Source organism: Musca vetustissima, unplaced genomic scaffold (assembly GCF_032173495.1).
Source record: "Musca vetustissima isolate MV318-11 ecotype Yass unplaced genomic scaffold, APGP_CSIRO_Mvet_v1 utg38201, whole genome shotgun sequence".
Classification (NCBI taxonomy): domain Eukaryota; kingdom Metazoa; phylum Arthropoda; class Insecta; order Diptera; family Muscidae; genus Musca; species Musca vetustissima.
In genome coordinates, this window is record NW_026880223.1 from 27,303 (window position 1) to 293,277 (window position 265,975).

The window sequence follows — 265,975 nt, forward strand, 5'->3', positions numbered from 1 at the left end:
AAAAAAAAAATTGGGAAGAGGCGAAAGACAGCCAAATGCCAATCATACGGCAGATTTGTGATCAGAACGGCAAATCTGCAGCAAATAATTATTTTTTTGAAAATGGGATAATTGACAAATAGCGGCAAAGTACTTCTGATACGCCAAAATTAAGATCATTTGTTTATGTCTTTAATTGCATTAACCAATTTTGAAAAAAACAGACAGTTTATATTATTGAAAGCATACGGTTTAAAATTATATTAAGATCTTAATCGAATATGAAGTACACTGTGTAACAGGTAGGAAGTCGTGATGAAGCTTGTCTGCAGAGGTTACCATCAGTTTTGGTATACAAAAAAAACTTCAGCTCGTCTATAGGCAAACTTCAACTTTAAACCTCAAAAATTTTTTTGGAAAAAAATATTTTTAACAAATTCACATCTTAAAAATTTCAAATTTTCAAGAAATATTTTTTAAAAAATCCACGCCTTCAAGAAATATTTTTTAAAAAATCCACGCCTTCAAGAAATATTTTTTAAAAAATCCACGCCTTCAAGAAATATTTTTTAAAAAATCCACGCCTTCAAGAAATATTTTTTAAAAAATCCACGCCTTCAAGAAATATTTTTTAAAAAATCCACGCCTTCAAGAAATATTTTTTCCGAAAAATTATTTAAAAAATCCACGCCTTCAAGAAATATTTTTTAAAAAATCCACGCCTTCAAGAAATATTTTTTAAAAAATCCACGCCTTCAAGAAATATTTTTTAAAAAATCCACGCCTTCAAGAAATATTTTTTAAAAAATCCACGCCTTCAAGAAATATTTTTTAAAAAATCCACGCCTTCAAGAAATATTTTTTAAAAAATCCACGCCTTCAAGAAATATTTTTTAAAAAATCCTCGCCTTAAAAATAGTTTTAAAAAATCCACGCCTTAAAAATATTTTTAAAAAATCCACGCCTTCACCTAAATATTTTTAAAAAATCCACGCCTTCACCTAAATATTTTTAAAAAATCCACGCCTTCACCTAAATATTTTTAAAAAATCCACGCCTTCACCTAAATATTTTTAAAAAATCCACGACTTCAAAAAATATTTTTTAAAAAATCCACGCCTTCAAAAATATTCTTTAAAAAATCCACGCCTTCAAAAAATATTCTTTAAAAAATCCACGCCTTTTTTAAGTCCTTGAAAAAAAAATATTGTTTAAAAAATCCACGCCTTCAAGAAATATTTTTTAAAAAATAAAAAATCCACGCCTTCAAGAAATATTTTTTAAAAAATAAAAAATCCACGCCTTCAAGAAATATTTTTTAAAAAATAAAAAATCCACGCCTTCAAGAAATATTTTTTAAAAAATCCACGCCTTCAAGAAATATTTTTTAAAAAATAAAAAATCCACGCCTTCAAGAAATATTTTTTAAAAAATAAAAAATCCACGCCTTCAAGAAATATTTTTTAAAAAATCCACGCCTTCAAGAAATATTTTTTAAAAAATCCACGCCTTCAAGAAATATTTTTTAAAAAATCCACGCCTTCAAGAAATATTTTTTAAAAAATCCAAAAAATATTTTTTAAAAAATCCACGCCTTCGAAAATGATTTTTTAAAAAATCACGCCCAAAATTATTTTTTAAAAAATCTCATAGAAAATTTCAAAAAATCAGCGCTTATATTTCAGCCCTCTAGTGTGGAAATATTTTTTAAAAAATCTCAGAAATATTTTTTTTAAAAAACACCCGTAAATATTTAAGTGTAACTTCCACATCCGAGTACATACAACAATATAGTTGGTATCAGTTTAAAGACCAACCACTCATCTTGAATACACCATAAGCTTCTCAGGTCTTTGTCCTTCAGGTCTATACAAATTTTGTAATTTTTCACACAAAAAGCAGGGTTACAAATATTTAAAAAAAAAATACACGCCTTAAAAAATATTTAAAAAAAATTCACGCCTTCACCATGGGTTGTGTCATGCTTATTCTTTGGCCCGATCCCCTTTTCCATGCAAAATTTGACAATATTCGGGCAATAATTGCGGCCCCGGGGGCGACCAGAAAAACCGACAAAAATTTAGTATTTGGTCCATGTCATCCAAAATATTAACCGATCTTTACCAGAAACAACAGAAGACTTCATTGGGCAGAACCCATCCTACGTGGAAAATTTCGTGAAGATTGGACCATAACTGTGGCCAGTATCGTGTTTACAAATTATAATGGACAGACGGACGGACACACATGTCTAGATCGACTCAGCTAGTCGAGATATGACGATCAGTATGCTTAAAGGTGGGTCTAGGATCAATATTTCGCGGCGTTACAAACTCTTGGGGCTGCACAAAGCTATAATACCCTAACAACATAGTTGTGTAGGGTATAAAAATATATTAATAAAAAGTTTTGAAAAAAATCCACAAATATTTTTTAAATCCACACCGCAAAATCTCGTCTATAAATACTGCTTTTCTGTAGCCTAGTGTAGTTGTTCATATTAATGCCGCTGAAATATGTTGAAGGTGCTCTCGGCTATTTGCCTAAAACAAAGTGATGACAAACTCTTTTCAATAAAATTTAGCAAGACACACTTCATTATATAACGAACGACATGGCATGCATGATATGTTTTGCTTTTGTTGTTATTGATGTTGCTATTGTATAGAAAATAAAACCAACAACAAAAACTAACGTTTATATCTAAAATTAATATGGATTCCCCCATTTATGCAGCTGTTCCACTTGTGGACAACATGGAAAAGGCGGGCAAAGAAAATACAATAATAACAAAAACAAATTAAACAAAACCACAACTTACGGCAAAGGGATTAACATTTTCCTGCTGCTCAGACATTTTCAAAGGATCACAAAATGTTTTTACTTCAAATGGAATATTTTTTAATAATTTTAGACAGAAATTTAATTCAAAATTGAAAAAATTAAAAAAAATTAAATCAATCACTTTATTTTTCTTTTTTTTCTTTTTATTTTAAAATTAACTTATTTTTTTTTAATTTTGAAATTTCTTGTTAATTTTTTTATTTTAAATTTATTTAGTTTTTAATTTCGCTTTTTTATTTATTAGTGCACTTCTTCTTCTTTTAGTAAACAAAAAATATTAATTTTTTCCAAACACCTTTTTCGAACACAAAAATTCTTAACTAAAAAACATTGCCAAAGCAACCGCCCGACGCTATTAAGTGCACGAGACAACTAAAATAAATTAACAAAAAAAAACAAATGTGAATTTGAAACAGATACAAAAAACAAAAGACAGGCAAATAAAAACACAACAAAATATTGAATACAAGATCTACTCAGGCTGAGTAAAATCACAAAAAAAAAAAGAAATACAACAAATCATCTTCATCATCACCATCCTCGTCGTACTCCTCCTCATCAGTTTAATCAATTATATCGCCACAATAATCATCATCATTATCATCGGCATCTTTATTATCATTGAAATCATTGTTGTTGCAGCAACAAAATCGTCTAACGTTGACACAGTCAGTTTCAAAAGTGGACACGCGAACACATAGCCCACCAAACAAAAAAACCACAAGTGTTCACAAGCACAAACTTTTCGGTTTCCCCTTCCTTTTAGAATTGGGGGGAAAATAGAAACCATTAGAATGACTGTCACACACATTTATAAATAACCAATGGGAAATTATGCGTATACAGCAAGTGTGAAAAGTAAGTATGTGATTGGATTTAATTTTTTTTTTTATTTTTGTTAAGGCCCTAAAAAATATTTAAAAAAATTCAAGTCGTAACGAAGGGCTTCAAAAAATATGTGAAGGTCTTCAAAAACTATTGGCAAAAAATCCACGCCTCTATGATGGTCTCAACATGTATATAAAAGCTACTTGTCCATTAAGTCGCCTATACAAAAACTTTGTATTTGGAGCTAAAATATCACAAAATACAAAAAACAAAAAAAATAAATTAAAAAAATAAATAATTGTATACTTATTTTGTCTACTCACTGTATATGTTGCAAGAAAGGAAATATTGCAACAATGTTCTGTTTTTTGTGCTTTATAAAATTGAAATATTTCTTGGCCACTCATTCACCCATTTCACTGTAACTCAGTCGAAACATAAAAACCCATGCGGTTTGTTAACGATTTGTCACGACGAACGCACAAAAAATAAATAAAGAGGGGAACACCAACACCCTACATATTAACATATTTGTATATCAGATGGGTTATATTAGAATCATATACTTTTTATACCCTTCACCACACTGTGTTACAGGGTATTATGTCTTTGTGCATATGTTTGAAACAGACAAAAGGGAACTAGATAGACCCATAGTTCCTTTTGAGAATATGCATAGAATCACAGAGCACTGAATTAGGTCTAGGCTAATGTCTGCGAAGTTTTGATCAAATCGGTTCAGATTTAGATATAGCTCCCATATATAGTTTCGTAAGATTTTTTCTAAATGATACGCCAAACTCCCAATATTTGTCCGATTGGAACAAAATGCTGCAAAGGGCCTATGTTTGTTCGATTTACACACTTCCTATTCATACAAGTGGTACACCAAAGAATCCAAGTCTGTCCGTTTGACATGCAATTTTTCATTGGTTTTAGAATGGTATTTGTATGGGGATTTTTCAATCGGTTCAAATATCTATCTAAATAGCAATGGTCCTCCAAGTATTCGATGTCTTTTCTATCTACAGGATATTGTAGATATTAACATCTCTTGTATGTACCCAAAGTGGTGAAGGGTATCATATTGTCGGCTCCGTCCGACTTTTAATCTTTCCTTACTGGTTTAAAAGAGTTTTTTTCAATACACAACCGCATGGGTGGATTCTTCAAGGTCTTACTACTGGTGTGAATTTTTTTCAAACGTTCAATTTCCATACCTGCAAAGAAATAGAGAGAAAAAAATTAAATTAGTGTTTTTTCAATCAAAAATTTGTCATTTCAAATAATTTATTGTCTAAAAATTCGGCTCTTTATTTCCCTTCGCCTCAAAATATGAATATACAACGAATATCTCCACCTTCCGAAATAATTGATTTAACAAGTTCAGATGAAGCTACACCATCTTCGGTGGAACACAATCACCACGGCAAAACTAATGAAAATTATGACAATGATGTAATTTTGGTATCATCAACATTGCCAGCCAATCGTAAATTTTCAAAAAGAAAATCATATTGGAAATGCGAGCGATCCGTTTATACAACTCTTATGTGTCCGATCTGTTTGGAATCGTGTATACGTCAGAAACCTACTTCAACACGATGTGGTCATATATTTTGTGAGCGGTGTATTAAGGAGCAATTACGCCTCGATTGCAAATGTCCCGTGTGTCGAAAGGAAATTAAAATCTCAACAGATTTATTTCGTATTCATGTTTAATAGATAATTGGTGATTTCATTTATTTTGTAAAATATTTTTTTAATTACATTTTTATTCGACGAACATTATAAATTTTATCTGGTTTGGTGGATGAAAACAAAGAGTTAGGGAGTAATATATTTACATAGGTGGATTTTGTTCATAGATTTTTTAATTACTATGGTGCTGAGTCATTCAAAAATGTTTTAAAATACTCTTGGATATTTTTGTTTTAACCCACTTGTGTGTGTTATCTTTATAGTTGCTAAAACTCACCGTGAGATAACTTGTTGACCTCTGAATCTCAATGAATCCTGATGGTCTGACGAGTCAAATATTGATTCCCTGTATAGTGTAGGAGATCATAATAATGATGGAAATCATAACACAGATCTCTCTTTTATAGAAAGAAAGATAGAAAGAAAACAAACATTAAATGCTATGCCGAAGTTTGCTGAACTTTTGTTAGTCGCTGGTGACGATGATAATGATCATTGGACTTTAGCTAAATGATGACACTCAAATGTGGGTGTAAAACAAATGATCAGTTTGTTGTAATATATCGAAATCATTCAGATATGATACACACACACACGCAGTAGCATTGAAAAAGATCAAAGATTAATAGATGAAATGGAAACTATTCTGGTTCCCATACATCGGGTTAGGATCATCACCCCTAACAAAATAATTAACCTAAGCTGGAGAGTGCCAATTTTATCTAGGACCCATATAAGACATTTTTGCGAGGATGTTCTGTACCCCCTACAAAGACCAGACAGTAGATAATTTTTTTAAACTCATTTTCATGATTGAATTTTATAAGCACCAAAGAACCAAATAATATTTTTTAAAGCTCGAAACTCCGAGCGTAGATTTGTTAGAAACTATTCTTTCAAGTGCAAACTCATGTTTGGATTTTTATTAAATTTTCTTAAGCCCAACCATAAGCATGGAGTGGTTGGGCCCAATGCTGTATTTGATGTCCAACCTCAAGGTTGATTAAAATTTTTTTTTGGCATTTGATTTTCTTAAAAATACGTTTCGCAATTCCAAAAACATATTTTTTAATGTCCTCACACAGGCTTGGATTTTTTATTGAAATATTTATTTCAAGATCCACACAGAACCCAGATTTTTGCACACTACACTTTATACGATACAGGCAATAGTATGGGCCAATCATATCGGACCAAAAAATACCCCTATTGATTTTGGTAACAATCGCTTAAAAATTAGGAGATGAAAAACATTATAATGACCCGAACACTACAACATTTTACATGGAAAAGGGAATATATCCATCGCAAAAGCATGGCCATTTCTATGATAACTGGTCAATATATTTACCGGATCAAATAGAACCAGACGTTTGTGTTAAAAAAATTACAACATTTGTATTCTATGGTGTATATAGGTATATTTACACCTGAAGAACATAGACCAGAGAAATTGGCAGTATAACCAAGAGGAGTGGTTGACCTCTAAATTGATACCAATTATGCTGGTGTATGCATTCGGATGTGGGAGTTATATGTAAATATGTACAGGGGTCTAACTGGTCAGGCTGATGACTTGGCAATTTTGTCTGAGGTTCCGGTTATTGTAAAGGACGACACCTTTAATTTCCGATAATGATCAGTTGATATTCCGTGAAAAAAAATTGACCGAATATTTTATTTCTGTCTGTTTTTCTGGATACCTCAATTTTAAACCGAACAATAATACTTTACATTTGTTTAACAACCTTCAAGGCCAACAGTGTTATTGTCTGTCACCGCCAATATAGCCAATATATTAAATTGTTTTACTTGTTTTACACACTTTCCACTTTGCGATGGTGTTAAAATCTGCCTACAGCAGCTACATGCATTTCTAGGTATTCCCACCAACCGTTGACAAGTTCAATGTCGACAATTGTGCAATATTTAAATGCAATTGTTTCGAAATACTAGAAATATATAATATTAGGTATTTCTAATATAGACGCTATCAGCTTACCTTTTTTGGCGCAATTAGAAACCACTCCATACTCTGAAAAACTTTGAAATCAACTTCCACAAAAAAACTGTTACAACACCTTAAACCGAACACAATTTAAATGCAATACTTTGCACACAGTAATTCTAATCCACCTTTAAAATATGTTAAATATTCCTTTTTTATTTTTATTTTTATTTTAATTAATTTAATTTTATTTAAGCGAAAACTACAATAATTGTTTAAAACAAAAGTTTCACTTTGCTTGTTCGGGTTTTAATTTGTTCAACGACAAAAAACTTTGTAAGCCGATTATTTTTGTAATCGATTTTGCCATAATCGGTTACCCGTATGACAACTTGAGATGTGATGTTTCAGTAGTCATTTTGCTCAACCGTTAAAAACGATTAAAAATAATTATTTTTAAGATGGAACTGTTCGAAATATATTCTTTATTTAAGTGGTGTATGCATTATCACATTTGAATGAATGAATTCTGTTCGTTTTGTAGTGTGCAAGGTTTATTCATAAGGTTAAGAAGGAGGCGAATTCAAAGTCTTCATTGACTGTCAAATTTATTGTTTTGAGAATAAATAACCAAAACAATTTTTATTCGAAACCAAGGCCTATATAAGGCCATGTTCTGACGGGCATTCGAACAACGTAGTTCGCTCTCAGAATTACGTACATGAATTAACCCGTTCATACAACACTATTCTTAATTCATGTCATCAGAGTTTTTTTATTTCAAACATTTTGTTTCTTGTTTTACACCAAAATTGTAACATATTTTAGTGAATTACATAGGGATCTAAATAGAAAAAATAATTCTCTTTCTCCTGACTATAGTATGAACCCATATCTATTTACTTTTCATTCATGTTTTCCATTTTTTCTGAAAATGTTGTTGTTTTTAATACATTTTTATATTTGCTCAATTCAAATGTCACATATCACAAATAACACAAATAAAAATTTGGAGAATTTTTTGTTTGAGTTGCCCAACATTTGTTTCTTGTTTTGTACGCTAATTAGAACCAAGGGAAAATAAATGCATATTGCATTATGTAGAAAACAAAATTTACATCCTGCTGCATATATAAAAACTATACAATTTTTTACTTTTCATTCATGATTTTCAATTTTACTGAAAAAGTTTGAAAATTTCATATATATTTTCAAACTGTCAAAATTAATTTATTTTCGATAAATACTCTCAATTGTTAGGGATGGGACAAATTTATTGGTTATTCGAATTGAACAACGTACAAAAGTCGGTGTTCGCTCAGACAATTTTGTATGGGGAACTAAGTAATTACTTCGTAATTAAGGGTCGAACAACGAATGAGAGAGCGAACAACGCTCGTCTGTACATGGCATAAGGCCATGTTCTGACGGGCATTCGAACAACGTAGTTCGCTCTCAGAATTACGTACATGAATTAACCCGTTCATACAACACTATTCTTAATTCATGTCATCAGAGTTTTTTTTATTTCAAACAGTTTGTTTCTTGTTTTACACCAAAATTGTAACATATTTGCGTGAATCACATATGGATCTAAATAGAAAAAATAATTCTTTTTCTCCTGACTATAATATCAACCCCTATCTCTTTACTTTTAATTCATGTTTTCCATTTTTCCTGAAAATATTGTTGTTTTCAATACATTTTTATATTTTCTCAACTGAAATGTCACATTTAAAAAATTGGAGAATTTTTGTTTGGGTTTCCCCACTTTTGTTTCTCGTTTTGTACGCTAATTAGAACCAAGGGGAATGAAATGCATATTGCATTATGTAGACAACAAAATGTACATCCTTCTGCATATATAAAAACTAGAATTTTGGTTACTTTTCATTCATCATTTTCAATTTTAATGAAAAAGTTTGAAAAATTTTAAAATTTTTTCATGCTGTCAAAGTTAATTTATTTTCGATAAATTCTCTCAATTGTTAGAGATGGGACAAAATTCTTGGTGATTCAGAGAGTGATTCGAATAGAACAACGTACAAAAGTCGGTGTTGGCTCAGACAATTTTGTATGGGGAATTAAGTAATTACTTCATAATTAAGGGTCGGACAAAGAATGAGAGAGCGAACAACGCTCGTCTGTACATGGCATAAGGTCGGACAGTAAGCACAGCTGAGTATAAAGTTTGCTGTCAAATCATATTTTGTATGTATAGGTTTCAGAATATGATTTGACACAAACAAATAATTATGTTAGACGTCAAAACGAAAATATTAACATTAAAATATTAATATTTTGTCAACATTCAATTTTAATTTATATTTGGTCTATTCCCTTACTGCAAGATTCTAATAGATGTTACTATTTTCTTCGATATCATAAAGCAAAATTCGTTATCGTAGTAAAAAGTAGTAGATTCTTGCAGTACGGGAACAGACCAATTAATAGAAGGTAACAGCAAGTGTTACTGTACAACAACCACATGGAAATTTGTTGATGTAAGTTATACTAGTGTCAACGTCATTTGACAGAAAAATATACACAAAAAAACAAATTATATTTATTTTAAAAATGAAATGAAAATTTCAAAAACATGAATGAAAATCTATCAAATTTATATTTCTATCGCTTCCACATCTTTCCTATAATTGAGCCATTGCCACATATATGTGCAACACATATGAAAATGCTGGGAATTACGAGTTATTCCATGAAGAAAGACTTGCTTCCTCAAACTTTCCCAGCATGCAGATTGAGTAAATTGAATACGGGAGGACATTTAATAAAGAACAATTGGAACAACTCTAGTTTAGTAAAAACGATCAGATTTTTCTGAAATTTTTTCCAGAGGTAGGTATTTTTACCCTAATTAGGGGATATCTTTTTTCTTGGGGGACGTACCCGGTTAACCGGTTATTTGACCCGGAAGTTCGGGTACGGGTACCCGGTTATATCCGGTTCTACGGATCCGGTTAATATAATATGGGTATCATTTTAAAGGCCTTTCCATTGAGTGGTTATAGTTATCTCAAACCATTTTGGAGATATAGTTAAAAAACTGGGTTTTGGTCCCCGATTTTTTGAACAACTCCCTAAAAGTCGAACTTTGTTCCATTATAGTCACACTTTATCCCAGACTCAAATGATAGACCACGATTTGCCCTTTCCAAAATGGTGCGATGTGTGGCTGTATCTGTTGTGGATCAAAAGATATGGGCCTTAGAACCCTATAAAAACAATTAAAATCTTTCTACATGACAGAATCTCCTTTTAAATAGCATGGTGTTTTTTGGGTGACCGGCCTTCGGCCGGGGATTTAAGATTTTCTCCTATGGATAGATGCCAACACCGGCTACGCGACAGAATCTCTTGTTAAATAGAATAATTTTTTTGGGTGACCGGCCTTCGGCCGGGGATTTATGACTTTCTCCTATGGACAGATGCCAACACCGGCTACGCGACAGAATCTCTTGTTAAATAGAATATTTTTTTTGGGTGACCGGCCTTCGGCCGGGGATTTAAGACTTTCTCCTATGGACAGATACCAACACCGGCTACGGGACAGAATCTCTTATTAAATAGAACATTTTTTCGGGTGACGGCCTTCGGCCGGGGATTTAAGACTTTCTCCTATGGACAGATACCAACACCGGCTGCGCGACAGAATCTCTTGTTAAATAGAATATTTTTTGGGTGACCGGCCTTCGGCCGGGGGTTTAAGACTTTCTCCTATGGACAGATGCCAACACCGGATACGCGACAGAAACTCCTTCTAAATAGAATATTTTTTGTGTAGCCGGCCTTCGGCCGGGGATTTAAGACTTTCTCCTATGGACAGATACCAACACCAGCTACGCGACAGAATTTTCTTGCTTTTGTATCTTTTGATCCACAACAGATACAGCCATATATCGCACCATTTTAGAAAGGGGAAATTGTGGTCTATCATTTGAGTTTGGGGTGGAGAGGGACTATAATGGACCCATGTTTGACTTTTAGGGAATTTTTCAAAAACATCGGGGACCAAAACCCAGTTTTTTGACTATATTTCCAAAATGGTTTGAGATAACCCCATCATATTACCACTCAATGGAAAGGTATTATAACCTTTAAAATGATACCCATATTATATTAACCGGATCCGTAGAATCGGATATAACCGGGTACCCGTACCCGAACTTCCGGGTCAAATATCCGGGTAACCGGGTACGTCCCCCAAAGAAAAAAAGATATCCCCATAATTAGGGTAAAAATAACTTCCTCTGGAAAAAATTTCAGAAAAATCTGATCGTTTTTACTAAACTAGAGTTAAGCCGAACAATTTCGAGTTATATGCGTTTCCAATTTTCCTGTTGGGTGATTTTTAAAAACATAATTTGTCAGATTCATGTAGTAGTAGATTCTTGCAGTACGGGAACAGTCCATTAATTACTGCAGACCGATATTTGTTATCGTTTCACTGCTGGTTACTTTACAGATAATTCGAGGTGTATTATTTGTTTTAATGATAATCATAAAATTGTAATATTTTATGCTTTATGCTCACATTTATTCATTTCCATATATTTAATTAATAAAAGAATATATAATTTTCATCAAATTAATTATATTTATACCTACTAGTTTATATTTATACTATGACTACCCATTTATCGATAACTAACACTTGGTTACTCATTCATTCTCGCGCTCTCTCTCTATTTCCACCGATTGCTCATCTCTAGCAATTTTTGACATCTGTTTGCCAAAAAAAGTTGTTGGTTGCTTCGCTATTTGACGACCGAACGAGGCAGAGAGGCGAAATTTACGACAGTAGAAAGAAGAAAAGAAAATTTGCATAACTTTTGCATATTTTTTTTGGTAAAACAATATCTGAAATTACATTAATTTTGCAAAACAAATAATGGCTGCCAGCTCAAGAGTTTTGCTTAAAGTACGCGGTAAGTGATAAGCAGGCAGGCAGTGTACAAAGAAATCGTGAATAAATTTGCAAAGAAAAAACCAATTATATAACGTCATAGATGAAATATTAGTGATAACATAACCGGTGGCTAAAATATGAAGTACATAATTATTTATGCCTTATGGAAGATAACAAAAGATGCCAATAAGAGTGTTAATTGTGTGAAAAGTGTACAAAGTTTTGGACATAAAGTCAGTATTCTGGCTCTAATAGCCTAGACAGACGACAGCCTTAATTTGCATTAACAGCCTTAATTCAAATTAACTTGTACATTATCCTCATTTTTATGTGTTGTTAATGCACAAAATCAAACTGAATTTATACTGAATTAAGCAATTTCAATATGGCAATGCTGTAGAAAATAGATTGTTGTCAAATTTGTTTATGTTTACGAAAATAAAAATTAGAAATAAAGGCAAAATTCAACATTTCTTCAAATTTGGAGCTGTTTTATCTTCATTATAGCTGTTAGTTTTCCTTCCTGCCATGTATCAATTTTAAAAAGATGTAATCCTAAAAAGTATTGTAAAGAAATGTCAATATTTTCTTCCTACACACAGACAAACAATAGTTTTGAAACAAAAAACTGGTTCATAAATGCAGAAACTCTCGTCTGTCAGGGGTAAATTTTAATTCAAATTAAGAACTTTTTAATGCAAATTAAGGCTGTCGTCTGTCTATGGTATAAGACATTGAAAGAAGAAAAAAAAAAAAAACAAGTGGAATGTCAAATATTCAATGACCGTGATTTTTTTCTTAATTTTTTTTTCATTGCTCTTGTTTTTGTTGTTGTAATTGAGAGTCTGTGGGAATGCAAGCAAATTAATTGAAAGTGAATGTGTGTGTATTTTGTTGTTGTTTTACCCTAGACTAAAGCAGTGATTTATCCGAGGAAGAGAACAATTTATTTCTTTTTTTTTGCAATTTTATTTTTAGTATTTAGAATTTTAATTAATGTGTTTTCTGTTTTGTTTTTCCAATATTACAGATGGACTTGTTGCCGCCGTCCGCCACAACTCCCAATACAATCAGACACGTGCCAACTTGATGTTGACCGGTGAATCGCGTGTCATTTGCCAAGGTTTTACTGGCAAGCAAGGTACCTTCCACAGTCAACAAGCCCTGGAATATGGCACCAAATTGGTTGGTGGAATTTCACCCAAAAAAGGCGGTACCACTCATTTGGGTTTGCCCGTCTTTGCCAGTGTAAGTTGCATTTTCATATTATAGCTTATAAATTACATTTATAATTTTTGTAGAATACAGAAGTAGTAGGTCAGCCACATGCACAGTGGCAGAAACATAAATATAAAATAGGGTAGGACATTTGGCCCGATTGTTGCTCATCATTATTGCCACTAGCAGTCTTTTGACTACATCCTGACTTGTAGCTATTCAGATTTCTTAAGGTCCCTTTTTTATACCATCCACCAAATTTGTTTGGTATAGGCTCCATATTACGATAGCCCCAATATTTTGAAGTAATAAGCCACATTTCAAGCAAATCGCCGATTATATAATATTTGGATTCCAATTGGGTGGCAAATCTTCAACCCAAATATTATCAATATTGGTTCTCATATAACGATACTTCCATTATTCGGTATTTAGCGAATTGGCTATAATTTAAAACTTAGGGTTATTATCTTCCTATCACAAATTTTCATTAGCTTTCCCGTATAAAGATATCCCCAATTTTCGATATTTTCAGACACACTTTTCAACCGAATTCGTTCTAATTTAATATGTTGGTTTTCTCATGGGAAATATTGGAATAAATATTTGAATTTTCATCACTTTTGATCCTGATTAAAAAAATATTTTTGTGGAATCTTCCCATTTGTAGAAATATTTTGACCCTAAAGACTAGTTTTGAACAAAAAAAAAAAACAAAAATTTATTCGACATCAATTCCAAAATTTTATTTATTTTTCTCTCTCTAAATTTTTTTTTTTACAGGTAGCTGAAGCCAAAAAGGCTACCGATCCTCATGCCACCGTTATTTATGTACCACCACCCGGTGCTGCTGCTGCCATTATGGAAGCCTTGGAAGCTGAAATTCCATTGATTGTATGCATTACTGAAGGTGTACCACAACACGATATGGTTCGTGTTAAACATGCCTTGTTGACCCAAAACAAATCACGTTTGGTTGGTCCCAATTGTCCTGGTATTATCGCTCCCGAAAGAGTAAGTATCTATAGAGACAAAGTACACATTATTTTCATTGCAAATCTCACATACAAACATATTTTTATTTATTGTTTTTGCAATCGCTTTTCAAAACTGATAACAACGTTGCTATTTAAAATTGTTATTGACTTCAGTTTTTATATTAAAAAAGTAGACGATGAAGAAAGAGAAAACATACATAACAACAACAAGCATCAGTAAATACAAAAAAAACAAACAAATGAACACCGCATAGTATACACACATATAGACGAGAGACCTTTGCAAAAGTGGACAAAGTTCATTACTTGTTTTTTTCATTATCATTTTATGAGGATGATTTTTTTTTTTTTTTTTTGTCTCTGATGTGCGATGTCTGGTCAGCATTTTGCCAGTATTTTCATTACCATATTATTTGGGAGTTCTTCTTTGTTTTTTTATTTTATTGATTATACTTTCCCTTCTATTTTATTTTCTTTATCGCAAAAATAAACCCGGTATGCGTAAACAAATTTTGGTTATGACGACATAGTTTTCAGCAAATACTGTATCACCATCCACATCATGATTATCAGCTGACTATTTGGCCTGTTTGTTCATATGACTCATCATTTATACTTTATTTCCATTTTGTTTATTTCCAAAAAAAGCCTCTTTAGTCAAAAACAAATTCACTTGGATACTAAAATTTAGTTCAAACTAAAAATTTACACATATGCAAAACCTTATGGATATCAATTGTTGATTATCAATTATTAATATTTGTTGTATTATCTCTTTCTCCCTGACGCGGTATTTTCAGATTGTTTATATATGATAACACATAGTGGACTTTGATCTCATACTCTCAATATAGTTGCTATTGCGGCGGCATGGCATCTGCTACAATCAAAAAACAACTGGTCTAGTGAATAGTTTTATTTATTGGAATTGAATATTGAAAATAACTAGAAAACTAGTAAAGTAGGTGGCTGGTTTATTATTGAAAGTCGTAGACAATTTCGAATTTGTTTATATTGAATGAATATTTTCAAAATTGCACCATCTACATAAAATCGGATGAGACTATATAGAAGTTATATCTAAATCTGAGCCAATTTTCACGAAACGTAGCACACATCACTTCTGGCGCAATTTAGTACACTATGCAAAATTTCGTGCAAATCAAAATATATATAGGGACTTTGGTGCACCATTTAAATAAAATCGGACGAAACTATATATGGAAGCTATATCTAAATCTGAACCGATTTTCACGAAACTTAACACAGATCATTCTGTACTTAATTCAGTACGCTATGCCAAATTTTGGGCAAATCGAAAGATATATTGGGACTTTGGTGCACCATTTACATAAATTCGAACAAAACTATATATGGGAGCTATATCTAAATCTGGCCCGATTTTCTCGAAACTTAACACACGTCATTCTAGATTCAATTGAGTACACCGTGCCAAATTTCGTTCAAATCGAATGATATATAGGGATTTGGAGCCCCATTTACCTTAAATCGGACGAAAATATATATGTGAGCTATATCTAAATCTGAACCGATTTTCACGAAACTTAACACACATCATTCTAGACACAATTCAGTATTCTATGTAAAATTTCGTGAAAATCGAAAGATATATAAGGGCTTTTGTGCACCATTTACATAAAATTGGACAAAACTATATATGGGAGCTATATCTAAATCTTAACCGAAAATTAGCACACCTCATTCTGGTCCTAATCCAGAACTTTATGCCAAATTTTATGCAAATCGAAAGATATATAGTGGCTTTGGTGCCTCATTCACCTCAAATCGGACGAAAATATATATGGGAGCTATATCTAAATCTGAACAGATTTTCACGAAACTTGAACCAAATCATTCTAGACACAATTCAAGTATTCTATGCAAAATTCGTGCAAATCGGTGCACCATTTACATAAAATCGGAAAAAACTATATATTGGAGCTATATCTAAATCTGAACTTAGCACACATCATTCTGGACCTAATTCAGAACTTTATGCCAAATTTCAAACAAAACTATTTACGGGAGCTATATCCAAATCTGGTCCGATTTTTCCCAATTTCATTAGGGTTCGTCCTTGGGCCAAATAATGGGGCTGTGCCAAATTTTATTCAAATCGGATCGTAAATGCTACCTGTACTTTTTTTACAATTTAACATTTACAGACGACAGACGGATATGCATAAATCGACTCAGAAAGTGATTCTATGCATATTCTCAAAAGGAACCTCGTTTCTCTTTGCCTCGTTTCTCTTTGACATAATACCCTGTATCACACAGTGGTGAAGGGTATACAAAATCCAGGCATATGTGTGTGTGTTTTTTTTTTAAATACAGTTGGTCCTTAAAAAATTTTCATTAATTTTCCATTTGAAAAATATATCAAAAAATCGATCCTTTGAAATAAATATTAAAAATGTCCAAGTTATTGGAATACAAGATCCTGAATAGTCCTTGTAATTTTTTTTTTTTTTTAACAGAACTATTATTTTTTATCTATTTTATAAAACAGCAAATTTATTGCAAAGAACAAACACGTGGAAACCTTTAACAATTAATTTATTGTCCAAGGTCATAGCGAACACATTTTCATTCATACATTCTCATTATGATTGCCAACAACAACAAAACATTTCATTAACATTACAAAAACATTAAAAAAAAAAAACAAAAATAATTAGAATTGAATTTAATTTAATTTTATTTTGTCCCTCTCTCTCTCCCTTTGCAGTGCAAAATTGGCATTATGCCCGGTCACATTCACAAGCGTGGCAAGGTCGGTGTTGTCTCCCGTTCTGGTACCTTGACTTATGAAGCTGTCAATCAAACCACTGAAGTTGGTTTGGGACAAACTTTGTGCGTCGGCATTGGTGGTGATCCCTTCAACGGTACCGATTTCATTGATTGCTTGGAAATCTTCCTCAAGGATCCCGATACCAAGGGTATTATTTTGATTGGTGAAATTGGTGGTGTTGCTGAGGAAAATGCTGCTGCCTATTTGTCACAATATAATACTGTGAGTTATTATTTTGTTTTGATATATTTTTTTGGGAATATTTTATAAATGATTTTCCATTTTCATTGTTCTAGGGTATCAAAGCCAAGCCTGTTGTCTCTTTCATTGCCGGTCTCTCTGCTCCTCCCGGCCGCAGAATGGGTCACGCTGGTGCCATTATCTCCGGCGGCAAAGGTGGTGCCGGTGACAAAATCAAGGCCTTGGAAAAGGCTGGTGTCATCGTTACCAGGAGTCCAGCTCAAATGGGCAAGGAATTGTTTAAGGAAATGAAACGTTTAGAATTAGCCTAGGATTTAATGCAACGCCAAGCGAAAAGTTGTATCTTGTAGTTATCACAAAAAAATAAAAACTACTTCTCTAGAAATCAAACACTCTCTACACTATCACTACTACGCGAAAAGTTTAACTTAAAAGTTAATGTGTATTAAATAATAAAAAATATAAACATCAAGAAAAACCAAAACATTGTTATCATGGAATACAATTCGAACCTAAAACAGAAAATAAAATAAAACTGCAATACCATAAACTCAACTACATAAAAAGAGATTTCCATTTTCCAAAAACAAAAACTCATCAACTGCCAATATTGCAAATAAACAAACTCACCTAGAACTAGCAACTACTGCTCATCAAAGTGCAATGTAAGGCCTCGTAAAGAATGATATTAATTAAAAATAACAAAATTCTCTTTTTAGATAAATATTTTTTTTTAATATTACAAAACAAAAAGTAAAAAACAATTATATATGTGTTTTGTGAAATGAGTTTTCTTAACTCCTGCCGCCGTTATTTTTTTGGTGTTTTTGCACTTGTTGTTGTTTTATTATGTCGTTAAATTGCACACACCGTTTTGTGAATTTCGGAGATCAATCAATCATTCATTGATTTCCATAGACTAAAGCACATTAGAGATGTATTTACCAACTGTACCGATGGAGAAGAAGAAATAAATCTAAAGTGGCAACTGAAATTTATTAAGTAATAAAAATGCAAAACACAATAGTAAAAAATGCATATTTGTGTGTATTTATTAAGACATAAACATTACAATACTATAGAAAAAAATATTACAAAGAAGAAGAATATAAATAATAATAAATATAAAGAAACTATGCAAAACTATCAATAGAATTATCAAGAGGTTTTATTTAATATTTTTTTCAAAAAGTGAGGAAAACAATTTAGAATATTCAGGAGGGGTTTTTGTTTAAGTCAACTCTAGGGGCTCCACTCAGTTCGCTTTGAAATTTACCGTAAGTAGTCCTCGTTGAGCTGATTACAGTGATATATATTTTATGTGGGGGGAATCTTGGTTGAAACGCCCGTTTTAATAATGCCACCAAAGCAATATGGGTATCATTTTAAAGGGTTTGGATAGTGCTTTAAAACTAAATAAAGAATATATCTTTATAATCTATATAACATTAAGTAAAATTGAAAAAAAATATATTTGGTTTCAAAGCCATGTATGCGCCTGGCCATAGGTGAAAGTCTAAAGTCACGGACGAAGGCCGACTACTTAAAAACCATAAATTTGATTCTGAAATTGCTCCTAAAAAGGATTTGGATTGGATGTGCCTGTAAATAGGTGAAAGTTATAAGCCCTGGCCGAAGGCCTTCTACATAAAAAACCCTTGAACTTGATTTTAAAATTGCCTGTTTGCGCCTGTCCATAGGTGAAAGTCTTAAGCCACAACCGAAGGCCGGCTACTTAACACTAGAACGCCGAAGGCGGTCATTTTGACCGCTTTCCAATTCAAGTACAAAAACAACTGTGCATTTAATGACACTTTTTTTAAATTTGGTGAATTTTTTATAATAAACGTAATTCTATGAGGTACAAAAAGTCACCAAATTTAAAAAAAAGTGTCATTAAGTGAACAGTTGCTTTTGTACTTGAAATTGGAAAGCGGTCAAAATGACCGCCTTCGGCGTTCTAGTGTCAAAGTGGAAACAAGAAAATTCATGCCCGACATGTTATGTTTGTTTTATGTTTATGTTTGTACTCGTTATAAGCTTTAAAATGGTACCCATATTGCCTTTGTGGCATTAGTAAAACGGTCGTTTTAACCAAGATATGCTCCGAAATTTCAAGGCCCATATCTCGGAAAGTATGCATTTCCCCACATAAAATATATATCACTTATAATCAGCTCAACGAGGACTACTTACGGTAAAAATTTCAAAGCGACCCGAATGGAGCCCCCAAACTAGACTTGTTCCTTTTTTTTAAATATCTTTTAAAAATTAGCAGTTCTATTCAGTTTCAAATCAAAAATTTCAAAAATCAGGAGTCATCGCACCTCTTAGAGGACCTTCAGGACTATTCTGGGGTTTTGAAAAAAAAACTGTTTAATAAATCCAACGTCTGGGACCTTTAAATATCCATGCCGATACTATGTCCTGGAGAAAAAAATCAACCCTATGCTTTCTCTGATACCTTGAAAAAAGATTCATAAAAATTTACGCCTCTTCAGGGATCTTGGAAAAATTCACATAGGACCTTGAAAAATTCAGGACTATTCTGGGGCTTTGGGAAAATTTTAGGGACTTAATTTGTATAAATCTGCAACTCTCCAGAGGCCTTGAAACATTTTTTAATCCATGTGTCTACTGGGACCTTTGAAAAATATTTTTAAACCAGTGAGCGGAGCAGTATAGTCGGACGGGGCCGACCATATTAAAACCCATATTTTAATCGAAGCCTGGGCTTCGTTATATTTGCCCGATTAGAGGTCAAAAGAATCTCTTCCTTACACTGACAAATTTTCCGAATATTACTAATATTCAGTACAGTTCTTGTAATTACTTGTCCAGGTTCTCTTTACCGTGGGTTATGTTGTGATGTTGGGCTTTCAATTGGGGCCTATAGATCGGCTCAAAAAACACACACACAAAAATAAGTTTTCGGTCCATTTCATCCCAAAATTATTATCTGATCATCACCGAAAATTATAGGCATTGTTCTTGACCATAACTGGAACCTCATGGAAAATTTCAAATCGATCAGCGCTATATTTCCGCCCTCTATTGTGGTAATGGGTTACTAAATAATGTCGCGGTACGTAAACTCCTGCAAATATATAAGAGTAACTCCCACATCTGAGTACATGCGACAATATAATTGGTATCAATTTAAAGGTCAACCACTCCTCATGGATATACTATCAGCTTATTGGGTCTATGTCCTTCAGGGGCATATATATACGCCATAGAATACAAATTTTGTAATTTTTCACACAAAAGTCAGGGCCCATTTGACCCGGTAAATATTGACCAATCTTTATCAAAACAGGCATACTTATTCTTTAGCCCGATCACGTTGTCCATGCGATGTTCGGAGCGGCCCTAAATATACACCGATCATTACCAAAAACAATAGGGGTCTTCATTGGCCAGAACCCATCCTGCATGCAAAATTTCGTGAAGATTGGTCCATAACTGTGGCTTGTATCGTGTTTACAAATTATAATGGGCAGACGGAAGGACGCACTTGTCTAGATCGACTCAGCTAGTCGAGATATGACGATTGGTATACTTGAAGGTGGGTCTAGGACCAATATTTCGCGGCGTTGCAAACTTTTGGGGCTGCACAAAGCTAATACCCTGACAGCATAGTTGTGTAGGGTATAAAAATGTTCGAATCCTCTGGGACTTTAAAAAGTATTTTTTTAAAAAATCCACACCCCTTATGAGTTTTTCGGCGTTTTAAATCCCAATATTAACAATTTTTTGTTAATGAAATCCCTATTTAAATTCATTTATCTGTTCTCTTTTAAATCTTTTATTTTACTCTCTCTATCTCTCTGTTTGCTGCTTCCTATTAGCCATGGTTTATAGCCAGCCAAACAAGTCTTAGATCAGTCATATGCTGAACGCGATTTAGACGAGACGTGTTGTCTTTCATTGCCCGGTCAACCGCGCGTTATACCAAAAAAATAACACATAAAAGACGCGTTTTACCAGAATTTTGTGTTCTTATTTCAATTTTTGGTGTACCACAAAAAAAAAAAAAAAAAAAAATAGCCAACAACGAGAAGAAAAGAATAAAAAATTAAAAAGAAAAAAATGTGAGTTTTGGAAGTGTGTGGAGGCAATAAAATGCCAGAAATAGAAGTTCGAAAGATTTACTTGAAAATGTGAATTAAAAAAAATAGCAACAAAGATAACTCCCCCGCATTTTGTGCGGATTTTGTGTGGGGATATCTAGTTTTTGTTTTTTTTTTTGTAGAATTTATGCTTGGATGGTTGGATGACATTAATGCGTGAAATTAATTTTTTTGAAATGAAAAAAAAAGAAACAACAACATAAGCTTTACTTATTTGTAATTTATCCATGTCCATGATGTTTGATTTCCGACAACTATTATGGCATAGCATGAGTGCAGCCAGGCAATGCATACATGCCTACATATGTATGTTTATATATATTTAGACAACGACATCATAATTATCATCATCGTAGTGAAAATGATCATCATGATTGCAATTGGTGTTGGTGTCTTTATATTTTTTGTTGTTATTAATGATCATCATATTTTTTCGATTTGTCTTGCTGTGTTCGGGAACCACCAGTATTCGGGAAGTTAAAGTACTTAAAATGCAGTCAAGCATTTGCCAAACCAAAACATTCAGCATTGCATACACGTTTCCCCAGTCAAATAGTTAGGCAGTCAGTCATTTACATCGACATTCAGGCCTTAGGCACACACACACAAAATAACTATCAACAGAAAAGACCCCCTCCCGGTGGACACTGGAGGCAACACATAATAGTCATCATCATCGCCACAGTACTTATAGTCACACACACATATACATAGCCGAGCAATAAACCAGTTGAATGTGAATTACGTGAGCCGAAAATATTTACTCATAGAAAAAATTACAAAAAAATCGACAGAGAACCACAGAGACACAGAGGAGAATAATGATAATAACAAAAATAACAGCAACAACAACAGCCTCAACTAAACGGCCAACACACAGTTGTGTTAAATATTCCATAGAGAGTAGGGAGTAATACAATGACGCGAAAATAGCAACAACAACAACTTTTTTTTGCCAAGGTGCTGCTGGGTAATACTACATTATTACATCTAGCTGCCGCAAAGCTCAACTTCATAATAAACAAAACAGCGGGAAAATATTTTGTGGTGGTGGTGGAACCCTGGCCTGCTGGTCTGCTTTAGAAAAACAGCTGCGAAAAAAGTGAAAATTATAAATTTACATATAATTGTTTATTAAGTAATGTTTATTTTTTAATTTCTTTTCTAATTGGACACATTGGTGACCCCATTAAGTTTTGTAACAATTTTTGATTGCATTTCACAAAATGAAGGTGAAAAAAAGAAGTTTTCATTTATTGTCCCTTGTCAAAGTAAAGAAATAACGACTTAAGAAACAAACCTGATTTGATTGGTGCAGTCTCTTTGCCTCTCTCTCACAGAAGTCTCACAAAAGAACAAAAGACTTAAGACAGAAACCTAAGATGAGACATTTATTGAACACAACAATAAGGGGGGAGTGTCATTGGAGCTATTTTAAAGCTAAATACATATAGATTTTAACCATCAGCTTTAAACTCTTACTTACTTAGCTGGCTTGTGACAGAACTTTCGTTCCATAAGCCGAGCTTAAAAAAAGATTTAAAGGCGCGTCGGACTTTAACGCAGTTTTTTCAATTTGAAAGACCATATTTGGCAATGTTATCTTCCACTTGATCTTTCCATCTTATTCGTGGCCTTCCCCTTCTGCGTGGACCATCAGCTGGTTCGCTTTTATATGCCTTTTGGGCTGGGGCATCTTCATCTATTCTCACAACATGACCTAGGCAACGTAGTCGCTGCAGATCAATACGTCTTACAATGTCGATGTTCGAGAATACCTGGTACAACTCATGATTCATTCGACTGCGATATTCACCATCAACTCAGATCGGCCCATAGATCTTTCGGGATGATCTGCTTTCGCAAGTACCCATGCTTCAGATCCATATAACAGCACGGGCAGTATCAGCGTCTTGAAGAGTGTGACTTTAGTCTTGCGGGAGGCCTTGGCCTTGCTTTTGAGTTGTTTGCTCAGACCATAGTAGCATTTGTAGGCCATCACTATCCTTCTTTGAATTTCAAAACTGATCTCATTCGTTTTGTTTATGGCGATACCAAGGTATATAAAATCTTTTACTACCTCGAAGCTGTAGTTCACAAGTTCCACAGTTGGTCCGAGTCTACTGGACGTTTTGCGCGTTGATACCATCACAGTTGGTCCAAGTCTACTGGACGTTTTGCACGTTGATAGCATCAGCTTGGTCTTCTTGCCCTTTACTGCCAAACCCACTTTGGCAGACTCCTTCTCAATTTGTTCAAAGGTGGCTGTTACCCCTCTCAGTGTTCGACCCATTATGTCGATGTCATCGGCGTAGGCGAGTAACATGTGTTATTTGTCAGAGTGTTATTTCTGTTCACTTTTGCGTCTCGTATGACCTTTTTCAGCAGGATGTTAAAAAGATCACACGACAAATTGTCACCATGCCTAAATCCTCGTTCGGTATTAAAGGGCTCCGAGAGGTCCTTTCCAACTTTAACTGCTGATCTTGTGTCAATTAAAGTTATCCGTTTCTCCTCTTTCCTTTTCTACCGATAGTTCTCCATCGCATTACGTGTTGCTACTGTCCGCAGGGTTGCCCTATACACTGCGTTTTTCATATCAGTAGCATTACGACACTCCTGATCGTACCACGGATTTCTTGATGGTGGTCTTTGGTACCCAAGTGTTGCTTTTGCTGCAGTTTTTAGGGAGTGGACAATTCTCTGCAATTGTGTTATCGGGACAAGGGGTGATTTCTTCAAGCAGTTGGGTAAGTTGAACGGAGTAGACTTCTGCTATCTGTTGTGTTTGCAGCTTTTCGACGGACGGTTGCGTACCTTGGCTGCCACAAGGTAATGGTACGAATCGATATTCGCTCCTCGGATCGATCGGACGTCTAAAACACTGGATGAATGCCTTCCGTCTATCACAACATGATCGATTTGATTTCTCGTTGTTCGATCGGGAGAAATCCAAGTAGCCTTGTGTATATCGCCTTGTCTGATGTTTCTTCATGGAGGCAGAATTTTCCGACAGTGGGGCCAAAGATATTTTCCCTTCCGATTTTTCCATTAAAATCCCCTAGCAGAATTTTAATGTCATGGACAGGGCAACGATCATATGCTGTATCTAGGCGCTCGTAAAATATGTCTTTGGTCTGTTCATCTTTATCTTCGGTCGGAGCTTGAGTACGTCCGCCAAGGCGAAAACTGCGCCTGTTCTGGACACATTTCAAGTGAAGATTCGCAGATCGTGGTCCTTTATAGGTTTGCGGGGGTTTTCCGAATATTACTAATATTCAGTACAGTTCTTGTAATTACTTGTCCAGGTTCTCTTTACCGTGGGTTATGTTGTGATGTTGGGCTTTCAATTGGGGCCTATAGATCGGCTCAAAAAACACACACACAAAAATAAGTTTTCGGTCCATTTCATCCCAAAATTATTATCTGATCATCACCGAAAATTATAGGCGTTGTCCTTGACCATAACTGGAACCTCATGGAAAATTTCAAATCGATCAGCGCTATATTTCCGCCCTCTATTGTGGTAATGGGTTACTAAATAATGTCGCGGTACGTAAACTCCTGCAAATATATAAGAGTAACTCCCACATCTGAGTACATGCGACAATATAATTGGTATCAATTTAAAGGTCAACCACTCCTCATGGATATACTATCAGCTTATTGGGTCTATGTCCTTCAGGGGCATATATATACGCCATAGAATACAAATTTTGTAATTTTTCACACAAAAGTCAGGGCCCATTTGACCCGGTAAATATTGACCAATCTTTATCAAAACAGGCATACTTATTCTTTAGCCCGATCACGTTGTCCATGCGATGTTCGGAGCGGCCCTAAATATACACCGATCATTACCAAAAACAATAGGGGTCTTCATTGGCCAGAACCCATCCTGCATGCAAAATTTCGTGAAGATTGGTCCATAACTGTGGCTTGTATCGTGTTTACAAATTATAATGGGCAGACGGAAGGACGCACTTGTCTAGATCGACTCAGCTAGTCGAGATATGACGATTGGTATACTTGAAGGTGGGTCTAGGACCAATATTTCGCGGCGTTGCAAACTTTTGGGGCTGCACAAAGCTATAATACCCTGACAGCATAGTTGTGTAGGGTATAAAAATGTTCGAATCCTCTGGGACTTTAAAAAGTATTTTTTTAAAAAATCCACACCCCTTATGAGTTTTTCGGCGTTTTAAATCCCAATATTAACAATTTTTTGTTAATGAAATCCCTATTTAAATTCATTTATCTGTTCTCTTTTAAATCTTTTATTTTACTCTCTCTATCTCTCTGTTTGCTGCTTCCTATTAGCCATGGTTTATAGCCAGCCAAACAAGTCTTAGATCAGTCATATGCTGAACGCGATTTAGACGAGACGTGTTGTCTTTCATTGCCCGGTCAACCGCGCGTTATACCAAAAAAATAACACATAAAAGACGCGTTTTACCAGAATTTTGTGTTCTTATTTCAATTTTTGGTGTACCACAAAAAAAAAAAAAAAAAAAAATAGCCAACAACGAGAAGAAAAGAATAAAAAATTAAAAAGAAAAAAATGTGAGTTTTGGAAGTGTGTGGAGGCAATAAAATGCCAGAAATAGAAGTTCGAAAGATTTACTTGAAAATGTGAATTAAAAAAAATAGCAACAAAGATAACTCCCCCGCATTTTGTGCGGATTTTGTGTGGGGATATCTAGTTTTTGTTTTTTTTTTTGTAGAATTTATGCTTGGATGGTTGGATGACATTAATGCGTGAAATTAATTTTTTTGAAATGAAAAAAAAAGAAACAACAACATAAGCTTTACTTATTTGTAATTTATCCATGTCCATGATGTTTGATTTCCGACAACTATTATGGCATAGCATGAGTGCAGCCAGGCAATGCATACATGCCTACATATGTATGTTTATATATATTTAGACAACGACATCATAATTATCATCATCGTAGTGAAAATGATCATCATGATTGCAATTGGTGTTGGTGTCTTTATATTTTTTGTTGTTATTAATGATCATCATATTTTTTCGATTTGTCTTGCTGTGTTCGGGAACCACCAGTATTCGGGAAGTTAAAGTACTTAAAATGCAGTCAAGCATTTGCCAAACCAAAACATTCAGCATTGCATACACGTTTCCCCAGTCAAATAGTTAGGCAGTCAGTCATTTACATCGACATTCAGGCCTTAGGCACACACACACAAAATAACTATCAACAGAAAAGACCCCCTCCCGGTGGACACTGGAGGCAACACATAATAGTCATCATCATCGCCACAGTACTTATAGTCACACACACATATACATAGCCGAGCAATAAACCAGTTGAATGTGAATTACGTGAGCCGAAAATATTTACTCATAGAAAAAATTACAAAAAAAAAATCGACAGAGAACCACAGAGACACAGAGGAGAATAATGATAATAACAAAAATAACAGCAACAACAACAGCCTCAACTAAACGGCCAACACACAGTTGTGTTAAATATTCCATAGAGAGTAGGGAGTAATACAATGACGCGAAAATAACAACAACAACTACAACTTTTTTTGCCAAGGTGCTGCTGGGTAATACTACATTATAACATCTAGCTGCCGCAAAACTCAACTTCCTAATAAACAAAACAGCGGGAAAATGTTTTGTGGTGGTGGTGGAACACTGGCCTGATGGTCTGCTTTAGAAAAACAGCTGCGAAAAAAAGTGAAAATTATAAATTTACATATAATTGTTTATTAAGTAATGTTTTTTTTTATTTTTTTCTAATTGGACACATTGGTGGCCCCATTTACTTTTGTAACAATTTTCTTTAATTGCATTTCACAAAATGAAGGTGAAAAAAAGTTTTCATTTATTGTCCCTTGTCAAAGTAAACAAAAGAAGCGACTTAAGAAACAAACCTGATTTGATTGGTGCAGTCTCTCCGCCGCTCTCTCTCTCAAAAGTCTCACAAAAGAACAAAAGACTTAAGACACATACCTAAGATGAGACATTTATTGAACTTAACAATAAGGGGGAGTGTCATTGGGGCTATTTAGAAGCTAAATATATATAGATTTTAACCATCAGCTTTAAACTCTTACTTACGTAGCTGGCTTGTGACAGAACTTTCGTTCCATAAGCCGAGCTTAAAAAAGATTTAAAGGCGCGTCGGACTTTTGCCCATTTTTTTTCAATTTGAAAGACCATATTTGACCATCTTCCACTTGATCTTTCCATCTTATTCGTGGCCTTCCTCTTCTGCGTGAACCATCAGCTGTTTCGCTTTTATATGCCTTCTGGGCTGGGGCATCTTCATCCATTCTCACAACATGACCTAGCCAAAGTAGTCGCTGCAGATTAATACGTCTAACAATGTCGATGTCCGAGAATAGCTAGTACAGCTCATGGTTCATTCGACGGCGATATTCACCATCAACGCAGATCGGCCCATAGATCTTTCGGAGAATTTTTTTCTCAAACACTCCAAGAGCTGCGTCGTCTGCTTGCGCAAGTACCCATGCTTCAGATCCATATGACAGTACGGGTAGTATCAGAGAAGAGTGTGAGTTTGGTCTGGCGTGAGGTGGCCTCGCTTTTGGGTTGTTTGCTCAGACCATAGTAGGATTTGTAGGCCATCACGATCCTTCTTTGAATTTCAAAACTGATGTCATTCGTTTTGTTTATGGCGGTACAAAGGTATATAAAATCTTTTACTACCTCGAAGCTGTAGTTCACAAGTTCCACAGTTGGTCCGAGTCTACTGGACGTTTTGTGCGTTGATACCATCACAGTTGGTCCAAGTCTACTGGACGTTTTGCACGTTGATACCATCAGCTTGGTCTTCTTGCCCTTTACTGCCAAACCCACTTTGGCAGACTCCTTCTCAATTTGTTCAAAGGTGGCTGTTACCCCTCTCAGTGTTCGACCCATTATGTCGATGTCATCGGCGTAGGCGAGTAACATGTGTTGTTATTCATTTCTGTTCACTTTTGCCTCTCGTATGACCTTTTTCAGCAGGATGTAAAAAATATCACACGACAAATTGTCACCATGCCTAAATCCTCGTTCGGTATTAAAGGGCTCCGAGAGGTCCTTTCCGACTTTAACTGCTGATCTTGTGTCAGTTTAAGTTTTCAGTTTCTCCTCTCTCCTTTTCTCCCGATAGTTCCCCATCGCATTACGTGTTGATACTGTCCGCTTTTGTTTTTAGGGAGTGGACAATTCTCTGCCATTGTGCTTCTATATTATTATCGGGACAAGGGGTGCTTTCGTCAAGCAGTTGGGTAAGTTGAGCGGAGAAGGCTTCTGCTATCTGTTGTGTTTGCAGCTTTTCGACGTCAAATTTCCGTGTTACATTAGATCGTACCTTTGCTGCTACATTAGGACGGGTGGGTACCTTGGCTGCCACAAGGTAATGGTGGGTACCTTGGCTGCACAAGGTAATCGATATTCGCTCCTCGGATCGATCGGACGTCTAAACACTGGATTTGATTTCTCGTTGTTCGATCGGGGGACGTCTAGAACACTGGATGAATGCCTTCCGTCTACAACAATATTATCGATTTGATTTCTCGATGTTCGATCGGGAGAAATCCAAGTGGCCTTGTGTATATCGAGATGCTTGAATCTGGTGCTGCTAACTACCATGTCAATCAACCTCATGCGGTGTCTCATGTTTCTTCATGGAGGCTGAATTTTCCGACGGTGGGGCCAAAGATATTTTAACTTCCGATTTTTGCATTAAAATCTCCTAGCAGAACTTTAATGTCATGGCCAGGGCAACGATCTAGGCCCTCGTAAAATATGTCTTTGGTCTGTTCATCTTTAGCATGGGCGCAAATGAGACTGATGTAGAAGAACTTCGCTTTTATACGAATTATAGCAATTCGCTCATCTTCTGGAGTGAATTTGGAGACGAGGTCTTTTATTATCCTGTTAACCATAAATCCGGAGCCAAATTCATGTCTCGTTTTATGGCAGCTATAATACAGTGCGTAATCGTCTGATTTACTTACTCCTGTCCCTTTCCATCGCATTTACTGTAAGGCAATAATATCGGCTTTGTACTTCTTGAGTACATCCGCCAAAGTGAAAACTGCGCCTGTTCTGTACTACGTGCGCACATTCCAAGTGAAGATTCGCAGATCGTGGTCCTTTATACGTTTGCGGGGGTCGTCAACATTAGGGGTGTTCGGTTTTCTTTTTCGTTGGGTTTTCCGAGAGTGGGCCACTAACCCGACGTCTCAACCCATTTTTTATAGTTCTTATGGGTGAACTCGCGGCATATATTAGCTCACTATTTCATCGGGTGATGAAAATAGCTCCCCAGGTGGCACCGCGGGGAGGTCAGTATCCAGGATTGAGATGAAAGAGGGACCAAGATAATCCTGGATTTCGCCACGTTAAAGCCAATCGGAGACGTTGCTTGGTATCTATCATCCCCTACGCCATCGGCAACATTTTAAGTTATGTAGTTAAAATCGGGAGAAAATGTGTATGGGAGCTCTATCAAAATCTTAACCGATTTACGTTGTGCAAATTTTGGTCCAATTGGACACACCTTGGTGCAGCATTTATATCCAACTTCTAGGTTATACTAAGTTCAGTACGTTGTGCAAAAATTTGTGTCAATTTTGTGCAAAATCGGACGAAAATATACATATGTAGAAGCTATATCAAAATCTGAACCGATTACAACGAGACTTGCCAGAGCATAACTTATATTAACTACAGTTCATTGTACCAATTTGTGTGGGAATCGGACAATATTTGGGTTTTTAGTGCACAATTTACATAAAATCGGGAGAAAATATATACCTAAATCTGAACCGGTTTTCAGGAAACTTAACACACATCATTCTAGGCCTAATTCAATACGTTATGCCAAATTTCGTGCAAATCGAAAGATATATAGGGACTTTGGTACACCATTTACATTAAATCGGACGAAAATATATATGAGAGCTATATATAAATCTGGACCGATTTTCAGGAAACTTAACACACATAATTCTAGTACGCTACGCCAAATTTGGTGCATATCGAAACTTTGGTACACTATTTACATTAAATCGGACGAATATATATAGGAGCCATATCTGAACCGTTTTTTCTCAATTTTTAAAGGGTTCGTCCTTGGCTGAAATAGGTAAACTATGCCAAATTTCATCCAATTCGGATCATAAATACGACCTGTACTTTGTTTACAATTTAACATGATTCTATGCATAGACATAATAGATATAATAGACATAATACCCTGTACCACAGTGTGGTGAAGGGTATAATAATAAATTTTCCAAGAATGTTTGTGTCTTAAGTCTTTTGTTTTGGTATCTACGCGAAAAAATGAATTTTAAGTGGTTATTTATACTCTTTCGAGTCGAGCTTGGTGATCTAAGTTTTGCAATGAAAAGGAAAGCCAGGAGAAGAACCTACGTACCCACCATTATGCGACGCGTTTCGCCGTTGGTTAAGCGGCTCATCAGGCATATTGGGCTATGTGGCTTTACAAATGTCGTACGTTGATAACTTGTATTTATTCCGCCCTGATGCGAAACTTGCATATGCGAATTAAATTCAAATTTGTCAAAGTTCGACATTAGTCTTCATTAAAACATTTACAACGTATTTTTGATATGTTCATTTTTTGCATAGATTGTGCATACCAAAACAAAAGACTTAAGACACAAACATTCTTGGAATAGTTATTTTTTTCATTTATTAATTAATTATTATAATGAAATAGATTGAAATTCCTGTGCAGTGACGAATCTGAAATGTGTCTGCGGATATTGTTTATGAAGCAAATTAACGCAAAATACAACAACTTTAGCACACCTTAAAAAATTAAAATCCACTTCAAAAATGAATCAGAATTGAATTTAAAAATTTCTCTAGCAATCAATAAAAAAATATTTTTAGAGATAGTTTCAATATTCAGGCTTAGTTCGGCAGAAACATATTCTTGCTCATTTTGTTACAATAAAAGTCGATTCGACATACATCAGATAACTTTAGATTGATCTGTTACCGTTGTTTCAGCAGTTGTTCTCATTCCGTTTTATTTGTTTTTATAATTAAGACTGCACTACCTTCCCTCAAGCTTCTTTCATTCTTCACACATCGACTGGCAATGGCCGTTTGATTTCATTCAAACATTTCATGTGAACATACCTTTAGATTTAATGGAACTTCCACAAAAACAACAAAAAACCAGACATAAAACAAAAACAAAAAGGCATTGGCAAAAAAAAAAACGTTTATTACCTTCAAGCTAAGAGTCGTTTATAAAGCTAAACAAAACAAAAATAAAACTATTCATTAAGTTAAACAAACAAATAAAAAAACCTCCCATATATAAAAATAATACACAAGCATACATATGTAATATATGTATTAGTGAATGTGCATTTTGTCTACACATGATTACAAATAAATTAAAAATATATATATATATACAAAATGTTTCAAATTAAAGGGAGGCGGTTTAATGTTAAAAAAATAAATATTAAAAAAATTAAAATTGTTTTTTTTTTAATCAAAATATTTAAAAAAATCAAATTTTTTGTCGACAATTTGAAGAGGATTAAATTAAAAAATATATATATATATATATGTTTTGAATTTTATTTAAATTTTTTTTTCCAATTCATATAGGCATGGATTTTTTTTTAAATATTTTTTAACAATTGCCAGATTTTTTAAGTATATAACTATTTTTTTTAATTCGTTATTTTTCAATATGTACAAAAATTAAGCCGGTTTAATGTACATTTAGAGAATCAAAAAAAAAAATAAATAAAATAAAAACAGTCAATTCCCGGTATATTTCTATGTCGTTGTCTTTTGTCATTTTCTACCTTCTACCAGCATCTACATATACACACACATTTTAAACATATATATGTACATATATTTGGCAAAGTATAACTAAAGTTGAATGGTGATGATGTGAGATTTTGACCTTGATTTGTTGCCCACAACAATGCCGGTCATAACGATGATAACAACAACATGCACAATATTGGTAGAAGCAACAAACAAAGTTGTATAATAATTTCGAACTGAATAGTGTTACGTACATGGGCCAATGTGGGTATGTAGTTATGTGTTCACATACCCAAATGTGGAACTCCAACAAAATTTCCTTTTTTTTTTTTTGAACACTCCCCCAGAAAAAAATACAGAATAAAATATTAATATTTTAATAATAGCTAATATAATTAAATTGAAAAAAATAGAAACAAGTTTCACGTGTGGAAATTGAGGTTGAGTGTGTTTGTTTCAAACCAGTATTGTATGGCGTGAAAATGTATTAATTTGTGGTCAAAGAATTGGGTTACATTCGGTTCAATTTATTATCAATTATGTGAAGAGGAAAGGAAATACAAAAGTAACGTTAATGACACAGTGTATCAAAAAAAAAAAAAAATTAAATTAAAATTTTTTGTTTTTATAAAAAAACGTCTATTTATTAGTGGGGAATGTGTGGCATTGTCCGCCGAGGAGTAAGGCAGACTATAGATTCGGATTTTGCCACTGATCCTCATCAGATCTCTTTGTTTTTTGTTGGAATATTCTCCCAAGAAGCTATTTATTGCTTCTTTATAAAAAAATCTTTTTGATCGATACGCAACACTATTAAATTTTTTTTTCAATCAGACACCCATTCGAAATACGTATGGAAGCTATGGCTGCATCTGCACCAATTTCAACAAAACACAATAACGCCATTCAAGTCACAATTTGATACGTTGTGTTAATCGCACAAACATTAGGAGTTTTGTGTTTCATTTATGTAAAATCGGACGAATATATATGTATATGTGGGAGCTATATCGAAATCTGAAGCATTTTTTCCGAAACTTACCACACATCATTCAAGACTCAAGGATATATAGGGAAAACGCAAATCGAATGATATAAAGGGACTTTGGTGCACTATTTACCTAAAATCGGACGAAAATATATGGGAGCTATATCTAAATTTGAACCGAAATTTAACACGCATCATTCTAGCCTCAATTCATTGTGTTATGCCAAATTTCGTGCAAATCGATGGATATATAGGGACATTGGTGCACCATTTACATAAAATCGGACGAAAATATATATGGGAGCTATATCGAAATCTGAACCGATTTTCCCGAAACATACTACTCATCACTCTAGATTCAATTCATTACGCTATGCCAAATTTCGCGCAAATCGAAGGATATAAAGGGACTTTGGAGCACTATTTACCAAAAATCGGACGAAAATATATATGGAGATATATCTAAATTTGAACGAAATTTAATACACATCATTCAGGACCTAATTCAGAACGTTATGCCAAATTTCATGCAAATCGAAACATATATATGGGCTTTGGTGCCCCATTCACCTTAAATCGAATAAAATTATATACGGGAGCTATATCCAAATCTGAACCTTGGCCAATTAAGGGGGCTGTGCCAAATTTTATTCAAATCGGATCATAACTGCGGCCTGTACTTTGTTTATAATTTAACATTTACAGACGGGCGGAAATGCATAAATCGACTCAGAAAGTGATTCTATGCATATTCTCGAAAGATATATTGGGACTTTGATGCCCCATTTATCACAAATCGGACGAAAATATTTATGGGAACTATAACAAAATCTGAACCAATTTTCCCCAATTTCAATAGGGTTCGTCCTTGGGCCAAACAAATGAGCTGTACCAAATTTCATCCAAATCGGATCATAAATGTGACCTGTACTTTGTTTACAATTTAACATCTACAGATGGACAGACGGATGGACGGACATGCATAAATCGACTCAGAAAGTGATTCCATGCATATTCTCAAAAGGAAACATGTGTCTATCTCGTTTCCTTTTGCCTGTTACAAACATATGCACAAAGACATAATACCCTGTACCACAGTGTGGTAATGGGTGTAAAAACTCTACGCCTTCTGAAAATGTTGAAAATAATTGTTTAAAAATCCACACCTTCTGAAAATGCTTAAAATATTTTTTAAATAAAAATATGGGAATTGTTGAAAATAATACATTTTTAAAATCCAAAAAATTCACGCCTTATGAAAATGTTGAATATTTAAAAAAAATCGATGCCTAAAATGTTTGACAAACAATTTCAAATTCTCGACTTAAAAAACTAAAGAATAATGTTGAAAAAAATGCGTTCTTTATAAAAATATTGAAAAAAAAATTAAGAAATCCATACACATGTTAAAATGTTTTCCAACGCCTTATGAAAATGTTGACAAAATATTTTTAAGAAAAAAATATCGACGTCTAAAAGAGGAATATTTGGCTCTTTTTAAAAAATTTAAGAAAATCTACAATTTTTTCATATTGAAAAATTATTTTATTTATTTATTTTTATTTTTCCAGTTAACATAACACCTCCCGCCACTATGCAGCTATATTGAAAGTGTGTGCACAAATATTCCTCACAAAACAACAACAACACAAAAGTCACGAAACAAAAATGCCACGAAAACTTTTAAAATTTCTCATAATCTTCGATAATACCTCATTGCTATATTTTCCCGGGCAATTTCTCTCCGGTCGAGTCCTTCTCGAACTGCAAGATGACACCCCCGCTCTGGGTTTACATTTCCATGTTGTCGGCGAAGGTGTGGTGCGTGCCGGTTCGGCACGACAAGAACGTGGTACATATGACAAAGAAAATTATATAGATTTTCGTATGCGTCTGCTGGGTGATGTGGATCAAGGACCCACAGTCCTCTCACCGGGCATACATAGTTTCCCTTTCAAATTGGGTCTACCCATGGGTTTGCCATCGACATTTTTGGGTCGCTACGGTTGGATACAGTATTATTGTAAGGCGGCGCTGCGGGAAACTAATGGTCTGATACATAAAAATCATCAGGTATTCATTGTTATGAATCCAATCGATTTGAATATGGAGAAGCCAATATTGTCGGTATGTAAGCATTGAATTTTTAATGGAAGGGTATGTTTTTAAATTTGACATTTTTTTTTTTTTTTGTAGCAACCCTTCACCTGTGAGGTGGAACACAAAATGGGTGTGGCCTGTGTGGGCGGAGGCCTGGTAAAGTGCCGTGTTGCCTTAGATCGTGGTGGCTATGTGCCGGGCGAGAGTGTCCTTGTAACGGCATTTATTTCTAATCATAGTAATGTTACCATTAAAAGGACCAAAGCATCTTTAACAGAGGTAGGTTGAAACTCTCTTTTCCTTTTTTCAAAATCCCAACAATTGTTCTTTGTTTCTTTTTCCAGACTGTTGAATATTTGGCTCGCGGTAAAGTGGTGCAAACTGAAAAGCGTGCTTTAGCTGTCTTAGTCCGAGGTAAAATCCGTCCCGGTGGCAAAGATGAATGGCAAAATGATAGCCTCTATGTGCCACCCTTGCCACCCACAAATCTCCATGGTTGCCATTTAATACGTATCGCCTACGATGTGTTCTTTGTCATTGAACCCAAGTCGCTGGAAAAGGAAATCAAATTGCAGCTGCCCATATTATTGGGCACCTATCCATTCCGTTCGCCAGCCAATGATATTTCAAATACATGGCCGGATTCGGTGCTTAAACCAGATACCCATTATCCCTCATCATTGCCAATATTCCGGCCTTGGTTAAATGATAAACCGGAAAACTAAAAAAATACGAAATAACAGATACACCAACAACAATCATCATTAGCAAGATGAAGAGAAAAGTGATTTTATTAATTTTTTTGTGTATTAAAAATGTTTGTTAACAATTCAAAGCGGATTTAAGAAATTCCAAATATGGAAAATGTTAAACAAAAACAAGACTTAAATGTACTGAGAAAGAAAATCTAGTAGTGGATGAAGTAATTCGATAAAAACTGTATTGCATTTTTTTTTGGCACGCAATCATTCAATTTATACACCTACATCATTCAATGTTGAGGTTATATATGCGAAGATGGTAATCAAGTTGAATTATTTTAAATTAGCCGCTGATTTGAAATTTCTGAAAAAATGCTTCCGGCCATACAATGTTCTTCGTTTTTGTGAAATTGAAATTTTTGATGTTTTGTCTTAAGTATAAGTTACTTATATAATTAATTATATTATTAATAAAATATATATACTGAAAAATGTTTTTCTTCTTCTTTTGTCTGTAATAATCTATTATTATTAAATATTCTATTTTTTATTATAATATTAATTAATAAGCTGTGTGTATAATAAATGCTTACATGTTATTATTTTTTACTATTTCAATACTGACTTGAATAAAATGAAATCACGAATACAAAAAAAAAACGTTTATATTTGAGACATAATTGTTGTTGTTTTCTGGAAAAAAAATAAATAAATTATGATCGAGTATAATTTTTGGAAATATCCGAATTTTCCCATTGATAGTAAATTCATTCCAACCTCAATTAGTATGCTAAATGCCTTTAGACACCAGTAAGGGAAAGAGCAAAGTCGAACGAGGGTTGACAATAGGTTCGTTCGTTTACTTTCCCAGTAATATTTACTCAGTAAGAATATGCAGAGAGTAAATACGAATTTTTCCTTTTCAAGAGAGAAAACTGCAAAAAGTAAACGAACAACATCCAGTAAAAAGATTGCTTCGACACAGCTGATTAAAACAACAAACAAATTGGCGCAAACATTCCAGACATGTTAGGGATGCACACTTTTTCGTTTGGATTTGGGACCTAAAAATCGTTCGCCAATTACTCTTGTATTACCTTATTTTTAAATACTTGCGTTTTCTTCATCCATTTTTGTATTTAATGATACAAAATCAAAATAAAATGTTTACATAACATAACAAAACAGCTGATTAAATATCAGCTGATGGTACAAGAAAATTCTTACTGAGTAAATTTTCCTTGTAAGAATTTGCAAATACTCAGTAACACAACTGTCAAATCTGCTCTCTCAATTCACTCTCTTTTACTAGGATTTTGGGTAAACGAACAACATTTTGTAATAATTTGTACAAATTATTGAGTAAACGAACGAACCTAATATACTAACCTACAGCGTTGTATGCACTAGGTGCTCTTAGGATACAATATCTTAAACAATTTTAATAATTTCTACATTGCAGTTCATCAGCTGATGGGTGCTATAGCTCCACATTATATGGCGGTTATCTTGAAAATTAAAGCAATTAATAGTATTTGTTAGAACGATTTGCTACCAACTGAGAATTCTAAATACTAAATTATAGCCAGGTCGGTTGAAAAATAGTACAAAAAACCTAAAAATTGTGCTTACCATTATATAGGGCTATCTTAAATATTAATATTTGCTTCCAAATGTTAATTTGAAATACTAAATTATAGCCAATTCGTTCGGTTAATTTTCCCAAAACTTCCCAAAATACCGAAAAATGTGGAGTATCATTATATGGGGGCTATCATGAAAAGTAGACAGATATCGATATTTGGTATTCTGATCTAGGACATATATTCTCTATGGGGTCTCCGGTGAATATTTCGAGACATAAATATTGAATTTGTAATATGGTTCTATGACTGATTTGCTGGTCACTATTTTACTTCATATTCACCACATTATGTTCTCAATGATGGCCACTGTCTATCCGAATGATTGTCCATTTTATGGCTGTTTGTTTACACATCTCTATCAGATGTAGATCTTTAGACTTGGCAATTTTAAATCAAAACGAAAGTTTAATGAAATTTCATATACCCCCTTTCATAAGATTGGAATCATGTTATTCATTATGTAGAAATTTTTAAAATCGGGAAATATTTTGTATTGTCTCAATAAAATTTATGTTTTTGCATTCGTGATTTAAAAAAACTAAATCTTGATTTTCTTATACGGTTCTATGACGGATTTGATTTTCACACTATTTTTACTTCATATTCACCACTTTAGCTTTCAATAATTGATGGTCATTGTCTTTGCCGAATGATTGTCCATTATGTATGGTTCTTGTTGTTGATCCCATGTCACAAAGAAACTATTTTTCTTCAAATCTAATACACTTTCCTTTGCTACAACTGATTCTTTCTAACCTAGACGCCGCTGATGCTGCTGCCGCTACATTAAAATCATAATTAATGAAATAATCACAATTAATACTGTCTCCTACGTAAAGTGCTTAAGTAAATTCGTAAATTTCCAATGCAGTTCATGCATGAATTCATCAAAACGCACAGCCAAAGCTCTGTGCTATGTGGCACGGCGATTTGTGTTGCCCGATCTTTGGATGACACAGCCTTTAAACGAATTCAGGCGTACATCTATTTCACCTTCCTCGAGCTGTAAATAACAAAAAAACGAAAATCAATAATTGATTAAATTTTCTTCATGTCCTTAAAAACCTACATCATCAAATGCATAAATATCCTGATAACAAGAATACGAAATGCAACGTCGCACACAGGCCTTGCGTTTAACACCCTCCAATGTCTCGCAAGCAACATGTTGTTCACAGTTTACCTCAAAGTCATGATAGGTTATTTCCTGCATGAAATGATTTGGAATTAATTAATAAACGTTTAGACCACCAGCAAACACAACCACCCACCCACCAATAACTGGGCTGACCTACTTACATTCTTACTTGTCTCCTTGTAGGCATATTCGGGAAAATGAAAAGTCGCCGCCTTGGCCAATGGTCGGCCATCTGAACCCAACTCCTGGTCATTGGATGATGCTGCCACTATTGATTGTATTAGCAATGATAGCATTATACCACAAAAGGGCAATTTATATCGTCCGAGATTGAACATTATTCTAAAATTTTTTAATTTTTATTTTGTTTCGTTTTTTGTTACTTCGTGCAAAGATTGTCAGTGGTTGAAAATTATGTCCTATGTCCTTTCACATGTTCTAGTCTAACGGTAATGCTGGTGTTGGGGTAGTAAAAGGAATAAAATATCCAGCTTTTTACACATTGAGAGAGCTGAGAGAGAGAGAGTATAAAAAATGTAAACAATGACAAGGTTGTGTTTTTATGGTAATAAGGACGAAAAGTCTGAACGAATATAAAACACCCTAAATTTATCGTGAGTTTTCGAAAAAATATATGTTTGGATTGTCCTTTATAGATTTGAAGTTCCATATAAAGGCCCCCAAATAGGCGAATTTGTACTAATACCTCCTTACAAAAAAGAGTCTCAATTTTGAAAAATCGCAAAACGTAATGAAACATGTTTAATAGGTGTCCCCCATAAGCATATAACACATGCCTACTATGCGAAAGTCATTTTGTTTTTTTGTCGTATGTTCTTACCTAAGTTTTTTTTTTAATTTCGGAGTTTCGGTTTCATTTTTATTATGCGGACATATACTACATATAAGTATAACGACAAATTTGGAGGGTTTTAGGCTCATTTTTCTAGCGAACCGATGTTTCCTTTTTTTAAATAATATTTATCTAATAATTTGTACAAATTATTACATAATTTCAAAAGTGGTGAAGAGAGTGAATTGAGAGAGCAGATTTACATGTGTTACATACAAATTCTTACAAGGAAAATTGACCAACGAAGTGGCTGATATTTAATCAGCTGTTTTGTTATGTTTTGTAAACGCAAAAAATTTTCAAGAAAATTGATTGTTTTGTGAATTTTATTTTGGTTTTGATTTCAAAATTAAAGTATTTAAAAATAGTAATTACTTTCTGACAAAAAATGTGCATTATAACCCCGGTTATGTCCACCCCCATATCAATTGCAGATACAGGAATAACAGGTCACAACCCATATATGGGGAACAAACAACATCAATTTTTTGTTATCCATTTTTCATAAAAATGCTGTTTTATATCCGCCAATTTGTTTGTTGTTTTAATCAGCTGTGAGAACAATCTTTTTACTGGATGTTGTTCGTTTACCAGTTTTCTCTTTAGGAAAAAGTTATTACACCTAAATAGTTGTGTTTTCTAATATTTATTCTTTTGAAGAGCCGAGCTGCATTTTCTAAGGAGATTTTAAGGAGAACAATCGACCTCAATTGCCAAATTAAATGCAGATTTCTTAGAGGATAGAATACCTTGTGGTTGTGAATGTTCTTTATATGTTTATGTTTGGAGATACAGGCCTATTTTGAAGGTCAGTGTAAAGTAATTTGGTATTTCGTTTCCTGAGAGGATAAATTTCCTTGCAGATAATTTTCGTTATACATGTTAAGATTGAAATAAATAAATAATCATATTTATTTTAACATTGCCCCCTTGATTTTAGTTATTTCAAAGGTCCAACCGAAGTTTCTGTAATAAAAAATCAAAAAGTATACTTGCAGACAATTTACTATAAATGTATTTATTTTGACATAGTTCCAATATAAGGTATTTATTTTGACTTAGTCGCAATATAAGGCAATATTTGAATGTATTAGCCCAATTTTCCAATGGAATAGACTCTTTTTTTCACACATCCCCACATAAGTTTTCGGATAATTCAGTGTTTTTATATGCAACTTCTCATCTTTTAGCTCTTCTTTTTTAGGGAAAAAATTTCAAATTTTCTTCTTTGATTCCTATAATAATATAATTCCTATAATACACCCTGTATATCGAAATAACTATACATATTGCGCATGAGTTCAATGAACTTGACCCACCATAATGTGTCGTCATTATCCTTCTTTACAATACAAAAAACACATGACGTCAGATTAATATAGCAGAACACATGGTTTTAACTTTATGGGTATATTTGTTTATCTTTTTTATTTTATTTTTTCCTGATTATTTTTTTAATATCAAATTGAATTATATATAAAAAAATATATATATAAAAAAAACACATTTAATTAAGCTACAAAAATTAACAAAAATATATACTAAAAAAATCATTCACAGCTACAAAATTTATACACTTATCACCAAATTTATTGCAAAAACAAAATAATAATCAGGAAATGCTGAGGTTTTTTTTGTTGGTTACATGGCATAAATAAAATATTATGCTCTAAATATCCTCCTTCCATTGTAAATGTAAAGTTATTTATTTTCTAAATATTTCCTAGCATCTTCAACCTGAAAAAGAAAATAAAAATGTATAAGATTATAAAATTCTCTATAAAAAATATTATTTTAGTTAATGTGATGGAAAACAACTTGATTCGAAACCATTTATATATTAAATGGGATCAAAGTTTGATATAATTGAATTTTGAAAAACAAATAATACGTTCTCTTTGCTTTCCACCACATTACCTCAATATTTACCAATTTAAACCACGGCGAATGGGTCTTGAAAACAAAACTATTCATCCAGCTCATGGTGGAACGTGGCGCAATGCCATGTAAATGTAAGTGATGGACACTGATAAAGGGCGGCATATGAAAACCAAATAAGGCATCTTCCGTATCAATACCCTTAGATATGAAAAATTCCTTCATGGCTTTTTCCAAGTCATTTACTACAACAACAAAAAAAGACATTTAATGTTTGCAAAAATTCTAAACAACAATATAATTTTTTTTCACTTACCTAATGGTATATCATCTTTTGTCATGGTCTTTAGACTCTCTACATGCCGTTTGGGCACCGCCAAATAATGATGGGTTGACGCAGGTTTTATATCTTTAAATATCACATATTCATCGGTCTCCACTTCGATGACAGCTTCCTTGGTATGGTTGATTATCTGACAGAATATACACGGAGCCATTGGATCATAGGGTGGCGGAGCCAATACGATTTTGTACAATATATAGGTCAGTAGCAGTGATGATGTGAAGACGGCAATGCAAAAATATTTTTTGATTTGTTTAGAGTTTATAGTTTTCACGTTCTTCTTCTTCATCGTCGTCTGCTTTATTTCGTTGTAGTTTGTCGTCGTCTTTATTTTGTTATCTTTTTTCGTCATATTGTTCTTCGTTTGTGTATTTTGATAACCAAAACAACTATAGTTAGTTTCTTTTTGTTGTTGTTGTTGTTAGTGTTGTACAATCTGAAAGATACATTCAGCGATTAAGCGGTTACTTTGTGGACATTTCATTGTAATAAAATAAAAAATACTAAAAATAAAGAAATATTATATAAATTCAATATATATGACAAGAACAATGGAACAAAGATTGATCTCCCATATATATATATATATATATATATAATGCCATTAACGTTAATGTATGAGGTCATTGGATCTATCACTTGCAAATAGTCCGGGTGCAATTGACATGGTAGCAATACATATTTAAATTCTCTTCGCAATAGTTAAGGTAGAACTTTGCAATTTTGCACATATATTGCCACTACTTCTAGGATGTTTGGTATTGGAAATGGGATGAATCGTTCTACGTTTTGGTATAGCCCCCCATATAACGATACCTCCAAAAATTCGATATTTTCACAAAATTTTTATCCTCATTTGTTTGCAATTTGGTATTTTGAGTTCTCAATGGATAGCAATTCTCCCTACCAGAAATTATTGATATTTACTTTTTATACGGTACCTCCAAATATACAATATTTTTCCACGTTTTTTTAACCCAATTGGCTGCAATTTGGTACTTTGAGTTCTCGATGGATAGCAAATCTCCATACCAAAAATTATTGATATCGGTCCACCTTTAATACTGGCTACCATATAACGGTACCTCCAAATATTCTGTATTTTGGAATCTCGGGCTAGAAAATCGGTAATTCAGGAGATATAGGCCTTCAAAGTTCCGTAGGGATCCTTGTATTTGCTAATGATATTTAAAATTTACTGGGCAATATGGGTACCAGTTTAAAGCGGCTACCAACAAAAACGCATATTGTTTTTCAGAATTGAAGAAGGGTCCCGCGGGGTTTTGGAGACTTATATCTCAGAAAGTATAGATTTATTTGATACGAATTTTATATTTTTTAAATACTTTAAATTGATACCGATATTGCCTTAGTAAATATTAAAAATCATGAGCAAATTCAAGGGTCCCAAAGGAACTTTTGAGACCCATATCTCCGGAAATAGTGATTTCCCAAAAAAAGTATACCATTGTAATCAGGACTACATATGGTAAAAATTTCAAAACGATCCGTGAGGGGGCCCTAATCTAGACTTGTTCCAAAAATCAACTGAATTAAAAAGTAATCATCTCGGACTATGTTTTATTACAACATGGAGCCACTGTAAATATATTATCTATAATTTCACTTTTTATGATTTTCAATCCACGCTTAAATATTTAAAAAAAATTGTTCAATTTTATTTTTCTTGTTGTTGTAGAAGAGAAAGCGATACATACCAATATAATGCAGACGTCAAGCTCTGGACCCGAACTGATTTTTTATTACTTCGTTGACCACTTATTTCGATTCGAGTAAATATTCAATATTATTCCACGACAATATTTGTTTTGTTTTCTCTTTTATGATAATGTACCGTTTATATTAGAGGGGAATCGGGAATTGAAAAACGTTCCACTTTCTAAAGAATGGGGGAGAAGACAAAATGACCGATAAAGAACAACTCATAGTAGGTTAATGAAATATTTATGAATGAGCATTTACCTGCGTTAGTGGAACAAGTAACGTAAGGATAACACAAGGCAATATAAATTTGTTGATTAGCCCCCAAAATTAAATGTGCGATTATTAAAAAAATAAAGCCTACGCTTATTAAAAATTCTTCCCATGTAAATTTTAAGAATATGTTTTTATAAAGACCCTTAATGCGAATATTATTTCAAAATCTACACCGAGGGGACTTTAGAAATATTATTAAAAATCTACACTTATATAGGTCATTGGCATATTTTTTAGATTCAAAGCTTAAAGAGGTCCTACTAAAAATATTATTAAAACTACAAGATTTAAAAAAAATAATGCAAGTTTATATAAGAGATTAATCCTGGAAATTAAAAAAATAGTATTATAAAGATCTTAAAAACAAATATTAAATGGACTAAAAGAGCTAGATGACCTGAAAAACCCGAATTAGTTCTGATCATTCCTTTCACGGAATAGTTCCTATGAACAATTAGTTCAATCGCTAGTTTTGTACAGATGAGAATTTTCGACAGCGGATCGACTTAATTTTTTTAATAGAAATAAATTAAACAATAACCGGATTATATCTGAAATATTTACTGTATTTAAACAATAAATATGTAATATAATAAATAAAGAAATTATTTAAACATTCGAAGTGCTGAGAACTGAAAACAACAAACAATAAAATAAGGAAAGGTGTTTGTTCGGTGGTGGGCGGATTAAGCCGCATTAATTTCTACTATCCTACTGATAACATTGAGAGCGAAGCAATTTAAATAAAAATAATTTGTTGTACAAAATGAATGAATTAAAGGCACCATCACTGAATTCTCTATTGGGTTCGGATCGAGGTTCTACAGACAGTCTACTGGCCGAATCATTGATTGATGTTGAAGAGGTTCGTATGGTTGGGGGTGGGGTTTTTTTTAAACATATGATTTGTTTACATTTGATGTCATTTGTTGTTGTTGCTGCTTTCTTTGCAGTTGGACGATGTGGAATACTCTATACCACCATCGGGTGCTTTGCCCTCATTGGAAAAGGTCCTAAGTGAATTCGAAGAAGATTCGGATATTGCTTCCGAATTGGGTATACCAACACCTTCAATTGCAGAGGAGGGTAGTGTACGTATGGGAGGTATAGCGGGCGGTGGAGGCGGAGGTGGTGGCAGTATTATGCGCTACGCCATGCTTCAAGGTGTCTCTACCCAGCTATCATCGGCTAGTGATCGCATAGGTGCCGGTATGGCATCATCCTGTGCTGTATGCAATCATTATTATGCAGTCGGCACATCACATGGCCACATACTCAATTTCGATGCAACACAAACATTACGTTGGGCCCATCAGGATAAAAACGGCCAAGGCGCCGTTTCATCGTTATCCTTCAATCCGGAGTGTAATCGTTTACTGGCTGGCTTTGCCCGTGGCTTGGTTTTAATGTTGGACACACAAAGTGGCGATATTATGCGTCAATTATTCGATGTTGTCACACCCAATACTGGGATTCTACATGTCAAATGGACGTCACGGCCGGCAATGGCTTTGGCCGCCGATTCTGGTGGATCTGTGTGGTCTTTAAGTTTTACACGAAAATTGGGTGTACGTGGTTGTTCAACACGCTGCCTATTTAGTGGAGCCCGCGGCGAAGTATGTGCGGTGGAGCCGTTACTCAGTCAATCCGGTGAACATCATGATCTTGATCAATATTGCATTGTGGCTTTGGCCACCCTCTCGAAATATTTCATTGTCACCATAAGGCCAAGATTGAAAGTTATCAAATATCATTTATTGCAAGGACCACCAGATTGTCTGCCCGTCTTGGCATGGCAAATGGTTCTAATACAAGCTGCAGATACTACCAGATCCATTGATCCGGTTTTGGTAGTGGGTCGTGGCAATCAATTGTTCTTCCATCAACTGTTTATATCGCACGGACGTATAACCCTACTGCTCTTGCGGCACATTACAATGCAAACAAATATTTTATCGGCCCATTGGCTGGGTCCCAAATGTGTTGGGTGTATAGATACCTCGGAAATACTACATCTCCTAGATGTACGATCGAGTAAAGAATTGGAGTGCATTGATTTGGGTAATGCCAGTATGGTTTATGGTTCGGCTCAATTTAAGGGTTTGGCAACGGGTGGCAATGTGTCGCCGGCCTTGGCTTTGGCGGGCACACACGCCTGCTACAATTCCTTGGCTGCACGTGGTGTGCAACTATATGTTTTGGGTTCGAGATCGATGCATTTAATTGGTGTACGAACATGGATGGAGAGGATTACATATTTGGTAAGCTAAATATAAATGGGATTTGTAGAAGAATTTTTTTTCAAAAATAAAGGCTTTTTTATATTTTAGGTAAAAAATCACCGCTGGCAAGAAGCATGCGACTTAGCTTTGGATGGCTATCGAGCTGCTGGTGATCGCCCAAAACGAAAACTTCAAGCCAAGGAACGTATTATAATGCTGTTCAAAGAATATATAGCAGCATCTGCCCGAGCACCCGATTATTGCCTGGGAGCCATTATAAAGTGTCTCATTGTAGTCGATGAGCTAGACTTGTTATGGACCCAGTTATGGGAACGTTTGCAAAATAAAGAACTATTTCTTCACCATATTACCCAGCACATTGAAAATGATGATATACGTCAAGTAAATCCAATTATTTCACAAGCCCTCGTAGACTATTGGTTAAAAATATCACCTGCCAAACTGGAAGATGTCATACTCAAAATGGATTGGACATGTCTGGATTTAAATCAAGTTCTAAAAGCAGCACGAAAATATAAATTATATAAAGCACAAATCTACTTAAATGCAAATGCATTGCATGACTATACAATGTCTCTGACCGAATTGATACCATTGATTGGTAGCGAACCACCAGATTTGGGTAATTGTCTGCTAGTGTATATATCAAGTTGTTTGGCCGGGCGTGGTTATCCTCAAGGTGATATTCCAGAAGAGTTGATACAAAATGTTAAACATGATGTTCTACGTTGCCTGACTTCTTTACATTCCACAACAAGTGAACCCAATGAAATGCCATATCCTTATTTAAGGGCATTGCTGAAGTTCGATACCCGTGAAACATTGAATGTTATATCGTTGGCCTTTCAGGAGAAAGAATTCAGTAATGAATTGGGTTATTCACATCGTAAACGTATTATAAATATTTTATTGGAAATTATGACGCCAGAAAATAATACGGTAAGTTGGGAAATATATTTTTTCACCTGTTATTATTTTAAAAATGTTTGTTTTTAATTTTTTCAACAATTTTATTGGGCGTGGTTTTTTAATAAAATTTTTTTCAATAATTTTATTTTTTTAATATTATTTTAATTTTTTTCAATAATTTTATTAAACTTGGATTTTTAATTTTTCTCAATAGTTTTGTTATATACTTTTATTTGTTCATCTCCTTTTAGTGGTCCGAAATTGGTTGCCTATTGAATTTTATTGCCCAACAAATATCGGAATCCTGCCTACCCTGCGATACCCAGCTATTGGAAAAAGTATTAAATTACCTTTCAATGGAAACGATCGAAAATGAAAGTTCCCGCTTACATTCGGAACGTGAAAATGCCTGGTATGAATTGCTTGTAAATAATTGCCTTGATGCCATTAGCAATGATGAGGAGCAATTGGCATTAGCCAAGAAAGCCCATTGTTATTATGTCCAAGAATATCTTTTGGAAAAATTGCAGCGTTATGATGAAATTTTAAGCTGTTATATTAGCAATCCGCTGCGACATGAAACTATGTTTGTGTACATGGAACGTTATGCCCGCGAAACAAATCGTAAAATCTATCAACAGCTGAAACAGCATTTGAAGCAATTGCTAGAAATCGATGGCAAGGAAACGACGCGGATTGTGGATTTATATTATCGTGATATGGTTGATGAATTGCTGCAACTGCTGGAGGACGATGAGCGTTTTTTGTTTATATTCCTCAAACAGTTGCAACAAAGAAACGATGATCTGACGTCTGAGCAGAGTGAAAAGTTAATCAAATTCCTGTGTAAATATGAACCAATGGAGGTGGAGGAATTTTTAAAAGCCTGCAATTGTTACCGAATCGATGCCGCCTTGGATTTGGTTTTGAATTATAAATTGTTACCAGCCGCCGTATTTTTGGCGGAGAAACAAAACGACTATAAATTGGCATTTCATTTGGCAATGGAAATTTTAAAATCAGCCGGGGTGGAAGAAATGGAGGAGTGTGCAAAATCTGTATCGGCATTATGCAGTCGTTCCTCTTCGTCGACCAAATCACAATTAAACGAAAAAGAACGTGAGTCATTGTGGTTTGAGTTGCTAAAATACATTTTGCCTCTGGAGAATTTGAAGAATATTACCAAACCCATGTTGCATGAGGCCTCCCAGCATGTTGACCTAACAAATCTGGTGCAATTGGTAATGAACACCCACAATGTATCGGGTAATTTTGGTGATATCAAAGAACTTCTGTTGAGCATGTTGAATCAATCAAAAGCCGAAACCAATGCCATGGAAATTGCAATGCGTATTTTAGAAAAAGAAGTGGCTGAGAAATTCCACAATCGAAAAAAGCTGGCCTCACGAGGTTTACTTATAACCATGATGCAATGTGTGGCGTGTAAGCAACGTTTATATAATCAAGCTGCCATAGTTATTTTAGGTTCCTGTGGTCATGCCATGCATGCCCAATGTTCGAATGAATTCCAGAAGCAACATTATATGAAATGTGAAAATGCTGCTGGTGGTGACTATGATGATGACAGTCCCTCCACATCGTCAAGCAGTCGAAATATTAGCCAACAGCTGTCACACAATCTTATGGAAGATGCTGTGATAATGCAATGTCCACATTGTTTGGGCGGTATTGAAGAAGCAAAAATTGCAATGCCACTACAATTAGCCAAACCTAGTCACAATGTTATTCACTTTCATACGAAATTGTCGAATGGAAAATATCAGAATGGAATGGCGTCGTTGTCGTCAGCGGTGACACCTTGTAAAGAGTTGGGGGTATTGCATTTAAAATCACCACCTAGGAAATTTTAAATTGCATTCATTTTTTTTTTTTCGTTTCAATAAATCAAAAAACACACACACTTTTTTATGTGATAAATATATAAGGAGAGCCAGATGTGTATGAAATCTAAACCTATAGGATATATTATTGTAAGTTGTTATATTAAAAAAAAAAAAACAGTTTTGTATGTGGCACCCCCATTCATACATGTTTTCAATTCTCACAAAAAATCTAGATATCAAGTGATAGACATTATAGTAAATATCTCAAAAATTAACTTTCTTTGCCAACCCATTCCCATTTTTTTCTCTATTTAAAATATATTTATTATATAAGCCATTACCAATTGTATTTATAGGAAAAAGTATTCTATTTATTTATTATCGATATTACTCAACGAACCTTTGTGAAACTTTATTGCGTGTTACTCTCAAGTGTATCCTTTAATTTGATAGTTCCGAAGATCAAGACTAAACCATTAATTATTTTTTCATTCTTGATTTTGTTTCTTTTTTCTTTGCTTATTTGACAACAAACTAATGATCTTTTTGTAGTAGTTATTATATGTAAGTTTACCTTTTTTGTTGAAAAACATACTTACTATATACATATTATATATAAATTTATAATACGAAATAAAAAAATATATAACATACATATATTTTTATGCATGTGAACAATAAATTTTAAACAAAATGTGTAGATTATTAAAAGTGTAAAATTTCAAGGACCTAGATAAGAGTGGATATGATTTCTAAGGACCTATATAAGCGTAGGTTTTTAAATCGTATTTTTTTGGAAAAATTTTTGTAGATTTTTATTATAAAAAATTCCCTCAAAATGCCAGTATATTTATACCCTACACAACTATGTTGTCAGGGTATTATGGCTTTGTGCAGCCCCAAATGTTTGTAACGCCGCGAAATATGGGTCCTAGACCCACCTTTAAGTATACCGATCGTCATATCTCGACTAGCTGAGTCGATCTAGACATGTGTGTCCGTCCGTCCGTCTGTCCATTATAATTTGTAAACACGATACAGGCCACAGTTATGGACCAATCTTCACGAAATTTTGCATGTAGGATGGGTTCTGGCCAATGAAGACCCCTATTGTTTTTGGAAAAGATCGGTTAATATTTAGGGGATGAAATGGACCAAAAACATTCACCCCTATTCCGTAGTCACTTCGCATCGACATCGACATCACTTCGACACTGATTTGGTATCTTCACGAAATTTTGATAATATCAATAAAAACAAAAAAATTGTTGCATAGGCAAAAATGAGTTTGTATCCGTCACCTCACTGTGGCACAGGGTAAATGTGTCTGCAATGACCAAAAAGAAACGAGATAGACCCATAGTTTCTTTTTATTATATATGTACATAGAATTATTTTTCAGTCGATTTATTGTCCCTCCATCCATGTATTATTTTAAAAAGTTACATGCCACCATTATGATCCGAATGGGATGAAATTTTATTTGGCGCATAGACGATTCCTGTTGATATTGGTCAAAATCGGTACAGACCAAATTTTTCTTTATTGTTCAATTATTTTTGTCTAGAATGATGGTTTTTCAGTCATGTTTTTTTTTTTTAATTTCTAAAAAAAATTGTTCAAACGCTTCGCGTCAACAAAAGCCAGAGCCCGTCACACATTATGGCCCAAACACCGCGAATTTTTGCATGGAGAAGGGTGATTATTTTTGTCGGTTTTTCGGGCCAGAGAATAAGCATTTTTGCATGTTTTGATAAAGATCGATCAATATTTAGCGGGTCAAATGGACCCTGACTTTTGTGTGAAAAATTGCCACATATGTATTCTATGGCATATATATTTACTCCTAGAAGATGTAGACCCCAGGAGTTGATAGCATATCCAAGAGGAGTGGTTGGCCTTTAAATTGATACCAAATATAGTGATGTATCTACTCAGATGTGGGAGATACAGTCAAATATTTACAGGTGCCTAAGTATTCAGATATTATTTAGTAACCCATTACTACATTAGAGGGGGAAATATAGCGCTGATGGCTTTGAAATTTTTCATGAAGTTCCAGTTATGGTCAAGAACAACGCCTACAATTTGCCGTGATGATCAGATTAAAATTTTGGGATGAAATGGACCGAAAACATAATTTTTTATGTGTTTTCGAGTCGAGTATAATCCGAAAATCACAACACAACCCACCGTGAAGGTAATCTGGACAAGTAATTAGAAGGACTATACTGAATATTCGAAAAAGTAAGGAAGAGGTGTTGTTGACCTCTAATCGGACAAGATTGGGCAAATATCACGAAATATTACTCAGACTCGGAATAAACATCCTCCGAAAGTTAGTGTTCGTGGTAGTTGTGTAGGGTATCATATGGTCGGCCCGTCCGACTATACTGCTCCGCTCACTGGTTTTAAAATTATTTGGTATTTTATTTATTCGCTAAAATTCTATGATGAAGAGCACCTTTTGCAGAATACAGAGTTTATAAAAATATATTATTCAATACATATACATTATATATATACACGATTCAAATGGGTTCATGGTGTGGGGCTAACACAATTGTATAGAGTATTATAAAGCTGAACAAATTCATAACATTGTTCACCTGAAATTAAGACAGAAAACCAAAAATGTTATTTCAATTAAAATTACCCAAAAAATAAATTCCACTTACTTTTCAAAAAATCTGTACTACCATGTTGCCGAACATTACGCATTTGAAAATATTTATAGACATTATAAAAGGTAATATCATTTTTAGTTTTCAAAGCAGCTTCCAGAAATTTTCTAGCCGATATACGTTCTGCTTCAGTGCTATTAATGGCCAAACGTAATGCATCAATTACCCGACCCTGACCCAGCAATACTTCGATGGCTATTTCATATGCTTTAATTTTATTCAACATATCTAAGGCAACTTGAGATACTGCACAATCTTCATTCGAATGTGATAGTAGATAACAGGCAATAGCTTTTGATTCCATCAGTAGGGAATATTCGACCAAACGACGCAACGTATCGAAACTTTTGTTACGTATCAATTCATTGATTATCATTTTACTTAAATCTTCTTGGGCTGAAATGTTATGTTGACACAGCGATTGCAAATAGAGCAGGAGAATGGTTTCACATTGCGGCTTCTCGGCAATCGATTGGAAGACCTGACTATGCATATCACATTGTTCGATTAATACTTTGGGTGGTGCCGGTAGTTTGGGTGTTGTTTTGACATTTGAAGGTTGGGCGGTTTGATTTTGTAATTCCAATTGTAACCAGGAGCTAAGAGAGAGTGAGAAATATACAAATTTTATATATAAAAATGAGAATAAATGCAGGTCTTCTTTGCAGGAAACTTAAATTTTTACAAAAAAAGGCCTTCTGGGCTTCTATGAGATGACCTTCATCTTTCGAAAAATCTTTTGATCGCATAACTTACGCATAAACCTTATTGATTTTATTGAAAATTGTCTCCAGTACGGGTAGAAACGAGCCATTATACTGTTCATTGACCAAGGTGCGAATGACGCGCAACAATGCCACCTTGCCATTATTTCGCTGCAACAGAAATTCGGTGAGGCGAATACGATCCGATATCAAAGTACACAGTGATTCAATATCCAAATGTAAATACCACATACAACCCAATTTGGCATCAATAACAATGTTCGGTTGAAACAGAACCCAATTGGTCGAGTCTGAAAGGGAAGCCTATAAACTTAAATTCATTTTTTTTAAATTTCCCAAATCTTACATAATTCACATTGTAAAATTTGTCCATCCGGCAAAAGGCTGGGTAATTTCAAAGCAAATGGCCGTATGGAGCGGCCAGCTGTTATGGGTTTGTGATAGGTAACATCATTGGAAACTTCACCGCTTAAAGATATATCGAATAGCAGTGATGTGGCCGATGCTTGATGATGTACTACTATGAGATTGTCGACAGTGTTTATTGCAAAACGTCCCACAAGACCAAGACGTAAGACATGACATTTACGCGGAGCCAGGCCAGGGCCATTTAAGAGGTAGACTTCCACTTCAATCATGCCAGAACTACTGGGTTGCAATATCAAAACAGCCATGACACCATAGATTTGTCCCAATGTCACCTTGCTCTCTTGTATTTCACGGCTGCCACTGCCCACTAAAAAAAGGAAAATCGGACGAATTAAAAATAACGCCCCCATCGAAACACGTCATACCCACACTCTAATTTTGGTAATTTCGTAATGGATTTTTGTTTGATCAACACCGGTATCAATGAATTTTGACTGTCCGTGGTACACAGTACCGCAATATTTGCTTCCGAACACCAGGCAAACCATTTAATACTTAAACTCATTGATTTTATCGACTTCACTTGGGACTTCTCTGGTATCACCGTAAATATTTCAACGCCGGAATTCGATATCAAGGCACATTCACGATTGTGAACCCACACAAAGCCATATACCAAGGCTTTCACCTGATGTACTATGATATTCTGCAGTTGTGGTTGATCACCATGAAAGTAAATAAATTCCACGGAATTTTCACGTCTTTGTACGGCCAATATTTGATTGTCGGGTGAGAATTTTATAGAACGTATCGCTCCGCGATCGGTCATACAAAACGATATGACTTTATCCTCTGTGGGACCCTTGACCACAACACCCGTTGCACCTCCCGAGCGTACTGCAAAGATCTAAAGGTGATTCATATAAAATTATAATTAGGAACCATGGTCCATATTTGTTAGTATTTACCTGCTTATTGGAATCATCGAAGAAAACATTGGTCAACTGGCTAACAGCATCGAAACGTATTGGATTTTTCGATAGCTCAATATAATGGACTGATTGTTCCATTGTTCTGTTTTTCCTCCAGTTAATTTGTGAGCAATGCCAGACTTTAAGTGGAAATCAAACTAAAGTAAACTGATGAATAAAGACACAGCACAAAGCAAATTTCGCAAATGTTTAGAATTGTACAATAAAGCATAAATTGGAAAATATTCCAAGTTCAAATAAAGGATTCACTGAGATGAACCACTGAATTGGAAGGTTTGTTATGAATAGGGTAAGAGGGAAAATCGTTTAATGTTATGAATGAAGAATTAAAGAAAATGCCGTGAAAACCTTTGTATTTACGAATGGGAAGTGACAAATCATGAAAACACTTGTTGAAATCGATTACTAAACATAACTCAGTGGAAGTGATTACCGATTATTTTGTATTTGGTGTCCACATAATCTGGTATAAAATATTCGAAAGTGGCTCCAAAAATATATCGTTTCATATTTGAAGATCCCTCTCTCTCTCTGGGCTAAGGAGAAGTTTCCTGAAGACCATAAAAGGAATGCTGCCTGTTCGATCGAAATGGACCCGTCAAAGTAGAGGCAGTACACAGCTGCTGTGGCGCAGATATTCAATGTTCGTTGAAGGACTATACTAAACAGGGATAGGGGACCTTATGAGAATGCTGTAAAAATGTCGACTCTAATATCAGAGGTGAGTTCAATTCAATTTTATTCCAAATTATGGGTGAACCATGGGGGTGAGCATTCAAAATACCTAAAACCAGTCAGGATTGCTCGATATTGTAAATTGTCCGTCAGGATGTTTATTAACACCTGGGAATCAAGTTTCCAATGAACAGACACTTAATCTGTATAATGACCATCCGAATGTATAAATTTCAAGCGTCCATTAAATGAGGGGCTTTCAAATATGGTATTTCAAGAACCCCGTTTGTCAAATTGCATTCACGTTGGTTGGATTTTTTTTTTTTTAAATCTTCAAATTCGGAGTAGTTTTTATTATGGTATTTACGATTGTATGAATTTATGTTTTAATTTTTTGAATTTTTATGGTTATTTTTTTTGCATTTTGTAATTTATCTTTAATGGGCCTGAAGGCTTTGAATTACAAGTTAAATAAAATTGAATTGAATTGAAAAAAAAAAAAAATTCAAATTTTTTTAAGGAGACTATGTCAAAGCTATGCTTGGAAATAGCGGCGAGACATTGGAATACGTGGTAGTAGTAATCGTAAAATAAAGGACAGATCTATGGTATATTAATACCACAACCCAGTAGGTCTGGTATGACAGGTCTGGTTCCACGTAAATGGCATGTCTTACGTCTGGGTCTCGTGGGACATTATTGCATAAACATCGTCGATAATCTCATTGTGGTATATCACAAGCCCATAAAAGCTGGCCGTTCCATTAAGCCATTTGTTGGGAAATTATCCAGACATATGTACGTAGGATGAAAAAATTATAAAACCAACTATTTTGAAAATATATTCGATTCGGTTTGTGCGTAAGATCATAGAAAGGAACTCCTTTTGATAAATCCATTAAAAAATAGACGGACTCTTTTGGAAGGCCAGAATATCTTATTTTAAAATGCACATGAAAGCTTCTTGTAGACGATCCATAAGGTCTTTTAATGGATGAACTTAATACCTTATTTTTGTAGGCTCAGAAAGTCTACATATAGAAATAAACACAGAAGGTCTTTTTATGAATGACCCTAATATTGATATAAAGTACCAAATGGTCTCCTTATAAAGGACCAAAAGGTCTTCTTATAGAGGTCCAAATTGTCTTCATATAAAGGACCAAATTCTTATAGAATACCAAAGGGTCCAGAAGATTTTTTTATAGAAAACAGAAATTCAGAATGTTTTCTTATGAATGACCCAAAAGTTATTTTTTAGAATGACGAATATTTTCTTATATGGAACCAAATAGTGGTCTTATAGAGGACCGAAGGGTCATCACAAAGTATGATCAGAAAGTATTTTCATAGAATGTCTCTCTAAAAGAAAGCTCAGAATACCAGAAGACCAGAAAAGGTTTTATTTAAGGAGCCACACTTATTTATATACATAGGCCCTTGAATGATATTATTTAAAAACCCAGGCTTATATGTGTTCTCGAAAAAATATGATTTAAAAATCCACGCTTAAATAGGTCCTTGATTTTTTTTTCAAAATTCTATACAGCTGTTCTTCTTGCAAACAAAGGCCTCTCAAAACCAAACGTATATTCAACTGTTCGTTCGAACCAACATATCCATTGTCCATGGATCTATTACCAATGACAATAGATGTTATACTATTTTTCGGGTTTTTAACAATTTATTTTCATGTGGAATATCCACTTTTGTGTAATTTATTTAAATTATATTCAAATACACAACAAAATTGTATTATATTCAAATAAACATTTTTACTCAATTTCTTCAATTAAATATTCCATATAATCGGCATCTTCTTCAATAAGATTGTCAACATCATCCACATCAATCATTTCGACCATTAATAAGTCATCATCTGCCTCGCTACAGACAACATTATCATTCGTCTCTGCAACATTTGACTTCTCAACTGATTTATCATTGTTTACGGTATCCTTAGTAACGGTTTTCTCTTCTTCCCCTTGCAATGGATCTTTATCCTCATCAGCATCATCTCCTTTGTGATATAATTGTTTGTGTTTTGTCAGCGAACCTTTCCACACAAAACGTTTGCCACATATATCACATGCAAATGGCATACCACCCTTGTGTACCAGATTTTTGTGTTTCTTCAATGCCGTTTTCCATTTGAATTTCTTGTCACATTGGTCACATGGATACGGAATCACTCCCTTGTGTGATAGCTCATGATGTTTTCGATTAAATGCTGTGGTGAAGGTGGCATCACACACACTACAGCTAAATAGCTGTGGTTGTTTGTGGACTTTACGAATATGATTGCCACGATATGCTGAACTTTTACATACCAACGGACAATATGGGCAGGGATATTTCCGAGCGAAAGTATGGATATTTATGTGACGATTCATTTCACCGGAGGTGTACGTTCGATGGCCACAATATGGGCATATGTGATTCTTCACGCCACTATGACGTCTCTCGTGAATTCGGTAGAGGGACAATCTTTGGAATTTGGCCGAGCAGCCTTTTTCATCGCACACATATGGCCACAGGGAGTCGTCTTTGTGTACAAAACGATGCGTTCTCAAATGTATGGCATGTTCAAATTGTTTATCGCATATTTCGCACGAATATGTGGGTTTTTCTTTTTCACATTTGTGCGTGATCATTTTGTGTTTGTTCAGAAGGTAATGGCTGCTGTAGAGCTTTTCACAATTACCAATATTACATTTGAAACTATGCCGGCTTTTGTGATCGTCCAAATGTCGTTCTAACATTTCAGCGGTCGAAAAGTTGCGAAGACATTTTTCATATGTACAAGTGTGGCATTGGGTTTTAGAAAATCGATGTTGACGTTGATGGGCTTGCAAGCGGAAATACAATGAAAAGGTTTTTGAACAAAGATCACATTTATAGGGTGGTTTTCGATTTGAAAACATACTGGTCGTGGAAGGGTTTGCCGCGGCCTAAAATTGAAATGAAATCAATAAATAAATAGCAGTGGGATTTTTTTCTACTGCGATCATAACAATAAGTGATCTTACCAATTCTTTAGTGGAGGTATCCAAGATTTTTTCGGCCGATTTGTTTTTCTCAATGGCCAAGGGATCTGTATGATCATCTAATTCAAGTTTAATTCCAGTTGGCTTTTCTTCCATATCCTCCTCATTATTGTCGTAATTTTTAAACGTCTCATCACCTTTATTAGTTTCAAAATTACTGCCATAATCGATACTATCATCCAAACTATCTTCAATCTCAAATATTTCACTTTTCAGCTGATTTTCTTCGATTTTAATTTCATCTTGTATTAATGTGTCATCCGTAATTTGTTCCTCTGTGTTGAAATCAATACTATCATTCGTTTGTCGTTCTTGTTCGTCGCCATTATTTAATATATCGTTAAATTTTTCCAAAGAATTTTTACACATTAACTTGAATTGACAAAAATCAAGAATTTTGTTATAGCATTTTTCGCAAATCGAATTTGGATATTCATCAGCTGATTGAATATTTTGATGGACACACATTCTTAACATTTCCACTAAATCGGGTGTTTCGAAGATATTCTGCGGTTTGGTATTTTCAACTGTTGTTCCATTGTCATTTCGAATTTGTTGTAGACATGTTCGACAATACATATCACACTTGGTTGCTTTTGGTGGTGGCGGTGATGGTGGTGGTTCTGGCATGGATTGTTGCCTAAAAAATACGAAATTAATGATACATTCAATAATTTGAACTTGAAAAATATTTTGTATTGTCTATTAAAAATCTTGGATTTTTTTAAATTTGTATTTTAGTTTATTAAGGGCCTAAAAATAGGATTCGTTTTTTAAAATATTTTTTCAAGGCGTGTTTTTTAAATATTTTTCGAGGTCTATCTAGGCGTAATTTTAAAAAATATATATTTTTTCAAGGCCTATCAATAGGCGTCGTTTAAACAAATATTCACCCCTATTCCGTATGTCGTCGTCGTTGTCGACGACGTTTCTCTTTCGACATCACTTCGCATCGACATCGACATCACTTCGACACGGATTTGGTATTCTGTAACACTCACACGACGATGTCGACTATTTATCGATAATATCAATAAAAACAAAAATTTTGTTGCATATTTTTGGGCAAAAATGTGTTTGTATCCTTCACCGCACTGTGGCACGGAGCATTATGTCTTGGTAAATGTGTCTGCAACGACCAAAAAGAAACGAGATAGACCCATAGTTACTTTTTAGTATATATGTACACAGAATTATTTTTTAGTCGATTTATGCATGTCTCTCCATTTATGTATTATTTTAAACAAGTTACATGCCACCATTATGATCCGAACGGGATGAAATTTGGAAAAAAATCCATCCAATTGGGATGAAATTTTATTTCCACATAGACGAGTCCTATTGACATTGGTCAAAATCGGTTCAGATTTATATATAGATTCCATATATTTTTCTTTATTTACACTTTATTTTGCATTAAGTATTGAATAGATTCTAGAATGATGTATCCTGTTCTTGACCGGTCATGTTTTTTTTTTAATTTCTAAAAAAAAAATGTTCAAACGCTTCAGTCGTCAACAAAAACTATGACGAAGAAATCTTCGACATCGTCGTCGTCACACATTGTTACGGAATACCAAAAATGTTTCAATAGTTATCGATAAATGTCGACAACGAGATAGGGAATACCAATTTGCTAAAGACGACTCTCTTCGACGTCGTTTCGTGTCGACGACGACATACAGAATAGGGGTGATTATTTCAAGGTCCATCAATAGGCGTGGCTTTTTAACAAATATAAATTTCAAGGTCTGCTAATAGGAGTGGGTTTTTTCAAAAATATTTTTTCAATGTCTTCCAATAGGAATGGTTTAAAAATAGGTTTTCAAGGTCTACGACCATCAAAACCATAAATATTTGTATATACATATGTATATATTTGAATCATATTAAATACATTAAAAACGATACTTACTTCAGAGAATTGCCATATAATTTTATGAATGACATTCGATGAATATGTTTCCAATTTGAGATGTAATTTTTGTCCTGCAACATTTTCCAATGTTCCTTAAGTGCCACATCTCTTAATGATTTCCAACGTTGTTTACATTGAATCGCTGAAATGATAAAGACGCATAAAAGAAATATATGAATTATTTTTGGTAGTAAGATAAAGACGAGAAGATAGTGAAAAATAAAACGACATACCACTGGCTCCTACCACTGAAGATATATCCTCCCATGTTTGTTGCCTTAGCTCCTTATTGCGTGCATCAATATGATCTCGATTGTATAAAAATTCATGTTTTCGAACTTCCGCTATTAGGCGTTGTTCAAATGTGTCAGCTTTGTGTTTTGTTTCATCGCTATACAGGTGGAATATTTAAAACGAAAATATTTAAATTAACGATAGCAAATTAGAATTGTTTTCAATTAGATTATTTTTTTTGTAAATTTAGTTTAGCTTAGTGTTATATATTCTAAGTTTTTTTTGTGAATTTGGTATCCTTTGTTTTAAATTTCCCTTTGTAAAATAAATATTACATACGTTTTTATGTTATCAAGATGATTTAACATGAACGACATATCCTCGTAAAATCTCCATTGAGATATAGAACCAATGGATACGACTGTTAAATATTCTTTTACGAAACGTTCACGCAAGGATTTCCAACGACAGCGACATCTTTCTTCTGCAAATAAAAAATAATTTAGCAAAACTGCGATAAAATAAAATGAGAATCCATGTTAACCTGTACTTTCTAAAGTTTCGCCAATTTTTGTCCAAATCTCATCTTTTAATAGCCTATTTCGAAAATTCACATTACTTCTGTCGTATATAAAGGGATATTTTAAGATTTCATTCAATAGACTTCTTTCAAACGATCCATTTTTACTGTCACTAGGTTTTTCCGTTTTTTCAGCCTTCGTACTTTTTCTCCCGCCGCTGTAAGAAAAGCATTATATAAATAGATATTCTTTTTTTTACAACTCCCCACAATATTCATTACATACATCGTAACATGTTTTGCCAAAAATGACATGAGTTTCGTATATTTCCATACACATTGTTCGGGATTATCTTCTTTAATGATTTTAATAAAACGATCACGTAAAGATTTCCATCGTAAACGACATTTTTCGGCTAGAACGAGAAAATAATATAAAGTTAGAAGAAGTAAGTCGTTTGGACGGACCCAAATTTTTATAACCTCCATCATAAAGTGGATATTTCAAATACTTAAAATTAAATGGGACTTTGATTATATATTGTAAATTGTCTGCTTCAAAATACAGAAATTGAACGGGGCTATGGTTGGGGGTCATAAGCTACATGGTCTTATAAACGTGGTCCTTATAGAAAAATTAAAAAAATACGTTTTGCACGCTTTAAGATCTCTGATTGAATGCCAAAGAAAATGCGGTTTAAGCCTCAAAAATACCGAAAATATAGAGCCATTTTTGTGGCTGTGGCTAGGACTGGAGGGTCTTTATCCAAAATGTTCTGCATATATATGTGTTCGTCCTTTATTTCGAGGCGTTGCATACTAAGCGACAGATGTTAATATAAACTTCATCTTAACGTGAAAAGGCATTAAAGAAAGTACAAAATATTTCTCATAACTAACCTGGTTCACCTACATCTCTGGAAATTTTCCTCCAAGTTAGATTTTTTAACATCAAATTATTATATTCCGCACTGCTGGAATCATACAAAAAATTGTACTTTTCCACGTTCTTTACTAATTGTTCATTAAAATCCACATCTGATGATGCAGCAGGATCCGTTGTCGATGCCTTTGCAAGGCTGTCTTTTGAGTCCAATTTCGTAGCACTTAAAATAAAAGAATACATATTTTCAAAATTGCGCCACAAATTAAATTAAAAAAACTTACGATTTTAAATCTAAATAGTCCACCATAAATATCATTCCCATATAATATGGTTTCCATTCAGTTCTATTTTCATTCAAATAGGCTGTGGTGAAATTATCACATAACGATTTCCAGTGCATGCGACTTTCATCGGCTGCAATATAAATAGCTATCAATTGAATTATACCTTGAATTGCTGTAAAATATAACATACCTGTTGTGCCAGTGGCCCTAGCAATTCTCAGCCATGCTTCATTTTTTAATTGCTCATTATCATAGTCACGACTCTCGGTATCATAAAGGAATTTATATCGCTGAACTTCTTCGATTAGGCCTTCCAAAAAAGTTTCATGTTTGGCTTCATTTTCCATATCTGGATCGATGTTACTACAAATTATTTGTATTATTTATTTAACAACAATTAAAAAAAAAGAGATAATAAAACTCACCTATTTCTAGGTATGTAATCCTTCAAAAAAGACATCTCTTTGAAATATTCCCAATTGGATTTAGTTAATGTTCTATAATCTCTGGCAAAGCGTTCACGTAACGATTTCCAACGTGTGCAACATTGTTCGACTAAAATAAAAATATATAAATTAAAAAAAAATATTTTCTTTTTAAAATGAGATTCTGTCGTGTAGCTGGTCTTGGCATGGCCACAAATCCCCAAATACGTTAAAACCTACATGGAATATAGGGGGCAATGAAATGATCTAAGTAAGTATAAGTTCGGACGGGGCGATTTTTTAATATCCTCCTCTATGAGACGGACGAATAAAATACCAATAATTGTTCGGGACCTTCATAAATGAGTAGATTTTATTCTAAATTAATTATATTTTCATTTTTATTTAATAATAATTATTTTTTTTATATATTTTATTTAATTTTTAATATATTTTTCTGTATACCAATTTTCAAGTAACTTTTTTTATAAACATTTTTGTACTTATTTTATGTCATGATCTTATGTTAAATTATATATACTTTTATTCTGCTTACTTTCGAGTAGAATTTTAGTCTGGAGACAGATATTTCTTTTGGACTTTTTTGTAGCTAACTGCTACTTTTGCTAGTTTTCGTTCTAATAATTAGTGAAATGTAGATAGGTTACTATTTATTGTCCGCTTTTATTGTCGTGTTTAATTAATAAGTCAATTTTAAAATGTAGATTATTAATTTCTTCAATGTGGTCCTCGGACTTTGAAATTAAGATGAATAAATAAATAAATAAAAATAAATGGATTTAAATGCCATGGTAAATTTTTGGTATGAATTGACAACCAATTAAATAAAAAGAGTCCAAACTCCCCACTTAAAATTGCACCAATATCGGTCATTTTTGGTAGGGAGATTTGCCACCCAACCAGGAACTGAAAGTACCAAATTACAGTTAATTCGATTTGGAATAGCTGACCAAGGTGCCTAAATCCATAAAATACCGAATAATGGGGAGTACCGTTATATGGGACCTTAATGTACTAAATTACAGCCAACTCTGTTAAAAAATTACCGAATAAATTACCGATATCAACAATTTTTCGTAAGGAAATTTTCTACAAAATGGGTACTCAAAATTTGCCCTAACTCTCCAAAATATCGAAAAATGGGGTGTGCCGTTATATGGGGAAGTCTTAAAAAGTGGACCGATACGATAATTTTTGGTAGAGAGATATAGAAGCTATCCTAAAAAGTGGACCAATATTGATAATTTTTGGAAGATAGATTTGGTACCCATTGAAAATTCAAAATATTAAATTACAGTCAATTAAAATGAATGCGGACCGATATTGATTTTTAGTAGGAAGATTTACTACACAATGGGAACTCAAGGCACCAAATTACAACCAAATCGGCTAAAAATGTGCCGAAAATAACCAAAATACCAAATATTTGGGGGTACCAAAATGTGCACCATGTCCCATTTTCAGTACCAAACATTCTAGGAGCAGTAACAATGAATGAATTCGATTGCAACAGACGGACATGCACAAATGGTGGGTACCGTTCTATCCATTTTATGTAAAAAACATCCTAGAATTACTAATTACGTGAAAAATTCCAAAGGCTAAATCATTTATTTATTTGGCTTATGGAGTCTCCGGAGGTCATTTCCAATTTCCAGTGTTCCAAACGGAATGACTAACATTTCCCCCACTTATGGTAGGAAGAGTTATTAACATTTTCAAAAAAGGCGCATATTTAAATAGAAGCCTCAAAATAAGGCGTAGATTTCGATTTTCAAGGCCATTCAAAATGCTAACTTCGTTTCGACTTACCAGATTTCCCGACAATTTTTGATATATCACGCCAAGCTTTAGCCTTAAGTTTCTTGTGGCGATAATTAGCATGTTCTTTATTATATATTAGTGGTCGTTTCTCGACTTCAGCAATCAATTGTAATTCAAACATTTTCGGATAAATAGCACACTAAAATTAAAGAAAACATTTGCTTCGAATTAATATTTCTTTACGTAGTTTGCGGCGACACGATATTTACATGCTTCGGCCTCAAACAGATTGGTCTATTCACGAGCCACGCACGCTTCGATTAAACCAGTGGTTTCATAAACACTCAAATACGAAAAGAAACATAAACGCGAAATCCGCTTCTAGTACTATTTGTATTCAATGATTAATTTTTGTAAATAAATTTATTATTTTTAGTTTACTTTAGCAGAAAACGCGCTTTGTTTTACTTCTGCTGAATGCCTAAAAACACCAAACATCGGAGCCATGCCGATGCGTTCCATGCGTCTTTTTGTCGGCGTTAAGCTGCATGTTTTAATGTGTGCGAAGCGCCAAAGCAACGCAGTTTTCATAAGGTAGCCGTATCAGAACAGCAGTTGGTACAATCAGCTGTCGAAAAAGTTATTGTAATTTGGAATATAAATATTTAAAATATAATTATTATAAATAAAAAAAAGTTTTTTTTAAAGACCAATTGGTCTTAATGGAGTCCACAGGTCTTTATAAAGACCAATTGGTCATAAAAGAGACCACAGGTCTTTATAATAGAGACCATAGGTTCTTTTAATGAATAACTGTTTCTGTAACAACTGTGCATTTTCGTTTATTTTGCAATTTTAGCTGAATTTTGGTCCAGTTGTTTAAAAAAAATTACATGATGTGATCCAGCCTTCCAAACTTTCATTTAGTGAATCAGCTGTTTTTATTCATTTGCCACTTTCCATTCGTAAACATTATGTGTTTAGCCTTCTTTACTTCGCTTTTTCATTCGTAACATAATTGCGTTTTCGTTGATTTTCCCTTTTACCATATTCGTAATAATCGTCAGACCCTAGTGCCTTTGTAAATAGGGAGACGCACAATTTGATTTTCTTTTGGAAAAATGTCTGAAAACGACTTGTTGTACGAGTCGTTGATAGAGGAAGTTAAAAAATATGAATTCCTATACAACAAAGCCCATCCACAACATGGCAAGAAACAGGTGACCCAACAAGCCTGGAATAAAATTGCAGCTGCTGTAGGTGCAAGTGGTAAGTAGGTTGGGAACTGACCATACGAATCAATATAATTTTTTTATATATTTCCCATTCAGTCCAGCAATGTAAATCGTCATGGCTTCTGTTGAAGAAGCGTTACGCATGTGAACAAGTTAGAAAGCAGGAAATAGGAGCACTCAAAGAATACAAATCCAATTGGAGATATTTCGAGGCTATGTCATTTCTAAATGGTCACATTAATTCCAATGGGTAAGATGACAATTATATTCCTCAGGCAATTATATTCCTCATTGGAAAAATAACTTGTTATTCCAGCAATTTCATTGAAAACCTAGCCAAGATGTCCAAACGTGATATATACTGTCGAGTTTGTTTGTGTAATCTTAAACCAACAGCCGATGATGTTATTTCTACCCTTAGTTATGATATTTTCAATTCCAATATTGAACTGGACAAGAAATTAATGCAATGTGTAAATGTGGAGTGTGTACCTTGGGATGATTATCCTCATGTTGTGTGCCAGCAATGTTATGATAAAATATTAGATTTTCATAATTTTCAATGCATGTATCGCGAATCCATGGAAAAATTCAAATTTATGTTGCTTGAAAATCAACTGAATTTTGTGGCCGAAAATGGAGAAGATGAAAAGTGCTCCATATTGTCTGGGGAGTTCGATAATTCTTATGATATAAATGAGGAAAACATATACCACGAAAATAGTGGAGATGAGGAACAACAACATAATAATGCTGAAGATCCCCTGGAAGAGCAAATTGTTGTGGAAAATGTAAAGGAAGAACATCCAAAGAGTATTCAAGAGCAAAATATATTTGAAGAAATTATTATAAAACCTGAAGAGGTACACGACATTGGCCATAGCCCACGCAGAAGAAGAAGCACTCGAAAGAGAAAAGATCCAGCCAGTAATAAGGAAATACTTTTGGAAAAGGATTCAATAGCTGCTAAGGAAAAATATGCGTCTGATGATGTTGATTACCAACAAAATAGATCAGATTTTGAAGAGGTGAATATCCCATTTGCTTATTGTATACAATTTTTTTTATAGCACTGTGCAAAATATATGCACCGAAGTGGCTTTAATTTGGCATTTTGTATTTTTCCAGTCCATCTCGAACTATTCCTCTGCATCCGAAGATACGAAAGAAGATGCTACTAAAAAATCCACACTTAAATGTGAGCTGTGCAAGAAACATTTCCGTTTTCGTCATCGTTACGAAGCTCACCGCCGTAAACATCAGGGATTGCCGGGCTATCCATGTACCTATGACAAATGCACACGTGCCTTTAATCGTTTGGATCACTTGAGAAGTCATCTTAATGAACATAATGGCATTCCCGATGTTTTTCAATGTAACATTGATGGCTGCATTATGGAGTACAAATGTTTATCGGGTCTCAACAAACATAAACGAAGTGTCCATAAATGTGGCAAAGAATTGAAAACCTACACCTGTGATATTTGCGGCAAAGTCCTGACCAGTCCACGTTCACTCAATGGTCACAAATACATACATGTGGATAAATCCGAATGGCCATTTGTGTGTGAGGTCAAGAGCTGTGGGCGACGATTTCGTCTAATGTCCCAGCTGATAATACACAAGAAACGACATGCCGGCATTAAGAATTACATTTGTCCCTATTGCGGAGTACGCAAGACCACATGCACCGAGCTAAAGATCCACATTAATTGCCACACATTCGAACAAAAATATCCTTGTGAATTTTGCGCGAAAGTATTCAAAAGTGTGGGTGTCATGCGAACACATGTGCATCGTGTTCACGAGGGGAAGAAACCGGCGAATTATAAATTATTCAAATGTGATTTCTGTGATGGAAAATTCACCTCATTGCAAACGAAAAAATTCCACGAGATGACACATCGTGGTGAAAAACCCTATAGCTGTGAGGAATGTGGTAAAACATTCACTTACCCATCCGGCTTGGCTTCGCATAAAAATGTCCATGCCAAGGGTGAATATCAATATGTGTGTATGGTGTGTGGTCGTAAATTTAAATGGCAATCGGGTTTGAAGACGCATTTGAAACTACACACCGAAGCAGCGAAGCCATATTCATGTACGGAATGTGATAAAAGTTTTCGTTGGCCGGGATCGTATTATAAACATAAGAAAGTACATGCGCGTCAACCGGAAGAGGAGGTGGATCATGGAAATGTTAGTGAAACGAAAGGTGAAAGTATGGAACAATCACCGGAAGGTGTTACCTCCGTCGAATCTCCCAAATATGAAATTATATTTAGGGCTATAGATATGGTGGATCCAAATAAAATTGTTTAGTTTTATATACATAATTGTTATATAAGAAAATATATATACGTATATATTTAAAAAAAATATGTTTTATTATATTCAACAATATGTCTTCACCATGACGAGGTGTATCGTTTCACGAGTTTGAGTTGAGTAGCGTTCCATGCCTTGTATAGATGTTGAAAAATATATTTAAAAAATACAAGCCTTGTATTGAAGTTAGATAAAAATATTTTTTTAAAAATCCACATCTTGGATAGATGTTGACAAAATATTTAAAAAATCCACACCTGGTATAGATGTTGAAAAATATATTTATTAAAAATTACACCTTGATACATATTAAATAAATAAAATATACTTTATATTAATACAAATTCTTATAACTACATACAAACTACTTGGTAATGAAATACTTAAATGGACATCATCATTTATCAATTCCCTTTTTGAATTATTGCCTAATTAAAATACACAAATCAATTGTCAATGCAAATGGGCACTCCAATAATTGATCAATGCTTGATCCTGTGGCTGGACACCTAATACTCGTTTGAGTTTATTTTGACCATTTGCGGATTTGGCATGATTTAAACATATCACCTTGCTAAAAGAAACCGTGTTAAATGAAGTTTGAAATTTAATTTAAACAAATCGTGTTTACATACTTTTTCCATTCTTCCACTAATACCTTAGTATGACGATTTAACACCAGCTCTGTGAAACGTGTTTCATTGACGGCCTTTAAAAGTTTCACCAATAAATCGGGTACTAAAATAAAATAAAGAAAATTTTAGAAAATACTTAAAAAGGGGACGGAATCTAGATATGGTGGCTATGTCAACCCTTGGACCTATTTAAAAATATTCTTTTAACAATCTATACCGTCATCTCATATTGGTTCTAGAATTTCATCTCTAAGGTCTTCTAAGCCACCAGTAAACAATTGTCATAATTTGTCGCACTTCCCACGCCCCTGTGTACTTACACTTATTTGGTACTGTCCCCGGCCATTTAATGGAGATGTCACATCCATCATCGGTCTCTGGTAGAAAATCTACACGGAAAATTGAAGAACTGGCCATGGGTACTGCAATTTCATTCGATATTGATATAATTTTATAATCTGCACTAATGGAATGCTGATGCTGGGCATCAACGCGTATCAGAGAATGCATTTGATCGGGTAGAAGTTTCTTGAGGCACATCATAAAATAAAATGTGCGTCTGGCATCACCGCGAACAATGATCTGAAATGTCGCAATTTGATAAATTACATTTGTTAAAAGTCGACCTTAAAACCCTACCTTAACACCCGTTAAAGCACAGTAACACAGCGAAATAAATTCCGTCTTCTTTAGCAACTGTTTGAGGTGTATTAGCGAATAAAATTCTTCCGGATCATCAAGGGTTTCATATTTCTGTATCATTGGCAGGGTGGTAATGTTATATGTAAGCCTTTGCTGTGGCGGATGACTGGTACTTTGTGGCGGTAGCCATGGTAAATTACCGAATGTAACATGTTCGGTAAGAAATCTGGAACCAGCTAATAGAAGCCAAGAGAAATGTGTATGTAAGATGGCAAAAATGTTTTCTTCTCCCGTTAGTTCTATTAAAGATCTGGGTGTTTGGACCAATGGTTGTGAACCCGACAACCTACGTTGTCTTGGTGAACCCTTCAACTCTTCATTTTCTTTAACACGTTTGGCACTATTTTGCGTTTCCAGAGATATTCGCCTTAAATGTTCAGCCAAAAATGGTTTGGTATTCAGTAGGAAATATTTGTCCTTCATTAATATTATAATCGAGAATAATTGATAAAATCCACGGGCCTAAATACATCACAATTCAATTAGTTATTATTTTTAATTGAAAACAAAGCAAAACTTGTTTTTCACCTCACCTGCAAATCACTGACGTGAAAGGTATGGCTTAGCACGTGACCTCTTGAGGTGTCTCCGAAAAACACAAAACCACCATCTTTGCTGTGTGTAATCTCACAGCTAAGGCTACGCACAGCTGCCTGCTTCACCAATGTTGCAACATCGGGCAGAGGTGATACTTGGGTACTCAAAAATGTCGCTCCACTTTCATTATCCTTGCTATACAAACCATTTGTCATACCCACTGAATTACAGGCGGGACATTGTTTGTGCCCAGGTTCCGTCGGACTTTGGGGACCATTGAAATACAAATCTTCTAATTTGGTATCGCGCAAAGTTTGTGTACAAAAGATGGCCGATGGTCCATGAGCTTCACAAAAATGGCATAAAGCTATTACGGCATTCATTTGCTCAATGGGAGGGGAGGCGAATCTACGAGGGAAGAATTTTAAATGTAAACACCAGATTATTTGATAAGAATTAGGAATTAAAGAAGAATTCGAACAAGACCTAGTGTTTGTATAGAAAAAGGAGGAAGAGAACAACATGAAAATACAGCTGTTGCTTTGTTTGAGGGGATCTGTAGATCGAATGGCGAACAATGTATTTTTGCACGCTTGGCAACCCAGTGTTGACGCTGATGTGGAGCCCATTGAAAATTTTGTTGTTACTGTATTTAAAACTGTCGAAAATTGTGATCCTGTTGCGGAAGGGCTTCTCAGATTTAAATTGATTGTTTTTGGAAATGTGTGCTCAGTCATGACCAGGTAAGTTGCCATCTTAGTCAAAACATAAAAAGCCTACCATTCAAACGGAACAATGTTAAGATTTGATATTCTTTGTCGATGGCAGGTGCGTTGTATATTATAGGTTCATAAGCTAATGGGTCCAACGGCAAATAAGCCCAATTTCTGCAAAGTTATCTGTCAGAATCGTTCGGATTTGTGTAAAAATAAAAATTAATATATCCTATAACAAAAAAAATGGTGCGGCGAATATGAAGTTGTTCCCGAACGTCCTTGATGCTACCAATGAGCAATAATAATTTAATTGAAAGAACAACTGAAATAAAGCAGTACTCTGTAATAACAGAATAATTTTGCAATTCACTGACTTTGGCACTGAGAAATGGAATCGCTTCTCTACTATTGACGACAAAGTAGTTATCAATAATAACAGAATAATAGTTCCTCAGCGACCTTATTTCAAATACCTGAACTCTGAGAAGTGGTACAAATAGTTTCCTGCTTCGAAGGAGGACCTGGACAAATTAACTGACACTAAAAGGGGTGAGTATAAATAAATTTATATACCATATATCAATATACCAAGCTCTTTTATGGCGAAAAAAATAGTTAAAGGACATTTGTAATATAGGCCCGTGTTTTTAACTAGACCAACATAAATGCCCCGGCGTATGTTAGGTATTTATATCTCTATTAGCATATACCCGCTACTTCGTTAGCGAATGTGGGAAGTATTTAAAATCCAATACCGACCATTATTAAAGTTTTAGAACCATTTAGTACCTATGTTCTCTTGTAGTACGTTTTTCAAAACTACCTCCATATCTCAACACTACACACCAAGTACGAATTTCCAAAACTTTATTCAAAGCCTAATCCTACATCCCAACAATGATCCTAACATCAACTTTTAAGATTCCAGCTCTATCGGTTCACCCAAAACCAAATTTGGTACAATTTAGTACACATTAGTACGAATTTCCAAAACTTTCTACTAAGTCCAATCCGACATCCAAACAATGATCCTAACTCCTAATTTCAGGATCCCAGCTCTATCAGTTCACCCAAAATTCAAATTGTACCAAAGTTAGTACCATTTAGTACTCATAAATATGAATTTCCAAAACTACATCCATACATCAATCCTACACTCCAACAGTACCATAATTTCCAAATTTCAGTGTTCCAGCTCTATTAGTTCACACAAATCCACATTTGGTACCATTTTGTACAAATTAGTACAAATTTCCAAAATTGTCTATATATCCCAATCCTAGACCGCAACAGTAACCCTAACTTCAAATTTCAGGATTCCAGCTGTATTAGTTCACCCAAATTTTCAATTGTACCAAATAAGGTACACATTAGTACGAATTTTCAAAACTTTCTACTTAGCCCAATTCTTCACCCTAACAGTGATCCTAACATCAAATTTTAAGAGCTCAATCGGTTCACCCAAATCACATTTGGTACAATTTAGTACAAATTTCCAAAACGTCATACTTCGGTTCACACAAAATTTAAATTGAACAAAATTTAGTTCACATTAGTAGGAATTTCCAAAACTTCTTAAATAGCCCAATTCTACCGCCATCAGTGATTCTAACTCCAAATGTCAAGATTCCAGCTATATCGATTCACCCAAATCCAAATTTGGTACTATATAGTACACATTAGTACGAATTTTCAAAATTCCCTACATACCCCAATCTTACACGCCAACAATGATAATAACTCCAAATTTCAGGATACCAGCTCTATTGGTTCAACCAAATCCATGTTGTACCAATTATAGTACAATATAGTACTATTCGTACACGTATGTAAAAAAAATCCAAAACTACGTAAATATTCCAATCCTACACTCCGGCGGTAATGTTAATTTCAAATTTCAGCATTCCAGCTCCATTTGGACCTCCTATTACAAATTGTACCAAATACAGTACCATATAGCATTTTTCGTAAACATGAGTACACAATTTCAAAACCACCTCCTTATATCGACCCTACTTCTCAACCTTAATTCGCATTCCAAATTTCATGATTCGAGCTCTAAAGGTTCTCCGAGCTCTAAAGGTTCACCAACAATTTAAATTGTTCCAAATTTAGTACACGGTGGTACCAATTTCAGAATCATCCTACTTAATCCAAACCTACACCGCCACAGTGGTCGTAAATCCAAGTTTCAGGATTCCAACACTATCGGTTCACTCATAATTAAAATTGTACAAAATTTAGTAGTACGAATTTTCAAAACCTCCTACTTACCCCAAACCTACACCGCCACAGTGATCCTAAATTCAAGTTTCAGGATTCTAACTCTATCGATTCACCCACAATTCAAATTGTACCGAACTTAGTACACAGGTGAACCAATTTGCAAAAAATCCTACTGAATCAAAACCTACACCGACACAGTGATCCTAAATCCAAGTTTCAGGATTCCAACTCTATCGGTTCAACCACACTTCAAATTGTACCAATTTTAGTACACAGTAGTACGAATTTTCAAAACATCCTACTTAATCCGAACCTACACTGCCACAGTGGTCGTAAATCCAAGTTTATGGATTCCAACACTCTCGGTTCACCCACAATTCAAATTGTACCCAATTTAGAACATAGTTGTACCAATTTTCAAAACTTCATACATACCCCAATCCTACACCCAACAGTGATCCTAAATCCAAGTTTCAGGATTCCAACTCTATTGGTTCACCCACAATTCAAATTGTACCAAATTTAGTACACATTAGTGCAAATTTCTAAAACTTCCTACATATCTCAATCTTACACTCCAACAGTGATTCCTTCTCCAAATGTCATGATTCTGGCTCTATTGGTTCATATAAAATCCAAATTGTACCAAATTTAGTACCATTTAGTACCCATAAGTATCAATTTCTTAAACTGAATCCTGACCCCAATCCTATCTATGCCCTTGCAGTTATCCTGACTCAAAATTTAATTGTTCCCGCTCTATCGGTTCCCCCGAATCCAAATTGTACCAATTATAGTACGTACATATTCTAATCCTACTCTCCGGCGGCAATGTTAATTTTAAATTTCACGATTATTTAATGCTTATATACATTTTTTTAATTTGTCTTTTATTTTCCATTCCAGGTTTTTATGAATTATATATGCTCGAATTTCCGTATGATGACAATCGAAAACGATATACAAATTATTTGAAAATATGGCAGGCCCGCCGATAACGATCACTATATATTTTGGAATTATCCTCATCTCTCAATCATTCATTCCACAAGGAAGGACTACAATAGAATATAGTCCAAATAAGTGGGCTAAGTTGTTAAGAAAATTATTTCTTAAAATTTATATTTAATATAATTTTTAAATGTATGTATATATTTTTTACAAAGAATATTGAATAAAAAATAAAGAATACTGAATTTACTAAAAATGCTATTTGTTTTTATTTACGGATACAAAAAATATGGTAAGTATACAGGCACCTACGCATGCGACATAATTTGTGTGATGACGTCACAAATTTTCATTCTCCTGGTTGTATGCCTTTTTTGTGCAAATTTCACAAAAATACCAGGCGCCCAGAAGAAAATAGTAAGTAGCCCGCCAAAAATGTAAAAAATTGCATCTGGCAATGCCGTACAAAGAAATTACAAAATTTGTGGCATACTTTTAGGCGCTCGATTTTTTTTTTCGCGTGTAGGGTGTTGCCAGACCAAAATTTTTCGAAATTTGTATTTTTTGGCGGACAACTTGCTACTTTATTCTGGGCGCCTGGTATTTTTGTGAAATTTGCGCAAAATTGCACCAAATTTTGGGATTTTTCTTTCAAATTCATTGGGAGCCATTATTGTGACATTGGGCGTTATTGTTACTAAGAAACTAATGTTGTGAACCCCCCACTAAGAGACGACGTCCATAAAAAGACACACATTTTTAGTAATTTTTTTTAAATCTGTTTATTTGTTTTATTTCAATAAACACTATTTACTTAATAGTACTTCTTAATACAATGGTAGTGTGTAGAGGAACAAATTGATGAACGATGTCAGGCTCAGCTGGATATTTTCTTTCAGAAATTGCTCAAGCCTACCAGGTATCCAGAACAGGTAGATAGATAATAACTAGTTGGCAAACTGCGGGATTTTAGCTCCGTAATATGTACCAGGTTTGATATTCGGAACAACATTTTTGGGCTCATATCAGGAAATAGATTTCAAAAAATTAAACATAACTGATTTGGTAGTCCTTAAAGAAAGATGTCTCCTATAACATTTTACATTAAAAAACGGTGATGGACCCCATTTTCATCGATAATCTTACCTCGTTTAAATGTTTATTGAAATAGCCGCATGAAACAAAAATATTAAAAAATTCACAATTGTATATTTAAAACCAGTAAGGAAAGTAGTAAAGTCGGACGGGGCCGATTATATGATACCCTTCCCCACTTGGGGTATATTCAACAGATGAATCCTAATATATGGAAGCTATATCTAAATCGTAACCGATTCCTACAAAACTGGGCAAAAGTTAGACAATATTAATTTCAGTACGTTGTGCAAATTTTTGTAGAAAAAGGCCTAACTTTTGTGCACCTTTTACTTAAAATCGGACGAAATTATATATAGGAGCTATAGCTAAATCTGAAGCGACTTCAACAAAACTTGCCACACGTTATGTGGCAAGTACGTTGTGCGTAATTTTGTACCAATTGGACCCACCTGAGGAGTTTGGTGCAGAATTTACATCTAATTTCTAGGTTATGCTAACTTCAGTACGTTGTGCAAAATTTTGTGTAAAATCGGATGAAAATATATTTGTATAAGCTGTATATAAATCTGAACTGATTTTAACGAGATTTGCCAGAGATTAATTGATATTGACTACAGTTCATTGTACAAAATTGCGTGGCAATCGGATAAACTTTGGGTCTTTACTGTACAATTTACATAAAATCGGAAGAAAATATATATAGGAGCTATGTCAAAATCTGAACCCAAAACTTAACACACATTCTAGTCTTAATTCATTACGCTATGACAAATTTCGTGCAAATCGAATGACATATAGGGACTATGGTACACCATTTACATTAAATCGGACGAAAATATATATGGGAGCTATATCTAAATCTGAACCGACTTTTACGAAACTTAACACACATCATCCTAGACCTAATACATTACGTTGTGCAAATCGAAAGATATATAGGGACTTTGATACACCATTTACATAAAATCGGACGAAAATATATATGGGGGCTATATCTAAATCTAAACCAATTTTCACGAAGTTTAACACACATTGTTCTAGACTGAATTCAGTATACTATGCCAAATTTTGTGAAAAATTGAAGGATATTTTGGGAGTTTGGTGAACCATTTACCTAAAATCGGACGAAACTATATACGGGAGCTATATCTAAATCTAAAACGATTTTCACGAAATTTAGCAGACATTAGTATACACTCAATTCAGCACGTTATGCCAAATTTCGTGCAAATCGAATGATATATAGGGACTTTGGTGCACCGTTAACATAAAATCGGACGAAAATATATATGGGAGCTATTTCTAAATCTGAACCGATTTTTACCAATTTCAATAGGGTTCGTCCTTGGGCCAAATAAATGAGCTGTGCCAAATGTACTTTGTACTTTGTTTACAATTTAACACCAACAGACGGACGGACATGCATAAATCGACTCAGAAAGTGATTCTATGCATAGTCTCAAAAGGAACTATGTGTCTATCTCGTTTACTTTTGCCTGTTACAAAACTTATGTACAAAGACATAATACCCTGTACCACAGTGGGCGAAGGGTATAAAGAGTAAGGAATAGCCGCTCAAGTGGGTCGATTACTTAAGCGGGTCGATTAAGAAACGGGTTGTGAACCACCATTTTAACAGAGCACGCATTTTTATAAAAAAATCAATGATTTGAAAGGGTTGTTTGTTTGTATGACTATTCATCGTTAAATTATAGCCCGAAATAAAGACCACCCTTTATAATTGTAAAAATATGGAATGGTAGTGTGTAATAAAAGTTCAAAATTTCCTCTAACCATATCTGTAAACTTTATAAAAATCGGTTTATAAAGTTGCCGAGATATTTGTATTTCAATTCAATGATGGTCCGAAATACACATCCTGCTCGATTCTGGTCGCCTATTACCTGAAAATGAAAAACCACACAAAAATCGGTCTTTTGAAAAAGGCAAAAATGCTTTTTCATAATGTCTGCTGTTGTATGAAAATTATAGCATACTTGTAGGGGCAAAGGGCAGTTCGAAGTGCAATTTCTTGTTGCTTGATATGCAGGTGTGATTGTATGTGATTTATGCACATATGCAATGTAATATATATTTACTTACACATACACACACTGTAGCTGTATGAAGAAAAAATTTCCATTTTTGCAAGATCGATTTTTGTGGTGTTTTTCATTTTTTGGTAATAGGCGCCCAGCATCGAACAGAAAGTATATTTCGGAGCATGGTAGAATTGAAATTGGAATAACTCCGGAAATACTTAACCGATTTTTAAGAATTTTGCAGCAATGGTTAGAGGGAATTCTGAATTTTTATTACACAATGACATTATATATTTATTACACTTATAAATGCGATTTTCAGCTATTATCCTAAAAAGGCCAATAGGCCTGTTTTTTTTTAAATATATTTTTTCATAGATCATTAGTCCAATAGGCGTGGATTTTTTAAAGAATATTTTTTCATAGATCATTAGACCAATAGGCGTGGATTTTTAAAAGAATATTTTTTCATAGATCATCAGACCAATAGGCGTGGATTTTTTAAAGAATATTTTTTCATGGATCATCAGACCAATAGGCGTGGATTTTTTAAAGAATATTTTTTCATGGATCATCAGACCAATAGGCGTGGATTTTTTAAAGAATATTTTTTCATGGATCATCAGACCAATAGGCGTGGATTTTTTAAAGAATATTTTTTCATGGATTATCAGACTAATAGGCGTGGATTTTTTAAAGAATATTTTTTCATGGATCATCAGACCAATAGGCGTGGATTTTTTAAAGAATATTTTTTCATGGATCATCAGTCCAATAGGCGTGGATTTTTAAAAGAATATTTTTTCATAGATCATTACACCAATAGGCGTGGATTTTTAAAAGAATATTTTTTCATAGATCATTACACCAATAGGCGTGGATTTTTAAAAGAATATTTTTTCATAGATCATTACACCAATAGGCGTGGATTTTTAAAAGAATATTTTTTCATAGATCATTACACCAATAGGCGTGGATTTTTAAAAGAATAAATAATAAATAATCATTTGTTCTTTGGCCTAAAGAGTTTTTCCCTTAAATAAAAACAAAATACTTAAGACATAAACATATTTTAGTTAATACCTCTGACAATATATCATATGTCTCGATCCTTCTGTACTCAATGATTATACCCTACACAAATATGTTGTCAGGGTATTATAGCTTTGTGCAGCCCCAAGAGTTTGTAACGCCGCGAAATATTGGTCCTAGACCCACCTTTAAGTATACCGATCGTCATATCTCGACTAGCTGAGTCGATCTAGACATGTGTGTGTCCGTCCGTCCGTCCATTATAATTTGTAAACACGATACAGGCCGCAGTTATGGACCAATCTTCACGAAATTTTGCATGTAGGATGGGTTCTGGCCAATGAAGACCCCTATTGTTTTTGGTAAAGATCGGTTAATATTGAGGGGATGAAATGAACCAAAAACTAAATTTTGGTCTGATATTCTGGTCGCTCTAGAGGCCGCAATTATGGCCCAAACACCGCGAATTTCTACATGGAGAAGGGGATTGGGCCAAAGAATAAGCATGCCTGTTTTGATAAAGATCGATCAATATTTAGCGGGTCAAATGGACCCTAACTTTTGTGTGAAAAATGACAAAATTTGTATTCTATTGCTTATATATTTAATCCTGAATGACATAGAGCCGATAAGTTGATAGTATATCCAAGAGGAGTGGTTGACCTTTAAATTGATACCAATTATATTGTCGTATGTACTCGGATGCGGGAGTTACATTTAAATATTAACAGGTGCTTACGTACTCAGATATTATTTAGTAACACATTACCATACTGGAGGCGGAAATACAGCGCGGATCGCTTTGAAAATTTCCATGAGGATCCAGGAATGGTCAAGGATAACGCCTATAATTTTCGGTGATGATCACATAATAATATTGGGATGAAGTGGACCGAAAACTTAATTTTTTGTGTTCATTCTAGTCCATATATAGTCCACAATTGAAAGTCGAACATCATAACACAACCCACCGTGAAGGGAAACTGGACAAGCAATTAGAAAGGATTTACTGAATATTAGTAATATTTGTTGACCTCTAGTCGGTCAAGAGGGTGTAAATATAGCGAAATATTTTCCATGCTCAATATATATAACCACAGAAAGTTAGATTTTCGTGGAAGTTGTGTAGGGTATCATATGGTCGGCCCCGTCCGAATATACTGCTCCGCTCACTGGTTTTTTGTTTAAGTTAAAACTCAATTTATTTTTATTTCTTGTAAATATTTATTTTTTTTTTCATCTATTTATTTTATATTTTCTTAAAACTTATTTTTTTTTGTTTCTTTTCGACATTGTTGTTTCCTTTTCTTTTGTTTGTGATTGTTGTATAAATAATTTGCTTTGAAAAATTCTTGGTTTATTTTAATTTTTTCGTTTTCTAAATACAAAGTATTGTGATAAATAATAATAATAATATGAATATGTATATAACAATATTTATTTATTTTTTATTATATATGATTGTTTTTTACGTTTTGTTTTGCTTTTTTTTTCTTTCAAAAAAGATGTGTGAATTCGTTTGCCATTGTAAATATGAAAGTACTTGTTTTCTTTTGTATTTTATTTGAAATTCTTAATGTGTGGGGTATTTGTTTTTATTTGCCATGATTTTTGTTTAATATTTTAATTATTACATCTAAAATATATATCATTTTTGTATTTTATAAATATTTGAATTCGATTTTTTTTTAAATTCTTTTCAACTACTTACATGCTAAGGCTTCAATTACAGAAAATAATAACTAATTAAAACTTAAAAAAAAGTAATTGTAGGTTAATGCATTATATAAGAAATAAAAGAAATAAATTGAATATACAACACCTTAATTTCTAAAAAATAAAAAAAAATTGTAAATTCTTAATATATAATTTGAAACCAAAAATTAACGAACAACATATTCGTATATCTTAACTATATAACTAATTAAAAAATTTATTTTTATTTGTTGTATATATATTTCGGTGTTTTGTTTTATAATTAATGGTAATTTTTAAACATTTTTATGTTTTACAATTTTAATATATATTTTTTATTTGTATATATTTATTTTTAGAATTTAAAGTCTATATATCACCAACGATTTTTAGAAAATCGTTTTATTTTTTTCTTAAAATTTTTAAAATATTTTTTTATTTAAATTTTTTTTATAAAATTAAAATTCTTTATTTTTTTGTGGGTACATTTTATTGGGATATATTTTTGTTTTGTTTTTAATATGTTTTACATATATTTTAGATAAAGTTATTTTTTTCCTGTATCCGCTCCCAAAGAAAAAAAACATATCAAGTTTTTGTATTTTAGATTTATAAAAATAAGCTCATTGTTTTATGTTACTCAGACAAGGTTTTTTGTTTTTGTTGTAAGTTTCCTTTAAAGAAATTTTAATTGGCTATTTGTCAAAATATATCTCAATTTTGTATATTCACAATCTTTTTAGAAAAAAAACAGTTCTGATAAATTTAAATAATTTTTTTTATAAAAAATAATTTCAAAATTTCGTGTCAATCCGAAAAAGTCGGACGAAAATATATATATGTGGAACCTATATCTAAATCTGAACCGATATTCTCGAAACTAAACACACCTCATTCTAGACTCATTTCAGTAAGCTGTGCCAAATTTGGTGGAAATCGAAACATATATAGGGATTTTGGAGCAACATTTGCATTAAATCGGACAAAAATATATATTTGAGCAATATGAAAATCTGAACCTATTTTCAGGTTCGTCATAATTCTAGACTTAATTTTGTACGCCATGCCAAATATCGTTAAAATCGAAAGATATATAGGGACTTTGTTGGCCCATTTTGCTTAAATCGGACGAAAATATATATGGGAACTATACCAAAATCTGACCAGAGATTTCTCGAGACTTAGCACACACCATTCCAGGCTTAAATTTGTACGACATCCCAAAATTTGTGCAAATCGAAATATATATAGGGACTTTGGTGCACCATTTACATAAAATCGGACGAAAATATATATATCAGAATCGATTTTCACGAAACTTAGCACACATCATTCTGGATCTACTTCAGTACCATATGCAAAATTTCGTACAAATCAAAAGATATATAGGGACTTTGGTGCACGAAACTTAGCACACATCATTCTTGACCTAATTCAGTACCCTATGCCAAATTGCGCGCAAATCGAAGAATATATAGGGACTTTGATGCACTATTTACATTAAATCGGACGAAAATACATATGGGAGCTATATCTAAATCTTAACCGATTTTCAGGAAATTTAAAACACATCCTTCTACACTTAATTTAGAACGAAATGCCAAATTTCGTGCAAATCGAAAGATATATAGGGACTTTCGTGCACCATTTACATTAAATCGGACGAAAATATATATGGGAGCTATACCTAAATCTGACCAGATTTTCTCGAAACTTAGCACACATCATTGCAGGCTTAATTCAGTACGACATGCCAAATTTCGTGAAATTCGAAATATATATAGGGACTTTGGTGCACCATTTACATAAAATCGGACAAAATTATATATGGAAGCTATATCTAAATCTGAACCGATTTTCACGAAACTTAGCACACATCGTTCTGGATCTAATTCAGTACGACATGCCAAATTTTGTGCAAATCAAAAGATATATAGGGACTTTGGTGCACCATTTACATAAAATCGGACAAAATTATATATGGGAGCTATATCTAAATCTGAACCGATTTTCACATTATTCTGGACCTAATTCAGTACGCTATACCAAATTTCGTGCAAATCGAAAGATATATAGGGACTTTAGTGCCTATATCGGACGAAAATATATGTGGGACCTATATCTAAATCTGCACCGATTTTCACCTATTTCAATAGGGTTCGTCCTTGAGTCAAATAAGTGACATGTGCCAAATTTCATCCAAATCGGATCATAAATGCGACCTGTACTTTGTTTACAATTTAACATCTACAGACGGACGGACATGCATAAATCGACTTAAAAAATGATTCTATGCATAATCTCAAATAGGAACCATGTGTCTATCTCGTTTCCTTTTGCCTGTTACAAACATATGCACAAAGACATAAAAAATTCCTGAAGCTGGGAAATAATTTTTCATAAAACATTCTAGGGAATTTCAAAGAAAAATTTTAATTCTAGAGATTGTGAATAAACGTGAAATATACACAAAAGAAATTTACAAAAATTATTAGCCAACAATAGCACGTCTTTTTCAAAATTTTTCATATTCTGAATTCAAAACTTTCTCTTTTCAAAAATATTTTTGTTTGATTTAAAAATAGTTTTCGGTTTTTTTATTACAAATCATAATTTAGATCTTCTTTGAAATTGACTTCTTCATTTTTTTAAAAATACATATATAAATGTGTATGTGTGTGTGTGTTGGTGTTGGACATTTTATACCACATCTTCACACACATACTCTTCGTTTCATACATAATCAGAGGGCACCGTTGCTGTGCTGGTCTCATTGATGGCTGCCAAACGGGGAATTCTTCGTTGTGAGGCCATACCCTCACCATTGCTACCCAGGGTGCCGGCTAAAAAGGTGCCTGTTCCCGCGGCCGTCGAAGAAGAACTTACAGCTGTGGACCCGCCACCACTGCCATCCCAGTTTGGCAAGGGTTGATTCATAACTGTGAGGCCAACAATTTCATAGGCACGTTCATTGCCGGCACCACCCGGTACCCCGGTTACCGAGAGATCAGAATAGTAAGCACTGCTGGGGGCCGAGGATACCACAATGGGCAAATCATGATCCTGTTGATGGAAGGTGTATTTCTGTAACCAAAAAAAAAGAGAAATAATTAACAAAAAAAAAAAAAAAAAAAATGTTAAAGAAAAATTTTACTTACATCTCCACACTGGCTATAGCCGGTATTCTGATATGAGGGATTATTGGAGCGCACTGATTCCCTATCCAATTCAGCATACAAAGCCTCACTAACACCCACCGGACTATAGGCATCATCCATGTGGGTATAATGATTCTCAGCCGGTGATGAGGAGGGTGGCCCAATTTGATCGGGTCCCTCCGATGAACGTCGGCTGCCACCCAACCAGGTCCAGACACCCGAATTGCTGGTGGGTCTTCGTATGCTATCGGCTGAGTGCTTGGCCGAAAGGGACCCACGGCCGTTTGTACCGCCACCACTGCCGCTGCCACGATTGTTGCGACACCACCAGGGCTGGGGTCGACCTGCAAGAACAGAAAAACACCAACAACTTTATAAATAAATATCAACCTATTTTCAGTTTCTTTTCTTTTTTGTGGAGAATTTCAGTTATTCAGGTTTTATGTTTTTCAATATTTCATGCTCGTGGCTGTGTCATAAATCTTTGGTTATTTGATCACCTGGTCCAGGCAGGCATTATTGTTTTTTTTTTGTTTTTGTCGTTTTGTCCACTGCTTGTCGTTTCGCTTGTTCGTTCACTACTCGTTGGCCTTTGCTCGGTTCCGATAAAGCGTAAATTAAGTATCTGTCAATTCGTTAAATGCAACAGTTTTGTTATTTTTGTCTTTGTTTCACATACACGAGCAGTAAAGGCGCTCACAAGGCGGCGTATGGATTTTTTTGATATATTTTTTTAGTTGCCTGCCCTCTTATCGTTTTTACACCAAGCATGTGGGTTTGCCCAAAAGTGCTCTAACATTGCAAAAAACCTACAGTAACAGTAAAGAGAGGTGTAAAACCTCCATAAAAGTTGTCACCTTTGCCAAAAAAATAAAAAAAACAAAAGTAAGGAAAGTTCAAAGGTGGGGCCGACTATGTGATACCCTTCACCATATAAAAGATAATCCAAAGATTTTTATTGTAAGGTACAGTTATATATATAAGATCGATATAAACCAAATATAACATACGTCCTTCTCTAATAATTTTTGTGGTATATATTTAGGGCACCTTTTACATTAAATCGAAAGAATATATATGGGATTTACATATAAAAAATTTCGTACAAATCGAAAGAAATATAGGGGCCTTGGTGCACCATTCACATAAAATCGGAAAGAAAATATATAAATGGGAGCTATAACCTGAACCGATTTTCACGAAACTTAGCACACATCATTCCAGGCTCAATTCAGTACTCTTTGCCAAATTTCGTTTAAATCGAAAGAAATATAGGGGCTTTTGTGCACCATTTAAATAAAATCGGAAGAAAATATATAAATGGGAGCTATATCAAAATCTGAACCGATTTTCACAAAACTTAGCACACATCATTCCGGACTCAATTCAGTACGCTATACCAAATTTCGTGCAAATAAAAAGAAATATAGGTGCTTTGAAGCACCGTTTACATAAAATCGGACGATAATATATATGGGAGCTATATCTAAATGTGAACCGATTTTCACTACACTTAGCACACATCATTCTAGACTCAATTCAGTACGGTATACCGTATTGCCTTGATGCACATAAAATCGGAAGAAAATATGTATGGGTGATATATCTAAATCTGAACCGATTTTCACAAAACATGGCATCCATCTATCTAGACTCAATTCAGAACGCTATGCCGAATTTCGTGTAAATAGAAAGAAATATAGGTTGCACTAAAGCACCCATATAAATCTGAACCGATTTAAAATATCAACCTCCCATTATTTACGTTTTTTGGAAGATTTTATTTGCCTTGCAATATAGGTCCTTTTTTATTTTATAGAGATCCCGCTTAATATTCGGAATATTGAAGTTTTCAATCTATTTTTCCGACATGAATCTGTATTTATACCCTACACAACTATGTTGTCAGGGTATTATAGCTTTGTACAGCCCCAAGAGTTTGTAACGCCGCGAAAAATTGGTGCTAGACCCACCTTTAAGTATACCGATCGCTATATCTCGACTAACTAGTCGATCTAGACATGTGTGTCCGTCCGTCCGCGTGTCAATTATACTTTGTAAACACGACACAGGCCACAGTTATGGGCCAAATTTTGCATCTCAGATGGGTTCGGGCCTATTGTTTTAGATAAAGTTTGGTTAATATTTTTAGGGGATGAAATGACAAAATACTTAATTTTTGTCGGGGTTTCTGGTCGCTCCAGAGGTCGCAATTATGGCCCAAATATCGCGAAATTTCACATGGAGAAGGGGATAGGGCCAAAGAATAAGCATGCCTGGTTTGATGAAGATCGGTCAATATTTAGCGGGTCAAATTGACCCTGACAAAATTTGTATTCTATGGCGTATATATTTACTCCTGAAGGACATAGTCCCGATAAGTTCATAGTATATCCAAGAGGAGTGGTTCGCATTTAAATTGATATGTACTCAGATTTAAATATTTACAGGTGTCTACGTATTCCGATATTGTTTATTAACCCATGGGGTAATGGGGCTGAAATATAACGCTGATCGCTTTGAAAATGTTCATGAGGTTACAGTTATTTTCAAGGACAACACCTATAATTTTCGGTGATGATCAGATAAAAATTTTGATGTGAAGTGCATCGAAAACTTATTTTTTTTTGAGTCGATCTATAGGCCACAGTTATAAGCCGAACATCACAACACAACCCACGTTGAATAGAATCTGGACAAGTAATTAGAAGAGATGTACTGAATATAAGTAATAGTCGGAAAATATGTCAGTGCAAGGAAGATGTGTTGTTGACCTCTAATCGGGCAAGAGGGTGAAACTTTCACGAAATATTGCCCATGCTCGGAATAAAAATCCGCAGAAAGTTAGAGTTCCGTGGTGGTTGCGTAGGGTATCGTATGGTTGGCCATGTCCGTCTATACTGCTCCGCTCATTGCTTTTAATTTAATTTTCTCAAAGAACAAACATTGTACGGTACGCAATTTGCAACCATATAAGCCAACAAATTTAAGGTTAATGGTCTGCGCCTGTAATTTATTTGTATCTCTTCATAAAAAAATTTAATTATGAGTCCGTGTTTCGACATGTGGTCCCCTCAACCAGTTTCGGTAGGTTGAAGGTCAAAAACCACATTTTCCAAACTGAGTCTATAATTTGGTACTTCGCTTTCTCGGAGAATAAAAAAAAAACGTTCTGTTGACAAAAAATTGGGAGGGTTTGAAATCATGTTGGAGGGGACATAAATTTCAACCCGCTAAAACTTAAAGACGTTTATATGTTTTTGAAATTCATCTATTCTGTCATATTTGTTTTTTTTATTTCCAATTACAATACAAAAATTGCAAAATAATTAAGCGCAAGTAGAGATATTTATTTAATTAAATGCATATCGCCAGCGACATACAATAACCTGACATTATTCATTAGGAAACGTATGTCGATTGTTGGCTGCCGACTACTACTATACCCCAGGTCGTGGCGCTGGCACTGGTGGTGGTATTGTAACAACCACTCAGCGTTACCCCCACTGGTAATTGATATTGTTATGTGCCGAGTAGACATTTACATGATCTCTCGTTAGAGTCTCATTACTCGTGGTTGTTGTTGTTTTTTTTCTTTTGGTTCATTGATATTTATTAACAAATTCCCGCAGGTGTTGAACTAAAAACATTCAGTCAGTCAGGTAGGTTGACAGTCACAATAACATTGATGAGAATCGACTGATGACAATCGGGGAATGACATTTTGTATTAGAGTTGATGGTATATGTATGTGACTTTGATTTGCATAATATTTGGCACGATATACATGTAAATGTATGTGTGTTAAATAATCTCTGCCTATTGGTAAATGGGTATCAAGGGAGATTTTTTGGCTAATGGCATAAATGGAAGAAACAATTGGTTACGACATTTTATTTTTCAACGGAGTTTGAAGGAATCTAAAATTTATATACAAATAAGGGGTCGTAACATTACATTGATTTACATTGGCGTTATTCTCTATGCAAACCCAAGATTTTTGCCACAGGCTTTGATTTTGAGTTTTTTTTAGATTTCGGGAATAGAAGAAATCTCTGTCTAAAATTTAAAAAATATTTAATTACTCATTTTAATATCTAAAAAAAATTTATATTTTAATATCAAATAAAATATACTTGTACTAAACTGAAAATGTTTTAAGCCTTCTGAATCATTTTCTAAATGGCGCCCAAAATCATAGTTGAATTAAAGGGTCCAATTTAAAATATGGCTCAGATATAGATCTTAATCTCAAGTAAAAACATATGTTTATTTTTCAAATTACAAAATTCCGGTTTGAAATTTTTGATGTGAAGTTCAGGAATTCGAATATGCGGGAGGACTATTAAATATTCAAAAACCTATACAAAGATGTTGATCACCCTCCAAAATGCCGGGATAACAAAATACAGCTCCATCGGTGGGAAAATGCGAATTAAACCAATAAAATACCAAACCAGTGAGCGGAGCAGAATAGTCGGACGGGATCGACCACGGTACTCTAACTTTCTGCGGATTTTTATTCCTAGCCTGTGCAATATTTCGTGATATTGCTATTATGATATTACTAATATTCAGTACAGCTCTTCTAATTACTTGTCCAGCTTCCCTTCACCGTGGGTTGTGTTGTGATGTTCGGCTTTCAATTGTGGCTTCAAATCGACTCGAAAAAACACAAAAAATAAGTTTTCGGTCCACTTCATCCCAATATTATTATTATATGATCATCACCGAAAATTATAGGCGTTGTCCTTGACCATAACTGGAACCTCATAGAAATTTTCAAAGTGATCAGCCCTTCAGTGTGGTAAGGGGTTACTAAATAATATCTGAATTCGCAAGCATCTGTAAATATTTAAGTGTTACTCCCACATCCGAGTACATACGACAATATAATTGTAATTGGTATCAATTTAAAGGTCACTTCCTCTTGGAAGTGTCAACATCTCGGATCGATGTCCTTCAGGGGTAAATATATACGCTATATAATACAAATGTTGTAATTTTTTTTACATAAAAAAGATCGATGATAAAGATCAGATCAGAGTACATTTGACCCGACCGATCTTTATCAAAACAGACATGCTTATTCTTTGGCTCGATCCCTTTCTCCATGTAAAAATTCGCGATGTTTGGGCCATATTTGCGGCCCCTGGAGCTACCAGAAAATCAGACAAAATTAAAGTTTTTGGTCCAGTTCATCCCATAAATCTTAACCGATCTTTACCAAAAACAATAGGGGCCATTGGCCAGAACCCATTCTCCATGCAAAATTTCGTGAAGATTGGTCCATAACTGTGATCTGTATGGTGTTTACAAATTATAATGGACAGACGGACGGATGGACACACATATCTAGATCGACTTAGTTAGTCGAGATATGACGATCGGTATACTTAGAGGGTATAGGATCAATATTTCGCGGCGTTACAAACTCTTGGGGTTGTACAAAGCTATAATACCCTGACAACATAGTTGTGTAGGGTATAAAAATTGTCGGAACTATCATACTCGTATATGAGAAAAACATGGTCCTATGCAAAAAACTGTTTACGCCTTCCTTCCAAGAACCCGGAATGAAAAATTACAGCCACCTCTGTAGGAAAATGCGACTAAAATATTTAAAATACCGAACATAGGACACGACCTCTATATGGGAAATCAACCAATAACGACAATTTTCTGCAAGGAACCCGGAATGCCTATTTACAGCCACTTTGATTGAGAAATGCTGCAAAGAAACTCAAAATACAAAAAATAGACCTTTATAGAAAAAATTCTGCAAGGATATTTTAGTAATGTTTGGTAGGATAATTTGACTCTCAATGACCACCTAAAATATGAAATATCAATTACTTATGAAAAAATCGTGACTAAAGTTCTTATGGGTCATATGGGTGTTAACCCGTAACATGGATAAATAAATATAATTTATGGTAGGGAAATTTCCTACCCAACAAGAATCCAAAAATACCACCCTCGTATAGGGGCTACCATAAAAAACGAAACAAAGTAGATAACATTTACTAGAAGGATTTTTTACCCAATGAGATCCCTAAATGCACAAATTGTAGCCAATTCGGTTGAACATTTACTTCAAAATGCTAAATATTGGGGGATATATATAAAAAATTCGACCAATATATCCCATTTCCAATACTAAACAATCTAGGAGTAGTAGCAATGAATGTGCAAAATTTCAAAGCTCTCTCATAAATATTGTGAACTCTGTACTGATTTCAATATACAGACCAACAGATATGGATACATATCTAATTTTCCACTCTGCAAGAACCCGGAATAGTCACATCGATTGGAAAATTTGACTAATACCTTCAAAATACCCAAAATGAACCGGGCCTTCTCATCAATATATTTTTTTGACGCTTCGGTTAATATTTCGAGGTGTTGCAAACGGAATGAGAACTTTAGTATGCTCAACACCTTATGAGGTAAAAAAACTCCAGGCCTTGAAAACGAACCTATTTTCAAAAATCCACACTTCCATTTTTTTCTTAAATTTATTTACATCTTTATGTCTAATATGATCATTTACAAAAAAATATATATATTAAATTTTTACGCTAAAATATTTTTTTCAATCCCTAAATGCACAAATTGTAGCCAATTCGGTTGAACATTTACTTCAAAATGCTAAATATTGGGGGATATATATAAAAAATTCGACCAATATATCCCATTTCCAATACTAAACAATCTAGGAGTAGTAGCAATGAATGTGCAAAATTTCAAAGATCTCTCATAAATATTGTGAACTCTGTACTGATTTCAATATACAGACCAACAGATATGGATACATATCTAATTTTCCACTCTGCAAGAACCCGGAATAGTCACATCGATTGGAAAATTTGACTAATACCTTCAAAATACCCAAAATGAACCGGGCCTTCTCATCAATATATTTTTTTGACGCTTCGGTTAATATTTCGAGGTGTTGCAAACGGAATGAGAACTTTAGTATGCTCAACACCTTATGAGGTAAAAAAACTCCAGGCCTTGAAAACGAACCTATTTTCAAAAATCCACACTTCCATTTTTTTCTTAAATTTATTTACATCTTTATGTCTAATATGATCATTTACAAAAAAATATATATATTAAATTTTTACGCTAAAATATTTTTTTCAATCCCAATTTAAATTAATACACCAAATTGTCCATCCAATTCCCGCATTTATTGTCATGGTTTTCCACCAACAACAAAATGCTCCTAACCAGGACTTTTTCACCGTAATCAGATTATGAAATTGATACAATACCATACATATTCAACACACACACACATATATACATAAATACATACATGTGTAAATACATTCAAACAATATTGAACACTTAATAGCCGGGAATGGGGATAACTGTTCAACTGGCAATTACATTAGCGTAACAAATCCTCCAAATGGAATTGTGAACAATTTTCACATAGTTTTGTTCTCCGAGCCCCCTCTCTCTCCCCCTTCTCTTCGTTTTGGGGTTTTTAATCTCTAGCCAGGCACAGTCAGACAGTTGTTTCCCATTTCTGTTATCCAGAAATGGTAAACGAAGAACGAAGGATTTTTTTGGTGGGGTTTTTGCATAAATTTCTGGCCATGGAATTACCCCCACCCCCCGCAATAGATAGTCGATGCAACAAATATGATGGCAGGAGAAATCCATGTGAAGTTGCACAGCATACCATATCTAGGCACCAGCTGGTGAAATTAAGCGCCCCCTTTCCCTTTTTCCTCCAGTGAGCCAATGGAAATTCATTGAAAATCATTTGATATTCATTGTTCAGATGCGCCGCGGACAATTGCAGTCGGAGCATCCGCAGCATGGTAAGCAATAAAAATTGCAAATTGAATGAACATTAAAATGAACGACAACAATAACAACAGCAAAAAAGAAGCTCTGGGAATGAAAAAAAAACTTTTTTTGAGAAATTACACAACAACAATGGAGGAACAAAAAGGAAAAGAATACTAACTAAATCCATGCCTAAAGAAGATCCTTGAAAAAATATTTTAAAAAAATCCATGCCCAAAGAAGATCCTTGAAAAAATATTTTAAAACCAGTGAGCGGAGCAGTATAGTCGGACGGGGCCGACCATATGATACCCTACACAACTTCCACGAAAATTTAACTTTGTGTGGTTCTATATTCTGATCTTGGGCAATATTTTCACTCTATTGACCTTCAACGTGCGTTATGTTCTTATGTTCAGCTTTCAATTGTGGCCTATAGATCGACTCGAAAAACACAAAAAATTAAGTTTTCGGTCAACTTCATCCCAGTATTATTATTTGATCATCACCGAAAATTATAGGCGTTGTCCTTGACCATAACTGGAACCTCATGGAACATTTCAAAGCGATCAGCGCTATAATCCGCCCTCTAATGTGATAATGGGTTACTAAATAATATATGAATACGTAAACACCTGAAAATATTTAAGTGTAACTCCCACATCCGAGTACATAGGACAATATAATTGGTATCAATTTAAAGGTCAACCACTCCACTCACATATGTAATCAACATCTCGGGTCTCGGGTCGGTGTTCTTCAGGGGTAAATATATAAGCTATAGAATACAAATTTTGTCATTTTTCACACAAAAGTCATGGTCCATTTGACCCACTTAATATTGACCGATCTTTATCAAAACAGGCATGCATATTCTTTGGCCCAATCCCCTTCTCCATGCAAAAATTCGCGAAGTTTGGGCCATAAATGCCGCCTCTGGAGCGACCAGAAAAACCGATAAAAATAAAGTTTTTGGTCCATTTCATCCCCTAAATATTAACCGATCTTTCCCAAAAACAATAGGGGTCTTAATTGGCCAGAACCCATCCTACATGCAAAATTTCGTGAAAATTGGTCCATAACTGTGGCCCGTATCGTGTTTACAAATTATAATGGACAGACGGACGGACACACATGTCTAGATCGACTCAGCTAGTCGAGATATGACGATCGGTATACTTAAAGGTGGGTCTAGGACCAATATTTCGCGGCGTTACAAACATTTGGGGCTGCACAAAGCTATAATACCCTGACAACATAGTTGTGTAGGGTATAAAAATCCATGCCTAAAGAAGATCCTTGAAAAAATATTTTAAAAAAATCCACGCCTATGGAAGCTCCTTAAAAAAATATTTTAATAAAAATCCACGCCTGTGGAAGCTCCTTGAAAAAAAATATTTAAAAAAATCCATGCCTAAAGAAGATCTTTGAAAAAATATTTTAAAAAAATCCATGCCTAAAGAAGATCCCTGAAAAAATATTTTAAAAAAATCCATGCCTAAAGAAGATCCTTGAAAAAATATTTAAAAAAATCCATGCCTAAAGAAGATCCATGAAAAAATATTTAAAAAAATCCACGCCTATGGAAGCTGCTTGAAAAAAATATTTAAAAAAATCCACGCCTATGGAAGCTCCTTGAAAAAAAAAATATTTTAAAAAAATCCATGCCTAAAGAAGATCCTTGAAAAAATATTTAAAAAAAATCCACGCCTATGGAAGCTCCTTGAAAAAAATTTAACCAATGAGCGGAGCAGTATAGTTTGATGGGGCCGGCCATACGATGTCCTACACAACTACCACGGAATTCTAACTTTCTGCGGATGTTTATTCCGAGCCTGGGCAATAGTTCATGATATTTGCAACCTCTTGTCCGATTAGAGGTCAACATCACCTCTTCCTTACACTGACATATATTCCGAATATTACTAATATTCAGTACAGCAGTTCTTTTTACTTGTCCAGATTCCCTTCACCGTGAGTTTTGTTGTGATGTTCGGCTTATAATTGTGTTTTCGGTCCACTTCGTCCCAAAATTGTTATCTGATCATCGCCGAAAATTATAGGCGTTGTCCTTGACCATACCTGGAACCTCATGGAAAATTTTAAAGCGATCAGCGCTATATTTTCGCCCTATAGTGTGATAATGGGTTACTAAATAATATATGAATACTTAAACACCTGTAAGTGTAACTCACACATCCGAGTACATACGACAATATAATTGGTAGCAATTTGGAGGTCAACCACTACTCTTGGATATACTGTCAACTTCTCGGGTCGATGTCCTTCAGGGGTAAATATATACGCTGTAGTATACAAATTTTGTAGTTTTTCACACAAAAGTCAGGATCCATTTGACCCACTAAATATTGACCGATCTATATCAAAACAGGAATGCTTATTCTTTGGCCCGATTCCCTTCTCCATGTAAAAATTGGCGATGTTTGGGCCATAATTGCGGCTTCTGGAGCGATCAGAAAATCAGACAAAAATAAAGTTTTTGGTAAATATTAATCGATCTTTACCAAAAACAATAGGGGTCTTCATTGGCCAGAATCTATCCTACATGCAAAATATCGTGAAGATTGGTCCATGACTGTGGCCTGTATCGTGTTTACAAATTATAATGGACAGACGGACGGACGGACGGACGGACGGACTTACCGATACACATGTCTAGATCGACTCAGCTAGTCGAGATATGACGATCGGTATACTTAAAGGTGGGTCTAGGACGAATATTTCGCGGTGTTACAAACTCTTGAGGCTGCACAAAGCTATAATACCCTGACAACATAGTTGTGTAGGGTATAAAAATCCAAGCCTATGGAAGCTCCTTGAAAATTTATTTTAAAAAGTCCACGCTTTGTTGTTCTCTTGAAAAATTATTTTTAAAAAGTCCACAACTTGTTTGTCTCTTGAAAAAATATTTACAATAATCCACGCTTGTGGATGAGAGTTTTGAATCCACATGATAACTTCGATATCATTTGCAAGAGCTCCCGTGACAATGACGGTAGCCTGCAAATGCAATTCTCTTTACAGCATCATCGAAAAAAACTAAAAACCTATTAGTAAATGGCAACAATTTAATTAAATTACCCATGGAGGCCCATGCGGATGTGGTTGCAAACATTTAGCATGATGCACTTTGCACAAACTGCGAACTGTATTCAATGCGACATTCATACACAAAGTCAAACATTTATAAACACAATAGGTTTAAGGTATTAAAAAAAATCAAACTTAGTCTCTGAATTGTTTGAGGCCAATTTGTTGTTGTTGTTGTCCCGTACTCCGCGAGATCGTTCGCTATTTGTGGATATTTGGAACTGTGAATGGCATAGGCCTCGTAGTCGTCTTCATCATCAGCCGTAGAATTTCTTCAGTTGCGAAACATAGAAACATTTCCATGTTTGAGTTGCAATGTTTGTTTGTTGTCGATTTACGATGACGACGAACATTTTGCATGGGCACTGTGGTTTTGACAATATGGTTGGATGGAAATCCACAACTTGAAGGAATATTTTTAAAAATTCTTTTAAAAAATCCACTCCTTGAAAAATATTTTTAAAAAATCCAAGGTTGAAATATATTTTTAACCAGTGAGCGGAGCAGTATAGTCGGACGGTGCCGACCATATGAAAACCTACACAAATTCCACGAAAATCTTACTTTGAGTGGTTCTATATTCTGAGCTTTCTCGATATTTTCGCCCTTTTGACCGACAAGAGGTCAACAAATATTACTAATATTCAGTACAGCCCTTCTAAGTACTTGTCCATATTCCATTCACCATGGGTTGTGTTGTGATGTTCGGCTTTCAATTGTGACCTATAGTTCGACTCGAAAAATCACATAAAATAAGGTTTTGGCCCACTTCATTCCAAAATTATTATCTGATCATCACCGAAAAATATAGGTGTTGTCCTTGACCAAAACTGGAACCTCATGGACAATTTTAAAGCGACCAGCGCTATACTTTTGCCCTCTGGTGTAGTAATGGGTTACTAAATAATGTATGAATACGTAATCACTCGTAAATATTTAAGTGTAACTTCCACATCCGAGTACATACAACTATATAATTGATATCAATTTAAAGGTCAACCACTCCTCTTCTCGGGTCTATGCCCTTTTTCATTTTTCACACCAAAGTCAGGGTCCATTTGACCCGCTAATGCATTTTTTGATAAAGATCGGTCAATATGATCTTTATAAAAAATGCATGCTTATTCCTTGGCCCGATCCCCTTCTCCATGTAAAAATTCGCGATGAGACCACAAAAACAGACGAAAATAAAGTTTTTAGTCCATTTCATCCCCGATCTTTACCAAAAACAATAAGGGTCTTTATTGGCCAGAACCCATCCTACATGCAAAATTTCGTGATGATTGGTCCTTAACTGTGGCATGTATCGTGTTTACAAATTATAATGGACAGACGGACGGACTCACATGTCTAGATCGACTCAGCTAATCGAGATATGACGATCGGTATACTTGAAGGTGGGTCTGGGACCAATATTTCGCGGCGTTACAAACTTTTGGGACTGTACAAAGCTATAATACCCTGACAACATAGATGTGTAGGGTATCAAAATTCTTTAAAAAAATTCAAGCCTTGAAAAAAAGTTAAGTCAAGTTAAGGAAATTCTTCTTAACACTATTTAGCCAAATATTTAAGAATATATATATTTTTTGAAGTCAAAACCACTGTAAAAATAACATGCCGCCTTTAAATTTTCCCTGTGTATTTCCCAATTTCTTTTGTAGGCATTTATTTTATTTTTAATTTTTTCCTTTTTGCAGCTCCAAAGACACAATGCCGTCGTTTGGCATATCATTTAATTTTCCAACTCTCTTAATTTCCTTTGTACCTAACATCTAGGAGATGGGATTATTGGAGGCCAACAAATGCTATTTTCAGTGCAGCGAAGTTAGAGCCACATGGCTGGATGGATGGTGGAGGTATGATATTCTCCACATTTATTTCTGCAAGAAACTTTTTTTGTGTGCCGGGAAAATATTGCCAAAATAAACAACAAACATACATACGTAGCTTGAAAATGAGAAAATAAAATGGAAAAACAAACAAAAAACCGCAACTGCAATGCCAGCAACAACAACAACGGCAAGAACAATAATTGTGAAACTAAAAACTCAACTGAAAATGCATTATAATTTTTGCCTTAATGAAAATATTCATTTAATTCGCATTTTGCTGTAGTTGTGCCAGCTCCTTCGTGTCGATTGGCTTGGTGGTGCTGCTGCTGTTATTGTTGTTGTCGTTTTTTTTTCATAAAACAAGGTCTATGCGATTTCCAGACCTTCCCCACAAAACTCCAGTCGCACTCATTCAGTTTTTCCTCATCTGAAGTGCGGATAGGGTTGCTATGGCACTTGCCATGAATACCACGTTGTTGTATTTTCGTTGGGTCTGGTCCATATGTTGTTTTTGTTGTTGGGTTGTACACATGTATATGTTCGTACAGTTGTTGTTTTTCTCAAGTACATTTAAATTTAACGGTAATCAAATTTAACGGTTCATTCAAACGATAATTAAATCTTTGTGAATTCCATGGTTTTGCGAATTTAGATGGGGTGGTGGGCGAGAGGTTTTTCATTTTACACCGAGTGGTGCAGGGAGTGTTTTTACAACTATGAAAACATACTTTGTGTATGGCAAATAGTAGATCTCTGAGGATAATTTTATATGTGCCATTAATGAGATCGGGATGTTTTTAAAGTGCTTTGTCATTAATTAATTACAGGGAGTGTTACAAATGTGGATTTTTATAAATACTAATATTTTCTAATATTTTTATACCCTACACAACTATGTTGTCTGGGTATTATAGCTTTGTGCAGCCCCAAGAGTTTGTAACGCCGCGAAATATTGGTCCTAGACCCACCTTTAAGTATACCGATCGTCATATCTCGATTAGCTGAGTCGATCTAGACATGTGTGTCCGTCTGTCTGTCCAATATAATTTGTAAACACGTGCAGGCCACAGTTATGGACCAATCTTCACGGAATTTTGCATGTATGATGAGTTCTGGCTGATGAAGACCCCTACTATTTTTGTTAAAGATCGGTCAATATTCGACGGATCCATGTTTTTTTTTAAATCAAAGAAAAAAATAAAAATTTGGCGGTTGCCAATGTTAACCATTTGATTTGTTCCAAATAGATTTTTTACATCAATTTTAGAATATGATATCTCTCTAATGGCCGCCTCTGGCGTTGATGACGTATTGTGCCCTTTTTGCTGCATTTTCCATCGTTTTTGCCAACATTTCGGCCGGAATAGCGGCTATTTCTTCAAGAATGTTGTTCTTCAGCTCTTCTACGGTCCTTGGCATGTTAACGTAAACCTTTGACTTCAAATATCCCCACGAGAAGAAGTCAGGCGGCGTCAAATCGGGCAAACGCGGTGGCCAGTCCAAATCACCACTTTTCGACATCAAACGGCCCGGAAACAAATTATTCAGAAAATCGATTGTTATGCGACTTGTGTGCGGTGGAGCGCCGTCTTCTTGAAACCAGAACTGCCTCATACGCTTTCCACGAATAATTGGCGTCACAAAATTGGTCATCATGTAGCGATAACGCTCCTGATTGATGGTAACAGCATGTTCATTTTCATTTTGGAAGAAAAACGACCCAATGACCGTTTTCGCACTAACGCCGCACCGAACTGTGCCTTTTTCGTCATGAAGAGCCACTTCTAGAATCTCCTGAGGATTTTCAGTGGCGTAAAAACGGCAATTTTGCTTATTTACGGTCCCATTCAATGTGAAATGGGCTTCATCGGACATGATAATTTTGTTCGAAAATTGCTCGTTATCTTCGGCCATTTCGATGACTCTTTGGGCCCATTCCAATCGACGAGGCTTGTCCGCAGGCAACATTCTTTGCGTCAATTGAATTTTGTACGGGAACAAATGCAAATCAATGCGAATAATCCGTTGTAAAGTGGACCGAGCCATGCCCAACTGCTGAGAACGGCGTTTTTGGGATGTTCTTGGGGACCTCTCAACACTGGCTCGTACGGCAGCGATATTCTCGGCCGATCGCCTTGGTCGACTTTTATATGGCCTCTTCGGATTAGAAAGAGCCTTACCAGTCGACAATTTTTCGTATAAACGCTTATTGGTGTTCTTAGAAGGCGCACTTCTCACATTTTTTAATGCACGTTGAGTTTTCACAATTGACTTCTTCTGTTGAATGTATGTTTTAACTATTTCGCGTGTATTGGTTCATGGTAAAAATCTGCTTGGACTGACGCTTCAAACGCGGTATGTCATTAAGCGATGTGACATCTCTGTCAAAAGTTATGGCGTTGCCAGATGGGTCCGTCGAATATGGGCAACCCTGTAATTAATTTTTGTTGGTTTTTCTGGTCGCTCCAGAGGCCGCAATTATGGTCCGAACATCGCGAAATTTTACATGGAGAAGGGGATCGGGCCAAAGAATAAGCATGTCTGCTTTGATAAAGATCGGTCATTATTTATAAGAAAAAGCATGTCTGCTTTGATAAAGATCGATCATTATTTAGCGAGTCAAATGGACCCTGACTTTTGTGTGAAAATTACAAAATTTGAATTCTATGGCTTACTCCTGAAGGATGTAGACATGATAAGTTTATAGTATATCCCAGAGGAGTGGTTAACCTTTAAATTGATATCAAATATATTGATGTATCTATTCGGATGTGGGAGTTACACTTAAATATTTACAGGTGCTTACGTATTCATATATTATTTAGTAACCCATTACCAAATTAGAGGGCGGAAATATAGCGCTGATCGCTTTGAAATTTTCCATGAAGTTCCAATTATGGTCAAGGACAACGCCTATAATTTTCGGTGATGATCAGAATAACATTTCGGGATGAAGTGGACGGAAAACTTAATTTCTTTGTGTGTTTTCCAGTCGAATATAAGCCGAACAACACAACTCAACCCACCGTGAAGGGAATCTGGACAAGTAAGTAGAAGGGCTGTACTGAATATCTCTAATATTCGGAACATGTAAGGAAGATGTGCTGTTGACCTCTAATCGGGAAAGTCGAGGCAATTATCACGAAATATTGCCCAGGCTCGAAAGAAACATCCGCAGAAAGTAAGTGTTCCGTAGTAGTTGTGTAGGGTATCGTATGGTCGGCCCCGTTCGACTATACTGCTCCGCTCACTGGTTCATTGTACAGATTTTTTGTTATTTTTCAAATTGTTATCTCCTAAAATATTTTCACCATTTGTCCCATTTCCAGCTAAGCTAGGATGATGACCTTTTCCAAACGCACCTTCTTAATGTTTGACCTCAAATCGAAATGTTGTAATTAGACATTTATGTGGTTCTTGTTGTTGACATTGCAAATCTTAATGCTTTCCAAATGGGAAACTTAAGAACACGCAAAATAAGTTAAAAAAAAAACAACAACGTTTGGCTTTTGGCATCTACATGCAGTTGTTGTAATTTTTTTTACAGTACTTCTCCAGTTGAATTGACTCGACAACGTTAATTGTTTTTTTTTCAGTTTCTTCTTCTCAATTTCTGTTAATGGCCGATTTATTTTTCATTGCATCGAACAAAGAAACCCCAAATATTTTCTTAAGGCGCCACTTTTTCGCCTACATTGAAGTCGATGCTTTTCTGGTGGCAAGTACTGTTTTTTTGGGGACCTCGAAAAAAACTCCCTATCCGAAAACACTCCCATTGATGTCGTTCCTGTTTTTTTTTGCTTTAGCAATTTTCGTGTGTTGAGATTTTTTTCAATGCTTTGCGTTTTTATGGTGGAATGAAGGAAATGTTCGCGGGTTTCGCTTCCATACCCGATGATGGAAAAAAAGTGCGAATCTCTCAGAGTCCGTGTGTCTGTGGTTTGTTGACAATTTAACGATTTGTAGCGGTAATAGTTGTTGTAACATTGTTGCACAACAAAATTTAAAGACAGGCGACAACAGGATGATATCAGCAGAGTTGCCACATTATCACAATTTTTCACATGAAAAAAGAATGCGTTGGTCTCCCAATAGACAACTAAGTTGGCTTCTTATAGAAGTCCACATTCTCTACTCAACGGAATACCAAATTATTTATTTAAAATTTTAAACAAAATCCGCCCCATTTTTTCCTTCCATAATGGCAACTTCCATTCATAGGTTGAAAAGAAGAGATCTCTTATTTCATGGTGTGTGTAATTTTATTGGCCATTTCCCCTACCTCCACCCTGCCTCCCTTGTTGAAATGATCGCTGCAATAAGCCCAAAAAAAAAAAAAACAAAAAAAAAAATCCTTCCCGTTTGCAATTCAACAACAATGAGATTTGTTGCCTCATTGCCTAATTTTTTGGTTGTGTGTCGGCGTATTTTTTGTTGAGGTTTCGCCTTTTTCCTCCAAATGCCTGCAAATTGTTGTTTTTTTTGTGGACATCATTAAGTGCTAATTGATCTTTTGGACAAACATTGGGGGAAAAAACAACTTCAACAAACAAATAAAAACGAAAAGGTTAACAAAACATTTGCTCCCTCCCATGATGGCGATGACAATCAGGAAAGTTTTAACAATTTTTGCGTGAGATGACAAGACATGTTGTTGTAGTTTTTTGTTTTGCGGAGAAATTAGGGTTTACTACGCCCAAGAAATACACAAAAGGAGAATGGAGGTGGATTTTTTTAAAAAAGTATGAATATTTTAAAAAATATTCCAGGACCATATACAGGCTTGGATTTGTTAAAAATATTTTTTAAGGATCAGGCGTGGATTTTTGAAAAATATGTTTTAAGTACCAAAATCCGCTCCTAAGATTTTTTCTGATTAGGATTTTTAAAAATATTTTTTGGGGACGTGGATTTTTATAGAAATAGTTTTTAAATACCGTGGTTTTTTATACCCTTCACCACACTGTGGTACAGGGTATTATGTCTTTGTGCATATGTTCCTTTTGAGAATATGCACAGAATCACTTTCTAAGTCGATTTAAGCATGTCCGTCCGTCCCTCTTTCTGTCTCTCCATGTTAAATTGTAAGCAAAATACATGTCGCATTTATGATCCGAATTGGATGAAATTTGGCACAGCTCATCTATTTGGCCCAAGGACGACCCCTATTGAAATTGGGAAAAATCGTTTCAGATTTAAATATAGCTCCCATATATATTTTCGCCCGATTTTATGTAAATGGTGCACCAAGGTCCCTATATATCCATCGATTTGGACGAAATTTGGCACAGCGTACTAAATTGGGTCTAGAATGATGTGTGTAAATTTTTTTGAAAATCGGTTCAGATTTAGATATAGCTCCCATATATATTTTCGTCCGATTTTATGTAAATGGTGCACCAAAGTCCCTATATATCCATCGATTTGGACGAAATTTGGCACAGCGTACTAAATTGGGTCTAGAATGATGTGTGTAATTTTTTTTGAAAATCGGTTCAGATTTAGATATAGCTCCCATATATATTTTCGACCGATTTAATGTAAATGGTTTACCAAAGTCCCTATATATCTTTCGATTTGCATGAAATTTGGCATAACGTACTAAATTGAGTCTAGAATGATTGACAAAAGTCCATATATATCTAGAATGATGTGTGTTAAATTTCTTAAAAATCGGTTCAGATTTAGATATAGCTCCCATATATATATTCGTCCGATTTTATGTAAATAGTGTACGAGAGCCCCTACATTTTCTTCGATTTGCCCGAAATTTGGCATAGCGTACTAAAGTAGGTCTAGAATAATGTGTGTTAAGTTTTGTGAAAATCGGTTCAGATTTAGATATAGCTCCCATATATGTTTTTAACCGATTTAATGTAAATGATTGACAAAAGTCCCTATATATCTTCCGAATTGCACGAAATTTGGCATGGAGTACTGGATTGAGTCTAGCATGATGTGTGTTAAATTTCTTGAAAATCGGTTCAGATTTATATATAGCTTCCATATCTATTTTCATCCGATGTTATATAAATGATGCACCAAACTTCTCATGTTTGTAATTTTGACATGAAATTTTGAACATCGCATAAAATTGAGCATAGAATGGCGTAAATGCGTTTTGTAGAAGGTCAGATATAGTCTATATATATTTCCGACCGATTTCGTGTTAATTGGGCTCCAAATATTCAATGGGTGCCCGATTGATATATGCTTTAAATGGATTTACATAATTTGTCCCTTTGTAGCAAACGAATGGCATGTTTCTAGATTGATCTAAGTGGGTTCACATTTAGCTAAAGGTCTGTTAAGATGCATCTGTTTAATATACCCATAGTGGTGAAGGGTAATATATAGTCGGCCCCGACCGACTTTACTACTTTCCTTACTAGTTAAAAAATATTTTTAAGGATCATAATGAGGCGTGGAATTTTATACCCTACACAACTATCTTGTCAGGGTATTAAAGCTTTGTGCAGCCCCAAGAGTTTGCAACGCCGCGAAATATTGGTCGTAGGCCCACCATTGAGTACACCGATTTCATATCTGGATACTGGGTACAGTTATGGGCCATTCTTCACGGAATTTTGCATGTAGGATGGGTTCTGCCCAATGAAGGTCCTATTGGTAAAGATCGGTTAATATTTAGGGGATGAAATGGACCAAATACTAATTTTTTGTCGTGTTTTCTGTTCACTCCAGAGGCCACAATTATGGCCCAAAAAATCGTGAGTTTTTACATGGAGACGGGGATCGGGCCAAAGAAAAAGCATGCCTGTTCGGTCAATATTTAGCGGGTAAAATGGAACCTGACGTTTGTGTGAAAAATTACAAAATTTTGTATTATATGGAGAATATATTTACTCCTGAAGAGACCATAAATAGGAGTGAATTTTTTACAAATATGGGACCATATTTAGGCGTGGTGCATTTTGCAGAACAACATTTTTTAGGACAAATATACTCGTGGATTCTTAAGAGGAAAAAATGTTCAAGGACCAAACACTAACCGCTTTATGAAAAATTATATTTATATATTTGTTTGCTTATCATTGAAAAAATTAAAAAATTCAAGCTTAAAGCTACAATGATCTTTTCAATTTCATTAAATCGAGATAATTAAGTTTTCTATTGAAATTTACCCCCCCATTCCAGAACTTTCACTTAATTAGACTGAAGGTCTCTTTTGGTTCACAATTAAAATTCTATTTTGCCTCATTTTTTCTCGTTTTGACTTTGGCAGCCATTCAGTCAGCCAGCCAGCCATAGTCGTGCATCTCGTTGCATTTGCAACAAAGCATATAGTTTTCATGGAATGAGAGTGTCTGGAGCTATGTCCGGATGCAGCAGCATTGCCGGGATGCCCTCTGTCTCCAAAAAAAGAAAAAAAAACAGCCTCGTAATGTGTAGTTAAAGTTCGAGCTTCATTTAACTTATGAATTGCAACATTTTCATTTTATTTCATGATTTGCAGCTTTTTGTCTGCCGTTTCTATATTTTTTGTGTATAGGAGTTCGTCAGGATGTTTAGTTGGGGCCCACTTAAAGTGTCCATGGCTAACATAACAAAATAGCATTTCCCCATGCAATATTTTGTCTCGCCTGTGAAACTCAAACAGAGCATGGACTATGATGGCTGCTGCCGCTGCTGAGGCTGGTCTGGTCTGGCCGGGCTTGGTTTGGTGCGGCTGGGATAGATGGATGCTTCCATGGTTGAGTGCTGAATAGCTGCATGACAGCATACTGTATGTGCCAACAAGTGTAAAATTAGTCAAAAATGTTTTGTCAGTCTCCACGCTTTTGAAAAATAAGTGGCTAAAGGCCAGCCTCATGAAATAGAAAAAGAAATCATCAGAGGAAAAAACGAAACGAAAATCAAATTTAAAATAATTTTCCTAAACCGAACGAAGGTAAAGGAAGGGTGGCGAAGTATTAAAGGGAGTCTCACTCTTTTGCAAAACTAGACACAGCTACAATCTTGCCACATATCTTGTGGCAAGTGTACGGAGGTGTATAACATATTTCAGACAGTCATTCCATTTCATTCATTGGCTGTATGAGACAACCCACATGTGTTGTCAAGTTGCATGCATCATGTGGACATGCATGCTGCATATACGCCGCGGCAACCCCGTATGCCAGCCAGCCAGCCATGCAGATTAGCAGCAAACAACCAACTTGTTAAATTGAAAATTGCTGATATTTTTGTTTGGCGGATTTGAAGTTTTTGTTTTTTGGTTTTATTTCGGATTTTGTCTCCATTGACGTTGCAAAAGATTTCCTTCATTTAGGTTTTAGTTTCGACTGGTTATTTTTAAATGCAATTGAGAAGGCAGAAAAAATAAACAGAAAAACGACAAAACAAACGACAGAGACACAAAAAGTACGCCTGAAATCGCTTTATCGCCTTTAGAGCATCAATTAATTTTAAATGTTCGAACATAAGGCAACCAGGGGTAATGAAATCAGTGGGACATTTTAAATAATGATGATAATAAACGAGTCATGGAAAATTATTTTTGAAAAAATAAAAAAAAAAATCTAAGATTGTGTGTGATCCTTAAAATTGGAAAAATATTTTTTTTTTATAAAATCTAAGCCAAAGTCATGCCAAATAATTTATAGAATCCAAGCTCATGTGTGAACGATTGACTGTCTGTGGCCATTGAAAAAAAGTTAAAAAAATCCACACTTGTCTGAATTTCTTGTAAAAAATATAAAAATATAAAGTCGGGCTGGGCCGACTATATGATACCCTTCACCATCCATTTACACCCATTACACAAAAAACCGCAATCATTCTAGTCTCAATTGGATATGTTGTGCAAAATTTCATGTCAATCGAAGGAGCTTGGTGCACCATTTATCTAACATCGGACGCAAATGTGTATGGTAGCTATATCTAAATCTGAACCGCTTTCCACGAAACTTAGCACACACCATTCCAGACTTAATTCAATACGCGTGTGCATATCGAAAGATATTTTGGGTCTTTGGCTCATCATTTACCTTAAATTGGACGAAACTATATATGTGAGCTATATCTAAATCTGAACCGATTTTCACGAAACTTACCACTCATTATTCTACACTTAATTCAGTACGCTATACCAAATTTCGTGCAAATCGAAAGAAATGTAGAGGCTTTGGTACACCATTTACATAAAATCGGACGGATATATATATGGGAGCTATATCTTAATCTGAACCGATTTCCACGAAGCTTGGCAGACATGCCTCCGGATCCAATTCAGTACGCTGTGCCAAATTTTGTGCAAATCGAACAAAATATAGGGACTTTGGTGCACTATTTTCAATAATCGGAGCTATATCTAAATCTGAACCGATTTTCACGAAATTTAACACATATCTTTCCAGACTTAATTCAATACGCTGTGCCAAATTTCGTGCAAATCGAAAGATATATAGGGACTTTGGTGCACTATTTACAATAATCGGACGAAAATATATATGGGAGCTATATGTAAATCTGAACCGATTTCCACAAAACTAAGTACACACCATTCTACACTAAATTCAGTGCGCTATGTCAAATTTTGTGCAAATCAAAAGATATTTAGGAACTTTGGCGTACCATTTAGCTTAAATCGGACGAAAATTTATATATGAGCTATGTCTAAATCTAAACCGATTTCCACGAAACTTGGCAGACATGACTCCACATCCAATTCGGTACGCTGTGCCAAATTCCGTGCAGATCTAAAGAAATGTAGAGGCTTTGGTACATCATTTACATAAAATCGGACGAAAATATATATGGGAGCAATATCTAAATCTGAACCGATTTCCACGAAACTTGGCAGACATGACTCCAGATCCAATTCAGTAAGCTATACCAAATTTCGTGCAAATCAAAAGATATTTAGGAACTTTGGCTACCATTTACCTTAAATCGGATGAAAATGTAGATATGAGCTATATCTAAATCTGAACCGATTTTCACGAAACTTCACGTACGTCTTTCTAGACCTAATTCAGTACGCTACGCTGTGGTCCTTGTAAAATATATTTTAAAACCAGTGAGCGGAGCAGTATAGTCGGACGGGGCCGACCATACGATACCCTACACAACTACGACGGAGTTCTAACTTTCTAAGGAAGTTTATTCCGAGCCTGGATAATATTTCGTGACATTTGCACCCACTTGCCCGATTAGAGGTCAACAGCACATCTTCCATACACTGATATATTTTCAGAATATTACTAATATTCAGTACAGCCCTTCTTATTACTTGTCCAGATTGACTTTAGCGTTGGTTGTATGGTGATGACTTATAATTGTGGCCTATAGATCCATTCGAAAAATTGCAAAAAATTAAGTTTGCGGTCCACTTCATCACCGTGAATTAAATGCGCTGTCCCTGACCATAACTGTAACCCCACGGAAAATTTCAAATCGATCAGCGTAATATTTCCGCCCTCTAGTGTGGTAATGGGTTACTAAATAATATCTGAATACATAAGCACCTGTAAATATTTAAGTGTAACTCCCACATCCGAGAACATGGGACAATATAATTGGTATCAATTTGAAGGTCAGTCACCCGTCTTGGATATACTATCAATTTCTCGGGTCTATGTTCTCTAGGAGTAAATATATACGCCATAGAATCCAAAATTTGTAATTTTTCACACAAAAGTCAGGGTCCATTTGACCCGCTAAATATTGGCCGATCTTTATCAAAACAGGCATGCTTATTCTTTCACCCGATCCCCTTCTCCATGTAAAAATTCGAGATGTTTGGGCCATAATGCGGCCTCTGGAGCGACCAGAAAACCCGAAAAAAATTTAGTATTTGATCCATTTCATCCCCTAATTATTAACTGATCTTTACCAGAAAAATAGGGGTCTTCATTAGCCGGAACATGCTACATGCAAAATTTCGCGAAGATTGGTCCATAACTGTGGCCTGTATCGTGCTTACAAATTATAATGTACGGACGGACGGACACACATATCTAGATCGACTCAGACGATCGGTATACTTAAAGGTGGGTCTAGGACCAATATTTCGCGGCGTTACAAACTCTTGGGGCTGCACAAAGCTATAATAACCTGACAACATAGCTGTGTAGGGTATAAAAATCCATGCTTGTCTGTAGTCCTTGTAAAAAATATGTTTTAAAAATCCAAATATGTTTAAAAAACCCTGAAAAAATATTTTTTAAAATCCACAACTATTTGTAGTCCCTGAAAAAAAATATTAAATCAACACCTGTGTGTGGCCCCCGAATTTTTTTTTTAAATTCACAACTTTTTTAATCCACATAACTATGAGCAATCCAAAATTTTATAATAAATCCATGCCAGTGTATTGTTTCTGAAACACACATTTTTGTAAAATCCGTTCGTTGAGAAAATATTTCTCGCATTTTCCCACAATCTAATATTTTCGAAAAAATAACCCCCATTATTTATCATCCATTAACACTGCCATCGGCAAAATATCAAATAGAAGCGTAGGTGACACACGACCAAAAAAAAAAAAAAAAAAATTAGAACCAAATTTCAGAACACACATCTGTGTGTCAAGCCACAGCCTTTCATTTCCAATTCAAGCTCTAATGAAAATGACATGTATTGTCCTGATTATGACAACACGCACCATTCATATGACTATAGCACTGAAGTACTTTCAAAATAATAAACCTGCAAAAAATATAATAATTTACAAAAAGTAAAAAAAACAAAAAAATTTCGATATTTTTTGTTTTGCCCATTCTCATTATCCGCCATAGAGTGAAAAATGAACAGCACAAATGTGGAAACAACTAGTTTTGCAATTCCAGCGATATCCGACTTCATATCTTTGCATATGTCACCACAAAGTGCAAAAACATACCGTGGAGCATGGTTGTAACTTTTGTCAGAGGTGCAACCATGGCAATGCTACTGGTTGACTGTTAGGCTGCTGCTGCTGACTGTCTCCATATGATTCTCCAGGCCGGCCGTATAGCTCGCTCTTGGATATCTTAACAGTTGTTGCCAAAAAATGTTTTGTATGTTAAAAAGTAGATATTTGTCTAACCATTATTTTGACGCTTTACAATCTCCATATACTTGAATTTCAGCAACCAAAAAACAACAAAAATTCCGTCATACAAAAAATTGCTGATAAATGCAGGTTTTTTTTCGTAACATTTATATACCTGGCACAAAATTCAAATGACACTTTGAGCGGGGCCGTGGAACACCAACAAAACAAATGATCTGAACTTACGCATTATGGCATTAATGATCCGCTAGTTGCTGTTAGGTAAACTATTTTGATCACATTCGCAAAAAAAAAAAACTGGCTAAGACTAATGTGAGAATTTGAAAATGTTTTTGGCTTACGATTGTTGTTTTTGGCAATGCTCTCGCTAGCCTAAGTGTCTCTAGGCTTGACCATGTCCCACTGCTAAGGTGACAACAAATTATGATAGTGTAACATTTTATTAGCTGGGTTAAATTCAACCCAACATAAAAGGAAAAAAAAACATGGGCGTATACTAAGGGAAGGGTTCGGAGAATTTTTTTTTTTCAAAAATCAATCAAAAACGTTGACTTTTTATACCCTACACAACTATGTTGTCCGGGTATTATAGCTTTGTGCAGCCCCAAAAGTTTGTAACGCCGCGAAATATTGGTCATAGACCCACCACCTAGCTGAGTCGATCAAGACATGTGTGTCCGTTCGTCCGTCCGTCCGTTTGTCCATTATAATTTGTAAACACGACACAGGCCACAGTTATGGATTAATCTTCATGAAATTTTGCATGTAGGATGGGTTCTGGCCAATGAAGACCCCTATTGTTTTTTGTAAAGGTCGGTTAATATTTAGGGGATGAAATGGACCAAATACTTAATTTGGGTCGGTTTTCTAGTCGCTCCAAAGGCCGCAATTATGGTCCCAACATCGCGAATGGAGAAGGGAATCGGGCCAAAGAATAAGCATGTCTGCTTTGATAAAGATCGGTCAATATTTAGCGGGTCAAATAGACCCTGACTTTTGTGTGAAAAATGACAAAATTTTTATTCGTATATATTTACCTATGTATGTATTTACCCCTGAAGGACATAGACCCGAGAAGTTGATACTATATCCAAGAGGAGTGGTACTCAGATGTGGGACTTACACGTAAATATTTAAAGGTGCTTACGTATTCAGATATTATTTAGTAACCCATTACCACATTAGAGGGCGGAAATATAGCGCTGATCGCGTTGAAATTTTCCACGAGGTTCTAGTTATCGCCAAGGACAACGCAAATAACTTTTGATGATGGTCAGATTATACTTATGAAGTTGACCGAATACTTAATTTTTTGTGTTTTTTTGAGTCGATGCCAATAATAAGCCAAAAATCACAACACAACCCACGGTGAAGGGAATCTGGAAAATTAACTAGGAGCGCTGTACTGAATATGAGTGATATTCGGAAAATATGTCAGTGTAAGGAAGAGATGCTGTTGACCTCTAATCGGGCTAGAGGGAGCAAATATCACGAAATATTGCCCAAGGTCGGAATACATATCAGCAGAAAGTTAGTGTTCCGTGGTAGTTGTGTAGGGTATCGTATGGTCGGCCCCGTCCGACTATATTGCTCCACTCACTGGTTTAATAATATTTTTTAAAGGCGAGATTTGTTCGTAAAATGTTATTAGAGGGCTCACATAGGGGTGAATTAAAAAAATTAGTAATATTTGTTAAGGACTATATTTATCAAAGAAAGTTTTCGAAGGACGTCAGAAAGACGTGGATTAAAAAAAATATTTTTTTCAAGGACTACAGACAGGGTGGATTTTTATACCCTTCACCACACTGTGGTACAGGGCATTATGTCATTGTGCATATGTTTGTAACAGGCAACACATGGTTCCTTTTGAGAATATCCATAGAATCACTTTCTAAGTCGATTTATGCATGTTCGCCCGTCCGTCCGTCTGTCCATGTTATATTGTAAACAAAGTACAGGTCGCATTTATGATTCGAATTGGATGAAATTTGGCACAACTCATTTATTTGGTCCAAGGACGAACCCTACTAAAATTGGGAAAAATCGGTTCAGATTTAGATACAGCTCCCATATATATTTTCGTCCGATTTAAGGTAAATGGTGCACCAAAGTCCCTAGATATTTTTCGATTTACACGAAATTTAGCACAGCGTACTGAATTAAGCCTGGAATGATGTGTGCTAAGGTTCATGAAAATCAGGTCAGATTTAGATATAGCTCCCATATATATTTTCGTCCGATTTAAGGTAAATGGTGCACTAAAGTCCCTAAATATCATTCGATTTGCACGAAATTTGGCACAGCGTACTGAACTAAGCCTAGAATGATGTGTGCCAAGTTTCGTGAAAATCGGTTCATATTTAGATATAGTTCGCATATATATTTTCGTCCGATTTAAGGTGTATGGTGCACCAAAGTCGTTATATATCTTTCGATTTGCACGAAATTTGGCATAACGTACTGAATTAAGTCTAGAACGATGTGTGTTAAATTTCGTGAACATCGGTTCAGATTTAGCTATAGCTCTCATATATATTTTCGTCCGATTTAATGTAAATGGTGTACCAAAGACTCAACATATCTTTCGATTTGCACGAAATTTGGCACAGCGTACTGAATTAAGCCTAGAATGATGTGTGCTAAGTTTCGTGGAAATCGGTTCAGATTTAGATATAGCTCCCATATATATTTTTGGCCTAAATATCTTTCGATTTGCACGAAATTTGGCACAGGATACTGAATTAAGCCTAGAATGATGTGTGCTAAGTTTAGTGGAAATCGGTTCAGATTTAGATATAGCTCCCATATATAGTTTCGTCCGATTTTCAGTAAATGGTGCACAAAAGCTCCAAAATATGGCCGATTGACATAAAATTTTGCACAACGTGCTGAAGTTAGTATAACCTACTGTGTGAAAAGTTTCGTTGAAATTGGTTCAGATTTTTTATGTTTAAGTTTAGTGGAAATCGGTTCAGATTTAGATATAGCTCCCATATATAGTTTCGTCCGATTTTCAGTAAATGGTGCACAAAAGCTCCAAAATATGGCCGATTGACATAAAATTTTGCACAACGTGCTGAAGTTAGTATAACCTACTGTGTGAAAAGTTTCGTTGAAATTGGTTCAGATTTTTTATTTTAATATTTTTTCAAGGTCCATATTATTCATTATTATTTTTATACCCTACACAACTATGTTGTCAGGGTATTATAGCTTTGTACAGCCCCAAGAGTTTTTTATCGCCGCGAAATATTGGTCCTAGACCCACCTTCAAGTATACTGATCGTCATATCTCGACTAGCTGAGTCGATCTAGACATGTGTGTCCGTCCGTCCGTCTGTCCGTCTGTCCATGTTAAATTGTAAACAAAGTACAGGTCGCATTTATGATTCGAATTGGATGAAATTTGGCGTAGCTCATTTATTTGGCTCAAGGACGAATCTTATTGAAATTAGGAAAAATCGGTTCAGATTTAGATATAGCTCCCATATATATATATATATATATATATATTCGTCCGATTTAATGTAAATGGTGCACCAAAGCCCCTATATATCTTTCGATTTGCACGAAATTTAGCACAGCGTACTGAATTAAGCCTAGAATGATGTGTGCTAAGTTTCGTGGAAATCGGTTCAGATTTAGATATAGCTCCCATATATATTTTTGGCCTAAATATCTTTCGATTTGCACGAAATTTGGCACAGGATACTGAATTAAGCCTAGAATGATGTGTGCTAAGTTTAGTGGAAATCAGGTCAGATTTAGATATAGCTCCCATATATATTTTCGTCCGATTTAAGGTAAATGGTGCACTAAAGTCCCTAAATATCATTCGATTTGCACGAAATTTGGCACAGCGTACTGAACTAAGCCTAGAATGATGTGTGCCAAGTTTCGTGAAAATCGGTTCGGATTTAAATATAGCTCCCATATATATTTTCGTCCGATTTATGGTAAGTGGTGCACCAAAGTCCTAAATATCAATTGATTTGCACGAAATTTGGCACAGCTTACTGAATTGAGTCCAGAAAGATGTGTGTTAAGTTTGTGAAAATCGATTCAGATTTAGATATAGCTTCCATATATAGTTTCGTCCGATTTTCAGTAAATGGTGCACAAAAGCTCCAAAATATGGCCGATTGACACAAAATTTTGCACAACGTGCTGAAGTTAGTATAACCTACTGTGTGAAAAGTTTCGTTGAAATCGGTTCAGATTTTTTATTTTAATATTTTTTCAAGGTCCATATTATTCATTATTATTTTTATACCCTACACAACTATGTTGTCAGGGTATTATAGCTTTGTGCAGCCCCAAAAGTTTGTAACGCCGCGAAATATTGGTCCTAGACCCACCTTCAAGTATACCGATCGTCATATCTCGACTAGCTGAGTTGATCTAGACATGTGTGTCCGTCCGTCCGTCCGTCTGTCCATTATAATTTGTAAACACGATACAGGCCACAGTTATGGGCCAATCTTCACGAAATTTTGCATGTAGAATGGGTTCTGGCCAATGAAGACCCCTATTGTTTTTGGAAACGATCGGTTAATATTTAGGGGATGAAATGGACCAAAAACTTTATTTTTGTCGGTTTTTCTGGTCGCTCCAGAGGCCGCAATTACGGCCCAAACACTGCGAATTTTTGTGTGGAGAAGGGGATCGGGCCAAAGAAAAAGCATGCCTGTTTTGATACAGATCGGTCTATATTTAGCGGGTCAAATGGACCCTGACTTTTGTGTGAAAAATGGCAAAATTTGTATTCTATGGCGTATATATTTGCCCCTGGAGGACCTAGACGCGAGAAGTTGATAGTATGTTCAAAAGGAGTAGTTGACCTTTAAATTGGTACTAATTATATGGTCGTATGTCCTCAGATGTGGGAGTTACACTTAAATATTTACAGGTGCTTACGTACTGAGATATTATTTAGTAACCCATTATCACACTAGAAGGCGGAAATATAGCTCTGATCGCTTTGAAATTTTCCATGAGGATCCAAGTATGGTCAACGACAACGCTTATAATATTCGGTGATGATGATATAGTAATATTGGGATGAAGTGGACCGAAAACATAATTTTTTGTGTTTTTTTTTTTCGAGTCGATCTATAGGCCACAATTGAAAGCCGAACAGCACAAAACAACCCACGGTGAAGGGAATCTGGACGAGTAATTAGACCACTAGTCAGTCAAGAGGCTGCAAATATCGCGAAATATTGCCCAAGCTCAGAATATAGACCTACAGAAAGTTATGTTTTCGTGGAAGTTGTGTAGGGTATCATATGGTCGGCCCCGTCCGACTATACTGCTCCGCTCACTGGTTTTTAATTGTTAATATTTTTGAAAATTTTTTGTTAAAATATGTTTTCAAGGACCACTTGCTGGGGGGTTTTATAAATATTTTAAAAAGATCTACGCATGGGGTTATTGCTCAAAGAAAGTCCTTGAAAAAATATTTTTTTTTAACTCCTTGAAAAATCATTTTATAAAAAAACCCATGTCTGTTATTAATCCTTAAAAAATTAATTTAAAATTACGATGTTTTCTTAAAATATTTTCTCTAGGACTTACAAATCCTTGAGAAAGTAATCTTAAAAAAATCCATGCTCTATCCATAGTTAAGAAAAAAATATATATTTTGAGAAAATTCCCGATTAATAAAAGTCCTTGAAATAATTTATTTCCACGTCTCTGTTTTTTGTAATTTCAATTAATGCTCACATTGCACCGACTCAATAAAAATGCACACAAAATAATAATAGTAATGACTTGAAATGCTTTTAAGATAATGTCCATTTGTTACAAAACAAACACACGAACAACAACAACAAAAATTAAGAAAAAAAAAATTGAAACTGGATAGAAAATGTATCCAAGTGAGACGAAGCAAATAAACATACATTGCAAACACATGTCTTTTGTTACAATCTTAGATTGAAGTTAACTTTAAATTAACTACGAAATGGACAGACAAAAAACCAACAACAACAATCAAACAAACAAAATAAATAAATACATACCATTAGCATTTGCTGATTTTATTCTGCAATTGGAAAAAAAGAGAGACAAACAAAATTAATAAATTATTTCCTATACAATTTAATTGGGTTTAAGCTTAAGAAAAACAAAATAACAACAACAACATGAATGACTCCACACTTATATTTAATGGCAAATAACATTAAATCGTAAATTTCCATTTCCGTTCCCATAAATTCTTTGGACTTCGATTGGGGTTATTTCAAATGCAGCCATCTTCATTGTTAGTTTTCTATGGTTAGATTTTCTAATTTGGGTTGTTAACGGTCAGTCGACCGATTTGGTTGGGTAAGAACAGGAAAACTTTAATTTGCAACGATGTTTTTACTGTAATGATCGGCATGAATTACTTAACTTCTTCTTAGTTAAATTTTTTTTCGGGACAAGGTGTATGCTTTCTAATTTTTTTTTTGCATAGCAGATAATTTTTTTATCTAAAAATCGGATTTTATATAGTTTCCTAATCTCTAATAGTAAATTAGCTTACGTGGACTTTTTTCCCAATATTTAATTCTTGTATACACACATCCCATCAATTAGCTTTAATTAAATTAAATCACCATTTTGGCACAAAAAAAAATTGTTTGTCTACGACAGTCTCAAATTACACAGCGACGACCTTGTTAGCATCCCAGCATTTTGGCTGTAATTAAACAATAGTGTTAAATGATGACATTTAACATTAATGAGATTAGTGACAAAATAAAACTAATTAAACTAATTATATACAACAAAAACAAATGAAAAAATTGACAAAATTCTAGGCAAATTTTGTTGGGTGTTTATACATGTAGTTTAACAAAATATTAAGTGGAAATTTAAAACATTAAAAGTATAAAATGACAGGGTGGAAATGGCGTATTTATTTGTTATGATTATAGCCTAATTTTTCAATCGCTGTAATATGGGTTCTCAGGGGATAAAATACATCCGAACAGATACATTTAGATTTAGGTCCATATTTGTATACAACAAACATATAAATCTCCTGTCTGATTTGAACGTAGTAGGATAATTTATAATAATAATTTATAATTTAAACCGAAGTAGGTTGATATTTGGGGTTCTCAAAGGATGGAAGGTTCTCAGGCAATTTTCAAAATAGGTTTCTGTTTTGACATAACGACCATGTTAGGTCCTACACGTATCACATTCATATGTGGCTGAAAATTTGTATTTCGGATACCTTCCGTTATATATTTACCAATATTTGGGCATTGCACCGATATAAAGACTCTATAAGTATTTTTAGGTCATAGTTACATTTTTTCAGAAATGGTTACCGTTTGACATTGACAAATTTACACTATGACCAGTTTAGGAGAAAACCAGTGAGCGGAGCAGTATAGTCGGACGGGGCCGATCATGTGATACCCTACACAACTTTCACGAAAATCTAACTTTGTGTGGTTCTATATTCTGATCTTGGGCAATATTTGTACTCTCTTGACCTTCACCGTGGGTTGTGTTGTTATGTTCGGCTTCCAATTGTGACCTATATATGAACTCAAAAAAAATTAGAGGTCAACAGCACTTCTTACACACATTTTTCCCAATATTACTAATATTCAGTATACCACCGGAAATTACTTGTCGCTATTCCTTGACCTTGCGTTGTGATTTTCGCCTTGTAATTGTGGTCTTTAGATCGACTCGAAAAAAACACAAAAAAAAAAAATAGTTTTCGGTCCACTTCATCCCAAAATTATTATCTGATTATCACCGACAATTATAGCACCTGTAAATATTTCAAAGCGCTATACTCCCACATCCGAGTGACATTGTAATTGGTGTCAATATCTGAATACGTAGACACTGTAAATTTTTACGTATATTTACATACATCCGAAATATACGTATATATCCTTCAGGAGTAAATATATACGCTATAGATTACACATTTTGTAATTTTTCACACAAAAGTCAGGGTGCATTTAACCCGCTAAATATTGTCTGATCTTTAACATGTGAAAATTCGCGATCCCCTTCTCCATATAAAAAATCGCGATGTTTGGGCCATAATTGCGGCCTCTGGAGCGACCAGAATAGCCGACAAAAATTAAATATTTGGTCCATTTCATCCCCTAAATATTAACCGATCTTTTCCAAAAACAATAGGGGTCTTTATTGGCCAGAACCTATCCTACATGCAAAATTTCTTGAAGATTGGTCCATAACTGTGGTCTATATTGTGTTTACAAATTATAATGGACAGACGGACGGACACACTGTTTATATCGACTCAGCTCGAGATATGACGATCAGTATACTTAAAAGTGGGTCTAGGACCAATATTTCGCGGCGTTACAAAATCTTGTGGCTGCACAAAACTATAATACCCTGACAACGTAGTCGTGTAGGGTATAACCGTATGCTCCACATTGATGTAATTTATCAGTTCGGACGAAAATAAATGCCTTCACCGAAAATGTTGTGACAGAACATTTATTCTATAAGCCGAGCTTAAAAAAGATTTCCAGACGCGTCGGTCTTGGGCGTAGCTCTTCCAATGTGAAAGACCATATTCCGAATTGTTGTCATACTCATGATCTTTCCATCGAATTCGTAGCGTTCCCCTTCTGTGTGAGCCATCAATTGGTTCGCTTTCTTCGTCCATTCTTACAACATGTCCTAGCCAATGTAGTCACTGCAGGGAAGACAAATCATTCGAGATAGGTCGATATTTGTACTTAGGCTTAATATACAATTTTCCGAATTTTGTAGTTTCCCTGTTTTTTTAATCGGTGTGCCTAATTTCCTCAAAACATTAAAAAACATCATCTAGCGAACAATTTCACATATAAAGGTTCCAACCGATTTGAGGCATGGACACCACAAGTAAAAATGCCATAAAGTTTCTGTGGTGGTGAAATTTTTTTTATTCGTAATTACTTCCACTAAGGTTGAAAAAATATTTAAAATTCTTCAAAAATACCGAAAATGGTTCCGAATATTTACAAAAAAAAGTTATGTCAAAACATGTCTCCATGTCGAATTTTTATTATACCCGTCACCACACTGTGGTACAGGGTATTATGTCTTCGTGCATATGTTTGTAGCAGGCCAAAGGAAACGAGATAGACCCATGGTTCCTTTTGGGAATATGCATAGAATCACTTTCTGAGTCAATTTATGCATGTCCGTCCGTCCGTCCGTCCGTCCGTCTGTTGATGTTAAATTGTAAACAAAGTAGAGGTCACATTTTTATCCGATTTGGATGAAATTTGGTACAACTTATTTATTTGGCACAAGGACGAACCCTATCGAAATCCTAAGAAAATCGGTTCAAATTTACATATAGATCCCATATATATTTTCTTCCGATTTTATGTAAATGGTGTACCAAAGTCCTTATATATCCTTCGATTTGCACGAAATTTGGCACAGCGTAAGAAATTAAGTCTAGAATGGTGTTTGAAAAGTTTCGTAGAAATCGGTTCAGATTTAGATATAGCTCCCATATATATTTTCGTCCGTTTTAATGTAAATTGTGCACTAAAGAACCAAAGTTTGTCCGATTGGCACACAATTTTGAACAATGTACTGAAATTAATTTAAATTAATCAAGTTTGCAAGTTTCCTTGAGTTCGGTTCAGATTTAGATATAGCACCACATATATGCATATATTTTCGTCCGAATTTAGGTTAATTGTGTACCAAATTCCTAATCTTTGTCCGATTTACTGGGATACATATGTAGAATATACCCGATGGGGCTCAGCCCGACTTTACTATTTTCCTTACTGTTTTCTTTTCTGTTTTTATACCCTACACAACTATGTTTTTAGGGTATTATAGCTTTGTATAACCCCAAGAGTTTGTAAAGCCTTGAAATATTGGTCGTAGGCCCACCTTATAATATACCAGAATCATCATATCTGGACTAGCTGAGCTAGATATGTCCCTCCGTCCGTCATTACAATTTATAAACACGATGAAGTCCACAGTTATGGACCAGTCGCCATGGATTTCTGCATGTATAATGGGTTCTGACCAAAGAATTTTTTTGAAATGGGTTTTTTTATTTTTGAGGCTGTTTTTCCCGAACATCACGATCGGACAGGCAATTATACCCTGAACCCATACCAACGAAAATTTAACTTTCTGTGGATGTATATTTTGAGCCTGGGCAATATTTCGCAATATTTGCACACTCTACAGCAATTACAAATCGACAGCTCCTCTTTCTCGTTGATATGTATTTATGGGAACGGAACGAAAATCTTTACACACACACATTTTCATCATCGTCAAATTAAAACAATTCCATCCAACTTACCTTCTACATCTTAGAACTACGACCATAACAATAGCACCTATTAGAGCTGATAGAATTGAGACTACAATCAGTGTAAAGGCCCAGCCAATTTCTCCAGATGCATCTGTAAAAATATATAAAAAACAACAACAACAATTAACATAAAAATTAGCATTTAATATAAATAGTGACGTATATACAAACATATTATTTGAAACAATGAATTTATTTAATAGAATTGTTATGGTAATGCGATTTAATTTTTTTTATTTTTAAGATAAGAACAAAAAAAAAAACTCAGTTTATGCATTTTAATGGTTGGCCTATTGTTTTCGAGTCTCCGAAATGGAGATATGAAAAAATAAAATAATAAAATCACTGTATCGCTGCCAGCAAACCAACTAACCTAACAGCCAAATGGAAATCTTATACCAATCGAATGGCATAAAAATTTAAAGTTATGCTTGGGGTTTTTAAAGGCGTACATTTGAAATCCCTGCTAGAACAAAAGAAACCGTAAATAGTTACATTTATGAGCAGTTTTGTGATTTGAAATTTGAGTTTATTTTTTTACAATGTTTAAGATAGAGTGTAGATAAATTTTGAGTATGGAAATGATTTTCAATATGTTTACTATTTTTTAAGAACTGGTTTATAAGAAAGTTATGAACCTTATTAAACTATTATATATCATATATGGCTCAATAAAAATTTAATTAAAAGATTTTACCTTGACATATTTGCATTCAAAGTTATTGACATATTCAAGTTATTATAACTAACAAAAATTTAACAGGAATCCAATATTAACCAGTAGTAACGTCGGACTGTACCGTCTATATTGATACCCTTCACCACTTTGGGTATATTGTACATATGTATCCAAACATTTTCATGTCAATGTTCCATCGAAGGAACATTGAATACGCCATATCTAAATCTGAACCAATTTCAACGAGACTTGCCCGAGAATAATTTTTATTAACATCAGTACATTGTACAAAATTATGTGCCAATCGCACAAACTTTAGGTCTTTAGTGCGCAATTTACATAAAATAAATCTGAACCGATTTTCACGAAACTTATCAGACATAATTCTAGTCTTAAAATTTCGTGCAAATACATAATAACAGAGGAAATATTTGTATAAAATCAGAGGAAAATATATATCGAAGCTATAACTAAATCTGAACCGATTTTTTCGAAACTTGGCACACATCATTCTAGACTTCATTCAACATGCTATGCCAAATATCGTGCAAATCGAAGGATATATAGGAACTTTGATACACCATTTACATTAAATCGTACGAAACTATATATGGGAGTTATATCTAAATCTGAACCGATTTTCTCGAAACTTGGCACACATCATTCTGGGCCTTATTATGTGCTCTGTGCCAAATTTCATGCAAATCGAAAGATATATATGTACTTTGGTGCCCCATTTACCTTAAATCGGACAAAATATATATGGGAGCCACATCTAAATCTCAACCGATTTTCTTGAATTTCATATGGTTCGTCCAAATAAGTGACTTGCGCAAAATTTCATCCAAATCAGATTATAAATGCAACCTGTACTTTGTTTACAATTTAACAGAGAGACAGACGTAGGGTAGGACATGCATAATTCGCCTTCGAAAGTGATTCTATGCATATTCTCAAAAGGAACCATGTGTCCATCTCGTATCCTTTTGCCTGTTAAAAACATATGCACAAAGACATAATACCTAGTACCACAGTGTGGTGAAGGGTATATAAATCACAGAAAGATTGGTGGACGAAATGCCGCTAAAACGTGAAATGTGTGCAGAGCTTCATATGTAAAATAAGTCAAAACATGGACGCATAATATTGGTCCTTAAGTATACCGATCGCAATATCTCCACTAGCTGCGTTGATCTAGCCATGTGTGCCCGTCCGTCTGTCCATTATAATTTGTATACACGATACAGACGCAGTTCTTTTGCTCCATTTCATCCCGGATTAAATTGTCTGTTTTTCTGGCCGCTCTAGAGGCCACAATTATGTTCCGAACCCCACGAAATTTTACTCCTGGGAGAGAATCTGACAAAAACACGATGGTTTTGATGAAGATCGGTCAATATTTAGCGGGTCAAATGGACCCAGACATTTGTGTGAAAATTTCTATTCTATGGTGAATATATTTACTCCTGAAGGACATATACCCGAGAAGTTGGTAGTATATCCTAGAGGAGTTGTTGACCTTTAAATTATTACCAATAGTATTGTTGTATGTACTCGGATGTTGGAGTTATACGTAAACATTTAAAGGTGTCTATGTGTTATGATATTGTTTAGTATTACTATTAGCCCACTAGAGGGCGGAAATGTCGCTCTGATCGCTTTGAAATAATTATAATTTTCGTTTATGTTGAGATGATATATAGGGGGGTGCAATTAACCGAAAACATTATTTTAGTCGGATTTTCTTCTCGCTCCATAGGCAATTATTATATGCAGAACATCACATATTTTACACGGTGAAGGGGATCTGACCAAATACTTAGATAACAGTTTAGATGATGATCGGTCAATATCGAATATTCATGTCAACTAAAACCTTCTGCGTAATGTGACCAAATTTATATTTTATGGTGTATATATTCAATTCAGGAAAACAAGATTTGGAAAATATGTCAGGGTTAGAAAGTGGAGCCTTTGACCTATAATCGGTCAAGAGGGTGCAAATATCGCGAAATATTGCCAGATTCAGAATATAGAATGTTAGATTTTCGTGGTCGGCAACTCCTTCATATAGAAACAGGTGTTCAAAAAAGACACATCCGCAATTTTTTACAATGAAAGCACACATATTTAATTTTTCCACTGTAAAAAAATTGCGGATGTGTCTTTTTTTGAACACCAGTCTATATATGAAGGATTTGCCAGATCGAAACAAAGTTTAACATGTGTTCACAACAGAGATCGAAGTTTTCTAAACACTTAATTTTTTTTCTGTTTATACCGCGCTTTTTGTCCCAGGCTAAGAACTTTCTGAACCGTCCTCGTATATCTATATTATCCAAGGACGACAATTATTACTACTCCGGTAAAGATTTGCAAGTTACATGTTTAGAATTCAATTTGGTAATGGTAGGGTCGTGAGAGTTCCCTTTGAATAATTTCATTCTGGATTTTTTTTCAACCACTTTTTCAATCGAATATGTGAGTTCTGAATACTGTTAAAAACGTTATTAATTAAGTTAATAAACACGATATTTTGCACGTTGTAGGGTATTATAGCTTTGTGCAGCCCCATCCGTCTGTCCATTATAAATTGTAAACACGATATTTTGCATGTAGGATGGGTTTGGCCCAATGAAGACCCCTATTGTTTTTGGTAGAGATCGGTTAATATTTAGGTGATGAAATGGACCAAATACTTAATTTTTGTCGATTTTTGTGGTCGCTCCAGAGGCCGCAATTAGGCCCAAACATCTCGACATGGATACATGGAGAATGGGATTGGGCCAAAGAATAAGCATGCCTATTTTGATAAAGATTGGTCAATATTTAGTGGGTCAAATGGACCCTGACTTTTGTGTGAAAAATTACAAAATTTGTATTCTATAGCGTATATATTTACTCCTGAAGGACATAGAGCCGAGGAGTTGATAGTATATCCAAAGGAGTTGTTGACCTTTAAACTGATGCCAATTATATTGTCGTATGTACTCGGATGCGGGAGTTACATTTAAATATTTACAGGTGTTTATGTATTCAGATATTATTTAGTAAACTATAACCCCACTAGAGGGCGGAAATGTAGCGCTGATCGCTTTGAAATGTTTCATGAGGTTCTAGTTATGGTCAAGGACAATGCCTATAATTTTCGGTGATGATCGGATAATAATATTGGAATGAAGTGGACCGAAAACGTAATTTTTTTGTGTTTTTTCAGGTTGATCTACAGGCCACAAAAGAGAATCTGGACAAGTGCAGCCCTCGTCTACTGAATATTAGAAATATTGGTTGACATCTAGTCGGTCTAGAGGGTGCAAATATCGCGAAATATTGTCCAAGCTCTGAATATAGAACCATAGAAGTTAGATTTTCGTCGAAGTTGTGTAGGGTATCATATGGTCGGCCCCGTCCGACTATACTGCTCCGCTCACTTGTTTTTAACGGCATTTCATATAGAAACACAAAGTACATCTCCATATTTTCAAAATTACTCATTGCAACAGGTGCTTCACACCAATTTGTTCTATTTAAATTACAGACCTTTCGCGCGCACACACACATTTTTGTATTGTCATGTTCACACAAATATTTGTAGGTTATAATTTAACAGCAAATGGAAATGTGTAGCACTCAGTGGCGGTTGGCGTAGTAAGCCATTATTATCCCAGCGATTTTTGTTTGATTATTTCGGCATGAATGGGATCAACACAAATTATCCGACGTCATTTACGACGATTTTAGCATATAATTATACACATTTTAGTTTTATTCAAATTACCAAACAAAATGAAATAATTTAAGCCCCCGTTTTAGTTCCACAGCTCGAGTGCGGTGTTCATCGTCTGTCTCTCTGTCTGTCTGCCTCTCATTGTTCAAAACTAATGGCTTGAATTAAATTTTAAGTTCATTTGTAACAATGAGGCCAACACGAAAAAAAGAGGTGCTCATTATACGAATATTATTAGTGTATAATTAACAACAAATAACACACATAAATATTCTGTTTTGTTCGCTGTTTGTTTTTGCCAAATCATCGTTGAAACTACGAAATGACTTGTGTATTTCTGGGGAGATACCAAAAGAAATAGAGGGAAGAATGTTGAGTGCGTAATAATACAAAGTTTCCTGCTTACCCCCAAAATAAGTAAAGTTTTTGTTTTTAGGAAAGGAAAAGAGGAAACAACTCTTAAGGTGTGGGAAAAACTTGTACACCTTTTGTTGAACAAGTTGTGGAAACAAACTATTTGGCAAATCATCGCGTAAATGAGGAAGTTTTCAAGAGGATCGGAAGTTGTTGTGTTTGTTAGTTTGTATTTATATTTGTCTATATGTATGTATATAACCTTTACAATATATATTTAACTAAATTATAAATATTTTATTTTGAGTGTGAAGACGTGACCCATGTTTTACAATTTGACATATTTGCATTTAAAGTTATATTATATTATTTTGGAAACTTGGAAATAGAATATTCTATTGTTTTTTTTTTTGCATATTTTCATCTAATATTGAAGCTAGAGCTTTGACATTTTAGGATATAACGTTGCCCCAATATTTTGCATTTTCGGGCGGGTCTTTTAAACTTAATTAACTGTAATTTAGAATTATGGTTTCTTATTGTCTCCCAACAAAATTGCATCTAATTATATATTTAGGTCAATGTTTTGGCTTTCAAATCGCCCTACCAAAATTATAGGTATATATCCATGTTTTGACATTGCACCCGTATATAGTTCCCACCCCTCATGGAAAATTTCAAAGCGATCAGCGCTATATTTCTGCCCTCTAGTAGTAATCGGTTACTAAATAATACCATAGACAGACGACAGCCTTAATTTGCATTAAAAATTTCTTAATTTGAATTAATATTTACCCCTGACAGACGAGAGTTTCTGTATTTACGAAACTGTTTTTTGCTTCAAAACAATTGTTTGTCTGTGTGTATGATGAAATTTTTTTACATTTATTTCGATATTTTTCGGGATTACATCTTTGGGAAATAGATACATGACATAAAGGAGGAATTGCAATTATGATCTTAGCAAAACAGCTCCCAATTTAAAAAATGGTTGAAATTTGCCTTCATTTCTTATTTTTATTTTCATAAATATAAATAAATTTGACAAGAAACAATTAATTTTCGACAGCATTGCCATATTGAAATTGCCTAATTCAGTATAAATTCAGTTTGATTTTGTGCATTAACAACACATAAAAATGAGGATAATGTACAAGTTAATTTGAATTAAGGCTGTTAATGCAAATTAAGGCTGTCGTCTGTCTAGGCTATAATATATGAAAACAAATATACCTGTAAATATTTATGTGTAACTCCCACATCCGAGCACATACGACAATATAATTGGTACCAATTTAAAGGTTAACCACTCCTGTTGAATATAATATCAACTTCTCGGCTCTATGTCCTTCAGAAGTAAATATATACGCCATAGAATACAAATTTTGTAATTTTTCACACAAAAGTCAGGGTCCACTTGACCCGCTAAATATTGACCAATCTTTATCAAAACAGGCATGTAAAAATTCGAGATGTTTGAGCCATAATTGCGGACTCTGGAGCGACCAGAAAAACCAACAAAATTAAGTATTTGGTCCATTTCATCCCCTAAATATTAACCTATCTTTACCAAAAACAATAGGGGTCTTTATTGGCCATAAACCATAACTGTGGCCTGTATCGTGTTTACAAATTATAATGGACAGACGGACGGACGGACCCACATATCTAGATCGACTCAGCGAGATATGACGATCGGTATACTTAAAGTTGGGTCTAGGATCAATATTTCGCGGCGTTACAAATTCCTGGGGCTGCACTGGGGCTGTGTAGGGTATACAAATTCAGGCTATTTGGTAGCCCTCTATTAATACCGTTCACGACACTCTGGTACAGGGTATTATGTCTTTGTGCATATGTTTGTAGCAGGCAAAAGGAATCGAAATTTTTGGTAGATGGTGCACCAAAGCCCCTGAAAATTGTTCGATTTGCACGAATTTCGGTATAGCGTACTTAATTAAGTCTAGAATGATGTGTGCTAAGTTTCGCGAAAATCGGTTCAGATTTAGATATAGCTCCCATATATAGTTTCGCCAGATTTTAGGTAAATGGTGCACCAAAGTCCCTGATAATCCTTCGATTTGCAAGAATTTTGGCATTGTTCACTAAATTAAGTCTGGAAAGACGTGTGCTAGTCCCTGAAAATCTTTAGATTTGCACGAATTTTAGCATAGTGTACTGAATTAAGTCTAGAATGATGTGTGCTAAGTTTCGTGAAAATCGGTTCAGATTTAGATATAGCTCCGATATATAGTTTTATGCAAATCGGGTCAGATTCAGATATAGCTCCCATATATAGTTATGCCCCATTTTAGGTAAATAGTGCAACAAAGTCCCTAAAAATCTTTCGATGTGCACGAATTTTTGTATAGCGTACTGAATTAAGTTTAGAATGATGTGTACTAAGTTTCGAAAAACTCGGTTCAGATTTAAAGGTAGCTCCTCTATATAGTTTCGCCCGATTTTAGATAAATGGTACACAAAAATCCCTTAAAAAATCTGTTACGATACATATGTAGAATATACCCAACATGGCGAGAGGTGTCATATAGTCGGCCAAGTCCGTCTTTACTACTTTCCTTACTGTTTTTTCTAAATTCACGACGTTATTGACAACTTCTTTTTTAAATTTCGTATTTCGAGAGTCTTTGAATTTGTTTTTAAATTCACGCTTTACGATTGTCATTGACAAATATTTGAGCAGAGCAGTATAGTAGGACGGGGCCTAACATATGACACCCTAAACAACTACCACGGAACACTAACATTCTGCTGATGTATATTCCGTGCCTGGGTAATATTTCCCTTATATTCACCCTCTTTATTACCATGGCATATTTTGGGAATATTTTTTCCCGGGATGAAAATTTACGCCATAAGATTCAATTTTGTTCATTTTACACAGAAAGGTCTTGGTTGATTTTAGCCGCTGAATATTGTCCGATCAAAATAGCCATTCTAATTAGTTGGTCAGATTCCCTTCCCCATGCGATGTTTTGTAATGTTCGGCTTATAATTGTGGCATGTATGACGTCTTTTTGGTCTATTTCATCCCCTAAATATAATCTGATCAATTCTAAAAATTCGTGATGTTTGGACCATAATTGCGACATCTGGAGCGACCAAAAAACCGACAAAAATTAAGTATTTGGTCCATTTCATCCCCTAAATACTAACCGATCTTTGCCGAAAACAATAGGGGTCTTTATTGGCCAGAACCCATCTTACATGCACAATTTCGTGACTATAACTGTGACCTGTATCGTGTTTACAAATTATAAGGGACAGACGCACGAACGAACACACATCTCTAGATCGAATCAGCTAGTCGAGATATGACGGTATACTTAAAGGTGGGTCTATTGTTTCGCGGCGTTACAAACTCTTGGGGCCGTACAAAGCTATTATATCGGTTCAGATTTAGATATAGCTCCCATATATAGTTTCGCCAGATTTTAGGTAAATGGTGCACCAAAGTCCCTGATAATCCTTCGATTTGCAAGAATTTTGGCATTGTTCACTAAATTAAGTCTGGAAAGACGTGTGCTAGTCCCTGAAAATCTTTAGATTTGCACGAATTTTAGCATAGTGTACTGAATTAAGTCTAGAATGATGTGTGCTAAGTTTCGTGAAAATCGGTTCAGATTTAGATATAGCTCCGATATATAGTTTTATGCAAATCGGTTCAGATTCAGATATAGCTCCCATATATAGTTATGCCCCATTTTAGGTAAATAGTGCAACAAAGTCCCTAAAAATCTTTCGATGTGCACGAATTTTTGTATAGCGTACTGAATTAAGTTTAGAATGATGTGTACTAAGTTTCGAAAAACTCGGTTCAGATTTAAAGGTAGCTCCTCTATATAGTTTCGCCCGATTTTAGATAAATGGTACACAAAAATTACATAAAAAAAAACTGTTACGATACATATGTAGAATATACCCAACATGGCGAGAGGTGTCATATAGTCGGCCAAGTCCGTCTTTACTACTTTCCTTACTGTTTTTTTCTTAATTCACGACGTTATTGACAACTTCTTTTTTAAATTTCGTATTTCGTAGTCCTTGAATTTGTTTTTAAATTCACGCTTTACGTTTGTCATTGACAAATATTTGAGCGGAGCAGTATAGTAGGACGGGGCCTACCATATGACACCCTACACAACTACCACGGAACACTAACATTCTGCGGATGAATATTACGTGCCTGGATAATATTTCCGATATATTCACCCTCTTTATTACCATGGCATATTTTGGGAATATTTTTCCCGGGATGAAAATTTACGCCATAAGATTCAATTTTGTTCATTTTACACAGAAAGGTCTTGGTTGATTTTAGCCGCTGAATATTGTCCGATCAAAATAGCCATTCTAATTAGTTGGTCAGATTCCCTTCCCCATGCGATGTTTTGTAATGTTCGGCTTATAATTGTGGCATGTATGACGTCTTTTTGGTCTATTTCATCCCCTAAATATAATCTGATCAATTCTAAAAATTCGTGATGTTTGGACCATAATTGCGACATCTGGAGCGACCAAAAAACCGACAAAAATTAAGTATTTGGTCCATTTCATCCCCTAAATACTAACCGATCTTTGCCGAAAACAATAGGGGTCTTTATTGGCCAGAACCCATCTTACATGCACAATTTCGTGACTATAACTGTGACCTGTATCGTGTTTACAAATTATAAGGGACAGACGCACGAACGAACACACATCTCTAGATCGAATCAGCTAGTCGAGATATGACGGTATACTTAAAGGTGGGTCTATTGTTTCGCGGCGTTACAAACTCTTGGGGCCGTACAAAGCTATTATATCCTGACAACAACGTTGTGTAGGCTATACAAATCCACACCTTTGTCTAGTCTTTAAAAATCTATTTTTAAAAAGTTCAAGCCTTAATCTAGTCCTTGGAAAAATATATTTAAAAAATCCACTCCTAAGTCCAGGACTTTAACATATATTTTTTAAAAATCCTCCCTTATGTGTACAATAATATATGTACAATAATATTTTCAAATCGCCCGTGTTTTTTAACTTTCCATAGAAATTGCTACTGAAAAAAATCCACGCTCAAAAAAGAATCTCGACAGTCCTTAGAAAATATATTTTTGTTTTAATCGTCAATCATTGATGTTGAGACTGCCTACTAAGTAGGTCTATGGAATTCCCTGAAATCATAGCTCATTCATGCAAAATGACATTTTCCTGATCAAAAATTAATTATTTTTTTCTCCAAACAATTCCTACCATTTATCATTTCATAAATTTTTATGAATCGTTGTGTAAAATTATTACGACATTGAAAATAATAATAAAAAAATACTCATGAATAATTGCCAAAATCTGTGAAGATAAGTAGCTCTTCCGATAACATATGTTATTGCTCATAACATAAATCTAATTCGATATTCTCATCGAAATCCCTTTTTAAATGTGTGCTATATTTCATCTTAGAACTATTTCCACATTAGCTTTGTCTTTGTAGAACTGATAGAATAAATTTCTGCTATTGACTTTTGGTGTTCGAAATCTTTCATCATATAAAAACAAACACACACACATACACACTCATCTTCCTATATCCATATACATATATGTATGTGAATGCAATCGTCTGTAAAATTATCTATTCGATAGTAAAACATTTTGTCTCTCAACGCGCCATTCGTTTTGTCTGTCGTTGAGTTTTTATTTCTCGAAGTACGGTTCAATTGGCAGTTCAAATGTTAGTATTGCATTGGTATTGGTAACATTTTGCAGTCTTCCAAGGATATTTCTTATAGATACTGCCTGCTGTTTAGTTCTTGTTGTTGCTGTTCTATTCTATTTATGTAGAAGAAGAGGAAGGTATCGGATTCAGTGATTTTTAGTCTTCCATTCAATATTGACTTACAAATGCAACCGTTTGGCAATGTCACCACATGTTGGTTTTGATGTAAAAAAATATACGATACGAGGGTAGGATTTTTTAAAAGAATATTTAAAAAAAAAAATTGGTTGTTAAAAAAATATTTTTTTTAAATCCATGCATTGGTTTGATTGTTAAAAAAATATTCATATAAAACCCACGCCTTGGTTTGGTAGTTAAAAAGCCAGTAAGGAAAGTAGTAAAGTCGGACTGGGCCGACTATATTATACCCTTCACCACTTTGTATATATTCTACTTATATATTCTAAAAGACGTCACCTTTTTGAAGGAATACTTATTTCAGGATGTTGTGTCACTCAGCGTAGCTATGGGTCGGTAGTGCACAATTTACATTAAATCGAACGAAATTATATATGGGAGCTAATCGTGCATATCGAAAGATATATAGGGACTATGGTGCACCATTTACCGTAAATCGGACAAAAATATATATGGGAGCTATATTTAAATCTGAACCAATTTTCACGAAATTTAGCACAAATCATTCTTGGCTTAATTCAGTACGCAGTGCCAAATTTGTGTGCAAATCGAAAGATATTTAGGAACTTTGGTGCACCATTTATCTTAAATCGGACGGATTTATATATGGCAGCTATATCTAAATCTGAACCGATTTTCACGAAATTTAGCACACATCATTCTAGGCTTAATTTAGTACGCTGTGCCAAATTTCGAGCAAATCGAAAGATATATAGAGACTCTGGTGCTCAATTTACATAACATGGGACAAAACTATATATGGGAGCTATATCTAAATCTGAACCGATTTTCACGAAACTTAGCACACATCATTCTGGACCTACTTCAGTACCCTGTGCCAAATTTCGTGCAAATGGAAAGATATATAGGGGCTTTGGTGCTCAATTTACATAAAATCGGACAAATCTATATATGGGACCTATATCTAAATCTGACCCGATCTTCTCGAAACTTGGCACACGTCATTCTGGACCTAATTCAATATCCTATACCTAATTTCGTGAAAATCGAAAGATATATTGGGACTTTGGTGCACCATTTACCTAAAATCGGACAAAACTATATATGGGAGCTATATCTAAATCTGACCCGATTTTCTCGAAACTTGACACACGTTATTCTAGACTCAATTCAGTACACTATACAACGTTTAGTGCAAATCGAAAGATATATAGGGGCATTGGTGCACCATTTACCATAAATCGGACGAAACTATATACGGGAGCTATATATGAATCTGAACCGATTTTCTCGAAACTTGACACACGTCATTCTGGACCTAATTCAATATCCTATGCCTAATTTCGTGGAAATCGAAAGTTATATAGGGACTTTGGTACACCATTTACATAAAATCGGACAATACTATATATGGGAGCTACATCTAAATCTGGCCCGATTTTCTCGAAACGTGACCCACGTTATTCTGGACTCAATTCAGTACACTATGCAAAATTTAGTGCAAATCGAAAGATATATAGGCGCTTTGGTGCTCAATTTACCTAAAATCGGACGAAACTATTTACGGGAGCTATATATAAATCTGAACCGATATTCTCCAATGTGAACAGGGTTCGTCCTTGGGCCAAATAAGTGACTTGTGCAAAATTACATCCAAATGGGATCATAAATGTGACCTGTAATTTGTTCACAAAAACACATAGCCGGACGGACAGACGGATAAGAGTAAATCGACTCAGAAAGTGATTCTATGCATATTCTCAAAAGGAACCATGGGTCTATATTGATTCCCTTTGCCTGTTACAAACATATGCACAAAGACATAATACCCTGTACCACAGTGTGGTAAAGGGTATAAAAATCCAAGCTTGGGATGGATTCCACAAAATTAGTTTTCAAAAGTCTATGCTAATTAAAAATGTCCCCGGGTAGGTTCCACCCCACCTCGTAAGATACTTGTGAGATTATCCAAGGTATAGTTTTCCGCATCACTGTAAGCGCTGCAATAAATCCATGATATCGCATGGCCTCATTAAAATTTCGATTTACACAAGACAGCTTCGACTACTCCTGTTGGTGGTAACATTTAGCCATGATAGGTAACAAAAAAATGAATTATGGCCATAGTGTTACAATTGCCACTGTCAATAGCAATGATGGCTGTTGGAACTGTAGAAAACCCATAGACACCATATACAAAAATATTATCACACTCAGTAGCCCTTAGACCTCAAAGGCAAAAATATTCTAGCACGTAATAAAATAGTGTAGAGTATTCTACAATCACGTTTATTTGGCCACAATTCACTTTTTTCATTTGATATTACACACACACATACATAACTACATATTCGGCCTAAGTCTTTTCGTATTACAAATAGTTATTTAAGCATCTCACAGCTACTAACTGTGTTCTTTGGCAGATAAAGATGGTAATGCATATTTGAAATGCTATTCTGCCCATCCCTCCACCACAAAAATATTCTACCACAAAGTGAAATTTGAAATTCCAAGGATTATAAAATTCGGAAAAAAAGAAACCCAACTACAAAAGACTTGAATGGCCTGGCTTGCACTTGTAAAGATTTATACTCTACTTTAGTTGCACATGAAACAAAATTCAAAGGAGAGTAGTTCGGGATGGTGGATGGACATTTATCATAAGGTTGCTGGTGACCTTTTTCGGTTTTGGTTTCTGGTCTTTTTCACAAACGAGCCAAGGATAGATGATGGGTTTTCCTTTTTCGGTCTGTTCTGTTTTCTTTTTCTTTTTTTTTTTTTGGGTAAAACTGAAATATTCAATGTATGCATAAGGATAAAATAAATCAGATTTTGCAATTCAATAGCATTGCTTTGCAAACACACACTCTCACTCACCAACACACTTTAAATTAACTTGAACAAGGAATGCAAGTGCTAAAAGTTCGGCAGAAACTATGGAATTGTTTTTTTTTTTCTTTGTGATGAGAGAAGATTTATTTAAGGCTACCACATAAATATATTTTCTACTTAAAATGTAAATATTTTAAGAAGAATATAAAGTTAGTTTTTGATATATAAACAAAATAGTTTTCATATATAAAATAATTGTTTTGTTCTTTGTCATTACAGGTATGTCGTTGGGTTTTCATCAAGGTGTAGCAGAAATATACAATTTTGACGTATTTGTGTTTAAAATAACAAATAACAAAATTAGTTTCAGCTGAGCACGGCTAGAGCTCGAACCTAGGTCCTCGGAGCAACACAAATGTTGCCAGACCACTTAACGTTCTGAGCCATCAACACACTTCCAAAACGGTTGCGCAAAAACATCTGAATACCATGGAAGCAATTGTAGGTGTAAGGATTAATTATCCATAGCTACAACAAAAATCTGCTTTGAAAAGGACTGTTCCTAGAATGAAGACAAATGTCGAACTTTGACAAATTTGAATTTAATTCGCATTTGCAAGTTTCGCATCAGGGCGGAATAAATACAAGTTATCAACATACGACCTTTGTAAAGCCACATAGCCCAATATGCCTGATGGGCCGCTTAACCAACGGCGAAACGCGTCGCATAATGGTGGGTACGTAGGTTCTTCTCCTGGCTTTCCTTTTCATTGCAAAACTTAGGTCATCAAGCTCGACTCGAAAGAGTATAAATAATCACTTAAAATAACATTATTTATGAATGTAGATTTTTATACCCTATACAACTATTTTGTCAGGGTATTATAGCTTTGTGCAGCTATAATACCGAACCCAAGAGTTTGTAACGCCGCGAAATATTGGTCCTACATCCACCTTTAAGAATACCGATCGTCATATCTCGACTAGCTGAGTCGATCTAGACATGTGTGTCCGTCCGTCCGCCTGTCCATTATTTAATTTGTAAACACGATACAGGCCACAGTTATGGACCCATCTTCACGAAATTTTTCATGTAGGATGGGTTCTGGCCAATTAAGACCCCTATTGTTTTTGGTAAAGATCGGATAATATTTAAGGGATGAAATGGACCAAATAACTAATTTTTGTCGGTTTTTCTGGCCACAATTATGACCGAACATCGTGAATTTTTACATGGAGAAGGGGATCGGGTTTTGATAAATATTTGGCGGGTCAAATGGACTCTGACTTTTGTGTGAAAAATAACAAAATTTGTATTTGTATGTGGGAGTAAATATTTACATGTGCTTACGTACTCAGATATTATTTAGTAATCTATTAACACACTGAAGGGCGGAAATATAGAGCTGATCGCTTTGAAATGTTCCATGGGTTCCAGTTATGGTCAAGGACGACGCCTATAATTTTCGGTGATGATCAGATAATAATTTTGAGATTAAGTGGACCAAAAACTTATTTTTTTGTGTTTTTTTGAATCGATCTATCGGCCACAATTATAAGCCGAACATCGCAACACAACCCACGGTGAAGGTAATATGAACAAGTAGTTAGAAAGACTGTACTGAATATTAGTAATATTCGGAAAATATGTCGGTGTAAGGAAGAGGTTCTGTTGGCCTCTTATCAGGAAAGAGGGTGGAACTGTCACGAAATTTTGCCCAGGCTCGGAATAAAACTTCGCAGAAAGTTAGAGTTCTGTGGTAGTTGTGTAGGGTATCGTATGGTCGGCCCCGTTCGACTATACTGCTCCGCTCACTGGTTTAAAATTATTTTTTCAACAAACACAAACAGTGTTTATACCCTTCACCACACTGCGGTCTTTGTGCATATGTTTGCAACAGGCAAAAGGAAACGAGATATACACATGATTCATTTTGAGAATATGCATAGAATCACTTTCTAAGTCGATTTATGCATGTTCGTCTGTCGGTTTGTCTGTATGTCTGTCTATCCATGCTAAGTTGTAAACAAAGTACAGGTCTCATTTATGGTTTAAATTGGATGAAATTTGGCACAGCTCATTTAGTTGGCTTAAGGACGAACCCTATTGAAATTGGGAAAAATAGGTTCAGATTTAGATATAGCTCCCATATATATTTTAGTCCGATTTAAGGTAAATGGTACACCAAAGTTCCTAAATATCTTTCGATTTGAACAAAATTTGGTACAGCGTACTGAATTAAGCCCAGAATGATGAGATTTAGATATAGCTCCCATATATATTTTCTCCGATTTAAGGTAAATGGTGCACCAAAGTCCCATACTATCTTTCGATTTGCTCGAAATTTGGTACAGTGTACTGAAGTAAGCCTAGAATGATGTGTGCTAAGTTTAGAGAAAATCGGTACAGATTTAGATATAGCTCCCATATATACATTTGCGTCCGATTTAAGGTAAATGGTGCACCAAAGTCCCTAAATATCTTTCGGTTTGCACGAAATTTTGTACAGCGTACTGAATTAAGCCTAGAATGATGTGTGCTAAGTTTTGGGAAAATCGGTTCAAATTTAGATATAGCTCCCACATATATTTTCGTCCGATTTTAGGTAAATGGTGCACCAAAGTCCCCAAAATATCTTCCGATTTGCATGAAATTTGGCATAGCGTACTGAATTAGGTCCATAATGATGTGTGCCAAGTTTCGTAAAAATCGGTTCAGATTTAGATATAGCTCCCATATATATTTTCGTCCGATTTAAGGTAAATGGTGCACCAAAGTCCCTAAATATCTTTCGATTTACACGAAATTTGGTACAGCGTACTGAATTAAGCCTAGAATAATGTGTGCTAAGTTTTGGGAAAATCGGTTCAGATTTAGATGTAGCTCCCATATATATTTGCATCCGATTTAAGGTAAATGGTACACCAAAGACCTTAAATATCTTTCGATTTGCACAAAATTTGGTACAGCGTACTGAATTAAGCCTAGAATGATGTGTGCTAAGTTTTGGGAAAATCGGTTCAGATTTAGATATAGCTCCCATATATATTTTCGTCCGATTTAAGGTAAATGGTGCACCAAAGTCCCTAAATATGTTTCGATAGAATGATGTGTGTTAAGTTGCGTGAAAATCAGTTCAGATTTAGATATAGCACCCATATATATTTTTTCTTCCGATTTTATGTAAATTGTGCACTAAAGACCCAAGGTTTGTCCGATTGCCACACAATTTTGTACAATCAACTGTAGTTAATATAAGTTAATATCTGGCAAGTCTCATTGAAATCGGTTCAGATTTTGATATAGCTTCGACATGTACATTTTCTTCCGATTTTACACAACATTGACACAATTTTTTGCACAACGTTCTGAATTTAGTTGGATATAAATGCTTCACACTATATATCTTAAGCCGATTGCACAAATTGTTGCACGACGTACTGAAATTAATATAACCTAGCGTGTGGAATGTTTTGAAATAGGTACAGATTTGGATAGAGCTTCTATATATATATATTTTCTCCCGATTTTAAGTACATTATGGACCAAGAACTCAAAATGTGGCCGATATGCACAAAACATACTGAGATTAGTATAACTTAACCTGTGACAAGTTTCGATGAAATCGGTTTAGATTTCGATATAGCTTATATATATATATATATATTTATATTTGCTATAAATTGATTTACATAATGTTTGTCCCATTGTAGGAAGCAACCCTATATCTGGCCAAATGAAAAATTTATATAGGTTGAAGATGTTTATGGATCCATTTTCTTGTTTATGGTCCTTAAAAAATTCGACGTCTGTTAGGATTCATCTGTTGAATGTACCCAAATTATTTTTTCAACAAACACAAACAGTGTTTATACCCTTCACCACACTGCGGTCTTTGTGCATATGTTTGCAACAGGCAAAAGGAAACGAGATATACACATGATTCATTTTGAGAATATGCATAGAATCACTTTCTAAGTCGATTTATGCATGTTCGTCTGTCGGTTTGTCTGTATGTCTGTCTATCCATGCTAAGTTGTAAACAAAGTACAGGTCTCATTTATGGTTAAAATTGGATGAAATTTGGCACAGCTCATTTAGTTGGCTTAAGGACGAACCCTATTGAAATTGGGAAAAATAGGTTCAGATTTAGATATAGCTCCCATATATATTTTAGTCCGATTTAAGGTAAATGGTACACCAAAGTTCCTAAATATCTTTCGATTTGAACAAAATTTGGTACAGCGTACTGAATTAAGCCCAGAATGATGAGATTTAGATATAGCTCCCATATATATTTTCTCCGATTTAAGGTAAATGGTGCACCAAAGTCCCATACTATCTTTCGATTTGCTCGAAATTTGGTACAGTGTACTGAAGTAAGCCTAGAATGATGTGTGTTAAGTTTAGAGAAAATCGGTACAGATTTAGATATAGCTCCCATATATACATTTGCGTCCGATTTAAGGTAAATGGTGCACCAAAGTCCCTAAATATCTTTCGGTTTGCACGAAATTTTGTACAGCGTACTGAATTAAGCCTAGAATGATGTGTGCTAAGTTTCATGAAAATAGGGTCAGATTTAGATATAGCTCCCATATATATTTTCGTCCGATTTAAGGTAAATGGTGCACCAAAGTCCCCAAATATCTTTCGATTTGCACGAAATTTGGCATAGCGTACTGAATTAAGTCTAGAACGATGTATGGTAAGTTTCGTAAAAATCGGTTCAGATTTAGATATAGCTCCCATATATATATTCGTCCGATTTTAGATAAATAGCGCACCAAAGTCCCTAAATATCTTTCGATTTACACGAAATTTGGTACAGCGTACTGAATTAAGCCTAGAATAATGTGTGCTAAGTTTTGGGAAAATCGGTTCAGATTTAGATGTAGCTCCCATATATATTTGCATCCGATTTAAGGTAAATGGTACACCAAAGACCTTAAATATCTTTCGATTTGCACAAAATTTGGTACAGCGTACTGAATTAAGCCTAGAATGATGTGTGCTAAGTTTTGGGAAAATCGGTTCAGATTTAGATATAGCTATATATATTTTCGTCCGTTTTAAGGTAAATGGTGCACCAAAGTCCCTAAATATGTTTCGATAGAATGATGTGTGTTAAGTTGCGTGAAAATCAGTTCAGATTTAGATATAGCACCCATATATATTTTTTCTTCCGATTTTATGTAAATTGTGCACTAAAGACCCAAGGTTTGTCCGATTGCCACACAATTTTGTACAATCAACTGTAGTTAATATAAGTTAATATCTGGCAAGTCTCATTGAAATCGGTTCAGATTTTGATATAGCTTCGACATGTACATTTTCTTCCGATTTTACACAACATTGACACAATTTTTTGCACAACGTTCTGAATTTAGTTGGATATAAATGCTTCACACTATATATCTTAAGCCGATTGCACAAATTGTTGCACGACGTACTGAAATTAATATAACCTAGCGTGTGGAATGTTTTGAAATAGGTACAGATTTGGATAGAGCTTCTATATATATTTTCCCCCGACCAAGAACTCAAAATCTGGCCGATATGCACAAAACATACTGAGATTAGTATAACTTAACTTGTGACAAGTTTCGATGAAATCGGTTTAGATTTCGATATAGCTTATATATATATATATATATATATATTTATATTTGCTATAAATTGATTTACATAATGTTTGTCCCATTGTAGGAAGCAACCCTATATCTGGCCAAATGAAAAATTTATATAGGTTGAAGATGTTTATGGATCCATTTTCTTGTTTATGGTCCTTAAAAAATTCGACGTCTGTTAGGATTCATCTGTTGAATGTACCCAAAGTGGTGAAGGGTATGGTATAGTCGGCCCCGTCCGATTTTACTACTTTCCTTACTGCTTTTTTTTATTTTTGCGAAATTCTCAAGGTCTATTACCAGCGTGGACTTTCACAAATACAATCGATTTGTTTTTTTCATTTTGTTCAAAGAAATGCAACAACTATCCAGTATTGCAAAAAGGGCCAATGATCTATGCCATAATTGCAACATGGCATAATTTCTCTACTCCTCTCAAATTACATTTCACCCTGTTCCACACCTTTGGAAAAAAGTAAACAGCGGCCTCAATGATCTAGGCAGTGACGTCTAGATGCACAGGGATAAGTTTACTTTCGCAAAGAATCTCAAAGACCAAAAAGCCAGCAGACAAGAAGTTAATGTTTGCCCTGATGTTTTGTGTGTGTATGGTAGTGGTGTCGTGTTGGTTCTGATGGTGGTCCATCTATGGTTGGTGCTGATTTTAAGACTGTTATTTGTTTTTCTTTTGCTTGGAAATATTTTTTTCTTAGCTTTTTCTTCAATAATTTTTCCTGATGAAAAGTGGTGATGTGGTAATACCATGAGTTGAGCTGCAACCAGTCCATGGATGTCTATTCTAAGCCGGGTTTAAAACGCATTCTGGGCTACAGTGCTGTGTTGATGAGGAGGACGATGATGATGATGATGGCGGTTGATGGTGTTGCACCAGTAAAAGTTAAGTCAAGTTAAGTAATTCTAGTAAAGCGGCAGACAGCATTAGACAGACCGACAGACTGGCAGGCAGGCGAACAACATGATAAATGGCTAAAATACCAACATTTGGCGAATAACTTTTGAACGGTACCAATTGTGTGTAATCAGAGAACATAAATCTTGAAAATACTGCAACGCTCAAGAGAGATGACTGGCGGAGTCGGTAGCGGCGGTTCGACAGCCGCTCGCTTGGCTATTGGTGGTGGGGAGTTCTTAGCCATCCAAGCCATGCAAGTGGATCATACAAAATTCAATTGAATTTATTGCTTTTATTATTTGGCTAAGCCATCATCTATATACCTACCATTTCTATTCCTGCGGTCTGGAAAATTCCTACCACAATTTATGTATCTTCTTTCAGAACAAAGAAAAAAATCACTATTTTTAAACAAATATAATTAGAATGATTTAAGATGAATATAATCACATTTCAACGGCACGTTTAATCTATTAAATTTTGCGATTTTGTTTGATTTGCTGTAAAAAAAACATTTTTCCAAGGCAATTGAGTTTTTAAAATTCCACCAGTGATTCCAGGCTGGCATATCGATATGATGCGAACATAGCGAAATAGTGAGAAATTTTAATGAGAACTCATGTAGCAAGGAAATTAAGATATTAGAAAATAAGTAAAAGGGCTTACGAGGGGTTTATCAGAAAATTATAATGTAATTGATTGCATAATTTAACTTTTAGATTGGCAAATAACAGGGAATGAATATCAGGATTTTAATGGGAATATTAATATAACCCATTGCTGGAGGAGAATAAACAATACAGATGGAATTTTTTATGTAGACATACACTAGATATTAGATAAAACAAAAATTGTGCTAAAAAAAGCCCGGAGTTTTTATATAGGCGAGTTCTATAAAAAACTTTTGTAGGGTAATATTTATATTCACTCTGAAAACTTTCTGCTTTAGAAAATAGAACACTTCGGTGAGATCTTCTACTTATTAAAAGCCTATAATATCACTCTTTGGACAATGAAATCTCTAGGATGTCTTCAATCTACAAAAGAACTTTGTGAGTTCATCTGTATGTGGAAGAGCCCTGCGTGGTCTTCTATCTATAGAGGTTTTCTATTTATAGAAGTCCTCTGTGAATTCTTCCATCTGTGGAGAGCTTCTGTGATGTCTTCTGTCCAAAGGAAGGCTTCAGGTGGCAATAATGTAAGGAATTAGCCGATATTGATTATATAACGCCTCTCAGAGGTTATTTAAATATAAAATGTTTCTGTGAAACCTCTCTGTGAGGTTTAGAAGGTCTGTTTTAGGTCCAGGTATTTGTATAATGTGTGAGGTATATATGTATACGAAGCCCTCTATCTATAAAATGCCTATACGATTTTCTCGTTTAATAGTAAGTCTTTTAGTAACGTTTTCTATCCATCGAAAACCCCATGTGATGTTATCTGTCTATTGAAGTCGTCACTGAGATCTTCTATCTAGGGAAGTTCTCTTGCAGGTCTTCTAACTCCAAGTGAAGTTTGTGAGTATTTCCATCTACCGAGAACGTTTTCTACCTATGAAATGTTATTGAAAGCATGGACGTATCGAATTACCGGTTTATATTTATAGAACAACTCCGTGAGGTGTTCATTTTTAAAATTATATATAAGGCTTCCAATCAATGGGTCATTTTATTGATATCTGCGAAGTCTTTTGGTCTGGTATTTGTAGAATGCTTCTGTGAGGTGCCTCTATGAGATCCTCTACCTATAGAACGTCTCTGTGAATTTGTTGATCCATTGAAAGCTTTTATGACAACCATCGAAAAATCCCTCCAGTGGTTTTCTGGCTATAGAAGCCCTCTGTGAGGTCTTCTGCCTATTGATGCCATCGCAGAGGTCTTCTGTTTATGGGAGGCCTCTTCGAAGGGCTTTGGAAAAGAATGATGATTTCTTCTATTTATAGAAGGCCTCTGTATATAGTATGTCGGTTGTATACCCATAGAATATCTCTCTTTATAAACAATATTTGGTCTAGGGCCAAGGATCATTAAATCTTATAATAACCCTTACAACATTATTATGTATGGAATTTCAAAATACCTAAAATACATACATACATGGGCATACATTGAGAACGACGTCAAAAGAACTACATAGAGCCTTTATAATGATCGGGTCTCTTATATGATAACTATAAACCCTAAAAAAATATTCATATGAAGGAATATTTTTTAGGCTTTACATCTAGGGCTTTACATGTAGGGATTAACATGTTACCTCCAATCCCCCTATGCAAACCACTGTCTCACAGAAAAAAAGACAACAACCATGCCCGTCTATAAAAAATATTGGACACACAAACAAAAAAAGTCATGACATATTTGAATAATGAATGCATTTGTGCGTTAGTGAACAGTGTAGTATAGTCGCACAGGACCGACCATATGATACATTACACAACTACCACTAAGTTTCTGCGGATCTATATTCCGAGCCTGGGCTATATTTCCCAATATTTGCACTCTATTGACCGAGTAGATCCTCTACCTCTGACCTCTGCGACATATTTTGCGAATAATGTTTTCCCGGAGTAAAAATTTACTCTATAAAATTCATATTTTATTATTTTACACAAAAAAGTTTTGGTTAATTTGACCTGCTAAATATTGAGCGTTCATTACCTTTACAGTCATTCGAATTAGTTGCTCAGATCGTCATTCCCATTGAAAATTTGTGATGTAAAGTTTTCGGTACATTTCATCACCGATATCGCAACTGATCATCATCGAAAACTGTAAGCGCCGTCTTTGATCACAACCGGAACCACATGCAAAATATTCAGCCCACTGGTGTGATAAGAGTAATAGTAAGCAATAGTAGAATAAGTAGACCCCAGACCACTCATCGTGGATGTACTGCCAACTTCACCGGTCTATGTCCTACAGGAGTAAATATATAAGCCATATAATGCAAATGTTGACATGTTCACGCAAAGGTCTGGGTCCATGTGTACGGCAAAATATTGACCGATTATCATGGAAACAGTCATACTTACTCTAAGGTTCGACCATCTTCACCTGGTAAAATAGTGACTTCTGGACTTCTTCACCTGGCAAAATAGTGACTTCTGGAGTGACCAGAAAAAGAGACAAAAGTTGGTACATTTCATCCCCTAAATATTAACGCATCAGGGATCTTCTATGGCCTCAACCGAGCCTAAATGTAAAATTTCGTGAGGATTGTAGCCTGTACGGTATTTATAAATTATAACAAACTGACGGACGGATACACATGTTTAGATCGATTAGGCTAGCCGAGATATGACGATCGGTATACTGAAAGGACTACACCCCACCCTAGGAATACTAACTTCAAAGTATCCAAAAAAGGGAACGGTGTGAAATCTATATCTAGAATTTTTTTGGAGAGATATGTAACACACTCCGAAAACTCGGAATGTCACCTCGGTGGGGAAAATGGGACCGGAGCTCAATATGGGTCTATGTTAAAATATAGACCCTTTTCCCCTTCCGAAATGTCAAATTAAGACCTTCAAAATGTCGAAATTGGGTTGGGGCCTTTATACCGAGACTATATCAAAATATCGAAGGAAAAATCGGCAAAACCCTTCTTAATTACGAAAATGGAACGGTACTTCTATAGGGGAGCTATATCAATGCATTGAAATATATCGAAATTATTCAGTATACATATTTGTCGCCCTCCAGAATCTTGTGATGCCAAATTACAGCCAAAATTACAACCAAAATGTAGAACGATTAGGAAGATTTGAGAAATTGGGAAGATTGATCAAATTAGAGCCCTATCCAACTCACAAAATATCCAAATTTGGGAGGTATCGTTAATAGGGGTACGCTAAGAAGTGGACCAATATTGATAATTTGTTGTAGGAAGTTGTGCAATCCTAATATAATAAAAATATATATTTAAATAAATTGTAGTCCTTGGAAAAATATTTAAAAACCAGTGAGCAGAGCAATATAGTCGGACGGCGCCGACCATACGATACCCTACACAACTACCACGGAACTCTAACTTTCTGCGGATGTTTATTTCGAGCCTGGGCAATATTTCGTGATAGTTGCATCCTCATGCCCGATTAGAGGTCAACAGCACCTCTTCCTTACACTGACATATTTAATATTACTTATATTCAGTACAGGCCTTCTAATTACTTGTCCATATTCCCTTCATCGTGGGTTGTGTTGTGATGTTTGGCTTATAATTGTGGCCTATAGATCGACTCGAAAAAAACACACACACACAAAAAAAATTAAGTTTTCGGTCCACTTCATCCCGAAATTATTATCTGATCAACACCAAAAAAAAAAAAAAAAAAAAAAAATTAGCGCTATATTTCCGCCCTCCATTGTGGTAATGTGTTACTGAATAATATCTGAATACATAAGTACCGGTAAATATTTAAATCTAACTCCCACATTCGAGCACATACCACAATATAATTAGTATCAATTTAAAGGTCAACCACTCCTCTTGGATATACTATCAACTTCTCGGGTATATGTCCTTCAGGAGTAAATATATTCCCTATAGAATACAAATTTTGGGCCATAATTGCGGCCTCTGGAGCGACCAGAAAACCCGACAAAAATTAAGTATTTGGTCCATTTCATCCCCTAAATATTAACCGATCTTTACCAAAAGGGGTCTTCATTGCGCCGAACCCATCCTACATGCAAAATTTCGTGAAGATTGGTCCATAGCTGTGGCCTGTATCGTGTTTACAAATTATAATGGAGAGACGGACGGACGGACACACATGTCTAGATCGATTCAGCTAGTCGAGATATAGGTCTAGGGCCAATATTTCGCGGTGTTACAAACTCTTGGGGCTGCACAAAGCTATAATACCCTGACAACATAGTGGTGTGGGATATAAAAAAACTTTTTCCTTGAAAAAATCTTGATTTTTGATTTCCCCATTGAACCTTTCTCCGTCTAGCTTAGTCAATGTATTCCACTTCTTCTTTATAACAATTTCCCTTTAATCCTTGGTTTTCATCTGTCCCCAGAGTGATGACCCATTCAAATAAACAAAGTTTCCAAAGTCATTACTCTCTGCAACGGACCACTACTTTTAAATACACTGGAAAAACGTGGCCTAAAACAATAATAGCTCAGCAAAAGCAATGAAAGAAAAAAACGGAGAACTCCACTAAACTAATCGCCGTTCAATGATGATTGATTAGTAACAATTTTCCAATTTCGCCCAAACGCTTTTCCACTGCAGAACGTGTTCCGTCTGTCCTTTTGTCAGCAGCCAGTCCGCCAGTCAACCGTTCAGCAAGAAGTTGAAGTTTCTCTGATCGAATTCATTGGGGACCGCTGTTGCCGTTGATTGAGTGATGTCTGCCTGCCTGACTGACTGGGCACAGGAAAATTTCTAACTTTAGGGCGGTAAATGATGTCAGCCATGGTCGTCGCCACGACCAAAGCCATGGGCGGCTTTGCTAAGAAATAACAACAACAACTAGTTTATTTTGATTTAGTTTTTGTGTTTGTTTAAGATCAAGTCGTTAAGTTGTTTTTTGTTGCTGTTTTTCTTCTTCTTGGCCCATTATTCTTTGGAAAGTTATTAAATCGTTGTTGTTGAGAGGCTTGAAAAAAATGTTGATGCCTGAGAATTGTTAGGAAAATTAAAGGGACCGTTGAGTGACAGGATCTGTTATCTTTTCGTTTCGTTTTTGTTTTCCTGAACGTCGTCGTGTGAGGTTGTCAATAGAATTTGAAATAGTTTCCTGTTATAATTTGCAATTTTTGTTGTAGCGATTTTCTAGAACTTTGGAAACATAATAAGCTTCGCGTAAATACCGTTTAGGTTCTCAGACAGTGGTGATCTGTTATTTAGGGACAGTATGATTTTTTTAATAGTTCTCAAGGACCTAACATAGGCTTTGATTAAAAAAAATTAAGGGCTGTTTTCATGTACTAAACATAGGGGTGGATTTTTAAAAATAATTTTTAAAGCCATACACAGGGTTTACTTTTCAAAAAAATATCAAGAACATCAAGAACAAACATATTTTTTTAAATATTTTGTCAAGGACCATACACAAGCGTAGATTTTTCAAAATATTTTTCAAAGACCATACTCAAGCATAGATTTTTAAACATGATTATGGGCAAAATACTGGCATGGAATTGAAAAAAATATTTTTTAAAGGAACAAACATAGGCCTGGATTTGTTAAAATATTTTTCAAGCACATAGCACACAAAAATAGGTGTGGATTTTTTAAAAATATTTTTCAAGCACATAGCACACAAACATAGGCCTGGATTTTTTAAAAATATTTTTTTATGTACCACTGGCAGTTGTGGAAGGGTATTGTAGCTTTGTGCGGCGCCAAAAATTTGTAACGCCGCGAAATATTGGTCCTAGACCCACCTTTAAGTATACCGATCATCATATATCGACTAGCTGAGTCGATCTAGACATGTGTGTCCGTCCGTCTGTTTATTATAATTTGTAAACACGATACAGGCCACAGTTATGGACCAATCTTTGCATGTAGGATGAATTCTGCCCAATGAAGACCCCTATTGTTTTTGGTAAAGATCGGTTAATATTTAGGGGATGAAATGGACCAAATACTTAATTTTTGTCGGCTTTTCTGGTCGCTCCAGAGGCCGAAATTATGGCCCAAACATAGCGAATTTTTACATGGAGAAGGTGATTGGCCCAAAGAATAAGCATGCCTGTTTTGATAAAGATCGGTCATTATTTAGCGGGTAAAATTGACACTGACTTTTGTGTGAAAAATGACATAATTTTTATTCTATGGCGTATATATTTACTCCCGAAGGACATAGACCCGAGATGTTGACAGTATATCCAAGAGGTTTAAAGGTCAACCAAAGGTCATACCAATTATATTGTCGTATGTACTCGGATGTGGGAGTTACACCTAAATATTTACAGGTATCTCCGTATTCGTATATTATTTAGTAACTCATTATCACTCTAGAGAGCGGAACTATAGCACAGATCACTTTGAAATGTTCCATGAGGTTCCAGTAATGGTCAAGGACAACGCCTATAATTCTCGGATAATAATTTTGGAATGGAGTGGACCGAAAACTTAATTTTTTGTGTTATTTTCGTCCGTCGATCTATAAATTGTAAACAAAGTACACAATGATTCGAATTTGATGAACATCACAACACAACCCACGGTGAAGGGAATCTGGCTCCCATATATATAGCTTTACTAAATACAAAGTCGTAATATTCGGAAAATGTGTCAGTGTGAGAAAGATGTGTTGTTTACCTCTGCCAAGAGGCTGCAAATATCATAGCTCCCATATATATATTGTCCGATTTAAGGTAAATGCACTGAATTAAGCCTGGTCCGCAGAAAATTTGAGTTCCGTGGTACTAAATTGTAGAATGATATGTGGGTATCGTGAAAATCGGTTCAGATTTATATATAGCTCCCATATATATAGTCGCCTCCATCGAAAGACATGGACAATTTTCTTTAATTTTTATCTAGGTATTGTTTTTTAAAAATACCCCTAAAAATCAATTAGTTGTCTCTGAAATTCGTTATGTTTTTGTTGTTGTTTTTACTTTCATGCTGAATATATTCAGCGGATTGCCTTCTACAGCATGTCATCATACAGGGCTTGCCTAACCATGGTTGGACAATTGGTAAAACAAAAATTTATGTTTTCACTGAATTTGGTCAAAAGTCATTTACGTGTTCCAAAGAGTCTTTTGTTTCATTTTCATTGCAATAAAATGCTGTGGCATTTTTCTTCCCCGTTGAGTTTTTTCTTGTGTTGCTTTTCGAAATTTGTCCAAAATTGACTTTTAACAAGAGAGGAGGTTATTTGAGAATTTTTTTCCTGGATTGTTTTCTGTTGCACTTTTTTTTCTTTGGGTGGAATTGTTAATTTCACTTCGATGACCTCATGACGAGACGAGGTCTTCGGTCGTTTGGTTGGCGGACAGACAACCATTGGCCAATATGCCACCGCTTGAAAATACTTACAATGCGATGACACTGGGACATTGTGGCAAAATGACAAATTGAATAATGTTCGGTTTGTAAATTTGCAACAAGCGACATGATGCAGCAGCAGCAGCCGCACCACCGCCAAGACTTTCTTAGCGACATTGTCATGTTGTTCGGTTTTTTTCTTTTCTCGCTCTCGCTGAGTTATTGGCAGAGAAATGTCCAATGAATGATATCCATAAAAATAATTTATACAGACAGACCTCCTAAAATTTCTTTTTATTAACTTACTGCTAAGAAGAGAAAAAAAAATTAACAACAACTACAAGGTAGAAGCAGCCATAGTCCATAAAAAGATCAAATAAAAATTATGGTGTCTCTGTGGCTGCCACATGGCCATATCTTCTTCAGCGGACTGTCGTTTGTCTGTTCCAATGACTGTCTATTGGAACTGCCGGCTGCTGATGCTGCTGTAAACAAATAATGAGTTCCATGTCAAACAAATACTGAGAACATCAGCGCCGAAAAAAACAACAAGGATTAAAAAACGCATCCGTAGCCATGGAGGAAACCACACTCTCCCATAACAATACCACACAAAAAAGAAGTTGTCCATTTTTTGTTCATTTCATTTAAACAATTGTGGCACACACACACACATCGAGAATGAAATTTATGTGAAGATGCCAATGTTTGGGATGTCATTGTGCCACACCACTACTGGCTGATTGCCTGCCTGCTTGAAATCTTCCTCAAGAGTCTTGGGAGCATTGCCAGCTTGTTGCACACATCGGATCGGATCTTCCAGATGAAGTTGCAAAACAGACGACAGCAACTACTCTCCGTTTTTTGTTGTTGTTTCGTTTCGCTTTCCTACGCACATTGAAGCCACCGCGCGCACATATTCACTAAATTGGAATTCTTTTGAAACAACATGGAACCCAGGGAATTTCTGGTGTATTTCCTTTGTTTGGTAGATGGACTTTTTTGCACTGCGATCTCAACGAGGACAAATGCAGCAACACAGAATTGTACAACAGCAACGGTATCATTTTTTTTCTAGAGTTTTTTTTTTTTGGAACGAAACTTTTTCTTCCAGGTTGTTGTGTTCTGTTATTAGACCCCCAAGGGCGCCATGTCGTTGTTTTTTTTTCAGAATTTGAAAAATTTAAGTGACAATTTTTGCGTGAATCAAATCGGCATGGATAGAAGGATTGAAAAAACAGCGGAGATTATCCTAAATGAATTATGAAGTTGAAATCGATTTTAATTTAAATTTAAATTGAAAATTGGAAATGGTGGGCAGTTATGTGGGCCATAATGAAATGTGCGGTTTCGAAAAAAGGGAGGAGGAAAATATAAATCAATGGAAAAATATTTATGTTTCAAATTCTCATTTTTTAAGTAGTGGAACTTTTTATAACCTACACAACTATGTTGTCAGGGTATTATAGCCTTGTGCAGCCCCAAGAGTTTGTAACGCCGCGAAATATTGGTCCTAGACCCCACTTTTAGTATACCGATCGTCATATCTCGATTAGCTGAGTCGATCTATACATGTGTGTCCGTGCGTCCGCCTGTCTGTCTATAATAATTTGCAAACACGGCCACAGTTTTGGACCAATCTTCACGAAATTTTGCATGTAGGATGGGTTCGGCGCAATGAAGAGCCCTATTGTTTTTGGTAAATATCGGTTAATATTTAGGATATGAAATGGAACAAAAACATTATTTTTGTCTGATTTTCCGGTCGCTCCAGAGGCCGCAATTATGGTCCAAACATTTCGAATTTTTACATGGAAAAGGGGATTGGGCCAAAGAATAAGCCAGTCTGTTTTGATAAAGATCGATCAATATTTATGAAGACCCCTATTGTTTTTGGTAAATATCGGTTAATATTTAGGGTATGAAATGGAACAAAAACATTATTTTTGTCTGATTTTCTGGTCACTCCAGAGGCCGCAATTATGGCCCAAACATCTCGAATTTTTACATGGAGAAAGGGGATTTGGCCAAAGAATAAGCATGCCTGTTTTGATAAAGATCGGTCAATATTTATGAAGACCCCTATTGTTTTTAGTAAAGATCGGTTAATATTTAGGGGATGAAATAGACAAAATACTTAATTTTTGTCGGTTTTTCTGGTCGCTCCAGAGGCCGCAATTATGGCCCAAACATCTCGAAGTTTTACGTGGAGAAGGGGATTGGGCCAAAGAATAAGCATGCCTGTTTTCATAGTGATCGGTCAATATTTAGCGGATCAAATGGAACCTGATATTAGACAAAATACCCTGAATGGACAAAATACTTAATTTTTGCCGGTTTTTCTGGTCGCTCCAGAGGCCGCAATTATGGCCGAAACATCTCGAATTTTTACATGGAGAAGGGGATTGGGCCAAAGAATAAGCATGACTGTTTTCATATTGATCGGTCAATATTTAGCAGATCAAAATTTGTATTCTATGGCGTATATATTTACCCCTGAAGGACATAGACCCGAGAAGTAGATAATATATCCAAGATGAGAGGTTGGCCTTTAAATTGATACCAACTATATTGTCGTATGTACACGGATGTGGGAGTTACACGTAAATATTTACATGTACTTATGAGACCCATTACCACACTAGAGGGCGAAAATTTAATTTTGATCGATTTTGAAATGTTCTATGAGACAATTATTATATGTCAAAGACAACGCCTATCATTTTCGGTGATGATCAGATAATAATTTTGGCATGAAGTGGACCGAAAACTAAATTTTTTGTGTTTTTTTTCGAGTCGATCTATAGGCCACAATTGAAAGTGAAAATTTTTTTATTCTACGGCGTAAAAATTCACACAAAAAAATGGAAAATATGCCAGGGTTAGAAAGTGAAGTTGTTGATCTATAATCGGTAAAAAGGGTCAATGCCGAAATATTACCCACGGAAAGGGTGCTAATATCGTAGGAAATTGTGTAGGGTATTGTGTAGGGTATCGGCACCGTCCGACCATACTGCTCCGATCACCGGTTTAAAAATATTTCTTCAAACTCCCAACAAGTGCAAGAATTTGTAAACTATTTTTTTTTCAACAATCAGAAACAGTCGTAATTTGTTAAAGGTCCTTCCACATCTTTTCCATTTTTATGATTATTGCCGCGTTTTCCACCAAAGAGGCATAGCCGAACTTAACACCTGATTAAAAGCATTTTTTTAATTTTTATATTTTTCCAAGAATTACGGATTTACGAAGAAAATTATTCAAATTACCTATTTATCATGTAATTCGATGTGGCGAATCGAAATTACCACAAGACAAAATTTATGCCATTGTCGGCTAACTGTATTATTATTATCACTTATTAAATAATTATTGCCAATTTTCATAGAAAACAAATCTGAAATCCTATTAAGATATTGGCGTTTCGAGTCAAACGTAAATCTGTTACGATTATTACAAACAACGTGCCTGCCACACATAAACGCCAAACAACTAACCGAATAATGAACCAAGAAAATGGTAATACGACCAAAATGAAAACCCACACTTGATGGTAGATGATTGCTGCTGCTGCCACGAGGTAGATATTTATTATAGCTCATATGTATGTTGCATGCATCAAATTGCATGAAACAAAGGCATGGCTGAGACCTGGCGACATTTAACAACGGCCACTGAGGCCAATAACGCCTCACCAGCCAGCGCCCCAGCCACTAATGAGGTAGAGACCAATTTGTTTGGATCATTAGCCGGCATACATCGAACGAAGGCACAGAAAAACAACATTGGCATTTTTGTTGTCGTTTAAAAATTCAATGAATATTACCAACAACAACAGCGATAGCAACAACATTTACAGCAAAGGTATTAAATAATGCTTTATTGTTGTTCGGCGTTCTTTTTTTCCTACCACAAAAAAATTGCAATTGTTTGGGTTTTTGTTGAAGCCGCTGCCACTGGGGCATGAAAACATTTTGAAACATTTGTCTCGGTAAGTCATTAATTTGTCAATGATATGACCAATTTCAGAGGAATTTCCGCAAAACTTCGTAACGTACATACGCGAAACATTTCCGATGTCATGCCATGCTAGCAATGGCATCACAAGAGCACGGCCAACACAATATTCAGATAACGGCACATACGAAAGGATGTTTGCGCAAAAACGATGCTGAAGAATTTTCCATTTGCGGGGAAGGGGATCAATTATTTTGGCGTATGTCGCGTTGTCATTGTAATTTTCGGCGCTTTAATACCGCCCGGCATGCCACTCAATTTGCGAACAATAATGCAATGCTTGTTTTTGTGTGGTGGGCAACAGCGGCGACATATCGTTTTCATAACTAACAGTAAACACTAATTATCGGAACGGATATTAAAACAGGGAGGGAGGAAGGATATGTGTAATGTTGTAAAAACAATCAAAGACTTGACAGAACCAGTAAGGAAAGTTCAAAAGTAGTATTTGATACCCTTTACCACTTTGGCTACATACGAGAGATGTTTATATCTACAATATCCTATATCCTATATCGAATCTTTGGAGAACCATTGAGATGGAATCGAGCGAAATTAAATGTGCTATCTAGATATATATTTTTGAACCAATTGAAAAAAATTGTATACACCAGATGTTGTTTGTTATTATTCTATATTCTGCCAAATTTCGTGTAAATCGAACAAACATAGGCCTTTCGGTGCACTATTTACATAAAATCGAACTAAAATACATATATCACATCTATATCAAAATCTGAACCGATTTCAACAAACCTTATCACACATTATTTTTTACTCAATTGCATTCGCTATGCAAAGTGTTGCTCAATCGGACAAATATTGGGAGTTTGGTGTATCATTCACCAACAAATCGAGAGCTATATCAAAAATTAACCAAACTTCACAGACATCAATCTAGACCTAATTCAGTTCTCTGTGCAAAATTTTGTCCCAATCGGACCAATATTTGGGAGTTTAGAGCATCATACAGAAAAAATCGGACGAAACTATATAGGGGAGCTATATCTAAAACTGAACCGATTTTAACAACACTTCGCAGACATCGGTCTAGACCTAATTCAGAACTCTGTGTAAAATTTTGTCCCAATCGGACAAATATTGGGAGTTGGTGCATCATTCACAAGAAATCGGACGAAACTATATATGAGAGCTATATCTAAATCTGAACCGATTTTCAGGAAATGTAACACACACCATTCTAGACCTAATTCAGTGCACTATGCCAAATTTCGAGCAAATCGAAAGATATATAGGGACTTTGGAGCACCATTTACATAAAATCGGAAGAAAATATATATGGGAGCTATATCTAAATCTGAACCAATTTTAACAAAACTTCGCAGACATCAGTCTAGACCTAATTCAGTACTCCGTGCAAAATTTTGTCCCAATCGGACAAAAATTGGGAGTTTGGAACATCATTCACATGAAATCGGACGAAAGTATATATGAGAGCTATATCTAAACCTGAACCAATTTTCAGGAAATTGAACGCACACCCATATAGACCTAATTCAGTACACTATGCTAAATTTCGTGCAAAATCGAAAGATATACAGGGACTTTGGTTCCCCATTTACATTAAAATTTTTTTACAAAATTTTGTTGCCTATTTGTGGACATTGAGAAAATATTTTTAATAAACCCCCGCCTAATTGTGAACCTTGAGAAAATCTAAAATTTAATTTATTTTTTTTTAATTCAGAACTTTTTCAGGACTCTAAGGCAACATTTTAGATTCATAATAGAAATGTCTATTTATGTAGAAAACCTAATACTGCCCACACTTTGCTGTCGAAATTAAGGTTATGAGGAGTTATTAATCTTCATTAATGATATCTAAGCTAAGCGGAAAACATTTTTCATTTCATATTCAACAAAAATTTGAGCAAGCGCACACTTCTCCCCCCATTCAAACCACTGTTTACAGGAAGTCATTTTCACACAGAGATCTTAAGACCGCACTTGTTTGGCTTTTTCTCTGATCTCCATTAAAAGAAAAGCAACCGAAAAAACGATAAACAAGGGTGGGAGCAGAGGCAACAACGAGGCACAGACCCAGCACATGCACACAAATGGACAGACGGACAGGCCGACAGACTACCATAACACATATTTCATTAAATTTTATTTAACAACTTCATTAGAAAACGCAAAGACAAGATCGAAAATGTAACGAAGCGGCAAAGATACGATGAAGGAAACCAGCGAACGACCGAACATAACCAGCGATCCAAAGTGGAGCGAAATGAAAAAGAATACAAAAGAACAGCAACCACAACAAAAGCTGGTTTTCAATCGAAATACAAAAAAACTGGCTTTAATGGCTAATTAGACTAATTAGGAGACCTATTACCGAGCACAAACACACACACACATGGCCACGAACACAAACAAACCATAACTGTCGAATGGTGGCGGTTTGATTGTTTATTACTGGAAATATTTATTGTCGTGTAAAGGAGCAGGCGGTAGGAAGGAAGGAGGCAGGACAACCGCTTTGGGTTGAATGAATATAAATTAAAAATTCAGTCGAATGAGGTTTCGAACTGGTATTGAATATTTTTAATGTTTGTTGGCAAGTAGTTAATTTGTGTGTATTGAAAAAAGTTTGTAAAAAAATATTTTTGTTGTTGCAATTTAGAAAACACGTCTTTTATTGGTCCTTGCGATTTTTTAAATCTAAGCCTTTTTCTGGTCCTTGAGGAAATGTTTTTTTAGTTAATTTGTGTGTATTGAAAAAAGTTTGTAAAAAAATATTTTTGTTGTTGCAATTTAGAAAACACGTCTTTTATTGGTCCTTGCGATTTTTTAAATCTAAGCCTTTTTCTGGTCCTTGAGGAAATGTTTTTTTTAATCCACGCCTTTTCTGGGTCTTTGAAAAATTTGTGTTTTTTTTAATAAATTTACGGGGTTTTCCTGGGACTTTGAAATGCTTTTTCTGGTCCTAGAAAACATTTCTTTGATAGAACATTTTTTAAAGAATTATCCCCGTATTTCTGGTCCTTTAGAAAATGTTTTTGAGAGAATTTTTTTTTAAAAAATTCCCGCCTGTTTCTGGTGCTTGAGAAAATGTTGTTTTTTTTTTTAATTTACGTCTCTTTGTGGATCTTGAGAATTTTTTTAATCCACGCCTCTTTGTGGACCTTGAGATTTTTTAACTTCACCTTCTGTCCTTTGAGATTTTTTTTTTAAATCCACGCTTGATTTGGGAAAGTAGTAAAGTCGTAATTTCAGTACGTTTTGTCAATCGGCCTAGGTATGGGTTAAAATCGGACGAAAGTATATATATGGAAGCTATATGTAAATTTGAACCAATTTCAAGAAAACTGGACACACTAAAGGTTATAGTAACTTTAGTACATTGTACAAAAATGTGTGCCGATCGGCCAATCTTTGGGCCTTTAGTGCACAATTCAAATTAAATCGGTCGATAATATATATGGGAGTTATATCAAAATCTGAACCGATTTTCACGAAACTTAGCACACATAATTCTGGACCTAATTCAGTACCCCATTATAAATTTCGTGCAAATCGAAAGATATATAGGGACTTTGGAGCCCCATTTACCTTAGATCGGACGGAAATATATATGGGAGCTACATATAAATCTGTCCCGATTTTCTCAAAACTTGGCACACGTCATTCTGGGCCTAATTCAGTACTCTATGCAAAATTTCGTGCAAATCGAAAGATATATAGGAACTTAGTGGCCCAATTTACCTTAAGTCGGACAAAACTATATATGGGAGCTATATCTAAATCTGTTTTCAGAAAAAAGAACAAGAAAAACGTGAGCGTGAGCAAATCGAGATATACAGAAGTCAGAATGAAGTCCGGAAATTTTACCAACGAGTAAAACACCAAACCGAAGGCTTTGGTGCAGGCACATCCTACTGTAGAGATGAAGAAGGAAACCTGGTGACAGATATTGAGGATCTGGAAGGAGCATTTCGAAAAGCTTCTAGTATCAAATAGTGGCGATGAAGAAGATACCCCAGAACCAATAAGAGATGATGGTATAGAGTGTATACCACCTAGCCAAGATGAGGTCATAAAAGCAATTAATCGGCTCAAGAACAACAAAGCAGCAGGAGCCGATGGGTTACCAGTCGAACTATTCAAGACTGGTGGCCAGATGTTGGTCAGGAGGATGCACCAGCTGATTAACACAATTTGGCTAGATGAATGCATGCCCAATGATTGGAACCTGAGCATCCTGTGTCCCGTGCACAAAAAAGGTGGAGACAAGATATGTGCCAATTATAGAGGAATAAGTCTCCTTCCCATCGCACATAAAGTGCTATCCAGTGTGCTGTGTGAACGATTGAAGCCAATGGTCAATGACAACATCGGACCATACCAATGCTTCTTCAGACCTGGCAAATCCACACTTGACCAGATTTTCACTCTGCGCCAAATCCTGGAAAAGATCCACGAAAAACACATCGACTCATACCACCTATTTGTCGACTATAAAGCCGCATTCGACAGCCCTATCCGTTCAGATCAGTGTTTAAAGCCATGTCTGCGTTCGGCATTCCTGCAAAATTAATACGGCTATGTAGGATAACTTTAACTTGCACAAGGTCAGCAGTTAAAGTGGGAAAGGGCCTCTTGGAGACCTTTTATACCGAACTGGGATTCAGACAAGGTGACAGTTTGTCGTGTGATCTTTTTAACATCCTGCTGGAAAAGGTCATACGAGACGTAAAGGTGAACAGAAATGGCACTCAGTACACCAAACAACACATGTTACTCGCCTACGCCGATGACATCGATATAATGGGTCGAACATTGCGAGCGGTAACAGCCACCTTTGAACAAATTGAAAAGGAGTCTGCCAAAGTGGGTCTGGCAGTAAACGGCGAGAAGACCAAGCTGATGGTATCAACGCGCAAGACGTCCAGTAGACTCGGACCAACTGTGGAACTTGAGAACTACAGCTTCGAGGTAGTTAAAGACTTTATATAACTTGGTACCGCCATAAATAAAACTAATGACATCAGTTTTGAAATTCGGAGAAGGATTGTGATGGCCAACAAATGCTACTAAGTAAGCAGTTTAGAAACAAGGCCACCTCCCGCCAGACCAAACTCACACTTTTCCAGACGCTAATACTACCCGTGCTATTATATGGATCAGAAGCATGGGTACTTGCGCAAGCAGATGAGGCAGCTCTTGGGGTGTTTGAGAGAAAAATTCTCCGAAAGATCTACGGCCCGATCTGCGTCGACGGTGAATATCGGCGTCGAATGAACCACGAGCTTTACAATTTATACGCGGACATCGACATAGTCAGTCGTATTGAGCTGCAGCGACTACGGTGGCTAGGTGGCATGTTGTGCGGATGAATGAAAATGCCCCAGCTCAAAAGGCATATAAAAACGAGCCTACGGATGGTTCCCGTAGAAGGGGAAGGCCACAAATTAGATGGAAACACCAAGTAGAAAACAACATCTTGGAACGTGATCTTCCAAATTGGTGGACTTGCGCACAAGACCGACGCGCTTGGAAATCTTTTTTAAGCTCGGCTTATGGAACAACCGTTCTGTAACAAGCCAGCTAATTAAGTAAGTATATCTACATCTGAACCGATTATTACGGAACTTATCATCATCCTAGACCTAATTCAGTACTCTATGCCAAAATTTCGTGCAAATCGAATGATATATAGGAACTTTGGTGCATCATTTACCATAAATTGGACGAAACTATATATGGGAGCTATATCTAAATCTGAACTGATTTTCTTCAATTTCAATAGGGTTCGTCCTTGGGCCAAATAAGTGACTTGTGCCAAATTTCATCCAAATTGGATCATAAATGCGATCTGTCTTTGTTCACAATTTAACATCTGCAGATGGACGGACGGATTCTATGCAAGAGAAACCATGTGTCTACCTCGTTTCCTTTTGCCTGTACCTTTGGTGAAGGGTATACAAATCAGCGCCTGTTTTTGGTCATGTTTTAACGAAATTCATACCCATGTCTGGTTCTTGGAAATTTTTTTTCAAGAAATCTTTGATCTGTAAAAAATATTTTTATGATATCCAAGATTTTAAAAAATGCATGCTTCGGTAAGTTTTTGAAAATAAGGAAACCCACAAGGTGGCATTATTTTAGCAGATGATGGATTTTTGTAGACCTTCCTTATACCTCCTAATAGCTGCCTTCATTATTTATGAAAACTGTGAATTTGAGGTGGTACGGTTTACCCCTCCTAATTTTAAACTAATTATTGGGTATGCAATCCAAGCAGGTTGCGGTTATTGTCGGTCGGTTGGTTGCATGCATGCATGTTGTTGTTGTAGCAAATTAGGCTATGACTAAATGTTTAATAAAAGGCTTTTATTAAATGAGTTTAAGCTACTGGTCTGTCTGTCTGACTGTTGGAGTTGTTTGTCCATTATTTTTTGTTTTTGTTGTTCATAGCTAGAGGTTCGAATGGTGGTTACACTTGTCTATGGCGAATCCTGGTTGTTGTTGGTTTTTCTTAACTTCGACCATTGCGTGAAACAATGTTGTCACAGCCAGCTGGTTGACCGGCTGAGTGAGAGTGGCTTGGTGTGGCCCGGCTGGTGTTTTTTGTTGTTGTTGTTGTTGTTGTTCTTGTTTTCCATATGAATATTTATTATTAATGATAAATGCGTAACAGCAACGAACGAACCAATTGGACATGAGAATCATAAAAGGAAACGTGTTCCAATGGTGGAAGAAAACGAAGGAGCGGCCACCGCCGAACCAACCATCCAATAATCAGGAATGTCCATTAACATTGTTTGTTTGTGTGTTTAAATAATTTATTGTTAATTGATGGTAATTAAAAACAAAAAACAAATATAATAAGTAATTTAATTTACATGTACATTTACAAATGCATTTTCAAAACAAATTGTAGGAACATTTTATTTTCCATGATTGTCTATTTTTTAAATATTTCGCCGAATAGGGGGATTTTTTTTGTTTGTTTTGTAATTTAATGATTTTGTTGGTATTTTAATCTTTGTGGCAGGTGACGGTAATTAGATAATTAATCGTAAAATTATTTAAACTATTTTACACATTTTTTACAACACATTTTGTGTGAAAGTAAATTGAAACAATATATCATTGTTAAAATTCCTAAATTGTAATATAAACTGGAATTCTTAAAAAGATATTTTCTGGCTTACCAAGGACTATTTTGTAGCTTTTTTATAGAGTAAAAAAGAAGGCTTACCTGTAAATAAAAGAAAATATATAGATTAAAATATATGTAAAATTTTTAGATTTTTAAATATTTTTAAGGGGGTTTAAATCACAACATATCAAGGAGTTAGGAACCCCTTTTTATACCCTTCACCACACTGTGGTACAGGGTATTATGTCTTTGTACATATGTTTGTAACAGGCAAATGGAAATGAGATAGACACATGGTTCCTTTTGAGAATATGCATAGAATCACTTTCTAAGTCGATTTATACATGTCCGTCTGTCTGTCCATGTTAAATTGTAAACCAGTGAGCGGAGCAGTATAGTCGGACGGGGCCGACCATATGATACCCTACACAACTTACACAAAAATCTAATTTTCTGTGGTAATACATTCTGAACTTCAGCAATATTTCGCGATATTTACACCGACTAGAGGTGAAAAAATAATACTAATATTCAGTACAACCCTTCTAATTACTTGTCCAGATTCCCTTCACCGTGGGTTGTGTTGTGATGTTTGGCTTATAATTGTGGTCTATAGATCGACTCGAAAAAAAAACACACAAAGAATTAAGTTTTCGGTCCACTTCATCCCAAATTTATTATGTGATCATCACAGAAAATTATAGGCGTTGTCCTTGACCCTACCTGAATCCTCATGGAAAATTTCAAAGCGATCAGCGCAATATTTCCGCCCTCTTGTGTGGTAATGGGTTACTAAATAATATATGAATACGTAAGCACCTGTAAATATTTGAGTGTAACTCCCATATCCGAGTAAATATGACAATATAATTGGTGTCAATTTAAAGGAAAACCATTCCTCTTGTATATATTATCAACTTCTCGGGTCTATGTCCTCCACGCGTAAATATATACGCCATAGAATACAAATATTGTAATTTTTCACACAAAATCCAGGGTCCATTTGACCCCCTAAATACTGACCGATCTTTATGAAAACAGGCATGTTTATTCTTTGGCCCGATCCCCTTCTCCGGCCTCTGGAGCGACAAAAATTAAGTATTTAGTCCATTTCATCCCCCAAATATTAACCGATCTTTTCAAAAAACAGTAGTGGTCTTCATTGACCAGAACCCATCCTACATGCAAAATTTCGTGACGATTGGTCTATAACTGTGGCCTGTATCGTGTTTACAAATTATAATGGACAGACGGACGGACGGAAACACGTGTCTAGATCGACTCAGCTAGTCCAGATATGACGATCGGTATACTTGAAGGTAGGTCTAGGACCAATATTTCGCGGCTTTACAAACTCTTGGGGCTGCACAAAGCTATGTTACACTGACAACATAGTTGTGTAGGGTATAACAAAGTACAGGTCGCATTTGTGATCCGAATTGGACGAATATTGGCACAGCTCATTTATTTGGCCCAAGGACGAATCCTATTGAAATTGAGAAAAATCGGTTCAGATTTATATATAGCTCCCATATATATTTTCGTCCGATTTAAGGTAAATGGTGGACCAAAGTCCCTATATATATTTCGATTTGCACGAAATTTGGCACAGCGTACTGAATTAGGCCTAGAATGATGTGTAATGAGTTTCGTGAAAATCGGTTCAGATTTAGATATAGCTTCCATATATATTTTCGCCCGATTTTATGTAAATGGTGCACCAAAGTCCCTATAAATCTTCCGATTTACACGAAATTTAGCACAGTGTACTGAATTTGACCTAGAATGGTGTGTGATTCAGGGTAGCCCCCATATAACGGTACACCCCAATATTCGGTATTTTAGGGAATTTGGGACACGTTTTTCAATCGAATTGGCTGTAATTTGATATTTAGGGTTCTCATTAAATAATACATTTCCGTACCAAAAATTATAAAAAATTGACCCAAGATTCAGGGTAGCACACATATAACGGTACCTACCAATATTCGGTATTGGGAAACGTTTTTCCAACCGAATTGGCTGTAATTTGGAATTTTGGGTTCTCATTAAATAACAGGTAGATATCGGTATCGTAAAAAAATTATTAAAATTTATGCAAAATTCAGGGCTAGTCCCCCAATATAACGTTACCTCACAATATTCGGTATTTTGGTGGTTTTTGTCTCGTTTATCCACTGAAGTGGCTGTAATTTGATATTTTGCGTTCGCATTGAATAACACATATCCGTATCAAAGACTATTAAAATTGACCCAATATTCTTGGGATTTTGGATACGTTTTTTGCACCGAATTGACAGTAATATGGTATTTTGGTTTTCATTAAATAACACATATCCGTACCAACAATTATTAATATTGAGCAAAGTTTCAGGGTAGCCGCCATATAACGTTACATCATACATTCTGTATTTTGGGGATTCTGGTCACGTTTGAATAACTTGGCATTTGGATTCTCCCACATATTCGTATTAAAAATGTTAATATTGATCCAAGTTTTAGGGTAGCCCCCATACAACGGTACTCCCCCAAATTAAGTTGACTCATCTAATATAGACCTGTCATTCTTAACACAGTTTGCCAGATTCCCTTCCCCGTGGTCTCCAGACAAGAGAAAAACATGTTTTTGTGCATTTCATCTCCTAAATATCTTCTGATCATCGCTAGAAACTACAGGTTCCGTCCTTCACCATAGAAGTGTAAAATTTCAAAGCTATTAGCGCGGTAACACTTACATCCGAGTACATTCATGTATGTAATTGGTATCTATTCAGTCATCTCCTATTGGATAGCAATCTCATCCCTTATAATAAGTATACATATATAAAACCAGTGAGCGGAGCAGTATTGTCGTACGGGGCCGACCATATGATAACCTAGACAACTATCACTGAACTCTTACATTCTGAGGTTCTATTATCCAACTTTTTGAAATATTATAAGGAAAAATTTGACAGATAATCGAGACAAAAAAAAAAAAAAATCACCTTATTATTACATCATGGTTTTCCCGGAGTGAAGATTAGATTTAAAATTATTTTTTTTTTCTACTTAATAATGATCAACGGGGAAGATCCCCTTCCCGGTGTAACTTTTGTGATGTTGGGCTTATAATAGTGTCCTGTAGAACGACTAGAAAATGGTAGGCGTCGTACTTAATCATAACCGGAACATCATGTGAAATTCCATAGTGATCAGCGCTACTCTTCCGACCTTTAGTATAGTAATTGTAAGACTAAACAAGTCAGAATACGAAGACCTCTATACATATTTACGTATAAATTCCATAACCGAGTACACACATCAATATAATTGATGTCAATTTAAAGCTAAACCGCTTCTCTTGGATATACTGTTAACTACTTCGGTCTATGTCCCTCAGGAAGAACAATATTTGCCATTAAATGGAAATTTTATATTTTTTCCCAAAAAAGTCCGGGTCTATTTGACCCGCTAAATATTGACCGGTCTTTATCAAATCAGACATGCTGATTCTTTGACCTCTATCTAATTTGTATCTCCATTTAAAATTTAATAATAATTTTTGTGTAATAACTACGGCCTCTGGAGTGACCAGAAAGACAGAAAAAATAAAGTTTTTGGTCCATTTCATCTCCTAAATATTATCAAAAACAATAAGGGTCTGTTATGGCCAGAAGCGGTCCTGCACGCAAAATTTCGTGGCAATTGGTCCATAACTGTGGCCTATAGCGTGTTGAGAAAATATTATAAACAGAGGGATGGACTCACATTTCTAGATCGACTCAGCTAGTCGAGATATGACGATAGGTATAATTAAAGGTGGGTCTAGGACCAATATTTCTCAGCGTTACAAACTTTTAGGACCACAACAAAGCTATAATACCCTGTGAACATAAATAAATATGTTACATGGGAAAATTCAACCTCCTCCTACCTCTCCTTACACCCTCTCTATCTTCCGCTCATTCACACCCAATGAGCGGTCACTGTTTATGGACTTACATTTCAATTTAATGGATTTGGTTGACATGTTTATTACACTCAAGTGCCTGCCATACTTTATTTGTTTGTTGTTATTGTTGTTTATGACCGGCTCAGTGACACCTTACTAACGGTTTGTTTAAACATGTTTAAAACCATTAAACAATTGTGTATTAACATGCCACCGGCACTACCACCACCAACGCGAACGCTAAGCTCGACGTATGATCACATACACCATCACACAAACACACATGTTGTGAGCTCTCATCCGTTTTGAAAACCGTTGGTGTAGTGTCACCAACAAAAGGTAAGACAACAACATGTAAGCCAGGTTAACTGACTGGGGCTGAGTGAACTGATCTGACAGACAAACACAAAAAAACCTCGTTGGCAGTTAATTGCATGAAACAAGAAAATGAATTGGATTTGAATGGAATGGAAGCAGAGCAGAGCAGCAACAACAACTACAACGGAACATACAAATGAAATGAATAATAACAACACACAGGCAACCACAACAAAAGTCCGTCTGTCTGCCTGTTCCAATGTAAGTTCATCTGTCGCTTTGGCTCTCTTTTGTATGACGGAGTAACTGACTGACTGGCTGGCTGACTGCAATGAATGAATTATATCAAGTAAATTAAGTAATTATGTTAATAAATGTAATACCGGTATGTGTGTGCGTGTGTTTGTCTTTACGAAGTAAGTCTGTATTCGGTTCGTTGGATTCCTGAATAGTCAAAGACGAATTGTGGTTGTTGTAGTTGCCTGAAAGGCTGTAAGCCAGCCACCATTTCGCACATTGAAGGCATGCGGTGCCATGTAATGTGATATTACCTCCAAGACAAATAATGTATGAACGAACACCTAACTAGTAGTCTCTACCTAGTTGTTGTAGCTGTAATTTTTTTCTGCTTCTTATTTAATTTAGAGCAGAATTCTGGATCCCGGAATATATATATCAAATGTGTATTCACATGGAACGGGTGGCAAAATGAAAATACCAGCAAAATTATTCCGACATGCCGTACATCATTAAAATCTATGGCTACAAGACAAAACGAGAGAGATACCGACCGACCAAAAGACGGACAAGGGACATGGACATACATATGTATGGCACACACATATATGTATGTATTTACATTTGTAAAAAGAAAACACAAATGAATCTAGTTACTGTCTGTAATTATGGAAAATATATGAAGCGTCTAGCCATTATCCACACAAAATGAAATGATCCCAGAGTAGGAAGATCTAATAAAGAGTTATCAAAGGTAACAATTGCAAAGAGTAGGAGGGATTTTCGCAAGGATAACGGGCTAAATTTTAATTTACAAACAACATGTATATAATAAAAGGGATTTGAGACAGACACCGCCTTCAAAGAAACAGATAATATTTGAGGGCAGAATATTTTCTTTAATCAAAGCTTGTACGGAATCCCTTAGAAAATATTTTTAATTCTATTCGGTTATTGGCCGTTCAAGTATTACGTAAGCAGATTTATTGCAATTATATACCCACCAACTCCTCTTTTCATTAAAAGTAAGCATAGCTCTTAACCCAAAATAAGCGAAGCGATGAACTTCCCATTCCTCTATAGTGCTTTCCCCTATAATGCTTAGGTAATACTTGAACGGCTCCTTAGGCAATGTTGTCAAAAAATGGATCTTTGTCGCGAAATATTCGAAAATTATTCCTCTTAAAAGAATCCGGAATATCGAATTAGAACTACTTCGATGGTGAAATTCGCTCTCGAAATGGGGGTGAGCTAGACCAAAAAAAGGTCCGATATTGATCATCTTTATGACGATTTGACATCCCACGAGAAAAGAAACGAATCCTGAAATTAGGTCAAGCAAAAATAGTTTTATAAAATTCACGCTAATTATACCCTACACCACACTATGGTACAGGGTATTATGTGCTTGTGCATATGTTTGTAACAGGCAAAAAAAACGAGATAGACACATGGATGCCTTTGATAATATGCATAGAATCACTTTATAAGTCGATTAAGGCATGTCCGTCCGTCATGTTAATCGGTTCAGATTTAGATATAGCTCCCATATATATTTTTGTCCGATTTAAGGTAAAATGTGTACCAAAGTCCCCATATATATCTTCCGATTTGCACGAAATTTGGCATAGCGTACTGAATTGAGTCTAGAATGATGTGTGTAAAATTTCTTGAAAATTGGTTCAGATTTAGATATAGCTCTAATATATATTGTCGCTCGATTTAATGTAAATGGTGTACTAAAGTCCCTATATATCTATCGATTTGGACGAAATTTGGCATAGCGTACTGACTTTAGTCTAGAATGATGTGTGACAAGTTTCGTGAAAATCGGTTCAGATTTATATATAGCGCCCATATATATGTTCGGCCGATTTTATGTAAATGGTTCACCAAAGTCTCCATATTTCTTTCGATTTGGACGAAATTTGGCATAGCGTACTGACTTTAGTCTAGAATGATGTGTGACAAGTTTCGTGAAAATCGTTCAGATTTATATATAGCGCCCATATATATGTTCGGCCGATTTTATGTAAATGGTTCACCAAAGTCTCTATATATCATTCGATTTCCACGAAATTTGGCATAGCGTGCTGAATTTAGTCTAGAATGATGTGTGTAAATTTTCTTGAAAATCGGTTCTGATTTAGATATAGCTCCCATATATATTTTAATGGTGTAAATGGTGTACCAATGTCCCTATATATCATTCTATTTGCACGACATATGGCATAGCGTATTGAATTGAGACTAGAATGATGTGTGTAAATTTTCTTGTAAATCGGTTCAAATTTAGATATAGCTCCCATATATATGTTTGACCGATTAAATGTAAATGGTGTACCAAAGTCCATATATATCTTTCGATTTGCACGAAATTTGGCACAGCGTACTGAATAAAACCTAGAACGATGTGTGTTGAGTTCCGGGAAAATTGGTTTAGATTTAGATATATCTCCCATATATTTGTTCGACCGATTTTATGTAAATGGTTCACCAAAGTCCCTATATATCTTTCGATGTACACAAAATTTGGCATAGCGTACTGAATTGAGTCTAGAATGATGTGTGTAAATGTTCTTGAAAAACGGTTCAGATTTAGATATAGCTCCCATATATATATTCGCCCGATTTTAGGTAAATGGTGCAAAATGAAAATCATTCGATTTACACGAAACTGAATTAAGTCTAGAATAATGTGTGATAAGTTTCTTGGTTATCGGTTCAGATTTAGATATAGCTCCCATATATAATTTCGGCCGATTTAATGTAAATGGTTCACCAAAGTCCCCATATATGTTCGATTTCCACGAAATTTGGCATATTGTACTGAATAAACCCTAGAACGATGTGTGTTAAAATTCGTGAAAATCGGTTCATATTTAGATATAGCTATTATATATATTTTCGCTCGATATGGTGAAATTTGAAACAATACATGCAAAACATAGACTGATACGTTCCATTTGAAATACTAAATAATCTTGGAGTACGAGTATTAGCAAAGTCTGTGCCAAAATTTGATCTCATAGAATTTTATTTTGATCAATAATACATATACTTTATGTGGTCTAATTTTTCGGGGTATTGCAATTGCGAATGACAAAGTTAGTATACACTCCATCTTATAGGTGTACCTAAAAAAACCATTCGTATAGCTACGACATTTGTTTAAGAATTTCAAAAAATCGATTTACCTGCTTTAAAAACTACAATAGATTTATATCTACAAACATATTGAGATACTACAGTGCACATTTGCTATAAATTATGTGCACTTAGGTCAATTAGGTGCTGCCGGCTGCCACCACTGTCACCTGCACCGACGCACAATCCCCTCTATTTCTAACACCATCTTCATCATTTTTGGTCGACATTTTTTTAGACATTTATTAGCTGTTGCTGTCATTGCTTATGTCTACATTGTCGTTTATTTGAAGTTTATTACAGCGGATAAAGCGGCAGCGGCACACAGTAGACAGACCCAGGCGACTGGGCCTGTGCGTTGTTGTTTTATGTAAAATATTTAAAACATAATTAATCAACATTAATGTCTTTGTTAATGTGGGAATTAAAATGTTTTCAGAGCATTTTGCCACCGACATTTTACCACCACCATCACCACTACTCCAGTGGCTAAGCTAGCCTCACACACACCGGGCTAGATCACATGGCCAATGGAGAAGAACAAAACAACAACAGTGGTTACATGAGAGCAAACATGTTATAGCATCGACACTCTACACATCCATCCATCCGTCTATCCACCATTGCCGCCACCGCCATTAGTGTGATTTACTGCCTCAGACGCTTTGCACTTTATCGTCGGTTGTTGCTTTTGGAGAAGTTCTTATGGAGTGCTGCGTGGTTTCTAATAGCTGTTGGCTGCCTGCCTAGCATTACCTCTGCTCATTTAGAAAACCTTCTCCGCATATCATTCTTGAAAATTAATTATTGTTTTAATTAATTTATTTTCTTAAGTAAACATCTCTGTTCAGAACTTTGAAATGTTATTCAAATTAGTTGAGACTGGTTACAAATGTAAATTTCGACATATGCGGTATCCGCATTTACGTATGTACATATGTATAAAGGTTTTGCCGATAAATAATGATTTTAATGTTGAGAATTAAAACACTAATGGTTCTAAGAATATTATTTATTATTTAAATATTTTATGAAAAAAAAGTTTTTAAAATGTTTTTTTTAAGTCTACAAACATGAATTAAAAAAATAATGTTTCAAGGTACATTTACCAGCGTGGATTTTTCTAATATTTTTTCAGTGTTTATTAAAAATATATTTTCGAGGCTATTGAGAGGCCTGGCATTTTTATACCCTTCACCACACTGTGGTACAAGGTATTATGTCTTTGTGTATATGTTTGTACAGGCAAAAGGAAACGAGATAGACACATGGATCCTTTTGAGAATATGCATAGAATCACTTTCTGAATCGATTTATGCATGTCCGTCCGTTTGTTGATACTAAATTGTAAACAATGTACAGGTCGCATTTATGCTCCGATTTGGATGAAATTTGGCCTAAGGACGAACCCTATTGAATTTGGTGAAAATCGGTTCAAATTTAGATATAGGCCCCATATATATTTCGTCCGATATAGGCACCAAAGTTCCTATATATCGATATCGTGTCCCTATATATCGATATCCCTATATATCGTGAAATCGGTTCAGATTTAGATTTAGCTCTCATATATATTTTCCTCCGATTTAATGTAATTGGTGTACCAAAGTCCCTAAATATCTTTCGATTTGCCCGAAATTTGGCTCTGCGTAATGACTTATGTACAGAAAGATGTGTGTTAAGTTTCCTGAAAATCGGTTCAGATTTAGATATAGTTCCCATATATATTTTCGTCCGATTTAATGTAAATGACCCACCAAAGTCCCTATATATCTTTCGATTTGGATGAAATTTGGCCTAAGGACGAACCCTATTGAATTCGGTGGAAATCGGTTCAGATTTAGATATAGGCCCCATATATATTTACGTCCGATATAAGATAAATGGTGTACCAAACTCCCTAAATATCTTCCGATTTGCACGAAATTTGGCACAGCGTACTGAGTTAAATGTACAATGATGTGTGTTAAGTTTCGTGAAATCGGTTCAGATTTAGATATGGCTCTCATATATATTTTCCTCCGATTTAATGTAAATGGTGTACCAAAGTCCCTAAATATATTTCGATTTGCACGAAATTTGGCTCAGCGTAATGACTTATGTATAGAAAGATGTGTGTTAAGTTTCCTGAAAATCGGTTCAGATTTAGATATAGCTCCCATATATATATATATATATATATATATATTCGTCCGATTTAATATAAATGATCCACCAAAGTCCCTATATATCTTTCGATTTGCACGAAATGTGGCACAGCGTTATGCATTAGGTATAGAATGATGCGTGCTAAGTTTCCTGAAAATTGGTTCCGATTTAGATATAGCTTCCATATATATTTTCGTCCGATTTAATGTAAATGGTGTACCAAAGTCCCTAAATATCTTTCCATTTGCACGAAATTTGGCATAGCGTACTGAATTAAGACTAGAATGATGTATGTTATGTTCGTGAAAATCGGTTCAGATTTAGAAATAGCTTCCATATATATTTTCGTCCGATTTAAGACAAATGGTGCACCAAAATTCCTATATATCTTTCAATTTGCACGTAATTTAGTATAGAGCATTGAATTGAGTCTAGAATTTCATATGTTAAGTTTCGTGAAAATCGATTCAGATTTAGATATAGCTCCAATATATATTTTCGTCCGATTTTATGTAAATATATATCTTTCGATTTTCAGGAAATTTGGCGTGGCGTACTAAATTAAGTCTATGAACCTGAAAATCGGTCCAGTCCGACTTTACTACTTTCCTTACTGGTTAAAATATTTTTTTAGAAACTAGCAGTAGACTTTAGAAGAGTATTAAAAAAATCGATTTTTTAACCCTCTGAGCCCCGAATTTTTCCGCATTCTTAGAAGATTTTTTAGAAAATATGTTTTTTAATAAACCTATAATCCGATCGATTATAGGGATCTTGAATGTCCACATCATGGTAGTTGGTATGAAAAGTTTGACTCGGTTGCATTATATTCGCCACTTAATCAATTCCTTCAAAGGAAAGGAATTTGTTTTGGGTCTCTTCTATATGCCCACATCATGGTAGTTGGTATAAAAAGTTCGACTCGGTTGAATTATATTCGTTGATGGGAATATTTTTTTCCAAAGACTGTTTATATAAAGGTATTTGTTAATATTTTTTATTGCCTAGCCTACCAGCCCCGCTAATTATTTTGTTTATCTTAGCGGTGGATGGCGCATGGGTAAACGTTATGGCATGTTTTTTATTTATTTGGGAATCGAAAACACAACAATAAAGTGTTAATATTTAAAACAACAAAACAAAATATTAACACAATATTTAAACAACATTGTTTTATGGTCAAAAGAACAACAACAACAACAATGTACATACAAGGGAGATAAATTGAACAACTTTATAACGACGACTAGGTAGCAGAGTGGTGGTGGTTGTTCCTCACAAAAAAAAAAAAAAAACACTGAAGTTGTGAAAACAAATACCATTCCAACTTGCCACCATTTTGGTTAGTGGTCACCCACCACAGGGCAGTATGTGTGTCATGTTACACCTTGATGACCACTAGGCACCCGCCACTTAATCAATTCCTTCAAAGGAAAGAAAATTGTTTTGGATCGAGTGTTGGGGGGATGGGCATATTTTTGTTTTGTTTTATAAATTATTGCTGTCTTAAAGTGAGTTTTTTTATTTGTTTTTGTTGTCTAATTAAAAATGCAAAATAGTGTGTCTTTAATAGATTCGTTGTTGAAACATTTACGTTTTGTATTTTGGCTTTTTATTTAAGAGCCATATTCTGTCCCATAAGTTATGTTTTAACTGAGGCATGAACTCATTTATTATATTTTGTTGTTGTTGTGTGTGTTTTTTACTTTTCGGTTAGTTTGTGACAGCCGACAATGACTAAGCTCCGACTAGGCTGTTGACTAATTTAAGCACCCAAAATTGATTTAAATACAAAAGTGATAAAATGTTTTTTTGGTTTATGTCTCAATTAGAAAATGTTACGACCTGGGGTTAAAACAAAAGAAACGAAGGGGTTTTGCAGCATTTGCATGCGTTTAATACTCTTAGCCATTAGAGAAAATTATGATATCCGCTTATGAGCAGAGAAGATGAATGTTGGATATCAGTGATGAATGGCATAAATGGAATTAGGTTCCTAAGCCTATGGTGTCAATTTATGTGAGAACTTGGAAAGAGTTAAACAAAATGGAAACAAATGAATGATAATGCATAATTCCCGCTTTAAGATACTAACGAAAAAAACATTTTTTTTAATCCACGATACCTTCACCACTTTGGGTATATTCTACATATGTATCCTAACAGACGTCGCCTTTTCGAAGGAACATTGACGTGAAATTGAACGAACTTTAATATGTGATCGTCTATATGTAATCCGACTAACATCAAACCCTACACATGTCATTCTGCAACCTATGCTAAATTTTGTAAATCGATTTAAAGCAAAATTGACACACGCTATTTGGTATGCTGCACTGCTTAAAATTTAACCTCAATCAGGTACCCATTGATTATTTGGTGTACAATCTATATGAATAGGTTGAAATTATATATGGAAGCTATGCTATATCTATATCTGAACACATTTAAAGTTTCCTTTAGAGATTAATTTATATTAACTTCAGTACGTTGTGTCTATCGGTCTAGCTATGGGTCTTTAGTGCATCAAATACTTAAAATCGGACGAAAATATATATTGGAGCTATATATAAATCGGACATGATTTTCAGGAAACTTAACAACACCATTCTATGCTTAATTCAGAACCTCATGCAAAATTTCGTGCAATTCGAAAGATATATAGGGACTTTGGTGCACCATTTACATTAAATCGGACGAAAATATATATGGGATCTATATCCAAATCTGAGCCGATTTTCACGAAACTTAGCACACGTCATTCTAGACTTAACTCTGTACGCTATGCCAAAATTCGTGCAAATCGAAAGGACTTTGGTACACCATTTACATTAAATCGGACGAAAATATATATGAAAGCTATATCTAAATCTGGTCCAATTTTCAAGAAACTTAACACACATCATTATAGACCTAATTCTGTACGATGCACCAAATTTCATTCAAATCGAATGATATATAGGGACTTTGGTTCACCATTTACTTTAAATCGCACGAAAATATATATGGGAGCTATATCTAAATCTGAACCGATTTTCATGAAACTTAACGCACATCACTTTTGACATAATTCAGTACGATATGCCAATTTTCGTGCAAATCGAAAAATATTTAGGGACTTTGGTGCACCATTTACATTAAATCGGACGAATATATATATATATATATATATGGGAGCTATATCTAAATCTGAACCGATTTTCCGGATACTTAAAACACATCATTCTAGACCTAATTCATTACGTTGTGCCAAATTTCGTGCAAATCGAAAGATATATAGGGACTTTGGTACACCATTTACATTAAATCGGACGAAAATATATATGGAAGCTATATCTAAATCTGGTCTAATTTTCAAGAAACTTAACACACATCTTTATAGACCTAATTCTGTACGATGCACCAAATTTCGTGCAAATCGAATGATATATAGGGACTTTGGTGCACCATTTACATTAAATCGGACGAAACTATATATGGGAGCTATATCTAAATCTGAACCGATTTTCACGAAACTTAGCACACGTCATTGTAGACTTATTTCAGTACTTTTCGGACGGGGCCGACCATACGATACCCTACACAACTACCACGAACTCTAACTTTCTGAGGATTTTTATTCCGAGTCTGAGTAATATTTCGTGACATTTGCCCCCTCTTGTCCGATTAGAGGTCAACAACACCTCTTCCTTACTTTTTTCGAATATTCAGTACAGTCCTTCTAATTACTTGTCAAGCTTACCTTCACGGTGGGTTGTGTTGTGATTTTCGGACTATATTCGACTCGAAAACACACAAAAAATTAAGTTTTCGGTCCATTTCATCCCAAAATTTTAATCTGATCATCACCGAAAATTGTAGGCGTTGTTCTTGACCATAACTGGAACTTCATGAAAAATTTCAAAGCCATCAGCGCGATATTTCCCCCTCTAATGTGGTAATGGGTTACTAATTAATATCTGAATACGTAAGCACCTGTAAATATTTGACTGTAACTTTCACATCTGAGTAGATACATCACTATATTTGGTATCAATTTAAAGGCCAACCACTCCTCTTGGATATGCTATCAACTCCTCGGGTCTACATCCTCCAGAAGTAGATATATATGCCATAGAATACAAATTTTGTCATTTTTCACACAAAAGTCAGGGTCCATTTGACCCGCTAAATATTGACCGATCTTTATAAAAACATGCATGCTTATTCTCTGGCCCGATCCCCTTCTCCATGCAAAAATTCGCGGTGTTTGGGCCATAATTGCGGCCTCTGGAGCGACCAGAAAAACCGATAAAAATAATGTTTTTGGTCCATTTCATCCCCTAAATATTAACCGATCTTTTCCAAAAACAATAGGGGTCTTCATTGGCCAGAACCCATCCTACATGCAAAATTTCGTGAAGATTGGTCCATAACTGTGGCCTGTATCGTGTTTACAAATTATAATGGACAGACGGACGGACGGACGGACACACATGTCTAGATCGACTCAGCTAGTCGAGATATGACGATCGGTATACTTAAAGGTGGGTCTAGGACCAATATTTCCCTTAGGTGTACATATATATGCCATATAATACAAATTTAGTAATTTTTCACAAAAATGCCAGGGCTAAATATTGACCAATTTTTATCAAAACAGGCATGCTTATTCTTTGGCCTGATCCCTTTCTCCCTGTAAAATTTCGCGATGTTTGGGCCATAATTGCGGCCTCTGGAGAGACCAGAAAAACCGACAAAAATTAAGTATTTCGTCCATTTCATCCGCTAAATATTAACCAATCTTTACCATAAAGCATTAGAGGTCTTAATTGGTCAGAACCTATCATACATGCAAGATTGGTCCATATAATGGACAGACGGTCGGACGGACACACATGTCTAGATCGACTCAGCTAGTCGAGATATAACGATCATATACTTAAAGGTGGGTATAGGACCAATATTTCGGGGCGTTACAAACTCTTGGGGCTGCACAAAGCTATAATACCCTGACAACATAGTTGTGTAGGGTATAACAAAGCTATAATACCTTGACAACATAGTTGTGTAGGGTATAAAAATCCACGCCCTTGTAAGACCGTGAAAAAACTTTAAAAAAATCTAAGGCTATATTATCCACGCCTATTACTGAATATTTCCCTTTTGAAAAGTGTAAATTCCACAATGAGAGATGAAAAGATTTTCACTTCTGTAAAACTCTGCAATTAGTCACACATTTTTTACAAAATAAAATATGTAATCATATCTTAATTTTAAAACCAGTTTATATCTTACACTTCCACCCCTCCTGCCTCCGGAGTTAATACAAAAATATTAAATTTCAAAAAAAAAAACCAAAATCAATTTACCATTTCTAAGCCGGTTAGCTGGACAATTTTTCCTTGTCATGACCCTTTTGTTTTTTTGGTGACAATCTTTTCAAACTCATTTAAAATTCAAATATTTAAGATATTTACATATTCAGGTGATAAAATATTTTAAAAAAATATGTCTTAATTTTAAAAATGTGTGTACATGCATACATACGAGTATGTTTGTATGTGTATTTTGTGGAGGCTGTTTTATTTCCAAAAACAAAATAAACGAATTAAAAAATTCCATAGAAAAATCAATTAAGAGATTCCATATTTTGATACAAACGAAGGAGACACGTTCTTGCGGAGGTGTGGTGTTAAAGACACATAAATATGTCAATTTTTATATGTGATTTTGTTTGTTTCAAGGCAGTCGTCATGACATGAGACAAATCGTTAAACTGATACTGACTACTGTGTTTTTTTGAAATTTACATTTGATTTGAATAATTTTTGTATTCAACTAGAACCTGTTTGGGGATATGTAGAGATTTAATTATTTTTAGAAGCGTGGATTTTTTTAAAAAAGTTTATATTTTAATAAGACAACATTTTTTTCCAAATTTGTACAATTTTCCAATTTCATAACTCATAAATAATTGCCTGCATTAACCAAAATGTTAATTAAAAAGTTTTGACCTAAAAAAAACTCTTTTTTTGCCATTCGCCAAATGAAGAAAAAGTTTCAAACAACAAACGAATTGGCATGGGCAAAGAAATGGCCGATAGCATTCTAATAAGAATTCTAATTAATTTCTTTGGTTGAAACAAAAATCAATATAACAAAAAGTTAATTGAATAATTATAAAGAAATATTTTAGTAATACAATAACAAAATTACAATTTTAATAAAACACAAAAATATTGAAAATGCAAAGCTAATGACAATTTCAGAAGAGCTCTCTACCCACAGCTGACTTGCAACCAAGATGCTTCTGAAGTAGCCTATCTACCAGCACTGGCGGTGATTCATAAGGTGATAAATGGTTGCCCACCACCATCTTTGTAAAATATTTTTCAGCTTCTTTTGCTTCTTCATTATAAATTCATTACTAATTTTCTTGTGAAGATAATTTTTCAATTTTCCCAAAATCATAAAACCAAGCCAAACGAAACGTGAAGTAGACGAAACTTTCTCCAGCGGAAAGTGGCTTTAAAAACCAATAAAATTCAAATTATGAAAAATAATTAGAAACCATTAGAAGAAACAAATTTCAAATTTCGTTTCGCTTTATTGCTTTATTAGCATTCAGCAGCAGGAACAACAACTAAATAACAAATTAAGAAGATATTGATGGAATAAGTTAAAAAAAATGTGGGGAAATGCATCAAGAGCCATGAGAAGCGCACCAAGCAACTTGTGAAGAGGCGGTATATTATTATAATATTTACATTATTGTTCTCAAATTGAAATAAGTTAATCAATAAGGAATAAAATTAAAAAAATAAACATTTTTAGGGATACTCCGAGAATTGATGTTTTTATCAAAATTAAGTATACTATTCTTTTGAGAAGTTACTACTTGAGAAAAATTTAATATTAAAAAAATATATTAAATATCCGTGTATATGAGTTGACCTTGAAAATGTGTTTTCAAAACTTCCAACATTATGTTTGGATCTAAAATCAATTAAAACAAGTGAAAAAGCGTTAAGTTCGCCCGGGCCCAACTTTGGATACCCTCCACCATAGATATACTGACAGGTACTAGAAATGAAAATATAGGGAACATACCAAAAAGTGGACCTATACCAACATTTCTAAAAACGGATTATGTATACCTTAATACATATTTCAGAAATTTATTTAAAATATATTTATAATGGATAATTATACCCTCAGCATTATGGCTAATGAGGGTGTATACACTTTAACACGGTGAAAATTTGCCTGAATGTGGTTCCAGACCCTATGTTTCTTCGGACCAAATCCGTTTTAGAAAATTTAGATTTCATCCAAACTTTTCCCATCTTATTATTTCTCCAAACTTAGTTCAAATTCGACGATGGGGAAAATCGGTCCACACCTTCTGGAACCTCCACACAGAGACTAGGTCTAAATGCGGCTATAGTTCATTGTCGAACCTTACGTTCTAATTTTTTATCTCGCTATCCTCCGCAGGTGAAATGATTACAACAGAGTCTTAGGACCAAACTCAAAACGCGGAACAAATCTGATAACTATTTTAATATAAAAATAGGGTTATATGGGGACTACCCCAAAAAGGGGGCGAATATTCAAAATTTTTGGTAGGGAGATTTGTTACCATATACGACTACAAAATACCAAATTGCAGCAAATTCGATTGTAAAACGCGCTCAAGAACCCCAAAATATCGAAAGTTGGGGGTACCCTTATATGAGGGCTATCCGAAAAAATTGACCTATACCTATAATTTTTTGTGGAGAGATTTGCTACGCAATAAGAACTCAAAGTACCCAATTTCAGCGAATTCGGTTGTAAAACGCGCTCAAGAACCCTAAAATACCGAAAATTGGGGGGTACCCGAAAAAATTCACCTATATTTATAATTATTAGTATAGTGATTTGCTAACCAATAAGAACTCAAAGTACCGAATTTCAGCGAATTTGGTCGAAAAATGCGATCAAACCCCCCAAAATAGCGCAAAATTGAGAGTACCCTTATATGGGGGCTATCCGAAAATATGAACCCATATTTAAAATTTTTAGTGGAGAGATTTGGTACCCAATAAGAACTCAATGTACAAAATTTCAGCGACTTTGGTTTGGGGGTACCCTTATATGGGAGCAATGCCTAAACGTGGACCGATATAGCCCATCTTCGAACTTGACCTGCCTGCAGACAAAAGACGACTCTATGCAAAATTTTGGCGTTCTATCTCAATTCGTTTAGACGCTAGAGTGATTACAACAGACAGACGGACATGCTTCGATCGTCATAGAATTTTACGCTGATCATGATTATATATACTTTATAGGGTCGGAAATGATTATTTCGATGCGTTACAAAAGGAAAAACAAAACTAATATACCCTCCATACTATGGTGGAGGGTATAAAAAATTATATATACATTCCACAAAAAGTGTAAAAAATTGACAAATATATGAGCATACATAGGCGTAGGTTTCTTTAAGAAGAATATTTTCTAGGTCCATGCCCATTTATTATCCTCGAAAACATATTTGTAGAAAATCCATGTATGTCTTTCCTTAAAAAAATATTTAATAAAAACATTCATTCATATCGAACATTTTCGGCAAATATATTTTTCAACCTCCAATTCAGCTATAACGTTCAACATATCGAAAATGAGGCGGACTTTTATGTGGGGGCTATGCCAAAATGTGGACCCATATGTTTTTTCTGCAAAAATGTATTTCATCCTGCATTGGCTGATATTGACAATTTTTGATAGGAACATTTTAAACTACTCAAAATGTTAAATTACCAAGCGAATTGAAACGTATCACAAAATACGGAGATTTGTGTGACACCGTTAAATGGGGCCTAACTTAAAATGTGGACCAATATCGATCATTTTTGGTAGGAAGATTTGCTACCCAATAAGAACTCAATTTCGTTTGAAAAACAAATTAATATTGGGGGGTTTCTTTAATATAGGGGCTATACCATAAATTGTGGACCTATATATTCCGTTTGCAATATCAAGTAATCTATGGGTAGTTGGTAAGTTTGTGTATGGCCAAGAGTATGTTATGCTGCGAAATATTGGACCTAGACCCACCATTTAGTATACAGATTTTAGATGTAGAGATGTGAGCCCGTCCATCCATTATAATTTGTAAACACAGTTGATCAATCGTTACGAAATTTTCCATGTAAGTTCGGATGGGTCAAAGAATACCTTATTGTTTTTGGTAATGATCAGTTAATTTTTAATTATTATGGCCGCACAGATCCTCTGTCGTTAGAATAAACATGATCTTTTCACGATCAATATTTGGCATATCAAATTGATCAAATGGAGTGGATCGGAAAATATGCTAGATTAAAAAGGAAAACTTTTAGCCTCTAATCGGTCAAGATTTTGCAAATATCGCATAATATTCTCCAGGTTTGGAATATGGATAAGCAGATAGTTAGAGATAGTTATGGTCGGTCCCGTCCGTCGTTACAGCTCTGCTCACTGGTTTCAATATTATTATCCCTATCGTGAGTTCAATAGACAAGGATTTTGTGGTCTTCGTCTCCAAATTATTTTTTTTTTAAATCTGAAAATTAAAAAAAGGAAGAATCGCCACCATGAGGTGCACATTCAATACACCTGTATTCTATATATATATATATATCTACATGAAAAGCCAAATACCAAGTTACAGTTAGTTTGGTGGAAAATCGAGTCTATACTGTCGTAAAAAATGGACCAATATTGAACATTACCAAATTACAGGCCTCTCGGTTGAAAAAAATTCTAAAATACCGAATAATTGGGGGGTACCGTTATATGGGGGTATATCATAACGTAGACCCATTATATCCCATTTCCAGTACCAAACATCTTAGGAGTAAAAGCAATGTATGTTCAATATGTTAAAGCTCTATCGTGATTTCAACAGACCGGCAGACTTGCATTAATCGGCATAGAATATTATTTTGATTTAGAATCTGTAAGATTTATGGGGTCTCCGGTGAATATTGCGAGGTGGACTGATACATTTAATAAACACTCCATCAGATGTTGGTTCGGTTCGGGCCTTTGAAGACCTTTTTTGGTTGGGAAATATTTAAGGGCTCAAATAGACCTCTCATTACTCATACCTATTTTCCTTTTGCACGGTGAAGGGAATCTTGAACAGCAATGCCCCTTTTTATGATAATCGGTCAATATTTATCGGGTCGCTCTAGAGGCCACTAGAGATCCAAAGATCTTATAATAAACTCATAATAAATCAATATTTAGCGGATCAAATGAGCCAAGACTTTTGTCTCTAAAATAGAAAATTCTAATGGCGTATATGTTCACTCCGGTGATGATCTCTAATTGCGAGGTGTTGCAAATAGAATGACAAATTTCATGTATACTCCACTTGATGATGGAGGGTATAAAAAGTCCTTATTTATGATGGCGGGCATGATAACTTCTCACTGGAACATCGGAATCTGGAAATACTAACGGTGTTCGAAAGAATACACGTCTGGCTCTCATATGAACTAGGACTATTGACTTCGCTCAAAAATTAACAAAATGGCGACCACAAATAAGGAAGTTCTTCACCGATTGGCTTTATGGAACCGATTGGTTTTGATATTTTTTGAGTTATCGTGCCTGCTATTCGTAAAAACACAGCTTCGAGAAAAATGCGTTTAAAGTTTGAGAATCACTCTTGCCGTCACTTGATACTGACGCAATAAATCGGCTATATCTTCAAGAGTTCTTGAGATTTTCACTTGAAATTTTGTAGGGACATTCTTGAATTAGTGTAGTTTCGAAAAACTAAATTAAATTTTTTGACACCGAGAATGGACCCCACCCATTCTTAAACAAAATTTTAAAAGCAATCCATGCTTGTTGATGATGATCCGTGGTAGGATTTTTAGGGTATGTCGAGGCTAATAAATATCCTAAAGAATCCATTGTAGCTGATGACTTCATATTGCAATGTGGATACCATGGTCATTATCGTGCTGGTATTTAGGGAAAATAATTTCATACATTTTTTTTTATTTTGTTAAGAATTTATTCCCCCCTTCTTCCCTCATTATTGGCATTCCAGTGTTATCTATCCGACATCAATGTTTTGTGTCAACAATTACCAACATTCCAGGGGGGATGAACCTAAAATTGTTTTTATAGTTCACCTGTGGAAACATGAAATTCTAATGCCATAAATTATCATTGCTTTTTCCCCCGTACACCTTCAATGTAAATCCCCTAGCCCTTGTTTTCCCCATCCTCAAATGACAGTTGATTAGTTTTTATTGCAATGTCTACTGAAACTTTGTGACTTTGTTTTTGTTGTTGTTTGTTTTTTTGTTTTCAGTTTTATTATAATTAAATATTTAATTTGTCAAGCCAGCACATTGTTTTATAATCTTCTACTTCTTCGTCGTGTTTCGTCCTCCTTGTTGTCGTTGCTGTTTTTGTTTTCTTTTTCATGACAACAAATTTGCTGCCATAAAATCATAAAAAAAGTCATAAAAACAGTTGTTGTTTGCATTTTTTAATGTTTAAATAATTCTATCAGTCCAGTCGGCTCGCTGGCTGGCTGCCTAGCTGGGTCACATATTCCATTGGTATGTGCGTGCGTAAGTGTGTGCACGTCCAGCAGTAGTATGTCCAACCCTCTGGCATTACGTCTGGTAGCCTTCCATGTCCATTTGATTGTCATTTGTTGTCGTTGTTGTTGTCAAACACTTTAAATGGAAACACTTTGAACAGCAGTTGTCATTGCTGGCCATATATCCATCCATACATCCATCCTAAACCCAACCAACCAGCCAACCAGATAAGACGAAGGTGTGTTCAAATTTTACGATCGCTAATAAAATCTCTTTTTATAGCTTTGTTTGTATGTTTTGTTGGTACACGATAAAAAAAATATTGTTGTTCCAACTCGAGATGGATGGATAGATGTATGGATATTTGGAGATACAACAGACAGTTCCAGGCAACAATCTTTTGGACAATTTGTTTCTCTGCGCCTCGTTAGCTAAACTATTTTTGTTTCTAGAGTCTAGAGTCTATGCCATTCTTGGAACACTTTGTCGCCGTTAACCTCCTCGTTAGATTTTTGGTGGAAGGCTATAGTGGAGGAGGAGGAGCAGCAACACAAAAATTGTAGGAGTTATTGAAGATGCTGTGCAGAGTGTGTTGACAAGTCTCTAAAGAAATTCTGAAGTGTCATCAGTTCGTGCAGCAGATGTTGATGCAGAACAGTGATAACCGAAAAAAAGTGAAGAATACTTGAACTCGACAAAAAGTGACAAACCAAAAAAGACACAGCCATTAAAATTGAAACAAAAACATAACACAATTCGTTTGCTTTTTTATTATTTTTTATTTATTTATTGCCTATTACATGGCTCGGGACATGTCGGAATACTCTATTATGATGATGATAATGATGACGACGATGATTTTCTATTTTGTTTATTTATTTATGGCTGTAGTTTTCGTTTTGATTACTCGGCGAAACATAGATTGAACGTGCCGATGAGAGACACTACTGTCCTTAGTTGAAGTTCAATAGGAAGCAGTTCATTAGTTCACAAATAGTGAACTTGGTTGATTGAAAAAAAAAAATATTTAAAAAATTTTATTTATTTAAAAATATGTAAAAAGGAAGATAAATAATTTACAAAAAAAATTTTGTTGTTGTTTTTTGTGATCAAAGAAAAGTCCTTATTTTTGATGGCGGGCATGGTAACTCCTCACTGGAACATCGGAATCCGAAAATTCCAATTCCAAGAGTACATGTCTGGCTCTCGTATGAACTAGGATTATTGACTTCGCACAACAATTAACAAACTTTGTAAAAAATGTTGCGAAAATAGCCTATTTTTGACCACAAACTAAGTTAAAAAATAAGGAAGATCTTAACCAATTGGCTTTATCCTAGTTCATACGAGAGCTATACACTCCCAGAGAAACGTGTCATAATTTGGAACCGATTGGATTATTAGTTTTTGAGTTATCGTGCCCGCCATTCGTAAAACACTGTTTCGAGAAAAATGCGTTTAAAGTTTGAGAATCACTCTTGCCGTCACTTGAAACAATAAATCGGCTATATCTTCAAGAGTTCTTGAGATTTTCACTTGAAATTTTGTAGGGACATTCGAGAATTAGAGTAGATTCGAATTAAATCAAAACAAAAAAAAAAAAATGACTTCGAGAAAGGGGTTCCTCTTAATACAATTTTTGAAGGACCATTTTTTATAACCTACATAACTACAACACCGTGAAATATTGGTCCATTTTGCAAGCGTAGTAGAAGCCATAGTTATGGACCAATCGACACGATTTTGCATGTTGGTTCGGTTCAGACCATTGAAGAACTCTCTTAGTTGGGAAATATTTAAGGGATCAAATGGACCTCTCTTAATTCTTGTCCATTTTCCTTTGAAACGGAGAAGGGGGTCTGGGACAGGGATGTCCCTTTTCAATTGGTTATTATTTGGTAATTGGTCAATATTTAGCGGGTCAAAGAAGCCAAGACTTTTGTCTCTAACATAACAAATTCTAATGGTGTAAATGTTCACTTCGGAAACATAATTCGGAAAAGAAAGATGAGATGTTGACCTCTAAACAGTGAAGAGAGTGTAAATACCTCGACATATTAACCAGGCTCGGAATATAGATTTGCAGATAGTTAGACTTCAGTCATAATTGTGTAGGATATCATATGGTCCTTCTCGTCCGATGTTTTCAAGGTCCAGACATAAGTGTGTTTTTTATAATATTTTTATTTTAAATATTTCGTAATATTTGCAACCTTTTGCTCAATTAGAGGTCAATATCACCTTTTACATACACTGACATATTTTCCGAATATTACTAATATTCAGTACAGCCTTTCTAAATACTTGCCCAGATTCCATTCACCGTCGGTTGTATGGTGATGTTCGGCTTATAATTGTGGCCAATAGATCGACTTAAAAAAACACAAAAAATAAGTTTTCAGTCCACTTCACCATTAAGGAAAGTTCAAAAGACGGACGGGGCTGACTATACGATACCCTTCACCACTTTGGGTACATACAAGAGATGCTCATATGTGCAATATCCTTTGGATAAAAGAGACATATAATTTTTGGATGATCATTGAAATGGAATCTAACAAAATTAACTGAGTGAAGTTGTAGATATTTGGACTAAATTAAAACAACCCATACATACACACTCTGAAATCTATGAAAATTTTAATTTTAATCATCGAGCAAAATATGTATAAGATCTATATATAAATGGACGTCTTTGAGCCACCGTGGCATCCACCATTAGGTATGTTGCAACACTATGTGCTATTCAAAATTTATCTCGACACAAAATCCAATACACTTTATTCTAGGTTAGATTTGGTACGTTGTGCACTAATTCGTCCTAAGGGGACGAATTAGTACGTTTGTCTCAATCGGACCAATATTGGGAGTTTGGTGTACAATTTACCTAAAATCGGACGAAACAATATATGGGAGCTATATCTAACTCTGAACCGATTTCAACAAAAATTGGCATACTTCAATCTAGACCTAATTCAATACTCTGTTTGGTGCTACATTTACCTAAAACCGGACGAAACTATATATGGGTGCTATATCTAAATGTGAACCGATTTTTTCCAATTTCAATAGGGCTCGTACTTGGGCTAAATAAGTGACAGATACCAAATTTCATCCAAATCGGATCATAAATGCGACCTGTACTTTGTTCACAAAATACATGGACGGACAGGCGGACATACATAAATCGACTCAGAAAGTGATTCTATGTATATTCTCAAAAGGAACCATGGGTCTATCTATATTCCTTTTGCCTGTTACAAACATATGCACAAAGACACTCGATTTCACTCGATTTTAGAGTGATTACAAAAAACAAATGGTGTATGCAACGGTTACTCAATTATGTCCATGTGTTTATATATAGCTTCCATACATAATTTGACCCGATTTCATACAAATGGTATACCAAAGAATCCAAGTCTGTCCGTTTGGCATGCAATTTTTCATTGAATTCACAATGGTATGTGTATGGGGGTTTTTATACCCTTCACCACACTGTGGTACAGGGTATTATTTCAATTGGTTCAAATATCTATCAATACAGCACATTTAATTTCGCCCGATTCCATCACAATGGTCCTCCAAAGATTCTATGGCCGTTCTATCTACAGGATAGTGGTGAGGGGTATCATATAGTCGGCCCGTCCGACTTTTGAACTTTCCTTACTGATTTTTTATAAATATACGGCCATTTTTTTTAATTTTTTATATAATTGTTTTTTTTTTTACTAAAAAATCCACGCCTATTTTATAGTGGCTAGAAAATATTTTTTATCACCTACAAAAACTTGTTCCCAATTGAATATTTTAAATTTCCTTCTTATCTTCAAATTTAATTTCATACTTGTTATTGCTGTTGTTATTTGTTTGTAAATAAAATTTCCATTATATTCCGAGAAAGAAAAGAAAATCATACTCATTTAATGTAATTAAAAAGTTTGTTTTTTCCCTTCGTTCTCTTTGCTATTGATTTTTTATATCTTTGCTTGGCGAATTTCTTTCCTTCCCCAGCCAAAGAAAATAAAAAAATGAAAAAGAAAACGAAACAAACTGACAGTTTGTTGTTTGGCTAGAGTTTAAGCCGTAGTGCAAAAAATCCCCGAAAGAAAGTACCAAAAGCAACAAACGCGGAAATAAAAACTTAAACGAAACATTCATTTATTATTTTTCCGTTTGTATGTTTTCATTTTGTATTTCTTCAGACAACAAGCTGCAATTGTGAGGAAAAGCTAATGGAAAATAAATACCAAGTTTTTTTTGTTGAGTATCGTTGTTTTGGCAATGAAAGAAAACAAACTTGGCGTCACAACTTTTTGACAGGCGACCGACCTAAAGCAATTCCGAATTAAAACTGTCAATTCCAGAGAAAACAAATTAACACCAAAAATTGAAAAATTAAGTGTCACAGTTGGAAGAGCGGAGAGAAAAGTTTAATATATGTATATATATAGATAACAAATTCCGTATGATTTTGAATATAGGGGATAACAAAGGTTTCTTTTAAGAAAGTGCCTTAAAACCCATGCTTGCGTATGGTCGTTTAAAAAAATATATATTTTATAATTCAAGGGCGAGAATAAATTTTCAAAAAAATCATGGTCATAGAAAAAACAAGTGAAAAAGCGTTAAGTTCGGCCGGGTCAGGTACTTGAATTGAAAATAAAGGGAACATACCAAAAAGTGACCTTTCTACAAACTGATTATGTAAACCATAATTTCAGCAATTTTTAATGAATATTTATACCCTCAGCCTTAGGGCTAATGAGGGTGTATACACTTTGATGCAGTGAAAATGTGCCTCGTCGAAATATTGGTTCTAGACCCCAAGTTTTTTTTGGACCAAATCCATTTCAAAAAATTTTGATTTCATCCAAACTTTGCCTATATTATTATTTATTCCAAACTTTGTTCAAGTTCGAAGATGGGAAATATTGATCCACTCCTTTTGGTACGTCCCACACTGGGGCTAGGCCTAGGTCTAAATCCGGGATATAGTTCATATATAGTACATTATCGAACCTATGTTCTATCCTCCGCAGGTGAAATGATTACAACAGAGTCTTAGAACTAAACCCAAAACGCAGAACAAATAAAATAACTATTTTAATATAAAAAAGGGGTGATATAGGGGGCTACGCCAAAAAGGGGGCGAATATTAATAATTTTTAATACCAAAGTGCAGCGAATTCGGTTGAAAACGCGCTCAAGAACCCCAAAATATTCAAAATTGGGTGTACCCTTATATGGGGACTACCCGAAAAAATGGGCCTATATTCATCATTTTTTGCGGAGAGATTTGGTACCTATTAAGAACTCAAAATACTAAATTACAGCCCCTTCGGTGGAAAAATACTGAAAATTATGAGGTACCGTTATATAGGGGCTACCAGAAAAAGTGAACCTATACTTATTATTTTTTGTGGAGACATTTAGTACCCAATATGAACCCAATCTACAAAATTTCAGCGAATTCGGCTGAAAAACGCGCTCAAGAACCGCAAAATACCGAAAATTGGGGGGTACCCTTATATGGGGGCTACCCGAAAAAATTGACCTATATTCATTCTTTTTTGTGGAGAGATTTGGTACCTATTAAGAACTCAAAATACTAAATTACAGCCAATTCGGTGGAAAAATACGACCAAAACCCCCAAAATACTGAAAATTAGGAGGTACCGTTATATGGGGACTACCAGAAAAAGTGGACCTATATTAATAATTTTTTGTGGACACATTTAGTACCCAATAAGAACCCAATGTAGTAATTCTCAGCGAATTCGATTGAAAAACGCGTTGAAGAACCCCAAAATACCGAAAATTGAGGGATACCGTTATATGGGGGGTACCAGAAAAAATGTACCTATATTTATAATTTTTAGTAGGGAGATTTGCTACCCAATAAGAACTCAAAGTACCAAATTTCAGCGAATTGAAAAACACGCCCAAGAACCTTAAAATACCGAAACTTGGGGGGTACCCTTATATGGGAGGTATGACCAAACGTAGACCGAGATATCCCATCTTTGAACTTGACCTGCCTGCAGACAAAAGCAACTTTATGCAAAATGTATGCACCCTATCTCAATTCCTTCAGAAGATAGCGTGATTACAACAGACGGACGGATATGGCTAGATCGTCTTACCCTGATCAAGAATATATATACTTTATAGGGTCGGAAATGAATATTTCGATGTGTTACAAACGGGATGACAAAATTAATAGACCCTCCATACTATGGTGCAGGGTATAAAAATAAAAGAATACACACCCATTTTTATTGGCTAGAAACTATTTTCAAAAAGAAAAAAAATCACGTCTATTTTTTTCTTCCGGCTATAATTTTCTCACAATAATTACAAATTTATTTATTGCTAACATAACCCATATTTAAAATTTTATTTTCAAAATTAATATACATATATTACTAAATATTTTCCTTTTTTTTCAAGAGGAAATCAAAAACCAATAAAACAAATTAATCAAACAAAGATTTATGGGGACTATAAAATGAAAATTACTTTTGGTCCAGCCGACGACGACAGCGGCTAGTCATTTAAAAACAATTTTGAATTTTAATTCTGAGATAAAAAACTAAAATCTGGAGACAAAAGAATTTTAAATACAACTCAAATATAAACTCAAGCTATTGCCGATGCCATACTGAGCGTTCGTATGTATAACACTAAAATGTCAGGTCGTATTTCAAAAATTAATTGTTTTACATTGATATGAAGAAATAAAAAAAAAAAATAACAGAAATTGTGGTAATAAATTCATTTTGAATAAATCACGACGCAGCGTTGAATGACAGTTACACAAATGTAATACCAATTTTGTATCGAATTGATGGACTACTTTAAGAAATACGACGACGATGAGGCTATTTAAAAAACCCTTTGATCGGCAGCGATCTAAAGAAATTTATGTAAATATTTTTTTGGTTGGCATCCACGTTCGGTGTGGTTGTACTCGTTCGCTTGTTTGTTTCTTCTTCTTTAAGAATGCAATAAAAAATAATTAAATTTTTATGTTACATTTTTGATGGCATTAAATATGTACAACATCATCATTGCCGTCATTGTCAGAGGGTATCCAGTGGGCATTGTCAGGTCATTTGTTGGTTGGATAAAGAGTTTAACATGTTTTTTTTGTGATTGAGTTTTTATTTCGTGGGCCTCATAAAAATACTTTTAAAAACCCATAAACCATCTCAAACCTCGTTTTAAATTATCACATTAAATTCAAATGATTTGGGAATGAATGAAATAAAAATTAGTATTTTCAAAATAAAAAATGAAAATATGTCTTTTAAAAAAAGCTGGGTCATTATTTCCCAAACACAGTTACAAACAATGTTTCCTTTTATAGATCCACAAAATTCGATTTTAATTTATGACCCATGAAGTGACTGATATGGTGATGTTGTGGGTTCCATTCTGCGGGTTAATTGTTTGAAAATTATGTTTTTCATTTTAAAATACATCGCATGTGGGGTTAGCTGAAGATGGCGATTATTAAAAAATTTGTTCATTCACAAAAAATCTGATTAAGGTAGTGGGTATATGCGTGATTTAAAAAAATATTTTTCCAGTCTTGGTTTTTAAGAAATATTTGTTGCACGTTTGTTTTAGACTTTTTAAAATATTTCCCAATGTCCTCAAATAGGGCTAGATTTTGTAAAAAAAAAAATTCCAATGCATTACAATAGTCGTGACTTTTATACCCTACACAACAATGTTGTCAGGGTATTATAGCTTTGTGCACCCCCAAGAGTTGGTAACGCCGCGAAATATTGTTCCTAGACCCTTTAGGTACCGATCGTCATATCTCGGACGGATCGACAAGCTGAGTCTAGATCGACTAGCTGAGTCGATCTAGACATGTGTGTTCGTCCTTCTGTCCATTATAATTTGAAAACACAGTTATGGACCAATCTTCACGAAATTTGTTTTTTGGTAAAGATTGGTTAATATTTAGGGGATCAAATGGACCAAAAACTTTATTTTTGTCCGATTTTCTAATCGCTCCAGTGTCCGCAATTATGACCCAAACATCGCGAATTTTTACATGGAGAAGGGGATTGGGCCAAAGAATAAGCATGCCTGTTTTGATAAAGATCAGTCAATATTTAGCGGATCAAATGGACCCTGACTTTCGTGTGAAAAATGACCAATTTTGTATTCTATAGCGTATATATTTACTCCTGAATGATATAGAGCCGAAAAGTTGATAGCATATCCAGGAAGAGTGGTTGGCCTTTAAATTGATACCAATTATATGGTCATCTGTACTCGGATGTGGGAGTTACACGTACATATTTACAGGTGCTTACGTGTTCAGATATTATTTAATAAATCATTACCACACTCGAGGGCGGAAATGTAGCGCCGATCGCTTTGAAATGTTCCATGAGGTTCTAGTTATGGTCAAGTACAATGCCTATAATTTTCGGTGATGATCAGATAAACATGTTGGGATGAAGTGGACCGAAAACTTATTTGTTGTGTTTTTTTATTCAATCTATAGACTACAATTATAAGACGAACATCACAACGCAACCCACGGTGAAGAGAATATGGACAAGTAATTAGAGGGGGCTGTACTGAATATTGGTAATATTCTGAAAATATGTCAGTGTAAGGAAGAGGTGATGTTGACCTCTAATCGGGCAAGAGGGTGCAACTATCACGAAATATTAACCAGGCTCGGAATAAAAATCCGCAGAAAGATAGAGTTCTGTGGTAGTTGTGTAGGGTATCGTATGGTCGTAGGGTAGCGTACGACTATACTGCACCGCTCACAGGTTTTTTAAAATATTTTCAAAGATTTTACAGTAGGCCTGGCTTTTTTGAAATATGTTACAATGTATTACAATATATACAAGAGTGATGGATTTTTTTTTTTAATTATTTTCCAAGGTCTTACCAAAGGCTTTCATTTATTAAATATTTTTTCTAGGTGCAGAAAATATTTTTGTAAGGTCTTGCAATAGGCGTGGATTATTTAATTTTTTTTTCCTAAGCTCTAAGATAAGGCGTGAATATTTTTTTTTAATTTATTCGCTATGCTCTTTGATAAGGCGTGGATAATTTTAAATTTGTTTCTCTATGCTCTTAGATAAGGCGTGGATTTTTTTAAATAGTTCTCTAATATTAAGGAAACGAGAATCACTTTCTGAGTCGAACATTAGAATCACTTTCTGAGTCGATTTATGCATGTTCGTCCGTCTGTTGGTGCTAAATTGTGAACAAAGTACATGTCGTATATATATATATATATATATATATATTGGTCCGATTTTATGTAAATGGTGTACCAAAGTCCCTATATATCTTTCGATTTGCCCGAAATTTGGCACAGGCTTATGCCTGGAGTGATGTGTGCTAAGTTTCGTGAAAATCGGTTGAGATTTAGATATAGCTCCCATATATAGTTTCGTCCGATTTTATGCAAGTGGTGCACCAAAGTCCCTATATATCTTTCGATTTGCAAGAAATTTGGCACTGCGTACTGAATTAAGCCTAGAACGATGTGTGTTAAATTTTGTGAAAATCGGTTAAGATTTAGATATAGCTCCCATATATATTTTTGTCGGATTTAATAGAAATGCTGCACCAAAGTCGCTATATATTTTTCGATTTGCACGAAATTTGGCATAGGGTACTGAATTGAGTGTAGAATGATGTGTGTTAAGTTTCGTGAAAATCGGTTAAGGTTTACATTTAGCTCCAATATATATTTTCGTCCGATTTTATGTAAATGGTATACCAAAGTTCCTACATATCTTTCGATTTGCACGAAATTTGGCACAGCGTACGGAATTAAGTCTAGAGTGATTTGTACTAAGTTTCGTAAAAATCGGTTCAGTTTTAGATATAGCTCAAATATATATTTTCGTCCGATTTAAGTTAAATGGTCCCTAAATATCTTTCGATATGCATGAAATTTGGCATAGGGTAATTAATTGAGTGTAGAATGATGTGTGCTGAGTTTCGTGAAAATCGGTTCGTATTTAGATATAACTCACATATAAAGTTTCGTCCGATATTATGTAAATAGTGCACCAAAGGTCCTATACATATATCTTTCGATTTACGCGTACTGAATTGAGTCTAGAAGCTTCGTAAAAATAAGTTCAGATATAGATATAGTTCCCATATATATTTTCGTCAGTTTTTAACTGAACTGCGTCTAGAATAATGTGTGTTAAATGTTGTGAAAATCGGTTTAGATTCAGATATAGCTCCCATTTTTATTTTCGATTTACATAAATTTGTCCCATTGTACGCAAACGACACTAAACTTGCCCGAATGAAATAAAATTTAGCATAGGTTCCAGATCACATATTAATGTTTGTTCAATTTCATGTCAATGTTCTTTCGAAAAGGTGGAGTCTGTTAGGAGACATATGTAGAATATACCCAAAGGTATCTACTTTCTACTTTCTACTATTACATTAAGAGTGCATATTTTTTTAAAATATTTGTCCATGGACTAGAATTAGGGAGTGAATTTTTAAAAATATTTTGTCAAGGTCTTAGATGCAGCTTTCTATAACATTGCTGTTGAATGCGGAAAATTCACGGTGATATTCCAATATGTATTGAACATTTTCTTCTGTAAATATTTTGTTTACGATTTCTTGGTATTTAAAATGTCTAGAGCGGCAAACGGTGTTCCTCATTGCATGTGTGTGGTCTTTATTATGAAACACAATCAAATTCCAAAAGTCTTGAGAATCCAAATAATACCACAAAAAATAAAAACCGAATGCGTTGCGAAAATATTTCCCTTCAATCAATTGCTGCGGTTCGTTCGAAAAAGGGTGGCTGGTGGTGTTCCTTAGTTTACATTATGCAATTGAGAGGCTCCATCGTCGCTGTCGACGTATGTAATGTAAATTCCATTTCAATTTCAATATTAACAGCATAAAAAGAAAATAATTCGTTAAATAAAGTTATGCCAACAAATAAGAACTCGGAGCTCACCGAAGGAGAGCGAAAAAAAAACGGACCACCCAAACATCCTTCAAGCAGCGAACAACAAACAGAAATATTAAAAATATTTTTGCATAAATAATCCATCGCTCAGCGAGAATATTTGTTTACAGCATCGAAATATAAAAAAAGTTATTTGTTGTTGTTGTTGCTTATGGCTCCATTGAGTTATTTTAACATATTTGCTGTTGTTGTGATTAACACAGTACTTATGGGGAATATTATTTCGGAGCGAAGGGACGATGCAAGGGGGGTAAGCATATCATCTAGGATACATATTAAATTTTTAAAACTGAAAATAATGTTTACTTCAGTGTTTGCCTGTGGTGGTGCAGCAGAGTTGCCAAAAGGTAGGTAAAAGCGTGGAGTTTTTAAAATATTTTTCCTTTTTTATATCCTTTACCACTCTGTGGTACAGGGTATTATGTCTTTGTGCATATGTTTGTAACAGGCAAAACGAAACAAAATAGACACATGGTTCCTTTTGAGAATATGCATAGAATCACTTTCTGAGTCGATTTACACATGTCCGTCCGACTGCCCTATTGAAATTTAGAAAAATAGGTTCAGATTTATATATAGCTCCCATATACATTTTCGTCCGATTTAATGTAAATGGTCCACCAAAGTCCCCATATATATTTCGATTTGCACGAAATTTGACAGAGCGTAATGAATTAGGTATAGAATGATATGTGTTAAGTTTCCTGAAAATCGGTTTGGATTTAGTTGTAGCTCCCATATATATTTTCGTCCGATTTATTGTAAATGGTCCACCAAAGTCCCCATATGTCTTTCGATTTGCACGAAATTTGGCACAGCGTAATGAATTAGGTCTAGAATGATGTGTGTTAAGTTTTGTGAAAATCGGTTCAGATTTCGATATAGCTTCTATATCTGACCAAATGAAAAATTTAGTATAGGTTGCAGAATGACATGTTAATGGATCCAATTTCATTTTACTGGTCGTTTAAAAATACGACGTCTGTTAGGATTCATCTCTTGAATATACCCAAAGTGGTGAAGGGTGTCATATAGTCGGACCAGTCCGACTTTACTACTTTCCTTACTTGTTTTAAAAAAAAATATTTTTCCGGAAATATTTTCCCAGCCATTAGAACAGGCGTGGATTTTTAAACTCTACACAACAATGTTGTCAGGGTATTATAGGTTAGTGCAGTCCCAAGAGTTTGTAAAGCCGCGAAATATTGGTCCTAGACCCACCTTTAAGTATACCGAACGTCATATCTCGACTAGCTGAGTGGATCTATACATGTGTCTCCGTCCGTCTGTCTAGTATAAATTGTAAACACGATACAGGCCACAGCTATGGACCAATCTTCACGAAATTTTTTATGTAGGACCGGTTCTGGCCAATGAAGACCCCTATTGTTTTTGGTAAAGATCGGTTAATATTTAGGGGATCAGATGGACCAAAAATTTTATTTTTGTCGGGTTTTCTGGTCGCTCCAGACGTCGCAATTATGGCCTGAATTGAAGCTTTACATGGGGAACGGAATTTGGCCAAAGAATAATAGCGGGTCAAATGGACTCATACTTTTGTGTGAGAAAAATACACAATTTGGATTATATGGCGTACAAATTTACTCCTGAAGGACATAGACCCGAGAAGTTGATAATATATCCCGAGGAGTGGTTGGCCTTTAAATTGATACCAATTATATTGTCGTATTGTCGTATATTTGCAGGTGCTTACGTATTCATATATTATTTAGTAACCCATAACCACACTAGAGGGCGAAAATATAGCGCTGATCGTTTTGAAATTTTCCATGAGGATTCAGATATGGTCGAGAACAACGTCTATAATTTTCGTTGATGATCAGTTAATAATATTGCGATGAAGTGGACCGAAAACTTCATTTTTGTGTTTTTTTTTCGAGTCGATTCATAGGCCACAATTGAAAGCCGAACATCACAACACAAACCACGTTGAGGGGAATCTGGACAAGTAATTAGAAGAGCTGTACTGAATATTTGTAACATTCGGAACATGCTTAAGTGTAAGGAAGAAGTGCTTTTGACCTCTAATCGAGCAAGAGGGTACAACAATCACGAAATATTGCCCATCGGAATGAAAATCCGCAAAATGTAAGAGTTCCGCGATAGTTGTGTAGGGTATCGTATGGTCGGGCCCGTCCGACTACACTGCTCCGCTCACTGGTTTTAAAAATAATATTTGAAGCCTTCAAATAGTTGTTGATTTTTCAAGCCAACCAATTGGCGTGGATTTTTTTTCAGATATCTAAAAAAATTAATATTTATTTAGAGTGTTTTCCAAGGTCTTGTAATGGGTGTGGTAGGCCTATATAAGACTTATGGTCGTTGAAAGACTTTCTAGAAATATTTTGTATATCTGGCAACCCTATAATGCGAGCTATTGGTCTTGCGGTGCCATACGCCGTACTTAATGAAAAAGTTTTTTATTCCGTTTTTTTTTGTTTGGTTTTTTTTTTGCGGATTTGCAACTTGAGAACAATTTCTGCAATTGATAGCAAAAGAGTTTGGTGGTCCTGGAATAATGGTTAGGGGAATGGGTAAGTGGTAATAATGTATTTTTACAGTTTGTTTTTTTAATTCTTCTTGCTGGCTGGTAATTACTCAGTTTTAATGGAATAAAGTGCACTTTAGCGTAATAGTTTAACTTAGGGATTGTAATTGATGTGAAGGGGCTATATTCAGAAGATATATATTTGAGGTGGTGGTGGTGGTAGGATAGCGGGTGGTATCTTAAGTGGTAACTCAAAAGACTAAAAGATTACCACAATGTCATTGTTGGAAGCGTATAATCCATTTGCCATTCGGGCTAAAGATAAAGTCAAAACTTTTTTTAAGTTAAGTTATTGACTTTAATAACGAGATTGGTTTGAGGAGAAGATTTTAATAATCAGGTCAAGAAGGAATAGGTTAAAATATAGGAAACTACTTCTAATGAGAGTTTAATATAAAATAGATTAATGAATTTTTTGCGACTGCTTCCATAGATACGAATTCCCATGTCCCTAATAGTTTGATAGCTTTAAGAAAACCCCCTTTTACATAAAAGCTGCAAATCAATGAATCACACCTTTTATGAATGCTTACCCATCCTTTGGCTTCCTTTATTTCCACATTACTAATTTCATATTTTTATGACCTGAAATTTGTCAGTATTTGCCAATATCCCATAATTTACAGGCTTTGTGTTGTGTTGCATGATGTGTTGCATTTTTATGATCTGTTATTAATAACTTTATTTAGATCGAAGGAGTGTGAAAACAACAGAATTTCTTGGCGATATGCGAAACGAAAAGAAAGACTGCCTTAACGTCAGCCTTAAAATCAGCTTTAAATTGACAGCGACTTAAGATTGTGTTGATTTCAACACCCCATGTATGGAATGGAACAAGTTTTGAGTATTGGTGTGGTTGTTGTTGTTCTTTTTAATTCCATTTTAATATGACAAATTTTGTGCGTACAAACAATGACCGTAAAAAATATTGAAAAATTTACGATTTTAAAGTTATGAAGGTGAAAATAAGTTTGAAATCTTTATTTGTTTTTTTTGCGCTGCCCAAAGTTGTTTTAACTTAAAACAAACTTTTTAAAACTTTTAAGTAAATATCCGGCAGAAACTGAAATTTGCGGTTATCAGAACGAGAATATTTATGGGTGGTCGTTTGGGAAAAGAAGAAATTATCGGGATCTTTACAAAATAGAATAAAATTAAAAAAAAACTAAATCTATTTTTTAACAATTAAACCAGTAAGGAAAGTAGTAAAGTCGGACGGGGCCGACTATATGATACCCTTCACCACTATGGGTATATTAAACAGGACTATTAACATGAAATTGGATGAAATAAAATATGTGATATTTATCTAAATGTGAAACGACCTAAATCTATCCATAAACATGTCATTCGTTCGTTACAATGGGACAAAAGTATGTAAATCGACTTCAAACAAATATAAATAGGTCATCCATTGGTCAATGTTTGTACTTCTAGAAAACTCAACTACGTAATTCTTTGCTCAATTTTGTACGTTGTGCAAAATTTGATGTCAATCTGACTAACATGAGGAGTTTGATGCCCAATTTACTTGAAATCGGGCGAAAATATATATGGAAGCTCTATCCAAATATTAAGCGATTTCAAACAAACTTGTCACAGATTAGGTTATACTAATTTCAGAACGTTTAGTTCCTATAAGCCTATTGGTTTCTTGGTGAATCAATTACTTAAAATCAATCTATAATAAAAGGGAGCTATATCTAAATCTGGACCGATTTTCACGAAACAAGGCAGACATCACTCTAGGCTCACTTCAGTACGTTATGCCAAACTTCGTGCAAATCGAAGGATATATATAGGGACCTTGGTGCACCATTTATATGAAATCGGACGAAACTATATATGGGAGCTATATCTAAATCAGGACCGATTTTCTCGAAACTTGGCAGACATCACTCTAGACATAATTCAGAACGATATGCCAAATTTCGTGCAAATCGAAAGATATATAGGGACTTTGGGGCACAATTTACATGAAATCGGACGAAACTATATATGGGAGCTATATCTAAATCTGAACTGATTTTCTCAAAATTCGGCAGACATCACTCTAGGCTTAATTCAGAACGATATGCCAAATTTGGTGGAAATCGAAAGATATATAGGGACTTTGGGGCACAATTTACATGAAATCGGACGAAACTATATATGGGAGCTATATCTAAATCTGGACCGATTTTCTCGAAACTTGGCAGACATCACTCTAGGCTCAATTCAGTACGTAATGCCGAATTTCGTGCAAATCGAAAGATATATAGAGACTTTGGGGCACAATTTACATGAAATCGGACGAAACTATATATGGGAGCTATATCAAAATCTGGACCGATTTTCCCAAATTCAATAGAGTTCGTCCTTGGCCCAAATAAGTGACCTGTTTATCCAACTCGGATCATAAATACGACCTGTACTTTGTTTACAATTTAACTTGGACAGACATACGGATGGACGGACATGCATAAATCGACTCAGAAAGTGATGCTATGCATATTCTCAAAAGGAACCATGGGTCTATCTCGATTATTTTTACCTGTTACAAACATATGCACAAAGACATAATACCCTGTACCACAGTGTGGTGAAGGGTATAAAAAGGGGTTAACTTCGGTCCGGTCGAACTATGTGGATGACATTTAAAATATGTAAAATTAATGGGGGCTGCTAGAAGAAAAACCAAGTTATGATAGGACCTTGAATATACAGAAAAATATGTTAGAACCAGTGAGCGGAGCAGTAAAGTCGGGCGGGGCCGACCATATGATACCCTACACAACTACCATTTGCATCCTCTTGCCCGATTAATGGTAAACAGCACCTCTTCCTCACACTGACAGCTATTGTCCAGATATCATTCACTGTGGGTTGTGTTGTGATGTTCGGCTTTCATTTGTGGTCTATAGATCGACTCGAAAATAACACAAAAAAATAAGTTTTCGGTCCACTTCATTCCAAAAGTAACATCTGATCATCACCGAAAATTAAAAGCGTTGTCCTTGACCATAACTGGAACCTCATGGAACATTTCAAAGCGATCAGCGCTATAGTTCCGCTCTCTAGAGTGATAATTGGTTACTAAATATTATACGAATACGGAGATAGCTGTAAATATTTAGGTGTAACTCCCACATCCGAGCACATATAACAATATAATTGGTATTCATTTAAAGGTCAACCACTCCTCTTGGATATAATACCAACTTCTCGGGTCTATGTCCTTCAGGGGTAAATATATACGCTATAGAATACAAATTTTGTCATTTTTCACACAAAAGTCAGAGTCCATTTGACCCGTTAAATATTGACCGATCTTTATCAAAACAGGCATGCTTATTCTTTGGCCCGAGCCCCTTCTCCATGCAAAATTTCACGATGTTCGGGCCATTATTGCGGCCTCTGGAGCGACCAGAAAAACCGACAAAAATTTAGTATTTGGTCCATTTCATCCCCTAAATATTAACCGATCTTTCCCAAAAACAATAGGGGTCTTCATTGACCAGAACCCATCCTACATGCAAAATTTCGTGGAGATTGGTCTATAACTGTGGCCTGTATCGTGTTTACAAATTATAATGGACAGACGGACGGACGGACACACATGTCTAGATCGACTCAGCTAGCCGAGATATGACGATCGGTATACTTGAAGGTGAGTCTAGGACCAATATTTCGCGGCGTTACAAACTTTTGGGGCTGCACAAAGCTATAATACCCTGACAACATAGTTGTGTAGGGTATAAAAATATGATTGAAATGCTCAGAAAATCTATAACAGTAAATTTTCTGATTTTCTGGGGCTATACAAAAATGGAGATTAATATTGATATTTTTGGTAATAAGATTTGTCAGATTTTGTCATTATTGGTGGTACCATTATATGGAGGCTATACCAAAACGTGAACCGATATATACCATTTGCAATACCAAACATCCTAGGAGTACTAGAAATGTCGGTACAAAATTTCGGAGCTCAATCTTAAATATTGCGACGCCTATCAACAAACAGACAGACATCCAGAAATCGACATCGAATTTTTATTTTGATCAAGAAGATATATACTTTGTGGTGTCTCCCGTCAATATTTCGAGGTGCTGCAAAAGGAATGACAAATTTAAAAATTAAAACCAATAAGAAAAGTCGGTCTGGGCCGACTATATGATACCCTTCACCACTTTGGGCACATACAAGAGATGCTCATACGTACAATATCCTTTAGATAGAATAGACATGATATTGTTGGAGGACCATTGAAATGGAATCGGACGATGTTAACAACGTGAAGATATTTGAACTAAATTAAAAGAACCCATATACATACTAACTTGTAGTAACTTCAATACGGTATGCAAAATTTTATTTCAATCGGAGAACATTGACTGCCTATATCTCCATTTATATAAAATCGGAAGAATATATGTATTACAAAAAAAAATTGTATACAGCAATCTGGACCTAATTCAGTACTCTGTGTAAAATGTTGTCTTATTCAGACCAATATTGACAGTATGGTGCTCCATTTACATAAAATCGGGCAAAACTATATATGGGAGCTATATCTAAATCTCAACCGATTTCAACCAAACTTCGCATATATTAATCTAAACCTAATCTCCATCGGACAAATATTGAGAGTTTGGTACACCATTTGCAAAAAATTGGACCGATTTCAACAAAACTTGGGATATATCAATCTAGACCTAATTCTGTACTCTGTGCAAAATGTTGTCTAAATCGGACCAATATTTGGTGTTTGGTGCACCTTTTACAAAAAATCGGACGAAGCTATATATGGGACCTATATCTAAATATGAACCGATGTCAACAAAACTTCGGATACATTAATCTGGACCTAATTCAATACTCTGTACAAAATTTCAATCAAATTCAATCAGACCAATATTGGCAGTATGATGCGCCATTTACATAAAATCGGACGAAACTATAAATGGGAGCTATATCTAAATCTGAACCAATTTTAAAATTGGCATATATCAATCTGGGTCTAATTCAGTACGCTGTGCAAAATTTTGTCCCAATCGGACCAATATTTTAAGTTTGGTGCACCATTTACAAAAAATTGGGATGGGAGCTATATCTAAATCTGAACCGATTTTCGCCAATTTCAATAGTGTTCGTACTTGGGCTAAATAAGTGACATGTGCCAAATTTCATCGAAATCGGATAATAAATGCGACCTGTACTTTGTTAACAAAACTGCAACTACGATGGACGGACAGACGGACCGACATGCATAAATCGACTAAGAAAGTGATTGTATGCATATTCTCAAAAGGAACCATGGGTCTATCTCTATTCCTTTTGCCTGTTACAAACATATGCACAAAGACATAATACCCTGTACCACAGAGTAGTGAAGGGTATAAAAATTGAAAGCTAGTGAGTGGAGGAGTATTGTCGGACATGTTCGACCACATAATACCCTACACAAATACCATGGAACTAAAACTTTCTGCGGATCTGTGTATCGAGCCTGGACAATTTTTCGCGACCCTCTTGATTGATTAGAGGTCAACAGCTACTCTTTTTTACTCTGGCATATTTGCAGAAGTTTTTCATAGACCGATCAATATCATAACAGCCCTTCGAATTAGTTGGCCATATCACTTCCCCTTGTGATTTTGTGTGTTGTTCGGCTTATAATTGTAACCTGTAGAGCGACTTGAAAAAAGACATCAACATATGCACAAAGACATAATATCCTGTATCACAGTGTGGTGAATGGTATAAAAAAAGAAAGCTAGTGAGTGGAGCAGTATTGTCGGACAGGTCCGACCACATAATACTCTACACAAATACCATGGAACTATAACTTTCTATGTACCGAGCCTGGGCAATTTTTCGCGACCCTCTTGATTAATTAGAGGTCAACAGCTCCTCTTTTTTACTCTGGCATATTTGCCGAAGTTTTTCATAGACCGATCAATATCATAACAACCCTTCGAATTTGTTGGCCCGATCTCTTCCCCTTGTGATTTTTTGTGTTGTTCGGCTTATAATTGTAACCTATAGAGCGACTTGCAAAAAAAAAAGAGATTTAGATATAGTTTTCGGTCCATTTCATCCCATAAATATCTGATAATTGCTGAAAATTATAGACGAAGTCCTTGGCCATAAAAGGAACTTCATATACAATTTCAAAACAATCAGATGGAAAATTTACACCCTCCAATATGGTAATGAGAATTCTAAATAACATCAGAATACGTGGGATCTTGTAGATATTTAAGTATAATCTCCACATCCGCCTATATAATTGGTATCAATTTAAAGGACAGCCACACTTCTTGGATATATGGCCAACTATACTAAATTGTGGACCTATATATCATAATTTTCAATACCAGAAATGAAATTGTTCACATACGTTGTTACTAGCTCTATCATCAATATTACGAGTAGCTATCGTGATTTCAAAATACGGAAATGATTAAATCGGGATAATTATCCTGTACATCTTGCTTATTTGTATACCCTTCAACATACCGTGGTACAGGTATTATTTCTTTGTGCATATGTTTGTAACAGGCAAAAGGAAACGAGATAGACACATGGTTCCTTTTGAGAATATGTATAGAATCACTTTCTAATTCGATTTATGCATGTCCGTCCATCCGTCCGTTTGTATGACCATGTTAAATTGTAAACAAAGTACAGGTCGCATTCATGATTCGAATTTGATGAAATTTGGCACAGCTCATTTATTTGGCCCAAGGACGAACCCTATCTAAATTCGGAAAAATCGGTTGAGATTTAGATATAGCTCCCATATATATTTTCGTCCGATTTAAGGTAAATGGTACACCAAAGTCCCTAAATATCTTTCGATTTCCACCAAATTTGGCACAGCATACTGAATTGAGTCTAGAATGATGTGTGCTAAGTTTCGTAAAAATCTGTGCAGATTTAGATCTAGCTCCCATATATATTTTCGTCCAATTTAAGGTGCATGGTGCACCAAAGTTCCTAATATATTTCGATTTGCACGAAATTTGGCTCAGCATACTTAATTGAGTCTAGAATGATGTGTGCTAAGTTTCGTGAAAATCGGTACTGATTGAGATATAGCCCTATATGGGCAATATTGCCAATTTTTTAACATAGCTGAATCGGAGGTTCACACCTTTATAACTCGGGAACTACTTAAGTATATGAAAAAAAGTGAATAGTTTTGGGTTAATTGATCTGTCGTTGCAAACTGCTCATGATATTGACCTCCAAACTTTATTTTAGTGGAAGCTGTGTCTACTTTAATGTAAAAAAATGTGTAAAAACAGATTGAGGCGAACCAGTTTTTTTATGTTCTCTATCGATTTGTGACTAAGCCACTCATTGCACGGCCTTCGTGTCAAAATAAAACTAGAAGCCAACAAAATGGGGATTACGCCCCTTATGTATCATTTTTCAAAATTTTAACTGCATCTACCTTTAAATGATGCTGACATTTTGAAGCTCGATTTTGAGTGTTTTTTGAATTTTAGTTCTAGCATTAATACGCGAACAGGAATTTCTAAAAATCGATTATACGATTATTGTAGTCGCGAATCTGCGTAATTTGATATGTATTTTATGTATGTAGTATGCACAGCTTCAGTGTAATACTCATCCGATGGTGCGAATTTTGTGCGATCAAATTTCTAAAAAACCTATTTTTCGGGCCAAATTTTTAGATCTGTCAACTGAATGATATGGGTACCCGCGATCAATAAGGTTTTTTCCGTTTCGGATGATATAAAATCTTCTTCGTGAAAATCCATCTACTAGACCGGCGGGAACTGGCCTTCCAAAAACACGAAATTTGGCAAAAAATGTTTTTAAAAATATCGCGGATTTATTTGCGTTTTCTGTGTATCATTTCCGCTTCAATAAATGACCTCATACGGATTTTGATCTTTTTCGAAAAGAGAACTTTAAAAACTTCAGCCGAAAGAGAGATGTACGCAATTTATCTCAAAAATAGATTGTGATGGCACATCCATGGTTCTTAATTGACCACATTGAAATCGGTATAGATCGATGTATTTTTATAGGGTGCACACCGAAATCGGATGCGCGTTAATGACATATGGAGTTTTCGGAAATTATTCGCGTTTTACGATTTTTTGGGTACTTCAATGCAACGTGTGGCACATCTTAGCCGTCAAATGAAATTTCGCAAAATATATATGGATTGGAAGATAAACTTCAGTACTTCCTGGAAACCGCATGCGCATCAAATGATTTTGAGAATTACGCGATGTAGACGCAATTTATCTCAAAAATAGTGTGAGCTGGCACATCCATGGTTCTTAATGGACCACATTGAAATCGGTATAGCTCGATGAATTTTTTTTGGGTGCACACTGAAATCGGATGCGCGTTAATGACATATGGAGTTTTCGGAAATTATTCGCGTTTTACGGTTCTTTGGGTACTTCAATGTAACGTGCGGCACATCTTAGCCGTCAAAAGAAATTTCGCAAAATATATATGGATTGGAAGATAAACTTCAGTACTTCCTGGAAACCGCATGCGCATTAAATGATTTTGAGAATTACGCGACTTAGACGCAATTTAAAATGTATATTTCATTATATTATTTTATTTTAAGATTTATTCCTATTTATAGAACCCTAAGATTTATCGGAAGGATCTTGATATAATCCGCAAGGCGTATACTTATACACAAAAAGTGATTATTATTATATATGTCAATTTTTTAGCGAAATTCGGGTAAAATAGCAGAATAACCCCAACATTTTTTTCTGAAATTTCTTGTATACAATTAAAAAAATAAATGTGATGACATTATTTTTTCGAACCAAAAACAAATAATTTTCCTCAATATCTTGTTTTGTTGTCGCTGTGATTTACAAACAGCTATACGGACTTGTGTGATTTTGATATCATTTGATTCACCATGGTGTTTAGATTATGTAGATATTTTTAAATTAATTTTTAGGTGTGTGTATGTCATTAATATAATGAAAATATTTACGTAATCTCCTATATTTTCATTATTTTTCTCATATTTCGCGAAGATGTGCAACTTTTTCGCGATTTTTATAATATATTCATATTCTTATTTTACGGAGGAAGGTATATATCAACGTTTTTGGTCAATATAATAAACGGCGTAATTTTAAGATTTTTTTCTTATGCCCAAAATTAAAACCTCGATAACTTTTGCGCGCATCAACCAAAAATTTGATCGCGAACGGTTTCGGAGTCAGAACATTTTTCTCTATATGTGTACCAAAAATCATTGATGTGCCACAAAAACAAAAAAGCTGATTTTTTGAAAATGGAATATTAAAAAATTGGCAATATTGCCCATATATATTTCGTCCGATTTAATGTAAGTGGTGCACCAAAGTCCGAATATATGCTTCGATTTGCACGAAATTTGGCATAGCTTACTGAATTGAATGTAGATCGTGAATATCCGTTCAGATTTAGATATAGCTCCCATATATATTTTCATCCGGTTTTACATAAATGGTGCACCAAACTCTTAATGTTTGTCCGATTAACACGAAATTTTGCCCAACGTATCAAATTGAGACTTGAATTACGTTGTTGGGTTTTGTTGAAATTGTATCAATTTTGCTATAAATCGTTTTCCATAAATTTGTCCCATGGGACGCAGATGACTCTAAATCTGCCCGAATGAAATTAAATATATCATAGGTTGCAGAAAGACATGAATATGTTCCTTCGAGGGAAAATTGACATAAACTTGTAAGGATACATATGTACAATATACCCAAAGTGCTGAAGGGTAACATATAGTCGGCCCAGTCCGACTTTACTGCTTTCTTTATTGTTTTTTTTTAGTTCAATACATTTTTTGTTTCAATTTAAATATATTGCTGTTAATTTAATTATCTTATAATTAATGCAAATGCGATTATCGATACGGCATATCGATCGATTTTGCAAAATGTCGTTCGTTCGTTTGTTCTACTCGTCGTCGCCAGCAATTAGCAAATATTTCAAACTTCAAACAATAATTAAACAGCGACGACAACATCGACAACAAAAAGTTATTCATATCGAATTCGTGATGTTGATGATGATGGTAATTTCGAAATTGATTGTTGAGTAATTAGCAACTTTGTTGTTGACTTTTGCTGTTGCTGCTGCTGCTGCTACTGATGTTGTTAGTGTCGCCACTACATTGTCTCTTTTACAACGTGCACACGTGATGTCAGTGAGTGTGTGTGTTTGTCTCTGCAAATTATCGGGATATGTCATCGAACGAACAATTTTGAATTAAAAAGTTTTTTGTTTGCAAAATTAACACGAATGACATTTTAATGTAGCACCATAAACATGCACACACACACACACATGTACACACTACAAACATACTCTCACACACATATGCAGTCATCTAACCTGTAATTGACATCACGTATGTTTTCTGTTAATTTTACAAACATTTAATTGCATTCATTGTAGTTTTAGTTGCAGTTGCAAGTTGTTGTTGTTGTCGTCATCGCTGTTGTTGTTGCTGTTGTTATTATTGGCAGTAGCAATTTCAGTTGCATGAAATTGTTGGACATGCAATCATGTCATTTGCTGCATTCAAATGGCAGAGTGGCGATGATGATACATTAGTTGCCACCCAAAACTCACACACACACACACACTTGCTTGGGGGATACGCTGGGTTTAGAGACTTGTGCAAATTATTGATGGGCGTTTGATATTGGTCTAGGCATTGACTTTGCTGGTGGTGTTGCAAGAATATCTTTATCAGGTGAAATGACGGGTTGTGTTAACAAATTAAGTTATTAGATATGAAATGAGAGATCTGTGGGTCGATTCACTATCAAATTTAAATAATTCTCAAATCGATAAACTATTATAACGACAAAATAAACAATATTTCAATTCTATAACAGTTTTTTAACAACAATTGTTAAAAATGTTGTTATTAAACAACACCAAAATATTCGAAGTTAATTTATCGACAAATATTTTTCAATATTGAACATGCCTTGTTTTGCTCTGAATTTGTATGTATTTTGTTTTCAAAATGTTCAAAATTAAAAGCTTTTTGAAAGTTTATCGACAATTTGTCTACATTTTTACTGAATAAGATTTTCGTTACTGCAAACGATTTTTTGTGTAAACAAAATTGTCGATTGTCGGATCGTTATAAGTTACTGAATCGACCTACTGGATTAGTTTACAAATCTAATAAAAGAATGAATGCTATTTTGAGTGGATTGTCCCCATGTAAACCGATCGATTGAAGGAATTTTAAATGCATGCAACTTGGTAGAGGGTTAACGACAATTTTACCTATTATAGAATATATTCTTAATGAGTATCCATAATCATGGATTTCTTAAAAAATATTTTATGGAGGAGAATCTTAGAGGAGATTTTTTTTTTTAAATATTACAAACAAGGGTGAAATATTGAAACTTTATTTTTTTTCAAGTTTTTTGGTCATTTTTTCAAAGACCATCATTTTTTAAAGAATAAGTATCACTTTAGCTCATTGAAATTTAATACACTTTGCAGTTCCAGTGAAATACTCATACTCATTGTATGACAAATGTGTCACTTTGTTTGAAGATGTCATTTAAGAATAAATCTTTCAAAAAGTTATTGTGTTTATATTTGTGCTTTCTCATGCCACGAAAAGGTCTGGTCGGTGTGATGTGAGTATTTGTGAGTGTGTGTGTGTGTGTTTGGTTTTTGGCACGAATATCAAAGGCATTTCCGCGGAACACAATAATGATTATCAACTGCGACAGTTTGAACAGACACATATTTTTAATTAAACCATATTCAAGTCAAAGGTATTCAAATAATGGAAGATAACAATCTGTCTGACTTAAAAGAAAACCATATAACTCAAAAAAAAAAAAAAAAAAAAAAAAATAATAACAAGCAAAAAACTTGTTGCATGTATGCCAATATATTCTTTAATTAGATCCTCGTAGAGTTTGTAGTACGGGTCTGGGGTTTCGAATTTAATTATATTAAGATGAAACGGAATTAATAATTGTTTGCGTTAAATTTATACACTAAACAATCCCAAACGGCATAATCTATAAACATCGAATCAGTGATATTATTTAAAAAAATAATTTAAAAACATCGCGAATTTTTACACGGAGATGGCGATCAAGTCAAAGAATAAACATGCCTGTTTTGATGAAAATTGATCTATATTTAGCGGGTCAAAGGCACCCTGACTTTTGTGTGAAAAATAAAAAAAAATGTATTCTATGGCATATATAATTATACCCTTCACCACACTGTGGTACAGGGTTTTATGTCTTTGTGCATATGTTTGTAACAGGCAAAAGGAAACGAGATAGACCAATAGTTCCTTTTGAGAATATGCATAGAATCACTTTCTAAGTCGAATTATGCATGTCCGTCCGTCTGTCCGTCTGTTGGTGTTAAATTGTGAACAAAGTACAGGTCGCATTTATAATTCGATTTGGATGAAATTTGACACAGATCATTTGTTTGGCCCAAGGACGAACCCTATTGAAATTTGGAAAAATCGGTTCAGATTTAGATATAGCTCCCATATATATTTTCGTCCGATTTAAGGTAAATGGTGCACCAAAGACCCTATATATCTGTCGATTTCAACGAAATTTAGTATAACGTAATGGATTGAGCCTAGAATGATGTCTGCCAAGTTTCGTGAAAATCGGTCCAGATTTTTATATAGCTCCCATATATAGTTCCGTCCGATTTCATGTAAATGGTGCACCAAAGTCCCTATACATCTTTCGATTTGCACCAAATTTGGCATAACGTACTAAATTTAGCCTAGAGTGATGTCTGCCAAGTTTCGAGAAAATCGGTTCAGATTTATATATACCTCCCATATATAGTTTCGTCCGATTTCATGTAAATGGTGCACCAAAGTCCCTATACATCTTTCGATTTGCACCAAATTTGGCATAACGTACTAAATTGAGCCTAGAGTGATATCTGCCAAGTTTCGAGAAAATCGGTCAAGATTTAGATAAAGCTCCCATAAATAGTTTCGTCCGATTTCATGTAAATGGTGCACCAAATTCCTATATATTTTTCGATTTGCACCAAATTTGGCATAACGTACTGAATCGGGCCTAGAGTGATGTCGGTCAAGTTTCGTGAAAATAGGTCAAGGTTTAAATATAGCTCCCATAAATATTTTCGTCCGATTTAATGTAAATTTAGTCCAGAATGATGGGTGCCAAGTTTCGTGAAAATCGGTTGAGATTTAGATATAGATTTGAAGTCGATTTACATATTTTTTGTCCCATTGTAACAAACGAGTAACGAGTTAAACCCGTAAGGAAAGTAGTAAAAACGGACTGGGCCGACTACATGATACCCTTCCCAAAACTTTGAGTATATTCTAAATATGTATCCTAACAGACGTCGCATTTTCGAAGGAACATTGACATGAAATTGAACGAACTTAAATTTAAATCTAACCCGATTTTCTCGAAACTTCACAAACGAGCTATGGTAGGAACAGATGTCCATCTCAAAGGCACGAAAATCTACATGTAGAACAACAACAACATCAAGTGTAAACATAAATACAGAAAAAAAAATACAAAAATTCTGTAAATACACTTGTAATGAGGCAACAAATATATTCTGGACCTAATTCAGTACCCTATGCCAAATTTCGTGCAAATCGAAAGATATATAGGGACTTTGGAGCCCCATTTACCTTAACTCGGAAGGAGGTTAAGGTAAAAATAATTTAAAACCCGTAAGGAAAGTAGTAAAGTCGGACTGGGCCGACTATATGATACCCTTCACCACTTTGGGTATATTCTAACAGACATCGCCTGTTCGAAGGAACATTGACGTGAAATTGAACGAACATAAATATGTAATATTTATTTATGTGTAAACCGACTACCATCAATCCCTGTCATTCTGCAACCTATGCTAAATTTTGTACACCGATTTTAAGCAAACTTAGCACACGCTATTTGGTATGCTGCACAGCTTAAAATTTAATCTCAATCAGGCATCCATTGATTATTTGGTGTACGATTAACATGAATGCCAAAATTCGTGCACATCGAATGATTTTCAGGGACTTTTGGAGCTATATCTAAATCTGAACCGATTTTCACAAAACGTAGCACACGTCTTTCTAGACTCAATTCAGTACGCTATGCCAAAATTCGTGCAAATCGAAAGAGTTGTAGTGTCATTGATGCACCATTTACCTAAAATCGGGCAAAACTATATACGAAACTTAGCAGACATCAATCTAGACTCAATTCAGTGCGCTATGCCAAAATTCGTGCAAATCGAACGAGTTGCAGGGACTTTGGTGCTCCATTTACCTAAAATCGGCCGACACAATATATGGGAGCTATATCTAAATATGAACCGATTTCAACCGAACTTTGCATATATCAATCGAGACCCAAGTCAGTACTCTGTGCAAGATTTTGTCTCAATCGGACCAATATGGGGAGTTTGGTGCACCATTTACCTAAAATCGGACGAAACTATATATGGGAGCTATATCTAAATCTGAACAGATTTTTCCCAATTTCAATAGGGTTCGTCCGTGGGCCAAAAAAGTGTGCTGTGCCAAATTTCTTCCAAATCGGATAATAAATGCGACCTGTACTTTGTTCACAAAAATACATGGACGGACGGACAGACAAAAATACATTGACGGACGGCCATGCTTAAATCGACTCAGAAAGTGATTCTATGCATATTCTCAGAAGAAACCAAACCTGTTACAAACATATGCACAAAGACATAATACATAATACCCTGTACCACAGAATATTGAAGGGTATAACAAAATCCCTTTTTATTTTATTTTTAAACATGAAAACCCAACCCATAGTGCAATCATTGAACTAATTTGTAATATGTGTGAAGTCAGCACATTAAAATGAACACATGTTTACCACATTTGAATTAAATTTGTTAAATAAACCACAACAAAAAAATTGTGGAACAAATAAAAAAAAATAAATAAACAACAAAGACGTTTTTTGCAGAAATTTGTCGGTCTCGTTCTTTTGCTGTCAGCCAGCAAACCAACCAGCAAGTGAATGAAAACGTGAATGGGTGTGTGTGTCAGAGTGTTTTTCAGACTGTGTCTAATACAATTCCTGGAAAACTGTTACCTGTGCCCATAAACCAAACGTATATATTCGTGTTATTTGTATACTCCGTTGTTGTTTTTCTTTTTCGCTTTCATATTTATCTTGGCATTGTTTTGTGGCATTAATAAAGTTATTATGTGGTGTATAAACACCCCACCCCTCGGTCCCATGATGTTGTTGCCGATGGAGGGTTCAACACTTCGTCATCTTCATGATTGCCATTCGTTTCACTTACCACAATATCATATGCAAAACTAACAAAGACAGTGGTTTGCAAAAAATAAATAAAGTTGTGAAATTTTTTAAAGTTGTGGAATTTTTGCAAAAAAAAAAAAAAAAAAAAAAAAAAAAGAATCCAAACTTTTTCAAGCAAAAAATATTTTTTCTTAATCCACCCTTTGCTAAGTTTTTGAAAAAAAAAACTCATGTGTGCACCTAACACACATAGCTGTGTTGAGCTTCATTCCTTTTGAAGCCCCCCTCATATTTGTTCAGAGTAGATTAAGTCAGATTCAGATTTAGATTATGAGATATGAGACAAATAATGGCAACACATTGCCAAGCACGACATCTTCCACATACATTCATACATACATTTGAATGCATACATATCAACAAAGTTTTATGGTAATTATATGTTGAAATAATAACACGATTTACATTTAGTTTTGAATTGACTTTGGGTCTGAAGCAGGCATGCTCACCCATATACGCTACCGTAACTGAGTTGTAAACACAAATGTAATTAATTGTAATTTTGAGCACTGTTTGAAGTTGAAATGTATTAATTGTAGACCTGCCATGTAGGAGCAGTCAGTCGGACGGACGGACTGACTGACGTGTTTGTTTGATGATGATAAATTTAATGAAATTCTTGGAAAATGTGGTTAGGCAAACTATGTTCCATATCCTTTTCATATTTTTATTTTTCACAAAATTAATAGGTTAGGTCGATGCTGAATATTTATTTAAGGACTATTAAAAAGTTTGGATTTGACTGTGTATTTTTTTCAAGGACTATAAAAAGGCGTGGATTGAGATCAATCAACGCCCAGACGAAACGGTAGAAGCTAGAATCTTGAAATTTTGGGTGAGGGTCACTCTTGGTCCAAAGGTGACAGATAAGGCTGGGTTTTTGGAAATTCGTACTAAAACGGTACGAAAAGTACTAAATGTGATACCATTTGTATTTGGCGAACGGGTGGAGCTAGAACTATGAAATTTGGTTTGGTGGTCGTTGATGGAGTGTAATATAAATGTACCAAAGGATTTTTGGAAATTCGAACTATAACTATCCGAAAAGTACGAAAATGTACTAAATTTGGTACAATTCTGTAGCATTTGAACGGATAGGGCTAAAAACTTGACATTTGGAGTGTGAATTATTGTTGAGTCCATTTAAGGATATGGGTTTGAAAGCGTGTACTCATGTGTACGAAAAGTACTATATGGTACTATATTTGGTACAAATTTAATTTGGAGATACAAATCGAGCTGGAATTTTGGAATTTGAAATTAAAAGTACCGTCGGAGTGTAGGATTGGGATATGAACGTAGTTTTAGAAATTTATTACTTGTGTGTACGAAAAGTACTAAATACTACTATAATCGCTACAGTTTGCATTTGGTTGAACCGATAGAGCGGGAACAATGAAATTTGAAGTAGGATCACTGTAGAGGTGTGGGATTGGGGTCAGAATTCGGTTTAAGAAAATAATACTTATGTGTATTAAACGGTACTAAATTTGGTACAATTTGAATTTTAGGATAACCAGGATCACTGTTGAGGTGTAAGATTGATTTTTGGACATTAGTACTAATGTTTACTAAATTTAATAAATTTGGTACAATTTGAATTGTGGTTAAAGCGATAGAGTTGGAATCCCGAAATTTTGATTTAGTATCACTGTAGAGATGTAGGATTGGGCTATGTAGGAATGTTTGGAAATTGGTACTACTATGTACTAAATTTAGTACGATTTGATTTGTGGGTGAACCGAAAGAGTTGGAATCCTAAAATTTTGATTTAGGAACACTGTGGAGGTGTAGGATTGCGGTACGTAGGAAGATTTGGAAATTGGTACTACTATGTACTAAATTTAGTACAATTTGAATTGTGGTTGGTCATATAGAGTTGGAATCCCGAAACTTGGATTTATGATCAGTGTGGGGATGTAGGATTGGGATATGTGTACTAAATTTGGCACAATTTGAATTGTGAATGAACCGATAGAGTTGGAATCCTGAAACTTGGAGTCAGTATCACTGTTAAGGTGTAAGATTGAGATATGTAGGGAGTTTCAGAAATTTGTACTAATGTGTACTAAATTTAGTACAATTTGAATTGTGAATGACCCGATAGAGTTGGAATCCTAAAACTTGGATTTAGGATCACTATGGGGGTGTAGGTTTGGTTTAAGTTGGAAGTTTTTGAAATTCGTACTACTGTGTACTAAATTTGGTACAATTTGTATTGTGGGAGAACCGATAGAGTTTGAATCCTGAAACATGGATTTAGGAAATGGTACAATTTAAATTGTGGGTCAACCAATAGACTTGAAATCCAGAAATTTGAATTTGGAATCATTGTGGGGGTATAGATTCGGGGTATACAGGAAGTTTTTTTGGACGGTTGAGATGGGTACTATTGGAAGATGATGTGTGCTAAATGGTACAATTTAAATTTGGGTTAACCTTTAGAGCTCGAATCGTGAAATTTGGTACTACGTGGTACTCGAATTTAATTTATGGTCGATGTTAATGTGTGGAGTGCTTAGTTTTTCTGACAATAAAATAATATGTTAATACATAATAAAAATATCCCACATTCGCTAACGAAGTAGCGGGTATTATTTTTCATGGACTATGAAAAAGCCTGGATTTGCTAAATATTAGTTTTCAAGGACTATGAAAATTAGTGATTTTTTTTAAATTAGTTGTCAAGGACTATGAATAGGCGTGGAAAATGTTTTTTAATATGTTTCAAGGATTTCAAGGATAGGCGTTGATTTTTAGAAAACATTTTCAAGGATTACCCATACGCTTGGATATTTTAGAAAATATGTTTAAGGATTATCCATAGGCCTGGACTTTTTAAAAAATATTTTCAAGGTTTATCCTCTTAGTTCTTAAGGTGGTTTTAACGGTAGGGATTAAAAAAATATTTTTCACGGACTACAAAATTATTTTTTTTTTAATTTTTTAAATATTTAAAAATGCGAATAGTTTTTGATTTTGCGAGTCATGCTCGGCCTTGACTAGTATTTTAAGTTCTATGTAATTTTTGCTGATTTGTGTGTTTCGATTCTCGATTCACACGCCATATTCTTTAAACCATTATGAAGTATGAATGAAGCTATCTATGCATGGCAAGAACAACCAATTCTGAAAATCCAACCCAAGTTGGTGTCAACTAATTGGCAACGACACCAACAAAACGTGAACAACGTCACAGTTTTTATTTTTGGATTTATTTGTTTTTTTTTTCAGTTTTTTTTTGTTTAATTTGTTTTGTTGATTTCTATGGAAACTGGAAATAAATTATGATGTGGCGTCAACGACTACCATGGCCGAGAATTGTAGTCTACCTGGCTGACACTTCTAAGCAAAGCAATGATATGAAAATGTTTTTCAAATGCCTAACTGCCCGCCTGCCACATTTGCAAAGGACGTCCTGCTGTTCTCCTTCTAATGGTCCGGTAACTGATGTGGACATGAACTTCTCTTTTTTGGTGGAGTTTTTTTTTCAGAAAACTCAAAATTTATTTGTCCACATTCGTCTTAGTGGCACAGGTTTACCAAATGAAATTAAAGCGAAAAAAGGCGTTGTTTCAAACGTGTGTTTTGCCTTCTACCGCCCTGCCTTCAGGTTTCCTGGGGTTCTTTGTTAGGGACCCGATTTGGTTTGTTTTGTGACCTGACGGTCGTTCGTTCGGTCAGTTGGAGTGTGTATGGTGTCTTTTTCTGTTCTTTTATTTTATGTCCGCCTTTTGGTCATGCTAAAGAGCAGAGAAACCCCTTCAAAATGTATAATTGACGCTTGCTGTTTTTGGGTCCGCAAAAAAATTAAATAAAAAAAAACAGAAAATGGAAACTAATGTCTTAATTTAGTTGGAAACATGTCAAGTATTATTGCACATTGTTTCAGTTTTATTTTATTGATGTTTTTGTTGTTGTTTTTTTAGCAGAAAATATTATTGTTGTTTTTAGTATTTTAGGCATGAACGATTTCCTTTATGTTTTTATAATTGTTATGGTGTTTTAGATTGTGTAAACACCTACGGTATGCCGGTTAAAAGGGTGTAGGTTTGGTGGCATGAATGACTAACTTTTCTTTAATCACAAAATTCGAGAAAAAATCAGGATTTTTATTCCCTACAATTATTATAGCTTTGTACAGCCCTAAAAGTTTGTAACGCCGCGAAATATTGGCCCTAGACCCACCTTTAAGTATCTCGACTAGCTGAGTCGATCTAGATATGTGTGTCCATTATAATTTGTAAACACGATGCAGACCACAGTTATGGACCAATCTTCATGAAATTTTGCATGTAGGATGGGTTCTGCCCAATGAAGACCCCTATTGAAATGGACCAAATACTTAATTTTTGTCCGTTTTTCTAGTCGCTCCAGAGGCCGTAATTATGGCCTGAAAATGGCGAAATTTTACATGGAGAACGGGATCGGACTAAAGAATAAACATGCCTGTTTTGATAAAGATCGGTTAATATTTAGCGGGTGAAATGTACCCTAACTTTTGTGTGTATTCTATGGCGTATATATTTACTCCTGAAGGACATAGGTCCGAGAAGTTGATAGTATGTTAAATAGGAGTGGTTGACCTTTAAATTGATACCAATTATATTGTCGTATGTACTCGGATGTGGGAGTTACACTGAAATATTTACATACTGGAGGGCGGAAATAAAGCGCTGATCGCTTCGAAATGTTCCATGAGGTTCCAGTTATGGTCAAGGATAACCCCTATAATTATCGGCGATGATCAGATAATAATTTTGGGATGAAGTGGACCGAAAACTTACTTTTTTTGAATTTGTTCGAGTCGACCTACAAGCCACAATCATAAGCCGAACAGAACCCACCGTGAAGGGAATATGGAAATGCAATTAGAAGGGGTGTACAGGGTTGCCCATATTCGACGGACCCACGTTTTTTTGTTTTAATCAAAGAAAAAATAAAAATTTGGCGGTTGGCAATGATAATCATTTAATTTGTTCCAAGTAGATTTGTTTACATCAATTTTTGAATATGATATCTCTCAAATGGCCGCTCCTGGCGTTGATGACGTATTGTGCCCTTTTTGCTGCATTTTTCCATTGTTTTGGCCGGAATAGCGGCTATTTCTTCACGAATGTTGTCCTTGAGCTCTTCTACGGTCCTTGGCTTGTTACCGTAAACCTTTGACTTCAAATATCCCCACAAGAAGAAGTCAGGCGGCGTCAAATCGGGCGAACGCGGTGGCCAGTCCAAATTACCACTTTTCGACATCAAACGGCCCGGAAACAAATTCTTCAGAAAATCAATTGTTATGCGACTTGTGTGCGGTGGAGCGCCGTCTTGTTGAAACCAGAACTGCCTCATACGCTTTCGACGAATAATTGGCATCACAAAATTGGTCATCATGTCGCGATAACGCTCCTGATTGATGGTAACAGCATGATCATTTTCATTTTGGAAGAAAAACGGCACAATGACCGTTTTCGCACTAACGCCGCACCAAACTGTGACTTTTTCGTCATGAAGAGGCACTTCTTGAATCTCCTGAGGATTTTTAGTGGCGTAAAAACGGCAATTTTGCATATTTACGGTCCCATTCAATGTGAAATGGGCTTCATCGGACATGATAATTTTGTTCCAAAATTGCTCGTCATCTTCGACCATTTCGATGACTTCATGGGCCCATTCCAATCAACGAGGCCTGTCCGCAGGCAACAATTGAATTTTGTACGGGAACAAATGCAAATCAATGCGAATAATCCGTTGTAAAGTGGACCGAGCCATGCCCAACTGCTGAGAACGGCGTTTTTGGGATGTTCTTGGGGACCTCTCAACACTGGCTCGTACGGTTGCGATATTCTCGGCCGATCGCCTTGGTCGACTTTTATATGGCCTCTTCGGATTAGAAAGAGTCTTACCAGTCGAACATTTTTCGTATAAACGCTTCTTACATTTTTTAATGTTTTAAAAGCACGTTGAGTTTTTACAATTGACTTCTTCTGTTGAATGTAAATTTCAACAGAGCGCTCGCGTGGCGTGTATTGGTTCATGGTAAAAATCTGCTTGGACTGACGCTCCAAACGCGATATGTCATTAAGCGATGTGACATCTCTGTCAAAAGTTATGGCGTTGCCACATGGGTCCGTCGAATATGGGCAACCCTGTACTGAACTATCAGCAACTATCACGAAATATTGTCCAGGCTCGGAATAAAAATCCGCAGCAAGTTAGAGTTCCGAGGTAGTTGTGTAGGTCGGCCCCAGCCGACCGTACTGCTCCTCTCACTGGTTTAAAAATAGTTTTTCTAAGACTATCAAGGATTATATTTTTCTGTCATTCTCTATAAACACCCTTTAAATAAAAAAAGAAACCGACCCATTAAAAAGGTGAAACATTTTATTTTTTGCACCACAAATAAATTAGGGTCATTTGTTGTTGTTCTTGTTGTTTTTGGTGGCGGCGTCATTATTGTGCGTTGTTGTCGATGTTTATTGTTTCATTAGAATTTTTATTTGAAACGACCGACCAACCGAACGAACGGCTAATGACTTTTGAAGAATTGCAAAATGTTAAACCCATTATTTTCGACATTGTTAATACGAATGTTGACGAGGGCCAGCACAGCTGAATCAAAATTACCACCGGTCTATCAAACCGAAAAAAACCCTTGCTTGACTCTCTAATGTCTTTATTAGTTTGTCAAATGGGAGGCAACACTTTACGGGTGATGGGAAAAAACAAAATTGACGTGTCTGGAAACGATATTTTGTGAAAATACAACAACACAACCATCCGCAATTTAATTGCGATTCATATAATTTCTGTATTTTAACAAATTGCAAATAGTGGAGGGAGTATGGGAATGCATATTCCATCCCATGGTCACCTGGTAGCAGGTGGTAATTTTCGAACAAAAATAACAAATTGGGTGAGGTGTTTATTTCGATAAAGACAGGTGATAGGTCATACACACAACAAAGGTAGATTTTAAATTTTCTGCAATGACTAAGATATCATTATCCTAGCGGGTAAATAACCAGACCTTCCGTATGAACTTAGTAGGGAAAAGAAAAGCCTTGTATGTACTCATCTCCCTATAGATATATTTTCACATCCCAGACTCTTGTGTCGTACTTTCTATGTCTCCTTTTCTTTCCTCCCTCTCATCAACTCTCCCCACAATCCGAATTCCCTTGATCACAAAATGTATTTTTCTCAGCCCAATTCGTAACTGTCTCGATCTAAGTGAATGTCCAATAAATCAAAGATGATTTAATTTCGAACAAAGAAAATTTACTTGATTTCCTAATTGCTTTTAGACATGCACATTGTGATGCTCCGTCTTCTTGTAGTAATCCCACTCTTTGGTTGTAAATCTTTTGATATTGCAACATATTAGATTTTTTTATTAAAGGCCATCATTTTTTGCAATAATGTTAACAAATATTTCAGTTACACCAAAACGGCATATCACATACTGGGTATATTGGTTAGGGATGACATTTCAGAAAATATGACATTTTTTTGTATTAGACAAATGCATGGGATTTTTAAATATTTTTTAATATATTTAGGACCCTTTAAAGAACAAGTGACAAGAGACCAATAACACAGTTGCGAATTTTGTAACAAATATTTTTTTCAGGGACAAAGGCGAGGATTTTATTAAAAATAATTTTTAGGGGCCACAGAAATTTTTTGTTTTTTTATACCCTACAGGTTGTTGTCAGGATATTATAGCTTTGTGCAGCCACAAGAGTTTGTAAGGCCCGAAATATTGGTCCTAGACCCACCTTTAAGTATACCGATCGTCATATCTGGACTAGCTGAGTCGATCTAGACATGTGTGTCCGTCCGTCTGTCTATTATAATTTGTAAACACGATCCAGGCCACAGTTTTGGACCAATCTTCACGAAATTTTACATGTAGGATGGGTTCTGGCCAATGAAGACCCCTATTGTTTTTGGTAGAGATCGGTTAATATTTAGGGGATGAAATGGACCAAATACTTAATTTGTGACCGATTTTCTGGTCGCTCCAGAGGCCCCATTATGCCCCGAACATCGCGAATTTTTACATGGGAAGGGAATCGAGCCAAAGATCGGTCAATATTTAGTGGGTCAAATGGACGCTGACTTTTGTGTGAAAAATGACAAAATGTTTATTCTATAGGGAATATATTTACTCCTGAGGGACATAGACCCGAGAAGTTGATAGTATATCCAAGAGTGGTGGTTGACCTTTAAATTGATACCAATGATATGTCGTATGTACTCGAATGTGGGAGTTACACTTACAGGTGCTTATGTACTAAGATATTATTTAGTAAACCATTACCACATTAGAGGGCGGAAATATAGCGCTGATCGCTTTGAAATTTTCCATGAAGTTCCAGTTATGGTCAAGGACAACACCTATAACTTTCGGTGATGATGAAGTGAACCGAATGGAATGAAGTGGACCGAATACATACTTTTTTGTGTTTTTTTTTCGAATCGTTGCCAATAATAAGCTGAACATCACAGCACAGCCCGCGGTGAGGTGAATCTGAACAATTAATTAGAAGGGCAGTACTGACTATGATATGTCAGTGTAAGGAAGAGGTGCTGTTGAAATCTAATCGGCCTAGAGGGAGCAAATATCACGAAATATCGCCCTGGCTCGGAATAAACATCCGCAGAAAGTTAGAGTTCCATGGTAGTTGAATAGGGTATCGTATCATTAATTTTCAGTAACTTTCAATTTCTAAGTCGATTTATGCATATCCATCCATCCGTCCGTCTCTCTCTGTCAGTCCATGTTAAATCGTAAACAACGTACGGGTCGCATTTATAATACGAATTGGATGAAATTTGGCATCGGTTGAAATTGGGAAAAATCGCTTCAGATTTAGATATAGCTCCCATATATATCTTCGTCCGATTCAATGTAAACGGAGACTATATATCTTTCGATTTGCACGAAATTTGCCGTAGAATAATGAGTTAGGTCTAGAATGATGTGTGTCAAGTTTCCTGAAAATCGGTTCAGATTTGGATTTAGCTCCCATATATATTTTCGTCCGATTTAAGATAAATGGTGTACCAAAGTCCCTATATTCCTTTCTATTTGCACGAAATTTAGCACAGCGTAATGAAGTAGGTCTTGAATGATGTGTTTCAAGTTTTCTGAAAATCAGTTCAGATTTGGATATGGCTTCCATATATATTTCCGTCTGATTTAAGGTAAATTGTGTTCCAAAGTCCCTATATATATTTGCACGAAATTTGGCACAGCGAAATGAATTAGGTCTAGAATGATGTGGGTCAATTTTCCTGAAAATCGGTTCAGATTTAGATATAGCTACATACATAGTTTCGCCTATGTAGAATGATGTGTGCAAAGTTTCGGCAACATCGGTTTAGATTTAGATATAGCTCCCGTATATATTTTCATCCGATTTTAGGTAATTGGTTTCTGAAAATCATTCGATTAGCACGAAATTTGTCATAGCGTACTGAATTAATTTTTTTTTCAGAGACCGCCAGAAGACTTGGATTTTTTAATTTTTCGGGATCTTTACATATGTCTGAAGTATCTTAAAATTCTTTTTCGGGACCTTTAAAAAGGCCTGAAGTATTTACAAATATTTTTTCGGGACCTTTATAAAAGCCTGAAGCATTTAAAAATATTTTTGGGACGTTTACAAATTTTAGAATGTTTTCTTCTGAAGAATGTACAAAGATCCCGGTCCGGCCGAAACCATGGACTAAAAGATCTTGAGATAATACAGAATAATTTCAAATTTATTTTTTTCAAAAAATTTGGCAAACGTTGTTTTACAATATTTCCTCTGCATTTGCTATCCCTTGAATACGTCTTGAGGACGACCATGAGATATGTGTGTTATGTTAGGGGATAATTTGTATGGCTAGCTGCAACAGCATATTTCCTTTATAAGATGTATGATGTTGTTTTTGTTGTTGTTGGTGTTTTGTTAGCATTTTTATTAATTTTCTTGAACATCCAACATACATTGTGTTATTGTTACAACATGCAACATTGCCTATGCAACACTTTAGCAGCATTTCACAAAAAGCCTAGCATTTTGATTGCTTGGCCGTCGATTGTCAGCATGTCTGTCTGACTGCTAGCTAGGCTTTATGCATGGTAGACTATGTGTCCGTGTGTGTGTGGCGGTAGCTTGTTGAGAAACCTAAAAAGAAACCTAGGGGAGTGATCTGCAATGATGGGCTGCTCGCTTCGCTATTACATTCCAAAAACCCGGAGAGTAATGTAAGAAATATTGCACAAATTAAAATTGTTTATATTTTCCGCCTACTTTTTGCATGTGTTTGTGTGTTTTTCTGCTTCTTTCTGCAGCAGTTGCATTCAACTTAGCAAACTTGTAAAAATGAATGTTAAAAGTAAATTAATTTATGTTAACATGCTGTAGGACACTAAAACTGCAGAGTTGCACAGACATTGCAAATCAGGCCCAGAAATTATACTGAAATATGAGTGGCAGTCCAACCTCAAACGAAATAATCGGGGTTGTCCCAGAGGTTGGTCATTTCAATTTAACCTATAAAATATCAGCCATTGATTAATGGGATTCCATATTGGCCAATCAAGGACCAATAAAGAGGGAAAACAATTTTGGAGAAGGGAGGATAAATATTTTACGGATGTAGAAAAAAATAAAAAAAAACTTTCTAGGAAAGAGTAGACAATGGTTACTGATTTTCACAGAAAATATTTGAACAAAATAAATACTTTTTTAAATATCCACACAAAAAGGATCTCAAAAAATATTTACAAAAAAATTCCAGTTTATGTATGGAGCATAGAAAAATGTTTATGTATGTACCTTGAAGCAATTTTTTTTTGAAAATCCATGCTTAAAATATTTGTAAAAATTCGTAGAGTCCCCTTAAATAATATTTTTAAAAAATCCCCGCTTGTGTAAGATCCTATAAGATTCCTTTATACGGAATACTTTTAGGAATATTTTAGTTTCTTTTCCAGTTTTTTTTATAACTTCTATCATCCTTCCTTAATATATTTTTTTTATTAATTTAATTCTTCCCAATACTCTCTTAGCTACCTTCCCTCAACCGGCTATCACCAAAAAGTTTTCTATCTCTTCTAGACAATTTATTATTATTGATTATAAAGATAAGCGACAGATTTTTCAATTATTTTCTTGTTGTTGTGATTTTTTTTTCATATGGTTGGGGTTTTTTGAGGATTTTTTTATATTTTTTTGTTCAAGCATTTCCGCTCATGGACAAACATAAAGGAATCGGTATTGCCATCAGAATATAGAGAAAAACTAAAAAAAGAATAACCATATAAAGTGGCAAACAACTGGCCTTTAACACACATTCTACTATTGGGGATATTGCCTTCTTATAGGCGATTCATTTTCCAGTTTTCCCCAAAATACTTTATTGTTGTTGTTTTAGTTTTTGTTCGTATCACTTCTGGGTAGTTGTGCTAAGAAATAAATGAAGCATTTGTTGGGTGTATATGGAGGATGAACAGTGGTCGGCAAGGGTAGGATGTAAAAAATATTCCTTTAAAAAATTCACGCCTATGGAAACCGTGAAAAAATAGTCCTTGAAAAAATATTCATTAAAAAGGCTACGTTTGAAAAATTATTCTTTGAAAATCGGCGCCTGTAAGAGTGCTTGAAAAAATATTCTTTAAAAATCGACGCATTTGTATTCCTTAAAAAAGCCTTGCCAGTTGGAGTCCTTGAAAAAATATTCTTTAAAAATCGACGCCTTTGTATTCCTTAAAAAAAACTTGGCAGTTGGATTCCTTGAAAACTGTTCCTTTAAAAAATCCAGGCCAGTTGGAGTCCTTGAAAACTGTTCCTTTAAAAAATCCAGGCCAGTTAGAGTACTTATCTCTTTAAAAAATCCAGGCCAGTTGGAGTCCTTGAAAACTGTTCCTCTAAAAAATCCAGGCCAGTTGTCGTCCTTGAAAACTTTTCCTTTAAAAAATCCAGGCAAGTTGGAGTCCTTGAAAAATGTTCCTTTAAAAAATCCAGGCCAGTTGGAGTCATTGAAAACGGTCCCTTTAAAAAATCCAGGCCAGTTGTCGTCCTTGAAAACTTTTCCTTTAAAAAATCCAGGCCAGTTGGAGTCCTTGAAAACTGTTCCTTTAAAAAATCCAGGCCAGTTGTCGTCCTTGAAAACTTTCCCTTTAAAAAATCCAGGCCAGTTGGAGTCCTTGAAAACTGTTCCTTTAAAAAATCCAGGCCAGTTAGAGTCCTTGAAAACTGTTCCTTTAAAAAATCCAGGCCAGTTGGAGCCCTTGAAAACTGTTCCTTTAAAAAATCCAGGCCAGTTGGAGTCCTTGAAAACTGTTCCTTTAAAAAATCGACGCCTGTTGGAATCCTTAAATAAATCTTTAAAAAATCCACGCCTGTTGGAATCCTTAAATAAATCTTTAAAAAATCCAGGCCTGTTGGATTCCTTAAAAAGTTATTAAAAAATCAACGCCTGTTGGAATCCTTAAAAATATTCCTTTAAAAATACAGTCCTTTTGGAGCCCTTGAAAAATATTCATTTAAAAAATCCACGTCTGTTGGAGCCCCTGAAAATATTCTTTCAGAAAATCCAGTCCTGTTAGGGTCCTTGAAAAATATTCCTTTACAAAATGCACGCTTGTTAGAGTCATTGAAAAAATATTTAAAACCAGTGAGCGGAACAGTATAGTCGGACCGGGCCGACCATGTGATACCCTACACAACTTCCACGAAAATCTAACATTCTGTCGCACTACATTCTGAGCTATGGTAATATTTCACGATATTTGCACCATATTGACCGACTGTAGACGAGGGTTGTACTTGTCCATATTCTCATTACCGTGGGTTATGTTGTGATGTTGGGTTTTGAATTGTGGCCTATAGATCGACTCGAAAAAAAACTCAAAAAAATTAAATTTTCGGTCCACTTCATCCCAAAAACCTTCCTTGACCATACCTGGATCTTCATAGAAAATTTCAAAGCTATCAATGATATATTTCTGCCCTCTAGTGTGGTAATGGGTCACTAAATAATATCTCAGTATGTAAGCACCCGTAAATATTTAAGTGTAACTCCCACATCTGAGTACATACGACCATATAATTGGTATCAATTTAAAGGTCAACCACACCTCTCCTCTATCAATTTTTCGGACCTATGTCCTTCAGGAGTAAAAATATAAGCCATAGAATACAAATTTTGTAATTTGTCACACAAAAGTCAGGGTCCATTTGACCCGCTAAATATTGAACAATCCATATCGAAACAGGCATACTTATTCTTTGGCCCGATCTCCTTATCCATGTAAAATTTCGCGATGTTCGGACCATAATTGGGGCCTCTGGAGCGACCAGAAAAACGGTCAAAAATTAAGTATTTGGTCCATTTCATCCCCTAAATATTAACCGATCTTTACCAAAAACAATATGGGTCTTCATTGGCCAGAACCCATCCTACATACAAAATGTCGTGAAGATTGGTCCATAACTGTGGCCTGTATCGTGTATACAAATTATTATGGACAGACAGACGGACACACATGTCTAGATCGTCTCAGCTAGTCGAGATATGACGATCGGTATATTTAAAGGTGGGTCTAGGACCAATATTTCGCGGTGTTAGAAACTCTAGGGGCTGCACAAAGCTATAATACCCTGACAACATAGTTGTGTAGGGTATAAAAATTCACGCATTTTGGAGTCCTTAAAAATGTTTAAAAAATCCACGCTTTTTTATAAAATTATTCCTTTAAAAATCCGTGCCTTTTAAAGTCCTTAAAAAATATTCTTTAAAAATGCACGTCTTTCGGAGTCCTTGAAAATGTTTTTCCTAAAATCCACTTCTTTTAAAAACCTTAACCCTTTTGGAGTCCTTAAATGAAAATTAAAAAAACAAATTAACCACTGTCCTTATCGACCAACCAAACTGAAGATGAAGTAGGAAGACTCCCAGCTAAAGTTGAACGCAAACTCCAGGAAAACCAGCTAAACAACAAAACTTCAGCTACAGCAGGAACAACAAAAACAACAACAACAAAATATGATAAATCGCCATCAGTGATTGTGGCGATAAATTATTTTTCGATCGATTGTATGAGACGATAAAACAAAAAGCCGCCTATGGGCAATGTTGTCCGATGGTGCTTAGGTTTTGGGAGTTTTGCAGCCAGAATTCATTTGTGTTGGATAACCAAACAATATTGTTCCATCCATCCCCCCACCTAACCCCTTGCTCAACATTTTCCAAGAATATCGAAAACTTGCTGGCATTTTCATAGTTGGCTAAATTGAAAAGTGAAATTTCAACTCCTTACAAATGTCTGACCAGTTTGGCATGGCAAAATCTTTTCATTTATCAGCAGCAAAACTAGTAGAGGAGACTCTTAGAGATTAGCCCGGACAGAATACTAGGAAGCAATCAACCAACAACAAGAAAAACAAAAAAATATATATCGCCAAAGAATTTGAAAGAAACAAAAAATTGGGTGTTGGCTAACGCCCACTTACCTATCGATCCATCCAATGAATAGGCATTCCGCTGCCATGCCCATGTGCATAGATCACAGGTTGTCAGACCATCGGCGGCCACACTCTCGTCGAGAAAGGGCGGTCTCGGTGGTGGTGGCACAAAACGTCCATTCCACAGGCCATTCTCGCTGGCATCGAAGGCCAACGGTGACTCAAAGGTATCCTCTTCGATGGCATTCAACCACCAGTCATCGTCATTGGCAGGTAAAAGATTCGAACTACTGCTGCCCGCCACACCACCACCACCACTACTGCTGGCCTCCACGCCACCAGATGCCGCTGCTGCTGCAGCATCACCAAATATTGTGCTGGCGGTGGCTAAGAAATCGGTTTGTATCGCCGGATCATGGGGTGACAACAATTGATGATGATTGTTGCCTCCGCCGCCAAATGCTGGCGATGGCTGTGATGTGGCACTCGTTGGCAGTGACGCTGCCGAATGTGATCCATGCGATCCATGGGGAGGTGTTAACGCTGATTGTCCATGCGATTGATAATTGTGATTGGCAAGGGAATCTAGGCGGGAATTGGGAAATGCTGAACGCACCGTTGTCGTGGCACCAGCAAATATATCATCGTCCTGGTGTTGCTGGGCACTCGGACCAGCTAGGCGGGGAAACATTTTTGACAGGTATTTAGTTTCGGTTTTAAAATATTTTTTTATTTTTTCAGGGGATTCAAATTAATTTAAAATTTGTTTCTTAATTTGTTCATAAGGCAACTGGAAGTGGTGGTTAAATATGTCTCTGGTTTATTGATAATCATAGAATCTGAAAAGATATAGACAAAAAATAGATTGAGTTAAAACATTATTTAAATAAATTAATTCATACAATTCGAAAATATATTATTTGAAGCATTAAAAAAAAAATAAATATTTCAGGGACCACAAACAGGCCTGGATTTTGTTTAATATTTTTTCAGAGTCTACAAACAGATATCTTTAGGGACCACAAACCGGCGTGGATTTTTTACAAATTATTTTTTTTTCAGGGACCACAAACAGTCGTGGATTTTCTAAAAATATTTTTTCAAGGACCACAGACAGGCGGAGATTTTTTTAAAATATTTTTTCAGCCATGATTTAAAATATTTAAAAATCTCCTTAAACATTAATTGTTTAAAAAATATTTGTTATCTTCCTTTTCTTTTTGGATTTTCCTCCTCAACTTCATAATTTATTTTAGTAGGTGGATGGTGGTGGTTTCCTTTCAATTATGAATGAGACTTCCATTCCATTCGAAATATTACATTTTTAATGACTTAACAATTTTGCAACAATGTACTATCGATTCCCTCCCCCTAATGGAGCAATCTCCATTAATAGGGTCCATTTAAAACATCGTCAATGCGACAAACTGCCAACTACATACAACCTGTTCTAATTTCCACAATGAAAAAAAGAAAAAAATGGGCCAATCACAAAAAACGAAAAAGAAATAAACGCCAAATCACTGCTGCCGGGCAGGAGAACCTGACTGCCACCTACCAACCAACTAACACCCACTCCAACCTGGTACCAAAAATAATGAAACGATTCGATTATGATAATTGTAATAAATTTAAAGTGAGTGGTAACTGTTCCCTCAAAAACATTCGGTATGAGTCTGTGTCGGTTCGTCTGACTGTCCGGAGTTCATACATCGTTTGTCTGTCCGTCCATACATTCATAGTTCTTTATGGACCACCCAAATGGCACACAGTGCAAAGATAAAAACATTACCGTGGAACCATGAAGAGGCCATAAAGTACCCAGCAAAAGCTAGCCAGCCAGCCAAACAGTCAGCCATTCCACCATCCAGCTAGGCCAGATCAACTTCAACAGCAGCCAAGTGCAGGAGAAAACGAATTGAAACGTTTTATTTTGAAATGCCTGGCAATTGCCAGCACCCCGCCACCGCAACCTGATGATGATGGTGATGACGACGACGATGATGTTGACGGCAACAAGAGTGGTACCACTTCAAGTGCCACATTAACATTAACGTGGGCATCGGAGCCAACAACAGCAATAACAAAAACAAAAAACGATTTTTAAATATTAACAGTAACACAGCTATGCTGATGTAGTCGGAACAGCGCCTGCGCCACATGGTAGTAAGAGACGCCTTAGCCACACAATCGAAATTTGCAGAATCAGAAATCAAACAAACATTCGAACATTTATGCCCACAAAATGATTCCCTTCCCAAGTATTACCATGCCACCGCTTACCAAGACCAACCGCCAAAACTCAGTCCTTGTACATAATTTGAGGCCGTTTTGTTTTCCAGCATTTCATTTCAGAGCATAAAACAAAAAAAAAACCATTGAACGACTTTATGAAAAATCGTGATCAAAACCATAAGCCCGCCACTTCAATGGAAACAAAATTGAAACTTTTTCAAAAAAAAAAAAAAAAAAAAAAAAAATGCCTCCCTTCACCCTACACAACTATTACATAGGATATTCTTGTAATGGGTGCAGAAATAAGGGACCTAACCCATATGTGTGTGTTTTGGACACCACTAGGGGGATTTGGTTTCCATGTACAAAATTTGGTCTCTTTTCAAATTAAGCTTCATGCACTAGCGGGGATTTAGAACCAGTAAGGAAAGTATTAAAGTCGGACTGGGCCGACTATATGATACCCTTCACCACTTTGGGTATATTCTACATATGTATCCTAACAGACGTCGCGTGTTTGTTATATATTTATATCCGAAGCGATTACAGGGAAACTTGACCGAGACTAATTTATATTACTTCAGTATGTTGTGTCAATCGGCCTAGCTGTGGATCTTTTCACGAAGCTTAGCAACATCATATAGGGAGTTTGGAGCACCAATTACATAAAATCGAACGAAAATATATATGGGAGCTACATCTAAATCTGAATCCATTTTCACGAAACTCTGCAAACGTCATTCTAGACTTAATTCAGTACGCTATGACAAATTTCGTGCAAATCGAAAAATATATAGGGACTTTGGTACACAATTTACCTTAAATCGGACGAAGATATATATGAGAGATATATCTAAATCTGAACCGATTTTCACGAAACTTAACACACATCATTATAGACCTTATTCATTACTCTGTGCCAAATTTCGTGCAAATCGAAAGATATATAGGGACTTTGGTATAAAATGTACCTTAAATCGGACGAAGATATATATATGGAAGCTTTATCTAAATCTGAACCGATTTTCATGAAACATAACACACATTATTATAGACGCAATTGAGTACGCTATGCCAAATTTCGTGCAAATCGAAAGATACATAGGATTTTTGATGCACCAATTATCTAAATCTGAACCGATTTTCAAGAAACTTTGTACACATCATTCTAGACTTAATTCAGTGTGCTATTTCAATTTTTGTGCAAATCGAAGGATATATAGGGACTTTGGTATACAATTTACCTGAAATCGGACGAAGATATATATGAGAGGTATATCTAAATCTCAACCGATTTTCACGAAACTTAACACACATCATTATAGACCTTATTCATTACTCTGTGCCAAATTTCGTGTAAATCGAAGGATTTATAGGGACTTTAGTGGACTATTTACCTAAAATCGGGCGAAACTATATATGGGAGCTATATCTAAATCTGGCAGACATCATTCTAGGTTGAATTCAGTACGTTATGCCAAATTTTACAAATCGAAAGATTTATAGGGACTTTGGTGAACCATTTACCTTAAATCGGACGAAAATATATATATATATATATATATATATGAACCGATTTTTCCCAATTTCAATAGGGTTCGTCCTTGGGCCAAATAAATGAGCTGTGCCAAATTTCATCCAAATCGGATCATAAATGCGACCTGTACTTTGTTTACAATTTAACATGGACAGACGGACGGACGGACATGCATACATCGACTCAGAAAGTGATTCTGTGCATATTCTCAAAAGGAACCATGGGTCTATCTCGATTATTTTTGCCTGTTACAAACATATGCACAAAGACATAATACCCTGTACCACTGTGTGGTGAAGGGTATAAAAATATTTTTTAAGCTCCATACACAGGCCTGGATTAAAAAAAAATATTTTTAAGCTTCGTTTTTAGTGATTTTTAAGAAAAATATTTTTTCAGTGACAAGCGTTGATTTTAAGGAAATATGTTTTCAATTTTTTTAAATTTCTTTAGAACATTTAAAAAGCTTGGATTTCTTTTTAAATAAATATTCCTTTCAGAGACATAACAAATCTTTGGATATTAAAATTAATTATAATCATACTTCAATTGTTGTTGTTATAGATGAACCACAATGAAAGTGAATTTAACGACCTTAAAATTTAAACTTTCCTTAACCTGTCTTCGTAATAAATATTTTATTACTTTTCATATTTAAAAAAAAAAAATAAAAAAAAACATGAACACCAAATCATGATTTCCTTTATGGGGAAAAGTGAAGAAGAAAATCAAACAGAACAGCGCTTAAATGCCAAGTAACATCGGAGAAGCTCCCTTCCCCTTAGAGAAAAAGGAAAACCAAATTAAGTTTCAAGGTAGCAATTTAAATAGACCCCTAACTGGAGTCAACTGCTGCTGGTGCAGGAAAAAAGAAAAAAAATCAGCTGCCAGTAATGGCCTGGCCAGGACGAAGACCATTGCAATTGACTTTTTGTTTGTTTGTGAAGCAATTGGGAATACAAAGCCACGGCTAGAAAATGATAACCTGCAGACACACAGTGAGAAATAAGTACTACTGCGAACACCGCCATTGTTGGCAGCAGCATCATGGACAGCAGCATCATCATCATCAGCATTATGAGACTCTACACGACTCTCATTGTTGGGATGCATTTTCTGCTGTTGCTTTGTCAGGACTGCAACACTATGGTGGCAACACAACATGACCACCATGTTGTTTGGGAAATTTCACTATTTTATGGTTCAGATGACGATGATGATGGTGATGTGATGCTGATTTTTCTTCCTTTTTTCTTTGGCGCTACCTTGCCTGAACATTTCGTGGTGGAAGGAGCCTACAATTGCCTGGCAGTCTGACTCACTATCATAACGCTTTCAAATTATAATAACTCTATTAGGAGGGAACTTTTGCAAACAATACTCCTTCCTATGCCAACCTGCCTGCCTGCCACCATACACGAGATGTTCAACTGAAAAAAAAGTTTTATGATTGTGATGCGGCGGCATGAATGTCTTAAAACATCGTTTTATTCGTTTGTCTTTTTTTTTTTTTTTTTTTTTGCTTCCACGAGGAAACAACCCAAACAACAAGTGATGTTTAAATTTTCATAATTTTTGTACCCCGAATGGCTGATGGCCATCATTGGCTTCCACCACCACCATCATTGCTGCAATTTTACAATTGACGTTTCACCATAAGCGTCATAAGTGTTTCCCATGCAACCAGCTACCAAAGAGGCAGGCAACCACTCCCCCTTTGCCTAAAAGTGAGTTAAGAAATCCAACGAAAATAATAACTGCCACTAAAGGGAACTATGTAAATGTAGGCTTGTATGTACACCATTGCCAATTACATTCAACTTCATGATAACAATTGTCTACTTTGGAGCCAATGGCCTGATCTGGAGAGCATAATGAGAATACACTTTTAAAAATATTAACCAGTAAGGAAAGTAGTAAAGTCGGGCGGGGCCGACTATGAATCCTAACAGACGTCTCATTTTTGAAGGACCGTTAACATGAGAAATTGGATCCATAAACATGTCATTCTGCAACCTATACTAAATCTCTCATTTGGTCAGATATAGAGTTGCTTCTTACAATGGGACAAACTTATGTAAATCAATTTTAAGCAAATATCAATCGGACTCCCGTTGATTATTTGGATAAATATCTGATAAACATGAGAAGTTTGGTGCATCATTTATTTAAAATCGGTTATACTAATTTCAGTATGTGTTATGCATATCGGTCCCATTTAGAGTTCATTCAACAAAAAATTCCACACGCTAGTTTATATTAATTTCAGTGCGTTGTGCAAAATTTTGTGTCAATCGGCCTAACTTTGGGTCTTTGGTGCACCTTTTATTTAAAATCGGACGAAAACATATATGGGAGCTATATGTAAATCCGAACCAAAAATTGTGTAGCAAACGGCCTAACCTTGGGTTGATGCAGTATTTATATACATTGTGTAAATTTGGTGTCAAATCGGACGAAAATATATATGTAGAAGCTATATCTAAATCTGAAATTAATATATATTAACTACAGTTCATTGTACAAAATGATGTGGCAATCGGACAAACTTTGGGTCTTTAGTTAACAATTTACCCAAACTTGGAAGAAAATATATATAGGAGCTATATCTAAATCTGGACCGATCTTCAGGAAACTTAATACACATCATTCTAGACCTAATTCATTACGCTGTGCCAAATTTCGTGCAAATTGAAAGATATATAGGGACTATGGTACACCATTTACCTTAAATCGGACGAAAATATATATAGGAGTTATATCTAAATCTGAACCGATTTTTAGGAAACTTAATACACATCATTCTAGAACTAATTTCAAATTTCGTGAAAATCGATAGATATATAGGGACTTTGGTACTCCATTTACATAAATTGGACGAAAATATATATGGGAGCTATATCTAAATCTAAACCGATTTTCATGAAAATTAATACACATCATTCTTGGCCTAATTCATCACGCTGTGCCAAATTTCGTGCAAATCGAAAGATATATAGGGACTTTGGTACATCATTTACCTTAAATCGGACGAAAATATATATGGGAAATGTATTTAAAACTGAACCGATTTTCAGGAAACTTAAGGGAACCCCCACATTCTCGATTTTATTTTTTCAAGATTTTCAATGGGCTGGTAAATCAATACCAATGCTTGTTAAGGTTTGTAACTTTGCAGATATATAATTGAAGATTTAAAAGAGAAGAAAAATAATTTACAAAAAAATTTTGTTATTGTTTTGTTGTTGTTTTTTGTAATTAAAGAAAAGTCCTTATTTTTGATGGCTGGTATGATAACTCCTCACTGGAACATCGGAATCCGAAAGTTCCAACGGTGTTAGAAAGAGTACATGACTGGCTCTCGTATGAACTAGGATTATTGACTTCGCTCTAAAATTAATAAAATGGTGGACCTTTGAAAAAATATTTTTGGAAAATCGCCGATTTTTTACCAAAAACCAAATTAAAAAATAAGGCAGATCTTCACCGATTGGCTTTATCCTACATCATACGAGAGCTATACACTCCCAGAGAAACGTTGCAAAATTTGGAACCGATTGGATTATTAGTTTTTGAGTTATCGTGCCCGCCATTCGCAAAAAAATGTTTAGAGAAAAACGAGTTTAAAGTTTGAGAAGCCCTTCAGCCGTCACTTGATGCGGACACAATAAATCGGATATATCTTCAAGAGTTCTTGAGATTTTCACTTGAAATTTTGTAGAGACATTCTTTAATCAGTGTAGATCCGAATAATATCAACAACACACATCATTCTAGACCTAGTTCAGTACCCTATGCCAAATTTCGTGTAACTAGAAAGGGACTTTGGTGCACCATTTACATTAAATCGGACGAAAATTTATATGGGGGCTATATCTAAATCTGAACCGATTTTCCCAATTTCAGAAGGGTTTGTCGTTGAGCCAAATAATTGACCTGTGCAAATTTTCATCTAATTCGGATCATAAATGCGACCTGTACTTTGTTTACAAGTTAACATGGACAGACAGATGAACGGACAGACATGCATAAATCGACTTAGAAAGTGAATCTATGCATATTCTCAAAAGGAAACATGTGTCTATATCGTTTCTTTTAGTTGCACCCTATTGCCCGATTAGAGGTCAACAGCACCTTTTCCTTACACTGACATATTTTCGAATATTTCTAATATTCAGTATAGTACTTCTAATTACACTGTGCGACACGAAAATTTTTCAGGGGTTCTAATGTACCAATTCTGTTTAGGTGGAGTCCCTGGACCACGAAAATACCTTTGGTTTTTCTGGGTCACTTCGAAAATTAATTTTATAACGGTAAATATAGAGAAAAACGTGGTTTCATGGATTTTCCATTTGAAACTTGAATAACTTATTTACTTTATAACGGATTTATATTATTATTTTTTTCTTTCGAAGAGTACAATTTTTCCTTTCAAACAAGATATATATTTGGTAAATCGGTTGAGTATTGGCTGAGTTACAGCGGTTAAAATGTGAAAAAATACGCCTAAAATGACAAAATTTATTTTTCTTCGGACTGTACGATGAAATTATGATATCAAGCCATATAAGTTTTATTATATTACGGGGAAGAAAATTAAATTAGCTTTCGAAAATGATAAAAATCAAAAAAATCGGTTAAAAAATGGATGACTTATACACATTTTTGTATTGATTCTATGCATATTCTCTAAAGGAACTATGGGTCTATCTCGTTTCCTTTTGCCTGCTACAAACATAACGGTTTGTAACAGGAAACGATACAGACCCATATTTCCTTTAGAGAATATGCATAGAATCAATACAAAAATGTGCATAAGTCATCTATTTTTTAACCGATTTTTTTGATTTTTATCATTTTCGAAAGCTAATTTAATTTTCTTCCCCGTAATATAATAAAACTTATATGGCTTGATATCATAATTTCATCGTACAGTCCGAAGAAAAATAAATTTTGTCATTTTAGGCGTATTTTTTCACATTTCAACCGCTGTAACTCAGCCAATACTCAACCGATGTACCAAATATATATCTTGTTTGAATTGTACTCTTCGAAAGAAAAAAAGAATAATATAAGTCCGTTATAAAGTAAATAAGTTATTCAAGTTTCAAATGGAAAATCCATGAAACCACGTTTTTCTCTATATTTACCGTTATAAAATTAATTTTCGAAGTGACCCAGAAAAACCAAAGGTATTTTCGTGATCCAGAGACTCCAACTAAACAGAATTGGTACATTAGAACCCCTGAAAAAATTTTTTTTGTTATTTTGTAGCACAGTGTTATTAGTCCATATTCCCTTCACCGTGGGTTGTGTCGTGATGTTCAGCTTATAATTTTAGCCTATAGATCGAATAAAAAAAAACACAAAAAATAAGTTCTCGGTCCACTTCATCCCAAAATTATTATTTGATCATCACCGAAAATTATAGGCATTGTCCTTGACCATAACTGTAACCTCATCGAACATTTCAAAGCAATCATCGCTATATTTCCGCCCTCTAGTGTGGTAATGGTTTATTAAATAATATTTGAATACGTAAGCACCTGTAAATACTTACGTGTAACTCCCAAATCTGAGTACACACGACAATATAATTGGTATCAATGTAAAGGTCAATCACTCCTCTTGTATATACTATCAACTTCTCGGGTGTGGGTCCTTCATGGTTACATATATATGCTTTAGAATTCAAATTTTGTAATTTTTAACACAAAAGTCAGAGTCCATTTGACCCGCTAAATAATGGCCGATCTTTATCAAAACAGGCAATCCCCTTCTCCATGTAAAAATTGCGGCCTCTGGAGCGACCAAAAAAACCGAAAAAAATTAAATATTTGGTCCATTTCATCCCCTGAATATTAACCGATCTTTACCCAAAACCCATCCCACATGCAAAATTTCGGGAGGATTGGTTCATAACTGTGGCCTGTATCGTGTTTACAAATTATAATGGACAGACGGACGGACACATATGTCTAGATCGACTCAGCTAGTCGAGATATGACGATCGGTATACTTAAAGGTGAGTCTGGGACCAATATTTCGCGGCGTTACAAACTCTTGTGGCTGCACAAGGTATAATACCCTGATAACGTAGTTGTGTATGGTATAAAAACCAAAGACTTTTTTACGCATGTGTATGGATTTTGAAAAAAATATTTTTAAAAAAATACAAATCTAGATTTATTTATTTCCTTTTCAATTGCCGACAATCCAATAAATCAATCATTGTCATGGTGACAAATACTAAATAGCTTATTTATCTTAGAGCTACTTCCTAGAAGTATCCAATTGGAAATGTACAAACAGCAGCCACATGTCAAATTATTCCAATAATTAAGGTCATATTTTCCGCCGACTGACACAAGGCATGCATAATTATTATAAATTATTGATTACAACAACAAAAAACAACAACTACAATTACAATAAAAATGAAATAATAATAACAATCATGAGCAGCTCTACAATAATAAAAAAAATCTTAACACAAAGACAGATCTATTTGCCCGGCAACTGGACCTGGAGACAATAACTCTGAGGGGGTGAGAAATATGTAATGGCGTTAAACGTGCCATAAGAAAACAATCGAATGTTGTTAATAATCGTACTTTCACACTATGATTATTTAACATTCATTTATTGCTTATTGTTGTTGGTGTTGTTGTTGTATTTATTTCATGATGATAATTTACCGTGAATTAAATTGAACAAAAATGCCAATGTGGTCCATTTGATCCATTGATTGTTGGTCGGTTTGATGGTTGGTTGGTTTGGTGATTTGATGGTTGACTGGCTAAGCTAGCTGGCTGGTTGGTTGCCTGGTTACCGATTAAGGAAGCAAGTTAACCACAACCAAATTAACTGTAATATTCATATGTGATTGTCCATTTAGGCGTTCAATCATTTAGTTTGATTGTGACTGTGTGAACTGAGATAGTGAGGTATGTGATACACCAATGTAGGAAATGTATGTAGCAAAATTTTTTTCAAGGACCAAAAAATAGAAAATTTTTTTTTTTGTAAACAACAGAAGAGTCGATTTTTATATACTACTCAAACATGCTGTGAGGATACTTTAAGTTTTTTTGCCCCAAAAAGTTTGTGGCGCCACGAAATATTGGTCCTAGACCCATGGGTGAAAATATCGTGAAATTGTCAATGCTCGAAATATAGGTTTTTCGATATTTTAATTATTAAACCAGTGAGCGGAGCAGTATAGTCGGGCGGGGCCGACCATACGATACCCTACACAACTACCACGGAAATCAAACTTTCTGCGGATGTTTATTCCGAGCCTGGGCAATATTTCGTGATATTTGCACCCTCTTGCTCGATTAGAGGTAAACAGTACCTCTTCCTTACTCTGACACATTTTTTTTCGAATATTCTGAGTATTCAGTACAGCTATTATCCAGATTCCTTTCACCGTGGGTTGTGTTGTGAAGTTCGGCTTTCATTCGTGGTCTATAGATCGATTCGAAAATAACACAAAAAATTAAGTTTTCGGTCCACTTCATTCTAAAATTATTATCTGATCCTCACTGAAAATTATAGGCGTTGTCCTTGACCATAACTGGAACCTCATGGAATATTTCAAAGCGATCAGCGCTATAGTTCCGCTCTCTAAAGTGATAATGGGTTACTAAATAATATACGAATACGGAGATACCTTTAAATATTTAGGTGTAACTCCTACATCCGAGCACATACAACAATATAATTGGTATTAGTTTAAAGGTCAACCACTCCTCTTGGATATAATATCAACTTCTCGGGTCTATGTCCTTCAGGGGTAAATATATACGCTATAGAATACAAATTTTGTCATATTTCACACAAAAGTCGGGGTCCATTTGACCCGCTAAATATTGACCGATCTTTATCAAAACAGGTATGCTTATTCTTTGGCCCGATCCCCTTCTCCATGCAAAATTTCACGATGTTCGGGCCATTATTGCGGCCTCTGGAGCGACCAGAAAACCCGACAAAAATTTAGTATTTGGTCCATTTCATCCCCTAAATATTAACCGATCTCTCCCAAAAACTATAGGGGTCTTCATTGGCCAGAACCCATCCTACATGCAAAATTTCGTGAAGATTGGTCCATAACTGTGGCCTGTATCGCGTTTACAAATTATAATGGACAGACGGACGAACACACATGTCTAGATCGACTCAGCTAGTCGAGATATAACGATCGGTATACTTAAAGGTGGGTCTAGGACCAATATTTCGCGGCATTACAAACTTTTGGGGCTGCACAAAGCTATAATACCCTGACAACATAGTTGTGTAGGGTATAAAAAAAAATAAATATTTTCTTATGTCACAAATGTATGCGTGTATTTCTGTTTGTAACATTCCATATCTGGTGTTCAATTTTATTTCTTCATTTTCCCTCCTCCATTTTCACCGCATATTTCCCAATTGAATCGTTTGTCGCTTTCCGGCCAATACTCCTCCAGACTCTGACCACAACAACAGTAACAACCTGGCCGCATAACAATTCCAATGGATGAATAAAATTGAAACGTTGCAGCAACAACAAAAAAACTGCTACAACAATCAGAAAAGAACAGTCGAAATAAAAACAGCAAATAGAGTCATTTATCATAATCATTGTGATTGATTTGTTCGTTATTACGGAGCCATTACAGACCAAAGGAGAGCAATCGAATTGCCTGGGATTGAAGTGGATGGATGCTGTGGAACGGAGCGACTGACTTCACGGATAGACAAGAAAACGAAATAATAAAAAAATAACTACACAAAATGAAAGATAGACTAACTGTCTGGCTGGCCGGCTATCCGTTCAAGCCGTTCGTCCGATAGACAATAAATACTCTTTAGTCCATGGCTCACAAAAACAATAATCGAGCGTAAATGAATGATTTTTTCTACGTTTTTTTTTCTGGGATTTCACTCGCTACCATTAAAGGCCAATATATTGCTCAACCACATGCTATCAAATTCAACTGGAAATTTTAAAAATATAGACATTACCCGATAATGCCAAGACACCTCAAACCATCCTCTTCGGCCCAAAAAAACCGAAACAATCAAACCGAAAAAAGGTGAAGAAAAAAAACTTTGGCCACATTGACCTATTACAAGTACTTTGTTTGCACACTTCGTTTTTAATTGACCAAAGACATTAATCATTTTTTTCCATTCGGTGAATAAAATCAGAATCCACTACACCACAAAAAAAAAAAATTAATTACAAAAACCTTCAATTCAATGTGTGGTTGAATAAACAAAAACCCATTTCATGTTGTGAAATAATTTCGTCGATAAAAATTTTTGTATTTTTCGAAAGTTTTATTCGTTTTCCCAAAACCCAACGAAAAAATAAATAATTTGCAAAAATATTCATTTTTTGGGGAATAATGCGGGTTACATGATTTTTAAATTATCCAACATAGTTGATTTTTTTTTTTGGCATGATAGAAAAATAAACAAGTGAGCCGGGCCGAACTTTGGATTCCCTCCACCATAGATATACTGACAGGTACTAAAAATGAAAATATAGGGAACATATCAAAAAGTGGACCTATACCGACATTTCTAAAAACGGATTATGTAAGCCATAACCAGAATTTTTTAATGGATAATTATAACGTCTGCCTTATGGCTAATGAGGGTGTATACACTTTAACACAGTGAAGATGTGCCTCATCGAAATATTGGTTCTAGACACCATGTTTCTTTGAACTAAATCCGTTTCAGAAAATTTTGATTTCATCCAAACTTTGCCCATCTTATTATTTCTTCCAAACTTAGTTCAAATTCGAAGATGGGGAATATCGGCCCACTCCTTCTGGAACTTCCACACAAGGGCTAGGTCTAAATGCGGCTATAGTTCATTATCGAACCTTACGTTCTAACTTTTTATCTCTCTATCCTCCGCAGGTGAAATGATTACAAAATAGTCTTAGAACCAAACTCAAAACGCGTAATAAATCAGATAACTGTTTTAATATAAAAAATGGGTTTATATGGGGACTACCCCAAAAGGGGGGCGAATATTAATAATTTTTGGTAGGGAGATTTGTTACCATATACGACTACAATGTACCAAATTGCAGCAAATTCGGTTGAAAAACGCGCTCAAGAACCGCAAAATACAGAAAATTGGGGGTAACCTTATATGGGGGCTATCCGAAAAAATGGATCTATATTTATAATATTTTGTGGAGAGATTTGGAACCTAATAAGAACTCAATGTACCAAATTTCAGCGTATTAGGTTGAAAAACGCGCTCAAGAACCCCAAAATACCGAAAATTTGGGGGGTATCCGTATATGGGGGATATCCGAAAAAAATTACATATATTTGTAATTTTATGTGGAGAGATTTGGTACCTATTAAGAACTCGAAATTACAGCCAATTCGGTGGAAAAATACGATCAAAACCCCCAAAATACTGAAAATTAGGAGGTATCGTTATATGGGGGCTACCAGAAAAAGTGAACCTATATTTAAAATTTTTTGTAGGGACATTAAGTACCCAATAAGAACCCAATGTACCAAATTTCAGCGTATTCGGTTGAAAAACGCGTCCAAGAACGCCAAAATACCGAAAATTGGGGGGTACGGTTATATGGGAGCTATAACTAAACGTGTCCCGATATATCCCATCTTCCAACTTGACCTGCCTGCAGACAAAAGACGACTCTATGCAAATTTTGGCGATCACTCTAGCCTCTAAACGAATTAAGATAGTTTAGAGGTTAGAGTGATTACAACAGACAGACGGACATGGCTATATCGTCATAGAATTTTACGCTGATCAATAATATATCCTTTATTATACAGCCTCCATACTATGGTGGAGGATATAAAAACAAGGATTCGTAACAGCTTTTATTTTTATACTCTTCGCCATCAGGTGGAGAATACTCATATATTAAATTTGTCATTCCGTTTGCAACACCTCCGACCGCGTTAAATATTTTGAAAATTTGATGTTCCGAGGGTGAAAAGTATTTCGATATATGTCCGTGGCTCTACATAGCCCGCATACAAATGTCCCGTCCTTTATAGGGTAAATTCATGCTTTTAACCCACATTTTCTTACCGGTGTGGTATTTTGATGATTTCTGAAAGGTCTGTAAATTTACTTTCCGAATACTTGGATATTGTACCACATATTTGCAGAGAATTCGCAGAGGGGTTTCTATCCCACAAAAGATGCTGGACAAAAACAAACTTGCAGCAAATTTACGATTTCAATGTCCATGTGTGGACATTTTGGTATTTTGAAATTCCTACCCTAGTTTTTGTACAGGACTGTTCGTAATTCCGTACTTTTTTCAGAGCATAAGCAACCTACAATAAACGACGTACAATAACAAAGTCCCTCTATAAATTTACCGACCAATTTAAAGAATTGTAATTGTTTGGGGTACAAAGAGGTCTGGATTTTTTAAATAAAAAGTGGCGTAGAATTGTAAAATTAATTTTTTAGAATCTCAAATAGGATTTAATATTTTAAATGAATTGTTTTCAACCAGGCGTGGATTTTTATACCCTACACTACTATGTTGTCAGGGTATTATAGCTTTGTGCAGCCCCAAGAATTTGTAACGCCGCGAAATATTGGTCCTAGACCCACCTTTTAGTATACCGATCGTCATATCTCGACTAGCTGAGTCGTTCTAGACAAGTGTGTCCGTCAGTATGTCCATTATAATTTGTAAACACTATACAGGCCACAGTTATGGACCAATCTTCACGAAATTTTGCATTTAGGCCAATGAAGACCCCTATTGTTTTTGACAAAGATCGTTTAATATTTAGGGGATGAAATGGAACAAAAACTATAAAAAACAACCCATGCGTGGTTGACATTTAAATTGATACCAATTATATTTACAGGTGCGTTCTCAGATATTATAGCGATGATCGCTTTGAAATTTTCCATTAGATTCCAGTTGTGGTCATGGACAACGCCTATAATTTTCGGTGATGATCAGATAATAATATTGGCCCTTGACCCACCTTTTAGTATACCGACTATGATATGATTAAGTATACCGACTATGATATTATAGTATACCGATCATATCTCGGCTAGCTGAGTTGATCTAGGCATGTGTGTCCGTCCGTCCATCCGTCTGTCCAAATTAATTTGTAAACATACATGCCACAGTTATGGTCCAATCTTCACGAAACTTTGTATGTAGGATGGGTTCTGACCATTTAAGATCCCTATTGTTTTTTGTAAAGATCGGTTAATACTTAGGGGATGAAATTGACGAACTACTTAATTTTTGTCGGTTTTTCTGGTCGCTTCTGAGGCTGCAATTATGGCCCAAAAATCTCGAATTTTTACATGGAGAAGGGTATCGGGCCAAAGAATAAGCATAGCTGTTTTGATAAAGATCGATCAATATTTAGCGGGTCAAATGGACCCTGATTTTTGTGTGAAAAATTACAATATTTGTTTTCTATGGCGTATTTGATTGACTCCTTAAGGTCGTAGACCCGATAAGTTGATATTATATCCAAGAGGAGTGGTTGGCCTTTAAATTGATACCAATTATATTATCGTATGTACTTGGATGTGGGAGTTACACTCAAATATTTACATGTGCGGAAATATGGCGCTGATGGGTTTGAAAATGACCATTAGGTTCCAGTTATGGTCAAGTAGAACGCCTATAATTTTCGGTGATGATCTGATAATAATTTTGGGATGATGTGGACAGAAAACTTATTTTTTTGATTTGATCTATAAGCTACAACTATAAGCCGAACATCACAACACAACCCACGGTGAAGGGAATATGGACAAGTAATTAGAAGGGCTGTACTGAATATTGGTAATATTCGGAAACGATGTCAGTGTAAGCTGTTGACCTCTAATCGGACAAGAGAGTGCAACTGTCAGGAAATATTACGCAGGCTCGGAATAAAAATCCGCAGAAAGATAGGGTTCTGTGGGGAGTTAGAGTTTTGTGTGTAGAGTATCGTATGGTCGGCCCCGTCCGACAATACTGGTCTGCTCACTGGTTTAAAATATTTATTTTTTTAATATTTTTTAGGTTCCAAAGCAGGCGTAGATTTTTTAAAAAAAATTTTTAGGCCCAAAAAATTTAGATGTTTCGGTTTTTATTTCATGGCCAAAAAATGGGTACATTTTTTAGGACCAAAAAAGGCGTAATTTTTTAAAATAATTTTTTCCAAGAAATTTTCGGGTCTAAGGACCAAAATATACATCAATTTTTTATTATTTTTCTTCAGGCACAAACAAGGCGTCGATTTTTTTAAGGCGTACATTTTTTATTAATTTTTTCAGGACTCAAAAAATGGTAATTATTTCAGTGACCAAAAAATGAGTAGATGTTTAAAATAATTTTATTCAGGACCCAAAAAGGCGTGGATTTTTAAAATATTTTTGTAAGATTCTCAAAAAGGGTAATTTTTTTTTGGGACCAAGAAAAGATTAGATTTTTTAAATATTTCTCGGGGCACAACCAAAGGCGTGGTTTTTTCAATAATTATATTAGGGTCCAATTTTTTATGATATAGCTTTGATATCGAACCTAATTTTGCAAAAACATACACATAACCCTCGATTTTCGGTATTTGAGGATTTCAAACATGTTTTTCAATCGTCACGCATGATTTTCGATATGTTCCAAGGCGTTTTTAGAGTCCCAAACTGTTCTTATTTTTTTTAACATTTGCCCTTCTTCTAACAACACCCTTTATTTTCGCAAAAAAAAAAAAAAATCGCAAACTACTTCTCAAATCCCTAATTTACTAACCAATTGACCGAAAAAAAAACCCAAATGATCAATGACTGGGAATCAGAAATCATTTGGTTTTCTGGCACAAAAATCAATGGATGGATTCTGGTAACCCATTGAGCTGGTTGTCTGCTGCGGATTCTTCTACTGACCATGTCATCATTATTAACCGTAATCAAGGTAAGTATGGATGGATGAATTGAATAACTGCTGTTCTTTCGCAGCCAACTAACCAACCAAGCCAAGTCATCCATGCTGCTATCACCTCATCATCATCACCATCATTGGCAACACATTTCGGAATATTTTACTTAAAATTTCATACAAAAGGCGAATTCCTGCCATTGGAATCGATGATTGCAACAGCAATGGGTAGTGGAGTGGAGCTGCCAAAGAAAATCATTGATGCCTTACATTTGAATGCAGCAGTGCCACGTTTGTGAGTGCGTGTGTGAAGACTGCATCTGACTGACTGATTTGGTCGACGGGGGGATTTCTGTTGTATCCGATTATCTGACTGACCATTGACCAAGGTATGCAACAGCATAAAAGCATTTTTTTCTGTTTTTGTTGTTGTTTTGTTCTTTTTTGTATTTTGCATTCGTTTCGATTGATCAACGGTAGTTATGATCGATCATTGTTAATGGATTTCTTGAGAATTCTCGGTCATGATCTTATTTTTCCACTTTCGTCGTCATCATCGTTGTCTTAGTCTTTTTTGTTTCGTTCGTTTCATAGAAAGAGAAATTATGTGTGAATGTGATTTATGTGGTCAAATCGAATATCCGGACCATGAAAAATGCCAACGAAGCGAAGATTGAAGTGAGAAATGTAATAATCATTACTACGGCGAATTACTAATGGGATTATGAATGATGATTGACTGAAAAAAAACGATTCTTTCTCAGCTTGGGAATTTGATTTCATTTCAGAAGAGATAATAAAAATATAAACTCAAACACGTAGTGAATATGGGATCAACAATGTTTTGAGAACAAGAGAAAGTTTTAAAATTATTCCAAATAATGATTTTTTATTTAAATATTTTTGTAAGCGCTTAAACACAGGATAATTTGTTTTCAATTTTTTCATAAGTTATGATTTTTTCAGGCACAACAAATAGGTGTGTTTTTTATACCCTACACAACTATGTTGTCAGGGTATTATAGCTTTGTGCAGTCCCAAAAGTTTGTAACGCCGCGAAATATTGGTCCTAGACCCACCTTTAAGTATACCGATCGTCATATCTCGACTAGCTGAGTCGATCTAGACATGTGTGTCCGTCCGTCCGTCTGTCCATTATAATTTGTAAACACGATACAGGCCACAGTTTTGGACCAATCTTCACGGAATTTTGCATGTAGGATGGGTTCTGGCCAATGAAGTCCCCTATTGTTTTTGGGAAAGATCGGTTAATATTTAGGGGATGAAATGGACCAAATACTAAATTTTTGTCGGTTTTTCTGGTCGCTCCAGAGGCCGCAATAATGGCCCGAACATCGTGAAATTTTGCATGGAGAAGGGGATCGGGCCAAAGAATAAGCATGCCTGTTTTGATAAAGATAGGTCAATATTTAGCGGGTCAAATGGACCCTGACTTTTGTGTGAAAAATTACAAAATTTGTATTCTATAGCGTGTATATTTACTCCTGAAGGACATAGACCCGAGAAGTTGATATTTTATCATAGAGGAGTGGTTGACCTTTAAATTAATACCAATTATGTTGTTGTATGTTCCCGGATGTGGGAGTTACACCTAAATATTTACAGGCATCTCCGTATTCGTATATTATTTAATAACCCATTATCACTCTAGAGAGCGGAACTATAGCGCTGATCGCTTTGAAATGTTCCATGAGGTTCCAGTTATGGTCAAGGACAACGCCTATAATTTTCGGTGATGATCAGATAATAATTTTGGAATGAAGTGGACCGAAAACTTAATTGTTTGTGTTATTTTCGAGTCGATCTATAGGACACAATTGAAAGCCTAACATCAGAACACAACTCACGGTGAAGGGAATCTGGACAATAGCTGTACTGAATACTCGTAATATTCGAAAAATATGTCAGTGTGAGGAAGAGGTGCTGTTTACCTCTAATCGGGCAATAGGGTGCAAATATAACGAAATATTGCGCAGGCTCGGAATAAACATCCGCAGAAAATTTTAGTTCTGTGGTAGTTGTGTAGGGTATCGTATGGTCAGTCCCGTTCGACTATACTGCTCCGCTTACTGGGTTTTAAATATTTTTTTCAGGGACCAAAAAAATAATTTTTTCAGACATTACAGGCAGGATTTTTTGAATTTCTTTAAGGATCGCAAAGAGGCACGGTCTTATAAAAATTATTGTTTCGGGGACCATTATCACAGGCTTGAATTTTTACAAATATTTTTTTAGGGATCACAAAGAGGCGTGGACTTACAAAAAATATTTTTTCGATGACTATTACCACAGGCTTCAAAATATTTGTTTCAGGGGCTTCAATTTTTTTAACAATATTTAGCAGGGACCACTCAGATACTTGGTTTTTTTATTAAAAATTATTTTCAGGAGCCCCAAAAAGGTGCGGTATTTTTTTAGAGATCACAAACAAGAGTGAATTTTTTCAGCACACCTCTCTGTTTTTCAATTTTTATACCCTACACAACTATGTTGTCAGGGTATTATAGCTTTGTGCAGCCCCAAGAGTTTGTAACGCCGCGAAATATTGATCCTAGACCCACCTATAGGTATACCGATCGTCATATCTTGACTAGCAGAGTCGATCTAGACATGTGTGTCCGTCCGTCCGTCTATTATCATTTGTAAAAACGATGCAGGCCACAATAATGAACCAATCTTAACCCAATTTTGCATGTGGGATGGGTTCTGACCAATAAAGACCCCTATTGTTTTTGTTAAAGATCGGTTAATATTTAGGGGATGAAATGGATCAAAACTTTTATTTTGTCTGATTTTCTGGTCGCTCCAGAGGCCACAATTATGGCTCAAACATTTTTAGCGGGTCAAATGGACCTTGACTTTTGGGTGAAAAATTATAAAATTTGTATTCTATGGGGTATATATTTGCACCTGAAGGTCTTAGACCCGAGAAGTTGATAGTATATATATATCAATTTCAAAGCCAATCACTCTATAGGCTTTGAAATTGATACCAATTATATGGCCGTGTGTACTCAGATGCGGGAGTTACATATTCATTTATTTAGTAACGGAAATATAGTGCTGATCGGTTTGAAATTATCTATGAAATCCCAGTTATGGTCAATGACAACGCCTATAATTTTCAGTGGCGATCAGATAATAATTTTGAGATGAAATGCACCGGAAATTTAATTTTTGTGTGTCTTTTCGAGTCGATCTATAGGACACAATTGAAAGCCGAGCATCAGAACATAACCCATGGTGAAGGGTGTCTGGACAAGTAATTAGAAGGGCTGTACTGAACATTAGTAATATTTGTTGACCTCTGGTCGGCCAAGAGGTTGGAATTATCGCGAAATATTGCCCATGCTCAGAATATGGAACCACAGAAAGTTCGATTTTCGTGGAAGTTGTGTAGGGTATCATATTGTCGGCCCCGTCCGACTATACTACTCCCTCACTGATTTAAAAATAGTTTTTTAGAGACCACAAACATGCGTGAATTTTTAGAAAAAATAATTGTTAGGTTTGAAGTCTGAAAATTTTCGATACAAGAAAATCTTATGGTCCTATATACGAAAATTATTTGTCGTACCTGAGATGACCCCTTGATCTTCTAGAAGTACAACTCTTGGTCTTTGATCTTCTAGGTGTACACCTCTTAGTCTTCTTCAACAGATCTCCTTCTCTCATGAGACATTTTGGCCTTCTAAAAAAATCTATTATTTCATTTTAAATACCACGTTATCATTGAACTTTGACTTAGTGACTCCCCGTCTGACTGTCAGTAATTCATATCATTGTGAAAAATGATTGACTGCCATCACAAATGACCCGCAATCGACATAATGAGACGTTTGTGTCTTTAGCAGGTTAATTAAGTGCTCATTATCCGCTGGAGTGTCATTATAACCGGATTTCTTCGACAATCGACAATAATCAATAAAACAAAACCAACAAGAAGAAGCAGCAGAAAAAGAAAAAAATAGTTTCTCACAAAACTTTAATTAACCACTCAAACGCTCAACAGATGACGATGATGATCGTTCATTAAGCAATGGCAGCTAAATCGTTTGAGGCAAGTTGTGGACGTCAAGAGGTGTAAACAAAAAAAATTAAACTAACAAATCATGATGATTTATGTTATAAAAAATGATGTTCGATATTTTTGCGATTTATTAAAAAAATTGTTATATAAATATTGATTATTTCAAACATAAATCAAATTGTCGAAAAAAAATAAAATTAAGGCAAAAATAAAAAAGTCTGCTATAGAGCGTTTAAAAAAATCTAACAAAAAATTGAGCCCAACTTAATAAATTCATCATCGGCCTCTGAAAAAAAATCAAATATCTCTCCAAAAATATAAATTAATCAACAACAACACCAACTGGTTGTTGTTGTAGTATTTGCTACTCCAATCAATGGTGTATTAAAAACCAGGCCACAAGGCAGACCATTAAATCTCCGCAGATATGTTGCGATACCACTGATTGTGGTGATGAAGCTGCCGATGACGTATCTGCTCTGTAATAGTTTTAATAATAGCTTTAACACCATAGCTGGTTGGCTGGCTGCCTGGCCGGTCCGCTGTAAAGCAGAAGCCGTTACCAAACTATTTTAACCAGCCCATGGTGGTTGATAGATCACTCTATTTGTCCGTCTGTGCGATATGCCATTCATTAATGATGACCAACTTTAATGAAGCCACAAAACATTACAACGTCATCATGGGCTTAGCATCCGCCAAAGATTAAGAGAGTAGATTTTTATATTCAAAAATTAAATCACAATCAAATTGGCGTAGTTATGAAGGGGTATTTGTCTCGTTAATGATTAAGGGTATTTATCCAATCCCCCAACTAATCATCCATGCCTAAATTAGGTCCATCCTAAGAGGGAAATGTTAGTTAGAATTTTTGCTTTAAAAATCATATCCTATTTGGACTTCGAAAAAAACAAAAAAAAAGAAAAATCTCCCCAAAATCTCTATCACCTACGCCCTTGTTTTCTAGACATATAGACAAAAAATTAAACTTCATCTAGTCATCTAATTCGCTTCACAATATTTCTTTGCCACCGTAAAAGTGGCTGCAGCGGATAGCTGGTGCATAGCATTGCTGTAGCTGCAATTCATGTTGGTTGAATTATAGTTTAATTCAAATAATATTAGCTGGCTCAAGTTGTAAGGCGATTAAACAGCGGAAAAGTAATTGTGAGCGCAAGACGATGGAATACAAAAACAACAAGAGAAATCGAAATAAAAAATACGTAACAAGAATTCGTCGATGAAAAAGAATTATTACTTTAACCCAGTTAATGAACTACCCTCAGAATTACAATTTGGCTTATTAAAAAATGTTTTTTCACCAACCACAAACAGGAGCGGATTTTTTAAAAAATATTTTTTCAACAACCACAAACAAGAATGGATTTTTATACCCTACACAACTATGTTGTCAGGATATTATAGCTTTGTGCAGACCCAAGACTTTGTAATGTCGCGAAATATTGGTATTGGTATGTAAGTATACCGATTTTCATATCTCGAGTACCTATGTCGATCTAGACATGTGTGTCAGTCCGCTCGTCTGTTCATTATAATTTGTAAACACGATACATGCCACAGTTATGGACCAATCTTCACGAAATTTTGCATGTAGGATGGGTTTTGCACAACGAAGACCCCTATTGTTTTTGGTAAAGATCGGTTAATATATAGGGGATGAAATGGACCAAAAACTTAATTTCTGTCGGCTTTTCTGGTCGCTCCAGAGCCCGCAATTATGGCCCGAAGATCGTTCAGAGGTGTTTAAAGCAGCAAAATTAATACGGCTAAACTGGTATGAAAGGACCTCTCTGAGCCCTTCAATATCGAACGAGGATTCAGACAAGGTAACAGTTTGTCGTTTGACCTGTTCAACATCCTGCTGGAAAAGGTCATACGAGATGCAAATGTGAACAGATAAGGCACTCTTTACACCAAACAGCATATGTTACTTGCCTACGCCGACGACATCGACAGAATGGGTCGAACATTGCGAGCGGTAACAGCCAACTTTGAACGAATTGAAAAGGAGTCTGTCAAAGTGGGACTGGCAGTAAATGGCGAAAAGACCAAGCAACACGCAAGACGTCCAGTAGACTCGAACCAACTGCGGAACTTGAAAACTACAGCTTCGAGGTAGTGAACGATTTTATATACCTCGGTACCGTCATAAACAAAACTAATAAAATCAGCTGTGAAATCCGGAGGAGAATAGTGCTGGCAAACAGATGCTACTATGGTCTGAGTAAGATACTCGAAAGCAAGTCAACCTCTCGCCAGACCAAACTCATTACCCGTGCTGTTGTATGGATCTGAATCATGGGTACTTGGAAGCAGTTGAGGCGACATAGTCTGGAAGACGGATCGATGGGCGAATGAACAATGAGCGACATTGACATAGTCAGAAGGATCGGGCTATGCCATCTTGTGGGAATGGATGAAGATGCCCCAGCTCCAAAAGCCTATATAAGCGAGCCAAGTGATGGAATCCGATGGAAAGATTAAGTAGAAGACAACATCTCGGAAAATGGTCTTTCAAACTGGATGAGATGCGCAAAAGACCGACGCGCCTGGAAATCTTGTTTAAGCTCGGCTTATGGAACAACTATTCTGTCATAAGCCAACTATGAACCGTGCTAAACCAGTTACCAGTGGCAACACTGGTAACAGGCAAAAGGAAACGAGATAGACACATGGTTCCTTTTGAGAATATGCATAGCATCACTTTCTGAGTCGATTTATGCATGTCAATCCTTCTGTCTGTCTGTCTGTCCATGTTAAATTGTAAACAAAGTACAGGTCGCATTTATGATCCGAATTGGATGAAATTTGAAATAGGTCACTTAGTTGGGCCAAGGACGAACCCTATTGAAATTGGGAAAAATCGGTTCACATTTAGATATAGATCCCTTATATATTGTGGTCCGATTTAAGGTATATGGTGTACCAAAGCCCTATATATCTTTCGATTTGCAGGAAATATAGGCATAGCGTAATGAATTAGTTCTAGAATAATATGCGTTAAGTTTTCTGAAAATCTGTCCAGATTTAGATATAGATCCCATATATATTTTCGTCCGATTTAACGTAAATGGTTTACCAAAGTCCCTATATATCTTACGATTGCCCGAAATTTGACATAGCGTAATGAACTAGTTCTAGAATAATGTGTGTTAAGTTTCCTGAAAATCGGTCTAGATTTAGATATAGCTCCTATATATATTTTCGTCCGAATTGAGGTATATGGTGTACCAAAGTCCCTATATTTCTTTCGATTTGCATGAAATTTGGCATATCGTAATGAATTAGTTCTAGAATAATGTGTGTTAAGTTTCCTGAAAATTGGTCCAGATTTAGATATAGCTCTCATATATATTTTCGTCCGATTTAAGGGAACCCCCCCCCCTCCCCATTCTCAACTTTGCACATATATATTTGAAGATTTAATAAATAAAAAGTAAGAAAAATAATTTACAAACAAGTTTTGTTGTTGTCTTGTTGTTGTTTTTTGTGATTAAAGAATAGTCCTTATTTTTGATGGCGGGTATGATAACTCCTCACTGGAATATCTGAATCCGAAAATTCCAACGATGTTAGAAAGAGTACATGTCTGGCTCTCGTGTGAACTAGGATTATTGACTTCGCTCTAAAATTAACAAAATGGCGGACCTTTGAACAAATATTTTTGGAAAATCGCCGATTTTTGACCAAAAACCAAGTTTAAAAATAAGGAAGATCTTCATCGATTGGCTTTATCCTAGTTCATACAATAGCTATACACGCACAGAGAAACGTGTAAAAATTTGGAATCGATTGGATTATTAGTTTTTGAGTTATCGTGCCAGCCATTCGCAAAAGAGAAAAACGCGTTTAAAGTTTGAGAAGCCCTTTAGCCGTCACTTGATGCTGACGCAATAAATCTTCAAGAGTTCTTGAGATTTTCACTTGAAATTTTGTAGGAACATTCTTCAATTAGTGTAGACTCGAATTAAATCAACAAAATTTTTGATCCCGAGAATGGGGGGGGGGGGCGGGTCCCCTTGACGTGAATGGTTTACCAAAGTCCCTATATATCTTTTGATTTGCACGAAATTTGGCATAGCGTAATGAAATAGTTCTAAAATAATGTGTGTTAAGTTTCCTGAAAATCGGTCCAGATTTAGATATAGCTCCCATACATGTATTGTTTTTTTACACAAGGTATCAAATTGAAAATTGCATGACGTTAATGCGTTTTGTTTAAATTGGTGCAGATGCAGCCATAGCTTCCATATGTATTTCGGACGGGTGTCTGGTTGAGATTAAATTTTTAACAGTGCAGCGTACCGAATAGCGTGTATCAATTTTGCTAAATTTGTCCCATGGTACGCAGACGACTCTAAATCTGCCCGAATGAAATTAAATTTAGCTAAGGTTGCATGCAATTGTAAGGATACATATTTACAATATACCAAAGTGGTGAGGGGTATCAAATAGTCGGCCCAGTCCGACTTTACTACTTTCCTTATTGGTTTTTTTTCGAGTCGATCTATACGCTACCATTGAAAGCCAAACATCACAACCCAACCCACGGTGAAGGGAATCTGGACAAGTAATTAGAAGGACTGTACTGAATATTGGTAATATTTGTTGACCTCTAGTCGGTCAAGAGGGTGTAAATATCGCGAAATATTGCCCTAGCTCAGAATATAGAACCACAGAAATTTATGGTCGGCCTGTTCGTCTACACTGCTCCACTCACTGCTTTAAAAATATTTTGTCAACAATCACAAGCGGTTTAGGTTCTAATGTATCTCACGGTCGCCTTAGCTTCGGAAAATGATAAAAATGATAGTAATTGTGTATCATATGACCCACCCCGTCCTATTTAACTGTCCCGTTAATGATGTTATGTTATAATTTAGGGAAATTAGTAGATTTTTCCTATACTTACGTTCATTAATTAAAATCTGGAAATGAAGAAAATATACGTATTAATATATTATTTTATATATGTAGTAAAATATTAAATTTAAAATTAATTTAAATTATACAATTATAAAGTAATCTCAAAAGATTAAAAACCTGAATTGTCACCTCAAAGAAAAGCCGATTGAAAAATATTTCGAAATAAATATATTAAACACTTGGACATGTTGAAATTCTGTTCACGCATTTAGTTTAATTTGCAGTTGGTCAAATAAATAGTTTTGTTGTTGTTGCAGTTTCAGATTGTAGCCAACAGATCACCATTCACATTAATTACAAATTGTAGATTTATTAGGTGATGTTCTAGTTTATGGCAATGTTTCGTTTCGTTTTAATTTATTTTTATTTTTACTATTTGTTGTTGCTGATATCTTTTCGCCCAGTTATTAGATGATTGTTTTCAGTTTATTAGTGTGTGTGTGTGCAACGGTGTTAATCTGGCCAGAAGACTATAACACGTTTGGGGTTTTCATCCCAACAATTAACTGGGTACTTCAAAATACAGTGGCAACAAATAGAAAGAATTAATTGCAAATAAAATTTAATGTTTTAAGTCTTCCATGATTACATGAAATAATATAGCCACAAACCTAGACATTCAGTCAGTCAACCAGTCAGTCATGACTGGATCAAGTCATTTTGTTGTCGCTGCTGTTTGTTCACCTGCAGCCACCTTTTGCAAAAATATTAACGTCACTTTTTTAATAGTTTATGTTTGTAATTAATTATACACAAAATGTGTTTTTTCTCTCGACTGCTGTCGGTGTTATTGCTGCCGCTGTTGTTAATAGCAAAACAAGTTAAGAAAAATGTTGACATTTATGGAGCAAGCCAAAACACCAACCCCCCACCCTCCCCATCCAATCATTAAGAAATTCGATATTCTAGTTGTTTGTAATTAATCGCTACTAGCTGTGATTTTCATTTTAATATTTTTCAATAGATCTGTCATTGCAATAGAGATAAGTGAGTGAGTGTGTGTGTGTGTGTGTCGATTTTCACCTGAAATAGTTGTTAACTATACATGGAATGTGTTCGAGAAGTGATTATTTTGCTAATGAATTTTTGTGTTGTAATTAGATACGTGAATTAAATTATGTACGCATATACGATATTGATCTCTAAAAGTATTTTAAAAGATCCAAGGAGGAGGAGGAATGTTTAAAAATGTATTATTAAAAACTACAAACTTTGGGCAAAAATTTTATTAAAAAAAAACCAGTGAAAAAACACAACACCCTATTTATACCCTACACAACTACCACGGACATTTCGTGACATTTGCACCCTCTTGCCCGATTAGAGGTAAACAGCACCTCTTCCTCACACTGACATATTTTCCGAATATTACGAGTATTCAGTACAGCTATTGTCCAAATTCCCTTCACCGTGGGTTGTGTTGAAATGTTCGGCTTTCATTTGTGGTCTATAGATCGACTCGAAAATAACACAAAAAATTAAGTTTTCGGTCCCCTTCATTCCAAAATTATTAGCTGATCATCACCGAAAATTATAGGCGTTGTCCTTGACCATACCTTGAACCTCTTGGAACATTTCAAAGCGATCAGCGCTATAGTTCCGCTCTCTAGAGTGATTATGGGTTACTAAATAATATACGGAGATACCTGTAAATAGTTAGGTGTAACTCCCACATCCGAGCACATAGAACAATATAATTGGTCTTAATTTAAAGGTCAACCACTCCTCTTGGATATAATATCAACTTCTCGGCTTTATGTCCTTCAGGAGTAAATATATATGCTATAAAATACAATTTTTGTAATTTTTCACACAAAAGTCAGGGTCAATTTGACCTGCTAAATATTGACCGATCTTTATCAAAACAGGCATGCTTATTCTTTAGCCCGATCCCCTTCTCCATTCACGATGTTCGGGCCATTATTGCGGCCTCTGGAGCGACCAGAAAAAACGAAAAAAATTAGTATTTGGTCCATTTCATCCCCTATTTATTAACCGATCTTTCCCAAAAACAAAGGGTAAAATAATCCTACATGCATAATTTCGTGAAGATTGGTCCATAACTGTGGCATGTATCGTGTTTAAAAATTATAATGGACAGACGGACGGACGGAGGGACGGACACACATGTCTAGATCGACTCAGCTAGTCGCGATATGACGATCGATATACTTAAAGGTGGGTCTATGACAAATATTTCGCGGCGTTACAAACTTGTGGGGCTGCACAAAGCTATAATACCCTGACAACATAGTTGTGTAGGGTATAACAATCCACGACACCCTATTTTTTATATCCTTCACCACACAGTGATACAGGGTATTAAGTCTTTGTGTATATGTTTGTAAAAGGCAAAAGAAATCGTGATAGACCAATGGATCCTTTTGAAAATATGCATAAAATCACTTTCTGAGTCCATTTATGGATGTCCGTCCGTCTGTCTGTCCATGTTAAATTGTAAATAAAGTACAGGTCGCATTTATGATCCGAATTGGATGAAATTTGGCCCAGCTCTTTTATTTGGCCCAAGGACAAATCGTATTGAAATTGGGAAAAATCGGTTCAAATTTAGATATAGCTTCCATATATATTTTCGTCCGATTTAATAGAAATGGTGCACCAAAGTCCTTATATATATTTCGATTTGCACGAAATTTGGCATATAGTACTGAAATAAGCCTAGAATAGTGTGTGTTAAGTTTCGTGAAAATCGGCCCAGATTTAGATATAGCTCCCATATATATTATCGTTCGATTTAATAGAAATAGTGCACCAAAGTCCCCATATATATTTCGATTTGGACGAAATGTTCATAGGGCACTGTATTAAGTTTAGAATGGCGTGTGTTTAGTTTCGTGAAAATCGGTTCCGATTTAGATATAACTACCATATATAGTTTTATCTGATTTTATATAAATGGTGCAACAAAGTCCCTATATATCTTTCGATTTGCGCAAAATATGGCATAGCGTACTGAATTGAGTCTAGAATGATGTCTGCTAAGCTTCGTAAAATCGGTTCAGATTTAGAAATCCACGCCTGTGCAGGAACTTCGAAAAATATTTTTTTTTAAATATAAATTTATTACGGAGCAGTATAGTTGGACGGGGCAGACCATTCTACACCCTACATAACTACCACGGAACTCTAACATTCTGCGGATTTTTATTCCGAGCCTATGAAATATTTCGTGAGATTTGCCCTCTCTCTTGACCGATTAGAGGTCAACAAACATTACTAATATTCAGTGCAGCCCTTCTAATTACTTGTTCAGATTCCCTTCCCTTGTGTTGTGATGTTCGACTCGAAAAAGCACAGAAGTTGAGTTTTTGGTTCAATTCATCCCAAAATTATTTTCTGATCATCAACGATAATTATAGACGTTATCCTTGACCATACCTGGATCCTCATGGAAATATTTAAAGCGGTCAGTGCTATATTTCCGGCCTCTAATGTTAATGGGTTATTAAATAATATATGAATAAACAACTGTATATATTTATGTGCAACTCCCATATCCGAGTGCATACGACAATATAATTGGTATCAATTTAAAGGTCATCAACGCCTCTTGAATATACTATCAACTTCTCGGGTCTATGTTCTTCAGGAGTAAATCTATACGGTACAGAATACAAATTTTGTCATTTTTCACACAAAAGTCATTTAACCCGATAAGTAATGACCGATCTTTATTAAAACAGGCATGTGTGGACCATAATTGCGGCCTCTAGAGCGACCAGAAAATCAGACAAAAATAAAGTTTTTGATCCATTTCATCCCCTACATATTAACCGATCTTTACCAAAACCAATAGGGTGTTACATTGGCCTGAACCATCCTACATGCAAAGATTGATCCATAACTGTGGCCTGTATCGTGTTTATAAATTAAAATGGACAGACGGACGGACACACATATCTATATCGACTCAGCTAGTTGAGATATGACGATCGGTATACATAAAGGTGGGTCTAGGACCAATATTTTGCGGCGTTACAAACTCCACGCCTATGTCTATTTTCTTGAAGTTTTACCCTTTAAATCCTTTTTTCCATTTTGTATACTTTAAAGCTTTCATTGAGAAATTTCCCAATTTTTCTTAAACATCATTCTGTGAACTCTGTTGTCTGGGTCATGATTAATGTTGTCGAAAAGAGGGTGGCATTCCAAATAAAAAAAAAAAAAAAACAAGGAAAAATTGAAATATATTCGTCGTTGTCCTTTTTGATGTAGCGAGAGATCAACCTTTAAAACAATTTCCAATTAAAAAATTCCTTCTTCTGGGTAAATGTTTATCTTTTACAGGCTCAGCCTTGAAACGAAAAGAAAGTAGTTCAAAAACACAACAGCAACAGAACTTAATTAAGAGGTATTTTTTTTTAATAGGCTCCCGAAAGAACGGAGAATTGCAACAATGAACTGGCATACACACATACATGTAAGATGTGACAGTAATGCATTCCTTTGTGTTGAATCTAGGATATTTGTAATCTTGAGTGACAATTTAAGGTAAGGGTTGCCAGATTGGATGTCAATATTGAAACTGGATACAAATTGACGCAGAAGTCCTTGAAGGTTACAAATATTTTCATACAAAAAAAAAAAAAAAAAAAATTCTCATAGAAAAAATATTTTTCAAGGAAAGTGTACTGTTTTTAAAAATTATTGGTCGAAACATGTCATGGTAGGACAATTTTATAACTTGCATTTCAACGCATTTTTCCCATTTCCATGCTTTATGCCAGCCATCATGTTGCATAAAACTCACAACAACAATTTCAGGGAAGTGCAAAAACCCTTAGTGATGAAGACAGTTCCAGGAAAAGCATTCAAACGACAGATAGAATTTTCCTTTTTGGCGGGATGGCTTGTAGCAGTGTCAAAAACAAGACGAAAAACATAGAAACTAAATGAAAAAGCACTTAAAAGAAAACATTTTAAGCAAATCGGGTTAAAAGGACTTTCGTTGTAATTTCTTGGCTGCAAAAAAAGAAACAAAGCAAACACAGAACAACTTGGATACTGGGCCAACAAGGGCACTTCAAGTACTGAACTCCTTGTTCATTTTAGGGGTTTTTTCGGCAATCTGTTTTTCCCTTTTTCCAACATGAGAATCCTTGCTTGTGTATGTTTTTATGTTCGTGTTTCCTTTCTATATTATTTGGTGTTAGGTGCCAACGAAAAAAAAAAAAAACATTATATATCCTCGAAATAATCAAGCAGGGTAAATAATCAACACCAACACTTACTGCTGCAGGCAAGCTGGCTGGCTGGCAGGCAGGGAGTGCCTTTATTTTCCTCCAATTTTGCCAAATTAAGAGCAAGAAAATTACAAAAAAACAAATAAATAAACCGAAGGAAATTTGTTAGAAATGTTGGTTCCTGTTTGCCAATTTGAAGGGTTACTTCCTTTTTGTTGTTTTTCGTCGACGACGACGTCGCCTTCATCTTGACTTGGCCTAAAGTGTGAACAATTCTTATGGTGTTGTTGTTGTTCTTTTCATTGGCTTTGACCATATTTTCATTTTCATTGTGAAAATTTCTGATGCATGAAAAAATGAAATTAAAAAGAAAGAAAATTCTCTTGATGTCGTTGTGCAACTTGGCATAGTTTCAGTTCAACAATCACTGGGTAATTAGCCTGCATTTCGGTTGCTGGCAATACGGCCAGGAAGTTGGCTGCCTTTGTTTTATTTTTCCCAACCAATTAAGAAAGTGAAGTTTTTATTTATAGAAAAAAATATACTAAAACACCTTCTAATGTGTCAATGCGGATTACAATTAGGATTTTGGGTCAAAAACATATATATATATATATATATTTAGATTTAGTCAGTGTTTAAGAACATTAATCATCTATAATACCCCAAGCTTGGAATTTTTTCAGGATATTGTTTTATTTTAAAATTTTAAAATATAATTTTAAAATATTGTTTTTCAAGGGCCATCCGATGCATCAGGGAGAATTTTTTTTAAATAATATTTTTTCAAAGATCATGCAGGACATAAATGCTGATTTTTTAAAAATGTTTTTCAGAGGCCAAACGATTCGTAACATTGAATTTTTTAAGTGTATCTATATTTTTTTATCAATATTTTTTAAGGACAACCCTATATGCGTGAACATTTAAATAAGAATCAGTTTAAGAACAATTTTTCAGAAAAGCTTCGGTTTTGAAGGATTTTTTCAGGTCTCATCTCAGTAATAGATGTAGAATTATATAGATTTTATGAGAGCCCTGTAGCCCACAGGCGTGGATGTTTCTGGTCCTATTTTACAAATATTTTTTGGGCTCTATCTCCGTAATGGCGGGGTTTCTGAATTATTATTATTTGAATACCCATCTCAGTAATAGGCGTGAATTTTTATATCCTTCACCACACTGTGGTACAGGGTATTATTAAAGATAATGTATTAAGGTTCATCACAGCAAATGGGTGGGGTTTCAAAAATTATTCTTCAGGTACCATATTTTTTGAAAGCCTTTGACCAATATCAGTACTGATGTGATATAAAGATTCCTTTTTCATAGTCCATCTTGCGTGGATTTTTAAACAAAACAACATTTTCCCGGATCAGTAGACGAATAGGCGTGGATTTTTCAACAACATTTTTTCCGGACCAGTAGACCAATAGGCATGGATTTTTAAAAAAACCTTTTTCCGGACCAGTAGACCAATAGGTATGGATTTAAAAAAAATTCTTTTTCCGGACCAGTAGACCAATAGGCGTGGATTTTTAAACAAAATGTTTTCCGGGCCAGTAGGCGTGGATTTGTAAACAAATTTTTTTCCAGGCCAGTAGGCGTGGACTTTTAAACAAATTCTTTTCCCGGATTAGTAGACCAATAGGCGTGGATTTTTAAACAACAATATTTTTTCCGGACCAGTAGACCAATAGGCGCGGATTTTTAAACAACAATATTTTTTCCGGACCAGTAGACCAATAGGCGTGGATTTTTAAACAATATTTTTTCCGGACCAGTAGGCCAAATAGGCGTGGATTTTTAAACAATATTTTTTCCGGACCAGTAGGCCAAATAGGCGTGGATTTTTAAACTATATTTTTTCCGGACCAGTAGGCCAAATAGGCGTGGATTTTTAAACTATATTTTTTCCGGACCAGTAGGCCAAATAGGCGTGGATTTTTAAACTATATTTTTTCCGGACCAGTAGGCCAAATAGGCGTGGATTTTTAAACTATGTTTTTTCCGGACCAGTAGGCCAAATAGGCGTGGATTTTTAAACTATATTTTTTCCGGACCAGTAGGCGTGTATTTTTAAACTATATTTTTTCCGGACCAGTAGGCGTGCATTTTTAAACTATATTTTTTCCGGAACAGTAGGCGTGTATTTTTAAACTATATTTTTTCCGGACCAGTAGGCGTGGATTTTTAAACTATATTTTTTCCGGACCAGTAGGCCAAATAGGCGTGGATTTTTAAACTATATTTTTTCCGGACCAGTAGGCGTGGATTTTTAAACTATATTTTTTCCGGACCAGTAGGCGTGGATTTTTAAACTATATTTTTTCCGGACCAGTAGGCCAAATAGGCGTGGATTTTTAAACTATATTTTTTCCGGACCAGTAGGCGTGGATTTTTAAACTATATTTTTTCCGGACCAGTAGGCCAAATAGGCGTGGATTTTTAAACTATATTTTTTCCGGACCAGTAGGCCAAATAGGCGTGGATTTTTAAACTATATTTTTTCCGGTCCAGTAGGCCAAATAGGCGTGGATTTTTAAACTATATTTTTTCCGGACCAGTAGGCCAAATAGGCGTGGATTTTTAAACTATATTTTTTCCGGACCAGTAGGCCAAATAGGCGTGGATTTTTAAACTATATTTTTTCCGGTCCAGTAGGCCAAATAGGCGTGGATTTTTAAACTATATTTTTTCCGGACCAGTAGGCCAAATAGGCGTGGATTTTTAAACTATATTTTTTCCGGACCAGTAGGCCAAATAGGCGTGGATTTTTAAACTATATTTTTTCCGGACCAGTAGGCCAAATAGGCGTGGATTTTTAAACTATATTTTTTCCGGACCAGTAGGCCAAATAGGCGTGGATTTTTAAACTATATTTTTTCCGGACCAGTAGGCCAAATAGGCGTGGATTTTTAAACTATATTTTTTCCGGACCAGTAGGCCAAATAGGCGTGGATTTTTAAACTATATTTTTTCCGGACCAGTAGGCCAAATAGGCGTGGATTTTTAAACTATATTTTTTCCGGACCAGTAGGCCAAATAGGCGTGGATTTTTAAACTATATTTTTTCCGGACCAGTAGGCCAAATAGGCGTGGATTTTTAAACTATATTTTTTCCGGACCAGTAGGCCAAATAGGCGTGGATTTTTAAACTATATTTTTTCCGGACCAGTAGGCCAAATAGGCGTGGATTTTTAAACTATATTTTTTCCGGACCAGTAGGCCAAATAGGCGTGGATTTTTAAACTATATTTTTTCCGGACCAGTAGGCCAAATAGGCGTGGATTTTTAAACTATATTTTTTCCGGACCAGTAGGCCAAATAGGCGTGGATTTTTAAACTATATTTTTTCCGGACCAGTAGGCCAAATAGGCGTGGATTTTTAAACTATATTTTTTCCGGACCAGTAGGCGTGGATTTTAATAAATATTTTTTCCGGGCCAGTAGACCAGTAGGCGTGGATTTTAAGCAATATTTTTTCCGGACCAGTAGGCGTGGATTTTAATAAATATTTTTTCCGGGCCATTAGACCAGTAGGCGTGGATTTTAAGCAACATTTTTTCCGGACTAGTAGACCAGTAGACATGTATTTTTAAGCAACATGTTTTCCGGTTCAGTAGACCAGTAGACGTGGATTTTAAACAATATTTCTTCCGGACCAGTAGACCAGTAGGCGTGGATTTTAAACAACATTTCTTCCGGACCAGTAGGCCAGTAGGCGTGGAATTTAAACAACATTTTTTCCGGACCAGTAGACCAGTAGGCGTGGATTTTAAGCAACATTTTTTCCGGACTAGTAGACCAGTAGGCGTGGATTTTAAACAACATTTTTTCCTGACCAGTAGACCAGTAGACGTGGATTTTAAACAACATTTCTTCCGGACCAGTAGACCAGTAGGCGTGGATTTTAAACATTTTTTCCGGACCAGTAGACCGGTAGGCATGGATTTTAAAAAACATTTTTTCCGGACCAGTAGACCGGTAGGCATGGATTTTAAAAAACATTTTTTCCGGACCAGTAGGCGCTGAGCCCATATTTACAATAGGCGTGGATTTTTAAACAATCTTTTTGTTGAGCCCCTATCTACAATAGACGTGGATTTTTAATTCGATTATTGTTGAGCCTCTATCTGCAATAGGCGTGGATCTTTAAAGAATATTTTTTGAAGGACCTTAAAAAAAGTTTCGATCAACAAAGTGTGTGGATATTAATAGCCTGTCTCAGCAATAGGAGCGGATTTATAATTTATATTTTTTCAGAGCCCAGTCAGAAAATAAGTGGCTTTTCTTTGTCATGCTGAAGATTTGTTGTAGTTCTCTGTGTCGAAATATTGAATGTATTAGCCTTATTTTTCCAACCTGAGTGTCTGTAATATGGTATTGGTACAACAACATAGTTTCCATAAAAAAGTTCAGTACCGATTTAATGAATATTGATTGCACACTACATAGTAAGGGATACTAAAAGTTCGGTCCGGCCAAACTCAGAGCGGTTTTTACTTTTACGTTTACAGCAGTAGACGTGTTTTTTTATAATACATTTTTTAAGGGTTATATTTCTAAAGTATATTTCTTCCAGGACCAAAATAGTACGTATTTTTGAAGAATATTTGTTCATTTATTTAAAGATTTTTATTTTAACATATTTAAATCCGAATATTTAAATCCAGTAACACTATACATGTTTAGTTTTTTGCTCATTTATCCCAATTTACTAACACAATTACATTCGACACCTATGACGACCTTTATTGCTGCGGATAATAAATTGCAACAATTTTCCAGTAATTAAACTTTTTGTGACCTTTTTCGATTCAATTCTATTAGCATAGATGGATGGTGTCAATTTACAATTTCCATATATGATATATCAAGCATGGTAAATAATAATGAGTTAATTATCACCTCTGTGGCAGGCAGGAAGGCAACAATTGATGCAGATAGAATTGAACATTTCAAATTAAAATCGAGCTGGAGAGTCAAAGTGTAACAATAAAACAAATAAACAAACAATCACAGACCCTCACACTAATCAGTCAACTAACCACAGCAACAACAACAACAACACAAAAAGAGCTTGGGGATTGTCATGTTCAGCTTCAAGGCCTATCCATCGAACCCCCTTCCTGACTCAGTTGTTGCTGTTGTTGTCTGTTTGTATTCCACCATCAATTTTAATGGTAATTAAACACATCATAAAATTGGCAAAAGCTGGCAGATTTAGAGGGTCCGTCCGTCCGGACACACAAAAACTGAATGAATGGATGGCAAATGAAAATAAATAAATCACGATATATCAACATAAATTGTAATTGACATTTAAACAATATCACAATTGAGTATTTATCGTTTATTTCGGATATTCCGGAGAGGGGAAAAGAAAATAACCCACAAACTGGGAATGTCTAACCTACCATTGAGGAAGGAGACAAAATGCATGTTTGCAAATATTTTGTTTGTTTTTTTCCATAATATTGAAAACCACAACTATATCAATCCACCTTTCCAAATCACATTCCAAGTATTGTTGGTTTTTTGTTTTCCATTTCATGGACGACTATCTATCCCTCAATCTGTTGTAACTTAGAGCCAAAGTGACCGCAACGACCTTTCATCTGTGGGTTTTCGAAGGAAAAACAAAACCAAACACCAAATCGATATGTTAATATTGAAAATGACAGTGGAAATAACTGACAAATCGCCGGGGCCAAACGAAACTGAAAATGCAAACATAAAACCACAAAAAAAGTTTGTTTTTGTTTTCAGTTTTTTTTTTGCATTTTCAATTGTCGGGCCCACAAATTGCAATCATCAACATGAAAAATAAATGCAATCACCTTTTAGAGGTGATGCTTTTACAACACTACGGCAATATAGGTGCAATCAAAATTTATGAAGAGGGACAGATAAAAAAGGTAGCTGAATAGCTAAAAGGCCGCCTTCGGAGTATAGAACGTCAGAATTGTAGATCAACAAAGTCACATAATGGTTCTGAGGTATGAATTTCAATTCCCCACATAAAAAACCAGTAAGGAAAGTAGTAAAGTCGGACTGAGACGACTATATGATACCCTTCACCACTTTGGTATATTCTACATATATATCCTAATAGGCGTCACCTTTCGTATATTGACATAAAATTGAACGAACTGAAATATGCGATCTTTATCTATATGTGAACCAAATAACATCAATCCGGACATATATTCTGAAACCTATGCTAAGTTTCATTTCATTCGGACAGATTTAGAGTCGTCAAACTTTCGTGTCAATCGGACAAACGTTATGAGTTTTACCTTAAATCGGACGAAATTATATATTGGAGCTATATTTAAATCTGCACCGATGTTCACGAAACTTAGTAAACATCATTCTAGGCATAATTCAGTACGCTGCCCCAAATTTCGTGCAAATCGAAAGATATTTAGGGACTTTGGTGCACTATTTACCGTAAATCGAACGATAATATATATGGGAGCTATATCTAAATCTGAACCGATTTTTCCCAATTTAAATAGGGTTCGTCCTTGGGCCAAATAAGTGACCTATGCCAATTTTCATCCCAATTCGGATCATAAATGCGACCTGCACTTTGTTTACAAGGACAGGCGCGGACATGCATAAATCGACTCAGAAAGTGATTCTATGCATATTCTCAAAAGGAACCATGGGTCTATCTCGTTTCCTTTTGCCTGTTACAAACATATGCACAAAGACATAATACCCTGTACCACAGTGTGGTGAAGGGTATAATTACGCCTTTTAGGGTCCTTAAATATTCTTAAATAAACGAACGCCTTGTTCGGGTCCTTAAAATGTTCATTAACAAACATATTAACAATATTTTTTAATAAACCCACGCCTTGCTAAGGTCCTAGAAAAAATAATCTTCAATAAAACCACGCCTTGCTAAGGTCCTAGAAAAAATAATCTTCAATAAACCCACGCCTTGCTAAGGTCCTAGAAAAAATAATCTTTAATAAACCCACGCCTTGCTAAGGTCCTAGAAAAAATAATCTTTAATAAACCCACGCCTTGCTAAGGTCCCAGAAAAAATAATCTTTAATAAACCCACGCCTTGCTAAGGATCCTAAAAATATTCTTTAATAAACCCACGCCTCAGTTGGCCCTTGAAAAATATTCTTTAATAAACCCACGCCTCAGTTGGCCCTTTAAAAATATTCTTTAATAAATCCACGCCTCAGTTGGCCCTTGAAAAATATTCTTTAATAAACCCACGCCTCAGTTGGCCCTTGAAAAATATTCTTTAATAAACCCACGCCTTGCTAAGGCCCTTAAAAATATTCTTTAATAAACCCACGCCTTGCTAAGGCCCTTAAAAATATTCTTTAATAAACCCACGCCTTGCTAAGGCCCTTAAAAATATTCTTTAATAAACCCACGCCTTGCAAAGGTTCTTGGGAAAACATTATTTAATAATCCCACGCCTTGCTAAGGTCCTAGAAAAAATAATCGTTAATAAACCAACGCCTTTCTAAGGTCCAGAAAAATTAATCTGTAATAAACCCACGCCTTGCTCAGGTCCTTAAAATATTCGGACAGACCATATGAAACCCTACGACTACTTCCACGAAAATAAAAAGTTTAAAAAATATTCCGCGATATTTGCACTCTCTTGACCGACTACATATATTACCAATATTCAATACAGCCCTTCTAATTACTTGCCCAGATTCCCGTGGGTTGTGTTGTGATGTTCGGCTTATAATTGTGGCCTAAATATCCATTAAAAAAGTTTTCGGTCCACTTCATAAAAAAAATAATTATCTTATCATCGCGGAAAATTAGAGGTGTTGTCCTTGACCATAAGTGGAACATCATAGAACATTTCAAAGCGATCAGCATTATATTTCCGCCCTCTAGAGTGATAATGGGTTATTATATAGTATGCGAATACAGAGACACCTGTGAATATTTAGGTGTAACACCCACATCCGAGCACATACAACAATATAATTTATATCAATTTAAAGGTCAACTACTCCCCTTGGAGGTAAATCTATACTCTATCGAATACAAATTTTGACATTTTTCACACAAAAGTCAGGGTTCATTTGACCCGCCAAATATTGACCAATCATTTGAAAAAAGGGCATGCTTATTCTTTGGCCCGATCCCCTTCTCGTGATGTTTGGGTCGTAATTGCAGACTCTGAAGACATTCTTTAAAAATGTACTCCTTAAAAAATCCAAGCTTCTTGTGTCCCAAAAAAAATCAACTTCCTTAAATAACCTCAATTTTTAAACTACCCTCTTTAAAAAAAAATATATATATTTTTTATTTCATAAATTGCAATATCATTTTTGTTTATTTTCACTTTGAAGCGGAAGTGATTTTTTTGTTGTTGCAAATCGACTGATAGACATGAATGACTGGCTGCATGCTAGGTTGACTATTTGTTCGGTTGGTTGATGCAACAAACCATCAATGGACTAGCACAAAAAAAAAAACTTGTAATGCAAATATCACACCTGAGGGTAGGATAGTAAAATACAAATACAAAAAAAAATCAAAGAATGGCAACAATAAACAAATAAAAATTACATAATGTGAAAAAATCCGCAAGACTTTAAGATTTCACACATACAAATATAAATAAATTTTTGGCACGAAAGGGGCACCAAAAAAAACTCCTCCTCAATCTAGGACCACCCGACTGAACAAACACAATTCTATGCAAAAAGAAATCACACCAACAAAATTGTGGGATATAAAAAATATCAATCTGTCTGTCTGTGAATTTGATGGGCTGGCAGTGTGCCCCCAAAAGGTCTCCACTCCAAATACAAAAAAAAAGAGCAACAACACCAAACAAAATTGGTTCCTTTAAATTGCAACAAAACATGCACAGCGAATTGTGTCTTCAGCCTCGACATGAGAATTGCTGCTGATAGTCAGTCAGTCAGTCAGTCAGTGAATGCAGAGTGCAATGCCGCCTCAACGATTGCGATGCAGCACGGTGCAAAACGATTAGACAATTACTTTGATCGAGCAGCAACAATAATAACAACAACATCGAAGCCAACAATATTATAGGTGCTGCTGCTGCAGCTCTAATGCTGCTCTTGTTGTTGCTGGGATTTTATGTGCTGTGTTATTGTCTGCTGTCATGGCTTGTAGCAAGTTGCTGGATTTATCTGTCCTCCCTGTACTCCTCCACTCCTACTCTCCTCAATTTTACACAATTTATCCGTTCCGTTTCAATTTGAGGGTAATCAAATTGCAATGAAATGCTATCAATGTCTGATGCCATGAAAAATTGCATGAATTTGAAAATTTGTTGAATGACGCAATAAACTGAAGGCAAAAAAAAAAAAAAAAAACTCAAAATGGAAAACAAGATGTGAATAGAGATGGTGGAACCCTCATCGACTAACATCGTCCTCGTCATATCCAACATTTATTCGTCATGGTAGGGTATGTTGGGAAATTTGGCATATAGGTGTAACTATTTTTTTAAGTCCTCGGGTCATAGGTGTCATTTTTAGCGGGAAAGAAAAATAAGGAAATTGTTAAAAAATAGTTTTTAAAGAAAATTATTGAAAAGCTTTATAAAATCCACGCCTACAATTGGACCCTGAAAAAAATTTGTAATGAAAATTATCGAAAAGTTTTAAAAAATCCCCGGCTGCAATTGGTCCCTTAAAACATTTTTTTAAAGAAAATTATTAAAAAAAATTTGATCCACGCTTTTTTGTTGCCTGATTTTTATATCCTTCACCACATTGTGGTACAGGATATTATGTCTTTGTGCACATGTTTGTAACAGGCAAAATAATCGAGATAGACCCATGGTTCCTTTTGTGAATATACATAGAATCATTGTCGCATGTCCGTCCATGTATTTTGTGAACAAAGTACAGGTCGCATTTATGACCCGATTTGGATGAAATTTGGCACATATCACTTATTTGGCCCAAGGACGAACCCCATTGAAACTGGAGAAAATCAGTTCAGATTTTGATATAGCTCCCATATATGATTTCGTCCGATTTAATGTAAATGGTGAACCAAACTTCCAATACTGGTCCGATTGAGACAAAATTTTGCACATAGTACTGAATTAGGACTATATTTATGTATGCCAAGTATTGCTGAAATCGGTTCAGATTTAGATGTAGCTCCCATAATAGTTTCGTCCGATTTTATGTAAATGTAGCACCATACTGCCAATATTGGTCCGATTGAGAAACAATTCTGCACAGAGTTCTGAACTAGCTCCAGATTGATGTATACGAAGTTTTGTTGAAATCGGTTCAGATTAAGATATAGCTCCCATATATAGTTTCGTCCGATTTTATGTAAATGTACCACCATACGGCCAATATTGGTCCGATTGAGACAAAATTCTGCACAGAGTTCAGAACTAGCTCCAGATTGATGTAAGCGAAGTTTTGTTGGAATCGGTTCAGATTTAGATATAGCTCCCATATATAGTTTCGTCCGATTTTATGTAAATGTAGCACCATACTGCCAATATTGGTCCGATTGAGAAAAAATTTTGCACAGAGTTCTGAACTATCTCCAGATTGATGTATGCAAAGTTTTGTTGAAATCGGTTCAGATTTAGATATAATTCCATATATAGTTTCGTCCAATTTTTGTAAATGTAGCACCATACTGCCAATATTGGTCCGATTGAGAAAAAATTCTGCACAGAGTTCTGAACTATCTCTAGAATGATGTATGCGAAGTTATATTGGAATCGGCTCAGATTTAGATATAGCTCCCATATATAGTTTCGTCCGAATTTTTGTAAACGTATCAGCATACTGCCAATATTTTTTGCAAATGGTGCACTAAACTCCCAATACTTGTCCGATTGAAACAAAATTTTGTACAGCGTACTGAGTTAGGTCCAGTTTGATGTATGCGAAATATTGCTAAAATCGGTTCAGATTTAGATATAGCTCCCATATATAGTTTCGTCCGATTCTATGTAAATGGTGCACCGAAGAGTCTATGTTTATTCGATTTACACAAAATTTGGCAGAGGTGTGTTTAGAGTGATGTGTATTAAAGTTGCAAAAATCGGTGTAGATTAGATATATCTCACATATATATTTTCGTCTGTTCCATATACAGAAGATGAAGTTGTGGACAGCGCACTGTGCTGCAGTATCCCAAATGGTATATGCCACGGTTGCTTTATTAGGTCCACATTTCTATGTACTTCCAACTACATTATAGTGCTCGATTTTATACACATGGTACACAAAAGAATCCAATTGACATGCAATCTTTCATAGATTTCAGAATGGCATGTGTATGGGTTTAGAGAGATTATATATCTCTTCTATCTACAAGATATTGCATATATTAACATCTCTGTATGTATCCAAAGTGGTGAAATGTATCATATGGTCGGCCCCGTCCGACTTTTGAACTTTCCTTACTGGTTTAAAAATCCAAGCCTGTGTTATTGTGTCAATATATATATTTAAAAATCACACAAAAATATTTTAAAACCAGTGAGCGGAGCAGTATAGTCGGACGGGGCCGGCCATACGATACCCTACACAACTACCACAGAACTCTAACTTTTGCGTATGTTTATTTCGAGCCTGATCAATATTTCGCGATATTTGCACCCTCTTGGCCGATTAGAGATCAACAGCACCTCTTCGTTACATTGACATATTTTCCGAACATCCCAATATTCTGTACAGCCCTCTAATTACTTGTCCAGATTCACTTCACCGTGTGTTGTGATTTTCGGTTTTGTAGCCTATAGATCGACTCGAAAAAATACAAAAAATTTAGTTTTGGGTCCACTTCATCCCAAAATTTTAATCTGATCATCACAGAAAAATAGGCGTTGTCCTTGACCATACCTGGATCCTCAAGGAAAATTTCAAAGCGATGAGCGCTATATGTCCCCTCTCTATTGTGGCAATATGTTACTAAATGATATATGAATACGTAAGCTCCTGAAAATATTTACGTGTAACTCCCACATCCGAGTACATACGACCATATAATTGGTATCAATTTAAAAGTGAACTCTTGGATATACTATCAACTTCTTGGGTCTATGTCCTTCAGGGGTAAATATATACGCCCCAGAATAAAAAAAATTCACATAAAAGTCTGGGTCCATTTGACCTACTAAATATTGACCGATCTTTATGAAAACAGGTATGCTTATTCTTTGCCCCGATCTTCTTCTCCATGTAAAAATTCGGGTTGTTCAGTCCATAATTGCGACCTCTGGAGCGACCAGAAAAACCGACAAAAATTAAGTATTTAATGAACCAAATATTCCCCTAAATATTAACCGATCATTACTCAAAACAATAGGGGTCTTCATTGGGCAGAACCCATCCTACATGCAAAATCTCGTGAAGATGGGTCCATAATTGTGGCCTGTATCGTGTTTACAAATTATAATGGACAGACGGACCGACACACATGTCTAGATCGACTCATCTAGTCGAGATATGACGATCGGTATACTTAAAGGCCTAGAATCAATATTTCGCGACGTTACAAACTCTTGTGGCTGCACAAAACTATAATACCCGGAGAACATAGTTGTGTAGGGAATAACAATCTGCAACTGTTTGTGGTCCCTGAAAAATATTTTTCCACGCCTTTTTTTGAGTTCCAAAAAATATTTGCCTGAAGCATTTTGAAAAAAATCTCGCTTGTAGTTCGACCCTTACAAAATATTTGAAAAAAATCTATTTTTTTTTTGTACCGTAGTATCTCAATTTTTTGTAGCTCTGACTCTGCAATATTTTGCCTCATGAAACACCCGCAAGCTAGCTCAACATTTTTATTTTCAAAGAAACAATTGAGGAAAAAACGCTGACTCAGTGCAAACTTAAAAAAATAATTTTCCTCTAATAGTTTGGCGAAAATGTTGCACGATTTTCATGTTATTTTTCAATCATTAAGCATTTTAAAGCAAATCTAAACTAAGTTCACGTCTTGCCACCAAACATTGGCTGCGTTTTCGTTGCTTCAAATGGATGGGTGGACGGACGACGGACAGACATGGCATGCCACCACATTCACCGCTGAGGAACTTAAAACTGAGCTAATCGACAATGCGAGTGAGTATGTGTCATGATAGGAAAATTGCTTTT

At 35.2% G+C, this 265,975-nt stretch overlaps 9 protein-coding genes across 9 annotated transcripts; 4 read left to right on the forward strand and 5 right to left on the reverse strand.

Annotated features, from left to right (window-relative positions):
• Positions 1–12,194: 12,194 nt before the first annotated feature.
• Positions 12,195–17,830, forward strand: LOC133325702 (succinate--CoA ligase [ADP/GDP-forming] subunit alpha, mitochondrial). Its single transcript, XM_061534426.1, has 5 exons — positions 12,195–12,246; positions 13,258–13,475; positions 14,229–14,459; positions 17,196–17,480; positions 17,555–17,830. The coding sequence occupies exons 1-5, from the start codon at positions 12,210–12,212 to the stop codon at positions 17,768–17,770; spliced, it is 987 nt and encodes a 328-aa protein (XP_061390410.1). The 5' UTR covers positions 12,195–12,209; the 3' UTR covers positions 17,771–17,830.
• Positions 17,831–35,067: 17,237 nt separating this feature from the next.
• Positions 35,068–36,234, forward strand: LOC133325699 (arrestin domain-containing protein 2). Its single transcript, XM_061534422.1, has 3 exons — positions 35,068–35,526; positions 35,596–35,778; positions 35,844–36,234. Exons 1-3 carry the CDS (start codon positions 35,068–35,070, stop codon positions 36,222–36,224), a joined length of 1,023 nt encoding a protein of 340 aa, XP_061390406.1. The 3' UTR covers positions 36,225–36,234.
• Positions 36,235–38,622: 2,388 nt separating this feature from the next.
• LOC133325703 (uncharacterized) lies at positions 38,623–39,280 on the reverse strand. Its single transcript, XM_061534427.1, has 3 exons — positions 39,146–39,280; positions 38,916–39,053; positions 38,623–38,849 (listed from the first exon to the last, which is right to left on the reverse strand). Exons 1-3 carry the CDS (start codon positions 39,278–39,280, stop codon positions 38,760–38,762), a joined length of 363 nt encoding a protein of 120 aa, XP_061390411.1. The 3' UTR covers positions 38,623–38,759.
• A 2,258-nt stretch (positions 39,281–41,538) lies between these two features.
• LOC133325701 (adenosine 5'-monophosphoramidase HINT3) lies at positions 41,539–42,265 on the reverse strand. The gene is made up of 3 exons (XM_061534424.1): positions 42,032–42,265; positions 41,767–41,960; positions 41,539–41,574 (listed from the first exon to the last, which is right to left on the reverse strand). Exons 1-3 carry the CDS (start codon positions 42,210–42,212, stop codon positions 41,539–41,541), a joined length of 411 nt encoding a protein of 136 aa, XP_061390408.1. The 5' UTR covers positions 42,213–42,265.
• Positions 42,266–44,822: 2,557 nt separating this feature from the next.
• On the forward strand, positions 44,823–49,079 carry LOC133325694 (vacuolar protein sorting-associated protein 8 homolog). Its single transcript, XM_061534418.1, has 4 exons — positions 44,823–44,921; positions 45,010–46,317; positions 46,387–47,238; positions 47,460–49,079. Exons 1-4 carry the CDS (start codon positions 44,823–44,825, stop codon positions 49,077–49,079), a joined length of 3,879 nt encoding a protein of 1,292 aa, XP_061390402.1.
• A 2,514-nt stretch (positions 49,080–51,593) lies between these two features.
• On the reverse strand, positions 51,594–53,913 carry LOC133325695 (regulator of MON1-CCZ1 complex). The gene is made up of 6 exons (XM_061534419.1): positions 53,799–53,913; positions 53,260–53,737; positions 52,808–53,197; positions 52,493–52,751; positions 51,731–52,335; positions 51,594–51,661 (listed from the first exon to the last, which is right to left on the reverse strand). Exons 1-6 carry the CDS (start codon positions 53,898–53,900, stop codon positions 51,594–51,596), a joined length of 1,902 nt encoding a protein of 633 aa, XP_061390403.1. The 5' UTR covers positions 53,901–53,913.
• A 10,804-nt stretch (positions 53,914–64,717) lies between these two features.
• On the forward strand, positions 64,718–67,153 carry LOC133325696 (zinc finger protein 331-like). The gene is made up of 4 exons (XM_061534420.1): positions 64,718–64,865; positions 64,928–65,081; positions 65,148–65,859; positions 65,960–67,153. Exons 1-4 carry the CDS (start codon positions 64,718–64,720, stop codon positions 67,151–67,153), a joined length of 2,208 nt encoding a protein of 735 aa, XP_061390404.1.
• A 459-nt stretch (positions 67,154–67,612) lies between these two features.
• On the reverse strand, positions 67,613–69,416 carry LOC133325700 (folliculin). The gene is made up of 5 exons (XM_061534423.1): positions 69,030–69,416; positions 68,434–68,958; positions 68,115–68,376; positions 67,795–67,897; positions 67,613–67,733 (listed from the first exon to the last, which is right to left on the reverse strand). Exons 1-5 carry the CDS (start codon positions 69,414–69,416, stop codon positions 67,613–67,615), a joined length of 1,398 nt encoding a protein of 465 aa, XP_061390407.1.
• Positions 69,417–81,526: 12,110 nt separating this feature from the next.
• LOC133325697 (uncharacterized) lies at positions 81,527–221,664 on the reverse strand. The gene is made up of 5 exons (XM_061534421.1): positions 221,022–221,664; positions 117,050–117,152; positions 112,752–112,774; positions 81,952–82,295; positions 81,527–81,877 (listed from the first exon to the last, which is right to left on the reverse strand). Exons 1-5 carry the CDS (start codon positions 221,662–221,664, stop codon positions 81,527–81,529), a joined length of 1,464 nt encoding a protein of 487 aa, XP_061390405.1.
• Positions 221,665–265,975: the final 44,311 nt, after the last annotated feature.

Coding starts and splice junctions, on each gene's coding strand:
- LOC133325702 (XM_061534426.1), top strand. CDS start 12,210: ATGGCTGCCAGCTCAAGAGTTTTGCTTAAAGTACGCG. Junction 14,460..17,195: donor GTATTATCGCTCCCGAAAGA/GTAAGTATCTAT, acceptor CTCCCTTTGCAG/TGCAAAATTGGCATTATGCC. Junction 17,481..17,554: donor ATTTGTCACAATATAATACT/GTGAGTTATTAT, acceptor TCATTGTTCTAG/GGTATCAAAGCCAAGCCTGT.
- LOC133325699 (XM_061534422.1), top strand. CDS start 35,068: ATGCCACGAAAACTTTTAAAATTTCTCATAATCTTCGATAATACCTCA. Junction 35,527..35,595: donor TGGAGAAGCCAATATTGTCG/GTATGTAAGCAT, acceptor TTTTTTTTGTAG/CAACCCTTCACCTGTGAGGT. Junction 35,779..35,843: donor CCAAAGCATCTTTAACAGAG/GTAGGTTGAAAC, acceptor TTCTTTTTCCAG/ACTGTTGAATATTTGGCTCG.
- LOC133325703 (XM_061534427.1), bottom strand. CDS start 39,280: ATGCTATCATTGCTAATACAATCAATAGTGGCAGCATCATCCAATGAC. Junction 39,054..39,145: donor ACAAGGAGACAAGTAAGAAT/GTAAGTAGGTCA, acceptor CATTTCATGCAG/GAAATAACCTATCATGACTT. Junction 38,850..38,915: donor ATATTTATGCATTTGATGAT/GTAGGTTTTTAA, acceptor TGTTATTTACAG/CTCGAGGAAGGTGAAATAGA.
- LOC133325701 (XM_061534424.1), bottom strand. CDS start 42,212: ATGGCTCCGTGTATATTCTGTCAGATAATCAACCATACCAAGGAAGCT. Junction 41,961..42,031: donor AAAAGATGATATACCATTAG/GTAAGTGAAAAA, acceptor TTGTTGTTGTAG/TAAATGACTTGGAAAAAGCC. Junction 41,575..41,766: donor ATTCGCCGTGGTTTAAATTG/GTAAATATTGAG, acceptor TTTCTTTTTCAG/GTTGAAGATGCTAGGAAATA.
- LOC133325694 (XM_061534418.1), top strand. CDS start 44,823: ATGAATGAATTAAAGGCACCATCACTGAATTCTCTATTGGGTTCGGAT. Junction 44,922..45,009: donor CATTGATTGATGTTGAAGAG/GTTCGTATGGTT, acceptor CTTTCTTTGCAG/TTGGACGATGTGGAATACTC. Junction 46,318..46,386: donor TGGAGAGGATTACATATTTG/GTAAGCTAAATA, acceptor TTTATATTTTAG/GTAAAAAATCACCGCTGGCA.
- LOC133325695 (XM_061534419.1), bottom strand. CDS start 53,900: ATGGAACAATCAGTCCATTATATTGAGCTATCGAAAAATCCAATACGT. Junction 53,198..53,259: donor GAAATTACCAAAATTAGAGT/GTGGGTATGACG, acceptor TCCTTTTTTTAG/TGGGCAGTGGCAGCCGTGAA. Junction 52,336..52,492: donor AAAATCAATAAGGTTTATGC/GTAAGTTATGCG, acceptor ACTCTCTCTTAG/CTCCTGGTTACAATTGGAAT.
- LOC133325696 (XM_061534420.1), top strand. CDS start 64,718: ATGTCTGAAAACGACTTGTTGTACGAGTCGTTGATAGAGGAAGTTAAA. Junction 64,866..64,927: donor AGCTGCTGTAGGTGCAAGTG/GTAAGTAGGTTG, acceptor TTTCCCATTCAG/TCCAGCAATGTAAATCGTCA. Junction 65,860..65,959: donor ATAGATCAGATTTTGAAGAG/GTGAATATCCCA, acceptor GTATTTTTCCAG/TCCATCTCGAACTATTCCTC.
- LOC133325700 (XM_061534423.1), bottom strand. CDS start 69,416: ATGAATGCCGTAATAGCTTTATGCCATTTTTGTGAAGCTCATGGACCA. Junction 68,959..69,029: donor TTCACGTCAGTGATTTGCAG/GTGAGGTGAAAA, acceptor TGATGTATTTAG/GCCCGTGGATTTTATCAATT. Junction 68,377..68,433: donor GTGCTTTAACGGGTGTTAAG/GTAGGGTTTTAA, acceptor GCGACATTTCAG/ATCATTGTTCGCGGTGATGC.
- LOC133325697 (XM_061534421.1), bottom strand. CDS start 221,664: ATGTTTCCCCGCCTAGCTGGTCCGAGTGCCCAGCAACACCAGGACGAT. Junction 117,153..221,021: donor TTCATTGGATGGATCGATAG/GTAAGTGGGCGT, acceptor ATATTTTTACAG/ATGCATCTGGAGAAATTGGC. Junction 82,296..112,751: donor AAAATCAGCAAATGCTAATG/GTATGTATTTAT, acceptor CTGTTCTTGCAG/GTCGACCCCAGCCCTGGTGG.